General features: G+C 41.5%; 17 protein-coding genes across 44 annotated transcripts; 8 read left to right on the top strand and 9 right to left on the bottom strand.

Annotated features, from left to right (window-relative positions):
• Nucleotides 1-11512: 11512 nt before the first annotated feature.
• mapk6 (mitogen-activated protein kinase 6) lies at nucleotides 11513-26282 on the bottom strand. Of its 5 annotated transcripts, none has more exons than XM_031569585.2 (6): nucleotides 26085-26282; nucleotides 19637-20823; nucleotides 15191-15335; nucleotides 14568-14732; nucleotides 14267-14468; nucleotides 11513-14133 (listed from the first exon to the last, which is right to left on the bottom strand). In XM_031569585.2, exons 2-6 carry the CDS (start codon nucleotides 20189-20191, stop codon nucleotides 13017-13019), a joined length of 2184 nt encoding a protein of 727 aa, XP_031425445.1. In that variant the 5' UTR covers nucleotides 20192-20823; nucleotides 26085-26282; the 3' UTR covers nucleotides 11513-13016. The 5 variants fall into 5 exon arrangements, with proteins under 5 accessions (XP_031425445.1, XP_031425447.1, XP_031425446.1 ...); XM_031569587.2 differs by lacking the exon at nucleotides 26085-26282 and adding an exon at nucleotides 25198-25593; XM_031569586.2 differs by lacking the exon at nucleotides 26085-26282 and adding an exon at nucleotides 23799-24413.
• Nucleotides 26283-43584: 17302 nt separating this feature from the next.
• On the bottom strand, nucleotides 43585-50710 carry leo1 (LEO1 homolog, Paf1/RNA polymerase II complex component). 2 transcript variants are annotated; one of them, XM_012814941.3, is made up of 12 exons: nucleotides 50601-50710; nucleotides 49211-50068; nucleotides 48547-48648; nucleotides 47973-48067; nucleotides 47679-47827; nucleotides 47375-47459; nucleotides 47152-47246; nucleotides 46872-47006; nucleotides 46189-46324; nucleotides 45092-45281; nucleotides 44484-44581; nucleotides 43585-43877 (listed from the first exon to the last, which is right to left on the bottom strand). In XM_012814941.3, exons 1-12 carry the CDS (start codon nucleotides 50656-50658, stop codon nucleotides 43734-43736), a joined length of 2145 nt encoding a protein of 714 aa, XP_012670395.2. In that variant the 5' UTR covers nucleotides 50659-50710; the 3' UTR covers nucleotides 43585-43733. The 2 variants fall into 2 exon arrangements, with proteins under 2 accessions (XP_012670395.2, XP_012670397.2); XM_012814943.3 differs by having other exon boundaries at nucleotides 49211-50065; nucleotides 50601-50707.
• Nucleotides 50711-52845: 2135 nt separating this feature from the next.
• Nucleotides 52846-73797, top strand: tmod2 (tropomodulin 2). Its single transcript, XM_012814936.3, has 10 exons — nucleotides 52846-52988; nucleotides 59953-60165; nucleotides 60490-60646; nucleotides 67273-67395; nucleotides 68136-68210; nucleotides 68324-68454; nucleotides 68543-68650; nucleotides 69058-69201; nucleotides 70151-70295; nucleotides 72664-73797. The coding sequence occupies exons 2-10, from the start codon at nucleotides 60040-60042 to the stop codon at nucleotides 72690-72692; spliced, it is 1038 nt and encodes a 345-aa protein (XP_012670390.1). The 5' UTR covers nucleotides 52846-52988; nucleotides 59953-60039; the 3' UTR covers nucleotides 72693-73797.
• Nucleotides 73798-88168: 14371 nt separating this feature from the next.
• Nucleotides 88169-93197, top strand: lysmd2 (LysM, putative peptidoglycan-binding, domain containing 2). The gene is made up of 3 exons (XM_012814967.3): nucleotides 88169-88714; nucleotides 89341-89675; nucleotides 92254-93197. Exons 1-3 carry the CDS (start codon nucleotides 88469-88471, stop codon nucleotides 92300-92302), a joined length of 630 nt encoding a protein of 209 aa, XP_012670421.1. The 5' UTR covers nucleotides 88169-88468; the 3' UTR covers nucleotides 92303-93197.
• A 543-nt stretch (nucleotides 93198-93740) lies between these two features.
• On the bottom strand, nucleotides 93741-104791 carry scg3 (secretogranin III). Of its 3 annotated transcripts, none has more exons than XM_031569581.2 (12): nucleotides 104149-104787; nucleotides 103546-103598; nucleotides 103238-103277; nucleotides 102895-103119; nucleotides 101279-101421; nucleotides 100994-101158; nucleotides 100491-100695; nucleotides 100070-100186; nucleotides 97740-97823; nucleotides 97512-97622; nucleotides 96801-96890; nucleotides 93741-94691 (listed from the first exon to the last, which is right to left on the bottom strand). In XM_031569581.2, the coding sequence occupies exons 1-12, from the start codon at nucleotides 104243-104245 to the stop codon at nucleotides 94573-94575; spliced, it is 1449 nt and encodes a 482-aa protein (XP_031425441.1). In that variant the 5' UTR covers nucleotides 104246-104787; the 3' UTR covers nucleotides 93741-94572. The 3 variants fall into 3 exon arrangements, with proteins under 3 accessions (XP_031425441.1, XP_031425442.1, XP_031425443.1); XM_031569582.2 differs by having other exon boundaries at nucleotides 102916-103119; nucleotides 104149-104786; XM_031569583.2 differs by lacking the exon at nucleotides 97512-97622 and having other exon boundaries at nucleotides 104149-104791.
• A 2953-nt stretch (nucleotides 104792-107744) lies between these two features.
• aplnr2 (apelin receptor 2) lies at nucleotides 107745-110509 on the bottom strand. The gene is made up of 2 exons (XM_031568708.2): nucleotides 110180-110509; nucleotides 107745-109651 (listed from the first exon to the last, which is right to left on the bottom strand). The coding sequence occupies exon 2, from the start codon at nucleotides 109384-109386 to the stop codon at nucleotides 107986-107988; it is 1401 nt and encodes a 466-aa protein (XP_031424568.1). The 5' UTR covers nucleotides 109387-109651; nucleotides 110180-110509; the 3' UTR covers nucleotides 107745-107985.
• Nucleotides 110510-116409: 5900 nt separating this feature from the next.
• On the bottom strand, nucleotides 116410-119406 carry cd59 (CD59 molecule (CD59 blood group)). 2 transcript variants are annotated; one of them, XM_031569579.2, is made up of 5 exons: nucleotides 118944-119406; nucleotides 118723-118827; nucleotides 118497-118609; nucleotides 117866-117967; nucleotides 116410-117563 (listed from the first exon to the last, which is right to left on the bottom strand). In XM_031569579.2, exons 3-5 carry the CDS (start codon nucleotides 118549-118551, stop codon nucleotides 117364-117366), a joined length of 357 nt encoding a protein of 118 aa, XP_031425439.1. In that variant the 5' UTR covers nucleotides 118552-118609; nucleotides 118723-118827; nucleotides 118944-119406; the 3' UTR covers nucleotides 116410-117363. The 2 variants fall into 2 exon arrangements, with proteins under 2 accessions (XP_031425439.1, XP_012670287.1); XM_012814833.3 differs by lacking the exon at nucleotides 118723-118827 and having other exon boundaries at nucleotides 118944-119402.
• Nucleotides 119407-119949: 543 nt separating this feature from the next.
• fbxo3 (F-box protein 3) lies at nucleotides 119950-135110 on the bottom strand. Of its 2 annotated transcripts, none has more exons than XM_012814964.2 (12): nucleotides 135055-135110; nucleotides 134609-134799; nucleotides 131646-131735; nucleotides 131019-131182; nucleotides 130559-130673; nucleotides 126528-126732; nucleotides 126082-126127; nucleotides 125372-125456; nucleotides 123695-123817; nucleotides 123450-123565; nucleotides 122796-122983; nucleotides 119950-121455 (listed from the first exon to the last, which is right to left on the bottom strand). In XM_012814964.2, exons 1-12 carry the CDS (start codon nucleotides 135055-135057, stop codon nucleotides 121321-121323), a joined length of 1461 nt encoding a protein of 486 aa, XP_012670418.2. In that variant the 5' UTR covers nucleotides 135058-135110; the 3' UTR covers nucleotides 119950-121320. The 2 variants fall into 2 exon arrangements, with proteins under 2 accessions (XP_012670418.2, XP_031425437.1); XM_031569577.1 differs by having other exon boundaries at nucleotides 119950-121452.
• Nucleotides 135111-135244: 134 nt separating this feature from the next.
• syt13 (synaptotagmin XIII) lies at nucleotides 135245-159501 on the top strand. Of its 2 annotated transcripts, XM_012814815.3 has the most exons (7): nucleotides 135245-135595; nucleotides 140384-141016; nucleotides 148479-148698; nucleotides 149994-150131; nucleotides 151815-152116; nucleotides 156367-156493; nucleotides 157176-159501. In XM_012814815.3, exons 2-7 carry the CDS (start codon nucleotides 140843-140845, stop codon nucleotides 157478-157480), a joined length of 1266 nt encoding a protein of 421 aa, XP_012670269.1. In that variant the 5' UTR covers nucleotides 135245-135595; nucleotides 140384-140842; the 3' UTR covers nucleotides 157481-159501. The 2 variants fall into 2 exon arrangements, with proteins under 2 accessions (XP_012670269.1, XP_031425438.1); XM_031569578.2 differs by lacking the exon at nucleotides 140384-141016.
• Nucleotides 159502-166415: 6914 nt separating this feature from the next.
• znf408 (zinc finger protein 408) lies at nucleotides 166416-171229 on the top strand. Of its 2 annotated transcripts, none has more exons than XM_031569573.2 (5): nucleotides 166416-166708; nucleotides 167670-167877; nucleotides 168009-168076; nucleotides 168472-168737; nucleotides 169190-171229. In XM_031569573.2, exons 2-5 carry the CDS (start codon nucleotides 167692-167694, stop codon nucleotides 171124-171126), a joined length of 2457 nt encoding a protein of 818 aa, XP_031425433.1. In that variant the 5' UTR covers nucleotides 166416-166708; nucleotides 167670-167691; the 3' UTR covers nucleotides 171127-171229. The 2 variants fall into 2 exon arrangements, with proteins under 2 accessions (XP_031425433.1, XP_031425434.1); XM_031569574.2 differs by having other exon boundaries at nucleotides 166416-167589.
• An 819-nt stretch (nucleotides 171230-172048) lies between these two features.
• On the top strand, nucleotides 172049-176977 carry f2 (coagulation factor II (thrombin)). Its single transcript, XM_012814952.3, has 14 exons — nucleotides 172049-172258; nucleotides 172420-172580; nucleotides 172704-172728; nucleotides 172947-173012; nucleotides 173128-173239; nucleotides 173411-173544; nucleotides 173768-174076; nucleotides 174253-174372; nucleotides 174771-174897; nucleotides 175151-175318; nucleotides 175426-175599; nucleotides 175731-175909; nucleotides 176385-176455; nucleotides 176649-176977. The coding sequence occupies exons 1-14, from the start codon at nucleotides 172186-172188 to the stop codon at nucleotides 176799-176801; spliced, it is 1872 nt and encodes a 623-aa protein (XP_012670406.2). The 5' UTR covers nucleotides 172049-172185; the 3' UTR covers nucleotides 176802-176977.
• A 592-nt stretch (nucleotides 176978-177569) lies between these two features.
• On the top strand, nucleotides 177570-188410 carry arhgap1 (Rho GTPase activating protein 1). 3 transcript variants are annotated; one of them, XM_031569575.1, is made up of 13 exons: nucleotides 177570-177812; nucleotides 180059-180263; nucleotides 181465-181557; nucleotides 182421-182508; nucleotides 182846-182977; nucleotides 183114-183200; nucleotides 183324-183422; nucleotides 183593-183700; nucleotides 184078-184154; nucleotides 184311-184388; nucleotides 184724-184852; nucleotides 185234-185340; nucleotides 185547-188410. In XM_031569575.1, exons 1-13 carry the CDS (start codon nucleotides 177753-177755, stop codon nucleotides 185715-185717), a joined length of 1434 nt encoding a protein of 477 aa, XP_031425435.1. In that variant the 5' UTR covers nucleotides 177570-177752; the 3' UTR covers nucleotides 185718-188410. The 3 variants fall into 3 exon arrangements, with proteins under 3 accessions (XP_031425435.1, XP_012670320.2, XP_031425436.1); XM_012814866.3 differs by having other exon boundaries at nucleotides 177574-177812; nucleotides 185237-185340; XM_031569576.2 differs by lacking the exon at nucleotides 177570-177812 and adding an exon at nucleotides 178195-179368.
• A 913-nt stretch (nucleotides 188411-189323) lies between these two features.
• Nucleotides 189324-195682, bottom strand: si:dkey-23n7.10 (SPRY domain-containing SOCS box protein 3). 2 transcript variants are annotated; one of them, XM_031569572.2, is made up of 5 exons: nucleotides 195388-195681; nucleotides 194812-194981; nucleotides 191831-191962; nucleotides 191318-191508; nucleotides 189324-191162 (listed from the first exon to the last, which is right to left on the bottom strand). In XM_031569572.2, the coding sequence occupies exons 2-5, from the start codon at nucleotides 194975-194977 to the stop codon at nucleotides 190929-190931; spliced, it is 723 nt and encodes a 240-aa protein (XP_031425432.1). In that variant the 5' UTR covers nucleotides 194978-194981; nucleotides 195388-195681; the 3' UTR covers nucleotides 189324-190928. The 2 variants fall into 2 exon arrangements, with proteins under 2 accessions (XP_031425432.1, XP_012670322.1); XM_012814868.3 differs by having other exon boundaries at nucleotides 189324-191137; nucleotides 194812-195682.
• A 31-nt stretch (nucleotides 195683-195713) lies between these two features.
• atg13 (ATG13 autophagy related 13 homolog (S. cerevisiae)) lies at nucleotides 195714-205004 on the bottom strand. 4 transcript variants are annotated; one of them, XM_012814863.3, is made up of 18 exons: nucleotides 204799-205004; nucleotides 204116-204196; nucleotides 203825-203905; nucleotides 203621-203740; nucleotides 203459-203505; nucleotides 202749-202889; nucleotides 202251-202291; nucleotides 201979-202087; nucleotides 201740-201838; nucleotides 201370-201460; nucleotides 200665-200763; nucleotides 200003-200095; nucleotides 199585-199724; nucleotides 199184-199304; nucleotides 197826-197903; nucleotides 197451-197564; nucleotides 196768-196896; nucleotides 195714-196662 (listed from the first exon to the last, which is right to left on the bottom strand). In XM_012814863.3, exons 2-18 carry the CDS (start codon nucleotides 204182-204184, stop codon nucleotides 196585-196587), a joined length of 1650 nt encoding a protein of 549 aa, XP_012670317.1. In that variant the 5' UTR covers nucleotides 204185-204196; nucleotides 204799-205004; the 3' UTR covers nucleotides 195714-196584. The 4 variants fall into 4 exon arrangements, with proteins under 4 accessions (XP_012670317.1, XP_031425428.1, XP_031425430.1 ...); XM_031569568.2 differs by having other exon boundaries at nucleotides 201991-202087; XM_031569570.2 differs by lacking the exon at nucleotides 200665-200763 and having other exon boundaries at nucleotides 201991-202087.
• Nucleotides 205005-205159: 155 nt separating this feature from the next.
• harbi1 (harbinger transposase derived 1) lies at nucleotides 205160-208283 on the top strand. 2 transcript variants are annotated; one of them, XM_012814799.2, is made up of 3 exons: nucleotides 205160-205268; nucleotides 205609-206316; nucleotides 206527-208283. In XM_012814799.2, the coding sequence occupies exons 2-3, from the start codon at nucleotides 205644-205646 to the stop codon at nucleotides 206901-206903; spliced, it is 1050 nt and encodes a 349-aa protein (XP_012670253.1). In that variant the 5' UTR covers nucleotides 205160-205268; nucleotides 205609-205643; the 3' UTR covers nucleotides 206904-208283. The 2 variants fall into 2 exon arrangements, with proteins under 2 accessions (XP_012670253.1, XP_031425431.1); XM_031569571.1 differs by having other exon boundaries at nucleotides 205170-205259.
• A 942-nt stretch (nucleotides 208284-209225) lies between these two features.
• On the top strand, nucleotides 209226-217381 carry zgc:110699 (uncharacterized protein LOC325371 homolog). 5 transcript variants are annotated; one of them, XM_031569566.2, is made up of 7 exons: nucleotides 209236-209599; nucleotides 209892-209970; nucleotides 210148-210204; nucleotides 210293-210366; nucleotides 210463-210631; nucleotides 211249-211342; nucleotides 216275-217381. In XM_031569566.2, the coding sequence occupies exons 2-7, from the start codon at nucleotides 209892-209894 to the stop codon at nucleotides 216462-216464; spliced, it is 663 nt and encodes a 220-aa protein (XP_031425426.1). In that variant the 5' UTR covers nucleotides 209236-209599; the 3' UTR covers nucleotides 216465-217381. The 5 variants fall into 5 exon arrangements, with proteins under 5 accessions (XP_031425427.1, XP_031425424.1, XP_012670198.2 ...); XM_031569567.2 differs by lacking the exon at nucleotides 209892-209970 and having other exon boundaries at nucleotides 209226-209599; XM_031569564.2 differs by having other exon boundaries at nucleotides 209234-209970.
• phf21aa (PHD finger protein 21Aa) lies at nucleotides 217323-266323 on the bottom strand. 6 transcript variants are annotated; one of them, XM_031569558.2, is made up of 18 exons: nucleotides 265975-266319; nucleotides 262121-262177; nucleotides 260468-260575; nucleotides 257761-257793; nucleotides 257328-257393; nucleotides 235469-235633; nucleotides 233979-234236; nucleotides 232511-232594; nucleotides 230237-230566; nucleotides 229150-229269; nucleotides 229013-229064; nucleotides 227881-227960; nucleotides 227427-227487; nucleotides 225771-225937; nucleotides 224968-225123; nucleotides 224400-224475; nucleotides 222736-222839; nucleotides 217323-222491 (listed from the first exon to the last, which is right to left on the bottom strand). In XM_031569558.2, the coding sequence occupies exons 2-18, from the start codon at nucleotides 262148-262150 to the stop codon at nucleotides 222051-222053; spliced, it is 2331 nt and encodes a 776-aa protein (XP_031425418.1). In that variant the 5' UTR covers nucleotides 262151-262177; nucleotides 265975-266319; the 3' UTR covers nucleotides 217323-222050. The 6 variants fall into 6 exon arrangements, with proteins under 6 accessions (XP_031425418.1, XP_031425421.1, XP_031425419.1 ...); XM_031569561.2 differs by lacking the exon at nucleotides 225771-225937 and adding an exon at nucleotides 226036-226058 and having other exon boundaries at nucleotides 265975-266317; XM_031569559.2 differs by having other exon boundaries at nucleotides 260468-260566; nucleotides 265975-266314.
• Between the last annotated feature and the right edge of the window lie 10348 nt (nucleotides 266324-276671).

The raw sequence follows: 276671 nt of genomic DNA, 5'->3' as shown, positions 1-276671 counted from the left end.
AATATGATGATCCTTACAGTAAAAAAAATCTATTAAATGTTTTGATCAGTGGTCAACAACAATGTTTAACCTTTATTCAATAAAACGCTTTTAATGCGTTTCACCTTGGATCTGCCAAATCAAAAATCTCATGGTGATCCAATTTCCTTGTTCCTACTCCTGTCATGGCAATATCCATCACAGCAATCGCTAATTTCACCTCCTTATCTCATTCCCTGCCATTTTACATATCAGGTTGTAAAATCTCACTTTTTCGTGGTCTGAGCTGTGTTTGGTCCTTTGAGAAACGAGAGAAACATAGCGTGGTCTGAGGTGTGTTGGGTCCTTTGAGAAACAAGAGAAACATCGTGGTCTGAGCTGTGTTTGGTCCTTTGAAAAATAAGAGAAACCGCGTGGTCTGAGGTGTGTTGGGTCTTTTGAAAAACAAGAGAAACCGCGTGGTCTGAGGTGTGTTGGGTCTTTTGAAAAACAAGAGAAACATAGCGTGGTCTGAGGTGTGTTGGGTCCTTTGCTTGTGGCAAATGAAGCCCCTTAATAACCACTGGTGTTTTGTGCAGGTCTTGTCTGTCAGCTACTTTTGCTCTCTGAATCTACAGCAGCAGCCTTTAGCGCTATAGAGACTGGCCTGTTGAGGCAAGCGCCTCTACTCTGTTTCCTCTTGGCCTTTTTATACATTTCTGAGAATTGATATCAACAAAAAACGCTGACTTATATCCTGCCACGCTCCCACAGAAGCGGCTCTCTTTTGCCATGTAGACAAAGTTTTTTTTCGCTCCTCAGAGCAGAAGAGAAGATAAGTCTTTCTTTCTTTCTTTGGCCTCCACCGAATAGCCTTACCAGCACACGCAGAGAAAAAAATACCTGCCAAACTTGTCAGTGTATTTCAGGGTCTTAGCGTAATGTTCTGTGAGAACTGTTTGTTTTACACTGGTGGTGCCGCCCGTGGCAGGTTTGTGTAATGTAACTTCTAAGAATGTTAACTCTAAATGTAAAAAAAATGTAACATCTGCTTCAACTCCATCTTGTATATCCTTATTTTGTGTGTTTGTTTAGAATTTGCATGGTAACCAACTGCGAATGACTCACTTGGACAATACACGCCGTTCTGCAGTGGAGCCAGTCTGTAAATAAACCATGTAAAGTGAGGCTCAAACAACATGCAGCAGGAAGTACTGAAAACAAACATGGCTGATATGATTGTCCCTCTAATGCTTAAAGCATTAAGAATAGAAACACCAATAGGGAGATTCAGCAGCTAGCTCCCAAAGGGGGAGTTAGAGTCCCCACCAACACAATGGAGCACAGACCAGCAGCATCAATGTCTGCTCAGAATCCAAGCTCTTAGCAGTGTTCACACCAAAGTCTGGAAGTGGGCAGGGGACTCCTCCCTGACATTCCTGTTTTCTATCTGAAAAAGCCTCCGTTCCCATGCCATTCAAACGCCCATTTATGGCTGTTATCTTGTTCGTGGGCTTCAGTTTAGCCTCTTCTGGGAACAGAGGAAGCCTGTGGCTGGGTGAGTGGCTCTTGTGGAAGTGCACAATTTGTATTCATGTGTTGCATTACTGATACATATTGAAGTGTTGTGATAGATTTCCCATTGGGTGGTGGTTAGTCACTGAATAGGACAGTGGGAACGGCCTGTGCTCGGGTGAGGTTGGCCATCTTGTCCGCTTTGCCCTGTGATACCTCCTCATAAGGAAAGCACCGTCACTGGCTTGTGATTCTCTCAGAGGGTGGCTTCTGTTGACCCATGAGAGAGATATGGAGCTGCAATTATTAATCCTCCGCAGGGCAGATTGTAATCTCTGCCCCTCTTCAAGCGGCAGGGCTGATGTAGCCTTGGCATCTCTCTTTTCTCTGCATAGACATTTGAATCTGAGTGTCAGGCTGATGCGGCTTTAAACTGCACTAACGTCACTGGTGGTGGAGGCCTCCCTCCCTGAGGCATGATGTCACCTTGCATCTGAACCCACACACACACACACACACCTGTCGGATACAGCTATAGATCCATGTGTAGTATGAGGTAAAATGGACACAATGTGGACACTTTGAAAACAAGAAATGTAATGGACATTTTATTAAAGGAATAGCCCTTCTCTGAACAAAGGATTCTAAAATAGCAGACGCATCAGATTAACAATCTGCATACACAGCCTCTGGAGATTATGTCTTTGACCTCAATCCCATTATCAAAAGCAGCAGATGCCATGTTTTAGAAGACACTACTGCTCTAATTTAGTCTCTGTTGTTTATTTTAGATCTCTGTTTCTGTGTGTGTAAGAGAGAGAGAGAGGAGGGGGGGGACTGAGAAAGAGAATGCTTGTACCCTGTGTTTTTCAGATAGCATGAGGTCTGGGAGTGAGTAAGAGATGACTATTGACCTGAGCAATGTTCCAAAACAAGTTGTTTCTTTGAAACCAAGGCTCATATAGCAGTGCAATGATCAGGGCAAGGGATGTGCTGAATCAATGCTCAGACTAGCTGACTAGGAGAGGGAAAATGCTGGCCTACGCAGAGGAGGATGAAATAACACCTGGCGATTTGGTCAGCTTGCTGAGCCTATTCCCATCTTTTATGAGACTGGAAGAAGAACACGTGTTCTGCGGCCCAACCATCAGCACTTGATTGACGCCCAAATAAAGGCTTGTCCTAAGGCTGGGTCAGATCCTTTACATGTATGTGCTGACCGGCTGTGGCCTCCACTGGCAATGGAGTTCAGGTTCAACCAGTATTGATCCGGATCTGCTCACTCAAATGATTTACTTGTTTATCAGTTAAGACATTTTCTTGTCATGAACAAAATCAGTTTCAAAGATTAAGTTCTAAATTCTCTAACCAATACACCAAACAAGTGAAAGCTTGAGTGTTTGTCCACCACACTGAGTTAAACTACCTGTCATTAGTACTGAAGGCACTAAGAGCATAGGTGCTTTTAAAACTGCCTAATGCGATTATGATGAGTATAAATTAGGATTATATTTTTGTGTGATGATTTATACAATAAAGCTGACACAATATAGGAAAAATACATACGAAGTATGCTTAATGTTAGAAAATACCCCAAACAGCAATTGGACACCACAAGGTATTTGGGGTGATTGTCTTCAGTCACCAATGTCTGTTTGCTAGACATTTATTATTGGAACTGTCAGAGAGACCATGTTCCGTTGGGCAGATGAGACTAAAACTGATCTTTTCCAACAATTGACAGACATGAGTTGAATTTTTAAAGGTGAGTGTTTCAATAAAGTATTCCATCCACATGTTTGGGACTAGATGGCTAAGGTGTCCTCCAAAGACCTCGGAACAACCTCTCTATTGCACCACGGGTCGCCAGCAATTACGAAATCTAAATCTTCGCTGAATTAAATTAAGAGTTATCAATAATTCACGTTAAGAATTAATTCATTCAAGCATCCAAAGGTTGAATTATCTAAATGAAAGATGAAGAATATGGCCAAGGATGGCAATACAATGGTAGGGAACTGAACCTGCCTTGTGGTACAGGAAAGGCTTCATCACATCTCTGTATCATTAAAGTGTCTGCTTCTGCTTCTTCTCTTCACACAGTCTGACTCGAAGGATAGCCTTATTTGTACCAAGACACCACTTTTCTCAGCTAGAGGAATAGTTCATTAGTGAATGGTCCAGTGTCATACTATTGTTTGTAAGAACACAATAGCTTGCAAACAAAGAGTCCATGTTTGACACTCACAAAGGCCATCACTGAATAAGACTGACCTCATTTCCTTATGTGGTGGATTCCAAGCATGAGCCCATATATTGTCTGACGTTATATTCTTAACGTAGCCTTATTTTCTATGGATCATTTCCTGTTGACATATTTACTCCCATGAAAATAACATCAAAATATCAGGCATGCTTCTCATTGTGCTTAAACTGGGCCTGTTTTTGTCGTGGATTATGGAGATTACTAAAATAGGGGAATTTGTGGACTCCAAAAGCCTGTCCCACTCAGTCTCATAGCCATGCTGGATATGAGAAGTCAACAGCTGCCTTAATTATGTTTTAAGCTGATTTACATCCTGCCCGAGACGTCCGACCAAAGTATGCCTGCTTTTTAATATGACAGTCAGCTGTTGGAACTGGTGGTTTTTGGCAAATGGGGGTAGATCTGACAGGAAAAGGTAACACGTGGGGTAGGGAGGGGTAAGGTACTCCAGATGGAATAAGCAAAGACTGACGCTCATAAAAAAACAAGCCTGTGCAGGACCAGTCTGGTCCCAGTGACATCACTCATCCCACAGTGCTTGTGAGGTCACTCCTTCAACTCATCTTGTTTTCCCGGCATCAGCTGAAAGCTGCCCAACAACACCCCCGCCAGCCCTGTGGTCTGGAGCAGGGAACTGGGTTCAGATACACTCAAGACAACAAACCCGGCTGGGATTGGAATGTAAAGGCATGTGAAAACACAATCATGAGGTTGCTTCATTGGACTGCACTTTGGGTTGTGTTTTTTGACAGTGACTGTTGTTGTTGTTGACACAGTTAGCAGTCTAAAACTGAGTTTGTCGACTTTTACAATGAAATAAAATGATATCCAAAGCAGTCCCCTATAAAGTAAAACTCATATTCATCTGACCTGTTCTGGCAGGTGACAATTACTGGTTACCTGTCAGATAGTTTCATTGACACAGAGGAATCATGGTACACTGTATTATGTAAAATGATGTATCAGTGTGTTTTTGTTGTTTCTAATGACTTAATGTGAGGCTAAAAGACACAATATGTGCTATGAATGGAACATGTAGTGTCTCTGTTAGCCAAGGGATTTACATATCTAAGTGCTATTTACATTTTGATCCTCTGATGCGACAGTGTTTTATCTTCAGTCAGGATATAACTAGATTGAAATCTGGACGGGACATTTTCTTAATGATTGCCTGCTCAGATGGCGAGCCCTGCGTGATGCTATCAGTTTGATGTGCACACACTATGTTCTCCGACCGCAGCGCTCACCAGATGTCCATGCTGCCTTTAACACCAAGGGTGTCACCTGGTACCTGCTAACTACCTCTTTAAAAACCCCTACTCCCCCCTCTTTCATTACTCTCTCTCTCTCTCTCCTCTAACTAATCTCTCTATCTTTCTAGGTCTTACCTCTCCCTGTCTAGGTCATTGTCTTTGTCTCTCTACATCCTCCCTTTCTGCTAGCCTTATTTTCTTTGCTGATTTTATTGAATTTTGTTAATTTCTCAGCATCTTCATAGCATATAAATGGCATCCAGTTTTGTTGACTACAACAATGGAATGTTTTTTTTTTTTTTTAAATCATGTAGTTCTGTTTTATGGCACTAGGGGGTGCAAAAGTCCCAAAGGTGCACTGTTCTTTCCCCTCTGCCTCCATGAAAGAGAGGTTGTGAGGTTGTCTCGAAGGTCTCGAAGCAATACGTCCGTGTGTCAATGAGATTTTTTTATACTGTATGTATAGTGTACTACAATCTACTTAGCAGCTTGTGGTGAAAACATAAGTCAGACAGCATTTCAACCACCTTTATTACGGAAATATATTTCCGTCACATGGCCTGTTGTTTTTGTAGCTGAAACCACTGAAATGATTCCTCTGATAATGACATAAGACTACTATTGATGCATTCCTAGTGCCTGAGCTCACCGGGGGCAGTTCAGATAGGACGTCAGGTATTTCACTGGTTTCAGGGGCATTATACTTCACATGCAAAGCCAATCTAACTAAATATATAAGAACTATTCTCATGCCTTATGACTGTTTGCCACGTGCTGTTCTTCACCGTGTGTTGGTTCATCACTCATTATTACTTTGTGAAAAGTGAAGGTAGGGGAAAGTTTTATAGAGCACGAGACATGAATGAGAGTGGATTAGAGATCCCCTGAGTTCTCATTGTCTAGTGCTATGTGCTGACCCAGACTTCAGTCACTGGGTGGATCCAGCCAGCAGCCATGGGCTCATTAAAGCATCCGCACAAAGGATTGTGAGGTAGTGTGCTAATAAAAGCTCTGTCTGTGGTTTAATTTTGCTTGGCCACAGAAGGGATGGTATGTGTGGGTTGCCAGGTCTCCCGTTACATGACATCGAACATAGAATGTTGCCAGGTTTCCCGTTACATGACATCTCACATAGAATGGCCCAGATCTCTCCTCTTGTCTAGACAGGACCATCACGAGAGCGAAAGCACTTTTCTAGGTGTCGTCATCCGAACTCAACTCAATTGAACTACTCATGTTGTCTGTTCACCTGTAACAATGAGAGAAGGGCTGAGAGTGCTGTTCGTGGAGTGAAGACAGACACTGCACGCTGACACGTGTGGGGGGCGTCTGCTTCTGGCGTGCCCTCTGTTATGTGCAGAGGCCTGTGGCTATACTTGGGTGCAGCTCACTTGACCAAAAACTGAAGGCGTGCAGTGAAGCGGGGGGGGAGGGGTCGTGTGCTCTCTCACCTTCCCATCACTCTTAACCATATGCACTCACACACACACACACACACACACACACACACACACACACACACACGTACCTTCAAACTCCTGCACATAGTCGCCTCTGTTCTTCAAGGGCCACTGATGACACATCTCATGAAGAGGAGTGATGCTGTGTGCATTTGCACAGCCACCATGGATTTGGCATTTCCCTTTTAATATCACAGCGAGCTGATTGGCTAAAAATACAGCTTGGCCTTCCTCCCTGGCATGATGCTAGATGATTTACTCAAGCCTGGTAATGGAGAGTGGGCGACTGCAGAGGCTGCGTGACAGTTTTACCCGAATATAAATTCTCACATGGCTTAAATCCACTGAGTGCTTCATAGGATGTGCATTTGAATGCTAAGCAGGTTGAGAGTATGCTTAATATTCAAGATGTTTTTTTTTCAGCCATTCATGCTGGCCGCCTCACTTCAGAAATCCCATAATGGGTTAATCCTCTGAAACTTTGGCTGTTTTGCCTGCTGGAGGTGGAATAAACAACACGGACATCATGGAATTAAAGCTGTGAGTCAGGCCTCAGAGTATCTGGTGTATGAGGACCCTGTCAGAAGATTGAGAGAGAGAGAGAGAGAGAGAAAGCAATTATAACAGAAAAAGGATTTGAGAGAAAAGGGAAAAAAGAAAAGGAGTAATGAGAGAAAACTCTGAGAAAAAATGCAGCTTTTCAGCCTATATGGTTCAAACGTGAGAGACACATTTAGTCATTTTGTTTTTTTCTAAATGGATATGGAAAATTCTCAAAGGAGCACACTGCTGGCCTTTGATCTCAGGGTCCGTCACATGGCATGGAAACACAGCCCCGGTCATCCAGTCATGAGGCGGCCATGGAGCCGCCCGGCACATGCTCCCTCCACCTGCTGCCACAGAGGCTGACTCACCTCACCAGGCTCTGTCTCTCTCTCTCTCTCTCTTTCAGAGGAAAGGTTGCAAAAGAGCCGGCTTTTTGACAATGCAGAGAACAGTTCATAACACCCGTGTCCAGTTAGTCACTGTTCTGCTGACCTTTGATTCAATGTATGTGTTGTATACAACTAAATAACAAAATGGTTCAAATATACAGTGGTTTTCTGTGTATTTGTTCAAGCTTAAGATTTCATAGTGTGCTTCACACAGACAGTGGTCATTCTGTCACTATAACCCTTTTATGACGAGGCTCTTCTTCAGTAAACAATAGTTGACAGTATGCAGCCATCCTCCCAAACTTGATTTTCAAAAAACAGTGAAATACTTCTCTTAAAAATTGCAACTGTGTTATTTACTTGAGCACTTGGCCTTCAGAGGCAGCCCATCTACAACAGGAGTGAATGGTTACCTGATAGGCTGACCCTTGTGTCCTGCCCCCACCTACACACATACACTTTATGGTCTGATTTCTAGGTCAAGGTTGTGGTAATATAATTGTCCAAAACTGCTGTATTATGCGCTCTGTCTTCCAAAACATACTGGCTTGTCTCTTTCTATCCAGCTCTATAGGTATTTGAGGGAGATTTGAGATACTTAATTGGGTCTGACATTGGCTTTGTGCTTGATGGAAAAGAAGTCTCCTGTGACCAGCCTGTTATGGAAAAAGGTGTTTGCTGATCCATCAGCAGCAGCAGTCTCATGCTGTGTCAGCGGTGTCAATGTCAGCATCTCAGAGATCTCATCAACAATAGAGAAGAACTCGTCTACAACTTTCAGTGAGACAACGCCAACAGCAGAGTAACCTTATATAAGAAAAAGACATTGAGACATCAGTGGAAGTAGCCAAATACAGAGGAGGATTTGGTTTTACTGGTGAAAACTGGTGGAAATTTGACTATAGTGTATTATGATTACCATGATTAAAAAGTACATTATAAGACAAAGATAGAAAATGGTTGCAATTTTGCTTACAAATACCAATTCCAATGAAACTTGCAAAAAAGTTTGACTTCAGATCCCTTTAGTGTAATTTGTGTATAGAAGATGTTTTGTATACCACAGACTTACAGTAAGTCTTAAAAGACAAGCGACTGCGGTATGTCTGTAAGTGTAACACAGAACAGAAAACAATGTAACCCCGTTCTGACACATTCTGAATGTCAGCGTTAGTATTTCACCGCCTCTGTGAATGATGGTCCTCAGTGGTGAGATTGTTGAAATTCACCCTCACAGGGCCCACATGAGATGCATCAGTCACTGTCTCAGAGCCACACGGCTCATATGCTTTCACTAATGACATCCACTGTCATCAGTGATGTCCACCTGTTTAACAGGACAAAACTAACCAGCCCTGGGTAAAAACAATGACAGTAATGCCATTAGTGGAAGTTGAGAGACTCATTTGACAATTTGGCTGTGTATTACCCATATTTTCTTTTTGGAGAGTGAATGTTTTAAATGTTGATGTAAACTGCTTAGTGATGAGAATGATCATACTGAAGAGTCTGTGATGTGCTTTGGCAGCCCACATAGGAAGCTCTGACGTCTGTTGCTCTGGCCTGTTTGATTGATGTCATAATAAGTTGATTATGAGCACTTTGAAGAAACATTAACCAGGTGGACATGGTGTAATGTTGGTGTGGTACGTTGTGTATCTAAGTACACAACGATCTGGAGTCCAGACCCCTTGTCCCCAGCTCTCTGGGATATTGCTTTTAATGCCAGTGCTGTCTGCTTTTTATCAACACCTTTCAGCTCAGACCAGCTGTATGAGCACAGAATGACATTCATGCTGTTTTCAAATAGCATAGAAGTGTAGGGGCAGAATGGCACTACTGGCTCCCTGACTAATAATATACTTCTGGAAATGTATAATCTGCTTCTTTTTAGACAGCTTCCCCTGTCCACCCAGTCTGTTGTTATTTTAATTTAATTACGTTCTTTTTTCAACCAGAGGACAAAAAGTTATTTTCATGTGCTGGCTAAGTCTCTCACATTGTGTTTTAATTGGCATTCCAGGAAGGAGGACGTTGATGACCTTGAATTAACAAGTGCCCGGTTAAGCTGCTATCAGCTGACCTGCTTTAGAAGCAGCTTATCTTTTGTCCCTGGTGCTGGTGCTAGTATTTTTAACCTGATGGCACCTGACAAAGTGGCTCAAGGTCAGTGACCACTTCACCGAGTTGAATATGAGAATGTTTGGGTTACACGTTTTGAAAACAGGCCATGAATAACGTTTTGCTGTTTGTCCATGGTTGGCAGAGTTAAGGTGGTGTCATGTCAGCTGATAGGTGCTCATCAAGGCCTAATGAATGTCAACCTGGCCCTGTGAGATGTAAGCTATCCTGCCAACAGGTTCCAGCAAGAGCTGCCCCTGGATCTGTTTACAAACAGTCCTGTGGTGATGGTGAAAGACGGCTCTTTTAATGTCATCAGGATGGATACCAGTGGATCAAGATGCATATTTCACAATTATAATTGGGGGTTCGGATTACTTCTCCATACACACAAGTCATATATAAGCCAAAGGTGAACATTTATTTTAGTTTGTCTTCAAATTCTTTGACCACCACCACCACCACCTTTACTGTTAATGCTATTGTGGTTATGCTAGTCCTCAGGTAAATAGGAAAATGTGAAGATGGTATTAATATGCATGACTTTCACCTCCCCTCTGTTATTGTTGTAACCACATTTGGTTGAGAACACTCAAAATTAAGTGTTTATTCTTTGCACCAACACCAACACACTGTACTTGAGTAGGTGGAGACTACTTAGTGGACTTTATTTGGGCCATCTAGAGTAGAATGAGCCCAAGTCAAAAAAGAGCCTTCTCTATCAGTGCCCTTAGGGCACCATGCTATGACCACATACTGTTACCTTTCAATGTTAAATGGGTATAAAAAAATTGAGTTTGAGTAAAGAGCTTGAGGGACTGCTAAGTGGGAATCATACAAAGTTCTACTCAGTCAACGTCTGTGTGCTAACTTCTCCATTTGTGTGTCCTTGTAGAGTAGTGTGAACAGGTGATCCTTGCAGAATCAGTGGACTGTGAGATTGAACTGTGCCATGTTAGAATAATATTCTTCCCATAACATTACCACCCATTTTCCTCTAGAGATGTTGAAATGTAAAGGCATGATTCTGGAGCTCCACTAGTACAGCAGGTTGTCGCCATATTGTTGTTTACTACCAGGGAGGAAATACACTGCATCTCCAAATCCTTACTGCATGATTTTGATGGCAGTGTCTGCCTTAATATCAGTCTAAATGGAAAGGTTTCCTAGTGGCCTGGCCTACGTGCGTGGCACACAGGAGGTGGGGGTGAGGCCAATGTGCTGGGATGTGCATATTATTGCTCCCAGGGCTATCCGTTTTCATGCCTATGTCTGTTCTGCCATCCAGGCAGGATTGTTTTGTTTCTGGCTTAGGTTTGTCCATTGGCCGAGGTCCAGGTATTCAGCTCTTCCAGGCTACCAGAGGTCATCAACAACTACCTACCAACAGTTCCAACAGGACCCCCCGTCCCACTACCCCACACACACCACCTACCCCCACCCTGGGCCTAGAGGATGTTCTGTCTGGGTCCTGAAAGACTAAGTCAACTGAAAACAAGGCTTTCTGCACTTGGTAAATAAGATCACAGTATTTGCTAGCATTAAAAAGCAATGGCTGTTCTTGTGACCTTTTTTTAACCTTGGCTAAAATGTAATGAGCCCAACATGAGCATGCAGCAGAGTCAACTGCAAGGCAGGTGGGAGGCAGTTTGAAAACTGGACCTTGAAAGACATGAAATGCGATTCAGCGTTTTTGGGTCTAGAGGTAGACAGGTTTGGGCAGTCAGGGGAGGGAGAACCGGTCATGGTTCTAAAACTACAACAAACTTTCCGGTCCCCTTTCACACTAGTACTTATGGAGGCTTAGGTATCAGAGGAAATAAGTCCCAGTATGTTATTTAAACATTAAAATCATGCTTTGCTGACATTTGTAAATTAACCCAGCTATTTTGGGTGTCCTGTAGTAGTGATCAAGCTTAATGTTCCCATGGTCCTTATGATAGACCTTAAATGGACTAATAGTCATTATTCCAAAAACCTTTGACTAAATGACATGATGCAAACTGGTATTTGCTGGCAATTTTTATTAATTACTTTTTTCTTATAACAGGGGAACCGATGATAAAATCTGAGTACCAGTTTTAAAGGCAAAGATGTTCTACATGCTACACCTTAACCTAATTTACTCATGCTTGCTTGGAAAAAAATATATAAACTTTTTTCATAAAAACATACACTTAAAATCAAATGAATGATGAACAGTATACTTCACCGTTAACTTCGTTTTAATGTACCTTCTGTTGGTTTCTTCCATGCACATGATTTAAACAATACATTTATATATAGCATTGTGTGAATGCATGTGTGTAATGTGTGTGTTATTTATATACATATTATAGATATATACTTACACACACGTAAACACATACACACACACACACACACGTTTAGAAAAACAAAAAAAAACAATTAAGACTTTTAGGCGCAATAAAAAAACAAACAAACAAACAAACAAAAACTCATGTATTCCTCTCAAACAGACAGCACCTATAAATTAAAAAAGGGAAGAATTTTTCCTTAAGGAGACAAAAGATGGAAAATGGAAAGCTTCTCCATATAACAAAAGAATCCTACAATTAAAAATGAACAAACATATCATCGTGCCAAAAGGAAAATGGAAGTCCAATGTCTCAGTTTCCAACAGTCACATTGAATTTACAGGTTGGTTTGTTTTCCTTTCAAAATAAATATCTCACATCTGCTAAAAATAAATAATGATCTTAACACTTCACTATGGCAAATGCAAATGATAAAAAAAAAAAATGGTTATCAGGATGAACACGAGTAAAGCACTAGTGTGGCTCTGAGTGTCTACTCTCTGCTGTTACCTTGAGGTAGATAACACATTTACAAAGTTCTACATTTAATGGTTGCTGCTGGCATCATGTCAAATAAATGGTAATAATATTAAAGAATTTTGAAGATTCTGGGAAAATACATCAATAATTTAGACTTCGTTTAAAAAAAAAAAAAAAAAAAAAATGGAAATAGATACAAGCTGGAAAAATGACCCACCACCCTTGTCTCTCTCCAATGGGCTGACTTACTCAAGGGCGGCAATGTCAATCGCGACATCTCCCACGTTCTTTTAGTGCAGTTTCCTCATCATCCTGCTTGCAACTGATTACTTTCTGTGCTCCTTCACACTCTTCATTTCCACAACTCGATCCCTCACTGCCCCTACCCAATGCACTCTTTCACATGCCTCTACAGTACACTGTGTGCAAATGACATGCCAGTTTAAAAAAATAAAAATAAAATAAAAGCATGATCATACACATGTGTGGGTCTAACAGGATGTTTCAGGCTGCTACGAAACCTTTTTTTGCTAATGTTTGAGGTTGCCTCATTTTACAAAATTGTTACCTTAAAAAATAAAATAGAAACAAGAAACCATACATAAAATGGTATGAAATGATTCAAGTAAAATAATGTACTACCACAAATAAACAATAATAAAAAAAAAAATGATAAAAACCAAGAAGTAGTCTAAATGCTGCACTGGGACTTAATTCAAATGCTTAAAAATGCTGCTGTAGGTTTTATGGGCGATCTGAGGGGAGCACTTGACAGTGGAGGGGGTCAATGTGGCCTGGATGGACTTGAGAGGCACATCGGTGGGGCCATCAAATCCGGGCAGGGTCAGGGTCTCCATCTGCATGTTGAAGACAAGCTCTCCATTCTCAGCCAGGAAGCCGTCATCCACCGCCACCGCGCTCACCACCTCTGGCTGCGGATCGAGCGCTTCAACCACCTCTTCGCGCTTACTGAAGAGCCGGTCCAGGTAGCTGGTGTAGGTCGTCTCCTTCTGCAGTTGCTCATCCTTGCGCACATCCCAGCACATCCCGGCCTCGTCTATCAGGCAGCTTTCTTCGCATGCGGCATCCACATAGCTCCCAAAGCTCTCCCATGGATTGGGTGCCCGACCTCCGAGTTGGGCCAGGTTCACCAGGCACTTCTCTTCCTTCTCCTGGCTGATGGACTTCGACATGGAGCTGCGCGTCTCCAGCTGGGACACAGAACTGTTGAGTTCATTGAGGAGGCCCACCTCGCTGGGCTCAGGCTGAAGGCTTAGCTTGATGGTACCTGCGATGAAGGAGTCAAAATCAAAGGCATGGCCTTGATTCTGGTTCAAGTCCTTTTCCTGCTCACTGTCCTTCTCTGGGACCTGGTTCTGGGTGGCTACACGAAGGGCGATCTGTGCCTTGACCAGGCCATTCTTCTCACACTTGGTCTTGCCTTTCTTGTCAATCTTGTCTTTGCTCTGTTGCTCCTTCCAGTTTGACAGGTCGATGATAAGCTTGGGCTCATAGTAGTGGTTGACTTCGCTCTCACGCCAGATAAGGTTGTCCAGGTACGAATGGGACACGGCTTTGTAGTTACAAGTATGGCCGCACTCCAGGTCACAGTATTTGTTCTCGTGATGGTCCTCATGCTGCCAGGAATCAAAAGAGGGGTCATCCAGGAACTTCTCCCGCTCACCATCCATATACTTGCGGGGGTCGACCTGTACCTCCTCCTCATCGGTGACATCAGACATGGCACGGGGATCCCGCTGCACTTCCTCGGCCTCATGGGTACTGTGAAGGTGCCAATCTTGGTCCGAGAACTGGCTATCATGATACCTGAATGAAGTCGCAGAACGAAAAAAAACTTAATTAGCATTGAAGTTACATGGATTAAAGAGGTAGCATTCCTTGACTCTGGTACAGAGATGGTAAAGTGCTGTACTTTATGGTATGATGGTATAGTGCTCACCTGTCCCAGTTGTAGACATGGCTATGGCTCTGGTCCATCAGTAGGATGTCATCCACCTCATCCTCAATGTGGAACGGGTGGCTGGAAATGGGTTCGTCCAGGGGGAAAGAGTAATCACTCATGTAAGGGTGTGATAGGGCCTCCTCTGCGGTTAACCGATCCATGGGATTGAAAGTCAAGATCTTCTCCAGGAAATCTAGGGCTGTAGAAATAGTGTTAAATGATCAGTAGGCAATTTTTTTGAGAAACTTGACTTTCACCTAATGAGCAGACTGAGGAGTTTCAGAGGTAGTTGACTGACCTTCAGCACTGACGCCGGGAAGCAGCTTGGCAAGGGGGGTCTGAGGTTCGGACATGTCTTTCTTGATGAAAACTGGGATGACGCTCTGCAGCTCCTGCCGATCCTCCTCGTGGATCACAGGAATGGACTCCAGAATCAGCTGCATCTGCTCCAATTCATGGGCCCCTGTAATAGGACAGCCACATCACTGGATTTAATGATTTGAAATGGATAACCTCTGCAAGAACTCCAAGCTCACAGTGTTTTTCATCCCATTAAAATGGGTGAGCCAGACACTTGGTAATGTAGCTAATGTGTTAAGCTAAGTTCAACTAGCTTGTGTGTTGAGCAAAGGACTGGTATCTGGTTACTTTTGCTAGGCAACCTTGCAAAGAGTGGGAGGCCAAAGCGCTCTGACAAGCTCTACCATTGACATTTTCTTGAGGTGTTTTTTTGGGGGGGGGATTGCACAAAAGGGTAAAGGGTTGGTTCATCATTTACTGATGCAACACTATATGAACAGCATGCCATAATACTGTACTTGAGACATTTCCTGACTGCTTTTTTAACTGGGGGTACTTCCAGAAGCCCTGACCTACTGTTCGCTGATACTATTAAACCATTAAACTCAGTTTAACAGTTACCTGCAAAGAGGGTCTTCCCTGTCAACATCTCAGCAAAGATGCAGCCAGCTGCCCACATATCGATTGCTTTGGTGTAGTTGTTTGGGGAGAGCAGCAGGCGAGGAGATCGGTACCATTTCGTCACCAGTCCCTCAGAGAGATGACCCTGCAAACAGAGTTAAGAAAGGAGGTCAAACACGATATCCTAAGTGTTTACTTTCATGATGGCATGAGAAAGAGAGAGGGCAAGTAAACAGATGCCTAGTCTGCACTCATACATATCTATAAGTGTGTGACATCTGGAAAGACCATACAAAGCCCTCCCATTGCTAAAAGAGTAACCAGCGGGCTCGAGTGTGTCCCTCTCTGGCATTCAGGGCAGACCAAACCAGATGGGGCACGTGCGGCCTCTGTCAGCAGCTGTAGCGGCCGCCTCATAGAGCTAGATAATCCACTCGTGCCCGTCCCCGAATGCCAGGCAGACAGATCAGTGACACCAATCTGCACTTCTGGGCCACTGTCAGCAACACAGCACAGGTTTCAGGGCTTGCCCTGTGGAACCTCAATGATCCCGATGTAGGTGGATGGGCAAGGGGGATGGCTGCCATGATACACATGTCTCAAGTCTCTCTATGGTTTATGGTGTCTGACCAACATTAGTATCAACGTAGCATAATCATGGTGATTGTTTCTTCCTCACAACAGGCTCCCTGCCAATAAGAGTGGGCTTCACACTGGATTCTAAGGGTTAGAATTGAAACCCAAAGATGCAGTCAGTCCAACGTTGCTCAACTACATGGACAAAGTAGTGCTTGTGTATAATACCTAGTAGGGCTGAACGATTTGGGGAAATAATCTAATTGCGATTTTTTTCCCCCCCAATATTGCGATTGCGATTTAATATGCGATTTTTTTTGTTTTATCTTAATTTTTTTCCCCAACAAATCATAATGAATGATTTCAATATGACCAACACAATATTAGATACATTTAGTGTCAAATATTATTTCCCACAATACATTTTTTTATTTAACTGCTCATTACAGAATCAAGAACAACAAATCGGTGGCTTTGCCACTGTGCATTTAAGTAATTTAAACAAAGTCATTGTAAGAATAAACACAAGGCATGCACTTTTTAAACACCATCTTAAAAAAAAAAAAAAAAAAATTATAATTTTAAATTTTTTAGATCACGTTTTTAATCGCGAACTTTGCGGTTAGAAAATCGCATTCTATCATATCGCGATTAAATCGCAAATGCAATTAATCGTTCAGCCCTAATACCTAGACTGTGTTGCATAATGAGGAGGACTTTGGGGAATTCAGAGGGTGGAAAAGAAAGTCTACAACGGTGAAAAAGTTGCGTTTTGGTCTTGCATTTATGTGACAATGGCATATTTTAGAAAAGGGTTGAGACAAAGAGTGGAGACTTTGAAACGCAGCCCTTGTATCGCCATGTGGACATTGAAAACAATGACGACACGGGCCCAACTTTATCCAATCACCTTTCATTCTCAGAGAGGCTTCAGGCCAAACTCCACCCTCCAAAGCCTCCCCTACATTTTCAATGGAAAATGGACTGCATTTATATGCCGCTTTTCTACCCATTGAGCACTCAAAGTGCTTTACAGATGAATGCCTCAGACATCTACCTATTCACACATCGATGGCGGAGGCTACTTTCTAAGGTGCCAACCTGCGCATCAGGAGCGGTTGGGGGTTCCGTGTCTTGCTCAAGGACACTTCGACACTTGGTGAGGAGGAGTCGGGATCGAACTAGCAACTTCTATGAATGGCAATGAACAGAAAACATATTTTTGACAGAACGAGTAGTGACGAGACAATGTCTGGTAACACATCTTTATATGTGAGTTAATGAAGGTGGATGTGTGTTGAGGTAGCTCTGGGTGAGTGGTAAACTCCACTGAAAGGAATGACTCACTCCCTCTCGCCTGACTCTACCCCTCTCATTTCATAAGTGAAGACGGAAACAACAAGTGCAATGACGAATGAATCACATTTTCTTAACCCCTCTAGGGAACGAGACAAAGAGACAAGACAAAAAAAACTCTTTTCAGACTGCCTAAGCACAAGGATGGTGATGCACACCAGTATGTGTTGGGGACAAAAATAATTATAAAAAAACACACACACACACAACACTAAAAACACTCAGGGTTTAAGCATGGCAGCTGACTGTGGCACCAGGTGTATTTATAAACAAACTCCTGTGAGACATGGTATGGATTAGCGGTCAAACATCTGTAGTGAAAGGGGACCAGACTCTTGGTCATGTGCCACACACACAGGGGCATGATTTTGGCACCGCCGCGCAAACAAAAGGGCTCTTTCATCAACACTACCACAGCAGCTCCTACTCATTATGGCAGCTCTTATGGTGCCTATGTGCTCTGATACAAGGGCTTGTTGACAAGTCTGCAGTTCTCCAAATGAATTTATTTGGATGCAAGACCACCTGTATCTAAATAGGCAGCTCTATGTGACATGCCGGTAAACCTGCTTTCGCTCTGCTGTTAAATCTTTGTCCAACACATTTTCACCAAGTTATTATGTGACTTCTTTATCCTGTGTGCCATATCCAACCACAGAAAGCCTCAGGGCTGCAGGGAAACCATCAGAGATGCCCACACCGCCTTGAACAAAATATCAAGAGCCAATGCAAGAGGATCAGCAGACCCCGTGCTCTCCCCAACCCCCCATCCAAAAATGGCCCAGACAAAGGCTGCCTGGGAAAGAGGAGAGCAGGAAGGGGGAGGGGAAAGGGTTGTTTGATCAGAGCTGCACGTGAATTCCTGAGATTCTAGAGTCTGGGCAGATTTTCACCGCCAACAGAAACTTAACCGTCTCACAAAGCCTGTGCATGCACTCAGTGGCTTGAAGCAGAATGACTCTAAAAAAAAAATGCCACAGCAGTTTAACCAAAGATGGTAAGGCTATATATTTAGATATAGACAACTATTTATTTCATTGCATGTTGTGCTCTGTGTCGTACAAGCAGGCCAAGTTTTCCCTTCTCAGGTAGAGGAAGATACTCTTTTTTTGTAACCACAAGACAAGCATGACACATGGGTTCTTGAAGCCAGCATAAATGTGTTGGACAGGTTAACACTAAGGCAAACAGGCTATCTTTATTTAGAAACTCCTGACATTCAAATAGTTTCAGGTTGAGTCCTGCAACTATTTGTGAAAGGCCAACTGTCACCCGTGCACAGACACAGCTGCCCGTTTCATTATTGGTTGCACTTAATGAAGAAATGGGCACTAGACATGATATTTCTTGTAAAAAAGCCACAGAAGCCAAAGAGCATGACTAATCAGCGGCGGTGCCTAGTAGGTCGAGGGGTGTCGCCCTAAGTCACAATGGTTTTCACAGCAGAGACAGACAAAAGCCCCGAGTCTGGCCCACATGTGCGGTTCTCACATCGGTCTGCTGTCTTAGCACAACATGGAAATGCTGACAGCAGAGGAAGATGAGTACGAGTCTCCAGCAAGGCTTCACTTATCTTTCCATCAAGAGAAACTAGAAATGCCAAACAGACTGCTTGTATCGGGGCAGACACCCAGGAGCCCAAAATCAAGCAGCAAATAAATAAACCCTGCACGGACAGAGGCATCCTTCATGCTAGGGACAGGGCGCAAGAGCAAAAAAAGGCACCAACCTTCAAAGCAAACCTCACCTTTACACAACACACCCCCAGCTGCTCTCTCTTTTCACCTGTAGTAGGCATTCAGCCAGGCTTCTAAAAAACCCATAGGTGGCTAGATGCATAAACTTTAAGTCGCTGGGTAACTGACAGCTCAACCCAATTTAAAGTGAGGCCCATCTGGCGAGCAGAGGGTAATTTGGAGGGTAATCAGCTGCATGGTAAAACTTGACTGGTGAATAATCTTAGACATCTACTTAAGTCCACTAGCCTATGGTGTGACCTACTTTAAACAACCAGCACCTATCACAGTCATTTAAGACGTCAATCTAGACATGAATGCCAAAAGAAAAGAAAAGCCAATACACAAATCAGCAATGAGGGGGAAAACCCACACACACACACTACACCACTACTTTGTCAACAACCTGTGGACCTTGCCTTTACATTTTATAGATAGATGATATTACACCAAGGTGACAGGAAGTCAGATCTGAAAAATGGGATGTGAACAGACCGACCCACAGGTCCGCAAAGGCCTCAACTAGGACAGGAAGGCAAGGCATCAGTATGGGATCTAAGGCAGAAACATACATCCTCTTAAGTCCCAAGACATCATTTTTAAAGAGGACTAGCAAGAGCCAGATGGCGACACGGTCAAAAGCAACAGTTGGTGAAGTGAATACAGCCATTGGAAAAACACACCCTTTGTCACACCTTCCATTGAGTAGTCACTGCACACGACAGAAAAGCAACAACCAAAGTGGAGGGGGGGTTAAACCATTTAACAAACACTTTACCTTGTGGGAGTAGTGTGGGTCCATGATGCGAGCCAGGCCGAAATCTCCAATCTTGAGCACCAAGTCTTCTGTATTGACAAAAAGGTTGGCGGGCTTGAGGTCGCGGTGCAGGACATTGGCCGAGTGGATGTACTTGAGGCCACGCAGAAGCTGGTACATGAAGAGCCGGGCGTGTTCCTCGGAGAGCAGGCCCTGCTCCAGCAGCTTGCACAGGTCTGTCTCCATGTACTCCTGCACAATGTAGACGGAGTTCACCTCGGTCAGGGAGCTCACGTCCTCCGTTAGATGCCTCCCGCTTGGCCCCACTGTTTCAAACACTTTGACAATATTGTCATGATCCAGCCTCCGGATGATCTTGATCTCACGCAGAGCATGCTTTACACTCTGTGGGTCAGTCAGCACAATCTTCTTTACCGCCACCCTCTTGTCACAATCCGTGTCCACAGCAGAGAACACCAGACCATTGCCGCCATAGCCTAGCGGCTTTAAGTCCATGTAGCGTGGACCCAGGTCAAAGCCATGAATGTTCATCAGGCTCTCAAACTTCTCAGCCATGTTTGGTACCCCTCAGGCAGAACACTTCTTCTATGTTTGTCAAGGGTGAGGAAGTGTTGGACTTTTATGAAGCCAACCGTGAAATGAAAAATCTTGGCTTTCCCTCGACAATATTGTAATACCTAAGTCTGTATTATTTTCCTAGACCAACAAGCCACAGTGGATCTCTCTGTTCCCCCTCTCTAGCCCTCAGTGTCTTCTCAGTGTATGATAGAGTGAGATCTTGGATATGTAATTATACTGTGAAGTCATTTCACAATGTGTTTTAAGAACCTTTGCCTCTAATGGGATTCCTTTACAAACTTGACTACAATAATGGAATGGATTATTGAGGCCAATTAAAAAATATCAAACAAAAGCTAAATTCCTAAAGTATCTTATACCATCCTCACAGTGCAGATACATTCAGTGTATGACTGGTCCTGAGCAGCATTGTTCAATTTTAGTAGAACTACTATTAAATATTCTGTTGTGTTGTTTTTTTTTATTTTTTATTTTTTATTCAAATTAACCACCTGACTGAAAACAAAACTGGCAGCTGACTTACACAGATCTCTTTCCCTCAGTGATCGGGTGGCTCAAGCTCACCACAGTCGCAATCAAAACTATCCTCCATCTTACATCGGGGTAACCTGAAACAAATAAACAAAAAAACAAACAAATTAGTTCAAAGTTACAACCATACAAATTAGTCTATGTGGTGTGACACAAATAAAGAAAAAGATCCCTCGCGCTACCTCGATTTTCACTCGCATGAGTGGTGTCTAATAGAAATACCGTTTTTAGTTTGATAAATAGGTAAATAGATAAAACTGGTGCCAGGGAAGTGAACCCTACCCCCAACATATATACATAACTGTGACTCGAAATATAAACATTGACTCAAACTTGACTGGCAAGTGGCAAGTCTTCCAACACTGTAACTCACATATTCTGGCGTCTGCTTCACAATACCGTCACAGCAGGAAGACTAGCACACTTTAGCTGCGTTCCGGCCACGTTGCAATATGCCGGGAGGGAACTTTTCTTTTTTCTCAGACATTAGGATAGACATATTAGCTACACTGTAACGTCGAAACACTTAACGGACTTTTAACCATATACCATGTTAACTTAAGCCGTTATTTGAAACATGAAGATTTAATTACATTTGCGTGGAAATCTAAATGCCTATGGCATATGGATTTTCATTGTATAGCTATGCTACTTAGCCAACGTTGCATACAGAATTTAATAAAATGTGACTAAGTATATAAATATATAGCAGTAACTTCAGTTATCCAATATGTGAACTTGAAAGTGAACTCAGCCACCTTGAGAATCACTGTTATTCGGCACTGTCGTAACGTTAATTTAACTAACAATACACGTCTAATCCAAGACACATCTTTCCATCCCAAATCAGGCACAGAATCGTGTAATGTAAGTAAACGGTCGTGAGTTATGTAGCTAACATATAATGTCTGTGATTTAAGTCACAGAAACACATCAAGTTACGATACCTTTCACGAACTACTGTTAGCCGTTTCAATCCTTGGCTACGGTGCATTGGAACTTAACGGTGGCAGCCATTTCCGATGTTAATTCGAGTTGGGGTCAGTAAGGATTCGGATATAAATGGGTACGTTACCCCATCTTATTTGACAGCTGAGTTCACGTTAAATAAAATAATGTTACCAGCTCTGCCTAATGTTACCCTGAAATACCGTAGTAAGAAAACAAATAGTCATCAAAAGGTTTGTTAGCTAGTTAGTCAGCAAGTAATGTTAATTTAACGTTTTATTCCAAGTAATCTAGCACGTTAACCTTAGAACGTCTTAGTAACAAAATAAAGTAAAAAACCTAACTTTGCCTTAATCCCGACATCAAATTTCACCAGACATCACCCCCCAAAATGCAAGAGACGGGGCATTTCCAGTCAGCTGGGGTGTCACGTAACGAAGCTTATGCTAACGTTATCCTATCGATAGCTTACAAAGACAAAACCATAACGTTTTAGGTATTAGTTAAGCTACGTAAACATGGTCAGACCTGTTGTTCAGAAGCGTATCTAGACATCTTATTCTATCACAAGTTTTGTAACGTTAATCAGTTACCGTAACCTTAGGTATCCTTTTAGAATAATGACGTCTCAATGTTAACACGATATCCTAACGTTACTAACAAGACGGCGCCACGAACACCACCGTCGACGGTAACATTTGGCGTTAAATAGACCCAATCTTGGATAAATTCACGATCTGTTTGTGGCTGTTAAGTCAACGTTAAATAAGCATTATAGTAGCATCATGGTTAGAGATGTATTAAATAGGTATATTCACATTAACCGAGCCAACATACAATGACTTCATATTAGCCAGCTAGCTAGGTTTCTGTAAAGGTCCAGGTTTCTTTCGGCATGTTATGCCGTGCTGATTTAGCTGGGCATAACGTTATACAATCACTCAAGTTACACTGCGAATTTCCCATGGATATCCGACGATATTAATGTCACTTATATATGATACATTTATATCATACGTTTGATGCTAACATTAATTAGCAAAATATCCCATGACCTGAACAAAGAATTCAACTGCGAGCTAGCTTGCAAGCTAACCTCAGTACATTCACAATTACTTGAGTCCAGACAATCATGCTAGCTAGCTATCCTTAGTTAGCCTTTTACTGGCTAGAATTTCGAACACAAAGGGCGACGTCGAAAAATGAGCCATACGTGAAAATAACATAATTCACGGCTTCTCTAAACACTGTCAAATCATTGTAAGTATAACAGAATAACTTACTATTCTCATCCGTCTCATTTGTAATTTTCTTTACTGGGTAAAGGATCGCGCAGTGCTCCGCTCCTGCTCGACCGAGTCTATTGCAATCGCCATTTAGACCATTGTACCTATGTTGGCTGAGCAGCTGCGTCAGTCATTCAGAATCGGGGGAGGTGATTATGGAACTGTGGCGGTAAATTCGAAAACTTTACACAAATATTTTGTGTCATGATTATGGATAAGCGTTCTCATTTAATGTTGTCTTTTAGTACATATATATATATATATATTACTTAAGATTAATATTGAATGTGCCATTCAAAATGTAATGAGTTTATGAAACGCATTCAGGTGGATACCATTGAGAGTTCACACATTAAATAAAAATGCATCTTAGGGCACTGATTCCACGACATTTTACTGTAGGCCACGGCACTACCTGTAACAGTTTCATAGTCATAGTGACACATAGAAAGCGTGGAAAGGACACCCCTCTTTTCCCTAGGCCACAAACAGGACCCAAGTTTTCAACCTTATGAGTCTCAGTAAATGTGTGATCTAAAATTGGTCACGAATGCCATTTAAGCTGTAGACCTAAGATCAGCTAGCTTAAAGGCCCTGCACACACGATTTTCAAGGGTGTGGAACGTTATGTTATAATTCTGCAACTTACCTAATAATGATCTGATATCTAATTTAATTCGACGTTACCAACTCGAAATTCTAGGGTGTTTTGGAGTCTTTTTTCATACGAATAATGAATTAATTTAGTTGCAGTTACAACATTCAATAGCCCAGCAGGCTATATTTAAACCTCATCGTTCTGGGTCCCGTTAGCCTACCTTTTGACGTCTCACCGTTGAACGCTGACCTCCAGGCTTGTAATTTAGCCACAAAATTATCAAACGTCTGGGCTATTCCGACGTTGGAGGGGATGACTCGTATTTTTATTATACCTAATGTTTGGCAGTGTTTTGATCCTGCGTATATGGGGAGATTTAGTCAATATTAGCCCACTCTGAGTCGTCCCTCTCTTCTGGTTCTCTGGGCAGACGGAGAGCCTGCGACGTTTAACGTTAGCTGTTCAGGACTCGGTCAGTGTCTTCTTGGGGACAGACTGTTTAGGCTGTTGCAGCAGTATGAATCCCTTGCAGTCTGCACAGCAGTAATCGATGGACGCCCTGGTTTCCAAGCTGCAGTCTATGACTTCTTCAAATGTTAACCTACTCGACGTATCATTATTCGAAAACAAATGTCATATTTTTTGCTAAAAAGCATAGTCATCTATGGGGCAGAATATCACAATCGTGGTCTTTCGATCCATACATGCGACGGGATCCCAGCCAGGAGTGATGAATGGGCTGAAGAAACGTCAGCCCTGCGTGTAGGCTATGCGGGACTGTAATGCAGTGCATCAGCAGCAGAGGCGGACCATGTGAACAACCATGTGCTCCAGAATGCAGCAGCACAGAGACCCACACAGTATACGAGTTTGGACTACAAGAATTCTTTTGGTTCTGGACAAGGACAGAAAGGAAAGAAACTTTCTGGACCTAGGCTAAAACCTTAATTGTAATGCAGGATTTATCTCACAGAGAAATTAAAATGGCACAATAAATATAAATGGGATGATTATTAAAAACAGCACTTTGGTCAATGTGAGTGGTTTTTAAATGTGCTTTATAAAAAGATATGACTTTGACTTTGAAAAACGTTGACCAAGACGTCAATTTATTGTATTTGGAGAGCAGAGGGCAGTTGGTGAAGCATCTGTCAGTGAAGCATTTTTTCAAAGGATTCATTCTTAAAGGCTCAAATTGAATGCGTCATTATGTTATTACATGTAATTTATACATCCCTGTTACTTGTTAGCTGCGACCCAAAATATATTATTCCCACACAAGGTGACTGCCCCTAGACTGTCTAGCTCATCATGGCAACTTGGCCTATCGTCAGGCACTCCGCCCTGCATAAACAAGGCAGGTGTGTGCTTTAAGGCTAAAAGGCCAGGTTTTCTTGTTTACTCTTACGCATACATTCAGATGGTCTGGCTTATTTTGTGAACGGTCAACTGTAAAAAAAAAAAAAAAAATGTTTATAGTATAATGTGTTGATGTCACCATAGCTATTTTGTAAGAGTATGGCAATAGGCCTGTCTTGTCTGCTGAGGGTAAAGGCCATACATCAGATTCCACGTACATGGACATTAGTCACAATTACAATTATCAGAAAGTCTCTTACCATCCACATTTCAAGAAGGTGTAATATCGGTTAAGATATGTAACATCAAATTATCTGTAGTGCTTGACAGGTAACAGTGATGTCAGATAGCCTCAAAGTGAAAGTCAGAAATACCCCCTGCACTGTTTATAAAAAAGCTGTAAAAAAAAAGCATTTGTAGTGATATCAAGAGTTAGAGTTCTGTTATACTGTTACAAACTGTTGTCTCACAACAGAAGTTCCATATCAATTGTTCTTGTATCTTTGCAGGCTGAGGCATGGTATAATGAAATCAGTAATCAAACTCTTGATGGAATGTTTCATAATCTATGGTTTACATAAGGCTGAATAGGTTACCCCACACATTCATTTTTTTCCTGTATTTGTCTTTGAGAAGTACAGCTGGAAACATGACCACTGTATTGTTAATACAAGGGCAAGGGTTAATTCAAGGACAGTGTTTTAATGGTGCCTCTGCATCCTTGACATTTGTTAAGTCCTCTAAAGCACCTCTTATGAATGTGTTATTACATGGCCCTATGAAACAATGAACAACAGATTAATTTGACCTGAGAAACTCCATATTAGACGACAATGTATGTCTCTCATGAAGCCAAACTAAAAGGGGGCATTTCTTGTTCTGTTTTTAAGGAGACTTAACTGATCTGTGGCTTGCTAGCTGAACAGACTGTTCCTACCGGTTGGCAAGTCAGCCCAGCGTACCAAAATGAAATGGACCAGAACTTTCTGAAGCACTTGAAGTAGCAAGTAAGTGAAACAGATGAAATTATGAAAGTTTCTGACTGCTGGTACAACTCTTACAATAAAGTAGCTACACTCTCGATGTGGTATAATAACCACATTGTTGTCAGTGGGAAGAAAGTTTAGCGAAGTCTCCATTCACTTACCATGGTTGATAGTGTTCATGTTTTTCAGAACCAACATGTTTTATTTAATAATCCATGTATATGTCCAAAAGGAAAGACGAATCTGTGACTCAGTATCCACAAGAATCAGTGTGCAGAATAGCCAATTGAAGAGATGTAGCTAGTTGGTGTGGTCTTGATCACCATGTGCAGCTGTTTCTGTGGTGAGGTGAGGCTCCATGGGGAGCTAATATAGGCCAGCATAGAAGGGGAGGAGATTTCACTCTGTATGGCTTGGCCTGTCAGTGATGGTCACAGTCCTACTGCAGACCACTCAACACCTTTTTGACATGCGCTCTCTCTCCCTCCCTCTCTCTTTCTCTCTCTCTCTCTCTCTTCTCTCTCCCTCTCTCTCACTCACTTCTCCTGCTGTCACATACGCTCACTCACTAACAGACTTTCACTCCCTGATTGTTCTCAACAAGTACCTAGAGCACAGTCTTGAGAACAACTGTTGACTGATTCTGCATTTTGAGTGGTTATAAGGTCAAACAGATAATTACATAATTGTCTGTCCATTCATAATGAGGGAAACGGTGTCACATTTGGTGATGTGTGCACTACTAAGACCCTTATATTTTTAATGGTCTTATGTGATGTTGAAATTGTATCCAGCATGAGAAATGGCACAGTAATAGAGAGACGCACATCTTGGTCATACTAATTATATTAAAGACTCATGTCTTTCTGGCTAGTCTTCAATCTGAATATAGATCTGCTGACAAGCTCTACACAAAATAGAATTTAACTAGGATAATTAGACCTGAATAATCTTTCTACAGTAAAGAACCTCATTGTCCATGAGCCACACTTTAAATCAAATTTCTGCTATGACCGCTGTTGTAATCTACCAACATGAGGGTACATCCACACAAGTCAATAGCACTCCATGTTTTGAGTGTACATCAGGGAACTGTTTTATGTGGGCCAAGATATGCTAGTGACATTCAAGCTAGCCACAGCAATCAAACAGCTCTTGTTATCAAAACATAGCTCCACATGCAAGGGTGTCACATGGGAATGCAGAAGGCGGGAGCCCCTTGTGGAATGATACAGAACCCCAGTGAGTGAGGTGGTAGTTCTGACCTCATTAAATGTGAGAAAGTTCTGTTCTCCCATACCTATGGGACTCTCTCTATTCAACCAATGCGTGGATTAGAGACAGTCTGTTTGTGAGCTCGGCAGGGGGGACCCAAAGTAGATTTAAGTCATGGGCTTCTGTGCCTTTGGACTGCTGTCATATTATTCCTATAAACCAGCAAATTCTGCCAAACATCTTAAGATGATATTGGGAACCAACTTCATTTCAGGAGCATCAGGGTATTCAGTGCTGCTTCAAATCACAGAAGATGTTTTAAGAACCATTTTCTTTGGCTTAGTGGTCTAACTATAACCATTAACTTTGCAGTTAGTGGTTTCTTTTAACAGAATGTCCTGTTCTATGATCCCTGCGTGTCACAGTGATGAAAGCCGCCACACTTGATTACCTCCGTGGCCGGCAGGTCTGATGTTTGTGCTTACTCTGCTGGCATATCTGAAAAATGTTCAACAGAGTCTGGATTTGTCTGGGAACCACAGCTGTCTCTCTCAAGCAAACAGGCCTAATCGGGGCTGTGACCAGATGTGGCAGTATGTCCTCTCTTCCCTCAGGTCAAGGGCTCCAATAGATGTTTATCCAGTCCTTATGTTTCACTCAAACATGGTGGGTTTATTTTCCTTTTAGGTTAACTTGTGGATCCCTAGTTAGCCTCTTCACCACACTCAGAGATGACTCTCATTCACTAGTCTCTGCACTGTGGCCCTTGTTTAAAGTGGCTTAGCAGCTCATTAGGTAAGAGCCGCTTCACTGCCATCTGTCAGTATCCTTTCACCATCTGGATCCTCTCAAAGAACCTTGAGCCTAGATCAGGAAGCTGAAGCAAACTTTCAGACTCTTCACAGAGGCTGTTTGGTGCACTGAGGCTAGCAGTCACAGCAGCCAGGTCTCTTCCTGTCAGAGGGCAAATAGGGCTCTATGATGTAACTGTGTCCCTGCTGTCTTTCGCCCTAGGACAATTGTCAGTGTCTGCTCTCCCCCTCCAAATTTGCCATTTGTGCGCGTGCTTCTGTAAGTGTGTGTGTGTGTGTGTGTGCTTGTCTGTGTGAATGGGCCAGAGGAGAAACTGGGTTTCTGGTGATATAAGGGGATTTGTCAACTTCGTGCAATTTCAAAACAGGCCTTCAGTAGGGGCCTTTACAAAGTGATCAGTTTGGGTTTATTTAGCCTTATTTAACAAACAATCCTCTCTTAGTCAGCACTGTGAGGCTTGGATCATTCGGCTTGTTTGCTGCACCGGATTTAGTGGGCTGAGTTCCCTCAGACCTGCAATAGGCTTGTTTGTTGTTGAGTGGTGTTGGGAACATTGTGTTACTCTGCAGGCTTTCATGTGCAGAGTAGCCATGTGATGGAATGAGCTCACCAAACTTGGCCCAGACCGCTATTTGCTCATAGTGTTGAATCCCATTCATCAACACAATGCATCAGTCTAACCTTACTCATTTTCCATTATTCATATTCTAACCTACTTCATGTATCTCTCTGAATCATATGACTGATTTCAGACAAACCTGATGAACTAGTAAACTGATTGAGGAAGAATCCCCTAATGTATCATGTTGTTGGTTTGGATTTCGCCTGTATATCTTGGGCTTTGAATGAAGCAACACAGAACGTAGTTGTGAGTGGAAGATTTCTTAAAACCATAAAGATAAAGATGGAGCAAAGTTTGCACAGCCCTAGTTCTGGCAGCACGGAGTCAGAGTAGTTTTTTTCCACGTCAGGGTCAAGAAGAGTGCCATAAACTCCCCATAATCAGAGAGAGCACACATGATGTACTCCAATAAAATTGCCCAGAGGAAAACATTATTGTACCACATTGTCCTGCTGACCTCACTGCAGTCATTGGACCACAGACCTGCTTGTGTCTCGGGGCAGGTAGACCATCTTTATATGGTTAAATGCCATTCATGCCTTTCATGATGTATTGTGCTTGACAACACAATTTGCACTGAAAATATTTGTATCTCAAACAATATAAAAAGTGCATCTTGTTTCATAATCAACGGTAGTCTGTTCTGTGCATTTACCAGTTTCATAACATCTGTTTTCACAGCAAAAACTTTTGTTGTCAGGGTGGCATTAATCTGATGGCAGTCTGTTTTGGGGCTGTATGTTGGAAGAGTTGAAGTGATGCCAGCAGGTCTCCTGTGGCTGAGACCAAAGACGCGAGTCAGGAGCTGTTACATAACACCCCCCCCCCCCCCCCTCCTCTCGCACTATCTCAGCCGTGCACACAGTACATCCAGCGCTGCAAATTTCCATTCACCGACCTTCAACTCACACAAGCACAGCTAGCTCCAGCAATACAACACAAGCCTTATCACCCATCAGACCTCTTCCCAATGGTGACGATAAGATACTTTGTCACTAAGTCAGTTCTTGGGCCCTAATTGCATTGACGGGCAACTGGCAATGAGCAATGAGCAAAGTCCGCCGCGCAAGAACTAAAGCTCATTTAATAACTTGAATGCAGATGTGGGTGGGTCAGAGCAGTGCGCCCACACGGCACACAATAGCTTTAGTTCATGTGCGACGGACTTTGCTCACTGCTTTTCTCGTTTCCCGTCAATGAAATTAGGGCCCCTTGTGTGTGTGTGTGTGTGTGTGTGTGTGTGTGTGTGTGTGTGTGTGTGTGTGTGTGTGTGTGTGTGTGTGTGTGTGTGTTGTAGGGGTGCATACCAGGGCAAGTCAGTCAATGTTATCTGGGAATAAGGTCATATGGTCATATGGTCAACTCTCAGACACTCCCTTTGGCTCCATGCTGCACCATAACATCAGTGTGGATCAATGTGTTGCCAGACAGACGAAGAGCACACAGCATTCTTTCCTGAGAGCTAGTCACAATTGATTTAATGACAGACACATGCAGTATGGTCCTCTCCTGTATCGGATACGTCAGATAGGACACAGAGAGAGGTCTGGCAGAGCTGGGCACGGCACACCACACCACAAACTCACCAGATGCCGCTCTGTCACCTTCATCACATGGAGATGTCAACAGCTGCTCATTTTCCCCCTTGGGTTCCTCCAGGGACAATTCATCTTGATCCTCACATCAGAGTTTCAGTGCATAATAACATCTGCAAATGGTGAAAAGGTCTAGTTGTTTATTACCATGGCCAAGGGGAACAGCTTTGTTCTTGCCTGTGGGACAGCACTCCTGCCTGTTTATATGTCCCATGTAATACAGTCTGTTGAAATACCACAGGCACCTGCCTATCTGGGTTGAAGGTTTCTACTGCCAGAGCTCACAGATGCCTGCGGTTTGTTATGTTTCCAGCTGTGCCCCATTGTATTGGAGTGGAAGGATGGGCTGTTCCATGGGGCCTCTGTCAGGACATGGGATCTATTACCAGTTTACTGAAGTTCACTTCGGCACCACCTCCAACTCAGATAGGCCCTGCCCACAGTCTGTTCTGTACACCATACATTTATTGCCTCACAGCAACCTTGGTATTATCAATAATATCAGTTTCCACACTGTATCTTGAAGGTGGGTGTCAGGTGAAAGACAAATACATGCCTTTTGACCAAACTCATGAAGAGAGACTAACTTTGTTGTATTACATAACCACAGCCCATCCTGGATACAGAATTGAACATGCTGTTCTCACGGTGGGTGTCGGCAGTGATTATGGTGTCACAGTCATTAAAGTAAAAGATAGTCTCGTCCATAATGAAAGGGGGGTGTTCTATTTTTAGACAGTCATGAAGTTAACTGACCGCCTTGTTGACCAGCAGTGTAGACCAGGTTTTCCAAAATGTAAACAAATGAAAGGCAAGAGGCACGGACACAAGAGGTCAAACTGAGTGCATCTCAGCTGTATTTGTCACTGACACGGTTGTGTAATACAGGGTTTTTCACGCTTGGCTCGCCTTGATCAGGTGATGGGCAGAACCTTGCGACACCCTTTCTGGGAACAGTGTGGTAAATTCAGAGCATTTACAAAGGGAGGGTATTCATGACCAGATGAGCAGTGATCTTAATCTAGTTTTTGGTTGTCGTGAAGTTAAAAACACATAATAAAAGTTCAACAGCCAAGCAATACTCTTTTCATTCCGTGAAAGTAGGAAGAAGAGACTGTTCCTGGAAAACTGAGTCCTTAGAAACTTTCCATTTCTGAGGCCATAAAAGACATTTATCCTGTACTGATTGCACCAGGTGAAAACCAAATAGATGTTTTGAGATAACACACGTACAAATCTTTTTCTTTCCTCGTTTTCTTTCTAGTTAAGTTTGGGGTAATCCATACATTTGTATTCTAGTTGGCACTGATATTGAAGGTTTTCTGCATTTTGTGTGAGTGTTTCTTCATGTACTTCTCCTTCTCCTCCTCAACACAGCATGTCCCTGTGTGGGAGACAGAATGATTGATCAGACAGGAGAGAGGGGCCTGTTCCCATAGAGACCGCAGGCTTCGCTAAGAAGATGGCCCTGGTCTCTGAGCAGGCACACAGCCTGTCCACTGCCCCAGAATTGAGCCAATCTGTAAGCTTGGGCTGCAGCATTAGGGCAGAATGGCCTCAATTGTTTGAGATTTAAAGCAAAAATCTGTTCATGCCTTTTATATGTGATTCAATGTAACTATGAATGCCATATATGAAAAGAAGGATTGGTTATATGCATTGCTGTATATACTGTATACAGTGTTTTATTTGCCCATTGAGTAGTCTGCAATCTTCCCTGAAGCACAGTTGTTTCACTCATTTAAGATTGCCTCAAATACCAAGTGAAGACAACATGAAGACAGCATTTATAGTTTTAATACAGCCCATTCTGGAAAACAGTTTTTCAAAATTGATCAGCACTCACATGAAATTTTTCATTATGAGGGTCAAATTGGCTGTCAACATAACACTGAATTCCCACTTTTCCAGACCAAAACAGCAATCAAGAAAGGTCAAAGATGCAGAGAAATCAATAAGAGAAATGTCATTTCCTTGGAAAAAGAGCAGACACTTATCTCTCTTGTGTCTTTTATTTTCTTTTAGCTACCACAGTGTGGTACCAAGTACTGCTGATCCCAGGCATACAGGATGTACTGTGTCCGTCCAAACACCAGCAGAAGAACTGGGGCCTGCTGGTTCCGGGGCAGAAAAAGGTGTTGTATGAGTATGAGGAATTTATCCACCTGCTGCCAAACCAGAGAGTAGTGGCATCGTGGCACCAAGCCTCAGGAGAGGAGAGAAAACAGCTCGGGTGTCAGAAGAGACAACTTAGGAAACTAGGTCAGGCATTTTCAACCGTCATCTCTTTGGACAGCAGATACTAGTAGAGGAATTGATATATTATCTGGTGTATGGCACAAATCTGCACTGTCATGTCTGTCTAATGCCAACAGTGCGTTTTCATTGATTCATCAGCCTCAGTTTCAGACCTTGCTGCAGCACATTTTAAGAAAATATTTAGTTAGCTTAGCTTAGCTTCATTAGTTGTGACATGAGCTAGACAACACATCTTTCAAGATGTTATTGAAATACGTTTAACAAAGTTAACATGTCTTCATTAAAACCTGTAACAGAATGAGGACAAGTGTTGCCTCCGCTCCAGGATGAACCTTCATCAGTTGACTTCCACTTCGAGTGCAACAATTGTATAGTTCCTGTGATAATAATAATAATAATAATAAAACTTTATTTATATAGCACCTTTCATGCAAAAGAATGCAGCTCAAAGTGCTTTACAGCAAATACATAATATGCACAAAGAAATTACATGCACATAAAAATAGACATCAAAGAAACATAACTCAGATATAGTGCAAAAAAAAAAAAAAAAAATTATAATTATAATTATAGAGATATATTTAATCTAACCCCTGAATATCACCAGTAGATATTTAAATTAAATTAAATTAAATTAAATTAAATTAAAAGTATTTATATGTATATATATAGTGCGAAGTGGTAGCTAGTTAAAGGCTAATGTGAAGAGGTACGTTTTTAGTTTTCTTTTAAAGATGTTAAGCGAGCTGGCTTCCCTGATGTCTATAGGCAGTATGTTCCATAGCACTGGGGCGTAATTGACAAATGCTGCGTCCCCGATTTTCTTACGGCTTTTGCTGGGAACCTCCAATAAACCAGCATTCGATGATCGTAGTGTTCTTGAGGGCAAGTATTTGACTAGGGAGTTTGCAATGTAACTTGGTCCTAGCCCATTAAGGGCTTTGTATATTAGGAGAAGGACCTTAAAGTCAATTCTAAAAGTTACTGGAAGCCAGTGCAGCTAAAACTGGACTAATGTGCTCTCTCCTCTTGGTTCTGGTTAATAGCCGAGCTGCAGAGTTTTGAATGAGCTGAAGTCTCTCAGTTGTTTTTTTTGGGAGGCCAGTAAGGATTGCATTACAATAATCAAGACGGCTTGAAATAAAGGCATGAATCAGTTTTTCAGCATCTTTTTGATTTATAAATGGCAGGACTTTAGCTATGTTTTTAAGGTGGAAAAATTATGTTTTCGTCACCTTGTTAATGTGAGACTTGAAGCTTAAATCTGAATCTAAAATAACACCAAGACTTGTAACCTCCGATTTAATCAAGGGAGTTAATTTCCCCAAATTATTAAACAGCATTTCTCTTTTTGTTTTAGGGCCGACTAGTAGGATCTCAGTTTTGTGATAACATCGTAGCCACTCATGCACAACAAACATGCTCAATGCCGGATCCTCAGGGACTCATTTACCTCCCTGAGAACTCTCCTCTTCCTCACAAGCTCTACGTCACCGCCGCCTCTGCTGGGATTTGAGTCTGGTCCCGAGCATAGAGATGTGGAGGAGTGAGAGGGAGTCTGGGGATTAGGCTGCTGCTGCTGCTGAGAGATGCCTGAGGAGCAGGAGGCCCAGAAGAGGCCGGCACCACCCTCTGCTGTGAAAGGGTTTCAGACTCAATGGACACTGGCATCTGAGAGCTGAGAGCTGAGAGCTGAAGATGGATATCAGTATCACCTGGAGAAAATGGCGAGGGAAAGAGACTGGGGAAGGAGAAGGTCAAAGAACCTTAGACAGCATGGGAGGGAGTGAGGGAGGTGTGCTGATGCAGAGGACTCCACAGAGACCAGTGCAGAACAGCGGTGATGTTGTTTATCCCGTGGAAGTATGTGTCTGTGTGCATGAAGAGAAGTCCGCAGAGAGATCCTCTCTCTCTCTCTCTCCCTCTCTCTCTCCCTCTCTCTCTCTCTCTAGACAAACATCCATGTCCCAGAACTGCTGTGTGTGTGTGTGTGTGTGTGTGTGTGTGTGTGTGTGTGTCTGGAAGCAGTTAGGCCTTGTGCTGTGGTGCTGTGGGACAGTGGTCTATGCCATGAGCACGCCACTGCTGTTTCAGAGCCTGGAGCCTGATGCTTGCTGCCTGCTGACGTGGGCAGTGGAGCAGATCCATGTGCCCCCACACGAGCGCCTCACACAAACGAACGCTCCTTACATAACACACAGATGAACCTGCAGCCATGTTTTGACTGCCTGCGTGCCTAAGTAGTGGATGGTGACAAATTCAGATTTATTTATAACTTCTTCTTCTTCAGCAACACAAGTGTAAAGTTTGAACACAGAGGGTTTGCAAGTGCACAGTGTTCTGGGACTGGAGGATTATCCTCTCATCATATCAAAGATTTATTGACAGTCACAGGGGATAAGCCTGTTCTTGTCTCTTCTCCCAGCCTGCCTGTCCTAAAGGTTAAGGATTACTGTCACAATACTGGACACTCTTGACAGCATCTCTGTAATATGTCTCTACTAAGATATCACCCCGTAACATCAAGTGATGCCTGCAGTACAAGTCAAATGAAATAAATGTACTTGGTCCTCCTAGCTTTAACTGAATCTATTGATTGTAACTGTATTATAAATGCTTCTATTGCTAACATTCTTATGGACAACATACCCAACCTTAAGTCTGAAAACTTTCTGTGCTCCTTGTGTGTTTACAATTAGACAGACATGTACACACAGAGAGGAAGCTCTACGAACATTTACATCTACAACTTTTTTTTAATCCTTTGTAATGATGTAGATTCATGAATGTACGTTTGACAGCAAGTCAGGAGGACTCAGCAGACTGGAGGCCTTTGAGCTCTACTGCCTCTCAGTGAGTGGACAAAGCCCTTCTCCACCCAGACTGGAGGCCTTTGAGCTCTACTGCCTCTCAGTGAGTGGACAAAGCCCTTCTCCACCCAGACTGGAGGCCTTTGAGCTCTACTGCCTCTCAGTGAGTGGACGAAGCCCTTCTCCACCCAGACTGGAGGCCTTTGAGCTCTACTGCCTCTCAGTGAGTGGACAAAGCCCTTCTCCACCCACCACCACACAAGCCCACCATCTCCAGCCCTTCTGAGAGGAGGCTCCACCTTCCCACGTCGGGCCTGGACACAGGGGACCTTTAGCCTGCATACCACACTGAGTAAGAGGGGAACAGAAGTGCACTCCACAGAGTGTCAGCACACTGAAGTTGGAGTGGGAGACTTTCACACTTGACTTTAAAAATGTAGAGGCACTTTTTTTATACATAACTTCAACACTGTGTTAACGTGTTGAACGTGGATAGAGTATTTTCACCAGTGCATTATGTAGTTAATACACTGATAGATGTAATAATAATAATAATAATAATAATAATAATAATTAATTTTATTTGTAACGCACTCTTCATTCAGAAGAATCTCAGAGTGCCATGTAGCTACGTATAAAAATGTATCTGAGATTTTGATTCATAGTTGCTCAAGCAGGCTGTTTCAGGAGAATCGGTCTGAATAGGTATGGTTCTGAATAGGTATCAGGTCTGAATAGAGACTGCAGTAAAGTGGGGGCTGATAATCCACTGATCCCGGCTAAATCAGCAGTAAAATGGCAAGTCGACAAAACGAGTGAATACAGTGTTTCGGACCTCAACAGGCCAAGCTTTGCCTCCAGTGAGAGAATGGGCAGACGCTATTGTCCCGTCACAGGGTTGCAAGAGCCGTCTGTGACACCATGAACCCTCTTGCCCCTGGGGAGAACAGGACGCTCTGTGGGCTCAGTTTCAACTGCACTCCTAATGCAGTCGCCATGACGCCAGCCAGCCAGCGCTCCAACTTTTAAAGGACAAAACTGTTAAAGTTCACAGGTTACCGTAGTATACGAAATAATTAAGAAAGATGGATTGGTGTCGAAAGGGGAGGCAGCAAAAGGGGGTGGGGTGCTTGTAGTTTATTTCCGTCAGTGGCTTCCACGAAGTGAAGAAGGAAAAGGAAGACTAAATGTGGCATGGCCTATTTATATACCAGGAAGGTTGCCTTTGGCTCAAGCACGAGCCCTTGAGCAGAGAAGCACAGGAACGCTGAAGGTGGTGGTGGTGGGGGGGGGGGATCATACTTCAGAGAACCAGACAAACAGGCCTTAGTGTAATTAAGAATCCATTGTATCCCTTGGTTCGTTTCCTATGAGAAAGTTCTATGCTCAGGTTTCTTCTGCATATTGTGTCATTGCATGATTTCCTGTTTAAACAATACAGAACAATGGTGTAGCATTTCTCCATTTCAGTAAGCAAAAGGAGACATGTTGCTCAAGGATTACTCAAACTGTACTCATGTACACTTCTGGACACGAGCCCCTGCTATTGCAGTGTTCAAGCAGGATTTACAGTATTCACGCACACAGACCTGGTGTGGAAAGAGCAAATCCCTGAAAAAAAGAGAACTAATGACTCTACTAAACTGATTAAGACTGCACTAAAGGTTATTGTCAGTGTGGAGGTCACTTCACATTCTTACGAAACATACTGTAAGTGCAAGATTATTTTAATAAAGGCTTCCTGTGTTCCCTGGAGAAAGGGATTGTCAAGGGCAGGTTGTGTAAAACTCATTCCAGTTCTCATTTGGTGTTTTAGTTTTTAGTTACGTGACAAAGGAATGCTGTGTGCATTTACCTTCCAGCATTTTCCTATTTCTCCAAAGTATGTATGCAAATATTTTCATGTAGTGCTCTGTATGCACTAAAGGTAGAATGGTGGCTGTTACAGCTAGCAGTCATAGCCGCTAAAGCTATTTGGCCTAGTTTGGCCATAGTCCAGCACCAATGACTGAGCCATAGTCAAACTGCAAAGTAGGTCAAGTCCTCGTTCTCCTTATAGAACTATTTGGGTTAAATTTTCTGCAAGTAAACTGCCCCAAAGGTAATGGTCTTTTAGGAAACAGGTACTTCCTCAGATGGATGCATTTTGTACCATATGTGTCATGGTACACAATACATGGTTTTAATACACATACCACTAGCATCCCAATGTTTTGACAAATAAGGCTTGCTTTATGGTATTGAAGGGTGTTGATTATAGGACATGATTTGTGTTGTGATGGTGCTTTGTTAGCAGGCATTACGACAGGGATAATGAGCTGGTGCAGTGTCCCCGCTAAAGAGAAAGAAGCAGGGAGACTGGCACATAAACCCACAACTAGGTACAACATTGGGCCTTCTCACATAACCCTCTGGCTTCCACTGCCTGTGTGACGCTATCCTGAGTTTGGGGTGTGTGGGGGTTGGTTGAGGCCGGGACACGAAGGTTCCTGTGAGATTTCACAGCCACACACTAGGAGGGCAGAACATTCCCACAATATTTTGACAGAGTTCAGTTGGACTTCAGACTGTAGATGTCTTATATAACAGAAGCCCTTAAAGCCCTTATTTGTCGTGCTAGCTTTAAGCCAATCACAATGTTACTGTGTGCACCAACATAACCAGTGTTTTGGTTAAAAGACCATTTCTCAAGAAGTATTTTAGACGTGTCAGACATTCTGCCTTTTCAGAAACATTACAAAGTCTTTACACAAAATGGATATTTTAAATGCTTCATTGATTTCTCCACTAAAAATAGGCAATATAATTGTATCAGTGAATTTGCTGCTTGAGAGATCCCATTCTGACAACAACTCACCTGTAGTCTGTACTGCAGAGAACAGAAACAAGTACATGATACATGACACACAATACTTCACTTTGAAATGCCTTAGCTCCCCTTGTCCCATAGTTGTGGTGAAATCCAGTCAGTAGTATGGGGAACAGTCACACCAGCCGGGAAATGCTGATATTCCTGTAGCACTGTCGCTGTGAACACAAAGTGCTACCTTAAGCTTTTTTTCTGACAGACCTGCAATACGGGTTCCTGATGTGTCCATTCATTTCATTCAGATGGATTTGCTCTGAAAGCTCTCTGTTAGAATGAACTCACTGGTGAGTGAATGCTGTATGAACGAATAGCACAGAAATGACATAGTCTTTTTTATTATTGAATTACTTAATAAGCAAAATAATGTACACATTAAAGTATACTAATGGTAATGGTCCAAAATCACTGTACCCTTAAGCAAACTATGGAATGTATATACAATATATGGACATATGTAGAACTGAACATCTACCTGTCTTTAGATTAAAACCTGACAATTACAATTATTAATTATTATTATTATTATTATTATTATTAATTATTAGCATCCCATGATGGGCCGGCCATCCCTGTCCTGTCTTGTCAGTGGAACTTATAAACTAGCTGTACCCATTCACTCAGAAGTGATGAATGTACACACTGTGTGATACAAATGCAACAGTGCTGTGGGGGAAAATGTCACAGAGAGTTATTAGAAACTTTTTGGAAACCAAAATCATTGTAGCATTCATATTCTGGTCTTTGTGTAACTGCTTACTCGGTTACTCATTCTCCCTGTGTGTTACTTAACTGGGGCCAGTCTGAGTCGGTGGCGTGGGGAGGCAAGCACTGTGCCGCACTGTTTTGCTTGGCTGCAGATCGAGAGTTAGATAATTGAAGGGCAAAGGCGAACGTTCCATCTTTCGGGATTCACAAAGAGGTCCGAAATACTGCAGGTCTTCGGGGGCCTGGGTGAATCAAGCATGTGGACCGCCGGGAATGGAGGCCATTGCCCTGACACTGTAAGCTTATCGGTCCTGTGTGCCCAGAGAGGGGTGAATCATGACACCAGGGGGTGATGCTGCTGTCACCAGCGGACTGGACACGGGCAGAGGACAGTTCCTAGACTGTGTCCTTGCCTAGAAAGTCACTGCCTTGCTGTTTTGCATACATGCACACCTCATTGTGTGTTGATACACTGTTCTTGACATTGTGCTTCTTAATTAGCTTTCATCTCTTACTTTCTTACGCTATGATTCAATTTTGTAACAAATAAGTCCGAAATTCAAGGGTTGAACTGGATTATTAAAATGCTGACTTTTCCAGAAAATTTGTCTCCTGATCTCAAGATTACTCATTTACACATTTAGGAGGTCAACGGTTTCCAATTGTCCCACTGAGTTTTCTTGAGATTCCCTTACACAGGATTTTTCTTTTCACACAGTGAATGAGAAAAACATTGCTTGATATCTTGAATGTCCCTGTCATAGATTCTCATCGACAGTAATTTTACCGGTCTCCCTGACCGCTGACTAGACTTGTTTTGGTTGCATATTATGTGTCTTAAGATTTCTTTGTTTTGATTGCATACACTGAACTCTTATCTTGGGATGTGGAGGGTTTTTACCTGCTTATAGAGTATACTAGCAGTTCCCTCTCAAAGAACAGTCTGACCCAAATAGAAAAGTATAGGAGTGAACTAGTACAAAGAATTTGCAGCGCTGTTGATCAAGACGAGGTATTAAATGCTGGAGGAGCCGAGGGTCTTGATCACCTCTGTCTATGAATAATCACAACGCCATCTGACAGTCGCACAGTTAGCATCAGGGGATTAAGTCTCTTTTATATTTATTAGTCTGGTCTCTTGTGTAACCTCTGTCAGGGACACAGGGGAAACTAAAGGGCATCCACCTTGTGAAATACAGCTGCACAGGGGCAACAACACTGCGCTCAAGAGCTGCCCTCATTACTGCCAGGGACTGAGTGACGCAGGGCCTTGGGTAAAGTGGCCGCTCAAGAGACCTGTTGGACAACGCCACTGGTACTTTGTGTTTGTGTGTGTGTGTTTGTGCCTCTGTGTGATTGCTTTCACAATCCATTGTGTGGGCTGCCCGTGTTTCACTGCTGAAAGGCTTTTCGTCTGGGTTTTATACATGTCACTCTTAAACACCACAACCACTGAAAAGTAAAAAAAAGTGTGGTTAAGAGTTACTGTACATCTATGGCAATGCGTTCCACATTTTCAGTACATTATGGTTGAGATTTATGTTCCCCAGACATGCTCAGACAGGTTTAAGCAGCCTAAAAGCTCCTGCCTCGACCCAGCCACTGTCTCTCCGTTCTCATTTGTCTGTAGGGCGGTCACTGAAGTCAGGGCATAGCTCCTGGATGTCAGGGAATAAGCCCCCGAGATCTACTGTTACTCTGGTCATCCACCCAAAGACACCACCCTATTGACCAACATAAGGACCAAGTGACTCAGGATTTGCTATTACGAACAGACTATAAACACAGGAACAGACTATACACACAAGGACAGACTATATACACAGGAACAGACTATACACACAAGGACAGACTATATACACAGGAACAATTCCCTTGCATGTATAGAGGTCAGTGATCTTGATATAGAGGCAACAGAAGATGAGGTTTGTAGGGTTTGAGTTTGAAGACATGTTCAAAAAAATCTTCCATTGTTTACGTAATTAAAGGTAGGGTACTTCTGAAGCATTCTTGTCTTAACATCATATCACTTTGGCTTTTTGTATTTCTCTTCTAAACAGTCAAGATGAGTGAGTCATATATTTCATGACAGTACAAATAATGTCAAAGGCACACACACAAGTGAATTGAAGGTCTGTGCCATAATATCTGAGGAAGCCATAGTGTTGCCAAATCCAGAGAACAACTCAAGCCAATCTAGCCATTTGAAACTATGACAGCAAAGTAGAAATCCGGGAAATGTGGCATTGCTGCTGTATAAAGAATACAGCTTTTAGTATCACATGCCAGTAGACAACTGTATTATTCATGTTCCTGGGCACTTTTATACTTTCCTGGTATTGGTTTCACTCTGGAAAATTCAAGCTCTCTTAGACTTTCACTGTTCTCTTGTGCTTGGGATTATTCATGATGCTTTCCGGGGAGAGCCTGGCAAAGGGGTGAATGTACAAAGTGAAATGCTTTAAAGAGCCGTACATACTGGTATTCATACCTTTCCCTAAGAGACTACTTCTGCAACATAAGTACGACAGGCCTTCATACAAACTGGAGGTTAAATCAGGGTGTAAAGCTGAGTACAATACAGACTATGAATTATCTTAAGTGGTGTCACAGATTATACAGTCACCGTAGGCTCACTAAACATTGTTTCAAAAAAGAGGGGGGAAATCTGGTTCAGTAGCGTTTACAAATATATGGCATAGATTGTCTTTTGGCTATAGGACTCTAAACATGTGACATCATATCCCATTGGAAAGAAAAGGCTGGCTTGGTTCAGCATTATATGGTTTAAGGACCTGGCTGCTCTACTCCTAATCAGTGCAGGCCTTCTTCAAACATCTATTCAGTGACTGATTGGAGGCAAACAAATATTATAAATATATCTGACTCAGTCCTTAGCAACCAACCAAACAGGGGACGGATCCTCCTGTTAATTATCATGAAAGCTTGCCTTTCTAACGTTTGACTACTTCAAGGTCTCACAACTTCAAATTACCAGGATGTGCTGACCTGTCAGAGGCATGTCACCTGGTCTAGATCCTGAACAGCTTTAAAAAAAAAAACCCATCATTTTAAGGCTAAAACAAATGATTTCCAGTAATGTGCTTCCATCTTGTCTTGGACGTCAGTCCAGCATGAAGGCCCAGGTGCTGTGTATTGACTGGTTCTGTGTGTTCTAATGGGACAGAAACACGGAGGGCGCTGCCCTGCTTTGAAGTAGTCCTTGCTTGGGGCTGTCAGCTGGAGGAGAGGGGAGGGTGTGGAGGCTTAAACTGCAGTGGAGGGGGTGATGAAATGCTGCAGAGCTGTTGCACCCCCTAACCCCCACCCCTCCCCGTGTTCCTCCAGCACATGTCCACTGCCCTGCCGGAGCAGCCCTTCTCTGCAGCAGCGTTATGTAACACACTGGGGCTGGAGCAGTCAAGCGTGGTCCGCCGACGCTCACGGCGTCCTGAGCGGACAAACCATGGCATCCTACTCACACACACACACAATACAGAGCAATGTCCTCACATCATCCATCTGAATAATGCAGACATACCAGCATCGTTCAAACACTGCTCGGCTTGAAAGAAGATCTAACACCACGTTTAGACATTTTCACACAGACACATGCAGCATCCCTGCCCTTCCAGCAGTCGCATCTTTAAACACTGAGCACAAGCTATTTTTAACTCGGAGTGAGCCAAGAAACGCGATTAATGACAACCATCTCTCTCTTCCCAGAGCAGGAGGATCCCCTGAGGTTTCCCACTAAACAGCATCCTCCTCCTGGCCCAACAGGCAGGGACACGTCCTCCCACAATTACATGAGTGACGGCGGCACAGCTGTCTGGTTTGGGAACTCCGGCTCCTGAGTCAGTGGGATTTTCAGGTGGCAACTCTCAAAGATGGCATCACCCTTTGGGCTGCGTTCAGTCTGAGGCAGGGGGGCACGAGTGAAAGCCCAGGGGGTGCCTTACTAGCACACTTTCGCTGACTGCATAACACACAGCCCCAGCAAAAGGGGCATTTGTCAATATGGCTCATGAAAAGGAGCCTTGTTTCTCTCCTCCGGACCGCTTTAATGCAAAGCCTATGCCTAGTACAGCTGCTCTGAGGAGCAGGGAGGGGGGGCAGGGACGGTTAGATGGAGACCGTTGCAGACTGTGCAGCAAGTGACTTTACGTAACTCGCTTTAATTACATGCTCACCTCTGCCCACTGCTCCAGCGGTCTGGGGCCGGTTCTGTCTGGCTGGGGCTCGCCTTAGAGGTATCCCAGGGACAAGCACCAGAGACAGACACCTTCCCAAAAAAAAAAAAGAAAGGGTAAATGTGTGAAGAGCTAAGCCCCGCTGTTATCTCCCGAGTGCACATTGTGCGTCACTCTGGCTAATGGTCCCCAATCACTGACCGGGATCTGCATTCTCCTGGGCTGCGGGTGGATTTAGCAGGCTCTAGGATGACTTCACTCACCCTTCCACACTGGCCAAGAGCAGGTCACGCCAAGGTCAGATTACATACTTCTTGGTCAATATCAAACTGCACCTGTGCACCAGTGAAACGGCCTCGACTGCCATCATAAATGATGGGCTACAGTTATAAATAGGTCTATCCATTTACAATATAGGGGCAGTTAGTAGTTGGTAAAATGCTGCCTCAGAGGCATACTGTGTGATTGCTGAGGTAACATCAATAAGCAGCAAAGAGGTGAGAATACTTAGCAACTACTAATGTTTTATGGCCCCCGGACACATCAACCTGCCTCCATAAAAAGACCACAGGATGAAAGCTTAGTCTGTGCTCGTGTTTTTATTTTTTCTTTACTATACAGCTTAGCAGTTCCTTTATAAAATGTACAGATGGACACCCCATGGTACTAAGTCAAACACACAGACATGAAATAATAATAAAAAAAGTGTGCTACAAAAAAAAAAAAAAATCACTCGTCATCGTCGTCCTCCTCTTCCTCTTCATCACTGATGACATATTTCTTTGCTTTCTTGGTGGAGGAGGCGTCGCCATCTTCGTCGTCGTCGTCGTCATCGTCCGGTGCCTTCCTTTTGCCAGCGGAGTTCTCTCCCTCCTGAAAGAGTGCAGTGAGACAGTAAACATGAGGCCTTTCCCACGTCCTTTCCCCGCTTCACCACGGTGAGACCACTGGCATGCACAGCAACAAAAGGTTCCTGTTCCTGCTCAACACTTCAGAGCACAAAACTAGGGGAGTGCAGCCAAATGGGAAACTTTGCCACCTGCTGCCCCCTTATGGAACTGCACACAGTGATTGACTGGAGGATGGTCTACTGAGTTTTTCAAACATCAAAGCCTCTCTGGATTATAACTGGAGATTAGTGGATGGGAGTAGAGGCAGAGGCTTTGGAGGGAGATTTCAGTTAAGGGGCCATTAAACTTCTTAAGCATCCCTCAAAGCCACAGCAAAAGTGAAGAGGAATAAAGTTAAAAGAGGACCATTCCAGCAGCCCCACACTAGTAGAGGGTGTATTTAACACACACTTCACACTGCACTGCAGAGAAGCTCATCTAAAGAGCATACGCTAGGGAAGAGAGTAAAGGCGATCATCTGGGGGGGATTTAAACCAACTGATAAGTGTCTTCTCTCTCGGACATGGTTGAAGCCCACACAGAGGTGGAGCTGACAGAGAGACCTGTCCTGTCTGTGGTCATCACTCACGTCATCACTGTCCAGTTTCTTGGCCTTCATCAGTCTCTGCGCCTTGTCCTCGTCTGAGCCCTCATCGCTGTCGGAGGAGTAGATTCTGGCCCGCTCCTCTGTGGCAGGACAAAACACACACACACGTGAAGAGACATGCTCACAGATGCTGCACATTTCACAATGAACACTAAGAAGATCTCGGACACTAAAAACCCATTGCTACAATGAAGGGGAACTGATCATACTGGGACCATTTTTCTATGCTGATTCTTGCACACAACATCTTGAAGCATTTTATCAAAGTGTTTAATCTGGAATTAAAATTATCCATTTTAATATCTAAATTTCTAAGAGACTTACCAAGGACATTCTCAGTGCTAATACCTACAGCAATCAACAAACAGCCATACACCAGGGCCCCTGTCAAATGACACTTAATGTGCTTAAGTAAGCCTGCAGGTAATCCCAACTGCTATTGTGGTGGCGGTTGTTGTTGTTCAGCTATTGTTCTTGGCTGTAAGCAGTGCCCAAGCTGAGGTGGAATAGCAGCAGCATGTTCCCATACTGGATGGCAGCTCTGAGGGGAATGTGGCGAGCCACCTCCTCCTCCTCTTCCTCCTCCTCACCTCTCAGTCCTCCGCTCTTGTACTTGCTCTTGATAGCAGAAAGGCTGACGGACTCCTCTCCTTCATCGTCCTCGTCGTAGCGGTCGGGCTCCAGGTAGCCGGCGCTCAGGCCGCGCTGGTGCTGCTTCTCCCGCATGCGCCGCTGCTGGGACTCCCGACGGATGGAGGCGCGCAGACGCTCCTCTTCTTTCTGCAGCAGCAACAGGGCAAGAGGAGTCACTCACGGATCAATCGCCACAAAGCACACCCCACGTCATCTCCACTCCCAACAGTGAGAGAAATGAACATGCTGGTTGATGTCACTGAGAACTTTCAGTGGCTCAAAGTACTGTGTTAGACGCTAACACCACAAAACAGCTATACAATGGGGCAAGCATCCGTGTCAAAGTAAACCGCTTGTTTTCGCCACTATCAGGCTCATGATGTTATTAAAAATGTCTACTACGTGGCAACGATCCCGACAGACAAAAACCTGCAAGTTTCCCTTTAAAGACATGCATTGCATTGTATGAATATGAATGAATGTTGGTGGTGGTCGGAGGGGCCGTTGGCGCTGATTGGCAGCCACGCTTCTGTCAGTCTGCCCCAGGGCAGCTGTGGCTACTGAGGTAGCTTACCACCACCGGTATGACTATGAATGACTGCTGGACTCTGGACTGTAAAGCGACTTCGGGTATATAGAGAAGCGCTATATAAGATTTAATTAATTGATTTGATTGATTGATTGATTGAAAGGCAGGGTCTGCGATTCTGTTTCAGTTTCGCAAAAGGTTGTTGATATTCAAGCTCAACAACCAATCAAATTACACGTGCTCCTGAAACACTGTCTTGATTGGCTGGGGTTGTTTATGGTTTGGTATTCGCCACTACGTTTGTTTCCAGGGCCAGAACTGTGTACAAACAATGGAGTTTTTTAAGTGCAAACACCAAACAGACAGCTAGAGGGCCATGAGGAGTGGCAAAAAGTTGACAAAAAAGTGTACTGGATTAGAATCGTGGACTGAACCTTTAAGTCCTTCTCGAGAAAGGACAGGGTGGGTGAAAGCTTCAGCTGGGCCAGTTCCAATCAAACCTGAACATTCTATCAGCCCCATTACCTTGATCATCTCGTTCCTCTGGGACTCTGGGTCACGGCCGGCCATGGGCAGGATACGGATCTTCTGAGTCTTGGAACAGCGGTCAGCCAGAGACAGCGTCATCTTCCTGTGAGTGGCACTGTCTGTGGAATGAGGCCTACGGGAACACAAAAGAGTTTTACTACAAGGGAAACGGTAGTTTCCCTAACAAATAAAGGACAGTGTGACTTTGGCAGAGAAGCCAAAACAAACGCAACACGCTGGCGTTAATGGTTCGCAGCTTTTATAGGACAAACAGGAAGTACTCTAACAACCAGGGCTATAACCTGAAAGTGCAGAAATACCCCTATGAGGCAGGACAGCCATGTAAATTCAGAATGGATATTGTTGACACAAGAAGTGGAAACTCAAGCCCAAACGTGATGGGGCCCAATTTGAACCTGTAGGTGCCCTCACATTCAGTGGGGTCATGTGCTTACTACCTCAAACCTGTTTGTGCCTCATTACAATACATTTAACCTGACATACCTTATACCAGATAACTGCCTTCAGAAAGTATTAAGTTAAACAAAATGAGCTTAGCTTCAGCATCAAACTAAGGAGCTTTTACTTTCAACAGCTTTAGACTGTCATTCAGTAGGGCTGTAGGCTGTTCAAATGCAGAAGACCAAGTGCCCGTAAGGCTGGCTCAGTAATGGGCTCACCTGAAGGTCAGTTTGGTCTTGAACACAGCTTGACCTTGTAGACCTGTACCCTGTCTGATGAACAGATGGTTATGGTCTCCCTGGAGTGGGGCCTTGTAGACATCAAACACCTCATTACCCAGATGGAGTGACATGCTGGAGGGGAAGAGAACATCGAATCATCCATTTATAATGATTTATACAAATCTCCACAGATTTACAGGTTTTTCCTATGTGCTCTTCAAATGTGAGGGTCTAGTCGAGGGTTGTATTTAGGGGCTCATAGATGATGTACACCAACCTGCCATCAGACCATTTCACAATGCGAGCATTGCTATCTCGAACCTCATTGCCTTCTTCATCTTTGCGGGATCTCCACCTGATTGTGTTCTCCACCTGAACCACAACAAGATACAAATATATGATAAATATACAATATAGTCCAACTAACAGCGTAGTGAAATACATACTGCAGCTTTAGGTCTGTAAACCAAATCTTCTGTGGGGGCAAATGTAGACAGTACCTTTAGTTTGAGCCTCGTCCGACCCTCCTCATCCAGCATCTCCTCATCCTCAAACTCATCTTCATAGTACTGGGGATCAAACGGCCTAAACACAAGAGAGGATCGTTTTCATACAACTCATGCAATAAAAGACCACAAACTCAGCTCCACATATACAGCTCTTCCCTCCCTTGAGACAATGACACTTTTCCGTTTGTGACCACGCATGACTCAGATCTTAAAGTCACTTTGCAGAGTGACCCCAATGACCAAAACACAGACTGATCCCAGGCATTGTTCAGCAATGAATGGCAATTCTGATCACCTGGGCTCCACACTGAGGAAGTTGGGCAGCTTGACGAAGTAGAGGTCACTGCCCAGGTCTGTGCTGACTTTAGGGATCTCCACCTCTATCCTGGTCTCGGGGACGTGCTCCTCCTCTGGGCGACCCCCCTCCATCCCCTCTTCATGGTCCTACAGGGAACACCACCAGTGAGACCCACGTCACTTATCAGTCTACAGGACAACTGGACCGAGTCCTTAAACAATACAAAGACAGCTGGAGTCCTAACCCAAGCCCCATGTCTTGTTAAAACTTCAGAGGGCAGTCTTGACTTACCAGTGGTTGTCCAGGGGTGGGGGGTTTATCTGCGTCACTGTCTGAAGAAATGTCATCGGCCTCACCAAACAGATCGTCTGCAGCTGGTTTTGGACCTGTGGGAGAGAAAGAAGTAGTGTGCATAGTGCCCTAAGGAGAATGGCAACACTACACTTCTAAATGTTTACAGGCAAACTACCTCTGAATTCACTGAATTTGAAATTTCAAATTGGAATGACAGAGCTGAAGTACTGTACTTGTATTGTACTTGAAGTATTGCAAAACTTACAAGAGCACATCTAAGATCAGTAGAGCGCTTAAGTCTGTTATGCAAGACCACTTTAAGGAGTATGCAGGAGGAGTGTTACATTATTAAATATTCTAATTTATTCACAGAGTAAATATATACAGTTCTGACACTGAAAAGTATTCCTACTCCTAACCAGTAATTTTAGGCTAGAAATAAATCCAAAAAAAGCAGCATTGATTTCATCTTAAGATGCATTGCCACAGTTGCGTCTTTCCATCCAGTGTTACTCTGGCAAAAGATCACACTGATCGGTGCACTGTGTCATAATCTGGGCAGTGCATTTACCTTTGGAACCGCCGACCTCACTATCGGAGTCGGAGTCTGATGCCACTTTCTTCTTTTTCTGTCGAATAAAATCATCCTCACTGTCGCTGCCCTTAGCAGACTCTGTGGAGCACAACCAAACACAAACAGATCATGAGTATGACAACTTACCATTTATGGTACCGGTACTTAACATGACTGATTTAAATATGCGGCCCACAATTTCACCTTTAATGATGAAGGACAAAGCTTCATCAGGGGGATAAAATGGGAGCGATAGAAACCTTGTGTCTGTACCCTCTACTCTTCACCAGCTAACTGGGTTACACGTGTATGTGGTTACACCATGTATTCCCTTACATTCTAGAAGTCATTTTCGGGTTCCTAAAACAGCCATTGTGAAGAATTTCAATATTGTCTCACATGTAGTACATGTCCACTTCTACTATACAGTCAAGACTAGAGTTCTTTTCTTCGTAGTCTCTCCCAAGGGGAAATCTATGAAAAGGCACCTGCTGAACTTACATCATTCTTAATAAAAATTGAGACTTTCAGTAGTTAAATCCATGGACAAATAACTCTATATTATGTAATGATTCATTAATAAAATATGGGAAAGACTTAATATGCAAGTGTAAATGCTACTGATTAATAGTCAATTCACTTGACAATCATGAATATTAACCTTTCTTGTGTCTCCTCCCAGGGACCTCATCATCTGAGTGCTCTCTCTCTTCATCGGAGTGCTGGGCCTTCTCCTCATCATCTGACTGGTCACTCTTATGCCCTCTGGCCCACTTTTCATCATCAGAGTGGCCCTCTACTTCTGAGTGTGGGGTGCCCGGTCCAGTCTGAGGTGTTCCTGGGTCAGAGTGGGCAGTGCCAGCATCAGAATGTGGGCTCCCACCCTCTGATCTGGGGCTTGCACTGCCTCGGTCTGAATGGCGACTGCCTCTGTCGGAGTGGCGACTGCCTCTGCCGGAGTGGCGACTGCCTCCGTCTGAGTGGCGACTGCCTCCGTCTGAGTGGCGACTGCCTCCGTCTGAGTGAGGACTGCCTCCGTCTGAGTGGTGACTGCCTCTGTCTGAGTGAGGACTGCCTCCGTCTGAGTGGGCACTGCCTACCCCTGATGCCGGACTGCCTACAGCTGATGCCGGGCTGCCTACCCCTGATGCCGGGCTGCCTACCCCTGATGCCGGGCTGCCTACATCCGACCCACGATGATGACCCTCCGAGCCATGAGGACCCTCCGAGCCACTGTGTTGCTCAGCATCTGACTGCTCGTTGTCTTCTTGTTCAGAGTGCATGCTTGCATCTGATTGATTTCCAGACCTGTTGGACTGATTATCACTGCCACTGTGTTGACTTCCATGGTCATCCTCACTGTCGTCCCCAAACAGCTCTTTGTTGCTAGGCTTCCCACCATCTTGGCCTTCATCATCGTCATCATCTCGTTCTCGTTCACTCTCACTTCCTGAGCCATTGCTGACAGACCTAGGACGTCCGTGCTCGGAATCTGATCCTGACCCCGAACCAGACTCTACTGAACACAGTGGAGAGAACACAGACAGTCAGCATAGACTCAGGACAAACTATGATTATATGATTTACACAATATGATTATGACTGCATTATATTGATGCCTAATAGTACTTAAAACCTATTTCGACATGCAGTTTCCTAAACGCGATGTATAAAATAATCTAACAATAAAGTTCCGGTCATGTTGTGGTGTAACGTAAATTAGCAAACAAGCAAGACTAACTCACATGCTGTAACAGTTGAACATACAGTTACCGGACATATTTAACTCTGACTAGATGGCTATATTAACAAGGGAGGGTCCTGAGGCTGAATGACACACTTATCGATTTTACAGAAAGACATTTCTCCCTTTCCATACCATTCTAGCTCTTAGCGTTAGTTGTTATTTGGCTAGCTACTGAGCTAGCAGGAAAGCTAACTCAACAGGTAAGCACAACACCATGGACCGTCGTTAGAAACAGAATATGAAACGCAACTAAAAGTGACAAATTCATATGTAATCAGATTACGAGAATAAAAAAGACATTTACCTCGTTGTTCATTGTCACTGTCTCCATCGCTCCCGAACAATTCATCCATATCCGCCATTTTTCGAGGAAGCGTGGACTACAAGTATTTTGCAATTAAAAGCCTTTGTTTCCGGTATGCCTCTTCCGAATGGAACTATGGCAAGGTTAACGTTAGTAGGAATCATTTAGTCGATGTTTTACAAGAATTATGTGTAATTTACCCTTCAATAATCTAAGAAAACGCTATTAAACACAACCAATGATTATTTGCAATTGATGAAAAAAAGCTCACCTATTTTATTAACATAAGCAGTGAGCGAAAAGTCCCTAGTCAAAAGTCAGTCAACCTAATGCTATTATATTGGACTGCTATTATATTATTAAAAATCCATCCACTCCTAACCCTAGCCTATCGGTATATGTTCAGTAGATGTTTCCGAGTAAAGTTGCAGTAAAATTACACGAGCTGTGTCTCTGTGCCTATGTTGCATATCTAAAGCGCCCTAGAAGCCATGAACACAAATAGTCTACTGGACCCAATTTAAAAAATGAGAAAAAAAGAACATATTGCAATTTATCAATTGATCGTATCATCGTTCAGTATTTCCACACTTGGACGTTCCAGATACATTGCAGCAGTTCAGCAAAATAACCACGGGGTGGCATGAAAGATATTTGTATGGTGAACATGAGGCCAATTGAAGCAGCTGTAATCCAGTTTTCAATTTCAAAGCTCTGTGTATAGTCTATATAGATGATAGATAGATAGATAGATAGATAGATAGATAGATACTTTATTAATCCTGAGGGAAATTTAAGTCATCCAGTAGCTTATACACATATACACTTATACACCTCACCGACATACATACATAGATCACATATACATACACATAGGAAGAACATATATACATACACATAGGGAGAACATTTTCACACAGAGTGTTTCCAGATACAGGAAACCCTATTGTAATGTGCAATGATTTTGACAGTGTCTGTGTCCAGGAGGAAAGTGATCTTGTGCTGCTGGTGTGGATAGTGCAAAAAATATAAATAATGTTCTTGTGCTTGAGAGGATGGGTAGTGCAAGATAGTGGTGTGTGTGTGTGTGTGTGTGTGTGTGTGTGTGTGTGTGTGTGTGTGTGTGTGTGTGTGTGTTATGAAAGTGCAAAGAGCAAAGTGATAGTAGTGCAGAATATGTAAGTGGTAAAGTCTGTGCATGGGGCTGAGATGAGATGAGAAGAGAAGAGAAGATATGAAGTTTCTTGGAAGAATTACACATGATGCACTACCCACTTGAAAAATTAATTCTGCATATGGAAGCAATATATATGTATTTTTTTTAATAGACTTCATTGAAGTTTCAGGATATTAAATCATATGTACACATATTTTGTGGGTAGGATTTAGGTTGAAGGATTTAGCATATGACAACAACAATAATAATAATAGCAATCATATATTTCTTGCCACTTTAGTTGGGGTCAAAGATGTGGCATGTTGAATGCTAATGTTGGATAGCTGGATTGTGCAAGAGCTCTGTCTTCAAAATCCTACATCCAAACGGAAATAAAATATGGAGTCATGTGGGGGGAATGGTAAATACTAATAAATAATGGATAATCTAATAACGTGGATAATCTAATAAAGTGGCGTAAACTGAAAAGAGGAGGATCCACATAATAAAATCTGAGGTAATCCAGGGGAGAGGTGTTGAAGTTTAGACAGTACAGAGTCAAGACAGTACAGAGTACTGTACTACAGTACAGTATCTCAGTCAAAACACACCCATATACACAACGTGTATGTACAAATTGAGGGACACACATTCAGCAATCATTCATGACAATCAAATCTGCAACTTAATTCTTTCATATTAAACATGTACTTATGAGCATGACCATGGAAACACTGTGAAGGAGTTTTTCTCCAGGATAATAAGCAAACCTTACACCTATATATTCTCTGTCTGAAATCAACTTGTCTGATACTTTTTTAGTGTGTGTGTGTCTGTGTGTGGGGGTGGGGGGGTTAAAGCTTTTTGTTTTAAGAACTGGAAAACCTCACACATGTGAAACATATATGAAATAACCCATCGCTATTGTCTCTAAAGATAATATTAAAATAACTGTTCGTCTGTAATGATTTTTAATATAAATTTTCCATATATGAACTACGTATCCCAGTGTCCTTGTCGTACGAACTTTCCAATCGTATCCGCTTTTGATTGGTGGAATTTCACTACTGCTACCCTGTTCCTGGATTGTTCAACACACTTCGTTCAACTTGATAGCTTCCTGTGGTACCGCCCTTCGGGTGAGTGGATCTCGCTCTGGGAAGATTTCTTGGATTTAGCCAAGTGTCAGCAAAGTCGTGCTAGGGTGTGCTCGCAGACGAGAAGTATTCAAGGTAAGAATAATGCAAAGAACGCACTCGTTGTACTGTGTATTACTCGTCTACTTTAAACAGCCTCTTTTAGTATTTTAGAAAACACATCGTTTACTAACTTGCTAGCCATGCTAACTAGCTAGCTAACGGGCTAGGCTGTCGTTGTCAGTGCTTACTTGACGTTCATGCGACGGCATAGCTAACTAGTATACACTTACGCTAGGAAGGTGTGTTCCCTGAAACATTGATTGAGATCCACTTTTTCCACTTGTAGACATCAACACATTACTTACCCAGGATTTTATTACATAGTTAATCATTCACAATTAGCTGTTAAATGATGTATCGTCCTCAACAACGTCTATTTACCAACGTTCGTTGGCTATTACCATGGATGAAATGGAAATAATCGCTATTAATCACAGTGTGAGAACCACGAGCGACAAAAACAGTTTGCAGACATGGTTAAAGTCAACAAGCCTCTGGTAACGTTATGTGTAATGTTATCAGTTGATTACCTAAATTGATTTGACGTTAACTAACGCACCAGCTTGGCTTTGCTATCCTAGCTAGGAAATCAAGATGCAATACGATTCCATGTAATGATGATGACTACAAAACGGCCCACTCGGCTAGCTAGCTAGTTTTTTTTTAAGGAGAAACGGTCTAGTCATTCAGCGCTATGTTATCAAGGAGTTAGCTCATTGAATGAACTGAGATGCTTGGGTAGTAAGTCAATGCGCATGGTGAATAGTTCCGAAGTGTTTTCGTGCAATATCATCTGTTACCGTGGACTACGCCTGCCGTTACAAGTTAGGTATCTTCTTGTTGATAGCTGATAAACGGTTGTCGCATCTTGTTGGTTTCTCCGTAAGTACGATTCTTTCAGTCAACTTTTTGTTTCATTCACTGGTTTTGTTGTATTGGCCATTCCCCACTTCTTGCGAGAAGAAAGACCTGTCTGGTAAGCCATGCGAAAACAGAGCTCTTGGCTGAATGAAATTCCATAACCTCCCTGCAACTGCTGAGCGGGCGCGTCCACGTAAGCTGTAGTAAAATTGTGAATATATGCAGCCACCGTTATTTTGTCGACAGACTGTATAACATTTGACACTTCCTTCAATGCTACGAGCTTTCAGACTTTCCGTTACCCTTTGTATGAAGTATTTCTGTATGCATAGGGCCTTTGTGCCCCCGTTCCAGAGGTACCAATTACAACTTAGTTACGTACAGTTAATGTTACATTGCTAATATCTGCCTTGAGATTTCTTGTTGTAATCAAGAAAACCACCATGATTTCTGTGTGCTCTCCCTTCATCACCACCCTCTGTGTCGAGATAATATCAGAATCTGCCCTAGCCTAGGGTGTGGTCCAGCACAACGAACAAGGACGGGGAGACGTATTTAAGACGCACCCAAGAAATCTGATCGCCTCGCTCTCATGTAGTCTTGCAGCCCTGCAACAGCAAAGAATTTGATTGATTTTCCAAATGTATGTTTTATTCGCATTGCGTGTGTAATTTTGTGGTTGTGGGGTTCTCCCGGTCCTCAAGCAATGTTCCATTTGCCTGAACCATGTAAACGATGAACCATGCAGCTGAACAGTTCACATTGTATTTCTTCAAAATTGTTATGAAATAGCAGTCTTAAGGATGTAAACCCCAGCACACCCAAACCGGATGTGTAACGTCATTGCATCAGTGGAGTAGCATTAATAGCCGTGTATCTGTTAATCATTATTTGACATTCACTGATGCCATCATCATGTTGACAAGCAGTTTTTAAGGTTTTGATGCAGAGATATTTGAGTATACCAGGCAGACGATTAATGTCTAACTTTGTGTAGGTGTAGCCTCGATTCCCACTTGCGTGCTCCCTGTTGGAATGAAGCTCTGCATGCATGTGTGAAGCTATCATCCGTCTCCTCCGTGTCTACCATCTTCATCCCCCTGGTGTTATTCAGAAAAGGGAGGATGGAAGCCACTTCAGAGTGCTGAGGCAGGAGGACAGCTAAATTTAGCCCGATACCTCCATCTGTTGTGTGTCATAATGGAAAAAAAGTTAGTTTCCTTCCTAGTTTTCCTAGTTTCCTCCCACTTTTGGTGCACATAAAGTAGGGAAGACCCCATGGGGGACACATTTTTTTTTGTATTAATGGGCAAATTCCACACAATTGCTAATTTAACCCAGGCATAATCCTGAAGCTGAAACCCAGTGGTAGGTTATTTACATTTACATTTAGTCATTTAGCAGACGCTTTTATCCAAAGCGACTTACAATGTATACACATTTTACATTTACACTGATGGCACACTGCACATCAGGAGCAATTAGGGGTTCAGTGTCTTGCTCAAGAGCAACCTTTTGATTACTAAACGACTTCTCTACCTCCTGTACCACGGTTATGTGGAAGGTCTGCCTGGGAGAAGGTTTTAAGGAAAGGTGCATTTATTTGTGCATTTGTGCATTTATTTCAACATTGACAATGGAAACAAGAACCAAAAATGTGCTTCCGGTTGTAGTTTACAGTTTTTGTTGTCCAAAATTAAACTGATTAAAAGTGAGACAGAAGAGTGATAAGATCAAGCTACCTGACATCTGTCATTGGACGGAGTTACCTGTGTAGTGAAACTGAGCTCCAAAACCAACTCATGGCACACTCAACATTATACTACTCAACACTATACTACTCAGTCACAGTTGGGAAGCATTGTACACAGCGACACAATGAGTTGAGCACATTGACATTCCAATGATTACATTACACATGATCAGCATGCTATTGATTACATTACAGACATTATCAGTATGTTGACTACTAGGATGAAGTGGTATGCGTGTATGGTATCGGAGAATGTTTTTGAGTATGAGTATATGAGCACAGTATCAGCCAAATACTGGTACCGGTATCAGGGCATGCGTCCTACCAACATGTAGTGATGTATGTAAAGATACATGAATGCTCAATTGGTAGATGATTGATGTCATGTCTCTATCTGCAACCAACAGCATGCTTATAGTCAGTCCACTGACTTAAGTTATTGAACAGCTGCCTTTAAACAGATGTAGGTCTAACGCAGTAGTTATCAAAGGACAAGGACATAAAGTTAGATTTTTCTAATAATGTCAACATTCATTCATGATGTATTAGGTATTGGTTCTCTTTGTGTGTAAATTGTTGTGCTGCCTTAGGCTATGTATCTTTGAATGGAAAACTCTTTTTTTTTTTTTTCTAAAAGCAAGTCAGGAGTTTTTTTTTTTTTTTTGCAGACTTCTTATGAGGTGTGCAGCTCCTGGCCACATTGGGGGGAAAAAACATTTCCGACCTTTTTTAAGGTCACGAATACACCAACACAAAAATCTCACAATGCCTTTTTAAAATTAATTCAGTCTAATTCGTGGCCTATGTGGCACCTGGAATTTGAAATACTGACATCACCTGCATTCGTCACTATGGGCTAAAAGAGGGATGGGCGTTTCCCTGTATTTGCCCTGTCCTGTAGTAAACATGTCCCCCTGTGTTATTGACAGTAAACAAACGTAAGAGCATTATGGATTTTCTGCTAGATTAGACTGGTTTAGCCTTTGCTGGTGGGCTGCAGTCCTAGGCCAGCCCACACCCACTGACCTGACAGCCTTCAGTTTTTGCAGGTCTTAGGCCACATTTACACGGAGCCTGGATTGCCTGAATCTGGATTATTTTTTGGATCGGGTACCTTTTTTTATCGCGTTCACACGGAGCCTTGTCAAGAAAAAATTGCGTTCACATGGAATCGCTTGAGCGGTTGAATCTGCTGTAAAGTCGCCATTGAGCATGCGCTTAAAGTGACAGAAGACAGACGTCAAGATCCAAAGTAAAAATCTTCCGATTGCTGAACGACTTCTCTACCATCTGAAATCACTGTTACCACAGCACTCAAACAGGACTACCGTAATTTCCGGACTATAAGCCACTACTTTTTCCCCACGCTTTGAACCTCGCGGCTTAAACAATGACGCGGCTAATTTATGGATTATGATACCTGTGACTGTATACGGTGTCTTTGTATTTACGGTGGCTTTGTGGAGCTAGGATGCTAGCATGGATGCAGCCGCATGGATGCTTAGCTCCACGCGATTTCTCAGTATCTCTCAATAACTTAACTAATGTCAATATAACCACAGTCTACCGGCGTAGACAGAACACAACTCAAAACACGTTAGAAAATAAAATAAAAAGTTTACAACAATACAAATCCAGTCTTTTCAAGTTGTTTAGCTCACTGGTTTCAAACTAGCGTCTTTCTTTTATCTCGCTGTCTTCAATCTAACGTTCTAGCTTCTGATTGACTCTTGCAACTGTGCTCTCTTAAAGCAACAGTGCACTTAACGTAACTGGCAAAACTAATAATATGCATCACTATTGTATTACTTTTAGCCTGTGTAAAGTTAATTTGTTTCAATGTACCGGTAGGCACCTGCGGCTTATAGACATGTGCGGCTTATTTATGTTAAAAATAATATATTTTTTTTAAATTCAGTGGGTGAGGCTTATATTCAGGTGCGCTCAATAGTCCGGAAATTACGGTAGTTGGAATCGCGCACTTCGCCATAACCCTCGTTTGTGTTAAGTTTGAAACTTCCGTCTATAATAAAAATCTTCTCACGTCAGATTTGCTCATACAGGCTATTGCTGACACTTTTAAAAAAACGGTTTTTAACAATGGTCTGATGCAAATAGATTAAACAGTGGCTTGTTAATGTCATCCCTTTCCTAACCAGCTTCTTAACAACATCAATTTAGTTTAGGTTGTTGTTGTTATGAAGTGACGCAGCAGGGTTAATAAGGGTTCAGGCTGAGGTTGCGAGGCGTTCACGTAGGGCAATTACGTCATCAGGTTAGAAAGTGTGGGGATCGGGCGTTTAGACGAACACGGATCCACTGGCGGGTTCGAATCTGTCCACTCTGTAGGTTGCAGTGACCCAATCCGCCGGGTTCGTGTTAATGAGAGGCCGACAACAATCTTTCCGGATTCAGGCATTCCAGGCTCCGTGTAAACGGCCCCTTAGTAATCGAAGTAATATTTAAAAAACCATCATGATTCCAATTTGATTGCATCATAAATTGTGGTATGCTGTACAACTGGAAATGTTGTATATGTGACTGGTGCAGTGTTGGCTGAACCAAGTGGAAAATTATTTCTTTTTGATAAAAAAAATGAATAATAGAACTCAGAAAACTGGCTTATGCTTTCAGAGACAGATAGACTAGTTTTGGGATTAAGAAATTGAATGTGCACGTCATCTGCAATATTGTATTCATTTTACAGGCATAGGGACAAGATGATTTCCTGATTTCTGTCTTTTAGGTTTGGTTTCTTCATAGTGAATCTTAACTGTTACAGGTTTGAAGGAAATTAAAAGAGTAGGCTTGCCTGGTGTAGTGTACCTATGTGTGTGTTCTGTTTGGGGGACTGGAGCCAGCCGGTGACCTAACCTTGGGTTGGCTTTGCTGTGTAACCACAACGGCTCACAGGCAGACCTGCTGTAAGTGAGTCACAGTGTGCCGGTTCTCCTCATATTTACCATCACAACAGCCCTTCGTCTGCCTCTGAGTGCCACACTTTATTTTTCCATTTGCACCCAAACCGAGTGTTAGTGGTCTGCTCAGCATGTGCCCGGCTCGCCAGTGACCTTCCCAGGTCCTTTAAAAGTGTCTAGCATGGGATCAAGGGCTCCACAGTGACATGCAGTATATTGTCACAAGATAGTGTTTTTGAGATTGAGTTTCCTGGTAGGAAAGACAGTTGGGTTGTGTATGGTTGTGTTTGGTTAATAAAAGAAAGCCCTGTTGTGTGGTGCTGTGACCAATGAATGATGTGGCGTTATGCAAGAGCACTGGTTGCATGTTTCATGTCCTCTGTCATCGCATTCTTAAGTTTAGGGCCATTGATCCTTTCCCAGTTCCCAGTGGAGACATGCACATTTAAAATGAAATTCGTCATGTAGGCTACAAAGTTGCTGTAATGGCATGTAGGCTAGTTGTTTTTAAAGGCAGCGTGTCACCTTGATGGAATGACTTTCAGTGCCCTTTGTGTATTAGGGCAGACATAAAACCAGTTCTCAGTGCAGCAATGTGAAAGGAGCTTTAAACTAATGAGATAAGTAGGGTAGTTTCTGTGTTCATGTCCTGGAGCTAATGAGCAACACATGCGTGGACAGTGTCCTGGTGCTCAGGAGCCCCCCACCCCCACTACTATTGTTGTGTTCTTCATGTGAGATGAGCTGCAGGAAGAGTCTGGGGTCAGGATTGGGTCACCGAGGGATGGGAATGAGATGTTGTAAGAGGGAGTGTTCCAGCGCAGGGTCAGAGTGTGTATGAGAGACAGGCCGCTTGTGGCCGGAGAATGGCAAACATCTGTTGGAAAGTTTGAAAAAAACCAGTGACCATGGGAGAGTTTTCTAGTTTCTAGTTTCTAGTTTCTTCTGTCTCTTCCACTCCTCTCCTCTCCACCACTTACTCTTAACCTGCCAGGTCTGTTCTGCATTACCGTCCCTCTGTCAGCTGGTACTGTTCAGGCTTATCAGTAAAGAAATCAGTGTCCCCTATATTATACATTTTGCATAATATATTACATAGTTAAAATAATTTGTTTTGAAGGGGCATATCAATGTAGCTGCATTATAATTGATAACTGACACAAACCCAAAATTGGAGATCTCGCAGTGTTTAGTTGTAGTTCATATTGAACATGGGATGAGTGTGACTGTCCAAAGAATCTGGGACTTTTTTTTATTTCAGTATGAATGCAGCCATTGTGCCTCAGACAACTGTAAAAGAGACCGGCTTTGCAAGTAACCTTTCATTCTGCCTTGGTTTCACGCAGCTGATGACCGAGAGCACTACATGAATGTGAACTTCATGCCTCTCTCCGATGGAGTGATAGCAAAGAGAGATTCTTCTATATTCTGACCTCCTCTTTGTATTTCTTTTTCTGTTCATCAGAAGGAATCCCCCATCTCTGGCGTAACACACTGACCCTGAAGAGGAGTTGAGAGGCTGAGCTACCAGACGACAAACATTCCTGCAAAGATGGCGTTGCCATTCAAGAAAGACCTGGAGAAGTACAAGGACATAGATGAGGATGAGATCCTCAACAAGCTCTCCGAAGAGGAGCTCAAACAACTGGAAAATGCTCTGGAGGAAATGGACCCAGAGGTAAGGCAGGAGTGAAGGAGTAAGAGAGGAGAGCAGAGAGATGAGACGTCTTTTTCTTTCAGTCCTGCTTCTGGGTTGGAGGAAAGTCTTTCTTCCTGGTCTGCAGCCTTGCTGGGTGACTTTCCGAGGTCGATGAACGAGCGCTTGTTTGTAGTCTCATGCAAATGTGCCCCGGAGACAGCCCAGGATTTGTTTGTTTATTTCCTTATGCAGAGCCTGTGAAGAATGGAAATGCCTCTTGTTATTTATAGTAAATAGATTTGCCAAATCAATACCAGCTAAAAAAATGACTGCGATTTTAGTACCTTTGTCTTTTTCTTCCAGAATGCACTGTTGCCAGCTGGCATGCGACAGAAAGACCAGACGGGGAAGGAAGCCACAGGACCCTATAATAGAGAGCGGCTGCTCAACTATCTGGAGAAGGAGGCCCTGGAATATAAAGATAGGGACGACGTTCTGCCCTTCACAGGAGAAAGGAAAGGTGAGCCACCTTGCATAAGGTGCCTGAATGACACGTTCAGGTTTGTTTAATCCATGAGATGCTGGTTTCCATAGCGCATAACCAGAAGCATCACACATGGCTGCCCATGTCTGTTACCTCCGTTTGGTGCAGGTCCCACAGCTGGGTGTACTGTTATAGAGCATAGTGTGTCTTTAACACAGCTGGGTGTACTGTTATAGAACATAGTGTGTCTTTAACACAGCAGGGTTTACTGTGTAGTGTGTCTTTGTTATTTTGTGCTTTTAATCGTTGTCCCAAGTTAGACATGTAGGTCTGTGTGAGTGTAGTTCTGCATGTAGGTCTGTGTGAGTGTAGTTCTGTGTGAGTGTAGGTCTGTGTGAGTGTAGGTCTGTGTGAGTGTAGTTCTGCATGTAGGTCTGTGTGAGTGTAGGTCTGTGTGAGTATAGTTCTGCATGTAGGTCTGTGTGAGTGTAGGTCTGTGTGAGTGTAGGTCTGTGTGAGTGTGTGTGTCTGTGTGAGTGTAGGTCTGTGTGTGTGTGTGTCTGTGTGAGTGTAGGTCTGTGTGAGTGTGTGTCTGTGTGAGTGTAGTTCTGTGTGAGTGTAGTTCTGCATGTAGGTCTGTGTGAGTGTGTGTCTGTGTGAGTGTAGGTCTGTGTGAGTGTAGGTCTGTGTGAGTGTAGGTCTGTGTGAGTGTAGTTCTGTGTGAGTATAGTTCTGCATGTAGGTCTGTGTGAGTGTGTGTCTGTGTGAGTGTAGTTCTGTGTGAGTGTAGTTCTGCATGTAGGTCTGTGTGAGTGTGTGTCTGTGTGAGTGTAGTTCTGTGTGAGTGTAGGTCTGTGTGAGTGTAGGTCTGTGTGAGTGTAGTTCTGTGTGAGTATAGTTCTGCATGTCGGTCTGTGTGAGTAGTTCTGCATGTCGGTCTGTGTGAGTGTGTGTCTGTGTGAGTGTAGTTCTGTGTGAGTGTAGGTCTGTGTGAGTGTAGTTCTGTGTGAGTATAGTTCTGCATGTCGGTCTGTGTGAGTGTAGTTCTGCATGTCGGTCTGTGTGAGTGTGTGTCTGTGTGAGTGTAGTTCTGTGTGAGTGTAGGTCTGTGTGAGTGTGTGTCTGTGTGAGTGTAGGTCTGTGTGAGTGTAGGTCTGTGTGAGTGTGTGTCTGCGTGAGTGTAGGTCTGTGTGAGTGTAGTTCTGTGTGAGTGTAGGTCTGTGTGAGTGTGTGTCTGTGTGAGTGTGTGTCTGTGTGAGTGTGTGTCTGTGTGAGTGTAGGTCTGTGTGAGTGTAGGTCTGTGTGAGTGTGTGTCTGCGTGAGTGTAGGTCTGTGTGAGTGTAGTTCTGCATGTAGGTCTGTGTGAGTGTAGGTCTGTGTGAGTGTAGTTAGACATGTAGGTCTGTGTGAGTGTGTGTGAGTGTAGTTCTGTGTGAGTGTAGTTCTGCATGTAGGTCTGTGTGAGTGTAGTTCTGTGTGAGTGTAGGTCTGCATGTGTGTCTGTGTGAGTGTAGTTCTGCATGTGTGTCTGTGTGAGTAGGTCTGCATGGAGGTCTGTGTGAGTGTGTGTCTGTGTGAGTGTAGTTCTGTGTGAGTGTAGTTCTGCATGTGTGTCTGTGTGAGTAGGTCTGCATGTGTGTCTGTGTGAGTGTGTGTCTGTGTGAGTGTAGGTCTGTGTGAGTGTAGGTCTGCATGTGTGGCAGTTGGCAGCTCTGTGTTTGTGAGGATGTGTGGGTTGCTTCAGCTTCTGTTGTAATTCCCACTCTGCTGGCACTGCAGGTATTACCAATGCACCCTCCGCCTCCTGTTATGTAACCTGCTGCAGTGCCACACACACTCTGCGCACACACGCACACACACACTCTGCGCACACACACTCACTTAGAGAGGGGAACGTACGTACACTGTCTGTTGCACAATGAAATTATGGAGGAGGTGGGTAACTTGAGATTCATGAATGGCCTCCATTAAAGCAGAGCATACACACCCTAATAGAATTACAGCTTTTACCTCCTTTACCGGTCCTGCACTCAGCATGGCAGACTAGTGCAATGTTTCTTTGACATGCACTCCCACAGACACAGAGAGCTCTGGAGATTCTCAGCCCCAGAAGCCCTGGGTGTGAAGGCTGTGGATGTGTGCATGTGGACACAGATGTGGTTCAAGAGTCTGGTAGAGTGTGTGTGTGTGTGTGTGTGTGTGTGTGTGTGTGTGTGTGTGTGTGTGAGTGAGAGTGTGAGAAAGACGAGAGTGCAAGAGGGCAGATGCACACATGTGAAATACACCCAGAAATCTTGGTGTAATGGAACGCTGTGTACTGGAACATGTCCAGAGGAATTCCACAGTGGTGAGTGTTGGTCCCTGGCGATGCGAGCGGGCAGTTGAATTAAATAAATGGCAGCTGTCAGAAATAGACCTTTGACACATTCCTGCCCTCTGGCCGGGACGCTGAAGCAGAGGGGCTCCTCTCTGGCCCAGGGTGGAAAGGAGAAGCTGTGACACTTGGTTCCAGTCCTTTTCCTGTTCCGATCCAAAACCACACAGAAGAATCCCTTCTCATAAAGCCCTGTCGCAGATAAGTGGCTGATGTGAGATGACGTGATGTGAGATGCTTTGTAGTTCTGAGAACCGGACAGGAAGTGAGTCATTCTCTCCTAATGTTGGCTTCCTGTATAGAGTCAGGGCAGAGACATCATAGCACAGTGCTGCAGGGGTTGTGGCATTGGCCTGGTGAATCCTGCAGAGTGAAGGTTTGAAGAGGCGCTCTGGTGAAACCTGTCTGGTTTCTTTTTTTTGGTGACTCATGCTTGGTAAGCAGTATAGGATTTTGTCCTGTCTGGAGGGTTGGTGTGTGTGTGTGTGCGCGAGTGCGCAACACTGAGTGGCTGGGCTTGTGCCCCAGGCTCATTCATCAGGCTGCTGGAGTGTTAGCTTGGTCTTGGCCATGCCAAAGACTGCGGTGAGACTGATTTATAAACACTATTTCACTGCACTCCTCCTCTGACAAGGGGGGGTAAGTTTAGTGCCCCCGATTTGATTTATGCAGCAGAGCTACCACTAATGCAGAGCTTTTTTTTTGTTAAGTTGGTTGTGTTTTAAAGCAAACAACAAAGGATTTAAGCGTGAAGTGGCGTTGTTTGACTGCTAGTGGAGTCCCATGCGACAGCAGGGCATTTTCCTCTCTGGCATTGATCTGGCTTGTTTGTTTGCCTGCCTGCCTGCCTGTGCCAGACCAGTGCCGTTGATTGCTGTCTAATTGTTGTGTGTGAGAGGAAACAGGAAGTGCCGGTCTCCCATGGTGTAGTCACTGCTCCCCTGCTCTGCAGTGTAGAAGCAGGACTGGGCATTTCAAAAATGTTTAAAAGTCAACTCAAGTTTTGCCTGCAGTGATGCAGTGGCAGCCTCTGGTCGCCTGGCATTGCATTTGTTTTTGTGCCTCAGTGCCATGGCAACGCCCTCACACTCTTGTGTGCTTGTGTGACAGACTTCCCTTTATTTGATTTATTTTTAAAAGACTTTTAAAAAGCTTCAGTCATTGTGTACTTGGCCATTCCCTGATCATATCAGCAGGGTTTCCTTACTGTATTGTTGACTATGCAGTGATGTTGACTAGAGTGTGCAGCAGAGGTCGAGTCAGTCTCTCCCATCGCGCTCCACCTCCCTGGGCCTCTCTGGCCGCACTGCAGCAGCCATGAATAAAGCTTAACGATGACAAGGCTCTTCAGCGGATTCTAATCTCCACTCATGAATCTCCCCATCCGCAGGCCCCTAGCACGGCTCCCTGAGCCTCGCCAATACCCTCTCACCATGCTGGCCGTTGGAGCTGTGCGACTTCCTTCTCCTGGAGAGCCAGAGAATGAGGGAACGGGTGAGCCAAGGGAGAGAGAGATTGAAAAAGGACAGAGTGAAAGAATGGGCCATCTGTCCATCACTGCAGGGGAGAGAAGGGAGAGGCGGCATGGGTAAACTCAAAGGGTCAGTTGTGGCTGAGCCACCCACTGCAGGTCACCATGGAAACGCGCCAAGCTCCGCTCTAAACAGTGTCCAGTCCGGTCTTACCAGCAGCTACTGAGCGGAAAAGGGCAGGACTGTCTCCCTTTTAACTCTGTTTTCAAAACACCAGAGTACTAACATGCCTTAACATAGGCATGACACATCTAGCAATCTGGACAGGGATAGAACGTAGTTCTGTGCTTAAACAAAGAGGTGCTTTCCAGAGGAGTGAGTTATTGAATTGAGGGCGCATGAAAGTGCCCTCTCTTTGAAAAGCCTGAATCTGCCCTTGTACGCCATGTTCCCTTGTGGCATCTCAGGCAACAGCTCCTCTCTCTTCTCTGCCATCTTGCTTGCACGTCTTTCGGCAGATTCAGGGAGCTCCCTATTTCCATGTCCCGCCTGACTCTTGTGTGAAAGGCCCTACTTTCTGTCCGCTTTTATGTCTGGACAAGGACTTTGCAACAGGGTCTCCAGTTGGGTTGCCTCTTTCTCACGCTTCAGAGAATGGCACAAGGAAACCAAAGCAGTGTTCACTCTCCCAAGATTAATGGTGGATTATGTCAGAGTGCATCAGGAACAGCACTGTTTTATAAACATGATTTCAGTCATGCAGTCAGTGTAATTACTCTAAATACAGTTTTCTCTCCACTTGGCAGGGGTCAACATGGGGGTGTACATGTAAGAGAACCTTCCCCCGCTGAGTTGAAGAATTACTCATATTGGGTTTTTTTCCCCCCACTGAAATAGTTTTCCACTTACCTCATCCTTTGTGGGCTTGTGCTCAACTTGATTGGGCCCAGGCGTAGTCTTCTGGTATTGGTTGCGTGTTTGTTGATTTGTGGCATTCCTTCTCGTGGGCCGTTGGACTTCTCTATCTGCTCCTGGGGGACCTCTTGTGTGTTTCCTGAAAGCTTCAGATATTGTGTCCCAGCCTTGAAGGAAACTGCGCTAAGATGGTGGAGACTGAGCCTCTGGCTTCTGATGCCAGGCACAGATAGGGGAGAAGGGTACATACACTCACAGGAATGTACACCCATAATAGTTGCCCTCCTTGATGGGACGCCTGCATCCTGATCCCTGTGTCTTTTGGTGAGGTCGGCCAGGATTCTGTGGATGCTGTGCGACATGAACAGGTCCTGGGACTTGCATAGGGAAAACTTAGTTCATATAGAATGCTATCCTCCTGTTCTTTTAACATGGGAGTTATTTCTTGAAGATGGAGGCAGCACCTATCTGTGAAACTCCTGGTGTGCTTTTGGTCTCTTTCAGTGCAGGGTACCCAGAGTGGGTGCGAACATGCTCTTAACCACCTTCAACAGCTCCCGAGGGGTAACCCCCCCCCCTCCTCCCCACGCTCCTGGTTTCACACAGTGGTGTAGGGTAGTCATACCCTCTGGACATTACTCAGAGTGCAGTAGACAACTATCTTTATCTGCGAGGAGGTGAAAGACTACCCCCGCGGATCGCGTTTCTCCAAATGAAATCGACTCACAGACCCGTAATGATCATGGCGTATAGAATCAGGAGATGTCCACCTTCCTGCTGGCCCCTGCTTTGTACACATGATGCATCGCCCCCCCCAGTCCACAGCCAAACAAATCCCAGCATCAGCCAAGTGAACACCGCATCCTTTAATGTGGTGCTCATCTTAAAAGCAGATGTGTGTTTTCCATTTGGAAGTTATTTGAAAAGTGCTTTGCGTGCAGTGAGCGACATCAACTATGAGGGCTGCTGTTGGTCTGAATTTAGAATCTTTAACCCACCCCTCCCCCAGGGCACTAATAAAGAGATCTGGAGCAGCACCAGGCCAGTGAACTACAAAGCGGTTTGCAGAGAGCCATGACTGAGAGTAAGTGAGAGGGGTTTGGGTTCCACCATCGTCAGCATGTTCTGGGGACTGTGGGAGAGCACAGCGCAGCCGAGGCGTGGAGGTAGAGCGAGTCACGCTGGAAAGCCGAGGCTGATGGGAAATGTGATCGCATGTTGTGGCTTCTGCTGGCTTTGCTGTTAGGGTTTGTGTCAGAAGTTATTGGAAAGTGTGTGCACACACTTCAGTTCACACACACACACACACACACCAGATGTGAGCTGTACCTCAACTTGTTCTTGACCCTAGACTAGAACGAGATGAGGTGGAATAGAGTCAGATCTGTCCTCTACTCACGTTCATCTCTGGTGTTTCCCTTCTATCCCTATTCCCTACCTTTTTTTCAAAAATCAGATCCAATGAGCTCACTTCCTGTCCTGCACACTGCTTTTCCTTTTGTCCTTAACGTTCACGAGTAGTAGTGTCTGTTCAGCATTAACGCAAAACCCCCCCAGCTGACTGACATCGTGGTCAGATTAAGACCTTCTCTGTTGCCTCATTTGGCACAACTCCCTAGTAGCTTTGGTTCTTCTTGAGATGGGATGAGTCCGCTCCCCACGTCTTCTCACTGCTGACTCTGACTCACGAAGACTCCTGAAGCACAACACAGACACTGTGTGTGACGGCCGCCCGGGCAGAACCGAGTCTTTGTGCTTAAGCTTGACCATGTGCTTACAGCCTGATGCTGCTGATGTGCTGGTAGTGAAACCGCAAGGGCCTCTCAGAAGAAAAATATGATATAATATATGTGTAGGAGTGTCTGTGACAGTAGACTCATCTTTGTTCTTCTACCCTTTAGGAAAAGCGTATGTACCCAAGCAGAAGCCCATGGAAGCCCGACAAGAGGAAGTGACGACCCTTGACCCGGAACTAGAAGAAGCTCTCTCCAGTGCCACAGACACAGAGCTCTGTGACCTAGCAGGTAGGAGGAGTGGGAGAACCCAAGAGTGTGTCTCCTGTTTTTTGGAGTCTACAGTTACTGTACTGTTAGTAGCATTGCCAGGACAACAGTAAGACATTGTACGTTCTGCAAGTTCACCATTTTAGTTTAAGAAAGAAACATCACTCACTTACGCACAGACAGACAGAGACAGTGTGGGAAAGAGGGCAGCCCCAACAAAGGACCCTCAGTTGGCAGCCTGTAGTCATTCCTCTTCACTGGCTGAGTGACTCTGAAGTCAAAGCTTTTAGGGATTCTAATTCAAGGGGACCTGGCTGAAGGGAGGGGTAGACGCCTCTTTCCTGGCCCTTTGGTTCTTGTCTGTAATGTCAGTTGTGCCTGTAACTGTACAGTCTTCTCACCGGAGCTTTACTGGCGCTGTGAAGAGAAACAGAGCAAGCCCCTTTTAAAAAGCCAGATAGAGATCCCTAGGGCAGCCCCTTTCTAATGCAGTGTTCCCATCCGCAGGGCCAGCCCACGGCTCCTGTACTTTTGGGCCAGTTTCGCCCCCTCATGCGTAAAAATAAATTTCCACATGTCTGTATTTGAAAACAATGGAACATCACCCCACCCTTTTAATCCCTTTGGGAAATGCAGCACCATAGATTTAGCTGCTCATCCGGTTTGCATATCAGCTTGCTTGTCCACCAGCCCAATTTTGAGCCAAAATGTCAGCACTTATCAAGACCCATGGTTTGTGTTTGTTTGTTTGTTTCTGACAGCTATCCTTGGGGTTCACACACTCGTGACCAGCACACAGAGCTACGATGGGACCAGCAGTAAAGACGGTTACAACAGTGAGTAGACTCTACTGCCCAACCCTCCCCCACCATCTGCTTTGAAAGTAATGTCTTCTACCATGGTGTAGGGATTGCTATGGAAACTTCTATAATGTGCTCTTTTATGGTAGACATCATCAAGGGGGAAAAAGTCAAGCCTGTTTTTGATGAGCCGCCCAACCCTACCAACGTAGAAGAGACGCTGCAACGGATAAAGTCCGATGACTCCTCTCTGACAGAGGTCAACCTCAACAATATCAAGGTACATCACTTGCGTATATGTTCTGGGCTGAAAACCAGAAGTCTTGCTCTGCAGAAGCTCTAAAGTCTCCATGTCTTTACCTTTCCAGAACATTCCTATCCCCACACTGAAGGACTTTGCCAAGGCCATGGAGAAGAACACGCATGTGAAGAAGTTCAGCCTGGCTGCCACACGGAGCAACGACCCCATCGCTGTGGTGAGCCTCGCCAGGGGAGGGGGAAAAGAGCAGAACAAATGAACCAGCTCAAGATTAGAGAACAGCCTTAGCTTTGTGTTTTGGTTTCACTGGTTACACTTCAGCTGAGCTCTGCTGATTATCTGTACAGGGTCAGAACTCGACTCACTTATTACATACTGATTGTCTCCTCGAAACACACAGGGAACTGTACTGCATAAAATGCTTTCAAAGACTCACTAAAACAGATTTGTTCTTACAAAACCGGTCTTCTCTCATGAGCCTGTTGGGATTTATGCCTGAATGAGCACATTTACTGGCCCCGCGGGTACACATCCTGTTCCCTTGGGCTGTGTGTACTTTCACACTCACCGGCAGTGTAACAGCTAGACGTCATGAAGTGTCTCCCGTTTCCTCTCTCTGGACAGGCCTTCAGTGAGATGCTGCGAGAGAACAAGGGCCTGAAGAGCCTCAACCTGGAGACGAACTTCATCACCAGTGTCGGTGTTCTGGCTTTAGTTGACGCCATGAGGGACAACGACACACTCGCAGAGATCAAAATTGACAACCAGGTAATGACTGCATTAAAGCCTTTTACACAAAGATCCATCCAGGTTTCCCTGAATAAACTCATCAGTGACTCATAATTAGATTAACGCCCTTGATTTACCTAATCAAGAGCATTTTTAATTATACTGACTGCAATTAGATGTGCTGGGACCAAGGCTATATATGCTTTCTGTGTAAATTGTGATGTTTGGCTATGTTAGTTGTTAGCTGACATGAGCTCAAAAGCTTTTTTGTTTGTTACACTTTTTAATTTTTTTGCAATAATTTTCAGTAGATCTGGGCTGATCTCAGTCACTGGGTCTTTTGGGTCCAAATAACAAAGAAATTCTAGTTTTGGTGCATACATGTAAAATTACAATCCTGGTATTAATTAGATTTCAACGTTGACACAGGGAAAAGGTTAGTTGTGTCAGTACATATGCCCTATGTTTATGTTCTAGCTAAAACGATCAAACAACAGATTACATTTAGATTGTTTGGCTAAATGACCTGTTCAGCAGCAAACAAGCGACTTCAGCGTCACTGATTCCATTTCTCCCTCATCAGCCATTTCCATCTGGGAAAGGCCACACCCATGTTTATCATGGTTTTCTGCCGTCGCCTGTCCCCATTTAGTTTTGCTTTATGTTTTTGACATGCTCCCTTGATTTTTCCTGTGCTAAATAATAAGTATGATCCTCCATTTGTCAACATATGGGTTCTCAAACTTCTCCCAACACAGAACAGTTAGCCAGCAGCCACTGATTCCCCTTTCTTCTTGTACATCAAAAATGCAATATACGCAAACAATAAAAACATTTCAGCCAATTCAGCCCCTAAATCCGAGACATTGCATCTTTAAAGTTTAGCCCTGTGAAGTCACTATCCTACAGTCCAGCTTTGTGCTTTAGCAGTTGAGCACTTTTCAGGCTGGTGGACTGACCCTCTCCTGTCCCTCCCTCCCTCCCTCAGCGGCAGCAGCTGGGAGCCACCGCTGAGATGGAGATCGCCAAGATGCTGGAGCAGAGCACGAGCATCATTAAGTTCGGCTACCACTTCACCCAACAAGGCCCCAGGGCCAGGGCAGGGGCAGCCATCACCAAGAACAACGACCTGGGTAAGAGCACCTCTCTGAGAGCCTCACCGGTACGCGCTGTAGAGCCAGAGGTTTCTGTGCTAGACGCATCCTTGCTCACTCAGCGGCCACTCGTAGACGCCTTCTCCAGATGATTTGTTGCTGTGAGACATCACCTCCTGTTGGGTTTGAGGTCTCTGATGTAAAAGGGGAGTAACCTGACAAGTGAATAGGGCTATAGTGCTGAATTAACAAGGGCGCGTCAGTATGAACAGATACAGATAATGTGGTCACTTGTAACACAGAACACTAAACTGCCTCTTTGGGGAAGCACGTGAATCATTTTAGAATAATAATCTAAGAGATTTCGAATGTACATGAATCATAATATACAGTGCATTCAGAAAGTATTCAGACGTCTTCACTTTTTTCACATTTTGTTATGTTGCAGCCTAAGGCTAAAATAAATTAAATTAATTTTGTTCCCTTATCAATCTCTAGATTTTAGAAATTGTTGCAAATTGATTAAAAAGGAAATATCACATAAGTATTCAGACCCTTTACTCAGTTCTTAGTTGAAAAACGTTTGGTAAACCTTTTGGTTTAAAATTATAATAAAACACGTTTGTGGTTTTGGGGGTTTTACTGTTGCTACCCTAGATAACTATTTACACAAGTGTATAAATAGATGGGGAATGCAAAGCACAGTGCCTTATGCCCCAAATGGACATTCATTTGATTATTGAGTATGAAAATTCAACTAGAAAAAAGCTAGCATGTAATTTATTTCCTTGGCAGGGAAGTACAGGTAATGTTATTTGCACACCCTGCACCGTCAGTGATGGTTGTGGTTGTTTTTTGATTCTAAAGGGCTGTTTGAACAGGCACGGGCTTTGGATGAAACTGTGCTACTACCCTTCTCTGCCAGAGATCAGGGAGCTATAGTGTATGTAAGCCAAGATGCTGTTTACTAGAAGGATGCAAACGCACTATTACACCAAAGTGGGTTATTATGTTGAGAGGAAGATGGCGGCATAAAAATAGTTGCCACCACAAAGTTTTTCACAATCACTTTTTAACTGTTCAACGTCATTTGAAGAGCATTGCTTGTCTGCTGTTGGATCAGACACGTAATTGGATGTGTGGGAAAGTGAGAAGGGGATTTGTAACGTAAGTCCCTGGTGTTCAGTCATTTCCTCTCTGCTGCGTTCCTCCCTCTGGGCTTCTTCTGAGCCATTCCAGGGGCCGGCCCACTTCTAGGCCCACACAGCTCCACATCAATCTGGGGTCTGAGAAGGACTTTTTGTCCTGTCCGCTGTTTGGAAGCCAGCCTAACCTCTTAAGTGCATTACCGTCTCTTGTGAATACATGATTGTTGGATGTCAGCGCCGCGGTGAAGACTGAACGCTCTTTGTTCTGTGAAACTGCTGTGTTTGTTTATTGTTGCCTTCGCTTGTCTTCCCTCTGTTGAAGCCCTGCTGCTGCCCTGCCGTGGGTGGGGTCATGACCTCAAAGCCCCCTCTGCCGCCTAGGTGTCCTGCTCCGATGAAACGGCTACAAGCACCACACCGCCCTCTAGAGGTGGCCCCTCTCACGCGGGTATCCGGTGTCCGACCGCATGGTTGTGACCATTTGGCCCTGTAACCGGAGCATGCCCTCTTAACCGTGTTCCCTAACAGCAAAGGCTTGCAGTGTGTGCGAGTAGACATTAACCTGGCTCACACGGCCCCTGTTTGAATGCAAAAAGAGTTTTGGCTAACAGTTTTAAGGTGCACTTTATGACTTCGGACATATGATATGATGGACTCCAGACTGAGCAGATTCTGTCTAAGGATGAGTTGGGTTTATTTTCAGGACGGCTTGCTACCTGCTCACCGAAGAGTTGAACTGATGTTCAGGTGTTGGGGTACTAAAGGTGCTTGAGAACGCAGATGCACCCAGTCGAGATGAAACTGAGGACCTTTTTAAGTACCAGCATCTTGTATTGATTCCATCATTTAGTGATCCATTATGAAGAACACATGAAATTGAGTAAGGTGCTGGATGTCTGGGACGGCCGTAAAATCCTAAATTAGGTTCAGAACTGCGAACACAAGTTCATGTAGTTACCTATGTCATCATCCCAGACATGAGTTTGCAACAGAACTATATTCTTTTTGTTAATTGCAGGTCACAATTCACAGTGCATGCTTCAGTTTGAATAGTTGCGTTGATTAGTTTAGTCTGGAGTGACCCCTGTGGATCTAACCCAGCAGCATGTGCTGGACACCGCTGACCCTCACAGCCACATCCACAGGCAGCTAAGCCACACGCCCACAAATCTCTGAGGCAGCATGCTTGGGTGCTGATAAATGACCCCCTCTCTCTTTCTCTCTCTCTCTCTCTTTCTCTCTGTGTCCCCCTTTCTCAGTGCGGAGGAAACGAATGGAGAGGGAGTAGATCTGCTGTGTGCCCACACCGTCCCCCCGTCCGCCTGCCTGCCAAACCCCACTCCTGCCCCCGCTCCCGCTCCTCCGCCCCGTCTCAACTGCACCTCCCCAGTCTTGTGCCAAACCCTCGGAGCAACAAGGCGTCCTCAACAACCAGAGCACCCACCGGGAAGAAGGGAATTAACTGGAACAGCCCTCTTCTTTTCTTTGCATTGAAGTCTTTTCTTTGGTTTTTGCTGTTATTATTATGTGTTATATATTATTCCAGCTGTGATCTTATTTTTATTTTTTTTTCCCTTTTTATTTTTTCTCTTTCTCGAGTCATTCCATTTGTTTTTCATCATTTTGTTGTCTTGCTTGTGTAAGACTTTTGGATTGTTAATATGTCTTGTTTATTTTCTTGTTGTTTTTTTTTGTACTTTGCTGAAAGCTAGGACGAGATGAGTACATCTGGCAGGACTGTAGAAAAACCCTTCATAGCCATCAGTGCATGTGTCTAGCTCCATAGAGCCAACACTTGAAACTGGTTTTAACAAAGTGTAGAGAGAATATGCATCGTCCCACCCAGGCCAGGTGATGACTGAACCACTGAGGTCCACTTCTAAAAGCTGATCTCTGACAACCCTCTCAGGCTTCACTGCAAGAGCTGGGAAATTGGAAGCAACTTCTTAAAAGGCGCTTTGAAAGGTTGTTGAATGTTTGGATGAGAGCTGGCAGGGCTCTGTTGCTGATTGGGTGGTGAGATCGAAGTCTGAGGTCTTCTGAGTGTCTGTGCTGGTCTTGGTATCTGAAGTCTGGCACATGAGCTTGGACTGCTTCATCTTCTGTGTTACGCAGTGCAGCTCTGGGTGGCGGGCAGCAAGGCAGAAGTTGTTGTCAGTGAAGGCGGACTGTGACAGTCAGAAACCTAAGCTTGACTCAACATCTGTTCTGAAGTCTGCTGGTTCAATACCGCCAAGACCACCATACTGGTGTCAGTACTGAACAAACCATCACTGCTCGCTGCCCCACCTGATGCATTTATGTGAGGTGTCACGTGTGGATAAGAGCACAATAGCTTTCAGTGTGTGTGTGTGTGTGTGTGTGAGAGGGAGATTGTGTGTGTGTGTGTGTGTGTGTGTGTGTGTGTGTGTGTGTGTGTGTGTGTGTGTGAGTGTGTGTGAGTGTATGTGATCAGAGAGATAGGGACTGTCAGTGAACATACACCTCCAGACCAGGTTTAACTGTAGTCTGCTCTACTGAAGTGCCCTCGCTGTGAAACGGTTCTGTTTAATCTCTGACGGTTTGCCCTCGCTGTGAAACGGTTCTTTTTAATCTCTTACGGTTTGTTTTCCCCTGACAAGGGACAAGGGAACTAGACATTTAGACATCTTGTTTAATTTGAACTATTTTTAAGTACTGGGTTTAGACCACAAGGTATTTTTAAAAGAAAAAAAAGAAACGGATCAGGTTAATGCGTATTAAATGAGTAACCAGAAGAAAGCTGGTCTTCCAATGCCAAAGACTGATGCAGCTCATGAACACTGATGGAGGTCTCCTTTTAGTTGTGGATTTGGATCTCACCATTTCTATTTTTGCTGAAATATCTAGCCTCTGTAAAAGAAGGAGGGATTTGCAGTCAGCGACAACTGTGGTTATTATTTTAGAGCTAAATGCTGGGACAACCTTGTGAACAAGGCCTCCGGCCTCCCAGGCAGTCACACCACTAAAGCGGAAACAACTCGCCCACAAAGATACACACATACACTCTCGCAAACACACACACACACACACACACATGTTGTTTTTTTTATAAAGGATGCTAGTTCATTATGTAAGGGGTCAACAGTCAGCTGGATCTTCTCTCACAGGGGAACACGTGAGCATGCTTTAGTTGTGAACGCTCAGACCAAGTTAGCATTCCATTTTATCGTTTGTTTCAGTTGTTTCCACCTCTTTTTGAAAAGAGATGTGTTAACATAGCCTTGTGGACCAATCAGCACATTTGTGATCATGCTTGTCTATTTTTCCGTCTGTCTTTTGCCTGTAAACATGAGTGTGTATTACAGTTGGTTTTTAAGTTTTCGTACATCTGTGCTTTGGGCCATGATGTCAGGTAACTCAAGTGTTTTTGCAGTTCTTTTCTTCTCTCTTTGGGTAGCTGGATCATGCTTATATAAAACACACGTAAGTGAAACGGCCCTTGCCCTGTGGAATGTTTGATCTTTTGATGTGTAATATAGATGTCCATCTCAAGACCTCTTCTTCACAGAAACTCCTTACACCCCTTCGTATATACCAATGTCTATGTAGAAATATAGAAATATCAATGGTAAGGCACTCTCCACAATTTTTTTTTTACCTTAATACTTCAACTATGGACTCAAGAAGAGGAAATATTATGTACTGTTATTAACTCCATGGCTCTTTGTGGCACTGTAAAAAGAACGAAACATCCGGAACAATAAATGTTTTTACGTATCGCTGTCGTCTCCCATTAGTTTCTCTGGTTCTGTGAGCACGCAACTGACCACATTCAAACACAGTGCCATCACTCTAAACTCTCATAAGAGACATGGATTCAGTGATACATGCACCCATTGTGAAGTTTTTTTTCAATTGTATGTGGATCATAAACAGTGCAAAAACAAGTCTGCTCCTGCAGTTAAGGGGTAGTTTCCATGGTGACTCCTATAAAGTCAGATCCAGTTGGGGAGCGCCTGCAGGTGGTGGCCCACTAATTGAATCCAGTCTCTTATGATCGTTTGCTCATGCCTTGAAGATGATGTAATGCAGCTATGTCACCCTCTGCACTCTTGCCAGAACAGAGAGCACTGATTTATCTCAACGCTGAGTGCGCTTGGGACCACATACACCATTGTACCCTAACCTGAGCTGACTGCCTCAACAGAGTTTGCTCCCACTGCCTGTTAGAGGAGACAGCGTGATGGTCAGAAAGTGTTTTCATTTCATCGCATGTACTGTTGTTAAAAAGGGCCTCTGAAAGACTGTATTCTCAAACATTTTGTCAGTATGAGAAACCGATCCAGTCCTGACATTGAAATTGAATGTAAACTCATGGAGCCCCAGAGTCCTTTTATGATACACCATGGGAAAAGTTCTAGAAGTTCCAGAACTGTGTGCCATGTGTTGATCCATATGAATTGAAGTATACCATGACGCTATCAGTGCAGATAAACTCTTGGCGAGGCTAAAGTCCTGGCACCTGGTTGAACATTAGTGACGTAATGTTTTACGGCAGCTGTAAGCGTGCTGATGTGTGTGCCTCATGTGGCTCACAGCAGACACACCCATTGTTTTGTGTGTAAGGGTGTATACACAGTCTTGAACAGAAGCCAAGAGGGAACATGTCTGAACAATACAGAATCATGTCTCTAAATGCAGGGCCTGTGTCAACGCCACGACAGTGTCCTGGACTTTGAGTTCCGAGTGCATGACATCATCTCAGGTAGATACTGAGGCCGGCCCTGTGAGTCAAACAAAAGGCTCATTCACCTCTACCTGTTTCTCTAGCCTAGCCCTCACCACACTCTAAACAGCCTTATATGGTAATGATGGTCAATTCTCAATTGTTTGTTTGTTTTGATGATTATTTGATGTGTGCAACCTGGTCTATGTTATCATGTAAGCGCCGCATCTGTGTTATGGCATTATGAAGGAGCTATGTGAGTCAGTCGTATTGGGGCTGTAAGAAATTATAATATATCCTGCGAGAGAACATGACATTCATGATCAAGCAACTTCTGTGACCACCAAAGGTTGGCCAGCATAATCTCACAAATGATAATCTTATCATGGTAACCTTAAAAGGAAAGGTGCCCACACTGGTATTGCTCACAGACACCTGGGGCCAGGAAGCAAACTGAGGTGTGAGTGACTGCAACCAAATATAGTACGGGAATGGGGGTAGGCCATTAAGAACCATCTCAGGCAGTAGGTCAGAGAAACCTGAATATCATACAGAACAACAAAAGGTTGCCAGACCTGTTTGCATTTGAAGCCTAGCTCATTTACATTAAAAGTGTAGGAGGTGTCTTAAACAGTATATATGGCTACAGTTGGAGATGCTTGTGGTTCAGACTTGCACCGCTGAATTCGGAGTATGTTCCACGTGCTTCGTTACTGCGCTTTACTGGAAAAACAGATTGCTGCATCAACTACCAGACAAACATCCTTTTTGTTACAGGGCCGCTGCTGTTTGTGTGAGAAAAGGCACAGCTGTTTTGGGTGGGGCCCTGCTATGCATGTGTGGGTTTGGTGTGGTTCATTAACGCTTGCCAGAACGTTCAGATGGGGGAGAAGACAGAAGCTATTCTCCAATAGGGGAACATGCAGTATGGGTGGGAACCTAAGATGGGGAACATGCAGTATGGGTGGGAACCTAAGAGCGATGAAGGCTAGTCTCCAATAGGGGAACATGCAGTATGGGTGAGAACCTAAGAGCGATGAAGGCTAGTCTCCAATAGGGGAACATGCAGTATGGGTGAGAACCTAAGAGCGATGAAGGCTAGTCTCCAATAGGGGAACATGCAGTATGGGTGAGAACCTAAGATGGGGAACATGCAGTATGGGTGGGAACCTAAGAGCGATGAAGGCTAGGTCAGTATAGAATTGCAGAGGCTCTTGGGGTCCTAGGGATTGGCTGTAGATTAGATGTGTTTGGTCCATAGAATGGGCCTTTTCAAGTAGAAACCAGACACGCCCTGTGATCATTCAAAAGGTTCTCTCTCCCTCTCCCTCTCTCTCCTGCGCTCTCCCTCTCCCTCTCCCTCTCTCTCCTGCCCTCTCCCCATAAATGCTGTGCAAAAGAATAATTCATTCATACCAAATTCATACAAAAAAATGCAGACAATGTTCAGCTTGGGAATGAAGTCACAGCACTAGTATAACATTTCAGATTTGTATTTCATGGGCCAAACTTTACACACTCCTTTTTGTTATGGTCTACATAAAACAGACAGGAAAATGTATATAGACTAACCTGTGTAGAAAAGGAACAGGCCTTTTCTGGAATGTCCTGTTATGCTGTCTGTTTAATATCAGATATCTGTGCCTGAAAAAGTAGTTTAACAAATTACGGCTTTCCTGACTTACTTAGTGTCAGAGCAAAATACTTCCCTACACGTATCTGCGGACACTTCTGATGTTTGACTTTGTAAACACAGGTCTGTCCGGGCAGCTTCGTATGTGGTGTAGCTAATGCAACACTGCCATCTGTCTGTAAGTGGAATTAACTACAAGAGTATCACTGTACATACTGTCAACCAGCAGAGGGCGCACTGAGTCAAGCGCCACCTATCTCTGCAGTTAGTAACACTACCGGGAAGAACGGGATGACCTATGCAGTTACAATATACCCTGCTCTGTGTTATAAGACATTGTAGTGGGAATTGTAATTATGGGATTATTAAATAATATTATCTTTTATTTTATTATTTTAGTATGCTTTGTGTTATTTCTCTCTGTGTTGACTACAGGGTAATTAGGAATAAAGTCTGTGGGTGATTTTTTTTTTAGCCCAGTTTTTACGGAGCAACCATAGACACAGGCATACAGGGACAAGGTGTTTCTACAGAAGGCTCCTCTCTTTAGGTCTCTGGCCTGCATAGGCTTCTTCAGGGTCAGAGGAGCTGAGAGGGGCACAGACTCCCTCCCAGACATGGACACTTCCGGAAGAGTTTGACCTGCTGCCTCAATGAAGCCACCTGGTGCAGAGGGAATGGGCCTTGTCTAATATACTCAGGAATCAAGTCAAAGCGATGGAGGACAGATGGTCCAAACAAACTGGTAATTTCCCATTCCAGCATTGCCACAACAACCATACCTGTTGTGTTAAATGGTCAGGGATTAGAGGGACAAGGCCTCAGGAAAGTTACTGGGGGTGGTTAGGGTTAGGGCTTTTTTCAGTGTGGTGTTTTTCCACTGTCCTGGTGTAGCAAAGGAAAAGGATTTGCTTGAATTCTCAGCATAGAGATCAAAATGCATCACTGATTATGCATACCTAGGAAACAGAGTTGGTTCAACATCCTTTGTTTACTAGGTATGTATAATCAGTGAAACAGATTATACAACAGATCACAAACCGAGAAACCACTTGCACTTTACTATGAGAAACTTGATGTGTCAGTCAGAAATGGCACGAGTTGCTTCAACATACTCGTGCCATTTCTGACTGACACATCAACATTCTCATAGTAAAGTGCAAGTTCTCTGTTTGTTGGGCAAAATAATGACTGGTCACTGAAAAAGAATTGCTAGTCCTATTCAAGTCTATCCATGTGTCCATTGTATGTTACATGTTATCCTTTCATGGTCAATATTCTGCTGATTAAACTAAATAATTCCAGTCAACTGTATTCATCATGCTATTCCTAATTTCTCTTTAGAAGGAAATCTGCTGCCGCAAGAACTGTGAACAATAGTGATAGTATTAGTAGCACTATATTAATTATGAGTGGTAATATCTTAAGAGTGCAAAACAGGCCACTGTGTTTAGGTCAAGCAGTTTTCATAAAGTGTTGTTGTTACATATATAGCACTGTTTATAATCGATGGAAATGATTATATTATAATAATATATAATATTTTTGTTTTGTGACATCTATTAAAATTAGATACGTTGAATCCATTGTCTCTTAATATAACACAAAAGAACCTCCTGAATGGTGACAGAATTGATCAGGTCGTCATCTCTGTAACCTGTTTTGTTGTTAAACGTGCATTTGTTGGGGTACAAACACCTACTGTAACTCTATGATTCGTTTTTGTCAAACAAATTGATGAATGTCAGCTTTCAAGCACATTACCATATTTGGCTATTATGGCACAGAAAACAACAAACCACGAACCATCTGTCATTACATTGGCAGTTTGTACAGTGGTTCAAACCAGCTGAGCAAATTCTCAGTTTATGAGTTAATGAAACAACCAACTAGTACAAAACTATGTTTTGAACTTCATTTAATATGAATATTTGACAAATACAATTAATATGTCAGTGTTACAATGATCACCTTTGTGTCCATTTACTTTTGAAAAGCCAACATCTTTACACACAGCTGGGAAGATCCCACAAGCCCCTTGCGTGCCCCTTGCGTGCTTTCGTACCCCTTCTTGCGTGCGTCGACCAATTTTTAGGCTCGTTTCACACTGTCTGCATTGCATGTGCCTGGCAGCTGTGTTGCGGTACTGCTGCATCTCAGTTGCGTGCGTTTATTCACTTACATTACAAGGATAATGGTTGAAAGGACAAGTTTAACTTACATTACAAGGATAATGGTTAAAAGGACAAGTTTAACTTACAATACAAGGATAATGGTTAAAAGGACAAGTTTTGTTGTTGTTTTACAATCAGTGATGGCCTGTCTTTTCGTTTTGTTGTCGTATTCTACATCTTTACCCTTGGTGACACCAGGTGACACTCACCATATTCAGAGCTGGCATTTTAGCTTGAGGACAGAAGCTGAATCACCTGCTCCTAACAAGGCCCAGCTGGCCAGCAAAGCCTCACTAATGAATATCATTCCCAGTAATTGCACTGTGCTTTTGGTCTTTTGGGTAGCAGATGATGACTATTCATCGATCATAAATTCTCTTCCCCCTCTGTGTGTATGCTTCCAGTTAATTACATTTCCATACGGAATTAACATTAAATGACATGACTCAAGAATTAGTTCCCAGGACGGAATAATACAACTTGAAGGTCATGAGTTACTATCCAACTCATTCGCATACATTTACATTTAGCAGACGCTTTTATCCAAAGCGACTTACATATGTGCAACTTACAATGTATACACATTTTACAATTACACTGATGGCACACTGCACATCAGGAGCAATTAGGGGTTCAGTGCCTTGCTCAAGGACACTTCGACAGGGAATCGAACTAGCAACCTTCTGATTACTAAACGACTTCTTTACCTCCTGTACCACTGCCGCATATTTTAAGAGTGAATCTGTGTGCATTTCCATCCTCTGTGTTATGAAAATAAAAAATGGACAAGCTTCTAATCAAGAAAACAACTCTGGGTTCAAACCGGGAGGAGAGGGAGGCTGTGGTCGAATGGTCAAAAATATTATGTATGTCCTTTCCTAACCACCTTTCCTTGACCTCGATGGAAAATGTCATGAGGTCAAGGAAAGATCTTAAAGCAGCAATAAGGAGTTCTGTTCCAAAACTAGCAAGCTAACTACCTAAAAGGCATGCAAAAACCTTGCAAACACCACTAACAGCCTAGTTGACACTGATACAGGCTTGCCAACACACTCACTGGTGTATTTTTAGCAGTATAGCTGCCAATGTCATGCTGTGAAAGCTTTTCTTCCATTTTTGCAGGGTATTCCAGCCCGGTACACACAACTACATAGGGCATATCCTGGATGGCTAGTGGGGAAGACACAGATGTTTATCTGTCCTTCACATGACCATACGCTATCAAAATGAATTTGAGGAAGGTACCAAAACTAGTTGCCTATAAAACCATACCTCAAAAGTGTCAAATTGTTGTGTTACTTGAAGGAGAACTCATAAGGCAAGGCAAGGCAAGGCAATTTTATTTATATAGCACAATTCATACACCGTGGTCATTCAATGTGCTTCACATACATGCACAACAATGTGCTTCACATAAAAAATTTTTTTTAAAAAAAGCAAAAGGTCAGTGCATGATCATAAAAACAGTAAATTATAGAAAATAAAAGCATGAGAACATTAAGGCATAAAAATAGTAAAATATAGGAAATAAAAGCATAAAAAAGAATAATAACAATCACTAGTCTATTAGAGTAAGCAATAATACTTCAAAGGAACTGTTCATGGCCAGTTAGCAGAAGGCATCTGAGAAAAGTTTGGTCTTTAGTCTAGATTTAAAACTGAAAGTAGTTGGAACGTTTTTAATGTCTTCTGGAAGTTGGTTCCAGAGGTGAACCGCATAGTGGCTGAGTGCTGCTTCACCCTGTTTAGTTTGGACAGTGGGTTTTACTAATAGAAATTTATGCTGCGATCTGAGAGATCTGGGTGGTACGTACTGCTGAAACATGTCAGATAGATACTTTGGCCCTATCCCATTAAGTGACTTGAAAATAAGCAGCAGTGCTTTAAAGTCAATCCTGTAACTTACTGGGAGCCAGTGCAGGTATTTCAGTATAGGGGTTATGTGGTCAGTTCTTTTTGTTTTTGTAAGAATTCTGGCTGCTGCATTTTGTATCATTTGAAGCTGTTTAAGGTTTTTTTTGGGAAGGCCTGTGAACAGCCCATTGCAGTAATCAACCCTACTGGAGATAAAGGCATGAATTAGTTTTTCCAAGTCATCTTTTGACATAAAATCCCTAAGTTTGGCAATGTTTTTGAGATGGTAGAACGCAGATTTAGTAATTGCTTTCATGTGGCTGTTAAAATTTAGATCACTGTCTAAGAGGACGCCAAGATTTCTGACAGTATCCTTTGCTTTAAGTCCTTTTTTGTTAAGAAGGGTGGCAATCTTACATCTTTCCTCCTTTTTACCAAAAACTATTACTTCAGTTTTGTCTTTGTTTAGCTGGAGAAAGTTCTGAGACATCCAGTGGTTAATTTGCTCAATACAATCACAAAGAGATTCAAGGGGACCATAGTCATTAGGTGTCAAAGTTAAGTAAATTTGGGTGTCATCAGCATAGTTATGATAGATCAAATTATTCTTTAAGATTTGTCCAAGTGGGAGCATATAAAGGTTGAATAGAAGTGGACCCAAAATTGAGCCCTGGGGGACTCCACAGGTCAGGGACGTAGGTGTTGAGGTGCAGTTGCCAACTGCAACAAAAAAGCTCCTGTCTTGTAAGTATGATTTCAACCACTTGATAACAACACCTGAGACGCCAACCCAGTGTTCTAGTCGGTGAAGTAATATGTTGTGATCAACAGTGTCAAAGACTGCACTAAGGTCCAGCAATACTAGGACCGATGCTTTACCTGCATCTGTATTTAGGCGTATGTCATTTAAAACTTTAACAAGAGCTGTTTCAGTGCTGTGATTAGCACGAAAACCTGACTGAAAGTCATCAAGGCAGTTATTCAGTGTCAAAAATGTGGTTAGCTGATTAAAGACAATTTTTTCAATAATTTTACCTATGAATGGTATATTGGATATGGGCCTGTAGTTGTTTAATGTGGAGGCATCCAGGTTATTCTTTTTCAGTAGGGGTTTTACAACAGCTGTTTTCAGGGAGTTAGGAAATGTGCCAGTCTGTAATGATGTATTTATGATTTCAAGCAGATTTGTCGTTATGAGGTGAATGAGATTTTAAAAAGCTGGTAGGTAGAATATCCAATTCACATGTGGAAGAGTTGAGGTTTTGTACTTTTCAAGAATTTCAAAGTCAATCAAGCTAAATTCAGACATCAAGTTATGTGCTCCTCTTTTTGTCACTGGTGGTTCGAGGTTTTGAGTGATTTGCGTTTGAGATAATATGTTCAGTCTGATTTTATCAATTTTACATTTGAAAAAAGATGCAAACTCATTGCACTTATTTGTGGAGACAAGCTCGGGTCCTAATTGTGGAGGGGGATTAGTTAACTTTTCAACTGTTGAAAAAAGAACTCTAGCATTGTTCATATTCTTGCTGATGATGTTAGAGAAGAAAGACTGTCTTGCTTTGCATGTTTCAAAGTTATATTTGCGTAGCATCTCTTTGTGTATTTGATAATGGATGAGAAGTTTGGATTTACGCCATTTTCTTTCAGTCTTCCTACACTCTCTCTTTATAAGTCATAAGGACTTAGGAAAAGACAACTAAGGTGCTAAGAGAATGAGACTGCACTTACACTAGGCTATGTAATTATGCGACGGTGGGTGTTATTGACGTGGGTCATGTTCATTGTTTGTTGTTGCTGGCTATAAAACAAATACATGACAAGGGAGGGAGCAGATTGTGAACTGCCCCAAGTAGTTCTATAATAGAATCCTGTGGAATTTTTCCAAAGACATGTGAATGAGTCCTAATGATTAATTCACTGTCTCTCATGTTAGTGTCACTAAGAGACCCATATTAACAGCAGGCAGTCAGGAACTGCATGCCACTGGCACGAGGAGGGACATGTCAATAGAGTGTGCAAGCAAGCAACTGTGTTCATTTTGCATGTAGCAGATTAACATTTTTGCAAAAGTAACAGTTTGTAAAAAAAATATCCCTGTGAGAAAATGAATGCGGTTTTGAAAAATTTACAAAACAATGTCCGTGGTACTTAAATGACTGCCTCACTGACCCCGCATTCGATTTTGTTCAATAAAATACATGTGTATTTAATCTCCGTATCGACTTCAGACCCATTATATCTCTAAAATAGGCCGGTTACTATCCCTCTGCTAACAGCAAAACATGATGGACTACAGAGCTCCTCATCACCTGAGGCATGAACACTTCCACAGTGCTCCTCATCACACCGGACACCACAGTGCCATTCTCACATAACTCACTGTTTCAGTATGATATGTTTCAACTAGTGCTGTCAGTTTAACGCGTTATTAACGGCGTTAACGCAAACCCCTTTTAACGCCGTTCATTTTTTTATCGCGAGATTAACGCAAATTTAAAAAAAAAAAAATTTTTTTTTAAGATTAACATTCTTTTTGGCCTCGCAAACTGTGTAGTAGGCTAACGTTACGGTTTGAGTGAATGGTGAGGCGCAATACGGCGAAAGGATGATAAAAAGCTTCTGAATGGAAAGTTTACTTTTAAAAGTTGTGTTGTGCAAAAGAAGCGAGCTTCACTGTTGTCTGAAAATGTCAACAGGCAGCTGGCTGAAAGCAAAGAAGTAGTAGGCTTACCTTTTATTGGTAACCTAACTGTTACGATTCATTGTTTCTGAAATAAGAGGCCTGACTTCTATGTTCCCAGCAAACTTGAAAAAAAGAAAATATTAAGCCATGGTTTAACTGCACTATAGGCTGAGTCCTTGTTTATATGAAATGTGCACTTTATAATTTTATTTTGTACCGCCCTGTTTGGCAATGTTGGTTTTCAATCAAATAAAACATTTGCATAAAGCAAGCCAATCCACTTTTCCATGTTGATAAGGGCATTAAAATAAAAATAAAATGATGGAAAAAATAAATAAACGAAGGGACATTTAGAATAGATAAAAATTTGCGATTAATCGCGATTGATTTTGAGTTAACAATGACATAAATGCGATTAATCGCGATTAAATATTTTAATCGTTTGACAGCACTAGTTTCAACACAATCTCACCTGTAAAAAGTTATATATTCAATTTGATATTTCGGAAATCCGTTCTTATATAACAAATTCCTGTTTCAACCTGATATGTTTGAACAAAATCTCCTCTGTAATCAGTTATATACTCTATTTGAGTTACTACTGCATCTTTCAAATAAACTTCATTCTTTAGTGTCACCTGTAATCCATGTCCATATCGAATCTGTTATGCTAATATATGTGTTACATGCCCTATAGTTTTGATATTATTATTATTATTATTATTATTATTATTATATATTTGTCAGGGGTTAAATACTTTTATTATTATTATTACTAATACTATTAGAGTTATAGTATTCAGTATGTTTAATACTATAATACAATGCCTCAGTATGCTGAATACTATAACTAATAAACCTTCAGAATAAGAATAATTAGTTGTTATTGATTGTCTTATTGAAATAATTCACTCCTGCTACCATATAATATAACTTTTCAGCACACTCTCTCCTTCAGTAAGCATCAAACTCTTTTCTTATGAACTGTAACGTTCAGATATCAAAAATGGCCTTTTATCGATTTTAGTGAATGGGCATATCAATAAATAAATAATAGCATCTAACCTGTATCCACAATGTTCAGCAACGTTTGACTCATGGTAAGTTATACACCCAATGGATGGAACGGGAGGGGAAATCATTTATTATAAATTTAAACAATGCGAAGATACCATACAATATTCAAGTAATGCAAAAGATGTAAGGACACTGACATTATATTCTTCCCATCCGGCCGCACATATTTTGTATTATGTTGTTTAATATGTGTAGTGTAGGCTATCTATTTTCTTCACCTTCAATGTTGTTGTGAACCTGATGTCTGATTGTGCTGGTATAGCTCTGTAAACTGTTTGTATTCTTAACAACATTTTAACTCCTTCTGTAACTTGCTGACTCACGGAATATATAGGACCAGAGGCCTTTCGTGCATATCATACTTTCAGTAATAAAGCAGAACTGTTATGTGGACAAAATGAACATTGGATGGCCTGAAATGATGATAGTGTATTTTGTGTGTCTTCATTGTGTATTTCCTGCCACAAAAGTATAAATGCTGGCCTAGGATATCTATTATGTGGACAGATAGGATGTCTATCATGTGGTCACTTTTGTCTGTGAAATGAGATGTGAAGAGCTTATATCCGAGGAGATGAGTTTTACTCCATTCAATCATTAGAATCCCTATCTGTCACTTGAAGACCCATTTCATCCCACATCATCTGTTCACATAAGTCTTCATAAACAAATTAACTGAAATTATCTTTTTAATAGGCTACTTGTTTTTGCATTTTTCTAGCTAAACTTTCTGCACTAGGCTTCTTTAAGGCATATTTGTCAGGTGGAATTAAAGGAGAACATTGTTGCACTTTTCAATTACTTTTCTTTTTCTCAACAAAGCTGCTGCCTGGTTTTGAATTGGTCTCACTTGCACATAGAAGCTTCTGTCGATTGAATAAATGTGAATACAAAATTAAATATGAGCATAAGTATGGTTATCTTTATTTTTGAAATATTGTTACTGTTAATAATTTGATTGATTTAACAATAAGATAATACAGAGAGTATGATTAGGCATTCAGGATTATATTGTGGGATTATCCCAGGGATTATGTGTGACTCACTTTACCAATACTCATTTTGTCCTGCAGTATTAGATGAGTGGCTAACATGAAACCTCTTCAAAATAGCTCATTGTGTGTTAATACAATAATGAGTTATTATCTCAGTTCATTTCACATCTGTTTGGTGATACAGAACATGTATTATGAGTGGCTAATGTGAAATTATATCTCGATTCTACTAAAACAATTCTACCCTTTTCATATAGAGTACAATGAGTTTGAATGTTTCCACAACATTGAAGCATGCAAGAAAAAATTCAGATTCAGAGGACAACAAAGAGGTGTTCTTTTGACACTGAAATGTCAAGCGTTTGCTGTGATCATATGACAAAAAGGGAGATGTGTCACTCCAGTCTAAGAAAATGGCAGTCTTTTTGTTCCTCTGATGGACAGCTTCTCACATAAATACATTTTGTCCATGGAAAATATTAACTTTAACCCTGGCTTTTTGAAAATGTTACGAAATATAGAACTGGAAAAAGGAAGCATGTTTCTTTACTGACATATTTAGATTTTTCTATCTTGAGAAAAACATAAAAACATTTTTTTTTAAAAAGAACTCCACTTATCAATGATAAAAACAATACTATTGTTATAGCCTGTGTTATGGTAATTTAGATTCATATCTTCCATACTATTATGTGGAAAACTTGAATGTTAATATTTAAATATAATTACAACAACTATCAACAAACTTTGAGGTAAGTCTCACATTCATTTTGAGCTGAGCTGAACTGTGAGGTATATTCAGATATATCTTGAATAAACAGAGGATAATCTCTGGTGTGGTACAGGCTGTGGTCTGTGGGACATAGGACACAAAAAATAAGTAATTTTACGAATCAGCAGGCCAACAAATACATGACAAAGGAGGGAGCAGTTTGTGAACTGCCCCAAGTAGTAGTTCTATAGCAGGATCCTGGGGAATTTTTCCAAGACATGTGAATGAGTCCTTATGATTAATGCACTGTCTCATGTTAGTGTCACTAAGAGACCAATATCAACAACAGGTAGTACTGGAGAGGGCACTCATAATTATCACACTGGAGGTAAAATGTTTTCTTGCATTCATTGTTTTGCCCAACTCCTCTGCCTTTGAAATCTTAAGTCTGGGCCTAGTCATCTTGTGTGCCTACCATTGGTTTGTGACATTCCACAATGACATTCCACAATGGGCCAGTAAAGCTATTGCCAAGATATGTTGGGGGGGGGGGAATCAAGATTTCCAATGAATTGTCGCGGAGTTAATGATATACAGGTTATTTTTTTAAAGGAATAGCGATCGGCAGACTAATCCTATAGGTTCACAGCACAGGAAAATCTAATATCAAATTCATTTCTCTACTTGCAAAGATGTTACCTTGGACTAAATAACCTTGTGGGAAGCCTGAAGTCGGTAGTTTTTGTCTAAGCTAAGGCTTAGGCCTATATGAATTATAATGTCAAATCCAAACTGTCAAATCCATATTTTGATAGGCCTATTCGCCTATTAGGTTATATTTCAATAAAATAAACTAGCCTACACAATCAAAGGGAAGAAAATAGCTTAATGAATGAAAGAATAAATAACAATTTTGGTCTATATTTTTCTCTTTATAAAATGTTACACAATCTTTCACATGATCAGCTTGACCGTGGAACTTTTAGCAGCCTCCTGATTGACTGCTATGTGTAGACTATCATGTTACGGTGCCCTGGCGGCACACGTACCGTTGCCTGTTGGCTGTGCAGTTCCAACTTCTGCAGTTTTGACAGACTTGCCTTTTTCAAGGACACGACAAGGCTATTTTGTAGACTAGGAACTCAACATGGACCTTTCCAGAATTTAAAGAAAGGCCCCGGTGGTTCACAGAAGGTGTGCTATCAGCTGGTGTATCTTTGCAGCGTCTCTATTTATCAGAAAGAAGATGGCGGAGTTCTCCCCAGTCCTGCCTCTGCGGGATGGAGGCGGACGATTCGGGCAACCCATCTTCCCTAGGTCTCGGTCTGGGTCAGAATCAGAGAGTGAATTGTCACAGAGCTTGGCTCGCACCAAGACCCGGTCCTATGGTAGCACGGCCAGTGTTACGGCTTCTTTGGGAGAGAAATACATTGAGCATCGTGTAACGGATAGCGATACATTGCAAGGGATAGCTCTCAAATATGGTGTTTCGGTAAATATGACAACATCTACTACTTGAATTGTTTGCTACATTGTTGTTTGTTTTGCATCAGATGTAAGAAACATTGTGCACCGTTAATGTCGGAATAAATCTCAGCCTAGTAGAGGCTGTACCTAATCAAACATTGCCTCAGACACCAGTTTTTGAAAGTAGCCTAGCCTAGCAAACACAGAGTGTTTAAGGTTTCGTTATGCTAATTGCTTAGCAGTAGAGTAGGAGTTCCTTTATGGCGACTACGTAATATACAGTTTAATTCCCACGTCTTATTTCATAAACACTGCGTTGTTCTTACTGAATGAAACGTCCAGTCGATAGAGTAGGCTAGCTCGTGACACAGCGATACTATGAAAATTAGGAATAGTGGGGTACCTCATTCATGGCATGACATCATAACAATGCACCTGCGAGTACTGCTTATGAGTAGCGCTACATGTCCTGCCACACTATAAGGGCTCATGTAACCATCGCGGTTAATTAATTGTAACTAAACATTTAGTCAATTTTTGTTAATAATCATTCATATGAGGAACCTCATGTGTGCTATTCAGCAGTATTGTGGAAGATAGTCAAATGAGAGGTTATCGTAATAATCTCTTCAATTCTCTGCTTGACCACAGATGGAGCAAATCAAGAGAGCCAACAAGCTCTTCGGCAATGACTGCATCTTCCTGCGGAACAGCCTCAATATTCCAGTGATTTCGCCGAAGCCTTCCCTTTTCAACGGACTGTCTCTGGAGTCCCCAGACAGTGAATCCACCACTCCCCAGGAGCAGCCCTGTGCGGCCCCTGATACTGACGGCCTTTCACCCACTCCCTCCCCTAGTCCCCCGGAGCCCAATGTCAAACCCCCTCAGCCCGAGGAACTCTCAGCCAAGGACTTCTTGCATAGACTGGACTTGCAAATTAAACTATCCAAACAGGCAGCAAGAAAGTTGAAAGAGGAGGATGAAAGGTAAGGTGCACGAGGTGAAGGAAATGCTGCCAAAAGGTTCAATGTTTTGGAAATGGTTACATCATGGGTTACATCATGGGTTACATGGGTTTGGAAAGTTTTCAGTGTTTCTATTGCATTCATGATCATAATAAATAAGAGATGGACCTCAGGAAAGTCATAAACATTGCATTAAGTATTGGAAAGTGAACATTCATTATCTTAATTGTGTTCATTTGTTCTAGTACAGAAGATACAAAAATAAATAAAATGAAATAAAATTTGACCGCATAGACCGCAGGTAGAAAAAGTCGTCTTTTTCACGTCAGAGGGCTGACACATGGTGAGAAGGTTCTTCCTCTGCTGCCGGGGGAAGACGCGCTGCTGGCGTCCACTTTGAGTGGAGTGATCTGAGGGAATGTCTTGCATTTCCTGGCATCTCTACAGACACTTTGGATTAGAGCTGTTGGCCCTGCTGCCTGGGTGCTGAGTCAGTTAGACAGACTGGTAGCCAAAGTCTTGCGTCTGCTGAAAAGAGAAACAGTGTGGATGCCATTCTTGGGCTCCAGGGCAAGCTGTCATAATGAGCCCATGGTGCTTTGCAGTCTCCACACAGAGAGGTTCCCTGATTCTGCCTCAGAGGTGACACAGGAACGTATTGTTTTCATGTTGGGAAAACCATTCCAGCTATGCCTGCTCATTTTACACAAGCTCTCAATGGATGCCTTGTTGTAACCAAGTTGTTTAAATAACCAGAGCCTAATTCAGTTATTAATTTTCATATGTCTTGACTGTGGTAGCAAACGGTGTCTCAGTTGTGATCTCCATTGACACCAAGTCTGGATTTGTCCCCTTAAAGGTGTTTGTTGCACTTGTCCTTAGCTGGCCTGCCACCCTGCACTGTGGAGTAGCCAAGTATGAGTCATGTGCTCCCTTCCTCTCATCAGGGCAAAAGCACTTGACTCAAAATGCCCGATTTTATTTATAAACCTTTAACATATTTTCATGATTTCATGGATATGGTCAAATTGATGCAAATTAAATATTGTTTTAGAATAGTCCCATACTAAGGGGGAACTAACACAATTTAACATTATTAAAATTAAGGTTTTCATCATCCGCATGCAAACTTCTCATTTAGTCACTATAACATTTGGGACACTTGAGGTGTTTCCCCTGAATTGTGCTAATGTCATCTAAGGAGTAGGTGTGTGTCAAAATAGACATCAAGTAGGCCTCTTGCCATGATTGGGATGTTAGATAGTAGCCTACATGAGCTTGGCCAATGAATTGGGAAATTGTATTTATTGCTCTTGACAAAATAAAGTACATTTCTTTTACTTAGAAATATCTAATACACGTCATATTTGATGAGAGCTGAGTTTAGGAGGAAATGTGAAGGATTGTAAAACACGCTTCTCATGGCTTCATGATTGTTGAAAGGCAGAGAGTGGCGCTCGGGTAACTGATACAGGTACTGTTGTTCAGCATCAGATGAACTATTGTGAATAAATTATAAGGTCAGCAAGGGGAACACTTGCTGTGGAAGCAGCCTGAGGGAGACGACAGGGAGAAGTCTGGCTCAGGCTGTCTGACGCAGAATCGTCTGAGTTGTGTCCATAGAATACGCAGGGTGTACTGCCAACTGTAACGGGAGGGTAGAATTGATCCAGTAAGGCTTAATTGGTTGTGGAAAATCAAATAGCTCAGTAGATGAATGTAACATCCCTGACCTTGTCTATGAAGGGTTATGTATTGTACAATGGCTTTACAAGGGCTTTTGGAATATTCAAATCACCTTCAGAATTATAAATTAGGATGTAACATGTTGGTCAAATCACCTTCAGAATTACAAATTAGGATGTAACATGTTGGTCAAATCACCTTCAGAATTATGAATTGTAATTCATAACATGTTGGTCGAGGAGAGCAACCTTTTGAACATTTACTGTTGGTTCCACAAGATTGTTTGTGAATCTCTTAACAAGACGCGTGTGTACACAAGGTTGTGTTTGCTGTCTGGCTCACTGCTCATCTCTGTTTGTTCAATTTAAGTACAGGGGGCAGCTTGGTTTTAAGACTCATGACACAGAGAGCCAGGGACAATCCTTCCTGTTTGTATGCGGAGTCGTGTACAAGAGACGAGTCGCCCCTGGCTGTCTGGGACGGTGGGTCTGAGCAAACATCAGGCGCAGGCTGGAGGTCCCTCTGCAGGTGGCATGGGTCTGTCTCAATACCTGACCTCCATCAGGCCACCAGAGCAGGCGGAGGAGTGTTGTACATAGTCTGTATCCTGGGCTGCTTTGAATGAAGGCCAATTATGCTTAATCCTTTTAACGGTGAATCCGGTTGTGTAGACTGGATCTCACTGACCTGGTTTGACCTTGGCATTTTTTTTTATGAGTGAGCTTTTTAGATTTTTTTATGTTTTTTTTAATGTCTTTTGGTCAGTGCTTTAGAATTATAATAGGTCTGAAACACAGATAGTTGAACTATGTGGGCGGTAATATCAAAGGTAGAATGACAGGGCATATATAAATGTTTTTATGTTCATTATAATTAACTTTTAACATTTGAATGAACTTTTTTCTCCTTGAAGGGACGATGACAACACACCATATCCAACGTCATCCTACCAGGAAATCTGAGGCAGTGGACTGTTCACCTGGAGCAGTGACGACTCTTTTCCATCTTGCCCTTGTGTTTGCTTTTCTGTCCTTGTTCTTTTTACGTGCTGCTTTTACCAAACCTTGAAATGGGACATTATGTCCAGGCTCTTGCACTGAGGTCCTCCATTGCCTTTCACTCTTTGTTGTTATTACGAGTCTTGTTGATGTATCATTTTATTATTATTAATACCTGGTTTTGATGCCGTGTTTCCAAATTGCATATCAGAAGGTTTACCAGAATGCCACCAGGGGGCAGTACAGACAAACCGCACTGATGAACAGAGGAAGAGCTCACACTGCGAGACGTAGCCTACAGCTCTTTTAGGATGTAAGAGAGCAGCATTTGGATTCACCGGATTCAGGTCTCTGTACGAGTTGCCCGCCCATCCATCCATCCATCCATCCATCCATCAATCCATCCATCCATCCATTCATTTGTTTAGAGAGTGTTTTGGGCACCAGGTAGCCACAGACACTACATGTTTTTAAAGCTGCTCAAGGCATGACCTCTGACTTCCCCAAAGCAAAAGGAGGGACTCTGCACTAGTAGACAATTGCAGTTGCAACAAATAGGATAATCAATGCTCTCTCTGAGGGAGCCGTTGCAATATCTCATCCAAGAAAGCTTCAGTCTTCACCGTGTCATGTTTCAGCTCAATGACTGAACATTTACCGCAAGCTGTCAGTGTGTGACGGCTTATCAATATTCAAACTTCTTTGCCTATACCAAGTGTTTTTGTGAGTAGGAAGGGAAACTTTTGGTTCTTGAGTGTGAATGTATTATTTTTGTGTGTGCGTGCATGGAGTATGAGGCAGTTTTATTGTGCTATTTTTGTCTTGATTTTGAGGAATAATAAAATGCATCTCTAATTCAGTTTCCTGAATGTTGTTTGTTCCTGATCATTACAGTAATCAGCATCAACCTTTGTCCAATGCAGAGCCCAGCCCCTTTGACTTATCACCACCTGCCATACAAACACCATCCTTTTGGATGGAGCCACAAATGGTTGGGATTTAAAGATGTTTCCTGGCGTCTCTGGAGTTATCTTAATTCTGCTAAAACTTTGCAATTCCCAAACTTGTAAGGGTAATTCTCACAGTCCCGTTCTATGCATGAATGAAGCCTGCAACTGATCAGTCACCAGAACACTGTAACCAAAGTGATTGTGTCCTTTGATCACTGTGTAATCACCAGCTCACCATATACTGATTTGACAAGATGACTAACGCTTCAGGCCAGTAGCAAAATCAATGGCAGCTAATCACTGATTGATTTTGCAGTAGTCATAATCTCACATCGGCTGCACTCAGTGGCATACACGTCAAAGCATTGAGTCACCTAATTGTATTTCAATGCCATGAAACAAGTCCCTCATAGTGTACACTTACACTAAGGACACACGACCAACTACAAGGATAAAGAAAGGCAATGTTTTATTTGCTTTAACAGTTTGGAAAAATCACAAATATTTACATTTAAAAATACTTGATTTTGTGTGTCTAGAGCAGTGTACAGTAAAACATACTGAAACATGCCGAAGTTAAACTCCCATGTTGCAGGTGCAGAAGTGTGACAGAAAACACAAAGAAAGATCCGTTCCCACATTAACCAAGAACAGTAAAACAAAACAGAATAAAGAAGAAAAAAGTCACTGAGATGACCTGAAAACAGAGCATTTTTTGGTTGACAAATAGTCATAGACAGATTTTATGCTTACATTAGAGAAACAGTTATATGCTAGGTCAGATTACACAGAATGGATACATGTTGATATAGATGTATGCATGGCTTAGTGTCTATTGCAAAATAGAAGTAAATGCAAAAGCTACAGTGTAGTCTTTCTATTTTCTAAACTTATTTGCCACTCATTCCACATTAGCTGGGAGGATTCATCCTTCAGGAAGGCAGTGTCCTATTTTGCAGGGTCCATTGGGATCAATAAATAGGTTTTGGTTATTGTTTTTACTTATGATTGTAGGTAATGCAAGTGTTGCCAGGTGAGGGTGCAGGTGATTGTTTCCCTGGCATGCATCTACGGCTACCCAGAGTGTTTAGATTTCAACCGGATACTGTCAATACTACAAGGCCCTAAGCAATGTCTTCATTATTGCATTCTCTGAGTGAACCACTTCGGAGGCATGAGAATCAATATATTTGTCATTTATCAAAATGGTAATTTTCCCTTCAGCATACAGAAGAATCACATAAATGCTCAGCCTAGTCGAGAGTGGTGGTGGATCAGTCATCTCTACATGCTGCCATAGATCCGCTTGATCACCTCTCCCTCCTCCTTCTCCAGAATGCCCTTATCAATGTAGGTATCCACCTGCTGGTCCATGAAGTCCCTCAGCTTGGATAAGTCATAGTCTGGGGATGATGAAGGAGAAGGCATGTTAGTACATCTAAGATTCTGGGATTATTTCAGAAGCTAGGAATAGCAAGCGTTGGATAGTGATACTCGTTTCACTTTATAAATGTGAGATGCAGCTTTTTAAAGATGCAGGCTTTTTGTACACCAAGTCTGCCAAAAGCCTATGCACCCACACAAAGATGATTTTTTTCCTTCTCTTGGTGCAATCTCGAGATCTCTCTGTCTTATACAATGTGTTTGCTGCAGGTGGTGGGTAGGAGGGAGAAAGATGCTTTGTAAACATAAACCTTTTCGGTCTGACAAAGCTGCATTTGCACTCGAAGTATTTGGGTCATTTTTGCAGAATTTAGTTTTTACCCTGATGCTTAAAATGTGAAGAATTATTTCCTTCCGTCTGTTTAAATGATAAGAAATTAAATTTATTCCATCAGTTTCATGTTGTGTGAACCCATACGCTGCAATCTAATGACAAAAAGACAAAGAAGAAATCTAGCATGGTGTAGCATGCCACCCTTAAAGGTTCGTCCTGATTTTAACTTACTGTATATATACAGGGTTGTATGGAACTGATTTGACCTGAGAATGTATTCTCTGGGAGTGAGTAGTGATGCTTTAATTAAGCACAGTGGTCCATTTTTCTGCCATGGTCTCAGTTTCCCCTTTCAAGCAAACAGGCCTGAGTGTCCAGATATAGACCCAGTGGGAATGACCTGCACCCAGAGCAGGGCCTTTCACTGCCACTATAAAGCCCTCCGACTCTACCTATTATAGGGCCTTTTTTTCACTTCCTTTTTAAAAACCAGTCAGAGAGCGAGAGGCTGTCTGTTCCCAGACACCCAAATCCACGTCTCTGCATGTTAATGGGCCTCCAGCAGGCACATGGAGAAGACCAATGGGCAATAAACACAGGGCCAGATATTTCACTGGGGCCCTTGCTAGAGATCGGAGAGGGGACCATGGACATGACAGGAATAAGAAAATAGACAATAAAAAATGAAAAAGAACAGAAAACGAACTAAGTGAGGACAGTGACAGCACAGAGGACAGAAGGATAAAAGAGGAGGGAGAAAAATAAAGTCGTTTTTGACTAGCGAAACAAAACAGCATTCATGCTATACGGCTCCAGAGGACTTTTGAAATGATATTCTTTCATTCAGCTCAAAGAAGTCTTTGAGTGCAAGCACTGAGAGGAAGGCAGTAGGAACTCAGAGGAGCAGTCTATTTTTAGGAGAGATTTTACGGCTGGTTGGTGTTCAGTAGCCAAAGTGCATGGACGACCTTACGTGTTGATGAATATTTTGTACTCATTAACATTTCATTCCTCCTCTTAATTAACTGCCACAGGAAACTGGTGTGATCCACAGGACACTCTAAAATGTCTGCTATGCTTCACTGACGTCATCCTAAACAGACGAGTGGACAAGGATATATTAGCGTTCAGGCCTTCACCATTCCTTACTGCAAAGGACAGTTTTGGATATGAATGTATTCGCGTCTCTGTTTTGACAATGTTTGTTTCCATCCCAGTAATCGGCATGGATTTGGCTGCTTCAGGTAGGACACAGTGGAGAAAGGGCTCTTTGTTTGAGAAACAACAGCCACATCCCTATAATTAGGGCAAGCTCATCAAGGAAGCATACATATTCATGAATCTTCTGGATAAACTACCATAACACTGATTTACATTGCAAATGTGTGTGTGACTAAAAAGGACATAAAGGGTTCTAATTGAATGAAGCTCCGGTGCGCATCTTTATGCCCCACCCCCACCCCCACCCCGCCTAAGCCCCATCTCTGATAATATGAACATATTTTGAAATCGAGGTGAAGTACACTTGATGTGGTACACGAGTTAGAGCATAGGGTGTGCTTAGAACTCCCATACAGCAGGTACATATATCATGTCAAATGGGTTTCACTTCCAAACTTATAATGCCCATCTACCCCTCTTATAATGTTGTTTACAGTTATGTGAAGGGAAGGTGGGGGTAACTCCCCCTCCCACAAACCCAGATCAGACTGGAGCCTCTCCTAATCTAGAACAGTGCTATATAGGCCACTGGCCCACTCCTACAGCTTCAGCTAAAGATGAGGACATGGCTTACCCTCTTTGTTGGCGTCTTTGTTATGCTTCTTTAGCCACTCGATATTCTTCCTGATTGCTTCCAAATAAGTCTCTGATTTCCTCGGGTGGCCTGTGGAGAAGGGGGGGTGTGGGGACAGAAAGAGGTCAAGTTCAAGTCTATTTTTCTTTTGCTTTCTAAAGGACCATTCACATGAATGCATTTACGTCAAGAATTTTCAGCTGTCTCACTGAAATGCAGGTCTTGATGTAAGTCAGCGAAAATGTGTGGATACATGATGGCTTTCACGAGCAGAAACAAACAAATACAAAACTACCAGTCTGCCTATTTGATTTCTGCCTGATGTATGAGATTGTGCATGTTGTTTTTCAGTCTGTATTCAGGACAATGCTTCATGGATGAATCGCCCCAAGAGACGCAGAGCAGTGCAGGGATGGCAGAGACCAACTAGCCTCTACAAGTGATACTAGAAGGGCCTGGATCACCCCTGAGGAGCAAGCAGATGGGTGCTTGAGTGGAGCTGTGTTCTCTCTCTCTCTCTCTCTCTCTCTCTCTTTCACACACTCTCCCTCTCTCTCTCTGGCAATATGCATAGAGAATAGTAGGAACTCTCCAAGCATTTTCCTCCACTGCATCAGGGAAACTAAATCTTCTTGAAATATGAATATCCTTAAATAATCATAATCATAATATGGTGTGTGTGTGTTTAAAAGTCTCTACAGTCCAACTCACTGGTCTCTGTTGCAGCCTGCATTTCTTTGGTGGAGTCCTTCAGCAACTCATACTCCTTCTGCATCTTAGCTGCCTCTGCCTTAGTGTTGTCATCCTCGTCGGTAAGCTTGCCTGGAACATGGGCAAACTGTCAGATGCTGTGCCTCAATCAGTTCTCCACTCCCCTAATCTGTCTCTCGTGATTGACAATCAGTGTGCATTCTGGGTAGTGAGTGGAGGCACATGTACCTGTAGGTGGTGTCAGAACAGGGATCCCCAGAGTCTTGCCCAGCTTGTTCTTTGTCTGCAAGGCAATCATGGCATCCAGATTCTCTGCAAAGAAAAGGTTAAGTTATGCTGCGAAAGTTCAACTTCTGAGCTGAATCATTTAGAGTTTGATCTACACATAGCACATCTACACACAGAGGTTGCCATTTTTGTCATACTCTTTTCCCTCGGCACTGTAACCCCTTAAAATATTAAAGTGATATGAGTTAGTGACATCAACTGACATCAACCCAGAAACACAGGGTCTACCATTCTAATGGGAGCCAATATGCTGGTGTCACACATTTACATGCACATGGACAAACATGTACACACACATGCTGTCTCTGTGGAGGGGGCATTATCTCCATTGAACAGCTTTAAAGAGAGTGACAGGTGACTCATCCCTGTCACAATAGGAATCGGCAATGGGCCGTTACCAGGCAACACACAATTCCGTGCCCCTGGTCGCCATAGAACCTTGACATTATGTGGCTAAGGTTGCTGTGGAAACCCTGTTTTACGTAATGGGGGCATGCATGATGTTATCTCTGTGTTATCTTAATGACTCTGCTAACCTTGTTAGTGGTCTGGACACTGTAGAAATAAATCACAGAGACAGCTAATTACTAAGGCCCTGAGCACGTAGAGGACAAATGGCCTCTGTTAGTTTGGAAGGGTTGTGTCACAGGAAGCCAAAACAGGTGAGCAGGTGGCCCTGCTGACCAGCCGTCCATGTAATCAGTGATCACTGACTGGAACCGAAGACGGCTCAGAGCCTGCTGTTCCCCACAGCCTTTTAAACAAAGATATACATGGACATATGTGCACACAAACATACACCATTATGCACACACACACACACACACACACACACCCTTGCATCTTAATGGTCTGTGAAATTGGTTCAGTATACTTTGTCTATGTTATCTGAACCCAGAAAGACACTAGTGTGACCTTTAAAAGCCCACAGAGCAAACATGTCTGGTCAGCTCAACATAGATAATATAGAACATTAGTAAATCCTCTTTGCTTTGCAGGTAACATGGCTTGACTGCTTAGCAAAGTTGTATGCATTACCTTCTTTATCAACATTTCTGTATTAAACAATTTTGAAATGTATTATACTTAATTAAATAAATAAAACTAATATGAAATATTCAGTATTCAAATGGGTGGATTTCAGTACTAGAGCCTGAATGCCATACTGCGTGGGATGGCGAGGGAGGTCGTGTCCAGTATGGTCTGCCCTGTTTCACTGAAGGTAACCCAACGCTAACCCAAGAAGGTCAAACAGACCTCTGATGAGATAGGCCTGGCTTTGTGAGCTCAAAAGACCTTATAGCACATCAAACCCACCCACACACACAGACACAGCGTGTCATCTATACCGCCACCATTAAATGGGATCTCAAGCCAGACCTGATGTTAGCACTCTCCACAATAATGCTACAATTCAAAATAAGAACAGAAGAACATAGTTCAACATAGTTTCTGTTTCATTTCTCTACTTACCCTTGTAATAGTAACCTTACAAGCACACTGTATACCCACTAAGATGTTTTACAATACTTGAATGCTCTCGCCAAATCTTATCCACTATCCATTTTGTATCTAATATGTATCTATCATGTTATGTTTGTATGTATATTGTACATTTACCACATGTATGCATGCTTATCCTGATACGTGTATGAATTCATCTGCCATGTTTCTGATTCTCTCCCCTTCCTTTTCCCTCCCTTCCATGGTTGGCTCCAAGCAGATGGGGCCCCCAAGGTTTCTTCCTAAGAGGGAGTTTTTCGTGGCCCCTGTGGTGCTTTGTGCTTGCTCTAGGGGGGTTCAGGCCCTGGGCTCCCTAAAGCGCATGGATACTATTTGATAGTTTCGGCACTATGCAAATAAAATTGAACTGAACTGAATTGGATTGAATTGAAATAGACTAATTTAAATACAAATCACACTCACTGCTAATAATACATCTCTCCCCTTCTGTCATATCAAGCATCAAGCTTTGATCTCTGCTTTGATCGCCACTCTCAGCATGTCATCTATAAGGCTACTGAAGCAGAGGAAATGTGATCGGAATCAATACATTACATCAATACAGCACATTGCAAATGTTAGTTTCCGGTTTTAATTGGACTCAAATTACAGTCTGTCTTTGGCCAGTGATGCAAGGCTATCTGGGTAGATCTCCAGTAATGTGCAGTGTAATATGCAAGCAGTCAACCTGGCTGAGGATCACTATGAATCTGCTTTAAAATCAGAGGGACACCAAGCAATGTGTTCAAGTATCCAGGGAAACCTACCCAGATAAGAGACTCCTTCCTCTGGGGTGATGGTACCATATTTGACCATCATCTTTACGAAGTCAATCAGGGTCTTCATAATGGTGATCAGCGTCTCCCTCTCCTGGGCATCTTGCTCTATAGGACGGTGGAGGTTTCAGTCTTTCAGTCAGCTTGAGAGTTTCAAGGCTTGCAGAAAAGTAACCGCAATAAACTACTATAGTAAAACAATTATTATCTCCAAACCATATTTCCTTTCACTGTGAGTCAGTGATAAGATATTCGCCTTATGAACTTGATATGAAATGTTAAACACTGGACAGGAAATTAATAAAGCTTTATAGCAGCTCTGACAAAGAATTGTAGATCAAATCTTGCATTGGGTCAACACCTGCTCTGTCTGTCTGCTGTGCAAACAGATATCCTGTCCTGAGGCCCTCACCTGAGTCGAGGCTCTTGAGGAGCCGGTAGAAGTTGGGGAAGTACTGCAGGTCCTGCAGACTGTCCACAGGGCTCAGCTCATTCCTGTCATTGCCCTCGCTGGCAGCATCCCAAGCAGTGTCCGCTGCCTCATCCGTCTCCTGGTCCACATTCTCTGGCTCCTCGTCCTCCTCATAGCGCCGGCTGGGCAGCCTGTCAGTCTCCTCCTGGGGTAGGAGAGGGAAATAGGTTAAGAGGGGGCATGACTCAGGGGGTGTGGGTCATATCACATCAGATTCTACACTCGGTCTCTTTAGAACTTCCACACTCTACCTGATCATACATAGTGAAATATTGAAACCTGGGTGCCACATTGTTTGTGTGTGTGTGTGTGTGTGTGTGTTTCAACAGATATAGTTTATGAATCATAGACTTCTTCGAGTCATGGACATGATGGGACATGAGTGTATTGGATAAGGTATGAATGCCTTCCCTAAGTAAAGTGTCCTCTCTATCCAATCCTACCATGTTGTCCTCAGGTGTCCCATCCACGTCATCTCCCCTGGAGATGGGATAGTCCATACTCAGGTCTGGCTCTTCAATCTCATTGTCCTTTGCGTTTTTAGTGATAAGGTCCTGGAGGGCTTCGGCCACTTCATACTCGAGTGTATCTGCTTGGCTATCTGTGATCTGGGGGTAAAGAGACATGTGAGAGATGAGTCGTCCTCCTGTATTCATTTGTCCTGGTTAGCACATGTGCTACAAAACACCCACATTTATTTATAGCTGGCTGGAAGTAAATTGTCATACCAGTCCAAGTTTCAAGAGTTTTGAAACAATCCTGTCAAACACCCCTCTGTCGTCCTCCTCGTAGATTTTGTTGGCAATCTTCTGGACAATGTCCTCTGCTGTCAGAGGAGTCCCATCAAGCTGGCGGAAACTCTCGGGGTCATCTAATAAAGCAGGTTCAAACCTTCTGTTACATTAGTCAGACATTACAGCTGCTTTTTTCTAATGTGATCATTTTCAATATGACTGCATTTCAGTCTAAACCTCAGTAGTGCTACACATACTGTACATATCTACTTCTCCCTCTCTCTCTCTCTCTCTCTCTCTCTCTCTTTTTGTCTGTGTGTGTGTGTGTGTGTGTACATTTCCTGGTAGAGGGTTGTGGTGCAGCCTCTCCTTCCTAAAGCCACAGCCTGGATCATTAGGGAGGACAGCACAGCCAATCAGTTCTTCCATGGAAGTTATTAATGAGGCAGCCCCCCTCCAGCGGATGTGTGTGAAAGTGATATGGTGGTGGGAGCATGCATCTGTCCGCTGTCAAACTCCTGCTGGCTCTGTAATTCGACTCTTATATAATGCGCCATGATGGCGCAGTGGATTTGTACATGGCCATGCAGATCCCTGCAGTTGTCTGTGATTAAATCCAACCATAACAGATAACAAGCCAAGCCCTCTGGGTGCTGTGATCATACCTCCAAACTCTCACTTTTTCTCCAAGCTTCGGGATCGCCGCAGTTTCAGCGGTCATGAAACATATCAGTAGAGCATCAAATATGTGCCAATTAATTTGGTGAAATGCTTGCCAGCAAAGAGTATGTGGCATGAGCAGGGAGGGAGTCAGTAGCTGAGCCAGCGGCATTAGGCACTGTTAAAGTGATTGGCCTCAGCACGAGTGGCCTGATCAAAGAGCACAGAGCCCAAGGCAAAGAGAATGCATGGATTAAAAGAGGAAGGATACACTAGAGAGCCCTGGCCTCACTTCACAACACAACCAAAAGCACATACGCCCTGCAGAGTGTATTGATCTGATTTGGGTGGGTGCATTGCTCTTACAAAAACACACCAGTGGAAACAACAGCAGACATACAGACAAAATAGTGGTTCACTGGATGACTTGTTCTCATAATGGGGATGAAAACTCTTGACGGGAACCTGTAAATAGTTAAGGAATATGGTACTAAACCAAAGTCTTTCTCCCAGAAGAGGGTTGAAGTAAGTAAGCTTTAGCTGTGTGTTTTTGAGAGGAAGCAATACTAAATCAGAGGTTTAGTACGCCTGGGGTGACAGACGGTGAACAGATAATCCCATCTCCCCTTCAAACAGAATGTCTCTAGACTGACCTGTCAGCTCAGCGCTGAATGTAGAATTAAAGATCAAAGCAGCAGACAGCTGGGATCTGTAGTTCTAGATACAGTTCCAGCAGCAGCAGCCCAAACATTGATTTAGCCCTGTTAGAGAGTACTTTCAGATGGCTTGTAATCTTTCTGTTTTAAAGCCTCACACTAATAATGACCTATTTCATATAAAAAATAATGTTGGAGGTCATTGTTGAGATATACTACCACTGTTTCTAATTATTATTATTTCTGTTTTAACAACGATTTCAGTCAGGTGTTTTCTTCCCCATATCTAATCACCTTGGTACTTGTAGTCCCTACCAATTTTGGTGGAATCATAGTCATCTGACAGCCTTCTGTTCTTGGTGGAGTCAGCCTCATCGGGGACAAACTGGTCTCCTTTCCCTGACTTTGGGGTCTCATTTTCAGCCTGTTTGGATTTCTCTGCCAGCGACTTCAAGAGAGCGAAGTCATCAGAGTTGCTCGCCGTGTCGCTCAACTCCTCAGCTAGCTTTGTTTCTGGAGCTAAAATTTTAAAACTGTATTGTTATAATGTACAGTAAATGTAAAAACGTTATTGTTATAATGTACAGTAAATTGCTTTCTTTGTTTAAACATAAAGGCTTTTGGATTGCTTTCTTACCGGTTGTGTCTGACTTTTTAATACTGTCAGCTTCAGCAATCTGTTGTAAGGACAAGAAAAATATGTTACTCATCTACCTGACAAAGTAAGATTTTTGGGTTCAACAAAAAATTTATATTATATTATTTCATTATTCATATGATTTGAGTTACATATTAGGCTAGGACAATTAGATGTATTTTCTTTTAATTTGCTTTAATATAACCTTTAGTGTATTTGATAAGAGAGAGGGAAAAAATGAAAAACAAATAAGTGGGAACAGAGCTAAAAAGTTGAATGTCAAATGTAAACATGTAAATGACACACACCTGTTCTTGAACAGGTCTCTCATCAGTCAACTGTCTGTTGTGGACAGTTTTATCTGGAAAGGTAAACAAACAATCTTTACAACAAGGAATTCAAATGTGCACATGCCCTTTTAAAATCTTAAATAGATTATATAAGATACAGATTATATATATATTATTATTATATATATATATTGTGTTATTCCCTCTGTAAATGTTCTGATGTTTGCTTTATTCTAACAGGTTTAGATCTAGTGATTTTGCCTGCGGTGCAGACTACTGTATTCAGTTGCCTCACGCTGTCCAATCGGAGAGGCCGAGGAATAAGAGGATTAGTGAACAAAAGATTAAACTGCCATGAAAATAGAACGCGATCGACTTACAATTACATGAAATAGAAAAAAACGTAATGTTATGGTACGTTTCTGTAAATAGAAAGTGTAATTATCAAATACAATTATTAATGAAACTGGGTTATGTTGTGATCGTCAAGTTAGGCTGTTTCTTTCTGCAATCATTTCAGGACTGGATTTCATTATATTATCTATGGAAAATCTGATCTTGTCATAATGCCTTACCTCACAAATAGTTTCATATGACAGTGTTGCATGGGAGGCCACTTACCGTCAGCACTGGCAGGTGTTGGGAAGGCAGAGAGCTGGTGTACCGTTAGAGCAAAAAACTGAATTAAGACCAGAATCCACAAGCTCTTTGACGCCATCCTTGAATGTATGTCCTTTAAATTAATTTAGCTGTGGCCAGGAGTAAAGATCCTGCTATGTTCACCTCGTTGTTAGCCTACTGTCTGTAAACTATCTATCTGTGAACGACTACGACAAGAAAGTGCTGACAGGTTTGGACAGCTTCGCTTGCTCACGGTGACTCTGCTTCTTATGACTGCGCTGTCCGGTGCCTATCACAAAGGTGGGGTTTCCGAGAGCGCTGCTGTGGAGCTGTTAAGTACCCGCGGTGCTGAAATCAGGTCGCTGGCTATAATTAAAAAGAGATAAGCTGGTAGAGTTCGCCGGTCTTAAGATGCGTGTTAGCTCACACCTGCCGCCTAGCAGTCACACCTAAGACAACATCAGACTCTCCGTGCCAGGCTGATCGAATTGTAGACGACATCGAAAATCCGCCCCATGTGCGTCACCTCCTTCACAACCTACGTCAGACTATCCATTATCGATAGCTTCAACAATTTAATAAAAGAAAAGACAAGAGAGCTTAATGGCAACATAGGCCATACCCGGCCAGTGCACAGTGGAGATAAGTTACCTCCCTCCTTTTGATCAAGGCCAGGTGGTGAAAATGAACATAACCAAAGTGTTTAAAAAAATAAAAAAAAAACATTTTGTAGCCTACAATTGATCGTTTTAAAGTCTATGATATTGAGCGTGAATCTTAACTAAATATTTTAAAGAGCAAAATATTAACTGTGGTTATTTAGTCGTGTTTGTGTAAGCTGTGCATGTTTTTCGTGAACATCTGTGTTCTGCCCTCCCCCGCGTTGGCACGTTGAAGCTCCCTCGCAGGATGCGAAGCGGGCCACAGTGGACTACTGCCACCATCTGCAGGTGGTGGAGGAAGCTATTCGTCTGGTTCAGCATAAACAGGCATGAGAAACCGCCAAACCTCATTTTTACTTACCTCATTTACAAGCTGTTGCCAGGTTTTTCAAAAGGCACAGCGACTTTACCATCCAAATTTTCAGCAACGTTGCGGGAAGCCTATAGGCTACTGTGACCTTGGTATAAGCACACATGTAGTCCTTTGCTTCACAACTGAATGCTTAATGAAACATCATCATATTATGATTGTATGATATTATGTTTTGCACCACAAAATGGAGGAGTACAGTAGATTATATTATCAATAAAAAAAATCTTCATCGTTAAGATGTTGGATCTGCCCGTAACAGCGCCATCAGGTGGATAACTAAAATACTTTCACTCGGGTAGGCTATAGAGCAGGGGTACTCAATTAGAAACCCAAAAGGTCCACTCGCCAAATTTCCATTCAGTCCAGGGTCCGGAACAGTGACGGTCAAAATCCAAAAACATAACTCCAACAAAAACGAACTATGCACAAAAGGTGATGTGGCCTTATTTGTGTGAAAGGTGACACTTTTTGTGGTTTAAACTTGGGCATAAAAGGTGTGAAGGCCAGGCAGAGGCACTGATGTAAGTGTTCATTAGTGAGTGTGCTCCTGTATTTGTTTTTCACCATATTCATGGTTAAAAAGGCAGACTCACAACAGTATGTTGAGGTATGCACGCTCTTGTTGTGTGGCTGGTCTAACTATTACACTGCATGTTGCTTGGTATGATTGCAGATGATTTATTTTTCTGCCCCTTACCTCAGAGTTCTGCGGGTATTTTTGTTGGAAGTGTGCATGCTTTGTTTCATAGTGACGTTTCACGTTACCACTTTTGACAAGGGCAACCGTCTCGTTGCAGATTAAACACATCGGTTTTGTGCTCCCCACAGGCAGCACAAATGCATACTTGTCAGTCCACTCTGTCTTAAATTAGCGATTTTTGGAATCAACTTTTCGTTTCTTGTCGGGTTTACAGCACACCATGGTTTTCGTTTGCTGAGAAAAAGATACCGTTCACAAATCTATCTGCCCGAGTTGTTGCCATTGACACACACAACCTGCGTGACCCACAGAGCTCGCGGCCAACATTGAGTGAGTGAGTTGTCATAGTGATGTTGTTATTACAGCTCCTGATTGGACCTCTGGATTGGACACAGAAGATAGAAAGCACATCCAGTAGGAAAACAAAATATATAGCGCGAAATCACGCACAAATAAAAACTTGTTTGGATCATGTTTCAATTAAAATGTTGATTTTGGCCTCGGTCCAAATTTGATTGCGTCTGGGTCCGGATCCGGACCGCGGTCCGCCTATTGAGTATCCCTGCTATAGAGCAAAACGTTCATACATTCACGTTCATACAACGGACATAAATTCAAGACTGAGGTGAGTGCCTCTGCCTTAGAGGTGGATGTAACAAGATAGTCTGCCCTGCCATAAGCCAAGTGCCAAGGATCCATAACAATAAAAAAGTAATTTAGCCATAAAAATCTTTTTGGTGAATTTGAGCTTTGTCTTGTGTCTATGATGAGGGAGTACTGCCAACTTTTACTTTCTGAGACATTTATTTTGGGTGCAGCATGACAACGAATGTAGCTTTTGGGGGGAAGTCCCTCGAGCCCAACGATAATCAACAACAACAAACAGACGACACTGTTAACACCCTTAACAACCTAACAGGACAGGATAGAACAGAGGAAGAGGAGAATGTTGGGGGGAGGCTGCAGATAGAAGATGATATGAAGACTGCAAGTCTGGAGGAAGCAGAGTGAACAGGAGACAATGGGAGGAAGTGATGCATCTCTTTTCTCTATATGGGCCACATGGTTGCAGCATCAAACGACAGTACAGCTGGACTGTGCAGCAGCTCTGGGAAGCTTCATGTAGGGGCAGTGCTAGGGACAGAGAGGAGTGTGGAGGCACTGACAGTTGTGGAACCACGTCCTGTAGGAGATGATGTTCATAGCACCACCCAGTGGCTGATAACCACACAGAACAACAGTGTAGGATATACACTGTATACTCTGGACTCTGTGCAATAACTTCATCATCCATGTTCTTTTTCGGACTGCCCAGTTTAGCCATTTTCTTTTTTTTTTTCATAATGGCTCGACGTATTTCAGAGAAAACTGATTAAGAATCAAGGATGTTTAATTGTACTTTCACCACAACCTCTTGGATCATCTTAACATGCCATTTTGCATGACTATTCAAATACGGCACTTCCCTGTATGATGCACTTATGTTAAGTGTACTGATTCTGTATGATGCACTCATGTTAAGTGTACTGATTTTGTATGATGCCCTCATGTTACGTGTACTGATTCTGTGAAATCTGGGCTTTTGATTTGCATAGTGAATCTCTTTAGTGAAACTTCTTATTGTTATGGCAAAACACAGGGCAGCTCTGTCCTCACCCCCACACTAAATGTATGTTACACAAACTTTAATATTTGATCTGACATGATTCAAAATGGTCCTGTGTCTTAAACTGCATAGGGTGTGTATCCTTTTCTTTGACTCATAGTCCTTACTCAAGTGAGCTTTAGATCTCACAACAACTGACAGTCAACTGATCACTGGTCAGGTCACTTTTTGTCTTTAGTTGCATCAACAATTGGCCATGGAGAAAACCACTGTTTTTATTCATTGTGAAAAGTCATTTTTGTTCATCAACAGGGAATTGAAAATTCTTGGCTACTTCAAATGAGAGTTTTTCCAAATAAACAACAATCACACAAACAAACAACAAACAAACAAACAAAATAAGGCAGCAATTGCTAACAGTCATTTCCTCAGTCAGTTCCTCAATGTTCATGGACAATGTGAATGTGTCCATGTACTAAATAGACTCCATCTAAAACTATAACTTTGCCATCACACAAGGTTCTGTTTCTCCATCTGCCACCCCCCAGGGCTGTCCATTCCATTCTTTCTCAGTGCCTTCCCTCTGGCTGTCTCCTTCCTCTGCATGTAGCCCAGCGGGGATGGCTGAGCTTCGGCTGCCCTCATCCCCTTCCTCCTCCTCCTCCTCTTCCTCCTTTGCCTCAGTCACTCTACTGCACCTCCCTTGGCACCAGAGGTTCTTCAGGAGGGCCCGGCACCGTCTACGGAAAGCCGTGTCACAGCAGGCATACAGCAGTGGGTTCAGGCAGCTATTCACGTAGCCCAAACAGATGGTGTAGGGGTGAGCAACAACCAGCAGTTGGTCAAAGGGGCAGGAGTAGGGCAGGATCTCCAGCTCCATCAGCACTGATAAGCTCTTGTTGGTGTGGTAGGGCAGCCAGCACAGGAAGAAGGCCAGCAGCAGTGAGACTATGACATGCAGTAGCCGGCGCTGGCGTTTGCGGTCGGGGCGCGGGCCCTCGCGGAAGTGCTGGGTCAGGAGGCGACCCAGCGAGCAGTAGCACAACAGCAGCACGGCCAGTGGCAACAGGAAGCCCAGCAGCGTGGCCTTCAGTCCCAGAGCCGCTGCCCACAGCAGCTCCAGACGCTCGCGCTCCTCCGGCCCCAGCTCAGCGGGGATCAGGCTGGAGTAGTCCATCTCACAGGAGGAGATAAACGCCAGAGAGGAGTCCCCCTCCTCAGGCCACCCATCATCAGACTCTGTCCCCAGGCCCACCTGCTTGACTGTCCTCAGCAAGAGAGCAGGCAGGGCCAGCACACCAGCCGCCACCCACACCACACCCACCACAATCGGTGCCCGGCACAGCCCCGTGCCCCGCATTGATACTGTCGTGCGTCGCCATGCAATGACCCAGTAACGCTCCACGCTGAGGCCGGTGAGGGAGAAGACACTGGCGTACATGTTGAGTGTCACTATGTAGCTGGTGAGCTGGCACAGGGGCCGGCCAAATGGCCAGTGGTAGCCCAGGGCTGTGTACGCAGCCCAGAGTGGAAGAGTCAGAACAAAGGCCAGGTCGGCTGCTGCCAGGCTGGCAATGAGGGAATCAGTGATGGAGCGGGAGGAGGATGGGGAGGATGGGGAGGATGGGGCTGAGGGGGCGCCGCCGCTGGCTCTGTGCTTGCTGGCCCTAGAGCAGGTGCTCATCCTCGCTGCTCCTCTCCTGGGCCGGTCCAGGTACACCCAGAGGACCAGGCCATTTCCCAAAGAGCCGAGGGCAAAAACCAGCACGTAGACCGAGGGGATGAGTACCAGCGTGGGTCTCCACTCACTGTAGTCACAGTGGGAGAAGGGGGAAGGGGAAGGAGAGGGAGAAGGAGAGGGAGAAGGAGTGGAGAAACGCACCTCCGGAAGGGACATTGCTATGCAGTTGGCAGCAGCTGCGGTGTTGTGTGTGCAGTGTGTCCACTGATGAGGGCTGCTTCCTGTAGATGTGCACCTCCACTGATCAAGACTCCGATAGCACGCCTCACGCCCCCCTCAACCGACGGTTGATTTTTTCCGGTGCGGCTCTGGCAGGCTGTTTAAAGCAGGCGTGTGTGGATTGTTATCTCCGCTGTCCTGGGCCTTGAGTCAGCACCCCTTTCCTTCTTTTAATGACTTTCCCGCTTCTTGGAGGATGCAGCTAGAAACAAACCAATCCACAGATATTTTTAAAAGGCAGAATAACTTTTCCTTTGAGTGAAGTGACTGACTAGACTAAGACTGACTAAACAGATATATTGAATATGCACACAAAAACATTCCCCATGACATTCCCATTAGGTAAAAAAAAAAATATGGGCATTAAAATATCAAGTGACTTGTTAACTGTTAGTTAACTGTTAACATCTGATAGTCTGAATGCATGCTGAATACAGTATGTGTGCTTGGTTCATTACTCATCAGCTCAGCCGTAAGAACAATCTGATATTTAACCATGTGTCTTATTTCTATACTGTTATTTTTAATGTGTGTATTCACTAACTTAATTTGACAACTGAAACTGAATTTTGTTTTAATCGAAACAGAGAGCAGAAATCGCTTTTTGTCCCCTCTGTCTTAACAAGATTGTGTAATGAGACAGACAGCATAGACTGAACTCTACTCTGACCCGTGTTTGAGGGTGACTAAGCTGCATGTCTATTGGCAACAGAGAGACTAAGGATCTTACCTCAGCATCTGTGGTTCGAGGGTAGTGGTCTACTTTTTGGTCCAGGCAGTACTATGTTGAGGAGTGGTAGTCCTGTGTATCTCCTGCATGACATCTATTCCTGTCACCTCACATCCTTCTACTGTCTGGGGTGACGCTTGGACTCGACTTGAAGGCTCTGCTTGAGGATGGACACCACTCCTCCCTTTTGTAGCCTCTCCCACCCTTCTCTGTTCCTCTCCTCTCCTAAATCCAGACCACCCCTGTTGCAGCTCTCCTAGATTTGCCAACAATCCCAGACCCAGCCCCCACATTCCCTGACTCCCCTCCCACTCGGCAAACACAAACTGTGTGCATACTGCAACTTTGTTACAGTGTTAAAGCCAGTTGTTGTCCAGCCATTCATGACACAACGTGTAGAAACGCATACTGAGTCAGCTGACTACAGTGTTCTGATGTTCATTGACACCTGACCAAATTTACACAGATGATGGACGATGAGAGCTCTGTTGGCATAACTTCAATACCCAAAGGAAAGAACAGATTTATTAAAATCTCAAATTATCCATGAACAATTCTTTCAAAGCTAACTAACTAGGTCTGAGAATATTTTTGCTAGGGGATCATTCAGTTGCAGCACTGGTTCAAAGAGTCCATGAATACTACGTCTAGATTCTTTTATGATATCAGGTCAACAAGACACTAAAATCGGCTGCGAACAAGTGTGTATGATAAAGCAATCAGTGAAACTGAATCGGAAGCTTGATTGTTGCCTTTTGACATTAGAGCTGTAAATGTATTTATTGTATTAAGAACATTCCACCTCCTTGGCAAACTCATGCTAATCCCAGTCAAACACAGCAGAACCCCTGAGAGAAAAACAGCATTGAGCTCTTTGTTATGTGTGAAAAGTAAAAAGAGGGTTTGTGTTCGCAGGGTATATAGGAAAAGCTGTTCAGAGAGGTATAGTTGAATGGATAGGCATAAACAGAACAGTTGTTTGCAAGATGTCAATAGTGTGACAACACCTTGCTAATGTTGAGCCAACACTCTCTTATTGTGAGTGTGTGTGAAAGACCAACAGATCACAACCTACAACCACTGCTTAACCCCCCCTCATCCCAAAGGTGTGGAGATACAGAGAGAGGTGGTTAGTTAAAACATCAAGTATTTTAGAATATCTTTCACAGGTTTGTCTGATAGGAATAATCTATCTCAGGTTTGTCAGTTCATTTGAGTAGCTTTGAGGACTGTGCATTTTGTCTGCTGGTGATGCAAAAGCTTCAAAGTCCTAAAAACCTCCTCTGGTAATTAAAGTGTGACTCAGAGTTCCCAGGAAACACAGATGCGACTTCTGATTAAGGACTGGAGTGTGTTTTCTAGACAGAATCCAGCTGTAGTGGTCAGTATTGGCATGTGCCTTTACTGGTTGTCTCATATTCTAAGACATAACAAATGACATTTCTACACTGAGCACATGTCCATTTCATTCCTACATGTCCATTAACACTCAGCGTTCTATTGGACTTCTGTATCCTCCACCATCCCTGTGCTTTCTCTCCCTCCTTTCAGACTCACTGCACACTGTGGGCCCAGCTGTTCAAACAGGATGGGATTTATGAAGGGCACGGGGTCAACAGGGTTGGGGTGCAATGCGGGAAGTAGAGTCATGACTGTATGAACAACTTGTATCATAGTCAAGGATGTCATTTAGGCAATGTGCGTGTGTGTGTGTGTCAGTGTGTGTGTGTGTGTGTGTGTGTGGGGGGGGGCACACATTTGTAGTCCTTGGTGAGAAAATCTGCTGTCACCGATCATACGTGTGGGAGTGTGAAACAGCTTTATTCAATGGATTAGACACCCTCAAGCTTTTCCCAGAGTGAAGTCCAAGCAAGAGTCTCTGAGAACTAATTCATTTTTGGTCACCATTGCTATGTGCTAACGTTATCCAGGTTGTGTTAACATGCACATTAATGCAAAACATTTGAATGAAGAGGCTGACATTTGTGCTTTGGTCATATTTATGACCTAAGACAGTGCTCCAGTTATTATTTCAGTGATGTACTGGATCAGAAAAAAAAAAGTGTGTCTGTTATACTCATGTGCAGTAGTGGCGCCTCCTCGCCAGTGTTTCATACATCTAACTCATTATGTTTTTGTGGGCGGTATGACACACTTCCTTCCTTCATTTGTGTCTCAATCTCAAGCTTATGGTGACCTGGTGACAGTCCATCTGATAAACACAGTTGCTAAAAGCTACAGCCATCAAAATAATCTTTCCTCCTCTCATATAATTTTATTTTGATAAGGGATCCTATCTCTATTCCATTGAGGAGAATCATTTTGACTTGATTAAAGTGATTCCAGTGGCTAATCCATGTTATTTTGATATGACTTACCAATGCAGTCTAAACCACAAACCCCATATTATTACTTTACTTCACAACTAACATAGAAAATACAGTCTACATCATCATAAGGTTTTCATTTATTATGTGTCCATTGACAACTACTGTGGCATGCAAAAGACTGTGTGCTTTGGTGTGGGGTTCAAACTACCTATAAACTGACAGCCTTACACAACACTTTCTACTGGTTGCCACAGTACAGCAATGTTATCAACAGCTATTTTTTAATACCACAAAAACTGGAAAAACTGGACCAGTGCTAAGGTTCATTTACATCTTTTAGTGTGTTGTGAGACTGAAAAGTCCCCATTGGGGTTCCCCTGGGGTTTAGGGGAATGGATGTAGACATAAAAGCACTGAACCAACATGTAGCAAATGTACCAATCCCAGTGGGGAGGAGAGCAAAAACACCTTCCTCCGTGCGACTACTTTCCCTTGTACGTCGCTTTGGACAAAAGCCTCTGCTAAATGACTAAATGTAAATGTACATGTTTCAGCTAAAGGTTTGACCATTTTTCCCCACATTATTATTCCCATTAAAAAGGGACATAGGCAGCTGTGACGGGGCACCTGTGTGACCCGTCACTGCAGCCTGCTGCTTTAGTGGACTGGGTGCAGGTGTTTTGTGTGTGTTTTGGATGTTCGATGTTCGTGTACATGTACAGTTTATATGTTCGTTATGCACGTCATTCTGTTTAAAATAACCACACCGTTCAATGTCTTGTCTCTCAAATGTTCCGTTTATTTAGTTTAAAATCATACCTCATATTATCATATTTCATAGCGTTTTCTTAATGTTTATGTCTCGTCTTGTGTTCGTTTGTGTGAGAAGATGGCGCGATTAAGCGCTTTAAAAACTCGTTATAACTTCGGGGTTAACCCGAGTTATCTTTAATTATAAAACAATTGGGTTCTATTGAATTATTTAGCTGTTTCTGATTGGACGAGAGACGTTCCATGAGTTGGAATATCCCAGGACATCCCAACTCGGACTTTTCACAGCTAATAATAAATCATTCCGCGATGAAACATTCTATAGCACGTTGATAAGCGATAACCGTTAATTCAAAGTTCTTATAATTCCAAAAGACGTTGACAATGGAACTATTTTTTTGTTGCGGAGAAACAATGGCGAAATAAACATTTTTTAATCAATAACTTCGTGTTTAAATGTTAATTGGTTGACTATAAAATTGTTTTATAAAAGCAATATAGTACTCGTGCGAGTGGGGTAGGTAAGGGATATTCCCACGGGTGATGTTGCCTGCGCCACTCGGCCTCCGGCCTCGTGGCTACGGCCGAACACCACCCGTGGGAATATCCCTTACCTACCCCACTCGCACTCGTACTATATTGCTTAATTGTTGTTGGCTGCTTTATCATGTGTCGGCTAGGCCGTCACCGAGCCCGTATACTACGTTGGTGTAGTCCATTTCCTAGCTATGTGGGACATTTGTTTGATTTAAGTATGTCTGCTATGAGCCAAAGGTGTCGGTACCTGCCGTTGACGCACCTGAAATGTATTATTGGCATGAGCCAATTACAGGTGTATGTCGAGGCTACTTAACTCGCCTTTTCTTTTGTTCGAGAGTTGCCAGTTTAATAAGACGTAAGTCTTTGGAGCTCTCACGATGGACTAGCTACTTTGGTCCTTTTTATGTTTCTAGTCGACTATTGCGTATTGATTAAGTGTTGGTGGCTATGATGCCCATTTATTTGTCTTTTTGGAAAGTTTAATTTATATTTATTTATTATTGTTATTGTTTGTATTGCCTTTGGCCTTATTTGAGGAAATAAAGTCCTCATCTTTTCAACATCTTCTACCTCCCGAGTCCTCCATGAGTTTCCATCTAGCTCTAACCGCGAAAGCTATCCCGACCTTTAACATTGCAGCCCTAACCATAACCATTCATTCTAAACCCTCTGCATGATCAGCATATTGTACTAACCTATTACAGGGGGAGAGTGGGTAAAATGAGTCACATTCCCCCACCACCTGTATCTGGGCAACCATACTCAATTTTTGTCATGTGACCCTAAATTTAGTTTACATTCTCCATTTCCATCTTGCTGTGGAAGAAAGAAAGTGGTAAACATATTTTTTCACACAAAAATGTTATTTTTTTTGACTGTCAAAGGTATAATCAGTTTCACATCAGAAGTAATGTATCTCAGTTTAAAAAGTTATATCAGATATGCTGATGAACTGACAGTGTGTAAAAACAAAAGTGTTAAAAATGTTCTCAGAAGTGTAGCTCTGGGTTGCTAGACTAAGCTCTTTTCCCAAAATGGTGGTTGTGGGGCAAAATGAGCCAGAGCTTTGGGCGTAAGATGAACCACAGATCAAATATTTGATGTTTAACTATGTTTGACAATTTAACAATGAATAACTGACATTATATTTCATATTTTTAGATGTAGCATAAAGGCGGTCATGCTACATAATTACAGAAGAAAAACAGATAGGGGCTCCGGTCATTGTAGTACAAGTCATTCAAATCATTGGAGCCCTAGTTTTTGTTTAACTCCTTGTGGATGATGTCAAAGCATCACTCTTGTTTTGACATTTAGAATAGCATTTTCCAAACAAATGTGACATGTTAGTGTTTATGTCATTGGCTAGAAAGTTTTTGATTATACGAATATTCAGAACATACGGTTATGATATGTTGGTGTTCATACTATGTCTATAGCCTAAAAGGTTTGTAATCATACCAAATATACAGTTGCATTGAAAGAGAAAATCAACTTGGAATGTTTTTCAAAATGAGAAAAGTTTCATTTAATTTAACTTTCATGTCTATCTTAGAGACTTGGCAAATCATCTTCAGGTTTGAGAGCGGTAGTTCTGAATTAGTTGAAATGTATTTTTTTTATTACATGAGCACCAATAAAATCAGCAGAATGGAGGATGTAAGTTTTAATAAATATATTTAGAATTATACTTCAAATGGCTCAACTTACCCTGTCAGCTGGATCAACTTACCCCTAACATGGGCCAAGTTTAGCCACAAGACCACTTTGTTTTTGAGACCCCATATTCTGTTTATGCACACTGCTAAGATTTCAATTGATGGCACACATCATGAACTTGTATTGTAGGCATTGGTTTTATTTGTATCATATCCCCTTGGCATTTTACCCCACTCTCCCCTACCTACAGAACATGGTTTAGTATAGTATTAGAATATAATAAAGTATACTTTTTTTTATCAGTATAGGTCTACATAGAACAAGGGGATAGAAACATGTCTTCGGTGTTTGTTGGTGGAGCTGTTAGGACATCGTTAGCTTCAGTAGCAGCATCCCAGTACATTTATTCTACATTTAAATTATAAATGACTATACTTTTCTGTGAAAATGGAGCCAAAAGAGATGTTGATTCTCACTGTATTTATCTCAGCCATGTGCACCCTCAGCAGCAGACCAATCCTGACCTGCTACTGAAAACGCTGTCCAAAGTTTGTTTTCTGCTGGTGGTCATCAGATTCTTCAATGAACTTGCTTACTGCCTTGAAGTCTAAGTATAGTATTAAACACTATTCTCCATCCCATCTAAAATTGTTAAGAAGGAGCCTACTCGAGAACGGCCCTTTTACAAAGCTTTCGATAACTTCTACCCTCCTCCTCTTTGCCTTGTGGACTTATTACCACTTTGATGTGCATTTCTGCTACCCAAACGCGGCCATCCACTATCCCTTATATAAACAACCCCCAACTGCTGATTGGTATTCCAAGTCCTCTACCAACCTCTTGTCCACTTCCATATGATTAAGATATATTCTGACAGCACCCAGTCTCACCAAGCCAGATATATTACAACAAACGAGGAAAGCCATGGGAAACCCAACAAGATTAGTTTTTTACTACACACTATGACACAGATCCAATGCATTGTCAAGGCAGAGATCAAATAAGCAGTACTGATGAGAAAAGCAAGGTTAAAGGAGTTTCATCAAATTGTGGGTGGGATTTAGAAGGCGAGTCGGCTGTGTTTTCCACTCTGAACTTGACAACATGGCTGAACATGGGTTTGATGAGCCAGATGGTACAAAAACATTCATACTAGACATTCACGGGTAAAATATGTCTGATACCCTGAGATGGAGCGTTCCCTGTGTGGGTGTACCACTGACCACACATATAACCTATTGGGAAACACGTAGCAACTCCTGTGTCTATCAGATGTGGCCATATGGACTATGTACATATATATATACATATATCTATCTATCATCTGGATGACTGAAGGTACAGGAGACCTGAGGTCAATATTTTCTGTTGTTTTAATTGGGGAGAAAGGCAATCTTTAGCAATCAAAGGTAGAGATGAAGAGTGGAAACGGTCTGGTAATGGCAGGCGGTTCATGAAACAACTCAAATGTCTTTACAAAATACAGCAAACAAACTCACAAGCAGGTATAAACATAATTTTTTTGGCAAACTTGGCAAAAGTTTATCTTATCACTTAACAATAACTGCAGTAATACATACACTATTTGATTCTACTGATGTGTGAGCTTTACTCTTTTTGCTTAATTCTAAAGTGCCACTGCCTTCAAAGCTATCTTCAACAAGTCACACAGACATACATGTTGTGTTTTCTGACATATGAGCACTTCCTTTGCTAAATAAAATGCCAATTATAGACATATGAATTAATGCATATTCCCATTCTCATGTGAACAAAGGCAAACCATTTAGTGCACTGATCAGACAGGAACGGCAGCAAGGATGCGATTAGTCAGAACCCCTGTTGCCCCATGGTCCAACTCTTTGGTTGTTTGCCGGGGCTGGGTTACAAGATGCACCACCAGAAGAGGGCCAGGGACGCCACCAGGCCCATCAGAGGCTTGCCAGCAGCAGTGATGGGGGCTGCGTTGCACAGGTCATTGCTGCAGCACCTGTATGTGAAGCTGGACACTGAAGGGAACATCTGGGAGAGCCGGTTGTAATCACAGTCATCGTACTTGATGCACTGGCGGTATATTTGGCCACCTATGAGTGGAGGGCAGACCAGAGTTGAGGTTAATCCCTACATTAGCTGATAATAACAACATTATCATCTATGCTGAGACCTTGGTGAAGATTACTGAGCAATATCTACCACTGTTGATATCATTCAATATATAACAATATCAAATGTAGCTTTTCTGACTTGAAAAATACCCAAACTAGAATGGATATGTTTGCAAAGCTTGACCAAAATCACCACTCTTAAACAGCAAGAGACAATGGAGTTTAGTGGATGTACATTAAAGTGACACCAATTGAGCTGGAGTTGTAGGGAAGAGGAGTACCTCTCTCCTTCAGTGTGAGGCACGCATCCTCCCAGCCACAGCTACGGACCTTGGTGCAGCTCCCAGTGTAGTCTTTACATTTGTAGCACTGGAGTGCAGAGCCTGGACAGAAAGGGTTGTGTTAAAGTAGTAGTGCAAAGGGACTGTAGAAAGACCAGAAAAACTGAAGTGTTATTATCTCATTCATGGCAGTTTGAGACAGCATATATAGAAAGGGAACCCTCCATCAGATGTATCAGTATACACACAGGGCTTGGAGTATGATTCCAAATCATTGCATCCAATCTAAACTTGTGCCCACAGCAATATCCATGACTAAATTGGCAGGGCCGTTGTACATTAGGTACATTTGTTAGATGCAGTTTTCAATGGACATAAACATGGGGTCCAGGAACAGGTAGAACAACAATATAAAATTGACTGTTTAACATTCAAAGTATTTGAAGTCAATAATAATGATAAGTTGTAGGTATTAAATGGTGACATGGTGTTAACTATGACAAATACTTGCTTTACTTTGCTATCCAACTGGGCCAGTGCAAGTTTGTTATTATAAAACAGTAGGATAATCCCTTCTGGCACCAGCTACATTTCATCAACAGAGAAAAACAATCAAACGTGTTTTACATACCAAGTCCAAATATCGCAAGGAGGAAAACAAGGCAAATTCCAACAGATGTTTTCATTGTGTTCAGATAACAAATCTCCAATATTTTGGATACCACAAATATCTCCCTTTAGCTCCTGAAAAGACAGGACAAAAATGGATATACGTTTCATAAATCAATCAGGCTGATCAGGATATCAGATAACCATTAAATGATCAATATATTTGATTAAATATTAAGGTTATTGACCTTGACAAACTGAAACATTGCCTCAAAGGAACTGCTCATTTCAAAGTGCTAACTGTAATAATGAAAGCTTGATCATGAGGTGCATCAAATTGTTCCTGTCCAGCACTCAATAAAGTAAAGACAAATAAAAAATAAACATCACAGTTGTTAGTGCCTTAAACGCAGTTGTTTCCTCTGTAAGTTCTGCATAAACAGCGGAAAGCAGAATGCTTGCTTCTTACCTTCCTGGGTTACACTGAGCCTGAGACGCTTGGCACCCACTTCTTTCTTCTGCCAATAGATTTTGAGTTTGTGCAGAATGCTACACCCAAGACCCCCGAGGCTCTTTACGTCCCTGCTGGCCAGAATTACAATTGGTGGTACGGGTGACCATGCCAAATATAAGGTCATGGTCACTGGTGCCTCAATTGTTCCCTCTCCTGATCAAGGAAGGAAGTGTGTGTAGTATCTCATCAAGGCAGCATGCTTCACTTACAACCAGACCTCTCTTTTCTGGCTACAGACAACACACACTATACAACCAAACCCACTCTTGCTCTCAAAAACATGCTACTTCCCATAAGAATAAACGATAAGCCGTTTAATCCATCTCCCCTGATATGACATCAATGAAGCAGATCATACATGAAGAGAGACACGGTGTAAGTGGTTTTGGGTAAGGGGCGGTTCGGGACCAGGCAACAGTGTGCCCGTGTGTGGAGACACAGGAGACAAGGATGAAGGCATGGCAGCTCTGCCCCCACGCTGCCCCGGGGTGGCGGAACAAAGGCTCCCTACCCAGCCTACAACAAAGGCCTCTTGAGGACACCCTGGCAGCACGAAGTAAAGAGAGCAAACAGGCCATAAAGGATTGTTGTAGGACTGGGCTTCTTCAAACAAAGCCCTATGTGTCTTCTGAAACACACAGCCATTGGGATTGAAACAATCATCAACATCAAAAGTTGTCATTGTTGAAAGTGCTTTGAATTATTGTCATTCTTCGATGCATGCCATTGTTGAACCCAGACGAGGAAAGAGTTGATCCTAATGGCAGGGGGTGAAAGAGTTGATCCTAATAATCCTAATAGGGGGTGAATTCTAGATATTCCTTATAAACTAGAAACCAGGGTCATTTTTAGGCTGAATGTTTTTTGATGCCAGTTAGTGGTATTCCATGTGTTTGGAGCTGAACCAATGAAAACGTATGTGATGCTACACAGGGTACAGAGCAGTCACTCTACAGCCAAGTAAAGCATACTGTTTATTTGACCCGAAACATGAAAAACATGACACACATTTATAAAGAAAAAATATAATTGATACACTTGATGCAAAAAGATTTAAAGAAATGAAAGCTCTATTGCACAGCTTATTTTCCAAACAAAGGAGAAACTAATTAAAACATTAATTAGCAATCACCCACAATAAAAATATGACAAAAGAAAAAAAACCTCATCTCTCTATACATATATATACTGTACACCAAAAAGGGTAGAACACTTGGCAAAACATGAAAAAAGAAATCTTGACTTGGTACTTATTCAAATACTTTTGTTTAGTTTGAACCAGATCATTATAAAGTCCAGTTCTCTGTTCACACTAAAACATAAGTGTTCATACAAGGAGAAAGAGGTGCATCCATCTGCTGCACCTGACTGGGGCCTTTTCACATTCAGGTTCCATAGAAAACACTGGATGACAAAAAAAGCTAAAAACTGCAACAATAAATCAGGGTGAAGCCTGGGAATTCGACATCGCAAAAAACCTTCAATTGTCTGTGTGGGAGAGCAAGTGACCAAAGAGTGGGTTCGAAAGGATAAAGGTCTTATTGTAGTATCTGAGTCCTGTGCTTTTTTTTTTTTTTAACTTATCACTTCTCTGTTCCTTACAAAATTGTACAAAAACAATCTTTACGCAACATAGAATGAATGTTGTTGATTGCCTCCCTTGAACCTTTAAACTATCAATGTTTAAAGGCCAATACCACATTTTACAATGAATATTTGTATATATCAACCCCATGCTTGCAATGTCATAATACTTAGTATCTTTGTCATAGTTACTTTATGTTTTGTCTCATGTTGGAGTCAAAATACTGGAGTGGCGATATCTGAATATCTGATCCGATCTAATTGGTTGTTGCATCACTGAATGAGTCCACTGGTTCATAGTACTAGTGGCAAGGCCTTGTTTTACTGGGAAACAAAGCAGCTGCACTGATGCAGGGAAGCTGATTTGGTAAGATGAGTGAAGTGGACCGAAGTGAAGTGGAGAAATCAACCTGCACCCATCTCTGAGTTGGAGACATTTTTCTTTGTGACTTGTAGTGTAACTTACCAGGAGCATACCCATCTTATGACATCCTACTATTTGCTTCCAACAAATAAGGTAAAGCAATGCGCCTGTACTTGTTCATCATCACACCATAAGAGGACTGGTTGCTTTAACTTGCTGTGGAAGAATGACGAGAGGGGCAAGCAGACCAGCCTGTATCCCAAAGCCTGCTGTGCTAAAAACAGTTAAATAATAATAATAAAAAAAAAAAGCTTAGGCGTCAGTTGTTAAGCCCTGACAAGCGGTCAACTGGCCCCTCTCAGAGTGCTGGGCCTTGGGGCAGTGTCAGACGTGGCGTGGGCAGCGGCCTGCAGGGGCGGCCAGGTTCATGCCACGGAGATCCCCCTCATCATAGTCATCTGTGTCAGAAGAGTTGTCCTCATGAAAGGGGGCGATGGAGACATCGCTTACGGAGTTCTGCTGGTGGGGGAGAGAGTGTGTGTGTCAGTGAGAGTGAGAGTGAGAGAGAGAGAGAGAGAGAGTGAGAGAGAGAGAAAGAGAGGGAGAGGGAGAGAGATAAAGAGAAAGAGAGAGACAGAGAGAAAGAAAGAAAGAAAGAAAGAGAGAGAGAAAAAGAGCACAGGTTTTGGAATGACATGACCTACTCTTGTTCTTTTATTGAAAATAACTGTTGTGGTCTTTCCCTCTAAATCTTGCAGTTATCCATGGATTTCTAAACTGTGGTACTTAATGTAGACTACATCATATCCACACTAGATCATATCATTTTCAGTATGCGACACAATCACACACATGTTCTACAACTATTGTAAATGTTTTGGGCTTCATATGTAAATTATCAGATCATTGTAGACACTAGGGAAATTCTTAATTTGTAAATATAATATAAATGTTTCAATTGTTGCCTAACAGTCTATAGAAATGTCAAGGGCAAGAGAAATAAACTCAACAGATATCAAGTTATAGAATCATAGTATATCAAAAGGTTACTCTTGCTAAATATGTGCAGGTGGACAGATTACAAGTTAGGGTCTTTAGGTCTTCCCATCAACTGGGAAATGCTATGGCTGGCACTTACAAACTTATATGGGTATATGTAGAAATAAACATATGAATAGCAATGATCACTACTTTGCTTATATGCTGTTGAGGCATTGTTGGTTGTAAAAAGGCCAGAAGCAAACTATTTATCGGTCATGCTGTGGCTACATTAGCAACCTTAGTGATTTTCCATTATACTGAGACACTCCTGCAAGATAACAGCAGCTCTCATCCAGTCCAATCAAACACTAGACCTCCTTCACCCAGCTAAAATCCGTGTCAGACCAAGGCCTGTGTGTGTGCGTGTGTGTGTGTGTGTGTGTGTGTGTGTGTGTGTGCGTGTGTGCGTGTCCTGTGTCGCCTCCATATATCCATGTGTGTGTTGCAGTGTGTCGCTTGTGCAATAAAAAACTGACTGAAGTCAGCCTTGTTTGTTGTTTTGCCTGAAGAAAGAGGACGTGGTCTAAGTATATCACTTGTAGACTCAAAGAGAATAATTATCTTCTTTGGAATTAGAATGGGAACTTCAACTCCAGCAGCAGCCAGTTCTGTTTTTACCAATAACAACTAATGTTGAGAAAGTTCATGAACAAAAATTTCGTTCTTAAAAATAAATGAACTCTATCAACATGAACAGTAACTGATCATTTTTGTATGTGTTAAATAAAGTGGACAGTAAAAGATGTGCACTGCTCCATTAAATCAATTCATCGGAGGTGCTACTGTGAAAACTGAGGCACAGGATTTGCAGCACTTACAGAACGGACGACTGACTCACGGAAGGTGGGGCAGACCATGTGGAAGCGAGGGATGCGGACGTCAAAGACCTCCTCCTTTTTTAGCCGGTGGAAGGTGTAATGTCCCTCCATGTACTCGGACGTGGTGGAGAACGTGGTGCAGCTGGCGTACTCGTGCACTTTGCCAGGGGTCATCACAGGAAACTCCCCTGGTGGAAACAGTAGTAAAGATGAATACAATCAATTATTGATTACCGATTACATTGTGAAAACCTGACATTGCAGCAAAACGCATTTTAACCTTGGCTTCCGTACTGTTAAATATACCTTGAAGTCAACAGGGTCATCCTTTCCCACACAATTGGCATAATAGCTCTTTTGACAGTTCAGTTAATTCCTGAGTGTTTAGCCTACCATTAGCCTACCAGCCTAACCATTAGTTCCTCTTGGTGTCACATTGAGACCATGCGCAGAGCTATACATGTTTTTCCAGCAAGTCTTTTCATAAATACCGTTTTATGTGTAGAAAAGTGCTCAACAAGATTTTAGTGCGTTCCCACCGTTGATACATGTGGCCCTACATGACTAAGAAACAAGTTTGCCAACTACTGTGTATGTTTGGGCTGGGCTCACAGTAATCTTTTCATTCTGTCATCTGAGTGACAGATCTCTTACCGACCACACCCGGGCCTCGCACTTCCTCCACATTGCCATTGGCGTTAGTGATCTTCCAGTAGCGACTGTCCAGCTGACAGGCATTCTCAGGCAGGGCATTTCTGGCCATCTCAATCCTGATGCAGGGATGGCACACCACAGTGGTACATTTAGGCATACACACACACACACACACACACACACACACACACACACACACACACACACACAGTATGCTGCCTTTCATTCTCCCAGGGCCAAAGTACCTGATTCGGTAGGTGAAGAAGAAGTGTGGAGGATGCACAGAACTGAGTTCGGGCAGGAAGGAGGTAGAGACGGAGACACTGATGTCACCTGTGGTGGCCACACATTGTTTGTCGTGGACATACCTGAGAAAACCACATGGAGAGAGGGAAGATGAGCAAAGCCAGAGGAAGGTGCCAAGCAGAGGCACGGCCTCTCCACAACATCTGGACTGCTCAGTATGGGCACGGCTCTCCCAAGTCAAAGATAGTGTTCAGCCTATGTGTATTATACCGTTGACAGAAGTCTGGGATTTGCGTGCCATGATGGTAGTAACACATTTTGGGTGGAACAAACCCAAAATCTGTAAATACCACTCATGCGTATTCTGCCCTTGACTTTTAGCTACACACTTCCGAAGGGCTATAGTAAGCCAATCGTCAAACACCATATTGCCTTTTATGAAGTAAGCATATTTTTTACATTATTATACATATACTATACAAATAAAGTTTAAATGTGTGTCAAATTTTAGGTTTTCATTTACTGAAATAACATTACATTATTTCTGTAACAATGTAATGTAATAACAATGTAATACATGGAAACACATTTGGGCTACGTTATATTAAATTGTTGAACAGAAAAATAAACATGTTTGAAATCACATGATCTCATGGACAAGCCTGGTAAATAATTAGTTCAAATAGAATAAAACTCAGCAACATCAATTAAAGACGGAAAAGGGCTCGCCAAGTGCAAAGAAGAGTCCAGTGATTTCGACTTGACCGATCATCCACGAGACTTGTGCAGACGCCTGGAGGAACAACTTTTAACTTTCAAGCCACAGTAATCATCCACATTCTCTGCCAGCCCTCTCATTTTCTAAAAATAAATAAATAAATAAACCAGTTGAACAGGGGTCACCACTTCTCCTTCATTTCTTTGAGGGCTGAAACTCTAGTGTTTGTTTGTTTGTCCTCTTTGGTCATCATCCTCTTGCAAAACGTGTCTAGCGCTAATACTATGATAAAAACATTAACCCTAACCCCTAAACTACCCATCTGTCTTTAAACCACACGTGCATGCCTACATAGTTTAACAGAATATACAAGAGCACACTGACAAATTGCTGTCATACCTACATAACATGTATTGATTACCAAAAGTCTGTTGTGCTTTGAAGACAGAGGATGCACATTTATGTGATGCATGCTGAGCTAGGAGATGCTGACTGATGTCGAGTAACCATGGTAACGTAATGATGCCAAGAGAGTGGTCTCTGTTCATCGATATATGTGTGTTCTCATATATAGTTTGTTTAACACAATTCTAACACAATTTCCTGTACATTGCTTTTATTCCCATGTCTGATCTTGTGTTTCATGTTAGTGACCCTCTACTACTCCTGAGCAATCACACTTGTGGAAAAGCATCTCGAGTTATTCCTTTAGGCTACCTACATGATGATGGCCATTCTGAAAGACCCTCTATGACATGTCAACTTTATATGTTAGTTTCAGTAGCCAACATTAGCAACAAAACATATTTAATGAACAGTGAAAATGAAACAAATATTTTACCTATCCCGATTTGTAGACAGAAATTGCGCTCCTTCTCATTTAAGGCCTAACTATGTGTTGGACAATTTTTTGCCACAAGACTATACCACTAGGTGTGTTTGTGTTTGTGATGCATACCTGAAGATCTGGTCCCTGATGATAGGGTACTCCCCCGTCACCACATTATGGACATATGAGGTAAACCACTCCGTAAAGCTTGACCCTGTGATGGGTTACATTGGGTTACATTGAGGCTCAGAAAAATGCAAACCACTTGGTCACAGACATGATGACAGTGGTGACTTAAGTCTTAAGTATACTCATTATTAAGTATCCACGCAGCAAAATTTTGTGTCTGTTGACCGCTCTTGTGCATGCAAGTTTTAAAGCACTGGCGCAACTAAATCCATTTATGCTATTAATTCATTTAGCAGATGCCTTATCCCTTTATTTCATGATTCAGCTAATCTAGATGATTCGATTACCAGCAAAGGTATTTTAAGGTAGGAAGCCATCACTATTTAGATATAGGAGTAAAAGTTAAGAAGGGGCAGATAAACAATAGACCAATAAATAATAACAGTCTTCAGTTTAAAGTCGAATGACATAGAGATATTATTTCAAACGCTGTGATTGAGTGATTGAGCTTGTGCGCTGAGAGACGTATCTGCAACAGCAAAACTAGTATACTTGGGAGACACAAATGTGCACGTAGAACGCAGACCTTTTGGAGTATACTTAAGCCCTTAGGCTCCAGATTAAACTGCACAGCTTGCCTCTGATTGTTAACAACACATCTGTTTTCTCTTTGAGTAAACTGGAAGGAGGAAACAGAAACAAGTGTATACCTGTAATGAACATGTCAATTGCTGAGGGATCTTGGGCCATTTGATCCTACAAAAGAGCAGCAATGAGTCAAGAGGTGAAGGAAAACTAGTACAGTGGTTGAGACCGCCCCCTAGTGGTATAAAAAAAGGGGGAAAAGGAGGACCCTACAGTGGAATGCCTGCAAATTCCCTCAGACACAAGCAAACCATAATTAAAAATACACTGAACTACCAACAGCACACTTACACTCCATTAAACATAGAGTACAAACAATATTACTGTAAATAACATTACCAAACATCTGACCAAACTCCAGTTGGGGTGGGCTGTCTGGGACCACATCTTCAACATAAGTAATAATGGCACCCCTGCTACTCAAGTCTTGATCATAGCTATTCAGGAAAAGACTTGAAACAAAGATGGTTGCTGATGCAACACTGAGGACAAAGAGGTAAGGGGCTCTTACAGGACAGTGGTAGAAGATCTCACTGCGGGCGCGTCCTTCAGTGCTCTCCAGGGCCAGGTACTGGCTGAGGCCTGTGTGGAAGCAGAAGGTGAGGGGCAGGCACTGCTTCATGCCCTTCCGCTGCTGGAAGCCCCCTGCTGCCGTCTCAATGTCCAGAAGGTCCTCAGAGCGATAGTGGTTGGACAAGGCCATGCTTCCCATCAATCTGATAAATATAATAATAATAATAATAAAAAAAACTTTATTTATATAGCACCTTTCATGCAAAAGAATGCAGCTCAAAGTGCTTTACAGCAAATACATAACGTGCACAAGGGAAATAACATGCACATACAAATAGACATCAAAGAAACATAAAAACTCAGATATAGTGCAAAAAAATAATAATATGATAATAATAATTATTAAAATTATAAACTTGAATACATAAAATGCATAGCATAAGATAGAAAATAAAACTGCAGAGATATATTTAATCTAACCCCTTAATATCACAAGTAGATCAAAGTATTTAAATTAAATTATAAGTATTTATATATATATTTATATATATATATATATATATATAGTGCAAAGTGGTAGCTAGTTAAAGGCTAATGTGAAGAGGTAAGTTTTTAGTTTTCTTTTAAAGATGTTAAGCGAGCTGGCTTCCCTGATGTCTATAGGCAGTATGTTCCATAGCACTGGGGCGTAATTGACAAATGCTGCGTCCCCGATTTTCTTACGGCTGTTGCTGGGAACCTCCAACAAAACCAGCATTCGATGATCGCAGTGTTCTTGAAGGCAAGTATTTGACTAGGGAGTTTGCAATGTAACTTGGTCCTAGCCCATTAAGGGCTTTGTATATAAGGAGAAGGACCTTAAAGTAAATTCTAAAAGTTACTGGAAGCCAGTGCAGAGCAGCTAAAACTGGACTAATGTGCTCTCTCCTCTTGGTTCTGGTTAATAGCCGAGCTGCAGAGTTTTGAATGAGCTGAAGTCTCTCAGTTGTTTTTTTTTGGGAGGCCAGTAAGGATTGCATTACAATAATCAAGCCGGCTTGAAATAAAGGCATGAATCAGTTCTTCAGTATCTTTTTGATTTATAAATGGCTATGTTTTTAAGGTGGAAAAATGAGACTTGAAGCTTACATCTGAATCTAAAATAACACCAAGACTTGTAACCTCCGATTTAATCAAGGGAGTTAATTTCCCCAGATTATTAAACAGCATTTTTCTTTTTGTTTTAGGGCCGACTAGTAGGATCTCAGTTTTGTCCTCGTTTAACTTTAAGAAATGATTGCTCATCCACTTATTTATCGCCAAAAGACAGGTAGTAATGGAGTTTATTGCTGCAGCATCATTTGGCTCAGCAGAGATGTACAGTTGCGTGTCATCCACATAACTATGGAAACATACATTGTGTTCTCTAATGATGTCCCCAAGTGGCAGCATGTACAGTGAGAATAATAATGGACCAAGGCAGCTCCCTTGTGCAACCCCAAAGCAGAGGTCATGTTTCTTAGACACATGATCTCCAAGCCTGACATAAAACTTTCTCCCTTTGATGTATGTTCTGAACCAGTTTACTACAGAGTCAGAAAGCCCAACTAACTTTTGAAGACGATTTATTAGGATGTCATGATCAATAGTATCAAATGCTGCACTTAGGTCTAAGAGGACCAGGATTGAGACCTTATTTGCATCCAAATTTAGTCTGAGGTCGTTGATTACTTTAGTAAGAGCAGTTTCAGTGCTGTGGCATGTTCTAAAGCCTGATTGAAATTTCTCCAGGATATTGTTTTCTTTGAAAAAGGAGTTTATTTGCACTGAAACTATCTTTTCAAGTACTTTACTAATGAATGGAAGATTGGAAATCGGCCTATAGTTGATCAGTGCATTACCATTTAAGTTTTTTTTTTAGTAAGGGTTTTACAACAGCTGTTTTGAAGGCATCTGGGAAGATGCCAGTTTGAAGAGATGTATTTATAATCTTCAGGACATGACTTGAAACACTGACGAAGACCCGCTTAAAAAAATGCTGTAGGTACAGGGTCAATACATGAGGTGGAGGAATTGCACTCAGTGGCAGTCTTACAAAGATCCACCAATGTGATGCAGGTGAAATTTCCCATGGTTGGTTACATCAGAAATAATACTGGCTCTAATTAAAGTTATCTTGTTATTGAAGAACAGTGCAAGTTCTTCACATTTTGATGCGGAGGACTGCGGAGGAGTAGGGGCAGAATGGAGTAGCTGGTCGATAGTGGAGAAAAATATTCTAGAATTTTCAGCATTCTCTGTAATAACCTTGGAAAATGAATCCTTTCTTGCCATACGTATTGCTTTGTTATAGGCAGTTATTGACTCTTTGTATATATTGAAGTGAACTGTGAGCCTAGTTTTCTTCCATTTCCATTCAGCTGCCCGACAGATTCTCTTACTCTCATTAACATTGTTATTGTTTAACCAAGGGGAGATTCTGTCATTTGACCTCTTCTTAGTCTTTAGCAGAGCAACCGTATCTAAAGCAGATGACAAGGTATTGCTGAAATCCTCAACCATGTCATTTAAGTAGCAGTCATAACTGTATGGCTCATACGATCTCATTATATTAGTGAAATTCGCTTCAGCCTTACCATCTATGAATCGCTTTTGAACCAAAAATTCCCTTTTAGTCTTTGTTAAGATTAGGTTGACATCAAAAAACACACAGTGATGGTAAGAGATAGGTAGTTCACATACTGAAACATTATCAATGTTTAACCCTGTTGTTATTACTAAGTCTAGAGTGTTACCATGTTGATGTGTGGCTTCATTTACATGTTATTGGGTAAGTTCAAAGCTGTCTAGTAGATTCATGAGCTCCATAGCTTTGGAGTCATTCTTCTTATAAACATGAATATTCAGATCTCCATTTAGGATCAATCTATCATATCTATCTATCATATCAATCTATCATATCTAGTGAATTCATTCATTCATTCTCAGCTCTGAGAATTCCTGCAGAAATAGTGATGAATATTTTGGTGGCCGATATATTGTAATGATGAGCACTGATAATTCTGCTTTATACACATAAAAGTAGGGGGAGACACACATTTTCACATGTTAATTACTTTAACTGTATGGTAACTGAATAGAAATATATTACTAGAGATAGAAATACAAGATTTTATAAAAAGATATGGACATAATCTGAATGCGATATGAAGTATAACTTTTGATGGCAATAGCGAAAAGAACATAACCTGCGCTATAGGTCAATGATAAGTGGCTCTTGTGTGGATAAACATGAACTAAGATAGGGACCTGTCATCCCACATCAATGTTTTACACAGGCAGCCTCATCTCTTTGTGCTGAGCTACACTTAGACACATTAATGTCTAATACATTCTACTGTGTCTAAAGAAACTACACTGAAATTCAAAAACTCTACAGCTTTGAGACTATCCGGTCTGACCCAATTATCATGTAGCACTTGCATTTAGACTGCATATTCCAAACCACAGCTAAATATGGAATTGCTAAGAAATATCTTAAATATGGCACTATCGGAGTTCAAATGAAAAGCCTTCCATTTGAAGTGCAGACTCAGTAGTGCTATTGGTCTTGACTACTGGTATTGCTATTGACCCAATTATCTGTTACTGATCCACAAAGATGACCATGTCCACCACTGGTCAAAGTGACAAATCAAATATTTAGTCTTCCAACTATTTCCTACAGCCCAACAAGATTAGGTTGCTATGCATCTAAATGATGCTTCCAGAATATGCAGCTGGTTGTCACCAGATGAAATACAACAAAAAAATGCCTCAACACAAAATGCTTATGGATATAATAGGATGCCAGATAAAAACTGTGATTATAGAATTATATGGGGAAAAATCAACCACAATGCATGTTTACATGTTGATAACATGCCAAAACTGAGGCCTTTAATGACTTGCCTTAATTACCAGTTGATTAACTACGTAACCATATACATTATCTCTCACACAACTCCTCTGCTGAATGAGACATCAGCACGTCAGAAAGTCTGTTCCTACCCGGGCACCACTAGCTTCTGCCCATTGTGTATTCGGTAAGAACAGCGGTAGTCACAGGGTAGCTTGCAGCCAATCTGGGCCTCAATGGCATCAAGTTCCTCCTCCTTAGCGCCCTCTGTTCAAAACAAAAACAACATCAAAGCAGCAAACTGATTACCAACTGAGAATCCATATAGAGCATGGGAGGTGTTCCAGAAGTTTCCATGAAAATCAGCTTTTACAAGGATTTCGGCTAAACAATTCACTGTTGTCATTTTAACAACAAGACTTTAGCTGTAATATCCTCTAACTATGTAAAGTAATGTATCCAATTAACCAGTTGTGTCACTGCACTGATTAATTTGCTGCAGTTACTTGAAGTAATGTTATGTGAACCATTTTTAATAATATATAACTATCTTGTTATAGTTCATGCACAGTTTACGAACTGCTGTTGCCCAAATTGATTGTTCCACTCTACCTTTGAGGGATTCGATCATTCTCGGGCATCTCTGTGTCAGGTAAGTTTTCAGATCATCCCAGGCCTTCTTCAGGTTGCTGTAGTGTTCTATATAACGACCCAAATCGGCATAGTACCATCGGAAAAGATCCTTCCATGTCTGCCCCTTTTGTGTTTTTTCCGATCTGCTCAGTTAAAAACAATAAGAAAAACGTAACAAATATGGATACATTTAGTCAAGAAGATCAATATCTATATAGATGCAATGTCTGCTTAATGTAGAACAAAGAACCATTGTACAAATGTAGGAAACAAATTGAAGAAAATTAGTTTTGTGTGTGCAGGGGTGTATGCAAAACAAGTTGTGAAAAATACAAATAAGCATCTGCTGTTACCAAGACCACAACCACAACCACAACTCGACTGATATTGATTTATCTGCTTAGCTGGATGATGACAATAATAGAAGGTAATTATTTCCAACACTTTTTTTTTGATCCATTATACACAAATGATAGCCTATTACATCACTATTGCAATTAAGGTTAAAGAGTTGCGGCTGCAAACCACCACTGAAGGAGAGCAAAACGTCCAAGAACGATTTATAGGTAAATTTATAGGTATAGGTACAAAATATGGATAACTTACTCAGTTACAAGCCAGTGTTTGAAACAGTGTCTCTTCCATAATGGATTGTGGCCCGACAGCTCATTGAGTCGACGACTCACAAAGCTACAGCTATGGAAGACAAATGGAGCAATGTTAAAGTCAACTAATAACCAGATATTGTTGTAATCAGAGATGGGCAGTATTTCAATTACTTGTATTTGAAATACATATTTCAACTGCTTTGAGTATTTTGGAATTTGTATTTGATAGGGCCGATAAAAAATCTAACGTAATTTGTATCAAAATACTTTAGAGTAGAGTAATTTTGTATTTAAAATACTCAAAATACTTTCTCCATTGTTAAGGCAGAAGGAGATTTTTTTTCTGTCAGATTCTACCACTAGACCATCTGATCTGCCTCTGAATGTCATTGTCGAATCAGGCAACAGTCAGTCAAAAGTGGTGCTTCAAATGACCCCGCCCCTTTTTGGGGCAAAATGGAAATCGCCCAGATCTCTCTCATTGACTCTCACGTTAAATCAATTTTTTTTTCACAAAACAGGGCTGTGTTCGAAAACTTAGATAGCCGTCTTGATCCTTGTCAATTTATCTTCATTAGTACGCCGACTTAAAGGAGGTTCTTTCAAAGAGAGAATCGAGTTGTTGCACCGAACGTTAGCCATCTTGACAGAATGTGGCTGTGGCTATTACGGCACACTTTACAAAGTACTCTGCAATACAGTGCACTGCAATACAGTGCACTTACATATGTAGTTTGTTCTGTCGCTGATTAGTGTTGTCTCAAATGGAACACTGAGAGACACAAATGTGGGAGCCTTTAACCCGTAAATCTGTGCTCCGGCCAACTGGAAATTTGGCGAAAAACAAAGATGGCGGACCAAAACTCTGCTGACAGCCGTGTTTTGTATGTAAATGTACATCTTTTAGCGTTTTCTCGCTTAGATTTTTTAAAAGTTACAGAGAAATAGACACTGTACTATCAGATAACACAGTAATTGTAGCCAGCAATAATGGTTGAAGTGATTTGCGAAGCGTCAGTCAGCCAACTTTCCAAATTGAAAAGCTTCCGAAAGGGCTCCTCCTGTTCCGCTACGTAGCCAAGATGCCGCCCGTTTAGAGTGAGTAGTGTCCATTATTTCACACTGCATTTTTTGACCGTTTGCAGTGCGCCATCCAGGTACTTTCAGTGCCCTGAATTCTGCTGGTTCTGTCAGTGTGAACGCCCTAAGCACTGAAAGTCAGTGTTTGAAGTGTGCAAGTGTGCGGTAATAGACACGGCCTGTGACTTGATCAAAGCCGTATGACGTCCTTATACACAATTACGTATGACAAAAGCATGGTGAGGCGAGCCCTCCCGGAAGCCATAGAGATTGCATTGAGATCCCTGTTTTGTGAAAACATGAGTCACACAGCTGCTGCCTGCAAATATATATATATATATACATAATCAATCAAGTTGTTGTCTTTTAATAGCTTTGCTTAGTTACACTGATATTCTGTGACTGTTTTTCCTATTTGTGGGGTTTCCCAGAGCTTTGTGTACATTATATAGCCCAAACCTGAATGCTCTGCTATACCAAACTGTGAGAAAACGGAAAATCCAGAAAAAGTATTTCCTATATTTTAAATACAAAATACATGTATTGTATTTTGTTACATTTTCTGGCACCAGTATTTTGTATTTTATTTTGATACATTTATTTGAGGGGTATTTTGTATTTTGTATCAAAATACATTTTGAAAATTGCTTTTCAAAATACATTTTGATGTATTTTTGCCCATCTCTGGTTGTAATGTTATGTTTATAAGATTGGCCTCTGTTTATTAATTGTGCCTGGGCTGCCTAACGGGTCTTAATCTCTGATGGCATGCCTCCTGATTAATTAATGTGGTACATAAGCTTCAACTTAAAGCTGCCGCATGCAGTTTTAACTGTCAGGTCAGGTTTGAAATTATGACATTCACAACGCATGATGAATAGATAGTGCTAACAGCAAGCAAAAGTCACATACACCCATGTACAATATTAGCAACACAATTTAATTTTGTGATTAAAAAATTGCTTTTCAATGTCAATTAGAAAGTCCGTATCGAATGCTTGCGAGGAAATACTGCAAACTTGTCACTAACCTACGGCTAACATTGACACAATGAAGAATGCTGATATGATAGAGCAATTGGGCAAATATTGCTTCAAATATAGCCAGGCTGTACAGTGTTATTTCGAGGGTGGTGATGTAAGATTATGGTTTCAATTTGTTATGCCAAAATAACACAACAAACCTTGCTAAATATTATAGCTAATGCCAATATAAGCTATTCCGTTAAAGTATTCTATATCAACTGGCCAATTCCTGTGACGTTTTCAAAGTGATACGAACATAAATACAGTCTAGCGAGATCATTACAGCTATGGAACAGAGACAGATGTGCATTCTTTATTATATATGCTTTTAAAAAGGTGGAAGCCATGAAAACTACTTTGTAAAGTTATCAAACATCGCGATCCTACAAACATGAAAACATGGGATGAACGGTAGATCTACCATACATTTGCGTTTAAGTGGGGTGATATTCACAACTGGATTCAGCAACCTTACACCAAGTAACGTTAACGTTACAGAGCAGTCCGCTCAATGTATCTGTCATGTCAAACTTACACCACAATTCAGGGGGGGGGGGGGAACAGATCGGATATCTAGGTTTTGCTATAATGAGCCTGGAGGGGGAAATCTAATTACAAAATGTGAGAATCAAGGATTTGGATAAAGTGCGAAGACAGGAATGGTAGGAGCTAGCCAAACAACAACCGGAGATAATACATTACCTAGCTAACTAGCCAGCTAGCTCTGAGCTAAGTAAGGCACAACAACACACCAAAACTTTTAAAGGTATTCTAGCATATCGACAACTTATTCTCATTTATTTGCACTGAAGAGCACGGGGATACCTTAATGTCAACTGCGCTGACATGCACTCACCTGATCAAGTCCCTGAAATCAAGAAAAGATAAAATCAACAGTAAGGGATCCGAAGGTAAATTGTCCAAACTCAGTGCCATGGACGTCGCCATCTTGGAACCTGATGCATTGATGGGCGGAACTAAGCTTTGTGAAACGCTTGAAGTGTACACCGGTGAGGGTCGGGAAAAGGTTCTGCGGCTGCTTGTGGTCTTAAGGAAAGAAACCACGAGAGAATAAACAGAGTTCGCAACGTTAAGAGAAGCAATTCGTGTAGCGCCGTGCGTTTTGCTACATTAGACACAACGCCCTGGTTTAATTTGGTTGTTAGTATATAGGAATGGAGATTGGTTGGCATGTGAACTGTCGCGCACAGAACTGAGTGAAAACAACATTGAAAGTCGTTTCGAATATCCATAGCAAAGACTAAAAAATTAGTCCATGGATAACAGTTTAAATTCACTGACCATGCCAGGATACGCGGGTGTGTTGTTGCTAGAATGATTAAAGGTTAAACTGCTTTGAGGCCTGCAACTTTTTTGGATCAGTTTTTGTTTTTGGACTTTATCATTACAAGCAGAAGCTGTAGGCCCAGCAGGCAAAACTTTCGATGACTCGACTTGTCCCGTATCTCATGAGATAAATGGATGATGTTGCAAGTTCTTGCGTTATCATCGTTCGCACATTTAAAAAACACTGATGGGAGGGATATGAAGTTAGGGCAAATTACACATGATGACATACCGAAAACAGGCTACTGTTCAATATAATCCTTTTCCGTTGGCATTCCTCTCAGTTTTGAAGGTGCTACTGTAGGCTGCTTAAATAGATAGCATACTGCACAATCCAATGTGTTATTGAGCTGTAAGCTAAACTAAATTACTGAACTGTGATGAAACACACTGTTTTAAACCATCCTGAACATTCCAGGAGTGATGCTGACCTAGAATTGATGTTTGGGACTTCTCTACATCATGAAATGGGCGGCCCATCTCCCCTCCCATGAGTGTGAGTCTCATTTTCATTTGCTGATCGAGGCTCATCATTCACATGAGTTTACCGCTCTTTGGTCCCTTGCTACATTTTTAAGCATGTTTCTAGTTTTTAAGCATGTGTGGAGTTAGGCTCGTGCTGGGTGAAGTTAGCCTGCACTTTAAGCATTTGTGACATATGAGATGTTGTGTTTTCTTTCTCTATTATCTCTGCTAAGTTACTCTTGAAAAAGGTCTACACATGAATGTCAATTTGTCTTTTTTGACAACATAAAATACCTAGGCTATTATATAATCTACTGCAGGGGTTTTCAAAGTGGGGGCCGCGGCACCCTGGGGTGGCGCATGCTCAGGGTTGCCGCGGAATGGCCCAAGGCTTGATCATTTAATGACATTTAAAAAAAAAAAAAACATAATATCAATTTCAAAATTAATTTTATTGTAATTATATCAATTCAAATTGTATTTCCAGCACAAACAACAATAGGCTACAGTTTACAGTTGATTCAGGGCGTAACGTCAACAACAGTTCTTTCGTTGACTTCGTTCGTTATTCCGTATTGACAGCAGATGGAGGATTGCAGGTAGGCGCAATGGATACGTTTTTAAAGAGAGTGCATCCACCTCCACAGGAACAGAATCGGAATCGAATTCAGCAAAGAGAAAAGTGAGGCATTATAACGACTCGTCCCTCCATGGGTTCACTTGGTGTGGCGAGGTAACGTGCCCCACACCAGTAGGCTATGCCTGGTCTGCAGGGATGGTGCCTAGCAAATTGGCAAGGCACCTGGAGACCAAGCTCCCGGCACACCAGAACAAACACATTAAATATTTTAAAAGACTTAAAACACAGAATAGCTACCACACAGAGCGAACGTATGCTTTCTACTGTGCGTGTGTCTGGTACAAAAGGCTAGTTTTTTAGTTGTCGAGTTGCTTGCTAAATCCAAAAAGCCACACACTTAAGCAGAGTCGCTCATATTACCAGCCTGCAAAAAAATGCTTGAGGTAATGCTAGGGCCAGATGCTGCAAAAGAAATGGGGAAAAAACCCTCTCTGATAACACGATCAAACGTCGCATTGATGATATGTCGGAGGACATGGAATCTGTACTGGATGAGAAACTACGGCTAAATTGCACTGTCCACAATCCCACCTCGCATTAACAAACTCTGCAGTCAGAGACAGACACATGTGTCCCATTAAGTTGATTAATCAGTTGTCTGTGGAGACAAGTAGGCTATAACTATATTTTTGTGAACTTTATATTGAAGGTTTGTTCCTGTTATGTTTTGTTACTGCCAGCTAATTTCTCGATTATTACCAATACGTATTTTGGCTGTGATATAGTTGTGAGAGGGACAGACGTTGTCTGTTCATATTCTGTTCACTATTTATTCAAAAGTTCTTTTAAATGAGTTGAATTAAAGAGAGTGGTTCATTTGAATATAACAAAAATTAGATAAACCTCACCTTCTCAATTTAATGCCTATAATAAAAGGAGTTATAGCATATTCAACATATCACAAGGTTAAATCAAATGGCATAAAGTACAAATATGACACAAAGGAGGTTGAGAGTAAAAAGTAAAAAATAGGGGTGCCGTGGATGGAGAGAGATATGTTTAGGGGTGCCGTGAGCCAGAAAAGTTTGGGAACCACTGAACTGCACTGTAGGTCTAGGTGTCACGATTTCTCTCAACCACTAGATGGCGAACGATCCATAGACTAAAGAGAACGTCTTACTAATCGAGCGCAGTATCAGTTGTTTATTTTAAACAGACTTAATTCCCGATTCCATATGAATTCACCCATTCACGAGTATGGGTTTTGGAGACACCTCAATCTCATTTTCAGTTATAACAGTTTCGTGGCTACACTCTGCATTTTTAAATAGACATTAGTTGAATCGTGCATTGTTCTAAGTCTGTAATTTGACCTACTGCTGCTTGTGCCCTTGTATAAATAAGGTAGGTCAGTAATATCAAAACTTAAACAGAAATGTCTTCCTCTGCATTTAATAACCTCAACATCCTTACACACACCATTTTCAGCCCAACTCAGAAGCTTATTATGTAACTTGGGATAGAGAGGCTCCATAGCAACCCTGTCCAGATCGGGCTGTCACTGTTATTTTAATAATAACACCATGCCAAATAATCCCAATTAATCATTATTCATGGTAACTGTTAAATGTGGACGTTGATGGACTTTTCTAACTCCTACATTGCACTGTTAATGTACCTAGGTCGACCTTTGCCATTCGCTACATTGCCAAGAAAAGAATGTCAACTATAAAAGTAAAGCTGTCATTGTACCATCATGTGACATCCTGTTGGCTAGATACATCGATAAAGAGAGGGTGCTTCAATAGTTCTTTGCTATTTTGCCAACCTGTTAATGATCACAGCCCTAAGACAGGCTTAATGACTTCTTTCCATACATCTGTGCATATACATCTGTGTTTTCTAAGCATTTCCCCCTATAGTTTCCCAACCTTCAGTGTATTGTTTCTCAGGCTTATTTCTGACTTACTCACCATAATGGAGCAGGTGATGTTGAAGGAAATGTATATACACTGCTGTGAGGGTTGTTATCAACTGAGATTCATAAATAGTAAAAAAAAAAAAAAAGAACGTATATAAAATAACAATTATCTTGTTACGATTCTACATTGTAATGTCATTCCATCACATTGTCATGTCCATGTCCACATAGCACTGCCTCAGCAAGAACTTGATGATGACAGCCATTTTTAATTGACGCTTTCGAGTATGGTCACAGCTAGGTCTGATGCATGAAAATGGCTGATGTACGACTCCGGTATGACAGGTTTCAATGTAACTAAAGCAGACTGAAGATACTCCCATGCTGCTCATGAAAAGACAAGGGCTAGAGAGAAACTTTATGTATGTGTCTTTTGATACTGTTTGTTATCCATATTTGTGTGGCTGACAATCATGACGCCACAGCTAATACCTTGAAGGCAAGAGAGGACGCTTGCAAGAGCATGATGCGCATATGGTCCGGATCAGTGAGCGCACACAGAATGAGACGCAAGCTGAGGTTATCTCACAGTTTATACTAGATCTTCTCAAACAAATCACACTCAGAAACATCTCTATACACACAATGGTAGTATAGTGAAATCGTCTTATCTGTAGTATGGTTATATTCACTATGCTTTGATGTACTGTTATCTGTGTATGTGGTGGGGGTGTCTAGTACATTAGAGTACATTAATAACATTAGAAGCTTTTTTATATCTTGTTTAACATGTCATGTTTACTGTTGTTCATTTAAGGTGTACTTCAATTGGAGTATACAGATGTCTATTTCAGTTTCCGCAATAGAAGCTTCTGTTAGGGACGTCTTAATGACAGCAGTATCAAACAGCATTTTAGGAAGGAATACAAACTTGGAAATGGCATCTGAAATGGTCATATCCAGCTTCCCCCCTTGGATGGCAGCAGATAAAAAGGGGAGGGGGCATATTCAGTTTGAGGGTGTGGGGGTTTCCATGGAAACACATTTACGTCTATATGTAATGCAAAAGTTGGAGGGGTCTAAAATAGAATGGATAGAGGATCCACTGCCCTCAATAAGAAGAGAGAAGAGGAAAAAGAGGAGTCTCTTGTATCAGTGCATTTTCTAGTCAATTCTACACAGCGAGAACCATACAAGCGTCTCTCTTAAAGTAAAATCATATCAGATGGCTCAGTTTGTCTTTGATTCAGAGACAGTTTTTGGGATAAGACTAAAGGCTTGATAGATATCATGAATGGTTGCTTATGTCAGTCATGGGTGACGCAACAAATTAAAACCCCCATGCTGCCATGCTCCTCTTAAAAGCACCCCATGGATAGCTGTACCTCACTCTTGCATGAAAAGAAATCAAAAGTTGGTTTTCAGTGTAAGGAACGAGAGCTTGAATATAATTCTTATGACAGGACTTCATTGACCCACATTGGCAGTCTGGTTGCCTAATACATATGCACCTATAATTATGAGATTACAAAATCACATTTCCAAAATATAAGCTGGTGAGGAAATAATTCTGCAATTGTGAAATATATAAAAGTAATGGGAAAAGGTTCTCTATGTCTCGCAGTGCCTCATATCCCTTCCTCCAGCTAAGGCAACCTTTTCCTCTGCTATGGCCAATAGAGGTTTCAGAGACAATGACAACAAGTCAACAAGTCAACAAGTCAGGATCTGGTCAAACTGTTTCATTGTTTACTTAAGTCGGTGTTGCAATTTGTTATTTGTGCCACACATCTTTACCTACCTTTGTTGATAGAGTTTTCTCTTTTTATATTAGGTTTACACTTTTATTTTGTTTCTGCATTCATTTCAACCTCTGTTAATAATATTAAAAATCACTGAAAAACAATAATATTTGCTCCTAATGTCCCAAGGTTTTTGACATAATTAGTAGTAGAGTTAGGAAAGTGATGTATCTGCAGAGTGTCAAAAGATCAACAATTTGACTTTAGAAGATAAAGAAGTGGACAGGAAAACTATGAGATTTTTATTTCAAATAATGCACAGTCAAAATGTATGGAAAGTTCCAAGAAACATGAATGCCACCAGTTCGTTATCAGAATTGTTGAGTGTCATTTCTAAGCCATTACTCTGAGAGAGGGGTTATGTGATGACGGGTGAGCATTATAGGATATCGACCACAGAGACCTGGAGAGGAGGCCGGCTCTCATTTCTGACGTCATCATGCATGACACATGCCTGTCCCTCTTGGGACCGCATGAGTAACGCGTCTGTCTTTTTTTTCTTCCTTGTATGTGCAGCATCCACTATCTCCTTCCCCTCTGTCTCTCTCTCGCCCTCCCCCTTTGTATCTCTCAGCCTCCATCCCCTCCCCCTTCCTGATTTTCACTGAATTCACGAGCGGAGATGCTCGCCACTGATCCTCCTTCGTGCATCAGGCGCAGGCACGCAGACAGGAACGCTCTCCTGCCGTCTCTTTCTCGGATCAGTGGATTACTGACAGCGCTAGGCGTGCCACCAGCTTTGGGTTGATGGACGTGGGCTCTCAGATCTCTCTTCTACCATCACTTCCTCTTCTTATTTCTTAAATTCTTGCCATTTTAGGGGGAGTTTTTTCATGTTTTGAGGACAGTTAAATCAGATCAATCAAGATTTTTTTTTTTTGCAATGTGGTCAAAAGACTGACTTGCCAACTGCTCAGTCACTCTCTTCTCTCCAAGTCCACTTTCACTTCTGTTGTGGTTGTTGGTAGCGCCAGCATGATTTTCTCTATGGCTGCTTTTCTGGGTGCCACCCTGGGGACGGCTTCGGGGATCCTCACCCTCTGTGGGCTCTCGCTCCTCTGCAAGTCCTGCAAGAAGGGGAAACTGGAGAGTGCAGATGGTGCTGACCCTGAAAAGGCCAAACCCAGTGTTCTGCACTCCCTACAGCAGGTAAGCTGAGATTACTAGCATTCTATCTTTGCAGCATTTTGATGAAAGGCAAACAGCAGCCAGATTAAGTGAGGGAAATAGACATGTTTGACGGAGCTGTTTGTATGTCCCCGTCGCCCAATGTGGAAAACTGTGCAGTAAGTTGTGCCTTGGGCAAAAAAGTTATTATGGCTCAACTCCCTACTATGCTCATGAAGTTAGATTTACAAACGGTCTCTGCTTAGCCTCAGCCTGAGCCTGAGCTGAAGGCAGCAGTGGCTGCCCCCCGCCCCACTCTGGGAACGGTCCCCAACTATCCTACGCAACTGTGATGTGGCCAACGACGGATGACTCCTCTTAACTGTAGATGCTGGTTCCAAACTCTTTTGCCATTTCAACTAGTGCATACACACACTGAAATCTGCCCAGGTACACACACACATATTAACACACATGCCTACTTACCTGTGCATGCAGACAGACAGGAACCACACTCACACTGAAACTCAAATGTGCATGCACTCTCCTTAACACAAATACAGATCAATCAGCCCATTAGTTTTTTTCTTAATACAGACCCTAACTGCAGTGAGATAGAAACCCAGTGGTACTCTGATACCCACAGTCTTGTTTTGAAATTATTATTTGAGGATTCCCTCCTCCACAACATTAGTTTATGACATTTCTGTCTGTAATGAGGAGCACCAGGACAGCCTGTGATGCTTTTCATGTGTATTCTATGGAAGGGAATTAAATACACCTGTCCCTCATAAGGCATTTTGTTCTTTTTGGAAAACAGATATCAGTTTTATTTTCCCTTTTCATTTTGCCATACAGAATACCTCGAGGCAGTTTTCATGCTAATGGCCTCAGATCAAATAGAAGCGTTGCCATTTGGCAAGCCAGCTGGGAGCCATTTGTTTTAATCAGAGGTTCTCAGCTGTAAGGACAAAAGGACAGTGGTTCTATTATTAGACCGGTTTGGCTGAAGGGTATCCTGGACTGAACATCTGCAGGTTTAGGGAGTCTAGTCTCCCTATTGTGGTCATTCCAGTGGTTTTGTATGATGCCTGAGAAGTACTAACATCAAAAATAGATAATTTGACATAAATGTCAGCTCAAGGAATTGCTTACAGCTACCCCCAAATGTTTTAGATTCTAGCAGTATGATGTTCTCAAAGAAAAAACAAATCATCCATGTGTAGATAGAAACAAGCACTTATAGGGGCATACACTCAAGGGTTACTTGAATGAATACATCTGATTTGTTTGTATGTTCATAGTTGATAAATACATTAGTTGCCACCCCTTTCACACTTACAATCAATTTCCTCCCTTCATTTTCATGTTGAGAAAGCATCATCCAAAGGTGTTAGAATAATTAGTCTGAGTGTGAAAGAGATTTTCCCTCTGTAGCAACATAAGTCACTCGACAGTCAAATGAATGGAGGATCTGTACACCAAAGGACGAGACAGACACCTCTTGTCCTCGAGTGATCTGTTCACTGTACATATTTATATTATACTTATACATATTTCTATGAATTACTGCAAATAGATGATTTTATCTGGTGAATCACCCAGTTGAGGTCACATTATTCACAATTCACACCAAACACACATGACTTATTTTCCAAGAGCTCGGGTCAAGGCCCCCCCCCCCGTAGAGCACAGATGGAGTCTCAGAGTAAGGCATGACTCACACTCACGATTCAGCCACCGTGTCAAATAAAAGGAATTCTGATGATTCCGTCATGTTCTGCGGGAATCAGTGTAGAGGATAACAAGCCTATTTTTGAGGTCTTACATCAAATGTCAAAAACAAGCAAGAAGCATTCAGAATGAAAAAAGCAAACACATACACACACAGTTTTCTCATTCTAAAATATATTTTTCCAATATACTGTAAATATAGTAGAGATATTATGGATGTAATTTCAGCCTTTCCTAGCAAACACTTTCAGTGATTTCCCATGTCACTTACACTGTTTGCACCTTACACATATGTACACCAACATCTTGCCCTGTTCTTTGTCTCAGTCTACCTATTTTATGATAATCCCTATTTTCCCTCAGTTCTTTAGCTCTTCCATTTCATGGTTCCTCTTCCAGAGATGCTTGTCAGTCACAACCTTATGCTTTAAAAACAAGATATCCACAGTGATTCTGATGTGGTGAAAATAGTTCATCTTCCTGTCTTGTTCTTTCCTTAATTATTCAATTAGACATTTTTGTTCCCACCAAACCCTAAGAGCAGCTTGTGAGCCCATAGCCACCATTCTGCCTGGTACAAGATAACTGACTTCACATTACTGTTGTATAGTTTTGGCTTTTTTTTAATCTTATATCTTGGTTGGTGGTGATGTTTTTTATCTTATATCTTGGTTGGCGGTGATGTTTTTTATCTTATATCTTGGTTGGTGGTGATGTTTTTTTCACCTTCTGACTCACATTATGGATCCATTTATCTTTACAATGATATCCTCTTCTGAACCTACACTCTTGGATACTATGCTTCCTAAGTAGGAGAATTGACACTAATAAATAATCACTGGATACCAACAAGACAGTGATGAGGATATGAATGACTCAGACACTCTGGAGAGGATCTACGCAAGAGCTCGATAATTTACCGTGGGTGTCCACAGTGTGTGTGGAAACATATTTGAATGACCTTGAGCATGGCTCATCTTGAGCAACTCTACAAATCTCCATTCAAGCTCTCAAACATGATGTGTGGTCTGACAGGATATGTCACTGCTACCTGCCAACTACTCTATCTCCAGCTACCCCTGTCAAGAGTTTGAAAGCAGCAACTGCAACTGTTTTGTGGGCTAAGAATGTTGCTTGTCTATTTGGTACCCTGCAGCCTCGTGCCTGGCTTGATCTAGCAGAGAGAACTGCATTAGGCTGTTTGTGCTGAATGGAGATGAGAGTTCTTGCTAGAATGCCCAACACATTTAAAAGACCATCTATCTCTCACTATGAAGAGATACTTTTCTAACAATGTGATTCAAATATGACAACATATATCTGAGAGGGGAAGGTGGTTACATTTTTCTGAGCAAAGCTTCTTGACACTGACACTGTCACAATAGCATCTCTGTTGTCACTGGTTGTCAAAAAAGATCTCAGCGCAGCAGACGGCAGCGCAACCTGGGTAACCTCCGCTCACTTCAACAAACCTCATCTACTGTAACCTCTTTCTCTGTTGGCCTGTGGAACTGTCAGTCTGCAGTCAAAAAAGCTGATTTCATCTCAGGTCATGCCAACCACCTCTCTCTAGGGCTCTTAGCTCTCACAGAGACATGGATCAAACCTGAAAACAATGCTATCCCGGCAGCACTCTCCACTAACTATGCCTTCTCCCATACTGCCCGACCATCTGGTCGTGGAGGTGGGACGGGGCTGCTGATTTCAGACAACTGGAAATTCACTCCACTGCTGCCTTCAAACAGGTATGCCTCCTTTGAATATCATGCAATTATGGTAACTGCTCCTGTTAAAACTTATGTAATTGTCATCTACCGTCCACCAGGACAACTGGGTGATTTCGTCCATGAGCTGGACACCCTGCTGTCATCCATCCCAGACCACGAGTGTCCAACACTCATCCTTGGCGACATGAACATCCACCTAGACAATCCCAACTCAGCTGACTTTCGGACCCTGGTTCACTCGTTCGACCTACAACAGGTCCCCACTCCTCCAACTCACAAAGCAGGAAAATAGCTTGACCTCATCCTTGCTCGGAACTGCACCACAGACAACCTAACGGTAACCCCTCTGCATCTCTCGGACCACTTCTTCATTCGCTTCGATGTTCGGCTCATTGAGCAACCCTCTGTCCCCCCTCCGATGGTCTCGTTCCGGCGCAACCTCCGCAACCTCTCTCCCACCCACTTTTCCTCTCTGGTTTCTTCTGCTCTTCCACCTTTATCCACTTTCTCCTCATTAGGTGTCGATGATGCCACAGAATCTCTCTGCTCCACTCTGAGCTCATGCTTGGACAGTTTGTGTCCACTTTCCACCAGACCTGCTCGATCTACCCAGTCTCATTCGTGGCTGAGTGATATCCTCCGAACGCAGCGCTCCAATCTCAGAGCGGCTGAGAGAAAGTGGCACAAATCTGTAGCACTGGACGATCTTGCAAGCTACCAGACACTGCTGGCCTCCTTTTCATCCAGCATCACTGTTGCTAAGAAGACTTTTTTCAATGACAAGATCAACGGTGCAACTGACACTCGGAAACTATTCTCCACCTTCAAAACTCTGCTCTACCCTCCTCCTCCTCCCCCAGCTACTAACCTCACTGCTGATAACTTTGCTTCCTTTATCACAGAGAAAGTGGCAGCCATCGGGAAACAGTTTGACCAACTGTCTCCCCCCTAAGGGCGCAACCGTCAATGGCTCATCATTTCCTTCTTTCATCCCTCTCAGCGAGAGTGAGGTCTCCAAAATCCTAACAGGCAGCCGTCCAACTACATGCCCGCTGGACCCCATCCCATCCAACATCCTTCAAGCCATATCGCCTGCCGTCTTACCGGCAATAACACAGGTGATTAATGCTTCATTTAATTCTGGAACATTTCCTTCTCTTTTCAAAGTGGCTTGGGTAACGCCGCTGCTCAAGAAGCCGTCTCTCGATCCCACTCAGGTGGAAAACTATCGACCGGTCTCACTTCTCACGCTCCTATCTAAAACCATTGCGAGGGCAGCTTCCAAACAGGTCACCGAGTTCCTGTCAAAGAACAATCTCCTCGATCCAAACCAGTCTGGATTCAAAAGCGGTAACTCCACCGAAACAGCCCTGCTGTCTGTAACGGAGGCCCTAAAAACAGCTAGAGCAGCAGCTCAATCCTCGGCTCTCGTCCTGCTTGACTTATCAGCTGCGTTTGATACAGTCAACCACCGCATCCTTCTGTCCATACTGTCAAGTATGGGCATTTCTGGCAATGCGCACTCCTGGTTTGAATCCTACCTCACTGGGCGCTCGTTCAACGTGTCTTGGGAAGGTCAGCTGTCTGTACCCCACCTCCTCACCACTGGGGTGCCCCACTTCTCTTTGCCATTTTCACCACCTCGTTGGGCCCTATCATCCGCTCGCATGGGTTTTCCTATCATTGTTATGCCGATGATACTCAACTGTTCCCTCCTGAGGACACCACGGTCTCGGCGCGGATCTCGGACTGTCTTGCTGATATATCCACATGGATGAAAAATCACCACCTTCAGCCAAAACGGAGCTGATGGTCTTCCAAGCCAAACAGGTCATCCACCATAACATCGATATCAATATTGACTCTTTATCTCTTGTTCCATCCAAAACAGCAAGAAACCTGGGGGTCATTATTGATGACCAACTGACCTTCACGGCCCACATCGCCTCTGTCTCCAGGTCGTGCCGCTTTGCACTATACAACATCCGCAAAATCAGGCCGTACCTAACCCAGTATGCCACCCAGCTGCTGGTGCAAACCTTGGTGAGTTCCCGCCTTGACTACTGCCACGCCCTCCTAACGGGCCTGCCGGCTTGCGTGGTGAAACCATTACAGATGATCCAGAACGCGGCGGCGCGTCTGGTGTTCAACCAACCGAAAAGGGCACACGTCACCCCGCTACTCATTGAGCTCCACTGGCTGCCGGTAGCTGCTCGCATTAAGTTCAAGTCACTTATGCTTGCCTACAGAGTGCTTGCTGGTTCTGCTCCCACCTACCTAAATGCTCTTGTAAGGGCAAATGTCACACCCAGGACGCTGCGCTTGTCACTGCCGTCTGTGCAAGCACGGCAATCCAAACTATTCTCATTTGTAGTTCCACGTTGGTGGAACGAACTGCCTAGTACTACCAGAGCAGGGGCGTCCCTCTCTACCTTCAAGAAGCTTTTGAAGACCCAACTCTTCAGAGAGCACCTCCCTTCCTAACTGGCACCTTGACTAGCGCTTAACTTGCACTTCAGCAGTTACATTCCTGCACTTCTTTTTCCTTTCTAGGTCGTTTTTCTAATTCTTATGTAAAGTAGTATTTACACCATGTTCTTTATTGCTCTTAGCTTGACTGTTCTCTCCATTGTACGTCGCTTTGGACAAAAGCGTCTGCTAAATGACTAAATGTAAATGTAAATGTACTCCTCAGAATCAGAACATGTCTGGCAACATTAAAGGGATTTGTTTCCGGCTGTTGTTGACTCTCAAACAAAAGAGAATACACACATTATTTACAGACAATACAGGCCAAATCCATCAGATGGACATGGACCAAATAAAAAACACTGCTAACATTATAAGACCTGAGAGCTACTGGAAATGATGGATTTGATCCACAAGGCCTTTCATATCTTTCATGTGGCTCCCACTCACAAGCACCACTTAAATGTCATCACAAACAACAGAATATCCTTATGTCTGAAAGCTCCTTGGCAACACACAGACTGGCCTTTAGTATGATTTTTTTCTCTGAGAGTTCAGTAAATGGATTACTTTACCATAATTGCAACTGTCAAGAATAACTTTGAATGATATTTTCCAATACTAGTATGTGCTGCCATCTATTGCTTTAGGTAATATTAACATTTGTCTTATATAGAGAGCTTTGATTCAATTCTGATTCTTCCCAATAACTTCAAATTAAATTGTGTAATGATATTTCAACACCAGCTCAATTAGCAGACCTGGGGTTGTTTCGTTTGCTATGGATAAGTTACTTTCTGTCTAGTAAGAATTGTGATGGAAGGCTAAGCAATACAATTAATTGATATGTTTTGTGGCTGACGTTACATGTGGACTAGACCTTATTTTTCCAGTAATTACATAAATATTAAAACTCTTCTAAATATAAGAACCATTTAGAACTCTTATACTTAAATCTGCCAACCCCAGCTGCAAGCAGAGATAAACAAAGTGTTGGCTTGTGAACTAGTTGTGGACAAGTTGTAACATCAGTCATGGTAATGTCAGTCACGCTATATAGATGTAATTTCTTTGATTATTAATCTGTTTATTACTGAGATATAAGTCTGGAAAGTCTGGAAAGTACAAGGTGTGGTGTTTCAATTTCACACTGTACCCAAGGGTAATGTGGCCGCTGAAGCTGTGCGAAGTCACCTCGTCAGCCGTGAGCAAGATGGATGCAAAGACCAGCTCGTTCATCCGCAAATGGTTTTATGATTTTTACCAAAATCATCTGAAATATATGGGTGCACAAACTGTTGTAGCATATTCTGTTTTTTTCCATTGTACTTTAAATATCCATAATAGGAAATGTCCATACTATTGTACTTAAATATCCATAACATTTAAAAAGATGGGAAGTGGAAATGTTTAAAAAGGTCACAAGACTGAGCCCTGTGGTACTCTTGGCATGTGTTTTGTATTCTGTGTGGATGAGTGCTTGAATGCTTGAATACTACTGTCTTATTGTTTTACTGATCATTTGATGGTAGCAACACAGCCATGCCTTATCTGTTTTTCCTATTTTCTTTCAGTTCAGAGTGGAAAAATCCACAGAACCGATTCAGCCGAGAACCCTGCTGAATTTCCCAAACATCTTCAAACCTAAGCCATCAGTGACATCTCCTGAAGTCATTAACTGTGCTGACCCTGGAAAAACAAACGCAACGCCACCGAAGGAAACTGCCAAAGAGTCTGACTCTTGTAACCAAGCAACGGGTGGACCAGAGGAAGTCTTTGCCATCCCCAGAGAGGGTAAATAAATAAATAAAAAGTGACAGAAATGACCTTGGTACTACACTTTTATATAAATCAAAAGCGTCACTGTCATTTCACCGACCTCTCATCCAGTACACTATTATTCCACACTGTTCACTGATCCGATGGCAATTCCTAAATAGAGATGTTAATAAAATAAAACTATGCACATTTTGGAGTTGCATTTTGCAGGAGTATGTTGCAGGTTTTGCCCATTCTTACATCCAATCCTTCAACGCAGAATATGTAGATTTTGTCAACAAAAATAAAATGAGGAGTGGCGAGATGCTGAGTCCTTCTGTTCCTGATTCTTTAATTCAGGTGGATTAGTTTGCATTTTTCAGGGAGAAAGAAATGAACATTTACAATTAAAATACCTTTACCAGGCATACAAGAAGCATAGCTGCACTGGAAAGGTGGCATTTTCACCATGTACCCGAAATTAATCACTCTATGTCTCAAATTTGTTTTGGTTTTGACAATTAAAAAATACTGTACCTTCAAGAATGAATGCTGCAATTACAGTGCCCTAATGACAGTAACTAATCCTGTTTATTCAAGTCCAGCCATCTCAAGCCAAGATTCACAGTGTACTCTATTGGAGGCAATGCTGTGTGGAAGCAGAAAGACTGTTGGTTATTATGGACACTGAATGCTTTCACATTTGTTTTTGCTTAAAATGATGTTTAATTACCTCTGCTGAATTGTTCAGCCTCCAGACACAGAATAATTTATTGGGAGAAGTTGCAGTGGATTGGATAGGCATCTTGTGTAGACAGTTACAAACACTTTGACAGAATTATTGATACTAATTATTGATTCATTGACCTTGCCAAATAAAGTCCCTCGTGTCTCATAATTCATTTAGCTATCACTTTCCCAGTACTGTGCTGGAACATGTTTGCAAAGCTTGCATACCGGAGGCAGTGGGTGGTACTCAACTGGTAGAGCAAGTCTGTCACAAAGACAGCCTTATCCAGTCCTCCCATTACTGAATAGAATTCAGCCTCTTATTACTACTGAGGCATCCAGGTCAGAGTGTCAGCAATAAAAACAAACAGACACAAATTCTCATTTATTCCCAGAGCCATATAACTGCCACACAAACTAGCCATCACTCAGCCCTAGGTGACCAAATCTAGTTTATTGTATTATAGTTTAACTCTTTATTATATTTCCGAAATTTGTATCTAATTTTAATCAGATCATTTTCACATTCTTACTGGCAAGACTTTCACAAATGATAAAATAACTCACAGAATCATCAACTGGTGTTGCTCCTTATTTTCCAGATTCCACAGATGACACACCCTGTGACACTGAGCTGACCAATGGGATGACAACAAGTAGCTCTAGCATCCATCCAAAGCTACACTTTTCTCTCACCTATAACATGCAACACAAAGAACTGCATGTCACAGTCATAGAAGGTAAGCAAGAGTATGCACCCATATAGTCACCTCTGGGTATTAAGACATGTCAAAACATTTTTAAAAGCAGTCAGTAACAGAAGATGATACAGTGATCAGGAATCGAATGGCGCACATTCACTGAATACATGGCTATTTTTCTGCATTTTATCTCCTCTGCATACCCCATTGGCCATGTTAAGAAACATTACAGTATCACATAGCCAGCACAAATGAATAACACACAACAATAAACACAAATGAATAACACAACAACAATAAACACAAATGAATAACACAACAACAATAAACACAAATGAATAACACACAACAATAAACACAAATGAATAACACACAACAATAAGCACAAATGAATAACACACAACAATAAACACAAATGAATAACACACAACAATAAGCACAAATGAATAACACACAACAATAAACACAAATGAATAACACAACAACAATAAACACAAATGAATAACACACAACAATAAACACAAATGAATAACACACAACAATAAGCACAAATGAATAACACACAACAATAAACACAAATGAATAACACACAACAATAAATACAAATGAATAACACACAACAATAAGCACAAATGAATAACACACAACAATAAGTACAAATGAATAACACACAACAATAAGCATAAATGAATAACACACAACAATAAACACAAATGAATAACACACAACAATAAGCACAAATGAATAACACACAACAATAAGCACAAATGAATAACACACAGCAATACAAATTGTATTTTATTTTCAGCTGTCAAAACCAAATCAAAGGTCTTGATATTGGTTGAGTGTTGTCTGGTATCTCTGTTTGTGTTAGCATTATGGCAACAATGGTGCTCTGCTCAAACAATGACGGATGAAAAGGTCAGCATGGCCTTGCCACCACACGCACACACATACTAATTAAATGTGCACACACACCTTCCTCACAACTGACAGCACCTCAAGCTATCACCACCCTCAGAATGCTGTGACATGGATGCTTCAGTGTATCTGTAGGCATGGCAACCTCCACACTCCATCATAGAATGTAATTCATTTACATATTACCTCCACCTGGTCAAACCAAAAGTGTTGTGTTTATCAGCTTCTCCAAAAAGAGTGTCTCTGCTATAGAGACAAAAGTGCTGCCATTGTGTTAGGAGGAATTGAAAACAATATAGAAAAAGCTTTATATTATCACGAGAAAATCACTCAATCAGGCTTCATTAGCAAAGATTCAGATCTTTCACTTTAATGCTCAATGCAATCAGTCCACAAATCTCATGGATTAGTTTTGCTTGGCTGGATTAGATCATTCAAATGACACTTCCGTCCCCTCAGGGTAGAAGATGCTGGTGTGCATTTGTAATGATGTGTTTTGGGTACTGTATGTCTGTATTTGAAGTGTTTTTCATACACAACATAATAGCATTCCTAGGTGACTATGTATTTAATTTGTCATGTAGATCACACAATATAATGTTTTTGATTCAAACTAAATATGGCGTTGAAACATTACGTAATTCACCATTTCTTCTTATCTGGCTGAAGCCCAGGCTGGCTATTGCCAGGACAGAATCAAGCCATGTTTTCTCAATCTCTCTCCTCTACTTTTCGCACTTCTGAATGCATTTTCCACACGGTATGCTGTAAATACTCACTCGCTGATTTGTCTTCCTCCAGCGGAGCATGTGACTGCGGAGGCAGGGTGTGAGGGCTACATCTCAGGCCTGCTGACCACGGACGGGAGGGAGAGGCAGGCTCAGACCTCCGTGCGCCGCCTCACAGGTCACGTTCAGTGGGGAGAGGACCTGGTCTTCCCCCTGCCGGATGGGTACAAGATGGAGGGCGAGGTGGCCCTGTCACTCCACAGCTGTGACCGCTTCTCCCGCAACACCAACCTGGGTGCCATGAGGTTCAAACTGGCGGACGTGGGCATGATGTCAGACGCAGACTGTTGGGTTGACCTTCAACCTCCAAAGCAGGTACATATCAACAATGAATGTGGGGCCAATTCTAGTTCAACGTCTCTTTCATTTCTGATGAAGCCACCTAGTATGGAACCACATTGCCTGGCACAATGTGAAAGGTATTCTGAGAATTGATCGCATGTATCTGTCAACAACAATCATTTGAGGTAAACCATGATATGCATTCCAATACATAAAACTAATAATCAATGACACATGAGAGTTGGAACCCCAAATGTAGCCATAGCAAAACCATGCTACAGCTAAAGATGCTGTCATATACTAGCACTGTACTGATACTGTCATACTGTAGGGCTGTACATATTAACAGTTTTGATATTCAGATATCCAATCGTGTCCATTAACAGTTCTTTGGTTATTTGTGAGGGTGGAAGTAAGTTTACAGCAAATGGAAGATGTGTTGAGAAAGCAATGAAACCCTTGTGAGTGTTTGCCATCTCACTCCACAAACGAATGCCCAAACTATTGGGAGTGCGCATACCATCTATTTGAAGCGAGTATTTGCTAAAGTATCCCACAAAAGTTGCCTTGTTCGCATGAAATACTTGTTCGCACAATTCAATTATTTAGTTGGCACAATTTATAACCTTGTCTGCATAGGATAGTTTTCTCATTCACACTTTTCTTGTGCTTACCGCTATCCGAGTATCTGATAGCCCAGTCCGCGATACAAGTTTAATCAAATTCAGTGAATTGCTCCTCATGGCCCTCCAGCCTAAACTGTCTGCTTCAAATTCTGTAGGACAATCAGACAATCAAGTGGACATGGAGGGTATGCAGACTTAGATGAAGCTATAGACTTTATGCAGCAACAGTTGCAGACTTTGGGAAAGATGCATGTGTATCTTATTTACACAAACTGAAATTGAGCAAGGAACGTAGCTAATGGGTTTTGTATCAAAATCATATTTGAAGTCATTATATTTGTATGAAATCATTTTTGAAGCTCAAATCATGAATGTTGAAACACCGCAGCACCAAGGTGGCTAATTAGAGACTCCCCAAACTCACAACTTTCTGCTCACTTAATCTATGCTGTGTCCAATAAAATCCAAATGCAACATCTTATCCAAGTGTTACATCTTTAAGTGATCTAGTATTAGTCTCTTGGGAAGAGATAAAATGTCTCAAGTTTGCCAAGTAAATTTATAAACAAAATTGACTTTACATTTATACATACAGTAGATGGTATTATCAAAAGCAACTTTACAAGTGTATATACAATACAAAGTGCCTCTGTTTTTTTGTGGCTAGTTGAATTGCAGATATTATTATTATTATTGTTAATATTCATTATCTGATATTACAGTATTATTCTATATATACACATGCTCACATTAGAATAACACAGAATAGAACAATGAAGTGTGAAGATAAATGAAAGTGCCTGATGCTAGTTCCAGTGGAAGTGCTCTATGCGGTGTTCTGTGTTCACAAGCAACCGATGAGTCACACATCTTCAACGTAGATCTCATTCGTCTTCAGTCATTAGTGTTGTGGCGCTGTATATAGCACCAGGATATGAGCATGGATATTTTTTCTGTGTAATTACTCCATAATCTAGACTTGAGACATGACTAATGTTTTATTTGAGTATATTTCTATCAGAATGAGAAGTAACGCATCCGTCCAGCATCCCATGTGTGTGAGAGTTTCCCTTAGTGTTGTCGGGGCAGGTTAGGAATGTTACCAAAGCCAGGAGTGAAGTGACAGAAATGTCTGATGTAACAGGGGAAACGATCACAATGCAACATTCATTTGTTAAGCTAATTACCCATCTGGACTCCCTAAGCCCCTCTGGTGATGTGGACAGAAATGCTCACAGATCAGTATCTACCGAGGCACGTGTGGTGTGTGTGTGTCTCTGTGTGTGTGTCTGTGTGTGTGTGTGTTTGTGTGCATGTATGTGTGCAGCATGCTAAAATCCACCTGTCCTCCCACCCAGTCCTGCCCTGTCGACTCAGAGCAAGTGGAGCTCTGCAGGCAGGAGACAAGCATGTGCGTCATCAGAGAATCCCTCAGGATTTGCTTCTCTTTTCTGTTTCATAGATGTACTGTCGTTAGGAGTCATGGATTCATGCCTGCAGTATTTTCAGAAACAGAGCATTTTGAAGGTTGCATTACAACAACTGATACATATAATCCTAGATTTCTTTTTTTTCTTAATGTACAGTTCAGTTAAACCAAATGAGTGCAGTAGATGGAGGTGGAGGTAATAGATGAGTGTGCCATAGGAGCACAGAAGGTGAGGAGGCAGGGAGGTGGGGTTGGCAAGTGGGGAGGGCTGTGACGCAAGCACTGCGTAACTGCAGAGTGGGGCCATAAATTATGAATCAGTTTGTACATCCAGAGGCGTCCCCGCTTCCTATTTAAGAACTGCTAGGATAAAAGAGCAGATGGAACAGAGGAGGGGGAAATGCCTGTCACTCTCACACTAACACACTGTCATTAGCGCATACACACAGATAAAAACATACACACTAACCAACACACTGTCAATAGCGCATACACACAGATAGAAACATACACACTAACCAACACACTGTCATTAGCGCATACACACAGATAAAAACATACACACTAACACACGCAAATTTATTTTGAGTCATATTGTAATGTTTCTTCAGCACATAACACCCCTTCCAGAGTGGCCCATGAATGGAGGTGCAAAAATAGATTATTGAAAGAGGTTGCACACAGTGTTTGCTTTCACAAGGGTAATTATATCTATCCAACGTCATTGGTGTATATGTAACAGAGATGGCAAAAAAGAGATCGAAATGGGAAATCAATTAGATTACCATCAATTCCTCTTGAGTGTAACTTCAGTCCAGTCAGTCCTTCTTAGTCTCACCACAGGCTTCTATGCTGAGTGATATAGTGAAATGTGAAAAAGGTGTTTGCCATTATTAGCTTGTTTCAGAAACAGCCCTTTGTTCCCTGACGAGTTTTCTGGAATATATGTGATAGTGACTCCATTTTGTGAAGCGTTTAACCTCCTGACGACTTGTACCTTTTACATTCTATTTGCTCTGTTTATCAGAACAAATAGAACATTAGCATACGAACACATTACAGCGCTCTCTAGATAAAACCAGTATCTTCACTGAAGAAGTAAAGCAGCATGCACCGTATCAAACATCTTATTTTCTGTGGCATAATCATTTTAGAGATTGTGAAGGATCATCAGTAAGCTTGAATTTTACAGCCTCTCTGCTACTCTTACATGACTTACAGTTGGCAAGCATACACTCAGTGGACTCTAGTGGACTTATCCTTTATTATAGATCCTTAGTGATCAAATCATCCAAGATGTAGAGTTTTAAAAAGGAGATGTCCTTGCTCACATCTCTCAATGGTCTTCTGTGACCTTCCCATAGCAGTCTTCCAATAATCAAACCTCTCCTTTTCCTGGTTGTGAATAGATGACGTCATGCATGTGAATGATCTCTTTGGTAACGATTATACATTTCTTTTGAAATGCTGAAGGCTTTTTAATGTTTCCTAGGATTCCTGCCTATAATATGTCATTGCCTGTACAGAGATGGTTGCTAACCGGATGTGTGCACAATACCTCTGGATCCTTTCATTAGTTTGGACTCATCCTGTCGTCATTGGCATATGTACCCCTGATACTGGCATCTGCCTTTGCAGTTAAGGTTGAGGTTAATGATCCCCTGCATTTAAGACATACATTCTCCCACTCTGTGTGTGTGTGTGAGTTTGTGTGAGTTTGTGTGTGTGTGTGTGTGTGTGTGTGTGAGAGAGAGAGAGAGAGAGAGAGAGAGAGAGAGAATTTACCTGCCCCTTCAATTTGTCATATTTACAGCTAATGTAAGCCAAATGTGTTATATTTCTGAGAACATTATCATGTAAAATGTATGATATTTCTAATGAAGTAATTTATTCCTACAACTTTTAATCGCTTGCATTTATTTTATATATATATATGTCAGACTAAAATGATGTGATTTGTCTGTCTGTAATAATAATAATAATAATTGGAATTATATAGGACTCACGAACGAGAGTTATCAACCTCTTCATACATATTCACTGATATATACTTTGGGAACCTCTTCATACATATTCATTGATGTACACAGGCGCGAGAATAGAACGTGTTTGGCATTTAATATGAAGATGGTCATCATTTCTGCAGTGTCTCAGTGACCTTTAGCATTATATTGATTCAGTGTTCCCTCATTCCGTATTAATTAGAATTTTATATTTGCTCCAAACAGCCGCAGGTGACCTCATCTGCTGGTGAAATTCTTCTGTCAATCAGCTACCTGCCTGCTGCTAACAGGCTGGGTGTTGTGGTCATGAAGGCGAAGGGGCTTCAATCTGACAGACTGAAAAACACCATAGGTAAGCAAACATGCAGGTATATACCCATTTATGTTTGCATAAACAGGAAGTACAGACAGGTTTGTGAAGCAAATGCAAGAATCTGTATTGTTTATGTGGCAGTAGCGCCAACAGGACTTCTTAAATGTCATTACACAAGGAAAATTATTGAATTCAGTGTTTTATCTGTAATTTGTATATAGTGACCCTTCCTCTGACCTATTTTCATTTTCCAAAGCGAAAGGTCAATTCTCAAAGATGATAATTTGTTCCATATGAGAATGAAAGTAAGCCTCATAACACAATTAGATGGTTAAGCCAGTATGTTTAGATGGACAACAGTGGATAAATATTATGTTTAGACATACAAGAAGTGCTGAGATATTGCCCTCTCAAACAAAACACAAACCCAGTTTGAGGTCAGGAAAGGTGGGTAGGCGTATCCATGCTTAGAAATCTGAAAACCTACTGGAAACTGGTGCCAGTACTTTTAGAACATTCTGAGATGGTCAGTTGGGAGGCTTTGGGTGAATTTATGTGGATTTACCCACAAGACACTGCATTTATAAGAAATACATTCCAGACATTGTTGATGTTATAAGTGACTGTCATAACCAGGCTGTACAAAGAGTTATTTTTCCACAATGGACTGATTTCAGTAGAATTGAGTACTGTGTCCTCTAACGAGCTCTCCTCTCCTCAGACCTCTCTGTGAAGCTCGCCCTGAAGCACCAGTCCACCAAGCTGAAGAAGAAGCAGACACGGCGAGTCAAGCACAAGATCAACCCTGTCTGGAATGAGATGATGATGCTGGAGGTTCCCCGTGAGATGTTGTCCAAGTCCAGTTTGGACCTGGAGGTGCTGAACCAGGCTGGGCCGGGGAAACTGGAGCCCCTTGGGCACTGCCAGCTGGGTCTTCAGGCTTCTGGTACGGGCCTTCAGCACTGGCAAGAGATGTTAGACAACCCCCGCAAGCAGATCGCTATGTGGCATCCTCTCTTTGCCTGAGGCCTTCCCTCACACTCTCCCAACCCATCCGTCCTAATGTGTCTGCTGAGCCACACACTTACAGGCCTGAGTAAGCTCATGTGTTCCCTTGGTTTGTGTTTGTGGGTCTCTTTCACTTGGGTTCTCATTTTTGCACACATGGATCAAGTATGGACCCGAGTATACACACTGATACCTGATTCAGGGTGTCATATTTTTGTGACATTTGCTCTGTGTTTTTATTCCACATGAGATTCTTTCTGATCATCACTCTCAGAGATAACTGGTCATCTCGGCTAGTGATTAGTTGGGAGGCAAAAGTAAGTCATGGCTACACAATCCTGCTTTGAGTGTAGAGAACTGACAACGGTCCTTATGTCAGTGTTATGTCAGTTATTTTCCACAAACTTTATTTTATCTGAGCAGTATCAATCATGTTTTGATTTGGCATTTCGATCATAGGTGTTATAAAACCTATTAAGCTACTGTAGATATGGCTGTTCAATCCATTTAAAAAAGGTTGTCAGAAAACAAATACTTCCAGTTTCAGTGATTAAAACTGAAGAACTAAAGATAATTTATGATATATAACGTTCTGACAAAGACCAAATTAGCCTCTAGAAACGAAGACCAGTTTAGACCCTAGAAACAGGTTACACTAGGTGGTATAATGAAGAGATGGCTGATATCTTATTCTTCTCCAGCCATCAATCCTCTTCAAGGTAAAGTGCTTGCTTGGGCATCTGCCAAGCAATTGCACAAATGCTTTACACCAAGATCAATCCTAGCCTCCTGGCATTAGAAAATCACTACCCATTGTCAAATCTGTCAACTTGGACACAAATCACATACAACACAATGTTTTGTGTTGAACTCAGATACTCTCAATAACAAGAGCAGTTTTGTAAGGTACATTTCACAACGTATGAACAAGGTAACCACACCCGGTCTTCTGTGGCTCCCAACTTACTTACGTACGTATTTATCATTTAGCAAACAGTACAAGAGTTTTGGATAATAAATGGTGGTCAGTCAAGTCCAAAAGACTTTCTTGTCTAAACAGTCTGGTCTGTAGGTGCCTGTGACTCCAGGATTAGTTCTGTAAACAGCAAGTTGCCTGAGTTTTCTTGAATATTCCCTACCAAGGGTTCCTCTTCTATAGAATGGACTAGCTGGTTTCCTCTACACACTCCAGTGATGTAAAAAGTAAAAAGCCCCATCAGATTCACCCGGCATACTAAAGCAACCATGCTGAACACCAGAGGACATCAGATTTCAATTGTTTACAGTCAAAGATTTACACTTGCTCAATGTGTGTTCAGCTTCCTCTTAACTCTTCGTGATGTGATGTGTCCACATGCCCTTATTGAACACATACAGAGAGCCAATTAGCTGTATTTCGGCATGATATGTCAATGCACTATTTAGCCAGCTTCAAGGGCCTAAAAGTTATGATGTGTTCTAGTGCTTTTTATGTTGTGTACATAATAAAAGCGACATTGTTGAGTGAGGAACACACTTCAGGGTATTGCTTGGGCTTTTAAGACAAATCATGGGGTTGTCACGTCAGTGTCTAAACCTTACTTACCAAACCTTCCCAGAGATTAATTGTGTTTCCTCAAAGTCATTTTTTATGTTCTCTGGCTACTGTTCAATCAGAATGTGATGTGAAGTGTAAATGAGACACTGCTCTAGTGTGTCTGGGCACGGCTCAGCAGAAGTGCCTGCTGGTTTAGCCCAAGCTGCTTAAACAATCCTGTTACGCTCTGTACTGCGCTTGAAGGCAACATTTACAATCTCTTTCTAAGAAGATATCTTACCAACAAGTGTTATTCAGCCTTTTGTTGAAGGCTTTGATGCCAGTATGTGAAAAGGTTGAATAATTTCTCACAGGAGTAATTTTATAATGTACTGTTTGACACTTTAAAATATAGTAGCAATATGTGTAGAGGCAGCAGTGTTCTTATTTTTCCTAATCTCACAGTAGTAGTTTAGGGGCTTATATGTGCCACAATATAATAAAATCATATCAGCTATATGTATCTACTTCTTTTATGCCTGTGTCATTGCTACTTCTTAAGGTCATATTGAATATTAGTAATGCTTTAACATTGGATCAGATTCATAGTGAACAACATCATTCAGCATCAAGATTAGATATCTCATTTGCCTTATACCACCAGCACAATGGTCTTCTTCTTTCTTGCATTTTGATCAGTGTTGTCATCAGTGTTAAAATAGTTTAATATATTGCAGTGCACTTTGGGCATTGACTTTTACAGTCATTTCATATCGAGCTAAAATATACTGCAAAACTCTGAGAAGGGAAAAATGATGCATGAGCATCTCAGACCCAGGCAGAAGGCTATCTGATCTGCTGCGGTTCCTGTTCCTGTTCCTGTCCTACAGAAGCAGACAGTGCCTGCATTAATGATAAAAGCTCTCAGAGCAGGCGCTTATGTAAGACTGCTGCTGTAGAACCCTCCTGCCCCCTGTCGAGAGTTCCAGCCGCGAGGAGGGGGGAAATCTGCTGCCAAGATCACAGCCACTGATTCAGTTCTGTCTGAGAACATGATCAAATATCAGCTCTCAGAGGAAAGCCTGCACAGCTGCAGCAATCTGGGCAGTTGTGATCATATGGGTGATTAACCTGTTATTCCACTAGGCAGTTGTGTCAGTATATGACAGTTTGAACAGAAAAGACAAGCAAGTTTAAAGCACATATTTAATTGCAGATACATTTGTGGAACACATTTTGTGAAAATGAGTTTACTATGTTAATACTCAGAGCTAGATAATGAGTTCTACTGTAGCCCTAAAAGGAAACGGGGACATGAATGGAACGTGTGAAAACAGAGACTGAGGGGTGAAAAAAGCTGTTATCTCAAGCGTTTACAAGTGATTGAGGACAGACATGAGCGTCGCATTGATGTTTCAGTTTGCTCGCTCTCACTAGTTTTGCACGCTCGCTCGAATTTCATATGCTCGCTCTCTCTCGCTCTCTTTTTTTCCAACTGGAAATAAGTCATGGGGTGTGGCTCACTCGATTTGATGTGACATTTAATAAGCTAGACTACAACATTGACCAAGATTTCTGACACAAAAATAACTGAACCTTAAAACAGTATGGCAGCCCCCATCTGTTTTATAAACTGGAGAAATGCATCGATATACCCAAACAAAGCAAAGACACGGAGATAACCAAAGCACACGCTTTATTCCTCTACCCACTCTACTTCACTGTTCAGCTTGGTTCTTCATTACGCTTTCACTGCTGTTTTTTGTTTCATGATGCCTTATCTATAATTACTAGTGCTGTCAAACGATTAAAATATTTAATGGCGATTAATCGCATTTATGTCATAGTTAACTCAAAATTAATCGCGATTAATCGCACATTTTTATCTATTCTTAATGTCCCTTAATTTATAAATTTTTTCCATCATTTTATTTTTATTTTAATGCCCTTATCAACATGGAAAAGTGGATTGGCTTGCTTTATGCAAATGTATTATTTTATTGAAAACCAACATTGCCAAACAGGGCGGTACAAAATAAAATTATAAAGTGCACATTTCACATTTCAGGGATTCAGCCTATAGTGCAGAAACCATGGCTTAATATTGTATTCTTTTTTTTCAAGTTTGCTGGGAACATAGCAGTCAGGCCTCTTATTTCAGAAATAATGAACCGTAACAGTTAGGTTACCAATAAAAGGTAAGCCTACTACTTCTTTGCTTTCAGCCAGCTGCCTGTTGACATTTTCAGACAACAGTGAAGCTTGCTTCTTTTGCACAACACAACTTTTAAAAGTAAACTTTTCATTCAGAAGCTTTCTATCATCCATTTCGCCGTATGGCGCTCACCATTCACTCAAACCGTAACGTTAGCCTACTAGTTTGCAAGGCCAAAAAGAACGTTAATCTAAAAAAAAAAAAATTCGCGTTAATCTCGCGATAAAAAATTATAACGCTTTAAACTGACAGCACTAATAATTACTAATCTAAATTGTTTTTTTTTAAATGATGATATCATGTGAATACAATGTCCAGGTTTGTACATACAGTGGGGAAAATAAGTATTTGACCCCCTGCCGATTTCGCAAGTTTGACCACTTGCAAAGAAATGTGTGATCTATAATTGTAATAGTAGGTGTATTTTAACAGTGAGAAACAGAATATCAACAAAAAAATCCAGAAAACTGCATTTTATAACATTTATGACTTAATTTGCATTTGATGCAGAAAATAAGTATTTGAACCCCTAGCAAAACATGACTTAGTACTTGGTGGAATAACCCTTGTTGGCAAGCACAGACGTAAGACTTTTCTTGTAGTTGGTCACCAGGTTTACACACATCTCAGGAGGGATTTTGGTCCACTCCTCTTTGCAGATCCTCTCCAAATCCTTAAGGTTGCGTTTTCAATGGGAGGGAATGAGGGAATGAGGTTCAAGCCCAATATTCCACGTTACATGGCCCCATCCATAGTCCTCTCGATGCAGTGGAGTCGTCCTGTACCCAGAGAAACAGCCCCAAAGCATAATGTTTCCAACCTCCATGCTTGACGGTGGGGATGGTGTCATATTCAGCATTCTTCCCCCTCCAAATGCGGCAAGTCGAGTTGATGCCAAAGAGCTTGATTTTGGTCTCATCTGACCACATCCTGTCTCCCAATCCTCCTTAGAATCATTTAAGTGTTCATTGGCAAACTTCAGACGGCCCTGTACATGTGCTTCCTTGAGCAGGGGGACCTTGCGAGTGCTGCAGTACTTCAAACCATTACGGCGTAGTGTGTTGCCAATGGTTTTCTTGGTGACTGTGGTCCCAGCTGCCTTGAGATCATTCACAAGCTCCCCCTGTGTAGTTCTGGGGTTATTCTGCACCTTTCGGATGATCACCGATACCGCACAAGGGGATATCTTGCATGGAGCCCCAGACCTAGAGCGATTGACAGTTGTTTGGTGTTGCTTCCATTAACGAATAATCGCACCAATAGTTGTCTGCTTCTCACCAAGCTGCTTGCCGATGGTTTTGTAACCCATTCCAGCCTTGTGCAGGTCTACAATCTTATCTCTGACGTCCTTGGTCAACTCTTTGGTCTTGCCCATGGTGGTGAGGTTGAAGGTGTGAAGTATGATTCTTTGGACAGGTTTCTTTTATACACGTCACCAGTTGAGATCAGGTGTACCTTGTTAGGCCTAATGAGGACTAATCTGTGTGCTTCTTGGGCACATAACTGGTCATTGGGAGCCAGAATTCTTGCTGTTTGCTTGGGGGTTCAAATACTTATTTTCTGCATCAAATACAAATAAAGTCATAAATGTTATAAAATGCAGTTTTCTGGATTTGTTTGTTGATATTCTATTTCTCACTGTTAAAATACACCTACCATTACAATTATAGATCACACATTTCTTTGCAAGTGGCCAAACTTGCGAAATCGGCAGGGGTTCAAATACTTATTTTCCCCACTGTATATGCATTTCTCTAAAATGAAATGATTTAGTTCTGGTACAAATATATTCTGTTCTTCATGTACACATTCAATTCTAAACTACACTACACTAAAACCAATTTGGTAGCCTACTAAATATGTACACAGTACAGCTATGTTATTCAGTAATATTCCAAAAATCAATATCTTCCAAAAACATAATTTAGCAAGTATGTCCAAACATGTTTAAATTGAAGAGTGAGACAGTGAGATCAGCATCAGACAAAGATGAAATGGATTATCTGGCCCTGGAACATGAATATGCAAAGGGTGGCCAGATAATGATCTCCGTGCCTATTAGCAAGTGTTTTCGGATGGTAATGAAGGGCAAAGGTCTCATTTGAATGCCTTACCCATGTCTAATAGAATCTAACATATTCTCAATTGTGGAGAAATATTCGCATGGGGGTGCTTGTACATTAATATGCGCAAGAAATTAAAGTAAAACTAAAGTTATGATTGCAAGTAGCAAGCTTTATATACTGGCATTGCTACCACAAAACATCACATCAGCATGAAAAACATCGCCTGCACATCATTATCTTCATGCCTGAACCACAACAATTGTGAAAGCATGACAAAGTGCAGAGAACAACCATTATCAATGTGGTAATGCAACCTCCTCTCCTTCAGATGGAAATGTACCCATCAGGGTTTGTGAATCACTAGCCAAGGAAAGAGATCTCAGAGAGGAACAGGCCAGAGAATAGCCTCCATGCCATGACTACAAAATGACCACAGCTGGCAGAGGGTAATGAAAAGAACCTTGAGAAAAGCAAGAACAGCAATTCTCTGTCACACACGCATACGCACGCAGGCACACACACACACACACACACACACACACACACACACACACACACACACACACACACACACACACACACACACACACACACACACAAACATACTTTGATTTAAAAAACTTTATTACATCAATGAAGTCAAAGCATTCCAGTAAGTATTGCACAATCCATGACCCCATTTACCCCAACTGACAGGGTTCTTTTGTCCATTAAGACTTTAAAAGGCAAACATCATCCACATGATGTCCTTTCTTGGACCATCTTGGACCAATGAGATTGTAAAATAGTAAGGCATGTCGAAAGATAACTACCAATGGGTATACCTGTCAGCCAAAATGAGCTATCCAGCTTTACAAACCACCTGATCAGAGGATCTGACAGGGGCCTCAGTCTGGAGCTTTCAGAGAAGAAATGAAACAAGGAGTCTACTTAAACATTTTTGTGAGACAGACAGACAGACAGATACACACACACACATAAACACACACACACACAGAGTGAGAGTTTTTTTCACCGTTTTTTTTTTTCCAGTTCCTGTACCTGCTCAAATGAGCTCCTTCTGATGTTACATTTCTCTCCTCAAACACTTTTAGGAGTCTTTCACACAGTAGCTCAGACAAAGCAAATGATCCAAACACTCTTGTTAATGACATTTTTCTAATTAGTCATGTAATTGGCCATTAGCCTATACCCAGTGCCTCTGCAGGGCACACCAGCACACAGAGCTGAGTTCTCAGTGTCCCCAGAGCTACTGATGCCTGTCTCTGTAGCCATGCACACTCAAGCAAAGATGGTGGACCACATCTCAGTTTTTACTGTTATGTAAATCTCAAAATTATAAGACACCCTTTGTGAAAAAACAGTACATCATACTTGATGAAATTCTGAATTGCTTACCTGTTTGAGGTGTATTTCGTGGGAAGAACCTACGTATACTTACTTACTAATAAATCGGTAAAGTCTTAACTAGATCTTTGCTGAGCACCAAAACCATGGTGTTCCTTTTCTTTCTGTGTGTACTGCACACTACATTCTGTAGCCTTACTTACAGCACCTCCATCCCTGGTCTCCTGGTTTGTGAGAGTATTGGACTTGAAGTTGTCCTACATCTGGTCAATAACCACAAGGGATGACCCCCAGCAGTGAGCCTTCATATAGTATTGATTTCTTATACCTGACAACCAGTGAGTGATATGTGATACCCCTTCCCTGTTATACATATAGACCATTGCCCATATAACCCTTACTATGTATACTGCAATTTAATCTAATTGAAAGCAGTTTAATCTTATCTAATTGACTTGTCTACACTTTACTTCTACCAAGTCGATGGCCTGTGCTCCAATAGGGAGTGAGAAAGCGAACAACAACAGTAATTGGTTTCTATGTCCAATATAAAACAGAATCTTTCAATTTATAAAACTTTTTTTTAGTTTCGGATTTTCAATGTCACCGAGTTAAAAGGTCGAGGGGGTTCAGACAGTTAATGAAACTGAGTTTAGAGATGAAAAGGACAGTATGAAGATGTGGAAATATATTTCAGAATTAATTATAGGCCAATTTTAAATCAATGTGATGCTGTGAAGGCACAGCAATTGCATTTTCAATAGATATTAGGTTAGACAATACAGTATTTGCCTGATTTAATGTGACTTACTGTATAAACCACGCCCACTTACGTTTTTCTATCTGAATCCAAATACAGAGACAGATAATTTTGGTGGGTGAACAGATACAGATACACATACAGATAATGGCATCACTGTGCACCTCTATAAGGGAATATGAATATGTGACAGGTCTGGATGTGGCAATACATGTTTATTACCCTAGGTGCAGTGACTTCTATCTACCTTCACTGTAGAACTGTTATTTTATTGTGATCCACGATCCATATTAAATAAAATATGTACGTTGTTTGTCACTTCTCCCTGGGAACTCCTGAAACTTTGTGAAAGGCTACAGCGCCCTCTGTTGTTGAATGCTGTTACAACTACTTGGGGGACTACAGTATTTTTTTTTAACAAAATGCAGTCATTGACCAGCAGGTGTCCCTAGAGTGCATTCTAAGCCTCAAGAAATTAACTAATTTTCAGCACACCTGCCTGTAAAGCTTTAAGAAGCTTAATCTCGCTGTCACTGTTTAAGAAAATAACACCATTCGTAAATTTGGCCCAAAATAGTTAAGTCTCGGTTTATTGTACACTTGTACTATGTACCCACATTCAGTCCACTCCCACGGAGGTACCTGGAGCGTGAGGAAGTACCACACTAATTAAGTTCTATGACCGATGCTCTCTTAGCTACTTCAGCCCGATCATTTCTTAGACGGACTCTACTTCAGCCCTGGAATAGACAGTAAAAGAGGGGGGGAAGTAACAAAATTGACCACTTGACATCTTTAAAAATGTCGTTCCATGGGTGCTCACGTTTAACACCATTTGTACGAAAAACCAAGTAGGCACCACATAACATCTGATAATATAATAATATAATATATATAATTGACAGTAAAAGGTTGCGCCTGACTTTTATTTTTCCTGCGAGTACCATGTGATGGCCATGCGCATTGTGGAAATAATAACTGGTGTTCTCCAAAATACCTCCCCGTGAAAAATACTACGACCACAATATTGTTCCACTTAAATTATTTGAGTCTATTTGAGCTCTATGGACAATAATGTAATAAGAACAATAGCGCAAAAAAAATGTATAACCGCACAATCTCGTCTAATATTAGAAATCGTTGTTATCAAATATTGAAAAACATTCACGCAGAGTCCACCTATCAAATGCACAGTTTCTGTGGGGAAGGGTAATACAGTGACATTGACATTATAAACTTCCGGACACCGTGATGATGGAGAAAGATGACATTCCCGGAGTTTTCACAGGAATAACGCCACTCAACTTCAACTGGCCAAGACATTGAGGAAACATATCCCTGAGTTGGTTCAGAATTTATTATACTAATGTTGCTGTTGTTTACAAGATATCCAGATAGTATGCGGAAGGGAACGGCGTTGTCCACGTCGATGTGTCCAACACCAGATTTAGCATAAACATCAGCTAACGTTAACCTGTGCTTATTTCAGTGAAATAGAGAGATGGCCAAAGCAATTACATCACCTAAATAATTAGCCAAAGTTAGCTAACGCCCTATATTGCCTTTGGCAGAATCACAGCCATACGAAGTAAGTTAGCTATCCTGGTTAACCTAAAAAAAAATGCTCGTACCTCCCTTCCTAGTTATGCCCATATCAAGTCAAGTGTCTTTTTAGTCATACGTTTAAGTGAAAACAACCGTTCATCTTAGCTCGGACCGAGCCATACACTTTTCTAGCCAATCAGCCAGGTGGCTCAGGAGCACTGTAGGGAGGAGAGCAATTTGATTGGCAGTTGAGCTCAACTATCAACTGTAGAATACTATCCGCTGTTACTGAGCTTTAATTGACACTTAACAGGTTTATTAACATAGATGCAGGATGTAGGCTACTTAAATTAAATCGTCCAGTGCGTAGCGTAACGGTACCGTTTCACCTCGGATATCCATTTTATCGTTTTGCATTGATCCTATAAATACTTTTAAGCTGTAGGGTACTTTTATTTCGCTAGATATACACTTTGTGCCAAATGCAATTATGATGATCAAATAGGGGCGCGTTAGCACCCAAATTCGTCGACAGGGCATGCGCATTGTCACAGTTCAGAGTTGAAATGTGGTATTTGTTGTTGTATAATGTTGTTGTATGGCAACATGCATTAAGATGCAACATTTAATAAAGAAAAACGACTGACATATTTGTAATACTGGCAAGGAAACTGCTAGGTATGAAATGTTTTTTTAGGCTTTGTTTTAGGCCTACATTGTTTGCCTATTTTAATTCTGACTTCTATACTATATTTCAGGTGCAGAGAACTAAGTTACTACATGAAGAATTCAGCATTGAAGCCAGAATCCCTCCACAGTGTTCTGAGTGCTGTGCCTCGTGGGCTGACACTGGGCCCCTCTTTGGCAAAAGATGGCCAGTTTGGTCTGTGGTGTGTTGGTCAGCCACTGCAGAGAGGCACAATTCTATGCCTTGAAGAACAAGCTAAAGCTGAGGAAATCGTGGAGGTACTGACAGGCGTCTGTCATCACTATGAAAACATGAAATGAATGAAATAATGAAATAATAAATAATAATAATAATAATTCTTTTAATTATCCCAATTTTGTGGCTGATGTTTGTGTTTTCCCCATACAAGAAACTTGGAGAAAATACTTGTTTAACTGTTTCTAAGGAGCAACTTTCAGACCGCATGTACTGGTTGAGGTATGTAAGACACTTACTGTACTGTCTGTTCTCATCTTCCTGATTCTGGGTGCTAAACAAAACATATTACTACAAAACAGCATTAACTTTGCACATGTGAATTGTGACCAGATTACAAATATCAAGCTTACCTTTTTTACAAGGTGGCAAAAACCACAGGCTTAAATTGTTCAGGTACACGATGTGCACAGTGCCATATAACAGGGAAAGAGTCCCATGAAATACTTAATTTTTTTTTGTAAATAGTTGTAATGGAAACCAACTCCAGTTGATGCATAGCTAAAACCTATTGATTGAATGTTTTGTCTCTTTCTCTATGTAAGTATGTCTGTGTGTGTGGAATGAATGATAGAGTCTTGTAATATTACGCATGTTCTGTTATTGACCTATTGCAGGTTTGCTTGCAATGCAAAACACAAGAAGGAGCAGAATGTGAAGATTCATGAAGTCAATGGAAAGTTGTGCCTCCAGGCCTGTGAGAATATCAGCCCAGGGACAGAGCTGCTGTTTTGGTTGAAGGACAATGAAATCTCCAATGATCTAGATGCACGTGAGGAAAAGCTTGTTGTTATGCCAGGCAAACCCTGCCAGGAAGGAATATATCCCAAACCAGGAGATGACGAACCCTCGGGAGACAATATTAAAGAGCAGGAATCTTCAGGTATGATGGAACACATTTGTTTCTGTCTTACACTTGTGGTAGAACATATAGTTACTCAAAACACGCTTCAGGGACCACAGAAGTTTGTATAATATTAAGCTTGGTTTGCTACCTTGAAATACGGCTATACGGCTCTCCATTGGTAAATACCGTGTCAGCAATATAGACTGCTAATGTTAGCTAGGGTTAACAAGTTTCTTCGTCTCTAAAATACAATAGGACTTTTTTTATAGGACAATAGACACTGGACAGGGAGGAAGGGTCTCAGTTGCAAATAAACCTACACATAAAGCTTAATATTCAGAATTACTACTTTAACAGTTAAATATTATTAGTATAGGAACTGTTCACATGATATGTTTGATCAGTAATTGTTTGAACAAATTCATGACAAATGCAAGTGATTGTCTTAGATGTAAGTACTTGAGCATATGCTTTTCATGTCCAAACAGACACTGAAGTTCTCTCAGGGCATCCGGAAAAAGTCTTGCCGATTCTTGAGCATCCCGAAGTCCACCCACCATCACCATCACCATCACCATCACCATCACCAAAGAATGAAGAAAAACACTCTGCAGAGGTTCCAGTCCAGAAGACTAAGCCTCACTTCAGAATGAAAAAGACACCTATACCTGCCAATCAGACCTGTCAATCAAAAAAAGATGTAGAGGATGTTTGTGAAAATAACAGTACTGATACTAAAATACCTTCCTTGAACTTGGTTCAGTTTTCTGATCTTACCATGGTAGAGGAGAGTCAAACTACAGTGGCTGAAAATTGTGATGGGAAAGATCCTGAGGCAGTCTCTGGGCCTATAAGAGCTAGCTCTCGTCTTGCAGCTAAACCAAGAAAGGTCCACACTCTTGTCAGTCATATCCACAAGCGCCTGCATGAGCGTAAGGTTAGGACCCTGCAGCAGCAAGCAAAGGAGAAACTCCTATCTGTAAACTGTGCGGAGAGTGGGCATGCTGTCCAAGAGCCAGGCCTGGAAGACAAAGATGCCATCCATACAATCAAAACTGATGATGAGGTGGATAAAGCTAAACAGAAACGGGCCAAGGATTCTCTCAGGTTAAAATCCAATCCAATCCAACTTTGCGTGAGAGAAAGAAAGTACAAATGTGATCAGTGTGACAAGAGTTTCTTTCAGTTATGCCACCTTAAAAAGCACAAGTTCACTCATTCTGATTTAAAACCCTACCTTTGCACAGAGTGCGGAAAGAACTACAGTTCCCAAGAGAGTTTCCGTGCTCACCTCTTGATGCACCGAGGTGAGAGGCCATATAAATGCCAACAGTGTGACAAGAGGTATGGCTTAAAACGAGACCTGAAGGAACATGAAGTGCTGCATACGGGGGAGAAGCCCTTTGTCTGTGATGTGTGTGGCAAGGCCTTCGCCCGGCGGCCCTCCCTGCGCATCCACAGAGAGGCACATAGAGCAAAGGAAGCAAATTACCAGCCTCCCAAGATCAAGTGTCCTGACTGTGGCAAAGAGCTGGCGAACTCAGGCTCCCTGAGGAACCATATGCGCCTGCACACAGGTGAGCGTCCCTACCCCTGCCCTCACTGTGGGAAGACATTCCGACAGCGAGGCAACCTGCTGGGACATCTGCGCATCCACACGGGTGAAAAACCCTACAAGTGTGATTACTGTGACCAGCACTTCTCGCAAGTACCTGAACTTCGACGGCACCTCATCTCTCACACAGGTGAGGTCTACCTCTGCACTGTCTGTGGGAAGGCTCTGCGGGACCCTCATACACTGCGGGCCCATGAACGTCTGCACACCGGCGAAAGGCCTCACAAGTGCAATGTTTGTGGAAAGGCCTACACCATGGCCACAAAACTAAGGCGGCACATGAAGTCCCATTTAGAGGACAAGCCGTATAAATGTCAGAAATGTGGTGCAGGCTACACTCTTATGCAGAGCCTCATTCGTCATCAGATCTCTCACAAGAAGAAAGTGGATAAAGCCCTGGAAACTCTTGAGACATCAAGTCATCCAGCCCCTGTAAGAGGCCGACCCCGAAAGACAATACAGAAGTGTGTGACAAATATGTGGTCAATTGAAACTGAGAAGGATGTGGAAAGCCAAGCAATGATGTATGTTGAAACTGTGGAGGAGCTGTCAGTTGTTCCTCATACGGAGGAAGTGATCATCAGCTCTGGACCATTCCATGAGGGTATGGTTCTAATGGAACATGGAGCAGAGCAAGGGCTCAGCAGAATCCAGTTAAATGACGACATTATTGAGATTATTGTGTCGGATTCTCCATCTAAATGCATAATGCTACAAGAGCAGGAAGTGCACACTAATATGGTTATTCTGCAAGGAGAGGATGGACTTAATTCTGTGGCTGAAACCATTGAGATAGAATCAGGGATGTAATATTGGATTCTGTGTAAGGGTATGTCCATTTTTCATAGCATACAACATATAATCATTTTTGTGGTACAGATGTGACTCAAGTTATTAAAGTTGGTTCAAGTCATGGTTTGTGTGATACAAGTCCTTGCTGTTATTTTGTGATTGGAGAGAGTTGAATGGATCTGCAAATATTGACACTGGGCACATGGACCTTGTATCATCAGTATTTGTATGAAATGTTTCCAATGGTGGGACAGGAGGTTGGGCAATAACTAAAATATTATAGTAGCTAAAAGCATGAGTTATTCCTTGATATATGTTAGATTGGGCCATTTCTTTAGTTTATTTAGGATTAAACTAACAGTAACACAACTCACTAATGCTATTTTAGGGACAGACTTACATTACATTGTTTTTGTTCACCATACTCATGTAACATACTCAATTCTTATCCACAGTTCCCAATTTCATGTGGGTATTTGGCTCCCACTTTTGAGTTTTCAGTTTAGATAGTAAACAACAGCCCTGAATCATATGTCCCTAAAGCCATGAGTTGTTCAATATTTGGCAACAAATATTTAGTTGTCCAGGACAAGTCAATGAACAACGGAATCAGTTAACACTTTGGTGCCTAGACTGAGTGGACTGACTGCTGGAGGTGTTTCAGTGTTGGAATGAGTACTAATGTTTGGTCATAAAGAAATATAAAGCATTATGAATAAAACAAAGACAAAATAAGACAACATTGAGTCATTTCGGAAACTTGTGCTGATGAAAAATTACTTTCATGACTAGCTGTTTTTGTCAATGAAAACATACTATCTCGGATACATTAAGAATGCAAAGCACAGTGTCGACATACATCAATATTGCTCTACTTTTGCCTGATTCCTTCACTATTCTTCAGCCTTCAGGTAAAGTAGGGCACTTCACGTTGAGCTCCAGTAGTTAAGTATTAACTAGTCAGCACCCTGTTTCTGTGAGTCGAGGTCTGTGTGAAGGCATTGGGACGTGTGGGGTCCAGGGTTTCATGCAGACTCAAAGTCTTTGTTAAGAGTTCTTTCTCAACCACAGTTAGAAATGGGTGGAATTCCAGCAACTCTACTCCTCAGCCTCTTTCTCAGCTTTGTTCTTCAGGTCATGTGTAGAGATGGTAAGATGGAAATACTGTACATTAATATTGAGGTCTTGCCTGTACAAAAAAATAATCACTCACCTCACAGATGACATGTAAAAGGCTATTACAGATGTTTAGACTACTCAAATATTCACTGTCACAATGTTGATGTTTATCACATCTTGTTTTGTTTGAAGTATTTATCAAGACCGAAGGAGCCTCTCAGTTTTTAGTCAGAGACAAGCGAGCAAATTCATATTTTGAGGAGGTGAAGCCTGGTAACCTGGAGCGTGAGTGTCTGGAGGAGATATGTGATCACGAAGAAGCCCGTGAAGTGTTTGAGCAGCCTCAGACAACGGTGAGACCAGTTCTTTATCTTTAAAGCTTCCTATTGAAAGGTTTACAATGAAATTAGTGCATACTGTAATGTTGAGGAGCAAACATGTCTCTAATCGTGTTTTTTTTCCCCCTTTGCATTTAGAAACAATTTTGGTGGAAATACCAGGGTAAGGTCTCACTGTTAAAATTGGTCTTCAGTCAGATCAGTTTCAAGATATAGAACCAGCTAAACCAGGGCTAAAGTTCACAGACCACCAGCACATTGATGAGTTCTGGTTACATTAAAAAAGAATGGCTTAGTACCTCGTTATCCCATTTAATATTTTAAATGTCAACATACCACAAATATGTGGGTTAATTAAGGATGTGCTTTGCTGTTTTACAGGCTGTGAGGGCACAACATTGCCCAGAGATGAAACGTCTATAAAAAAGCTCAGATCCTGCTTGAATGGTAAATCATTGTTTTTGTTAATTTTTACTGCCATCAAGACTAAATAAATACCAAATGCATAATCAGTTTTTCTTCATGAAAGTGATGAAAGCCATTAAATGCCGTGTACGTGCAGCTTCAGGTGAATGTTCGTATGAAAATGGAGAGACCTACAAGGAAGCTGTATCCCTCACCTCGAGTGGAAAGGCATGTCAGTACTGGGGTAGCAACTTTCCACACAAAATAACGTATGAATACTTAACTCTTTTATTACATGATCAGTCTAATTGGTGATTCCTTTGTGACCCCAAATATTTATGTTTGAGAAATATTGCTTATTTATCTTTGAATAATCTGAATGGCATCATCACATGGCTTTTATCACGGTATTCTTGCATATATTTCCACCAATTTTATAGGGAATTCAACGCATCCCTGGATGAGTCATTGCAAAAGAACTATTGCCGAAATCCTGATCAGAGTCCCGATGGACCCTGGTGCTTCACTCGTGATCCCACTGTCAGAAGAGAGAGCTGTGCTATTCCTAATTGTGGTATAATCTTTCTCATGCTTTTTTATGGAAAACCAAAAGAAGGATTTATCATGTGTTCATATCAATGCTCTGCTATAAGGGACATGGATAGAGGACAGAAAAGCAGTAATACAATTTATGATAAATTCTGAATCTCACACATAATATTATACAATTCCAGTTCCAGCATACCAAACCATGTGGATGTTTCTAATTACATTTTTTGCTTTTTTTCTGTCATCAGAAGGACCATATGCTCCTGCTCCCCTTCCTATAGACGTTAATGTGACTATCGATTACTCCAGTAAAGCAAACTGCTTACCTAACCAAGGCAAAGACTATAAAGGAACCCTGTCTGTCACTATGAGGGGCTTCACATGTCTGCCCTGGGCTTCACCTAAAGCAGTTAAGAAGGCTGTAGGAAAAGAGTTTCTCCCTGAAGTTAAACTGGAGGTGAACTACTGCAGAAATCCAGACGATGACACAGAAGGACCTTGGTGCTTTGTAGATTACCCCAATGTCACCATGGACTACTGTGAGCTGGAGTTGTGTGGTAAGAAGATGCCCAGGAGAATACAAATGTTTGTCTCTGTTCTTTCATCATTAAGACTGTAAACGGAAGAATGTTCTTAAACGACAACTGCCTTGAGGCATAAGGATTAAGGACACTGCCAGGTCATCCTGCTGTGCAATTATTAATATTATTTCACCTTGTTTGTCTTCTGGCAGAGGATCCCCTAGAGGGTGAAGATATAGGGGTAGATACGACGCAAATACGTCAGCGAACTGTGAGACCTGGACCTAGAAAACCTTTCTTCAGTCCCCGGAGTTTTGGCAGCGGGGAACTGGGTAAGTAAGAATGAATGGGTATATTTTCTAAAGACTAGCCAAGTTTGTCTTTACCTTTTTCTTACAAGGTAATTGCAAAACCGCAAATGAATGCCTGACTTCCCGAATACTTGATGTATGAGCTCTGGTGTAGTCTGAGAGGGACAATCCATTCATCTTCATTCCATGAAACACACTTTATGGAAATGAGTTCTATTGCAGACAGTGTCTTTTCTGTTTATATAGAGATTTATCTACTTTGTATTTTTATTTAACAGATTATTGTTATTGTAAATCGGTGACATCAATTTTGTCTGTATCATGTATATAGCAAGGTTTTTTTGTATGTATTGTGTACATTTACCACATGTATGCTAGCATGCTCATCCTAAAACATGCATGACTTTCTGTCACCCCAGTGTGTGGACAGCGCCCCATGTTTGAGAAAGTGGGTACAGCAGACAAAAAAGAACAGGAATTACTCGATTCTTATCGTGACAAGAGAATTGTGAAAGGGGACGATGCAGAAGTTGGAAGTGCCCCATGGTAAAAAGCAAACACCACTAGTAGCCTGTGCGGGAGCTATTGGTTCTTACACATTTGTGCCCATTTTCTGTCAGTAAACATATTTGTTTGGTCTATATCATGTGTAACTATGTCTTAACTATGTTTTTTTAACTATGTTTTTACTGTAGCACTCTGAGATTCTGCCGGATATAGAGTGCGCTATAAATTAAATAACCAATAATAATTATTATTATTATTTGTACCTTGAAGTTGTTCCCTGTACTTCTGACAGGCAGGTGATGCTGTACAAGCGTAGCCCCCAGGAGCTGCTGTGTGGGGCTAGTTTGATCAGCGACGAGTGGGTCCTCACTGCCGCTCATTGTATCCTCTACCCACCATGGAACAAGAACTTCACCATTAACGATATACTTGTTCGGCTCGGCAAATACTCTCGCTCTAAGTGAGTAGGTGCTTAAACTATGGTTGTTTTGGATATCTGGATTATTAAGTAATCTGTGTCTATTTGTAATGTGTCTATTTTTTGGGACAAATCTTTTATTTATCCAGGTTTGAGAGAGGTATTGAAAAAATTGTGGCTCTTGATCAAATCATTGTCCATCCTAAATACAACTGGAAGGAGAACCTTAACCGTGACATTGCTCTCCTGCATATGAGGAGGCCCATAGAGTTTTCAGCTCGAATTCATCCAATTTGCTTGCCCACCAGGCAGGTGGCGAAAGAGTGAGTGGAATCCTCAAGACTATATAGAAGAATCTATGATTGTGTGCTTTAAATGATGGTTTGATTTGAAATGCTGCAGGAGTCATTTAGGCTGAGAATGAAAATGAGTTGTTCTCTCTCTTGCTCTGTAGTTTGATGTCGGTTGGATTTAAGGGTCGTGTGACAGGTTGGGGGAACCTCTATGAGACATGGTCATCTTCTCCAAAAGTACACCCTGCAGTCCTTCAGCAGGTCCAGCTGCCCATTGTCGAGCAAGACACCTGCCGGAAATCCACCGCCATTCGTATCACAGACAACATGTTTTGTGCTGGTAAAGTGACACCTTTAAATCTGACCTTAGGCCATATTACGAGGTACTATCACAACATGTTACAATAATAGTTATTCATGTGTAATGGGAAGTAAGTTGTAGATTTTATAATTACATTTTTGAAAAACAATATATACTGCCACTGTTTTTCACTTTATAGGTAACGGGCATTGTCTTTATGAAGTGGTTGACACTACACACTGATTGTTACACTGGTTTGCGATTATATTTTCTTTCAGTTCAGATAATGTCCAAGTAATGGTTTAGTGCGTTCTTCTAACAAATTTAAAGTTTTGTCAACTGCTTGTTCAAGTTCCATTTGGTAGTTAATTGATGAAAAAAGCATGATTGCAAATGCCAAAACATGATTCTTTTACATATCAGTACCACAATTCTTCTCTGGATTAAATATAAAAACTGCTTGTGATATACTGGTCTAGTAAAAGAATCAAATTAGTTTTTCTTGTCATTTCAGGATTCGCACCAGAGGCGAACATAAGCGGCGATGCTTGTGAAGGGGACAGTGGTGGTCCTTTTGTCATGAAGGTAGGCTATAAACTATCACCGTCATACTAAGTGGAAGTTGAAGGCAGTATATTTATTTTGAAAAAAGCTTGAGTTATCTGCCATCAAAAAAATCTTGTATTGTGGGCATGATAAAATGTAGGCCAGACAATTGCTGTTTTTGTTTATTTATTTCACCAATTGCTAAAGAATTGGTTATTTTTATCCTCTCCAGAGTCCTACAGATAATCGCTGGTATCAGATTGGAATTGTGTCTTGGGGTGAGGGCTGTGACCGGGATGGAAAATATGGATTCTACACTCATCTTTTCCGCATGAGGAGGTGGATGAGGAAGGTCATTGACGCTACAGATGATGATGATGAATAATGGGCTGTTTTATGCTATCCTGAGATGTTCTCCCACTTCGTCCAATTTGACAAAAGTGTGTGAAAGTGAGAACAGGAGTTTGACCTTTGTTTTGTGTTATGAATCCCATTTGGTTGAAGCTTGACTGAGTGAAGATACCATCTATGGAATAATAAAAATATTAAATGAAATGAAAACAATTGGTTTACACACAGATTCCCTTACAACAATATGAAGATCATCAAACTAATTTCTTGGCACTTTTTGAGAGAAATGGATTTGTGTTTTGTCCCTGTAAAGGTGAGGCAAAGCACAACACAAGGTTTAGTCTAAGTGTAAGTTATGAACTTTGGGCCAAATTATATAGCCTATCAGTACAGTGAATATTTCAGAACGGGCGATTTATCACGGAACCCCATCGAATATTGGATGCCCCATCGGCTATTTTATCGTTGTCATCTTCTGCCAAGGTCTTATTTAAATTAAGCCATTACTGTATTCGATATTGTGCGCCCAAGATCATCAAACGCAAAACGATAGTCGCGTGCCTGTACATAATCACTTGTGCCATCGAGATAATTAATATTCTCTAAACAGGAGATCTTCTGTTCACTAGATAGGCCTATGACTTGACTATGACAAAACAATTAATTTATAGCATAAAATAGTAGCCTAACGTTCTGGGGAATTTACGGGGCTCCAAAGATAGGCTAGGTCTAGGTTATTTACACATCACTATTGAGGAGGCAGTTTAGTATATCACTGGGCTACAATTAAATGTCTGTTTCAGCTCCTGTCACTGACTGACTGATTCAAATTACCCGGTCTCAGATTAGTACTATTTTCGAAGGTGTCATGTTAAAGCTTTCCACATGTTTTTCGAGGCTTTATTGTTGATAGACGAGAGGGAGGGGTTGTCCTTAAGATATAGTGACCGCCTACTCGTTACCGGATGTTTGAGACAGACTGTGGATGTCAAAAAAAGAAAAGAAGTGGAAAGTCACCGTAAAGAGCGATACCACCGGAAATAAGGTAAACTGCAGAGTTGTACACACACGAAAACATATATCACAATTTTTATAACGAATGACAGACAGACGTCTAAACAACCCAGAAGAGCAGCGATAATGTGAGATAGATAGCTGTTTAACGTATCTTAGCGCTGTCTATAAAAGTCACGATTAACCACTGCAAGCTAGCTTTCAAGCTAGCTAATGTAGCTTGCCTGTTTACGTTGATGACAGACTAGCTAACCCAGGTTCACAGGGGGGATTTATTTATAGATAGCAATGTTAGCGTAAATGCATTTTTAAATGTAAGCCATATTTTTTGTGACCACCCATTTCTGAATAATAACAGCCTTGGCGGCAGTATACGACACGATGGGTAACAAACAGTTAACGTTCCTTCTTGTTAGCTGCAGTGCATCAGACAACAAGCAGTTTTAGCTAATTAACGATGGAGAAGGTTTATTGCCTTCATTAGTCTGCTCGACAAGATGCACGTTACGGGGTCTTCGATCTCTTTGAAAGCTAGGAATCGCCAGATGGTTTAACTCCTTCATGCATGCACATGAAGGGTCAAGGAAATTTGCTAGGTTATCTTGCGAAGCTTATTTCAATTATCTACGCTTACATTAGCCTGGAAGTCATTCAGTCCTCTCATCTCCTGTGTGCAAATGTCTGTAAAACCTCTACCGTAGGGCAGATGTGCTTAACGGTGATGTTCAGATGCGTTAATTTAGTGTCAAACGTTCTTACATTGTTAGCTATAAGGTTACTTGAAATAGTTGTTAATGCATTGTCTATGAATATAATGGAAAAGGGCATGGCTTTGATGTAGCCAGGTGATGTTAATTCACCGCTGGGGATTTGTGATAAAAGCATATTGGCATACATTGGTTAGAGGATTATTATTTATATTAACCATTAGGTCACGTTTATTCTGACATTTCTATTAAACTTGCAAATCAGTAAAAAAAAAGTCTGTCATGATCACCAGAGGCATTTAGGAGTACTTTGCCATCGCGGTGTGTTCAAATGGTGAATGACAAAATCTTGTTCTTAACCTTGCAGCCTATGGCCAGTATAATCTGAAGATGAATAATATTTGCAAAATGACATCTGTTGTCGATCGTATAGGCCTGCGCATGTGTTAGTGAACGTATGCATTCTTATACATTTAAAAATGCAGCGATGTCATTGGACAGCTGTTGAATGGTTCATCCGTGTTGCCTGTGAACAAACCAGTCTGCAAAGCAAGCAGGAAGAAATCGTTCGCAAAATACATATGGCAACCTGACATATGTACAGTGACAGAATGGCAAAGAGGCAGAACTCGAGTCGTCCTGAATATGTTCTTGCTCATTGAATAAATGTGTAAGAAGGAGCCTGTGTATTCGCTAAAAATAACCTCAGATTGTGTCGCATTTTAGCATTCTGCCTGAATCCGCTTCTGCCGCATGGTCAGCGAATGTATTCTTCAGAACGCACTGCTGATATTTAATGCAACGGAATTTAACAGCAGGCTACATACCCATTCGATTGTAAGCGGTCTACGCCTTGTAGCATCAGCAATCGGACTTAAAGGTAACCTGCTGATTTTGGCCATTTCTGAACGAATCCTGCTCACTTGGGAACAGGTTTATTTGAGTTACTTTCCACATCTCTCTTCCTTTCATTTTCTGTCTGTCCCTCATTGGTTGCACAGGTGGTCAGGTACTTCTTGAAAGACATTCATGTTCACATGGATATGGGATAGGGCATTAAAGTGACTGTCTACATTTTGTAAAGGTTTGTCCTTTGCAGTCACATTTATGGTTTGGGACACCTTCCTCTCTAATCCAAATGCTCTTCAGTGTGGGAGCAGGAATCCCCGCAGGTGTAGAGTGATTCTCTGAAGTGGAAGATTTCCAGAGTTGTAGTGACATTAATACTTCTCAAGTCTTCTTGCATACAGTTCTATGCTGGCTTTGACTGTGTTTACCATATTGCTTTTATATGTGCAACTTGCCCACCCTGGGGTTCAACCTGGAGTATGGGATATTGGCACACCACAAGGCCCCAGGAGACGGGCAGAGCATGTATTTTAAAACCATTAAAACAAATCTGTGGCATACACATCTAATGACAAAAGAGCAATTGTCATTTGAATGATCAGTCCTAAGCACATACCACTTTAAGCTGGTTTGTCTTCGATTGTTGATGTGTACAGCCTAAATCAGATATTAGTGAGGTGATAAAACTATTGACAGAAATGTACTTTGTTCTCTGTGGCAGGGCTCTGATAGACAAGGAATCTTCCAAGTGCTGCACAGCCACAGCCAGAGGACCACCATGTCCTCTCCCTCAGAAGTTCTGGTCGACTTTCAGGATGACCTTGCTGTAGATGATGCCCCCAGCAGTGCCCTAGACCAGCTTAAGCTGTCACCAATGGAAGACAAGCAGTGGCCTTCTGATGACCTGGCCAGCATGAGCAAGTCTGGTAAGGACCTTTTCCTGTTTTAAATTAACTGATAATTGTAGTGCTTTTGTTGAATTCTAATATAACAAATGTGTGAGTTGCTTAAATGTGTGTGAAAAGAACCTGTGTTGCCCAAATAAAGCATTTGGCTTTCAGCATACCTTTGTTCAAATGTGAGAGTATTGAGATAACCACGGAAAAGCTTTTCTCATTTGAAAGCTATTACAGAGAGCTGCATCTATTTTTGGTCACAAGATTCACTAGATAGAAAGACTGGTAGTTGGAGTTTAAATAGGCAAGATGCCATCCTGTGTGTGTGCTCATGCACGCACGCAAGTATGCATATATTGGCATAACCTTAGAAGAATGCATGATGGGCAATGTCAGTTTCTAGCCTGTTACTGTTGATTTTACATGGGGCAGATTTCATCATCAAAATTCTCTTGAATGCTTTTTGTGAAGAAAATTCATGCAAATGCTGTACACTGTTCACTGTCACAGTGGAAGTGGATTCAATCTATGATGCAGGAATGATTTAAAACATTCCAACCCTCAAGACATCTTAAAGGGAGGGTGGCTTCCATGACGTGAAATGCTGTGACATCCATTTTATCAAGGCATTTTGTTCTATCAAGGCATGAAGGCATGTCTTTCTGCTTTGTGGCTACAGTGGAGGAACCGACAGAACTCAGCAGATGAGGGGGAAGGGGATTATTGGTGTGAATGATCGCATATAGTTGTAGCGAAGCCTGAAGGGCACTTCACGCCTGTGACTAATCCAGAGAGAAGGGCCTGGCGTGGGCTTGCTCAGCCCAGCGCTCTCCCTCATGGCTGCTGACAGTGAGGTTTCAGCACTCAGTAATTACAGTGTCACGAGTGCTCTCGGCTGTGGCATACGCAGAGATCTTTTTTAGAACGAGCCGAGTGTTACATCAAAGTCTTGCAGCAATTCTTTTTAGTTGCTACATCTCACTGACTGGGGTGCAAGGAATGCAGACGCACCCGGGCCCACTCTTAAAGTAGGCCCATGTGTTTTACTATATTAAAGGTGGGGGAGTCTTTTTGCCATATCTTGCACCCGGGCCGACAGGAGTCACGTGGGCCCTGAGGGAGGGTACTTTAATAGTGAATGTCATAGTTAAGAAATGTGTAAGATATGCTCCAACCTTCATTGATATGATTGAAATGATTTGCATTGGTATATTTTATCCTTCATTTTCAGAAACGAATATCAAACATTTGGGTCAGGATTCCCACCTGTCCTGGGATGACCCTTACTATGATATTGCCCGACACCAAATCGTGGAGGTGGCTGGTGAGTTCTCTCCTTACTTGCAAATTGTGCTGTATTGAAACATCACCCACTTATTGCTTCAAAGGATTTCTTTGGTACAAATATGATGCAAGTGATGGGTTATTATTTTTAAAACACATTAGCCCCTAGTTTGCCAGTGGAAACCCTGCTACAAAATTGCCTATTTAGCCCAGGGGGGTTGGGTTTGAGTTTGGCGATGGCTAATATTTCCTGGCTGTGATTGTTCTGTAATATTCTGAAACATATTCAGACATGACTACATGCAGCTGTAAGGGAGGAAGTGCAATCAGGGTCTGAAACTAACGCTCTTAATTCACCTAATGCGCACAGTTTGTCGTTGACAAGTAAATGTCACCAAATGCTTGCCCACCAACAGAGTGTCCTGAACTGCTCTGTAGATGAAATAACTTGCTTCCATAGTAGCTTTCCCTCATAGAAACAGCCTTTCCCTCATAGAAACAGCCTTTCCACTGTTGAAAACATACTTTTGTCACCTCTTCACAAGGACGGAAATGTCAGTGTTTATGAAACTATAAACCAAGCTACCAAAACCACACACGCAGCGTGTATTCTGTTGTGAAACCCTGCAGTTTACGGTATTTTAAATTACATGAATGGCATGAAATGGCAGAAAGGCAGACGGAAGTTGTCTGAACTTTCCTGGAGGTGTGGATTTTGTGCAGCTATGTGAAATATTTGTAAGGTGCTTACTTGATGTATATCAACTTCGGTGAATAATGATTAGGCTATGGAATTAAGTTTCTACTTAAAAATAGATTGGCAGTTAAATTAGCCATTTAATGGTTAAAAATATATTTTCCTGCTTTTTCATCTTTTGCCAATGACGTGCATGTATTTGCTAGGTGATGACAACTTTGGCAGGAAGGTCATAGTGTTCAGTGCCTGCCGGATGCCTCCACACCACCAATTGGACCATCAGAAGTTGCTGAAGTAGGTTATAGTGCTCTCAGTTCCCCATTTGCCTCACATTGTCAGCCTTTTCAAGTCCAAGTTAGCCACATTTCTGAGTTCAATACAGTATCAATACAGTAATGCATTACCTTCATAAATATTTTTTGTCTTTGAGTTTCTGTCATAGTCTTGGTTTTTATCCCCATCGCAATCTCCCCCGTAGAATTCTACAGCTCAAAATATGATGCATGTTTTGGGCTGGACTGTAATGTACAGATAGATTGTAATGCACTTGTAATGTACATAGATTCTGATCTGAATAGCCTCAAATACGTTGATAAGATGGTGGCTCCTGTTGATCTGTTGCTGACTGCAGGTACCTGAAGCACACTCTGGACCAGTATGTGGAGAGTGATTACACCCTCATCTATTTCCACCATGGTCTCACCGGCGAGAACAAGCCCTCCCTCGGCTGGCTCAGGGATGCCTACCGGGAGTTTGACAGGAAGTGAGTCTCCATACAGCCTCTCTTGAAAAGCCTTTTAGATAAACTGTTTCTCATCTGTTTACACAGTGGTAGAATTGGGAACATGTATTGAGTTGAGGCATTGGGAATTTGACACATGATTTCTGTTTCATTTAAGATACAAGAAGAACATCAAATCTCTGGTCATAGTCCACCCCACCATGTTCGTTAGAACACTCCTCATCTTATTTAAACCTCTAATTAGGTGAGTAGCTCTGCACACAACTTGGCTGCCTAGCTGAAATCTTTGATTATTTGTCATGTGGTTTGTGAATGGTTAACTTTTGTGTCTGGTTGATATCTGCCTTATTTGCTTTCCATTGGATAGCTTCAAGTTTGGACGCAAGATTAGTTACATCAACTACCTGAGTGAGTTAGATGAGCTACTGAAGTGTGAGCAACTCGTCATTCCATCCCGAGTGAGAGAGTAAGAACTTTGTGTTTTCTTCTAAAACTCTGAATTATGTCAATTATGTCAGTTTTGAACCCTCCACTTTATCAGGGTGACCTATATATGCATGTATGATTGTTTGCACGTCAACATCATTTGAACACCTGGCTGGAATGTTACCTGATAATGTGCGGTTTGGTTTACAGATATGACGAAAAGATTCGTCAGGCTTTGAAGCCTTCTGCACAGGGCCCAAAGTCCCCACCACGCAGTCCACCTCTGCCTAACCAGCAGTTTGGAGTGTCCCTGTCGGTGTATGTGGTCTCTTCTCCCTCTAACATAACACACTACAAACAAACAAAATGTCAGTGTTGTTCCTGAATTGAGTCCAGTCAGGACTCCCATGTCTTTAGATTTCTTAGGCTATTCTGCTTGAATTAGACAGGTGAACTGAAGCATTGACTCGATACAGAACCTCATTGTTTCACATAATAATGGGTGACTTTATGGTATTCATATTACTGGTTTGTTAATGAACTATGAAGTTAGGTTGCTTAAGGGGGCTCTGTTTTATTTGTAAGAGTATTTTGCATCACTTGATCCAAGTTGAAGTGTTTTTGATGATAAAAATAAGTTAAGTTATTACAATTCTGTAATTCTAAATGGAGTTGATATTTGTGTTCATTCCCAGACTTAACCTTAGGGGAGCAGACCCTGGGGAAATCCCATTGGTTATGCGAGATACCATTGAGTTCTTGAAGGAACAGGGTAAGCGTCATTCGCCATTTACTCCGCCAGCTGTTCTGTTTACTCTAATAGTTGTATGTGTTGTCTTTGGGAAGCCGCTCCTAAAGGCAACCATTTTAAGGGTACAACCCAGAGTTCATTCTCACACTCACCTCTGACCTCTGTATACCTCATCAGGTCTTGAGATGGAGGGAATCTTCCGACGCTCTGCCAATGTCACCCTGGTGAGGACTATTCAAGAGAAATACAACTCCGGTAAGTTAGATTAGAAGATGTTATGACCTAAGGATACATATTTAGCTAAAAACATAGGAGGCTTGCTCATGCCTCTCACATTTTGTCATTTAATTACTGTAAGTTTGTTTGTTGTGAAACACCTTGACATGCCTTATCCAATATCACATGATTTTAAATCTCATGCTCAGTCAAGCATTCAACACACACTCATTTTGCATTATCGTCTGTCAGTTTCCCTTCCTTCTTTTGTATTTTTCTGCATGCTTTGAATCTTTATTTGAATCTTTATTTGACCTATCACTTTACTGACGTCCAGAATGTAGGCTGTAATTGTGGTCTGTGTGGATTTTCAGGAGAGGAAGTCAATTTTGCTCAGATGGAAGATGTGCACTTGGCTGCTGTCATGCTTAAGACATTCCTGAGGGAGCTTCCTGAACCCTTACTCACATACCAGCTGTACAATGACATCATCAACTTCCAAAGCAAGTAATTTCCTGTCTAACCTAGCACATTGTGGTCTGTAGTTGGTACCTACTCAAAAACAAGATCAAAAGATGTGTGCAAATGCTGTGGTCAAAATTCATCAAACTAAAACCTTTTGAGGTGACATACATGGTCAGACCAATGATTGCTTCAGAAAGAGAGAGCAGACATACTTGTACAGTACTCATACAGTACATTCAGAAAGTATTCAGACACCTTCACTTTTTTCACATTTTGCAGCCTTATGCTGTTTTTCCCCCAAATCTGTCTACACTCAGTCATGAAAAAATGGAGGCTTTTCCGGTGATTACAACCTTTTGAACAGTAGTGTCCATCTTTAAACTGTATGTTACGTAACTCTATGTTATGTGCTTTATCAGCAGACGTTGACAATTCCTCTCAAGTAGTGACCATACGGAACTTGTTGAAAATGCTCCCACAAGAGAACTACGCTACGCTGAAGTACCTCATCCAGTTTCTAGCTGAAGTAAGTATGATTTAAATGTGCTTTCCTTTTAGTTAGTTCCTTTGGACTTACTTTACCACAACACAGCCTTCATCATAAATAAACTTCACTTTACAGACAAATTGCTTTAGCCAAAATTGTACTCCCTTGGTGTGTTCTCCTTTACGGCTCTCCATAGAAACATGAGCATTCTTGTGATCACATCTACATGCTTGTTTTCTCTGTAGGTGTCAGCACGGTGTGAGGTGAACAAGATGAACAACGCTAACCTGGCCGTGGTGTTTGGGCCCAATTTGCTTTGGGGCCAGGATGCTGCCATGACGCTCAGTGCCATCGGACCCATCAACAACTTCACAAAAACCCTGCTGGACAACTACCAAGAGGTCTTCTCTGCTTAGAACTTCCCCTCCCCCCACTTCCCCTTCCTGTCGGCCCATCTATGCTCTTCCTCTATTAGATCCATCTCAGTGTAGCTTCAATGTGACCCTAGTCCCCCTCTGTGTTGCCAAATGCATGGGTGTTGTGAGAGGCCGAAGACACACAAAAGATAAAGATTCTGAGGGTAAAAAGATGAGTGGTCTTAGAAGATGAGAAGATGCAGGGAATTTTCACCTTGATCTGGACCAACTCAGCAAATTATTTTTTTGAAATATGAAAGATCAATAATTTTGGTACTGTAAATATGTGGACAATCAGTTGTAGCCCTTTCCCACTGAACTGCCCCAGCTGTTGAATGCTGCTGTTGTAGACAATATCACTTTGAAGGTACTGAACATAATAAGTAGTTTGCGGGGTGAATATTTGGGATTTCAAATTCTGAAAATTATTTCATGTTGGGATGACTTTCATAGGGCTTATTTTTCATTCAGGTATGAAACGGCTGTTATGGATCCTCTGAAGAGACCGAAATGTTAGTCAGGGATTTTTTTTTCCATGTCTTATTTTTCCAGTTAAGGAAAAATAGCAGATGGTCGTCTCACTTAGATACATAGTTTGCATAAAAGTATGTACACATATGAAGCACTAAAATTTAAAAGCTTGAATGGTTTTTAAATTTCTGAATATATTTTATGATACTTGTGTATACATTGTGTATTGCCTTCTTACCTTTTCTTTTTATTGGCTGTATAACATGCAAAATCAGTTAGGGTGGATGTTTGAGACATTTAAAGATCATGTTATTATCTTCATAGGTAATTATAGCCTAATCATCTAATCATACTTACAATACATTTTCTGCAAGTGTTATTTTTATGTCTGTTTTTTGGGACACTAGAGTCAATATCAGTCCAGTTGTAGTTCATGTGCATTTTAATTTGACCAAATTTAACAACAGTAATGCTTTGCACACCATCTGTTCAGTAACCACAGGGGACCATATGACGTGGGTTATATTGATAATCTGTAAAGTATAAGCTCATTTAAGATGGGCTGCAGAGCTCAGTAAAACTAGTACAGAATTTTTGCTCTGGTTAGTGAAGTCTTAAGTGCTTTTGGATGGAAATCCTTCCCACTGCCGTCTAAAGTTGCAAAGCGCATCTGGGGCTGATACTGGGGCTGTATCCTGCTATTTCAAAAGATCCACCAGACCAGGAGGTGTTCTAACCACCTTAAATTTAAGAACATTTGGACATATTTGGAAAGTATTGGGTGGTGTATCACATTAACATTATCATGGTGGAACCAATGCTGTGTCTACAAACAAGCAACAATGTTAAGGTCCCTGGCTGTGGGCAGCCTGACTCTTCCCACTGGTTGTACTCTCTTAAAACATTAACATGTTCATATTTCTACATACTGTAATTTTACCGGCAATCACACAAAGTAGTTTAAGCAAGAAGCATCTATATGCATACGGGATAATCAAATCATTCCAAAAATCAAGTATATTTTTTGGTTATTGAATCCTGGCATCTACCTGCAAGATGTTTTGTGCAGCTCACCCTTAATTTCACCGCATCAAGTTACCTCCTTTGCCCTTTTCTACACATGATTAATCAACACTCTTGCTGAAGATATTAGGTTGGACAACAGCCTACATATAATGAGGAAGTGGTCTAGCATAACAGTGAGCCTGTGATCTCTGCGCCTAATTCTCTTTTGCCTGTGATATGACTGTGGCACCCTTGAAGATACCTCTGATGTTTCCTACCCAATGCAATAGAGATATTCTTGTGCATTCACCATTCTTGTCCTGTGTTTGAACTTGTGCTTTGTTGTGTTGTGGTGTTCTCCAAAGATGTAGATTCCTCCTAACCCCAGGCTACCAGTCTGTCAAGGAATAGTGGTCGGTTCTGGGAAGAATTTAGTTTTAGTCCGTGAAGACCAAGAAATCAACATATTTATGTAATTGATGGTGTGTGTACGAGTATTTGACCTAGACACTACAGGAGCCCACTAAGTTTCAATTCTCTGGGAGTTGGGAGTCCGAAACACAGTATGTGTGCATCTGGCTTGAGGTCATTATTTTAAGTACTAAAGATACATTTTCAGTACCTGTCAGTCTGTGGATTGAGTGTTTTCACTGCTCGGCAGGCAAAGGCATTAAAGTGGTATCCTTCCCTTCAAGTTGTATTTGAAGTTTCAGCAATGAGTCATCTTTGTCTTCAGTAAATTTAGACCAATGCAAACTGAAAGAGTTTGCACTGTGGTGCACTTTGTAAGGTAGTAGATATTTAAAAAGCCAGATGAATTGTTTTCATTAAAATGTTGTATTCCTCTTATTCAAGTGAACGTACCGTTTACTGTGTATGAAAACGTCATGTCTGTCAGTGGCTTTTTTATTTTTTAGGTCCTCAACTTTTGTGTATGTGTGCCTTAAAAAAAGGACAGGACATTACTTTAGCCATCAAAAAACCACTGATCCAGTACCGTGAAATTTGTGCCATTTGGTTTTTCTGTAATTCCAGCGCCAATCTGTTTACCTGTGATGTGGACAATTTTCTGCTTGGGAAAAAAAAAGTTTCTTCTTTGCAAAGATCTTTGTTTTCATCAAGGCTACTCAATTATAATGTTTTGCTTTTGAAATCCTAGTTTTGTATATCATTTGTGGTGAATGAATTCAAAGATAAATAAACTATAAAAGATGAAACCGTAAGTGTATTTTTTTCTTTCTGATATTTACTGCCTGATCAGCATTATAGATTCATTATAATCCCATTTGCCAAAGGAAATACAAACACCTTCATAGCATGGCCGTTAGTTGCTTCATTTATTTCTACATTTATTACATTTATTGTACACACACAAAAATAATATGAACACAAGTTTCTTTTAAGGTTATTAAAATGTAAATATTTCAGGACAAAACTCGGCCGGCTCAAATGAAAACACTAGCTAATTTATCGCAATGAACGATTAGCATGCTAATCAGCTGACGCATGCGTTGCTTCTCGGCGCAAGCAACGGAGCCACAATTAAAGCTTAATTTATGGTCGGCTATTTTGTAAATTTGTTAACTATCCGACCAGTCGACGCAAGCCGCAAGGCTGTGATTGGTCAAACCCATCGCTGTTTTCCCTTCTGGCTAGTAGCGTACATTAGATAGCTGGCTCAGACACCTCGCAAATCCACTCAGACGTATTTTTCAGTTACAAAAACGGGGTTTTTACAATGCACATTGTCTATTTCTCGGTAACTTTTAAAAAATCGTAGCAAAAAAAGTAAAACAAACTGCGTGAAATTGCTGTTTACCTTGTGGGTAGTAGCATGCTAACATTAGATAGCTGGTCAGACACCTCGCAAATCCACTCAGACGTATTTTTCAGTTACAAAAACGGGGTTTTTACAATGCACATTGTCTATTTCTCGGTAACTTTTAAAAAATCGTAGCAAAAAAAGTAAAACAAACTGCGTGAAATTGCTGTTTACCTTGTGGGTAGTAGCATGCTAACATTAGATAGCTGGTCAGACACTTCGCAAATCCCCTCAGACATATTTTTCAGTTACAATAACGGGGTTTTTACATTGCACAGTGTCTATTTCTTTGTAACTTAAAAAAAATGTTCACAAGTCCGTTGAAGCAACTGCGTGAACATACAGTAACGCAGTCGTAGAAGCATATTTCGGCCTTCAGTTCGGCAACGGATGACATCACCCCATTCAAAGAGAATGGGGATACGGTAACGGATCAACGCATTGCAAACGCACAGTACATTCAGACGTATGCGTTGCGTTGACGGACGACGGTGGGTGTGTCTGGCGAATGGGACGTACTGTTCGCCCCAATTGGATCGAAGATAGCCCTAGCTCGCACTGGCTGGATAGAAACATGGCTATTGGCACTTTAGGAGATGTCAGGAAATGGGATAAAGTAAAAGAACAACAAATTTCACATTTTTGTATTAAGCAGTTCTTGAGATGAGGAAATGTTGTGCCCCCATGGACGTCCAAAGTGTGTGTAGTGATTGTGAAGTTTGGACCTCAGAAGTCATTAAGGGTCATGCCCTCAAATTTGATTGTCCCGTAACTTTGAAACACTTTTGACTAATCAAAAATCAAAAAATACGTGTTTTTGTCAGCATGGTCTGTAGATGATTCAAAGATCAAATAACTGGCCTTGGAAGATTTAATTTACTTTGGGCAAATTTGGTGGGCAGAATTTGGGGAGATGGTTGCGTTAGAATCAGATGCTTTCAAGGAATCAGAGGAACATAAGATTTGTAGTTTTAACCCATACGGTTACAGAGATATGAGCAAAAAACTAAATTATAGCACCCCCTACTCAGTTGTGCAAGTCATTGCACTCATTTGGAATCTATGGTCAAAATTTGGTGTGCGTGCCCATCAAGTTTTGTTGGAGGAAAATAAAATAAGAATCGGAACTAATACAATATGGATCCAGAACCGGAACTAATACAATAGGGATCCAGAACCGGAACTAATACAATATGGATCCAGAACCGGAACTAATACAATATGGATCCAGAACCGGAACTAATACAATAGGGATCCAGCAGCTTCGATGCTTGGACCCCTAATAGAACCATAAGCACATGCAATCATAAAGCAATTGGTAATAAAAGCACTGTATGCAGGGGCTTTATTTAATGTTCAGTTGTTTGTATGCTGGTTTATCAGTTGCAGAGTAAATGCCAGATAGCATCAGACACCTGACCACATTTTTCATCCTAACTAAATATCACTACACACTACACATATAGGCCATGTAAAATCAAACATAAATATGGTGCGAACATGAAAAACCATTGTAAAAATGATAGGTGGCCTAGTTTTTTCCATGACATTGTAGCCAATCCACATCCAAAACTTTCCAGAGAAATCATCCAGGGGCATTGAGCCCTGTCATACTCTTTGCACATACATGTTCACAAAAAAAGTGAACATACAATAGAATTACAGCGATGGACATGTTCAAAACCCTTCATAAGTGTAGTGAAGTGAGTGAAATGAGCTTCAGGTTTTTTCTACCCATTTGGAAAATGTTTAAACAATGTTTCTTGGTCTGACTATGCATGTTGCTTGTGGTTAGCCAGTGATTTCATTTGTTGGTATGTGCTATATAAATAAATCTGTATGCTTTTTATTATCATTATTATCATTGTAATGACTTTGGTATTAAAAATCCCCAGATGATTTTGACAGTCCTCTCACACTTGACCAAAGAGCGTTTGATGTTGTCCTGTGTTTGTGGTCATATGGAGCTGCTTACACATGGAAAGAGGTAAGGGCAGTGAGTCGATGTGGACCCGAGGCCTGAGGCTTTTAGATATGACGTGCAGACAGAAATCCTGGAGCGAAGTTAGACGACAGGTGCGCAGCCCCAGCAGTAACTCTGTCTCCGGGGCTGTGGAGCTCACTAAAGGGTAGAGAGGTCTGCCCACCTGGACAGAGTACAGTTTCAAGAGTTCATTTGGGACTAAAAATGTGGCTAGGAAATGAAGCATGGTACCGGTAAGCAGTCCAGTTCAGGATGTTTTTTAAGTAGACTTGATCTGGGCTGTTTTGCATATAGGTGTAATGGTATTTGATCTCCTACCTTATCTAGACCAGAAAAGGCAACCCCAAGGCTTATTCCATTGCGGTAGAAGCTCAGCGTTCCAGAGTTCAGGTCCAGCAGCACACCAATGACAGTGCTTTTATCATAGAAGGCCTCTGTGTACTCTCTGCTCTTGCCATTGTGCCAGAGAGAGCCCTTGTAGGACAGGCCCCAGCTCTCCCCATCCATGCCTGAGCCGGTACAGAACACATTTTGAGTAACATAAATTCAAGACCATAGCACATCATTGCTCAATTATGATAAAGAAAACTCCTGTATTAGAACACTGTTTAAATTAAAATGGTTGATAAACCATACATTTCAAATATTGCAGTACTAGAAAACACATCTCATATTGAGTTGAATTTTAAATTAAAATTTTAGTTTTACATTTTTTTACTGTAGGTTTTTCACTCATTATTTCACACATTATTTTCTGGTAGGTAAATTCTGATTGGCATGAACTAATTGACTGGTTGATCAACAATGTGCCATGAGAAGGAACAGACTCACCTAACAGGTTGATAAACTGCATTTTGCCAGTATGCAGAAGGGCCTGCTTTGTCCCCAGGCCCACCATCACAGAGGTCCCATATGGGGGCTCGATAAACTCTATCTCCCAGTAATGTTCTCCATAACAGAAACCTGAAAACCAAAATCCATTCAATTTGTTATTAACTTTACCATCTAGTATATTGCAGGCAGGTGGTTGTTCATATTGACTGTTAATTGAGATGCTATGCAAAGTTTACTGTTCTAGGCAGATTAAAAAGGAAAAAGAGTTTGAACTGGATGGAACTTTGAAGTAATCCACAATGAGTAGTACATTAAATAGAAAGTATACATCTTATTTCACCACAACATTTAAATATTGTAGCGTATGTGGTTTCTTCAAAGAAGACAATTGCGAGCGTGTCGTTTGGTTGCAAGCCTTTTATTATGACATCATACAGGCAGGAAACACTGAGACAGACTGGGGAAACCGACAGGTTAACTTTCACGTAACAAAAACACAGAAAGTGACAGATAACGCTAAACTAACACAGGCAACTACACAGGCATCAAACAGCAATAAACACAGACAAAATGATGGCACACAAGCTAACATTAGACACAAAAGGGAGACATGAGCTACATTTTCATTTGGAATATTTAGGTAGGCCCTTCCTGGGCTGTGCAGGAGTTGCACCAATGAACGTGGAGCTCTACGTCCTGGCGACACCCCGGCCAGTAGAAACGTAACCGGAGCCAATGTAGAGTCTTGGTGACCCTGAAATGACCTGTCCCTACCAAGCAGTGGACCAGTCGGATTACTGGAGGAGCGCAACTGGAGAGCCCCCAGGAGTCTGACAGCATCGATGCTGGAGAGGCGTCGTCACCACCCAGGGAGATGGCCCACAGAGCCGCCCCCCCTGGAGTCGCTGTGTGCCAATCTTTGAACCTGTCCTCCTCACATGGTCACCGGGATCATAGAGGTATCATATAGACCTGGTGAGAGTGAGGAAGTATGTAGGTACAATAGGTACCAGGCACCAGAATAACTATCCTCGCAGCGGGGTGCCAGAATAATGTAGGTATTACCTTACATTATGAACGGGTGCGTGTGTTTGTGCAATTGTGCATAAATAGCAATCCACACGAGGGCCAACTAGATAATATTGGTTCTATCCTGACAACAGCACCAATAACATGTTGATGAGCTCAATAGGCATCAACCATTCAACACAACAGCAGATAAATTAAGTTGAACACATGGGGGCGCCACACAATCTCAGTCTCATCTCATATCAGTCTGCCGGCTTACAGATTCGGCCCAGATCTGTTTTCCACCACTCAACCGAAAGCCCCAGAGGATGTGTTTAAAAGATGGTACACCGAGTTGGCCCAAACCCATAATACGGATTTGGGCTGATGGTGGCCGAAATTACTGGAATGGAACAAATGTAAAAATTGTGGAGGTGCACTGTACAATACTGGCCACTTTTGTCTACGTTTAGGCTGAGATGAAGCTATAGCGTAATTTAGTTGGGTTATATAACAGTGTTTAGTAGTTTTGCGTAACCCAGCTGCAGGAATAGTAGTTGTATTCGTGTTAAACAGTGTAATACGACCGTACAGGTTACGACCAGGCACCAGCTATCTCAGTCGGATAACCCTGCGCCAGCGAAAATTACAATGGTAAAAATGATCCATCGATTCTCTCTCGGAGGCTACCTGCAGCTTGTACGGGAAAACAGCATGACTTCACAGAAAAAATTACGTTTGTATATGCTTTTTACCTCATTGAGACAGCAGTAACCGAGTGGAGTTAGCTAACTTCTGTGAAGTGACAGAGTAATTGAGAACTTTACCGTAACTCTTTTTTCAGCTATTTTATTTTGTCCATACAGTTATAATAGGCTAAAATTTATATTAGTTACATTAGTTAGTTATAAGCCTCGCTTCGCCTTGCCTTGAAAGTTGAGAAAAGTTCAACTTTTCAAGAGGTAGCGCGTGCGGCAGCCAATCAAATCGCGTTTATGCAAATACTCCAGCGCAGGCGCTAACCAATCAAATCGGGGTTATGCTAATATCCAAAGAGAGCGAGACTTAAAAAAGATGGCGGACCAGACTCTGTAGATAATATTAATAATAAACTTTATTTGTGTAGATGGTCGTATTTATACATAAAATTAGTTTGTTTGTCTTGTTTTTTGCTTAGATTTTTTTAAAGACACTGTACAATGTAAAAATCCGTTATTGTTACTGAAGAATATGTCTGAAGTGATTTGCCAGGTGTCTGAGCCAGCTATCTAATGTTAGCATGTTAGCAAAGTACCCCTAAACTACCCACAAGCCTACCCACAGATCACTAGCGGCGTGATTGGTTGTTGACTTGTCAATCTCACTATAACCCTCTCCTTTATTAACACAACCCCATGCGCCAGACACGCCCACCGTCATCGCAACGCATAGGTGTGAATCCACTGTCCTGTGAATTCTTCAGACAATGACATGGGCTCAATCGGAAATTACCCGGACTTTGTAGGGAGCTGGTAAGGTAAAGTCCGCGTTATGTCCGGCCAACTAATTCGAACATTTGCGTTCTGACAGATCCTCCGGGTAATGTCTAGAATAGATTCTTTTGGGACTTCAGTGCATATCTGAAAACAACTTGACTGTTGGACATTGTATAGAAACCAAAGCTGACATTTCTTGCATTTAACCATGAATGGGGTGTTGTTTTTTTCCTTTGGTTGGCACAGGTAAATATACTTTTTGCAATAAACTCAAATTAGTAGCATTTTTTGCTGGCATCACATGCAGGCCTACATTGTCAATATGATCTTTTTTTCTAAGTAGCTTTAGTTAACCAAACTACATTTCTCCCTCAGGTAGCTTTGCTGTAGTTCAACTTCTTCCAGTGTTATGTAATTGGTAGCTTGAAAAGCTATGCTTTTAAACTAGCTTCCCCAACACTGCATAACATCCAAAACTGTAGGTGGTGACCTTACCTTTAGTACCACGGACCCCTGCGGAACCTTCGCTCTCCATGAGCATGTTGGTATGGAAGTAAACAGCCTGTTGGCATGATGACAGTTGGACAGCAGTGGATTTTCCCTCAACATCCCAGTGCCAGTGCTCCCATGTATGACCCAAGAGTCCTGCATGTGAGGTCATTGTTCTACAGCACGGTTAAAAGACAAACCCGTATTTTCTCTACCGCTCTCTGGAGTTTTAGCTTACTTAACTACGTCTTACACTAAAATGCTGCCTGCAGTTATTGTTCTACTAATCGTACTATACTAGTAACTAACCGTGTATGCACATTTCACCATGCACTTGAGAAAACGTCTGTAAACATCTACTTTTACACCACATTCCTGTCCACTTTTAAAACAACGAAACTATGATGCCGTGGTCATCTAATCATTGGCTCACTAGGGCACAAGATATGATAAACAGTTATTTATTTTGCGATCATACCCCAGGCTAGCCTACATCAAACTTCTGCAATCACAACGTTGCAATGCTATTACTCGTCGCGTGTGTTGATTACATAACTGACAGACCAAACTATATTCTTTTACCGTATTCAGTTTGGTCGGCTATGGACCTCGTAACTCTTTGCTTCTTCATGCATTTGAGTCTAAACAACATGTAAACATGTGTCCTGTTTCCAGTTCAAACTGACTAGAACGTTACGTGCGTCACTACAGCTGTAAACATAACTTGAAGAAGCTGCACACCCACCCTACTCAACTACACGCTGTCATTTTCTGGTTCCTCCCACATTTGAAGCAGGGTGTGTAAGGAACGTGTCCTTAGGAACGTCAACACATTTCGGAACAACGTTATATATGACAAGTTTACAGAGGTAATGCAGAGGAAAACTTATTGAAAGCAACAAACGATATGAAATAAAACAATTTATTACACATGTAACCTACATGCTATATTAACAAGTCAGAGAAGAGTCAGAGGAACTGTCTAGGTGAACACATTTAAGAATGCAAATTAAGATATCGTCTAAATAGATAGCCTATATCAATGTGTTCTTTTGCATCATGAAACGGTAAATGACGATTTACAAGAGTTGCGCAAAATCTGACAGACATTTGTGATTTCCCTTCCCTCTTAGATTAAATACAAAAGAGCGCAAAACATGAAAATGCCTTCAATGTTTTTGTCTCTGATTACAAAAGCAGGTTAGACAAGGACAATCACAAACTATTCCAAGCTCTTAGCAATGTAGTGTCCATTATAGGCATGAAGTGAAGTTTTGGACAGAAAGTCTTTTAACACATTGTCTATTTTTCACGAGTTTAAGTACAGCAAAGTCTACGGCTGGGGTTGCAGTAGTGTTTAGTGCAATGAATGAATACATCTTTTTCATATAATGACCAGATGTCTTAGAGAGGATGAATAAATACATCCATGTCATGTTTTTGATAATGTTGGAAAGGGTGAGACATAATGGTATTGATTTTCATTAAGAATCTCTGACACCAATTACCCTCATCAGGAATCTTTGTATTATCCTTTTACATTTAAACAAATATCTTTGTAAGTGATCAAGTCCATGTGACCTCACTGCTCACATTCATTGTTTCAGAAATATCTACAGATGTCTACAAAGTTATTGTTCAATTGCAGTTCTTGCATTATGTGACCGGAAATGGGGCAATTTTACAAAACCCTACTACACCATTTACAAATGACTAGTTTTTTGTTTTTGTTTTTGGCAGATTTGGAAGAGGAGCTGACAGAGAAGGACTATCCTGGTCCTACTGTAATGTTTCCACAAATGCATCAAATTCATCAATATTCTTTTCGTATATAGCCAGCTTCTCTGGAAGAGAGTCCTGAAATAAAAATAAATAAATATATTAATATATCAGTCACACAAGATGTAGAACAATACATGAAGATATTTTTGTATGGAAGCATTAAATGTAATCAGCTCTTACAAGATCTTCAGCCATGGATTGTGCACTGACATCGATGGAAAGACTAGCCAATTGTGGGGGGTTCTGGAACTCCCTGTAGAATGTTCCCAAGTCCATTGGCAGGAGGTCATCCTTGGAGAAAGCTGGCTTCTGGAGAGATAAAAGGGGCAGATCTATCATATCAAAGAAGCCAAAAGACTTCCATTAGACTGGGTTGCTCTGAATATAGACTGAAGGGGAAGAGAAATAAGAGATAGTTTAAGAGATATTGCAAGATCTTGTTTGACCTGAATAAATGTTTACTGGCACCAGGGATAAACATGTGTTTTTAATTGATCTTTTATGTTCATGGAATTAAAACTTTTCTTCGGCAGAGTTGCATAATTAAAACAATGCTTTACATAAGGGCATACTTGCTTCTCTTGTAGTCTAAATATCTGACTGAATTATATTTAAGGCTGAAGACAACTGAAAGTATGTTTTCTTGATCCCTTGATCATTTAAAAAAAATAGAGTGCTCCTTACCCCACCTCTGAACTACAAAAAAAACCTGCCTCATAACTCCACATCCACTTGTTAAAGTTCAGTGCTTGCATTAGATGTTGCATTAGAAATTTTCAACTGACCTATATTTAACTCCACATCAACATCGATCAATTAAGATTTTTTTTTTATAGTTTTATATGTAATGCAAGAGTGCTTACAAAATCCACCATGACAAAGTCCTCCTGCGCCTGCTCTCCAGTCTCACTGGAGCCCTGGGAATGCAGGCTGCCTTGAAGAGGAGACGATGTGTCTGGAGAATCTGGTGGGTGGACCTGGGGCAAGACCACATAATATAGCAACTCAATATGCATCTACTTTGATTCAGTAAAGTAAAAAAAAACATCAAAAATGACCAGAAAAACAGGAGTGACAGGGGGAGGTATCAGTCACATTAATTAACAGACTGGTTTTGGGGAGAGGGGGTGGTTAATGCAAAAAAGCCACTAGCTGTTCTTCACGAATCAGTAGGAAAACAATAGCGTATACACCCGAATTAGGCAAACAGGTTGTTTAAAGACTGGGAAAGGAGTTACCATGGGGTCATTCTCCTCCAGGTCATAGGCCCGGGGTGCAAAAGCTGCAAATGGTAAATCCAGACTGGCAGTTGTTATCTGGAATGCATAGAAAAGTCATTTTTTTTGTCAGTGGATGTTACTGTTATGTGTAGACGGAAACTGTTGGAACCCTTTTGTTATTGTTCTGAATGTTCTGAATGTTGTTATTGAGCAGCAAAGCTGTAAGGCACAAAACCTGTAGTGTAGGTTCCTATTTCCTCCCACATATCTGCATGATAACTGTTCAAACAGACAGCAGAGCTAGTTTAGATGTCATTTATAGACCTAGACAATACCATTTGCCAGACACAAGCCATTGGAATTAAAACTGGCCCACATTAGCTGAATGAGTAACAGAGCAGTCAACAGAATACATTTTGGAGATAACATAAGGTTGCTCATGTGACCACTGCTCCATGAAAGAGATGAATGAAGAACAACACTAATGGTATGGCATAGCGCTCCCTTCACTTTCTGGCTGAAGACAACTTTATTCTTGCCTAAATGGTATGTGTGGTTAATGAGACCACTGTGATGTTTTCTAGCAAATTAACACAGGGAGAAGTAAAGTAAAGTAAGCTCTTCGCAGTGGATCACAAACCTCTCAGTCACTACCTCACATAGTGGGTTCAACCCCTCATGATTGGCTTTGCAAAAACCAAATTCTACCCATTAGTGGACTCTGCCTGAGAAGATATGGGGTCTTCTATGGAGACAGCTGTCAAAAATGTTGATTGAGGGTGTGTATACCTGTCTGGTTTCTCGAAAAGTTAAATTACAGCCACACAAACTAAACAAGTGAAACTGCCCTCAAACACTCCATATTCAGCAAATACTGAGATAAAAAAATATCCTTGTCCTTGTTTTCATAGTTCCTCATGCTACTCTATCTGTTCAGCCCAGCTGACGCAAATCACATCAACCGGCATGGCAACATGTACAGATAAAGTCCAAGCTGGTCAAACTTTCCATGCAATACAATAACTGAGTGGCAACAACACGGCATGCATAAAGGCTGCATCCAAGCTCATCTAAGCCAGACAATCTTGAGATAGAACATAAAATTGGATAGGTAGAATGGTCCTCTGAAAAGGTCGGCAAAATGTCACGAAATTATCCATGAAATTTCATAAAACTTTTTCACAAACATTTTTTGGGCCAGTGAGCACATCAACCTGCTAAGAACAACCCACTGTACAAAACGTTTAGTGCGGCCTGCCAGTTATGACTACATTTTTAAATACATCATTTCTAAAACGTAGACACATAATTAAATACAAATCCAAGGTTTGGGAGAACATGCAGGTGTGTGATAGAACAGGGATTCTTGTTAGCACCTGTGTTGTGGGCTTGTTGACAAAGGCTCCCACTTTGCGTGTGAATGTGGTCTCCAAGGTGTCTGCTAGACCGGCACTCTTCTGTTCACTGCTCCTGGAGCATGTCTCTGCATCCTCTCCACTGCAAAATACAACAGCACACAGACATGAGCATCCTCTCCACTGCAAAATACAACAGCACACAGACATGAGCATCCTCTCCACTGCAAAATACAACAGCACACAGACATGAGCATCCTCTCCACTGCAAAATACTGGATATCACTGATCTTTCGGAAAAACATGGCAGAGTAAAGAAGTGAAAGCACAATAAAGCTTGTTCCATAGGCTCATGCAGACACATAGAATTCCCCCACATGTAAAGAATGATTTATAGCATGTTGTGGGGAGTTAGCAACCACCTGCTTGAAGGGGTGGCAGGGATGTGGTGGGCCGTGTCATGAGCGGGGCAGGAGGGCATCCGGCCGTGCTCTGCCTGGGCTCCGTGATAGGGCTGCATGGGCACCTGGGGAACTCCACCCTCCTTTCCAGGTACTGCCATCTAAGAAGGAGGCAGACTGATACAGTCAAATCATCACAGGTGAGCATTGTTACACAGTCCTCAAATTGCTGGAATGTTGTGTATCGGATGGACAAACATTAAAAAGCTGATCTCAGACTTAAATGTCATTAGTATACTTTGCTGATGGGCGACAGGGTGAACGATTCTGCAGTGACTGCTGCCATTTTGCTGTCGTTGGCTTTGAGGGATGCCATCGACTATAGAGAGCAGCAGACTGGACACAGACATGCCCTCTGGCTCTGGTCTCGCAGGGTTACCTGGTGAGGATGGGCACCACCACAGGTGGCAGGGTTACAAAGGTCGGCCGCTCCCAAAGCAGGAGGCTGGTAGGAAAGTCGAGAGCTGTAGAGCTGTAGAGATGAAGGACAACAGATGAAGAAAAGAGCCAAGAAGAAAGAGAAAGACAGGTATATGTAAAGATCACAAAATTGTGGCAGGCAAAAGTACGCAACATATGACAAACATAATAAAGAACATAAGGTTGTTAGAAATGAGGAATAGTGACAAAACAAAGGGTAGCAAAGCTTGATAGAAAGGGAGGGTAAAGCAGATGTTATTAAGTGAACAGTGACTGGGGTGACAGACAGAAGGGGAAGGCGGTTCAGGGTTCAGGGTTAGGGACTTCTGGAGTAATAACAGAAGGGGAAGGCAGTTTAGGGTTCAGGGTTAAGGACTTCTGGAGGAATAACAAATAACTATTGTAATTAGTTTGTTTTCCCTTCCTATACGTCGAGGTGGAAAACAAAACCTCTTGTGTGAAAAATGAAATGCAGCCAGACAGGCATCTTTACAAAACTAGCTATGTGGCTGCTACTCAGATTAGCATGTCATGACAGGAGGCCATGGGGGGCGGGGTTCAATAAAGAACCCAGGACTATGTAGTTGAGCTGGGAACCCTGGGGCCACCTGTGGAACTCACTTGGTGCGAAAAGGCCAAGCCCATCAGCGGGACCTTCAGAGTGTTCACCAGAACTGGCTTAGGCGTCTTTAAATGGGCCTTACTTACAGTGACCACACACTACGGTACAAAGAAGCACAGACGTACAGAGAGAAAGGGAAACAAGAGAGGAAGAGGGGGCGAAAAACAGAAATGAACACACCACTTACAGTAAAAGAGAGTGAGGAGGGACAACACTAAATATGGTGGATTGGTAAAAAGCCACATCAAGAATTCTATCCCTAAAACCCAGTAAGACGAAGGCTGAATACCAAAACACCAAACTTAAGGGACACACACAATACACAAGACAGGTCATAACATGTACACTGAATGGGTATGAGGTTATGAGAGCAAAAGCACCCTGCACAATGCTACTACACAACAACATGGAATATTCAGAAAATTAAAATAATCAAAATGTGGAAAAAAATGTCTGATTTGATCAGAAAGAAAGATGAAGGGAGGGGATGTTTGAAAAGTTCATTCCAAAATGAGAACAGGCGACTACTTGGTCAAGTAGCAGGTGTAGCGGAGAGAATAGGCGACTACTTGGTCAGGTAGCAGGTGTAGCGGAGAGAATAGGCGACTACTTGGTCAAGTAGTAGGTGTAGCGGAGAGAATAGGCGACTACTTGGTCAGGTAGCATGTATGAGAGGCTCAGAGGCTGGGCTGCCCAGGGCTTACCTGAGAGGGTGGAGAGGTGGAGAAAGATGTGGTGCACACCTCCTGGGAATCCTCTACTCCTGCATAACCTCCTTCCTCCTCCCCGGGAGCCCTGAAAGCAGAGAAATAAGACACATCTCCAGCAGAGCCCTTGCACTATATCAGAAACAGATTATGGAATGATCAATCTAAAGCCTTTGGACTGAAAATAGATGGTGTTCTTCCCTTAATAGACTGTTAACAGTTCATTTGAATACGTTTGTATACTGCACCAAACACGTGTTCTGTGTCATGTATGTAGCCATCATGTGTTAAAGCAATAAAGGAATGGATCCATCATTCTGGACGTAAAACACCACAGGAAACAAGGTTACTGGATAATAGCGCTCACCTGTAGTTGCATGGATGCATGTGGCCAACGTTTCCAAAGGGACGCTCGACAAAGTGATCGATGATAATGCCCATGATGGGGGCCGTTCTTTCAAACTGCCTATGATTTTAAGACAGTATAGAGAGAGGGTACAAATGAGGAGTGTAAGTGTAATAATATTTATAATAATAATAATAATAATAATAATAATAATAATGAATGATTAAAAGAGAAAGTGATTAAACATGCAGGGCACATACGAGTCTCTGCACCTTGTAGACATAAAGGCCAGGTTAGTCCTATAGGCACAAGACAGGGTGATTGTGCCTATGGGTGTGCCCACGACCCCCACACGGACCGTTTGGAATCCTGTACCAAGAAGTAGAAAGACTTAACAGAAACTCATATTGGTCCAATATTTATGGGGGAAAAGTTTAACGATAATATACACCTTCAGGTGCTTCTGTAAGCACATACTTTGCTTCAAAATCAAGTGTTACATTTTGCCTGAAGACAGACCCCAGAACATTACCTTCTCCAAGTCCTGCCAATTGAACCTCCCCAAAATATATCCTGGGAAAAAATTTAAAAAAAAATGCAATATTGTGAATAATACTGTAATCACTGTAATTCTATTAAAACTGTAAAATCAATTTCCAACAGAAGCTATCAATTCAAACTGGGTCAACTCATATACAGGTCCACTGCATGACCAATGGCAGTTCCAGCATTTGATTCCTGTAGTTCCTCATCTCCCTCGGTCTTGTTTGACAGTATTCTTTACATTCTCTGATTTGTTTTGTGGAGTTTGGTATCTTTCTTATCCTGCTATATATTGACTATTAATATTTCCATGCAAATGAAAATACAACAAATATGTTGAGTTAATGACAACACTACCAAGACTTTCTGCAGCAGACGTCATTCCTAACTACAAACTAACTATATCACCACTACTACATCACGTACTGATTGAGTCAGATGTTGTTCCATTTTGGGAATCTCAGACAAGAAAGATGCAAGCACATACCTGTATAAAATGACATAGTCATGGCCTTGCTTTCGAGACAACTTATAGGCTGGGGTCACCCTTGTGATAGCCAGCAGTGACTTCAGGAGTAATGAAAGGCGATTATAAACAGTGTAAGAGACTTTGATGTCTTTGTCACACCTGTAAAGAGAAACATCAAAAGCTTTAATGACATGCAAGACTTAAGGTCCTGGACAGCACATACTCATTGACGGAACTATGCATTTGGCATTGTGACAGTAAATTCTGCAGCAGAATGTCTAATTAAGTTTTTCAACCTCAATACCTGTAAAGAAACTGTAGAAAATTACAATTTCATCCATTTTATTTTAATTCAATTATTTCATTTTTCTACAGAAACAGAAACTTAAACTACACAAACAATCATTTTCTACAGTTTCCTTATGGTAATTGAGGTAAACAGACAGGTCCATCTCTGTAGGGATCCTTTCCTTGTTGTCAGACACTTATGAGCCTGTCAGTGGCGAAAACAAGCGTTTTACTTTGACACAGATGCGTGCCCCATGGGATTACATTGTATAGCCGTTTTGCAGTTGCCAGTTCACATACGTTTTACCTAAAGACTTTCTGTCTTTGTGTGTGTGTGTGTGTGTGTGTGTGTGTGTGTGTGTGTGTGTGTGTGTGTGTGTGTGTGTGTGTGTGTGTATTGTCCATTTCAGTTTTTGAGAATGCAACTTGTAAAACCTTACTTTTCGTTCATTTCAAGACACCATGTCTCAAGTTCCATGGAATCCCCCTACAAAAGATTTGATAAATCAGTTTCTTGCACTGGTGAGGTATTCAAGGCAATTGTGAAAATATGCAAATGCATATGTATATGATGGGTAAAGCAAGCTATTACATAAACTTACCTCTGAAGTCTTGAGTGAGATTTCCACACACATGGAGCGCCCAATGCTGGGTAGCTGTCCAGCCAAAGCTTTCTTGGCTTCATGAGTCACTTCAGGAATATCTTTGATGGCTAAATTGAACTAAAATTGATTGAAGATGAATTACTACTTAATGCTTGTATAGACAAGAAACAAGGAAGCTCCAAAAAAATAACAAGGAATTACCCAGTCTGAGCCAGTGGGTGAAGATGATGAGCGCGTGCATATTTTCTCTCCGAGACGAGATTGAACGATGACCTGCACAGTCTAAAATCATAAAAAGACATCAGTCAGGACTGCTGGAAGGAGCACGGTGATACAATGAATAAATAAATCATAACGTTATTCTCATTCTATTTCCAGAGGCGTGGTTGCCAGTCAGGTTTCTCTCTTTACAACTCCAGCTTTCTGTTTGCAAATTTTCATGTACACTTATTGACATTAAAACAGGCATTAACTGACAAACTGTATTAATACCTTCAATGCAAAGAATTTAATGAATTTGTCCAGGTCCTTTTTGTCCTGTGAGCTCAGATCGTTGTCCATTACGGCATGTGGCTGGATGAAGCAATGTACCACAATAACATTACACACATTGACGTTAGACAGCTAGCGATAACCATGAACATATGACGTATTAACCGGTCAGAGCTACATTTAATCAAAATATGCAACCGCTGTGACAGACCAGGTATAAAGAATAAAAGCTAACAATGTGAAAATACTAAACATTTAAACTGATATTAAACCATGTCACATAAAAAAACTACTGCGTATAAGGCTAACAGCTACCCAAAAGGGGCTTCAGTTAGCTTATCGTTTCTGATTCGGAAGCTATCTAAATAGCTTCCAGAGCCCAGGCTTTCGTCATGTAAATATCTTTATTGTGTATATATATTTATGGTAAACTCCGAGAAATGGATTGGCTTACATCAGCATCTGATTCTATTGTTGGTCATTTAAAATTAAGTGAACCACCAAACCCAGAAGACTGAATTAGCTAGCTAACAAAAGGCACTACTTGATCCAGCTAGCTAACAGTAGTTACAGTAGTAGTCGTACTCTGCTTGCTAATAACGCTAACAACAATGTAGCTAGGCTAGGCTAGACTGCTGCCTGTAGACGTGACGTTAGCATTTTAGCTAAGCCAGACTACTTACAGATCATCACCCATTTGATATTCACGACATATACTGAAGTATCCGGCACGGTAAACGTTATACTGCAATGTTCGATATGTCCAGCAGATCTGATGAGACGTCTACATGCAACTAATAACTAGGTCACGTCGCTAACACACCAAGAGCAGACAACAGCTCCATATTTTCTGTTTGTTTTCATTTGGTACGTAGTCTACACTGTCATTTTGCAATCCGCACATTCACAACTTCTCTTGAAGTTTACATTTTTTAATGAAAATCTCTTAAATGTATGAGTATGCAAAACATTACTACATAAATATGTTGTAAGTAGCACATTTTTATTTGAACTTGATATTTTAGATAAGGTACGTATGTAGATGTAATATTGAAAGTGCGGATGTGAACTGAAAACACGAAAATATTGCAGCTCAAACACGTTTGTGGTGCTAAACACACTTTAAACACCACCGATGGATTTGGTAAGGAACGTAAGTGTACAATATATCATCTCTGTTTTTACCCAGTTTCATTTACTGTATGTGGCAATAAGCAGGAATTGGTTTCGTTATGTGAAAAATCCCGTTGCCTTGTTGCTACTGTAACCTATCACGTTAGATTAGCTATAGCTACCTGATAACCTAGTTTTCAATGGAGGATGAATCATTGTTGAGTTTCTAGCAGGTTAAGCAAGGATAATTTATACACTGCACGTTTACATTCAGTTTATTATTAGTGTTATATTCCACAACTATAGACTTTTGAGGATTTTATGGTGATGTCTTTGTGAATCAGGTACAGAGCGACTCACTGCCTTTTTTACTTTCACAGGTACTTTAAATATACCTTGGAATTAACATTCATCAATGATGGCAATACCAATAGCAATACTAGATTGTGATTTATTGCTTCATGGGAGAGGACACAAAACACTGGACAGATTTGACATAGAGACTGTTTCGGACGAATTCCTGTTGACAACATTTGGTTTTCCACGAGAGTTCATTTACTATTTAGTCGAACTTTTGCGGGACAGCCTGACACGACGCACACAGAGATCAAGAGCCATCAGTCCGGATGTACAGATCCTGGCTGCTCTGGGATTTTACACATCGGGGTCTTTTCAGAGCAAGATGGGAGATGCTATAGGCATCAGCCAGGCCTCCATGAGTCGTTGTGTTACAAACGTTACCAAGGCATTGATTGAGAAGTCAGCAGAATTCATTGGTTTTACCAGAGATGATTCCACCAAACAGCAGTCCAAAGAGGAGTTTTACAGGGTAGCTGGAATACCTAATGTTATAGGTGTAGTAGACTGTGCTCATATAGCCATCAAAGCACCCAATGCTGAAGACTCATCTTATGTTAATAAGAAAGGCTTTCATTCAATTAACTGTCAGATTGTTTGCGATGCAAGGGGGCTTTTACAATACGCTGAGACACATTGGCCCGGGAGCCTGCAGGATGAATTGATATTTAAACAGTCTTCTCTCTGGAAGTATTTTGAAGAGCAAGAGAAGCATGAAGGCTGGTTATTAGGTAAGGCATTCCTTTTAGCTTTGTTCTGTTTCTTCCCCCAGTTTGTCAACCATTTTAACAAATATGCTAATTTGAATAAATGATTCCAGCTATACACCACACACTTCAGTGACTCAACAATGAGAGCTGGTTGTTGTTTTTGTACTGGTCACTTACCAAAATGTCTTTTTAAAAAAAAAAAAAAAGCCTAATTATTGTTATGTATTTTAGGGGATACCTGCTACCCACTGAAGAAATGGTTAATGACACCTGTTCAGAACCCAGAGACTCCTGCTGATTATCGCTACAACCTTGCCCACACATCCACACATGAGATTGTAGATCGCACCTTCAGAGCCATACAGACGCGGTTCCGCTGTCTCGACGGCTCTAAGGGCTACCTGCAGTACTCACCTGACAAGTGTGCTAACATAATCTTGGCCTGCTGTGTTCTGCACAATGTCTCACTTCAGTCAGGACTGGATGCTTGGACCTTTGAGAGGACAGAGGCTAAAGACCAGTCTGATGAAGTAACTGAACACCCAGACACCGTGGACTCCGAGGCACACAGAATACGTCAGGAGCTCATTCTCAATCACTTCAGCTAAACATGGTATTCTTTGCAAAGATCAAACTAAAGACTGTTCTTGCATTTGATGGTGATAATATGAATGGTTTGTTCACTGTGAAATGAAAACTGGGTCACCATCGATTCAGCCTCATGCCAGAAACCAGCAGAGTGTTGCACTGTGGTAGGGAATGGGTTTACTAATCAGGTTGTCATGGAAGGTCCTTTCTATGCAATAATAGGCAGTAGTACAACAGGTGTACAGTACTCATCTTCTGAGGCCAGTGGTGTGAATCGCTAATCTCAAATTAAAGACAGAAGTGTGCATTTATCACTGCAGAAATCAAGCCACACAACAATCCAAATTCCCATCAATTTTGTATATAAGAATTTACAGTCATATTTAGTTGATTTTTTTTGCACATCAAAAAATCATGATGAGTTCACCACAAATACATAGGCCTATTTAATGCTCACACATGTCTGAGACACCTCTTGTACATGTTTGGTACAGAAGAATAAAGAATTCAAGTGGCTCCCACCAGCGTGGTACTTGTTGACTTAGAAAAGTTCTTTGAATTAACCATGTATCTCGTGTGTGGGATACACTCTTGGGTGGATTTGGAGGTCAGCAGTGGTATATCAGCAAAAGTAGTGAGTTTCCAGTTCTGTTTTCAAATAATCTAACAATAACGAACCTCTGAAGAACAGATAATAACTTTGTTGGTGGCTACATTGGAAACTGCTATTGTTTTGTACCGTTCGCCTCTGGGTAAAGATCTCTACCACTGGCTATTGGAAGATAGTGACGGAATTTCAGAATTTGGGATTTACATGTAAGACGAGGTGCAAGGACTCCACCAGGACAGCAACTTATAACATTTTGCACAAATACAAGAAACTCAATATGCCTGAAAAGAAGAAATAATCAGTTTAAAGTTTGCTTGTAGTTAGGAACACATTTGGTCCAAAAAGTGTATTGTTTTCATGTTTAACTTTTAATCCTTTATATTGAGGGCTGTCATACAACATGCATGTCACTCAATTTACAGTTTGGGGATTAGTTAAGGCTTACTTTTATCCTGGATATAAATAAAGAACACTAACCCAGTCTACAAGTGTTTTATATTACACATAATAACTACATATTCATGAACATACATGTTCAAACAACAAAATGGCCTCATCATTGTTTTTTACATTCCAGAGAAAAGCCTTTTAGCAGCTTCAAAGTGTTATGATAGGCACTTCATATTTAATATTTCAATAAATTCATTATAGTTTAATATTGAATACTTTCTTGTAATCACTTATTTTATCCATTCTTTTAATTATGTTTTTATGGTCGATGTATTACAAGTTTTATTTTTCGTTGTGTGATTTAGTCGTTAAACAAAAGAAATAAACAAAATAAAATGTTCTCTTGTTTAATTTCACTATAGAATATGGCAGTTAGTGTCATCTTCTATACTATCCTTAGCAACTATATTAAAAAATGTGGAGATGGCAGGATTTATAACATAACATGTAACAATATAGTCTTTTTTTCCATTCCTTCACACATTTCCACTGTATGTATTCGTACCTTGATTCTCTTAAATAGTTTGTGTGTGAATCACTGCTGAGTGACATTGAATATGATGGGATGAACTCGTTACTCTAGTGATGAAAACTGAGCAGGAAAGATATCTGAGCAGTGTCATGTAAATAACCGTTGCTGTGTTGTTATAGTGTGAGAGGGTTCAAATACAGCTATTTAGCATTTTCGTAAATGTTTAGATATGGTAAAAAGGTTGCTAAATCATGAATATATGGATGGACCAGTTTAAAGATAATTGATAATAAAACTGGTGAATAGCCCAAAAAAAACACACTGATAGTAAATACTGGGTACAATCCAAGCCTTATCTGAACTCTAAACCCAAGAGTAGCATGTCATAGTAGTTGTAAACTAGAGCTGAAATGTATTCTGTTTGAAAAGACATAATGAATCAACGTGTAGAGACTGTAGCCAGACAAAGATCACCGGGCCTGTAGGGTTTTTGTCATTTTAATCAAGGACATCCCTGTGTTCTCACGCAGCGGGCAGGTGGTTATGGGCACAGTTGTCATAAATACATCATCTTTAAAGAATGGGTAAAAACATGCCAGAATTTTGGAAATGATGAAACCTATGAAAACAGTACTGAGAATCAACAAATTGTATAATCAGCATTGTTTTAAAAATGATAAAATGAATGGAGAAACCCTCATGAAAACCTTCAAGAGTTTAAGGGTTCTGAAAGCTGTTTATGGAGAAATGCCTTGTTTGACTCGTGTGTCTATGCTGATATTGGGCTTCCACCGATGATCCTAGCTGTCTACAATGTGCAGCATGCTTCGCTGTCATCAACAATAAATCAGCTGACTCTTTAATGAGATTTGGAATGGGTCTCACAAAAGGGCGAAATAATTTGAAGTTGAAAGAACTGGATGTGACGAATAGTCAGAGGGTGGGATAACAGCACAGGAGACCTGGGGAAGAATAGTCATTTGTCCACACACACACACACACACACACACGACAAAAACATCGTGCGCCTAAGAATGGTTACAGTAGACAATGGCGCAGAAGTGAAGCTTTTGTATCACTGATTGTATCACTCTCTAGTAAAATTCTGCACGGAGCTGGGCTTGTCTGCCGCACTATAGCGTTGTTGTTAATGTGATAAATGCGCGCGAGTCTCTCCTGGAGCGGTAAGTGGATGCATTTTAATAATTTGATTGGCTTCAACGGAAATATTGATCTCATACGATTTTACTAAATTTGTTTAATGAACAAAGTTAGACCAGATCTATTAGACTACCACAAATAAGCAGCTATGACGTTTTGAACCACACATGGTTAAAAAAAAGGTTAATTTAGGTTACATAACTTGACTGCATGGCACTCAATAAGTTTATGGAAATTGAAACACATGACTGTAAGTAGATGTAGGCTAGCTTGTTTGAAAATAGTGTTATGCTGTTGGCTTTAATATACTTGAAGATGACTGACTCTGGAGCTGCCAGAAAAATGACAAGAGCTAAGTTGGTGGTTCTTGGACGTGACAACTGCGGAAAGACGGGTAATAACGGGGTGCACAAGAAGAGTTCACAGCAAAATAAATTGTTTCTGTGTAGTGTGTTGTCTGTCATTGTAAACCAATGTTGTCTATTTAGTCGTGTGTTGCTGGAAAGTATTTCAGATAGGCCTGTTTTTTTTCTGTGGGTCTCTGCTTACCGTCTTCTTTGTTTAACTAAAGCACTGTGTGTCAGATTCATCACCAAGCGGTTCATTGGAGAATACGACCATAAAAAGGGTAAGGAAAACAGTCTTTGGGAATACATTACCTGGGACTAAGTGTCCATATAAGGTTATTGACAGTTTTTGTCTGTTTTCCCAATCAGAGGTGACATATGGATGCCGGAAAGTAGTTGACAAAGAAGCTATTGATCTAGAAATACTAGATACAGTAAACAAGGTATTATATTATGTTATATCCTTCAATATAGTGACTTTTGAAATTCAAGAGGTCACATCAATAGTCAATTGTCATTTGTTTTACTCATTAATTCAGTTTTTTTCCTATCCATTGTGGGAGTGTGTGGGTCCAGCTGCAAACTCTTTGGAGAGCTCCATCAAATGGGGAGATGGATTCCTTATCATGTACTCTGTCACAGACCGCAGCAGCTTTGAGTCAGTCTCACGTCTGAAGAGGCTCATAGACCATGGGAAACAGACTCTGGGTAACTGACACCAACCTCCCTCTCTCTACTTTATAATATTATGCTAGACTAGAGAGAAGCAGTTCATTCAAGATATCCTCATAATGCCCAAAGAAAACAAATCACAGTAATAGTAGAAACATTAGTGTGGATATATCATGAATTTGGTTACAGGTGTGTGCCATTGTTGAATACAAGATGTTATCGGAAAATAACCTGTCCATTTGGCATCTTATCAAGATTATTTTATCCAGTGATGTTATACTTGTGGGCACAGACATGTTTTTGTTGTTGGTGGTAAGGTCCAGTCATTTCAGCAGGATTCAGGATTAGCATGGTTCCTGGTTGACTCTTTACATCATTCTTTATTAAGAGGGGTATGTGCAGAATTTGTCTGTGCTCAGTTGTCATTTTAACAACTGTCTGTTTTACCTCAAGAGTTCCTACTGAAGCAGGTACATTAAACAGAGCTGCTGTGTGCGTGTGTGTGTGTGTATGTGTGTGTGTGTGTGTGTGTGTGTGTGTGTGTGGGTGAGAGAGAGAGAGAGAGAGAGAGAGAGAGAGAGAGAGAGAGAGAGAGAGAGAGATGAAAGGCATGAAAAGTAAATCTCTGTCCATTGTCATTTTTCTGTTGGCAGGAATCCCCACTGTGATTGTTGCTAACAAGTGTGACATAGAAAATGGACGAGTAGTACGGACAGAAGAAGGACAGGCTTTGGCCGCTGATCTAAGGTCACTACATTGTTCAGTTCCCCCTCAAATCATTGGGCCCACTAGACACTGCTGTGAAGCACTCGCATGCTGAATCAGGTTTCAATAATATAGTTTTCTGCTTCCATTCACTTTATGTGCTGTGCAATGTAAATAGTTTACTTAAAAAAGTCAAAGTGATTGCCTTGCCTGTGTAAATGTACTAATTTGGTTTCAGTAAAATAGAGTAGGAATTGTATGTTATAATGAATGATTTTCACCAGTGTAACTGACTTGAACTTGAGTTTAAAAAACTCAAACAAATCCTTATCATTCACATGAAAATCTAGTTTAGACATGCTTTCCATGTACTTTGGAGAAGTCAAAATTACGGTACCAAGTAACTTTTTTCAAGTTGGATTATCTAAACAAACACTAACTATAATTCAGAATTATTTCCAGATAAATAACAGTACTGGATAATATTTGCAGCTAAATACAACAAAACTATTTTAGTTTTCGATACACATTGTAAAACCTGGCAAGTTAGTTCAACTGTTTTGAAACTGATAGCCTTAAACCATAAATGTATTTACCCAAAAATGTAAGCATGGAAATTGTTTTGATTTGAGTAAGAAGTTCAAGTATTTATTGTGGCAACCACTTTTGTTTTTGTAGTTATCCATACTTTTTATTTTGCCAGGCAAGGTCAATAATCCACATTCTTAAAGAAATCACACATTGATCCTTACTAGAACTTAATTTAAACTATAGCAGGTAGCTAAGCAATGGTAGAGGCTATACATAGTTGTCATGTTTTTGTGTGATTTATATTGTGAGCGAAGCGATGATGCCAAACACCATCCAGCAGATTATTATGCACAACACATCATACACGTGGATAGGAGTTCAAGTTATGGTCTACGACTACGGACCACATGCCGTGTGATTCCTGTTGGACAATACATGGGGCTTCCAAACATATGCAGCATATCACACAACTCATAAATGTGTTGGTACATCATATCTCTGAAGTAAGACTTACATGTATCTACTTCATACAAATGTTACTATTTAAGTGAGCCAAAGTATGGAAGGTAGTACTGTTTTGAACTACCATTTAAAAACACCATTACCTTCGATAGCAGGTAAGAAACAGATGAATCATAATGATAAGCACTAAGTGACACCATCAAGTGCACTGATTGACATAATAATCAATTTCGCATGGAGCACACAGGAAGACGTTTTCCTGTTTTTCAAAAAATCTTAGATTTTGCCAATGGGCTTCTCATAAGGGTAATCCTAACCATATGCTCTCAAAATCACTTACACAGTGATCAGCTCAGAAGCTGAATACCATGCACACATCTTGAGAAGAAAGAAAAATTAAACATTAGAACACACTTGCAATATTGCTTATGATGTCGCCATTACTTGTTTCTGGTTAAGTCAGAAAAACCCCAGAAACATCAGGGACAAAATAGCACTAGCATTCATAGAGAGAAGTGTAGATATATGTAAGGGACAATGTATAGTCCACTAGTCATTCTTCTAAAATAAACCCTGACGGGGATATAGAGATAAGTATTTGTAACAAACTGCAATTATATCACCTAGTACTTATAAGTTACTCAAGTTTACTCAAAGACAGAGTTATTTCTTCAACAATCTGCTAAACGTCCAATCCCTGCTCCACCAGCAGAGGGTGGCAGCTCAGACACACAAATTCAGATTCTGACTGCTCTTCATAGTTTAGCTCAGAGGAGGAACCAATTTTAGGCTCGTCATTCCTCCTCTTCATCATCCCTACCTCCAGGTCAGTAATGCGTTCCTCCACCTCGGCCTCAGTGCCATGCTGGGGAGGATGCCACAGATGACGCTCTTATGCTATCTCTTTTTGCTCCCCACTCCCTGGTTGATACTGTACATCAATCAGAAGGGGGAAGCCACTGGGCGGATCCCCATTCAGATACTGCAGAGGTGAATGAGGGATCAGCAGAGGTGGGGGTAGTTCCCATTAATACTCTTGCCACTAGAGCACTTAGTGCAGCAAAACTTGTAGGTCCCCCATGTCTGACCCAGTCCCTGTGGGAGGTGTCTGGGAGGACATATCTCAGACTAATCCCCCATTCCAGTGCATTCCAGTGCATTCCAGTGACAGATGATTATGCTTCAGTGCTAAGGGACAGCGTGGAGAACACATCTCAAAAGACTCAGTTCAGTGCAGGCTGTAGACTGTTGGCTAATGCCTGTTACCCTGAACTGGACAGGGTGATATGCCACCAGTAGGACAGGCAATAGCTTCATGGACACCGCAAGGGTCAGCCCATGTTTCTGCTGATCCTCACTGCCCAAGGAAAGAGAGTGCTAAAAACGACTGCCTGATTTCACGTTTGTTTACTGCTGCTGTGCATACGGCTCGAATGCGCAACACTTTGGCTATACTTCTGATGGCTTTGGCTATACTCCTGGCGGCTTTGGCTATACTCCTGGGGGCTTTGGTTATACTCCTGGGGGCTTTGGTTATACTCCTGGGGGCTTTGGCTATACTTCTGGCGGCTTTGGCTTCTGATGACTTCTGAACTGATGAAATTGCCAGTAACGCTTGATCAAGTCTTTCCTCCAGGTTATCAGGATGTACTGGATAGGGCTGAGCACTCTACTGCAATAAGGGAAATGAGGGCTTGCCGCAATCTAACTTGACTTGACTTTCAAACAAAGGTTTAGGCTAAAAGCTACAGTAGCCTGTCTGGGCTAGACATGTGGGTCGGGGCCCCACTAGTGTTCAGGAACAGAGCTTTTGTGCCCACGTTCAGAATTATGCCACCAACCCCCAGAGGTCTACTCAGTCCTGAGGGGGAGGTCAACAGAAGAGGTCAGGCAGGGGTGAACATATTGAACTCGAAGAAGAGCAATCTGCCACCTCGACAACAGGGGAACTTTCTTGGTCTCCCCAGTGAATGTACGTCTCACTCCTCTGAGGATAGATGGTTTGGAGAAAGTGAATGTACGTCTCACTCCTCTGAGGATAGATAGTTTGGAGAAAGTGTTAAGTCACTTCCAAACCTCCAAAGGGAAGCTTGTGAACCAGGGGGGAACGAAGTCACTACGCTGACTCCAGGTGGCAAGGGAGCTACTGTTGTTGTGACCCAAATCTGGGCTCGATACGGGGTAGTCCAGCCCAGGTCAATCTTTGGATATCCATGGAAACTATCCATTACCTGGACTGGTGCTACGTCATGGGTCAGGGTGGCAGTTTGGGCCAAGGTGCTCTCACAAGAATGGCAGACAGGCTACATAGATCTGCTGGCCTCCAGATGGTCATTACATAGTTCTGCTGGTTGCTCCATGCCTCTGCGGAGTTCGTCTCTCAACAGTTAGACAAGACTGTCTGCAAGACATTTAGCAATGCTAGAGCTCCATCTACGCGAGCTAATTACTCCCTAAGGTGGAGAATCTTTTCAGACTGGTGGTTGGGCATGAATGCTGACCCAGTAGCCTGTTCTAGGCCGCTTGTCCTTCCTGTGGTCTCAGTTGGACCAAGGCAAGGGAGTCAGTACAATTAGAGTTTATGTCTCAGCCATTTCAGTGTTTCATGGGGGAACAGATGGCCTGCCACTGGGTCGGCATCGTTTAGTGTGTCAGTTTCTGAAGGGAGCCCGCCGCTTATGTCCAAGCCATACCTTGCAGGTTGTATTGAAGTGTCTCACTAAGGCCTTATATGAGCCTTTGCTAACGTAGACTTGAAAGCTCTGTCTCTCAAGACAGCTTTACTTGTGGCTCTCTGCTCTGCTAAATGGGTTGGAGAGGTGTGTGCTCTCTCTGTTAGTGAGGATTGTTTATGGAGGAGGGCAGACGGCACAAGGGTGTTATTTGGGCCTAACCATGCTTAATACCCAGTCCATCAATCAGGTACTTGAGATGGGTTCGTTTCAATCCTCTTCCTTCTCGCAGGCAGAGTGAGAGGAGTTGCTCATCCAGTGTCCAATTAGGGCATTGTGTACCTGTGCCCTAACTGTGAGAGAGACTCATACTCAGCCTCTAAGGAACTCTCATTCTTAGCTTTTTGTCTGCTTTTGTAAGGCAAAACTAGGTTGTCTTGGCACATTGGTTGGTTGATGTAATTTCCTATGCTTATGTGGAACAGAGGGTTCCAGCTTCTATAGGGATAAGAGCCCACTCAATCAGAGGTGCAGCTACCTCATGGACTGCACTGAAGGGAGCTCCCTTGGGAGACATTTGTGCTGCAGCATCATGGTCCACACCATGTACATTTGAGTTAATGTAACCTGTTCAACACCAGTAAGCACTGCTGTTCTGTTGCCTAGCGAGGTTTGGACAATTTCTTCTGTTCCTCACGACCCTTTTGGTATGAGCCATCCTATTCAGACCGTAGTGACGTTTGAAATAGGTCGTAAGTTATGAATCTAACTATGGATCTGTGACACTGAAGGATGACTGTCACTATTCGTGTTGTTCTGAGGTGTTCAAGGTCATAGGACTAGCCGCGAGTTAACCATGCTTTTATAGTGTGGAAGTTCTACTTCCTGGGGTTATGGTCATGACTTTGTTTACAAGGTCTTGAGAGTTGGCGGAACAAAGGTTATCATTCTATTTAGACCATAGTGACAGTCATCCTTCGGTCTCACTGATCCATAGTTACATTCATAACTGTAGAAAGTGAGAATTTGTGAGAAATCCCAAACGGCTTGTATTTGTACAATATTCAGGTAAAAACGTGCTGTAAATGACTCTGTATCCACGATGCATTGTAAAACAACATCTAAATGAGTAAATTGTGTTTTATTCTCTGTTGAAGTAATTATAACTTGTGTTAAGTCAACAAATTTGTTTAATTTGAAGTCACTATTAGTATTTACAGTGTGGTTTATTGTCATCCCCCTACACAACTCTGCATCAGTGATAACTTTGACTTTTGTGAAGCTACAGGTGTCTCAATGTTCCATGCAGATGCAGCTTCTTTGAGTTGTCTGTGGCAGAGAGCGCCGTCGCTGTGGAGACGGCCGTGTGGCAGCTGATTCGAGAGGTTCGTGTGGAGTTCAACAAACACCTACTTGCCATGGATAAACGTTCACGTATGCTACAGATGAGGCATGCACTCAAGAATAAGCTCACACGCAGCAAGACCATGCAGTGGTGACCTCAGGAGACACAAGATGAAGACATTTCACGTTTTGTCTGAGAGGAACCGCATAGAAAGAGGGAATGGGGAATATTGCTGCGGATTGCTGAGAAGGCCTCCTTCTCTCTGGAGAGCGGTTCAGTTTTCAGGCGGCATTACTGACAGACGTCTCGGAGACTGTGTGGGTGCAGCTAAACCATTATTAAGTGCATCTTTAAAAATATCCAACTGCAACATAAGAATACTCCAGCTGCTCTGTTACCTGAATGTAAGGGGTTGGCAGAGCAGCTGCTTTCAAAATATATAATTTTCTACTCAAAATAAATTAACAGTAATCCTACTCAGTATATTTGTTGGAGTGGAGCATCATAGCTGTGACATTGCTCATGATTTGATCATCAATGACTGTGCCGTCTTTCCATTTTGAATTGCCGGTTATCAAATTACTATACGGCAGTATACTGTTCTCCCATATTGCTTTCATCAGTTTTGTATTAAGTTATGAATGAGTAGGTGTCAATTATATAAACATACATTTAACTTGCAATACAGCCTTTGAGCTGAAGTCTGTACAGATTTGAATTATGATATGATCTTTGTTCCAGTTATTATCTGAAATTCAGGTCCATATTTCAAATGATGAGGATGTTTGTCTTTAAATCCTAGAATAACAATTCTATGATTACAGAACTTAATTAAATATTACAATTACATATTTCAAAATGTAATGTTTCCTTTATTGCTATATATTATGTTATTACTGCTATTGTGCTTCAAAAACTATATTTTTCTGTGATGAGTACAGTACGACCACATTAGATATAAAACCAGTCCATGTGAAATGTGTGCAGAGGGTAGTCAAATAAGAGCACAAAGTGTCACTTTGTCATTTTAATTGCAAAAATGGTAAAATAAATAAATACAAATTGATCAAATGCTCCTAAAATCCCCTCTTCTTTTGATGCTCTGCTAGAACGTCAGGTAAACACTGCATTCAAATAATTTATCACAACAGAGGCTCAAATACATGAAAGAGGTAAAGAAACTCACAAACATCTGGTATAACACAGGATGACAACAGAACGTGACAAAGGGTTGATAACATATACGTTGTGAAAACAAAAAGTGATAGTATTTCAAACCCCATGAAAAATACAATTAACTTTTTTTACAAGAGAATATGTAGATTGTGTCATAAATAATTTCCAAAGTTTGCAGCACATCAAGCATACCTCTTCTTGTTTTTGTATCTCTACGCCAAACAAAGAACCTAAGAGGAAGTACCAGAACTTTACCATACCATAAAGAACTCTTACCACAACATCCAATGGGAGGAGGTAATCAATATTACCAAAAAGTCTTGATATGAATGCTGTTGGTGCAGAATAAAGGTCACAGTTGTGTTTAGATTACTTATGAGAAAAAAACAGTTCAATAAACAACATATGTTGCAGATTGTAATGCACTGTTGTGAATAGGGAAGAAAACAGACAACATACAGTGGGTCAGAATCATCTGTTGACCTACTAGTTTACAGCAAGTACACAGCTCAATTTAAATGGTTTATCTCCATCAACTTCCTCTAAACAGGGCGTCAAAGTGTGTTTGATATGGAACTGGCAGGAACATATATACCACAATAACAAAACTGAATTGTTTGCCCCACTCTTGCTTTTAATTTAAACCTGAAGATAAAAGTATTTTGTTTTATTTAAGACACATAAAGAGCCATATGTTCAACTACTTGTGTTAACACTGTTAACCCCGTTTTCATTCAACCAAAAAATTCAGAATTGTTTTCCTGATTTAGCACTGCACCCTAATTTCTGTATTCATTAGGCAAGGTCTGGGTATCTGTTCCAGTTATTATTCTGCAACTGAGGCAACTCCATTTCAATAGAATAGTCAAGGTACAATTAGTCTTTTCTTCCCTGTTTCAGTATAATGAATAATCCATAAATAATTGTGGGCACTTCTTTCATTTACAACACAATCTTTGCAGCCATAGAAAATAAAAAATAAAACCATTGCAAGCTGTCATTTGATCAAATATTATTACTATTATTTTGCTGGTGCATATTCATGTGAGACTGAATGGGCATGGACATATTCTTTGGGTATGCTGGGTAAGGGGACAATATATACTTCTTCATTTCAATGGTGCACTTCACCATATAAGTCTGTTTAACAAATATCTGACGAATAACATTCATAATAGTACTTGCCTTGAGACATGACATGAAATAGACTTTGCATGACTGTAAACTCCACAATAGTCAATGTTTAATGTGTCATATTAATATACTACATATTATATTAAGGTCCTGGTGGTGGCTTTTTTTTGTTTTGCTATGTTCACGTCACTATGTCTTCAAAAATTGGTCTCAAATAAGTCACATACTATCTTATTCAGAGGTACCAGTGCTTTGACATTGCAGCACATGGAGAAGCAAAGCTGAAATGCACACTGACCAATCCTGGCATTTGCAGGCGGAAATCAATAAAAATACCGAAATAAATACATACATAAAAAAATATGAAAGCCCAAAGCTGACAACAGCCCTGAAATATCTTGCATACCAATGATATTTTGAAGATATCTCTTTTGATTTTGTTTGTCCACTTTTAACTTTTTAAACTGTTTGAATTATTCCCCTTGGCTTCAACTAACCAACACTAATTCTGACAGGGTCATAGAAATTGTTATCTGCAAGTTTTATTTTTGTTTCAACTCCGATCAAACTGGAAACATAATAACAGTTCTCAGAACAATTATTCTACAAGGGATTGTAAATACTGTGGTCTTACTTCTGTAATAAATAAAAAGGGTACAAAAGGAGAAATAAAGCAACTGTTCTGAAAATAATATAATAATACTAATAAGGTTTTAAAAGTGCTGTAGTATATTTACAAATAAAGTTGTGGTAAGACAGAATTAAAAAGTAATGTGGCTTATCTGTAACTGTTCAATGTAATATTCTCTTGATCACACCCAGGACTGACACATAGAGCACTCAAAAATCAAGCACAGAACACATATTTAGGCACTGACCCCACACTATACTTCATCATTAGACAAAAGCAGGCAGTCCCCATGCCCACCCCTCCCCTCCCCCGATGATCATCTGTATTCTAAGCAAAGGAGGATTATTTTGATGAAGAGATACACCATACACAAACATTCTTTAAGACAATGAAAAGTAAAGACCAACAATACATGAACCAAAACACACCACTTTTGGAAAACAAATGATGAAGACTATTTCTTAAGGCAGTCGCAATAAAAGAGATGACTAATGCTACCAAGGCCAAAAAGAATGGGTGAGCACGGCAGTGTGCACATAGAAAATACAAGACAGAACACATGAAAACAACACTGGTCCTCACTCGTGCTTGCCTGCTGACCTTTGACCTTTGAGATGAGTATCATATTGCCCCATCAGGACAACATGAGTACACTTTTGTGCTCTCTAGTACACATAGTCATTTGTCTTTCATTAAGGAGAAGACACATGGAGATGATGGAGAAGGTCATGAGGGAAACCACCAGCAGTGACCTTTACATAAGACAAACAGGCGAATCAAGAACAAATGTCATTAACAAAGAATTCATTACAAATTGAATTTTTAGGCTCTGGTAGTCCAGTGTTCACCACACCATTTTGAATCATGATGTGGTGGTCATAGGCCCCAGATGAGAGACCAGGAGTTTGGGTTTTATCCAGGTGCACTAAAGATAATATGGGAATATACAAAACAATACTCCAAATTGAGTACTGCACCAGCATATTATTTTGTCACACTTGTGCTTATAGGGATCCTAATCGCTCTTTCAGAGATAAGATACCACTGCAACTGAGAAACCAAAACAACAAAGAAAGCCCTTAAGATGCTACGTCAGTGTTAACGACATCTGACCAATATTGATTTAATAATAAATTTGAGATCAGTGTGCATAATGTGGAAATGTAGGAAGTTCAATGGGACAGTTTTCTATTTGTCACCATATGCTAGCTAGGACAACACAGAATATCGCTGACTGCAGTTGGCAAATCCAAACTGTCACATCTATAGTAACCATAGTGATTTCACCTCTCTTATAGCTGTACTCTCTGATAGTTTTTCTCTGCAGCTCACTTCTTCTTCACTCCTGGGGTCAAGTCTTAAAGAAGTTGTACCTGTTACAGATGTTCTTGGTTATGCACATGTAACTTTAGGTACATTATGTTTACAACTTAAGAAGACATTTCCCTGCTATATTTGGATTCAGAAACATTTGGCAGTTGAGAATTCAACAAATTATATGCAAAGTTAATCTTAAAAAAATAAAGAAAATATATTTACAGAATGTTTCCAGTCCTAACACTTAAATTAGAAATCATTGTTTTATGAAACAGAAATGCACTTGTAAATATTTGTACCTTAACATTTCAGCACTAGGAAGACCTGAATATTTTCCCCCACATATTATGTAAAAAATAATAAATCATTGTTCTCTCTTTACCTATAACTTCAAATGTTTGCGCAAAAGCCTAGAGCCTAGAGTGCCCCTCTCCAAAACAGAATGATGAACTAAACCTGCTCATCCTTCAGTGAAAGCTGCACTGGGACAATCTGCTCTTTGCTTAGCAGTCGGGTGTGAGCTGGACAAGCGCCTGAGATGAGATCTGCACAAATGTACAGCATCCAAATCATCTTCACCTGTCAATTCGTGTCACCTCTTGTACCCATGCAGTTCCACTGCCTTGAGAGCACCTTCTACAACATTTCCTGTCATCAGTGCTTTACAACGGAAAAGAGATGAGCAAATGAATCCAAACCAAGGCCAGAATGAAGTCCACTGGCACGTGACCACACAAATCCAAAACACTGACCGAGAGCTAACCATGGCATGTATCTGAAGTACACAGACCACTGCTGCAGGTTCAGAATCCCACTAGCCCTCAGATTATTGGGATGGGGGTCACTTTCAGCAGACTTGGAATATGAGTGTTTGGGGAGGTTGTCATGACCACTAAATGTAGGAGGAACAGGACATGTATGGCGACTCAGTGGTAAGAATCACAAATGCTTGCAAGAGCATCACAGTAACGAAAGGAACAGGAGACAAACACTGAAGAGTAGCTTGCTTCATGACTGCTCCAGAGCTGTGGTTTTGGTTTCAGAATGGTGGAGAGAGGTTGGTGAAGAGCCTCTTTAGATGGGCATTTAGATATCTCTCACCAATCACTTCTTGCGGAACTGCAGACCAATACACCCTAAGGAACCATCCCCCATAAAGAGGCGCTACGGCGACTGTTGCAGGCACACATTGGTGTGATGTTTTTAAACCTTTATTACTATTATTATTACTATCATTGTTCGTTAGAGTCATTATGATCATCCTTTACACTGATGTTCTTAGACCTTGAATTGGCATACTGCTGGTACTGGACAAAACCCTCTGTTTCCTGACTGGCAGTCAGGAAACTCATCCTCAGAGACATTTCAATGACAGATGAAAAAAAGAAACTGTACTTTGATTGGCAACTTTGGACACCTTATAAAGGTGCTGAATGGGTTTCCCAGACGGGTATTTCACAGATGTCCATAAATGGCGGGGTGTTATTTGGCTCCCTCCACGTGTATGGGGGGCATTGCCTGGGGCTGAGGGGGCTCAGGGGCTGTGCTGAGGTTACTGCTGTTGCCAGTGCTGTTGTTGAGATCCTCCTGCTCCTCCTGTGCCTCCTGCTCCTCTGGCTCCTCCTGCTCCTCCTGCGCCTCCTGCTCCTCTGGCTCCACCGTCTCATCTGTGTCATTACTCTTTGAGTTGTCCTTGCTGTTATTGTTGTCATTGATGTTATCAGTGAGGCTCCCACAGTCTGTGTGCTTGGAGCTGGGATGGTCTGTCTCACCGTTAGCAATGCCATTGGGGTTGGATGGTGCATCAGGAAGGGGCGGGAGGCAGAGGCCTTGGATGAGGCGTACCAGACCCTTGACTTTCTCCAGAGACACGTGCATGTCCTTTTGTCGAGCAAGCACTGTGTTCTTGGTCTCCATGCATTTCTTTTGGGAAAGGTCAGAGGCAGAGCTTACTCACAAATAGGGCACAAAGTTACTGTCTGTCTGGTAATGGATTGTACGGCCTTTCAAGAGCACTGACATATTAAAAATAGACAAATACTAGACAAAAATAGCATGTCCTAGTGTTTACCTAGTTTGTCTGTGCAAATATCAGCTAAGAAACAAATCAAATTACACAATGAATGTATAGAAATACAGAACATGATGACTAGTTTTTAAGTCTTACTGTTATTGAGTTGCTCAGTAGTTTGACTCTTTGTTCGAGCTGCTCCCTGTCTTGCTTTAGCTCCTCACTCCATTTCACCAGTTTCAGTTTCTCCTCCTCTTTCGCTGTTGGAAAAACAGAAAAGATATTCAAAATGATTTGTGAGCCTCTTGGGCCTCACAGTAACTGTGTTACTTCTAAGTTGAACAGAAGGGTGTTTGCACTTAAAATGTAAAACTAATGTATAGTAAAAATACAGGTCAATGCAACAAATGTCAGTACACCTTTCATTACTGAGATTCAAATCTTTTTTCTATTCTTTGTATGTCCACCTTTATCTTTGTTGACGGACTCAATCCTCCTCGGCATGGAGGGGACCAGTGTTTTGCCATTCTTCAGACATTATTTTTCAGCTGCTATTTTTCAGCTGCTCCAGGGTTGTGTTGCTCTACCTTTCTCTTTAAAATACCCCAAATGTGTTCTATTGGATTCAAGTCAGGCGACATACTTGGCCAGGCCATAGTTGTCACTTTTTTTTCTTTTTTAGAAACTCTTGCGCGATTCTGGCATTGTGCTTTGGATCGTTATCATGCTGGAATATTCCTCTTCTGCCAAGCTTCTGGAGACTGGGAGTCATGTTGTCAGCCAGTATTTTGGTACATCCACAGGCATTCGTGGGGCCATCTATAAAGGTATTTGGGAGATATAAATGCCATCTCCCAAATATCTTTTGCACTCATGCAGCCCCATATCATCACACTCCCACCTCCATGCTTCACTGTTGGTATTATGCATTCACTTTGGTAGTCCTGGTCAGATTGCATCTCAGCCAAACATATTGAATGTGCTCCCAATATTAATCAGGCTTCTTTTCATGTTCTTTAGCAAAGTTTAATTTTGCAGTTTGGTGCCCGAAGAGCTGTTCAACACTCTTCAACTCTCTTTATCCCTGCACAACAGCTGCTTGAGGAAACAAAACCACAGCTTTCTTCTAGCATTTCTAGGGCCACAAGTCCGATCTTTCAGAGTCAGCAGAACTACTTAACACTCTTTAGTTACAGAATCTTTCGTATAGGCTTAGTAGTTTCTGTGGTTGACAGTACCATCTGTTCAATTAACCAGGTCAATTCTCTTTAGCTCAGTGAGTAGGCATTCCCGAAGTGCAATTCTTTGTTTAAAAATTGTGAAAACAAAACAACTTCCTCAAGAAACTCATCAGCCAACTGCTGTTTTGCAAAATTAAGGTTGTTTCTTCCACCAGACTGCCAAAAATATGACGATTTCAGACAAAGGTATCCACTGAGAGGAGAAGATCTCAACTGGTTCATGACCAGAAAAGACCCAGTAGACCCAGATCTAATCCAGTGATGCTAAACAGACCCAGATACCTCATCATAAGATAAAGTACATGAGAGGTAAAGAACATCTAGACATAAAGAACACCTATGAAATCAAATTCATCTTCTAAAATTCATTAATTTCTAAAATTTCACCTGAACATGAACATTTATAGGTAATTCCAAAACTACACTAGTATGTAGTGTTATAGTAGTGTGTAGTATGTATGCACATATGGAACCATTGATTAGACATGAAATGTATTGAACACTGAGTATCGAACATTAAAACAACTACTGTCCATCAATGTTCCAAAAGGCTTGTGCGCTTTTAAAAAGATATCTCACCTGCTTTGTATGCTATATACGAATGAACAATGGCCAGTGTTCCAGGCCATGCGATTGCTTCTTCTTTCTTCAATATCTAAGATGCCAAACACAGACAACACCAGTAAGCTCCCTGTAACATTAACCCAACATTAGGAGGGACAGCACCATATACAACTTCATTCTGTTTATGAATATTATATATATTATATACATATACATATGAAGGTAGATACATGGTAAATACAAACCTGATGCCATATTGGAATGTACAAACCTTCCTTTTTTTCTTACCCACAAGTTACTTTTGATGGACAACTGTCTTGAACAGTCATTCAAACCACACAGACACAAACAAAATGTAACAGTGAAAATGTAATTTTGACTAAAAATAATGCTAATAAAAAAAATTAAAAAAATGAAGCATGGATGTCCAAAACAGAAGACACATCTAAACTTACAAAGTAGGGAACAGCCTTCAAAAGGGATGCCTGCTATAGTTCTGGTGCTGGGCTTCATAAACTGTCCCTGCTTGTGCCACCTCACCCCTGAATAAAGGCCACTGGCTCTTAAAGGAGTAGGCAATTACCTGATCTTGACATTTTGGGCAAATCCACATGCCCTTGGGAATGGTTTTCAGAGGTGGATCCAGGCAGTCCAGATGATAGACACGAGAGCATGTATCACACATAAGCAACTGACCACTGCGTCTGCACACAGTGCAGAAGTCCTCATGGATATCTCCCTGTCAGGAAGAATTGCACCAATCAGTATCAAAGCTGCTTGATGCTCTGCCAGTTACAGTGAAGGTAATAGGGGGCACGAGGGGAGTAGGCTCTGGGATTTGCTTTCCTTTGAACTATCTCTCTGACAATAACCTACAAAATGAGGCTTCCCAAAAACTAAGAAATACTTGCTGTGAATCTGAAAAACAAATAAGCTGGTAGTGGACTTGTTTCCTTGCCCACTGGCACTGGTGCTTACCGTTCTCTAAGATGGCCAATAGAAGAAGTGGACAACACTGCTCTCCAAACTTTTAAAGAATGCAAATAAACAACCCTAACATGGGGAAGTACCGGGAGGCAAGGAGGGGAAAGGGAACTGTTCACTTTGTAAGGCTATGGACATCCTCAAAACATAAAAGGACAAAGAGTGATGGATGAGGTATGTTATGGAATTGAGGAGCATTTCTTCAAAGGAGGCTATGTTTAACTGTGCAGTGTGTTCTGAGGCCAGCGTGATCCATCAAGCCACACTGGACTAAATCCATGGTGGATCCCATGGACACACATAATATGGCTGGTCACTGAGGGGGCTGGCAGTAATGAGCTATGTGAAATGTGTGCTTCCTCTTGGATCTAGTTTGCCATGGAGTCTCTGGCAGCTACTTACATCCCCAGAGGTGGGGTTTGGCAGAGGAAGAGTGTGTGGGTGGACGGGTAAAGGAGGGCCCCCGGAGTCGGGGCCCCTGGGGGCCTGAGGGGCCAAGTGGCTGCCGGTGGGGGTGGCGGGGGGATGAAGGCTCAACTCCGACACACTGCTGTATTTGGGAGGGCGACCTGAATGAGATGAGACAGACGGGACAAAAACCAAAACAAAAAAGGGAAAACAAAAAAGGAAGCAAGGGAACAGAAAAGCAAATATTTGTCTGACATACCTTTGACAAGGAGTCCTCATTGGCTAGCACGGAGAAGGGAGGCGAAGCAGATATTAGGTAAGCATTAGGTGAGTAGGGAGAACAGGGTTAAAGGACAGGGAAGGCAGAGTTGCTGTCATAACCAGTAACAGCCAGAAACACATAGTAAAACTCAGGTCTCCACCCTCAGAAGGTTTGAGGAGGACCATTGGCATCTTCAGAATATCAGACTGAAAAAAAATGTAATCGTCTACTTTTGACCAAACTCTTGTCATACATACTAAAAAGTAAAAGTGGAATATCAAAGAAAAAAAGCAGTAACTTTGAAGGGTTCACAGTTTCTGCTGATCTGATAGTGTGGCCATGCTGAGGTGAACATAGGAAGCCTGAGCTTGTAGAGGTTTATCTTAAGGTTAATCTAAGGGGTTTCCAATCTTATTACTAGTTTTTACAAAAGTTTATTTTTAGATTTAGATTTTTATAATATCTTCACTGTCCATTGCATAAATCACTTGTTTTGTTACTGCATATTAGAAACATTTTCCAAAATTGTAAGACTATGTTTAATCTTTTTTTCTATAATGACTGTGTCAAATACTCTCACTCAAAATTAATTTCAGTCAAACACACGAGAGAGGAGTGACCTCTTAGACTCCTTCAAAAAGTAAACAATACCTCAGATCAGCTGCTAAGAACACCTACTAGTTACACCAGATTGTATTTGGCAGGCCTAACAGGCACCTAAGAGAGACATACTTGAGGGCATACACAGTGTGGGGCTCTGGAGAGCCCGGAAAGAGAAAACAGTCAGGAAATATGTATAAGTCAGACTACAGTTTGATCAGATCATGACAGGGAGTCTAACTGGCAGAGGAAAAAAGGGGGATGGGGGCCTAGTGAAGGGTAAAAAAAGGAGATAGAGAGCATTTTTTGAACTAAACACTGAGTGCCTTCATCAAAATAGACATTGCCATTGTACAATATGAAAAGATGTCCCTAATGTAAAAATAATAATTGGTGAGTGTATTTTGATATCAGTGTTCATAGTAAGCAAGCATTAGTATTAAGTATTAGAGCACATGCAAGAACCTTTGGCTCAGACGTGGGGAAAACAAACCACACAACATTTATGACTATAAACAGCAAAGAACATTATTTCAATAGTTGTTATCTGATCATTGATCTAAGATACACTGACCATATCTTGACAGAGCGCGGCTGAAGTACTTCTCTTTTGCACTTTTGCATTTACAACATGAATGCATGCCTAGTATGCATTAAATAATGTTGAAGAATCTGTTCTGGTGCATCGCTAGTCTATGCTTTTAGAGTTTAGTGTCAGCATGTCTCCATTGATAGACATGCTATCAGGCTGCTTTACGGCAGATAGGCACAACCCCATTCAGACTGACCTCGCTTTCTGGTGCCTTGATGGAGAGGTGTGTTCAGGTAGGTCACAGCTGTCTTCTTGCGCTGAGAACAGAAAGAATCATAAAGTGCCCGAACAGCTTCCTTTAGGAAAGTGCTTTTTAAAATACATTTTTACATTTTACATAAACACACTGAGATGTACTGATCTTTAACTCATGCCAGCAATTCATCAGGGAAGAAGGATTATGCACTGAAAATAGCGTGAGGGCAGTGTGTACAGTCTGAGCCCACTGTGTACATGCTACGTTCTAACAACTGAAGAGAGTTTACACTCAGAAAGGCACCACTTCCATGTCTAAGACCTCAAGGCTTTACACTGTCCTAGGGCATCATCAATAACACTCCCTTGTGTTTGAATTTCACGGGTTTGTGTTCTTAAAGGTGCTGAGCTCGGCCTCAGGCGGCATGCAGGACGAGAGCGGAGTGGCTCTGTACCTCGGGCTCAAACACAGCCCCACTGTACACTGGGTTTGCTGTGGTTCGCCGCTTTCGCTCTTGTCTCCGACTCTGAATCTCTGGAGGAACACATATGGAAAAAAAGAGATGACAATCAGATGGGATTTTTCCAGGGGCACTTTTGGCCACGTCACGCCAGGCTGTGCTGAGCCAATGTGCATTTCTATTACAATTTGTACGACACCAAACTGCGTCGCAGTCATTAAGGACCCTCTCCGTAGCAGGGCCAAACGTGGCGAATGCCGTTGAAAATATGTTCTCTCTTGTGATTGGCTCAGTCATCATTCAGCGCTTGCCATAGTGTGTCTGTATTTTTGTATATCAAGACACATATGACGCAGATCCGGTTTTAAAGTTTAATCTGTGAAGTTTGAGTAGTAGGCCTAACTACAGTATAACAACGATAGTAAACTGCCCAATCAATATTTCTACCATAGTGAGAATGTTTAAGCAGACATTCAATTAACAAAATATACAATATTTTTTAAGGGGTTTACACTCGATATATTCCATGGTTAACTAATATCGTTATTTGGAGAACTAGCAAGCTGGCAAGCTAGCCCACATAGAATGTCAGCAAAGATTCAGGCTAAGAAATAATGGAATCAGTTTTATCTCTGTAAAGAAAGAAATACTTGTCTGGAAACAATACATGTTGGTTTCTTTTAAGACTGAACCAAATGTTTTCTTTGTGGGGTAATGTTATACATACCTAAATACATGTATGACAACTGAGGTATAAACGGAGGATACTAATGTTATGCTTTGCGTCGTGGAGTTCATTGCCTGCACTTCGTCGAATATTTTTGTATGTCAAGACACCTCGGCAGCCTTTAGGCCTTACTTAAAGACACACCCTCAAGTGAGTAGACCTTAATATATGGAAATATCCGATATATGGCAAATCCAGACTGTGCTTGGTCAAATGACTAAGCTGAGCAAAGCTGTGCAACATGTTCATATGGAAAAACGGCGTGACTAAAGAGTGACAGTCAGACCAACTGATATGCTGCCTCTAGGCTGCTTATCCTGACACAAGTGAACGAGATCAAATAGTTGAAGAACTAAATTATATTTAGGAAACATACAAGAACAAAACTACTCTGCTTACCCTCTAAATGGTCATGTGTTACTAGGCCAAGGGACACCATGAAGGCAAGTTTCTAAAATGAGGGACAAACAGTGATTTTAGTTTATTATCATCTCATTAGCCACATAATTCAGCATGAGGGCTGTGAAGTGGTATACCTCTGGACTCTCCTCCTGTTTAGGGGGTGGAGGAGGGGAAGGCATCGATACACGGACAGGGACAGGGGAAGGGGAAGTGGTCACCCTCTGTGATCTGTTTGGTTCCTGAATGACCTCAACCTAGACAACAGAAAGAACATAGAGAGGAGAGGTTTTGATTGTGAACAGACACGAATGCAATAATCACCTAAAAATGTCAAAAACTTCTAGACTTGCGTAAGTAATATGTATGTCATATGGATACAGTATGTCATACTTATGCGTAATTTCGAATGGTCAAAATTGTTTCACAATATTCCTGTGCACTCTCTGTGTTAGGTCTTTCAGTGCACATGCTTACTCTTCTTAATGTTCTATTTCTCAACGCTTCTGCTTACTTAAACAAAGAACTAAGATGTGTAGAATACACAGACATTTTGTGAAACACTACTGTTTCCATGTCCTTGTAGAATTGCATTATTATGGTTTGTTTTCATTTTCATATTGCAACTCGGAGTCTGTTTCCCAGGGGCCCATGAGACAACTAGACAGACAACTATCATGGATTAAAATCACGAGTGTGCTTCAAATGCTCATGAAACAACTAGATAGACAACTATCATGGATTAAGATCACGAGTGTGCTTCAAATGCTCATGAAACAACTAGATAGACAACTATCATGGATTAAGATCACGAGTGTGCTTCAAATGCTCATGAAACAACTAGATAGACAACTATCATGGATTAAGATCACGAGTGTGCTTCAAATGCTCATGAAACAACTAGATAGACAACTATCATGGATTAAGATCATGAGTGTGCTTCATGCCCATGAGAAATCTTGCTTCACCAAGACCTACCCCTGTCCTCTTACTGAATTCTAAGTATGTGCCTCTTGTTATTTTGTTAGGTTATATTCCAAACAAAAGTGGACTGTGTCAGCTAATAGTGTAACAGAGGCAGAGGTACCAAGCTTTTGTACACATGAACCCCATTTTGGCTCTTACCTTTGTACACATGAACCCCATTCTGGCTCTTACCTTTGTACACATGAACCCCATTCTGGCTCTTACCTTTGTACACATGAACCCCATTCTGGCTCTTACCTTTGCTCCAGGGCTGATGCTGCTGGCCTGTTGTATAGGGGCTGTGGTCAGCTGGATGGGGGCAATGGTTGCCGGGGTGGTGATGACGATGCCTGTGAGCTGAGTGGTAGTCAGGCTCTTGGTGATGGTAGCGCCGGACTGGCCGTTGAGGATACGGAGCTGAGTGATGGGGCCAGGAGCTGCAGGCATTGAGCCAGCACTGAGTTTTGTAGCCAACATGACAGGCCTCTGCAGTAGCTGTGGAGCTGCCAGCATTGGGGGCAGGGATGTGAGTGTGGGGGCAGGAGCAATGGGCACTGTGGTGGCGGGTGGAGCTGGTTTAGGTCGAACCTGGACAAACAGGATCCAAAATCAGTCTTGTGATGATATGGCAATCTTTTACAGATATTGTGGAGGAAAAACATGCTAGTTACAGTCAAGGTTAGGTTCAAAACATTATTGAGTGAATAAACACCATAGTTCTGAGGTGGATACCAAATGGTCCATCTGTGCTAAAATCTCAACTGTTTGGCACTCAGCGGTCTTGAAATCCCCACTCCTTTCTAACTTCATCTCCCCTACATTAAACACACACACACACACACACACACACACACACACACACACACACACACACACACACACACACACACACACACACACACACACACACACACACACACACACACTGATACTAATGTCATTTAAGTACACAGGGACACAGTCCAAAAGACTGACAATCTGCTCAAATGCAGAGCCAAAGCAAGAGATATTAATGAGGAGGGCCTGAAATCTCTCTTGGCTCAAATGGAACTGATGAGAGACTTGAATGTCTATGTCAGTTCAGCTTAGCCACTCAGGTGAACACACAGAGCAGGGACCCAGGCACTGAGGCCTGTGCTTCCTAATAACAGTACGCTTCAGACCAATGAGCTGCCCTGGATCTACTCACAAACACCTTCAGAAGTGTGTAAGCTGAGATTTCCCTTTCTGTCGGCCCCAGGAACAGTGATATTATTAAGCCCATCATTTTAACAGACATGGCAACATGGAGCCGCATCGGTGCCAAACTCTTCTCTGGAGCATTATCTCCACTAACTTTCATTTTGACATAAAACCTCTATCAGAATCACGTGACAATGTTAGAGCTTAAAAACATGTCTTTGATAAGAAATCTAAAACTATGCTTGTAAAAGAATCCTTGGAGCTGTATTGTTGGTCAACAGTGGAAGAAGACTCAGTGCACACAGGCATTTCCTTTGGGATTTCTATTTCTGTTTTTCTTCTGGATTTCTATTCTTCTCACTTGCTTATTTGGCTTAAAAACATGTTGAGTTGCCACATCATCCCATGTCCACATCCACACAGGAATCATCTGTCTGGGTGAGTGCATGCAGTGGCTGCACACTGTGGAAGAAGACCCGTGTCCTATTGACAAAGACAAACACTACAGCTCATGCCATGTTCACGGAGGGAGGAAGCTGCAGGAGGAAAGCAGTGATCAAGTCAAGCGGCCAAAGCAGAAGGTGAACAGACAGAGCACTACTGAGGAGACAGACATCACACTTCAGTGACACAGCATGGATGGTGTAAGGATGGGGTAAGGATGGGGTGGGATGGGTAGAAGAAATAGTTACATGAGAAGACATTACACCCTGAACGATACTGGACTAAAGGAGACAAAGCAGCACACACACACACACACACTCTCACACACATACACAGACACACACATACTCACACAAACACAGAAGCAGGAAGCAGCAACAAAAGGGAGAATTTCTCTCAATATTCACATATTCCTCTTAGCCATGGGGACAGAGCCACCATGTCTTTTGAAATCTCATCAAACTAGCTGAAAGGAGGGATGGATAGCTCATGTGTTAACACGGTTTCTTAGGTGAGATTTGCAGAACAGAAAAAAATGCCCCAGACCGGTTTCAGGGCTGTGATCTTTGACTCATTCTGATAGACCTCCATGTAAAGGAGCAATGGCGCAGTTCCTGCAAACCAAATCTGTCATGTCATAATCATTTGCTTTAAGCACCTAGTTATGTATTTTTCTCATGGCCCCTCTAAGCAACCTCACACAAGTGTTGTTCAATAAACACTGTGACTGGATGTCATAAAGAAATGTAATTTCTTTGGTGTTAGCGTATCATTTCTTTGGTTTTGGCGTGTCATTTCTTCGGTGTTGGGTGTGCTAGTGGCTGGAGGGGGAAGCGAGCGGGATTGTGACACAGGAGAGAGACTCTAGGATAGGTGGGAGGAGATAGGGTTTCCGTGGAGACGAACCTGTGGTAGAAAGGTGGGCCGAGGTGTCAGTCTGGGAGGAGGAACAAACTGTGGAACTTTGATATGCTGAGTGGTGGCCTGCACCTGTGATGTGAGACCACCCGTTTTTAAACACACAAATAAACACAAACATACACATACACACACACACACACTCACAGATACATAGAAGACACTTCACTGGCAGCACATTAAGACTGTGCATAAGCCAATGGTGGCTGGAGGTTGAGGAGGATATGCACAATGACAATCCTAAATGTTCCGCAGCATGCCCAAAAAGTAGAGCAAGCTGTTTTTGAACGCATACATTGATGAAAAATGTCATCTCAGCATCATGGCAAACCAAAAAAAACATGATCATAAATGTGATTATGAATCAATGGCATTGTTTTGACCGCTTTCTTTTTCTTGACAAGCAGTGTGTAACCTGCTTCAATGAGTCTCATCCCATGCCAATTAATCAAATGCTTTCTGTTTGACTATCTCAAATTTGCCACAAAATGGTCTATGACCATGAAGCACATATGTAGAATATTAGATCCATATGTCAGTTAATTTACATAAAAAAAATAGATATTGAAGAGTACATCACTGCACTTGTATCACAGCAGTCTGTTAACATACAGAGTCCAAGGACCAATTACTCTTGGCTGAAACACTTCATTTTTGGTCATACTATGTAAATGTTTAGGGGTAACACATTTGTTACAGTTTCACAGTTGTCCAAATAAGATTTTTACATGACAAATTACATTTGTGTAGCAACAAGAAATGCAATTCTTGTTCCAGGTGCCTATAATTCCGATTCTGTTCTACTCAAACAGGTAAACAGGACGATGTTTCATTAAATTATAATTTCCTTTTCGAACAAATGACACTAAATTGAACATGACACAATTTTACCAAATTCTGACCACAAGGTATGATAAACTGAACCATGATAAAACCTGTATTGTTTAGAAAAATTGTCCTGTAGAAAATTTGAGATTGTTTAAATAAAATAATGTGTGTTTTTTCCAATGTAATATTTTCAACAAATGTAACAAGTGTAACCTTTTTTATAGAAGAAATCTGGCATATCTGGATCTGGTGTAAAATTTCCTGAAATTTGATGAATTGACACAGAATCACTAATGAGCATAATGAGCCACCTGTAGGATATATCAATTAACACACATATATGTAAACACCAGATATATCAAGTAACACACATATATGTAAACACAATGATAAAGCACATTAGGCAACAAATGCATTCATTTCAAAACAATCTCACAATCACGGATGTGCTATCCCATCATCAAACCACATATGAAAGTGCACTGATGATATTCATCCATAGCCTATACACATACAAAAGTGATACCTAACTTCTTAAATAAACTTCTTCCATGAATGTGTGTGTTTTTGTCTGTGCCCCGTAACAATGGGGTGACATGTAACAGATCAATACTGGAGGGATACTTACAACAACAGCATTCTTTGAGACTATCCTTAGTGGTTCTGTTCCCTGATGGGTCAGCTTGCCCGTTGCTTGGAGGCCAAGAGGTGTGGTCTGTATCTGTTCAGAGCTCTGTGTAGTGGGTTTGGGCATGTGGCTGAGGGTGGTGACCATGGCAACAGAAGGTCGTGGGGTCACGACGGAAGTGGGCATGTTAGGGGTGGCAGCTTTTAGCACCAGAGGTAGAGATTTGTTGGGGATGACCGGTGTGCCTGTGACTGTAGTCTGTGGCCAAAGGGAAGAAACAGGACAGAGTCAGAGTTAGACTGAGTAAAATGCTGCTCATAGTATTAACTGAATTCAACACCTCTGTACACATATACAATGACTTACAAAGCTTGTAAGCCAATTATTTTTTACATTTACAAATAGACAACAATAATCCATACATGTGTAAAAATATCCAACCTGTTACAGAATGTGATTCATTAACACACAAACCTTTGTTGGACCAGCATAACACCGGTATGGGATTCAATGATATCATTTGGGCGGTCCAAGGTCATTAGCCTTATACATGGGCAGACCAGGGGCCCACACCCCTTTCTCTATCTCAGCACAGATGTTTGGCTGCACTTGTGTCTGCATTAGTCTACTTCAGTTGTCTAACCCACTGGGCAAACACAACAAGACAAACTTTGTCCCTCTTTACACTTGGTTTTAAAATGTGTCTTGGGCGATCGGATCACAGGTGGACAGCCGAGACACATTGCCATCTATACCTGTGTTTATCATGCGTCTCCAAGATGTCCACTTGTGTTCTGTTTTTGCTACTGCCTTGTGGGGGACGCATCAGGATGCATTAGTGTTTGCACTACAAAAGACATGTGGTCAGTTGTATCGCAGACCACCTCGGTTCACGTGATCAAATAACATTACATGGTGGTGGTCATTTACACTTGTATTAAGTGCTGTCCACTTGTGATCTGATTGCCCAAGACACATTTTCAAACCAAGTGTAAACATCGCCTATGTGACCGGCAAGCATCCCCATAGACACACCAGAGACAATTAACCAAAACTCTGAAAGAACATTTGCCTATTTTGACAGATTAGGACTAATACCCTTCTACCCCGGGCAGCACCCTCCTGTTTCATGAGCTAATCCAAAATAGGCCTGTGTGAAATTTTGGTGTGGGACTCTCACAGTGAATGGTTAGGTTCATGGACTATACAGAGATACTGTGTGCTCAGCAGACACAGACTCTGCACTAACACAAGTGGTTTGTTCCTATTGTGATACAGTGGGTGGTGTTACCAAATGTGTGAACAACAGTTCACCTTAAGGTCAGTAGAACATTCAGATAAGAGTGAGAGATGAAGAATGATGAAGGTGGTGAGAGCTGTGTGCGTTCCAGACCTGTGGGGTGCTCAGGTTGGGAGAGCTGTGTGTGTTCCAGACCTGTGGGGTGCTCATGTTGGGAGGGGGGAGAGCTGTGTGTGTGTGTGTTCCAGACCTGTGGGGTGCTCAGGTTGGGAGGGGGGAGAGCTGGCTGGAACTGGGCTGAAGGCAGAGCAGAGGCTTTCCCATCAGGCTGTGGGGGGTGCTGTGCCTGCATTCTGATCTCCGCCTGGTCCTGCTTCACCAACAGCTCCTTCCTCAGCTGCTCCACAACCTTTTTCTGTGAGGAAGACAGAGAGTGAGAGAGAGAGAGAGAGAGAGAGAGAGAGAGAGAAAATAGAGAGAAAAATAGAGTTGTCATCTGTAAAGGCTCCAGACCCAACACTAGGAGTGAGTTGTACAATAAACCTGGCAATAAAAGCAGGAATAGTTTGGGCTTCTGTGATTGTTGGAGATATTGCCAAACATTCACAAAAGGTAATGCTCTTTACTGCTATAGTCCAGGCTATACAAAACATTCACTGTGAACATTCCTTTGCAGAACACTATGACAAATTTGAGACTTAATTTCAAAATTCAAATCAAAAAGGAAGAAAAATACTCTCGACACACATGAGACCATAACCTGGCAGCCAACCAAATATTACCTTCACTATATATACAATGTTTTTTCCCCCACTACCATTCAGAGCAGTATAAAAGCACAGGACGTGCCCTATGCTTTCGGAGGGGTAACTTCAAGTATGTTGGCAAAAGAAAATGTGTTGGCTTGTTGTATCAGTACTGTGACAAATAACAGCCCCCTTTGCTATAATGTCTTCTAAATTTACAATACTGTCCAAAAGCAACTGAGTGACACATTTGGCCTTTTATGAAGCATGGCATTAAACCGCATTCTGTGCCTTTTCCATTAACATGTGAACCACCAAAGCAAAAAGGGTAATATTTCTGGTTGCTACATCATGCCTTCTGGACGGTAGGACTGACAATTACTCAGGAAAATCTTGAAGTCTGGGAACAGCATGAACAGTTCGGTCAGCTATACAAAGACTAACGCTAGCACACTAAAACAGTTCTTTAAGTCAGCTATACAAAGACTAACGCTAGCACACTAAAACAGTTCTTTAAGTCAGCTACACAAAGACTAACACTAGCACACTAAAACTAATACAGTTCTTTAAGTCAGCTACACAAAGACTAGCACACTAAAACAGTTCTTTAAGTCAGCTATACAAAGACTAATGCTATTACACTAAAACTTAGCACTAGCACACGAATACTTCATTCAGCAAACACACCTAAAACCTAACGAATAGTTAGTATTAATATGCATGGCTTAATGAGAACCAGGATGGAATTATTTATTGTCAAAGATTTCTCCACATCCAATTCACCTGGAGCACTTCCCAAGATGAAATCCATGACAACATGACAAGTCAGCAGTGTTATGTAAACACACACTCTGTGGATGAAAATAGCTGCAGTAAATGGGATTCTTGACATTTAAACAGCAGCACTGTAGTCTCAGGCAAGACAGTGCCATATATAAAGGCAGTTAACAAAAATCCGAAATAAGAAATAATTTAAAAACAGCAACTTTTAAACTTGACATTTTTCTGACAATCCGAGTGTCAAATTCAGCTCCACACATATTGCCGCCTGACTACTTCTCTAAATCTAGGCAAGCCTTTTGGAGAAAAAAAGCTCTGCAACTGAATAAATCAATGAGAGGCAACACAATTCACACTGTCCACATATAACTGACAATAGCCTGTACATGTTTAGGGGCTCAATGCCAATCATGTTTGCTATTACTGGCACCATGGCTGGGGCGAGGTCAACTTGAGCCCAGTGTGCCTTCCCCTGTCCCCAGCAGAGCCTCTTGCCTCCTCAAGCTTTGCCTTGATTCTTATATGACAACTCAAAACAAAAGCTGGATGGCCACGATGTTCCATAGGCCTTGTCCTCAGGGGGTGCGCACTGATGGAATCAAACCGCCAGCAGGGGGCAGAGGGGGCCAAAACATCACCAGAAATCAGAGAGAGGCAAAGGAGGAGAGCAAGCGTTCCCAGTGAGAATGGAACAGATGCCGACAGCTTTTAACAACATGAAAATCAGATGGGCTGAAAGGGTAGATGCATCTGATACACATTGAACTGAGTTTAACAGACACCTTTTCATAGTGCAATTATAAACACTGTTCAGTAAGATTTTGCATCACTAAAGTTACAAGTAAAATGTTTTAATGTTTCCATTAACATCTAAGAATGAAACATTTCAAACAAATAATCTTAGGAGTTGAAACAGTTCTCCTACCACCAAGTACTTGTGCATTTCACCAACATGATCACATCTGTGATCACTTGAGAAAGTAATGACAAAACCATTTCAGAGCCAACCAATACCACACCTCAGGCCAACTCATGCAGCCAGCTAATAGCAAGCTTGTATATTCCCTTACAGCACTCAGATGACCTCACCCTGCTTGTGAGCACTGGGAGAAACGCCTGTGCCCAGCCTTCAGCGTCCACTGAGGTGACCTCACCGCTTTTAAGGATTGCCAATTTGTCAGCGAGGAAGCTAATAAAATAATTCCAAAGCTGTACACATAAAACACATAATTGATTTAACTGACATGCTATCTCTGTGATGCAGAGTATAGTATAACCATTGCTAATCTAATTTTTGCACCTGCGGCATAGTTTGGACAACTCCAATATCACCTTTATTCATGACTGAACCTAAATATCAAGAATTTGAATAACCTCAATACTGGAGGTTTAGTCCATTTAGTCCTGCTCCTGCTGTGCTTCCACACAAGGTGAACACATAAAGGAGAAGACAGGGAGCTCTTGTGAAAGAGTGATGTGCAACAATAAAGTATTCAAGGACATCTTGCTGATGTTTTGATGATGTTTTGTGTCCCACACTTTCGCACCCATATTTTAGGTTTCACTTCATCTTTGCTAAGTTGCTTCAACAATTACAGACTAAATCACAGATGGGGGGCAGACTTGAAGGCTCCATTTCAATTCAAAAGTACCATATACTATTACTATACTAAATTATAAATATTATACTAAACAAAGTTAATATTGCTATGGGATCTAATGAATAGTTCATGAATAGAATATGCCCTACTGTGACTACAAGACTGGTGGCGCAGTGGATAGCGCTGCTGATTCAGGTTCAATTGCCGTTCTCAACCAATTATATTTAAGTGATTATGGTCAGTAAATGTAATGTAATGGAGTCAGGGTGCAGACAGGGTGCCATTGGGCGAGAGGGAGTGCTAGCGACCGGAGGTGCCCTCTCAAAGCAGTGCCCTTTTGCCCCCGCATCGACTCAGTGCAGCACTAGCATTCACCACAGCGGGGGAGGCAACTGTTCTTTGGACCCTCTCCACTGACAAACACCATGTTCCCTAACACTATGGAATGGGAATAAACCAGATGAAAGGAAATCAATGGAAAATTAGTCCAGTGCAACAGTAGAAAACACATTCTGGACCGATAATATTCAAACTATTATATACTATACATAATGTAGAATTCAGTAGCAATAGTACACTACCTTTAGTTCTGGTTCCAGTTCTATAGCCTATACTATACCCTATCCTGTCTTTATATTATACTATATCCTATCCTGTCCATATATTATCCTATATCTTATCTTGACCTAATATTATACTATGTCCTATCCTATCCCATTCTTATATTATACTATTATACTATATATTATCCTGTCCTTATACTAAGGGGCTCTTAGATTTGTTTAGTTTTAGTTTTAGTTTTGATTGGCTGTTGATTTGAAGACGGTGACACCAAATTATTTACTTCCTGGGCTGAAAAGGCTAGCTGAGCAGACTGATCCCAAAGGGAATTTACGTGTTACGTGAACTAAAGATGACATACCAACTTGAGTACCCTACATAGGTGCCACAGACAAGTACAGAGGGCGAGGGGTGCTTTAGCTACCATCATATGGCTGCTGAATAGCTGGCACTCCCAAACCTCAATCTATCTTCAGGGGACGGTTCTTTTGCATGCTGGCACAGACAGAGTGCACGCTTGATGGAGGCCACACAGTGAAAGAGCAGTTCATCCTTTCTCCCAATTTAGTCTATCAACCTTTGCAGTGAAAGCATTCCCTCTCTCCCCCACCCCTTTCCACTGTATGCTGTCTGCCTCTGATAAGCCAGTGAGTGAGCTCTGGTCACCTTACAACACCACCCCCAACCTGCCCTACTGAAATCACAGAGTGTAGGAAGCCCAGCCAAGAATATCCATGGCTGCCTACCCATCACTGAAATACAATGGAGCTACTTTACAGCTGAATGATCACTGCTATATTTTACACATCATGAGTTGAATGCTAAAATGTCACTGCAATGTCCTGCAAACAAAAAGGGGGAAATCCATTAAATATCCAACCTGCTCAGTGGAGTGAAACTCTCATTCTAAGATGTATTTAGCAGTATGCTAGCCACCCAAATTAATATAAAACTGTGTTAATGTGGGCTGGCATGCCTATGTGTGTGTGTATTTCCCTTGAATGCAAAATGTTAACTGGACCGGAGGTTGGCGCATAAAAAAACGATGCAAGATGACGCACACCCAATTCCACAGTATTGCCAATGGTTTCATCTGTTGAGAGAAGCCCCGTCCAAGATCTAACAGGAATAACCATTCCAGGTTGGTGCCCTGATACAATTGCCTTCTTATGCTGTGTAGCCTATTCAAAGGCTACTAAGGATGAATTACAAAAATTATACACATATATATATATATATATATATATATATATATATATATATATATGTGTGTGTGTGTGTGTGTGTGTGTGTGTGTGTGTGTGTGTGTGTGTGTGTGTGTTTATGTATGTATGCTATTATTACCATGTGAGACTAAGCTAATTCACCAAAAGGTAAATATATATTATTATTTATACTTATTAGGGAGAAATGTTAAAATGGATATAAAGAACTATGATATACAGTCGATTTAGGATGTTTTCAGACCCTTTCAAGTTTTCCACATTTTGACTTACAGACTCTAAAATTAATTAAATTAAATCATTTTTTTTCTCACCAATCTACACACAATACTCCTATACTACTATAATAATGAAGCAAAAAAAGTTCCCTAAAGTGTTTTGTTATTGTATTAAAAATACTGAAATATCACATTTACATAAATAGTTATACCCTTTGCTTAGTACTTGGTTAAAGCACCTTTGGTAGCAATGACAGCCTCAAGTCTTCTTGGGAATGATCTTACAAGCTTGGCACACCTTTGTTCTGGAAGTTTCTTCCATTGTTCTTGGCAGAACAGTTCAAGCTCAACCAGGTTCAATGGGGAGCGTTGGTGCACAGCCATTTTCAGGTCTCTCCAGAGATGCTCTATTGGGTTCAAGATTTCACTCAGGATTGCTCTATATATCTATGTTTTTGCATCCATCTTTCCCTGTATCCTGACTCGTCTCCCAGTCCCTTTCACAGAAAAGCCTCCGCACAGCATGATGCTGGACCCACCGTGGTTGACTACAGGGACGGCATTATTGAGCTGATGCTGAGTGCCTGGTTTCCTCCACACACACCGTTGGGAACTGTGGCCAAAATCTTCAATCTTTGTTTCATCAGACCAGAGGATTTGGCTTCTCATGGTCTGAGAGTCAATCAGGTGCTTTTTAGGCAAACTCCCAGTGGGCTGTCCTGTGCCTTTTATGATAGGAATAAAGGCCTGTCCTTCTGTAAGGTACTCCCATCTCTACAAAGAACTCTGAATCTCATTCATAGTGACCATTGGGTTCCTGGTTACCGGTCCCTTTGACTCCGATTGCTCAGTTTGGCTGGGCAGCCAGATCTAGGAAGGCTGTTGGTGGTTCCAAATCTCTCCCATTTGAAAAAGATGGAGGCTACCGTGCTCTAGGGCACTTTCCATCCTGCAGACAGTTTCTTGTATCCTTCCCCAGATCTGTGTCTTAACACAATCCTGTCTCACAGGTCTACTGACAGCCTTCTCAACTCTGTCATGGCTTGGGTTTCACTCTGACTTACACTATCAACTGTGAGACCTTACATAGACAGGTGTCACCTTATAAAGACAGCTGTGTGCCTTTCGTACTTATGTCTGATGAAATCAATTAGGCACACATAGCAGGCAGAAAAAGTAGAAAGAAGAGTAAAACTTTCTGAGGCACTAATCCACTGATGTCATTTGAAAAATTACCTGATTACATTGATTTCACATCATTCTTAACACCTTCACCATTCACCGAGGATGGGACAGCTCTGCATGAAAGCACCAGCTGTTGTGTCATTTAAGGTCTGCAGATTCTCATCTTTCCCCTAGAGGGCACACCTATTTAACTTCCTATAGGCATTGGGACTTCAATGTTGGATAGAAAGTACAGGCTGTGAGAAATGTGTTGACATGCTTATGGAACAAAGGTATAGTTGCATGTTTTGGTAATAGCACAATACAATTATTTCCAATGCACTTCAAACCCATCCGAACATGTAGCACACATTCTGTGTGGTCTCATCAAACCCATCCTAACATATAGCACACATTATGTGTCATCTCTTTAAACCCATCCGAACATATATCACACATTCTGTGTTGTCTCATCAAGAAACTTGCCAATGTGCTTCCCAGGCATTTTCAGCTGCTAAACTGAAACCTAAAACCATATGCTGTTATGTTATGGAAGGTCATGGCAAATATAAAACAATTCACCTGGATAAAATTAGGTAAACCTGAGCTAAAAGTCCCATACTGCACCTGTCATACAGTAATCTTATCAAAACATAGAGCTTCTGTGTGTAGCCCTGATATCAACAGGAACATGGGGACTGGGACACAGGGAACTCCTTAGGGGAAAATAAGCTATAAGCTATAAAACCTTCTATTATCAAACACACATGGCCAACTCTCCACAGGTGACAATATTGGACTTTAAGCTACACTATGCAACAATTTACCACTTTTTGAGGTATGTTGTTATGAGCAACTACATTTGGAATTGGTATTAGAATTTGTATGGTTTATGGTCATGCGAAGGACAGATAACCTGACTGTTCCCATTAGCCATCCAGGTTATGCACTACAGGATAGGACAGGAAAGGATGAGATACATAGGATAGGATAAGACAGGATAGGATAGGATAGGATCAGCCTTTATTGTCTCTCTTAAGATACATTTGTCTTGGGCATTAGAAAAAAACACATGCGTCTCCAACCTCTCCTTGTATATATGTACATATATATGTCCAGTCAAACTACAGTTAACATTCAAGATTTTTCTTCTCACTGTCTCCTCAAATACTTCCTGGAGAGAGGATGGGAGCAGCATACCAGCCCTTTTGATCAGGTTTTAGAGCATGGAGCATGGAGCATGTAGTGATGTCATAACGAATAATAGATTCAATGGCTCTATGACTCTAAAGACTCTGAGCATTTGCAAAAAGTGCAGGCGCTGACTGATTCATAAACAAACATATACCGTACCAGTATTTCCATTAGTGAGCCCATTGCAACTGAGAATCAAAGTGAATACCTAAGTACTTATATGTTGTTATCTGCCCAACTCTCGCCCTATTGATTTAAACTGGGCTGTGATCACCAACAGACATGCGATGAAAGATCTTCTTTTTTTTATTTTTTTTTTTTATTTACCGTTAGGTTGTGCCCCCACTCCAGTGCACCACCTCTTCTCTCTCTGACTTATACACAACAATGTCTGAATCTTTTGTCAGTAAATTGAGTATGGCTGTATCACCAGAAAACTTGACAATGTCGTTGTTTGTGTAATGGTTTCTGCAATAATTTGTTTATAATGTGAAAAGAAGGGAAGAGCTTAGGCAGCCTTGAAGAGCTCCAGTACTTGCATGTCAGAGAAATTTGAGTTATCTTTCACCTTCTGTTGTCTTTCTATGAGAAATGCATAGTACCATCTGATTCCATAGGAGCTTACCTGCATCTGTTTCAGATTCTTTAACAGGATCTGAAAGAGTATGGTATTAAATGCTGAACTAAAGTCCATAGACTGTAGTCTAGCATAAGCTGTAGGATTTTCAAGGTGCTTCAAAATGAAGTGAGTTGTAGTGCTTTGAGCGTCACCAGTGCCTCTACCATAATTATAAACAAATGGGTAGGGATGTAAGAGATGTTGTACCTGACTTCATAGGTTCACTGCAATAATGTGTTCAAATGATCTAATCACTATTGATGTCAGTGCTACTGGTCTAAAATCATTATTGAAATCAAGGTTTTTTTGGAAAAGGAATAATAATATTTTTTTTTCTATATTGTTGGGATGGGATTTATCAACCGAGGACACCTCTATGTAGTTTTGGAGTTCGTGTCGGAACACCCCATGAAAAAAAAAAAAAGCCTTCACAAGTTCACAGCACAAATTTGCAGACGACGACAATCTGGTCAAAAGACGCTAGTTATGTGGCTTTTATCAGTGCCAACTGGGCTGTTGGTGTTTGCAATATTTCGGAGTTCCAGCAACTACTGTGTGTAGTTTTGGAGTTCGTGTCGGATGCTTTTTAGGCAGATAGCTCAGCTTTAGTGCAGACGACATTACGGGCAGTCCTTTATTTTGGGAGAGGTTTAATCTGTCACGGTTAGCCAGTGATCAGATGTCTGTTGTTGGAGGGCTACTATTTTCCACACCTTCTCTCCTTTGGCCATGGCCCTCATCAGATGCCACGCACATGCCTAAGTGGCACTTAATCACGGTGCCCTGAACGTTCCCGCGCTCATCACTGAGAGCGGCAGGGAGCCAGGGGCAGGAGCTCAGGTCCAAGGATACAGCTGGAGCTCCGACCCCAGCGCAGGGCTGCTCTCGCTAAACTCCCCCCTCCTCCTCCCTCTCTCTCTCTCTCTCCCCTCTCCGGGGATGCAGACAACAGATGGCAGGAAAGGCCCATTCTGCACGGCCAAGCGTTGCCCTGGAGTACAGTAGCAGCCCGTGCACCATCAGCTCCCACCGCACAGCAGGTGGGGCCCCACTTCTGCGTGGAGGGATGCTACTAATGAGTGCTGATGACGGGGAAGGGAAACATGACTGATAAGACAGTGGTATTGGGTAGGGCAGGGTACAAAATAAGGACTGCAGTTTTAATATCAAATGTGTTCAGTGTTTGTAGCAGAGGAGGAACGGCTGTACTTTGTAGATTATACAAAACGTAGTGTGCAAAATTATTAATAATAAAATAATTAGGGCTGTGACCATAACCACTTTATCGCAATACCGCGGTCATGGGATGCCTACCATGGGGTACAGCTCATTACCGGCAGCACTGCAATTGTTTCTTTTCTTTTTTTTGCTGGTGGTTACAGGAGTGCATATGGCGTGATATGAAATATAAATGCAATAATAATTGTTTAGTCATCATCATTGACTGTCCATCCTATGTTCAAGGGCTTCTGGAGAAACTTTTCAGTTGCTGGTCACTTCAGCTTTGCACGCGAGTGAGTGAGAGGGACAGTCCATTAAACATATGGGGCATTTGTTTTGTATGTGTCTGATTATTCATTATTTCTTGGCTTGAGTAGTTGTATTATCTACAGCTAACGTTCAATTGAATATACACACACACAATACAAAGACATAAGACACAGAAGCGGTCACTCACCAAAAGAGAATTCACTAGTACCAGTATATGCACCTCCTGTTGAAAATAAATATAAGTTCTCCTACTCCTATCTCACGGCTATTTAACATTGCCAGGAAACACTCGTGTATAGTTCAACCCCACTGACAGCACAAGACCTGAATGAGTTTTGATTCCCACTGATTCCCACTCTTGAGTCAGTTTAACAGTAACCTATGTTGGTTTCCATTCGTCAACAACACAGTTGGAACTAGGAAGAAATCCCTGACGTCAAAATGGTACTAGCCTGGTACTCCATGTTATTGACCTTTGTTTAGTTTTTAAATAAGCCAATTTTTGGGGGAGCATTGGCGATTGCTCTTTTACCGCGATAAGAAAAAAAACATACCGTTACAGCCCTAGAAATAATCATAATGAAATTAAATTCATAAAGCAATATTAAGGATAATTTTAAAGCAACACTATCAATTATTAATATAATAACAATAATAATGATAATAACAATACCAACACTATGATTATATTTATAAAGTAAGCCTCAAACAAATAAACTAATAAGACAAATGCTGTTTAAAAGGCTATGTTTTCAATGTACCAAGGTTGTAGCTGGAACGGACATCCAATCCTAATAAAAGATTAAATAACCACAACACTAGACCACCATTAGATTATTAATGAAATAAATATATAAAATATGTGGTTGTATCAATATATGCATAACCTGAATTTAAATTACAATAAATTAACACAGCCCTTGCTATCCCTATGGGTATTCTGAATACATGTATTTATGTGAACATTGACTAAAACAACATTAAAGGGCCACCCAGGAACAAACATTAACTGCATGCACACATTAAAAGAAGACAGCTTCTTGAGTGGGCTCAGGGCAGAGTAATGCAGTAGCTCAAAGCAAGCTACTTACATTAAATCTAGACAGCTCATTTGCAAATGTTTTAAAAATCTGATCTTGTGGTTTTCTAAGGCATTCATCCACACCCATTATCCACAATTGTGCCAAACTGCTGGAAGAACAGCTTTAAAAGAGCATGCTGTGCATGTCCACAGTGCCATGCTCGTCACGTGTGCATGTGTGCATCTCTGCAACCAATCCCAAGAGTGAGACTTGAGTGTCTACCAAAGCTGTCAGCATGCATGTGTGTGTGTGTGTGTGTGTGTGTGTGTGTGTAATCATGTTAGGTTGTGAAAATGCCTGTCATTCTTGATTTGGCGTTAGGCTGGCCGCGGCCCTCTTGGCTGGGAGCAGCGGTGGAGCTGCAGTAGCTCATGGCATGCTGACTCTGGCTCTTTCTCCCTCTTTCATAAGCTCTGCTTCTCAACATTTGAAATGCAGAAAAACAGGGCCTCACACTGGGAGTTTACAACATGACCGATGGAACAAGGGAGGGAGGGTTCTTCAGGTGTGAAGAGGGAACAGAGAGAGAGAGCGAGAGAGAGAGATCCCATCCTGGTTTATGCGGGTGGTATTTAAACAGTGCGCTGAGCCCTTGATTGAAATTCCACTCACGTTGCCTCCTACCTCACAGACACTCTCTCTCTCTCTCTCTCTCTCTCTCTCTCTCTCGTGCTCTCTCTCATGCTCCCTCTCATGCTCCCTCTCATGCTCCCTCTCTCTCTCTCTCTCTTATGCTCTGTCTCTGAGCTGGAACTAAACCCATCACAGGCACACATTAACATGTTCCTCCTCTCCTGTCTCTCAGTCTGGCCAGCTCTCTTACACAGAGACACTGACAGGCTGGGCGGTGCTACTGCCACCAATGTGGATGCCAACCGAGCGCCTGTAAGCACACATGGCAGCAAAAGCACAGACACACAAACTCACAAAGAGGCATAACATAATAATGGATATTCTCCCAACAAAAGTCGCATTTGGTTGAGCGTATTTGTTGCTACAAAGCTTAGGGTGCCAGTATGCTGTAATCTTGTGGGCTGGTACGTGCAGCTAAGTGTGGGGAGTGCAGTTTGTTCCCCCCCACGCCTTCTTGCCTGATGTCCACATTCATTTTCATCCCCAGCCTACAATATTGCAGCAAGAACCCTGCCTGTGCTCTGGAGTGAGCAAAGAAAAAAATGTCAAAGTACTGTTCTGTGAAAATGAAATACTCTCTCTCTCTCTCTCTCTGTGTGTGTGAGAGAAGGGGCGGGGGTGAATCATTTTAAGAGAGATGAAAAGAGTTGGACTGGAGCAGATGGGGAAAAAGCGGAAGAAGATGTGATTCAATGCATGTAAACATGATCAGTAGAGACTCCACTTCCCATCCTCCTCTTGGGTTGCCCCCCTTTGACATCCTGTTTTCCCTACCTTCCAAGATCCATCTAATTAACCTTGTATTGAATGTCTACTTACTTTTCAGCAGAGTCCAGGCTGATACCGTAAACACAAGCAAACACACATTTTCAATTTCCCCTTATTTGCTCTCTCGCACAGAGACACAAAACAAACACAATCTTCCATCTAAAAAGTGCTGACTGGCTGAGTAGGTCAGCCTTTCTAGGACGTCAGAAACTGGAAAAAGAAGACTTCAGATAAATAGTCACAGCTGAGTCCATTTCAGTGATTATCTACTGGAGCACAGAACTCTTAATTGGTAAATTGCATTCCTTTAGCCTGTTTCATATGAATAGGCAACAAAGTACCTAATAAAGACCAGCTGGACTGTACTTGCTGCAACTTTGCCTTGCTTTTTGGAAGTATTGGTAGTACAGGAAATGTAAAAACCACAGAAAACAACGTATGCTTCATCTGGCTAAACAACACACACACACACACACACACACACACACACACACACACACACACACACACACACACACACACACACACACACACACACACATCATTAAACAGTGAAAGTCTCTCCTGGGTGCATGCTTGCCAAGTTATTAACATGTACAGATAACACTTCACATCTAACTTGGCAACCCAAACAACAAATGAAGTCCTGTATCATGTTTTTAATTATTTCTAATTCACTGATGATTTGTATCTGAATATTGGGTGATTTAGTCTAAAAATGTGCAGTACTTTCTTTTAAGCTTTGCTCTTCAGGATGATAATAATCCCCTGTTACGTAAGCAGCGTGAAAAGACGTCTCCCTCTATAGTGAGGGGGGGGAAGTGAGGGAATAGCCAGCTTTTACACAGGGACAAAAAGCCTAATGGAGCAGAACCAATGATATTTGAGAGGTGGGAGGACCACAGGACAGATAACCCAGACGCTTCGCACCCATCACACTCTCTGCATGGCAGACAGAGCCACGGGACCACTGCTCTATTCCTCTCCCTCCATTTATCTCTTTGTTCTTGGGCAAGCCTCTGGCGTGGCCTGCATCCCTACTAGGGCTGAACGATTAATTGCATTTGCGATTTAATCGCGATATGATAGAACGCGATTTTCTAACCGCAACGTTCGCGATTAAAAAACGTGGTCTGGTTTTAAGATGGTACATTTTGCACACAATGTTTAAAAAGTGCATGCCTAGTGTTTATACTTAAAATTACTTTTTTTTTTAAATTACTTAAATGCACAGTGGCAAAGCCACCGATTTGTTGTTCTTGTTTCTGTAATGAGCAGTTAAATTAAAATGTAAAATGTGGGAAAGAATATTTTACACTAAATGTATCTAATATTGTGTTGGTCATATTTAAATCATTCATTACGTTTTGTTGGGGGAAAAAAGAGGATAAAAAAAAAAAAAATCGCATATTAAATCGCAATCGCAATATTTTGGTAAAAAATCGCAATTAGATTATTTTCCCAAATCGTTCAGCCCTAATCCCTACCAGTGGCTAGAGTGGAGATGGTCCTCCTGCTGTGTACGGTTTGAAGCTATGGTGGGAGCGGATTTTGTATGCATCTATGTGCCTTCTTCTGGATCTTTATCAAGTATTTCAACAGCAAAGTACAGGAATTACACATTGCTGTGAACGGTACAGCTAAAGTCCAACAACCAGGGCGCCTCCTTAAGTATGACATTCACAACCTTGACTGTAACTTTCAAACATAAGGATACAGGCTAAAGATAACACAGACTAATAAAGATTCTGGCTTATATAAAGTCCTTTTTCACTTTACAGTATTAAAAAACACCTCAAAGTGAAATACTGATATATCACAGGCAGGATGACAAGCCAAAATGAGGGTGAAAGCTCAACCCAAAGACACAAATCCAATAAAAAACCTGACATCAGTCCCTGAGGAAATGCAATAATTACAGGAAAAATGACTGGAGTGATACTGGGAGTTAAAGGAGCTTACATGCGAAAGGAGTTGCCTTATATGAATTCAACTAAAAGACACTGCAAACACAAGCATCACATATGAAACTTATAAACACAAAGTTGCTATTTTAAAAAGACAACACAGGTCAAGAGTCATCACTGCAGAGGTCTGTACTACAACCTATGCAGTAGTTGGACAGAGTGAACTCACACAAATATCTATTTACTTATCTATTAATACTAATGTATATCTACTTATATATAGCTACTTTTTGTAGTAAATAAATTGTAAATACATCTACTGAGCTGCAGAAGATTTGAAGCAAGATGTTTTTGGCTTTTGTTATTTCTGTTGCACCACAATGCACTCCTCATTACAGCCATTTTGCTTCTCCAAACAGAGGGCTGGGTGCAGCACTACAGAGGACCTCAGAGGATACTTTAACACGCTGTCATCCACACATCCCAAAGCACTCCTCCGTCTAGAAACACGCTTGCTCTGCCTTTCTACTGGGCTACCTTAGCTGACCTGCTGGACTCACATGAAGGCAGTCACACGTGCTCATGCCTACACACCTTTGTGTGCCTTAGATGTTCGGTGGAGAGCAGCTGCACGTCTGGTGTTTGGGGCTTGCTCCTTGTTTCAGTCAGACTTGGCTGACAAAAGTAGGTTAAGCAGGTATATATAACAAACACCTCTGTATGCTGACAGCCCGGTTGTCAACACATGCCCCCGAGGCAAGACACACAACAACACACATGCCTCTCGGATATAAAGAGCTAAACAACAGCATGACAACAGTGAGTGAAATACTGCTTGGGTATGCCTTAGTATTGAACTTCAAGCAGGGCTCACAGAATCGCTAGCCCAACGCCACGGGACAATCAGGGTTTCCTATTGGCTACCAAAATGAAACAACACCCTGGCCGACGGATACACAGTAGGCGCAGAGAGGAGACGAGCTAAATATGTTATTTGCAATTTCAACTGAATAAAGAAATAAATATCTGTATAGCCTGTAAGGTTCAGGCCTTTTATTTGCTTTAGTTTGTTGTGTTAACATTTATGTGACTTGTTTTTCTGTTATTGGTTTATGTTAATTATGCTAAGGCACCACAAAGCAATTACGCTTATAAAATAGACCACCTGAAAGAAACTAGGTTTAAAGTTCTAGTGAAGTGCTTCAAGTGGAATCTGTGACTTGGCCATATATCTGAATGTAAGTCAGCAGTTTACCTGCTCCCCATATTGGTGTCCTCCAGACTCTCCTGGGGATAGCTATAGCTTTAGCACAGGCCTACCTCATCCCCTCCCCTTAACACCCACCCACACCCACACACACACACACACACACACACACACACACACACACACACACACACACACACACACACACACACACACACACACAGATTACTTTCAGGCCAGCAAGTTTTCCATCAACAGGCCAAAAGTCGGCAGGAGGTAAGAACTCCACCAAGTACCGTTTGAATTATTGAGAGCGTAGTGCTTCTGCAGCACCCCTAACCTCACAGGCTCCCCTCTCCACACAGAGGCCACACACAACATTCCTTGCTGAACAATGGATCTTTCAGAAGTTGTTCCTATTTCCCTCCTCCTGTGGATCACGGTCACCACTTGTGTCTTTGTACTCAGTTATTTTCCCTTAGCTCTGATTAGGGAGGCAGATGGTAGAATACAAATGTGATTTCACTTGCACAATCTGACAAAATAATTGAAACATATGGGCCAAAAACATTACTTGCCACAAAAGTATATATCTGCAACATACATAAACATAAACTCATTTGAAATGACTTCAAGGAGCAGGAGTTAACAGGTGAATATTATGTGTATATACAGTATGTTACGTAAACACATGTAACAACACAAATCAGCTGGCTGTGGGATACAAACCTATAAAACTATACAGATTACTGGTCCTTAATATCCTTGCTTCATCATAACTTTGCCACAACCTAATGATGTATTAAATACTGTCAATAGAACACTGGGATAGATAGAATACTGCTGTTTAACATGGAGGTGTGCCTGAGGTCAACATAAATAAAAACTCACAACTGTGTTTAAACACATTGCCAATCTTACACAAGAAGGAGACATTCTTACAGACCAAACTGACAAACCAGGGGTGTGTTGTGTGTCATGCTTCTGACATTTGGTGTCATTTACTTTGCAAGTGTCAGCTGTGGGTAGAATCACATAAGGAGAGGGATTGTGGCAACTCATCTGGGTCACACAGGGGTGATCCTTGCTGTCAAGATATGAATTCCACTTGAAAAATTAAACATACATCAAAATGGAACCTGGTCAAGCAGAATCTGCCCTCCCATACACAGCCAACAGGAGGCACCTTTGAGTATTCTTCATCAATTCCCAATATCTGCTGATTTTCTTTACCTCCCACACTTCATAACACTTCCCTTCCTGGGCTTGCAGATGGCTCCACTTCCAATGGCAGCCTCCCCCATAGCTGCACTGGTCCTGCCCCTCCCCCAGCCCTTCCTGCCTGCCACTCTTGAGTGTCTGGGTCTGGGAGCCGGGGCAGCAGAGGGCCGCGGTGCACCAGCGCAGAAGACTAGAGCTGACATCCTGACACCGAGAGGCACTGGGCCGGACAGAAGCACACTTCCCCTGCCTTACAGCCTTTGAATGGAGATGGCCTAGCCCTATTGACACAACTAAAGGAACAGCTGAGTGACAAGGGTTAGCAATATATACCACACGTACGCATGCACGCATACATGCGCACGTACGCATGCACACACACACACACACACACACACACACACACACACACACACACACACACACACACACACACACACACACACACACACACACACACACACACACACACACACACACTGCTATTTTTAAGATTTGCTACAGTGGAGAGTGGATTAAAATGAGCTGATGATTTAGTATGCATTGTTTTATAATCCTTGCATCTACACTTGGGAGTCTACAGCAGGTCATACTGCATCAGTAGCAATGTTATTGTGGTGAAAGTATCCAGTCCCTTCACACACATCTCTCAAAGACATAGTGCTGAGGAGTCAGATAAGGAGTAGGGGAGGACTGCTTTTTGTTGTTGTTATACGCTTTCACCATCTTAGATAGGTGGACTATGTCTGTCCTAATCTTGTGATGCACAAGATGGCAACACACTCCACCATAATATTATGATATTTGGTCAAGATAATTTTGTCGAATCATGGAATTCAAAACTTTTTGAAGTAATGTAGAAAGTAGCCTTTATTTTACGAGATCAAATAATCCAAAAGATCACAAATTGAACCGGCACTCTGGAATTTGTAGTGCTTCCACAGCTTCTGACAGGGAGTGGTAACGTGAGAACACAGGGATGGGTGCCAACACCAGCCTCTTCAGGAAGGGATGCAGGTGTTGGGGTGACTGGGGTGACTGGGGGGGAGGGGAGGGGAGGGCGCTGTATGAATACACTCCTGTACACAGCACTAGTACAGGTGGCACCGCCAAAATGCACAAAATTGGGATAGTAAAAATGTTTCTGTCCAGCAGCTCCCTGCTCACACACAAGGACTCTGATCTGGCTCCAGACAGCAGCCACTTGGCCAACCACCCTGAAGGACCGTCATCTTCCCCTCCCCCGAGGACAAGCACAGAAACAACCATAATCTCATATGAAGCCACGAGTATCAATCCTCACATTTCCAACTCCTGCACTGTAAGAAAGCATTCCTCAGAGTCCTTGGTCTGAGCACAGATAAGATTAGGTCAACTTAGACAAATAGCTGGACATCAATTATCAAATAATCAAGCAGTTAGGCTAATACTTAAGCAAAACTCTCTTAGCACAATGGATACTGTCTATAATTATTACAAAATATCCTTTTAAATATCACTTAGACCAAAAGCACACGCAACAGTATGTGCACAGCCTAGTGGCTACTCCTCACTGCTTGCATACTGCACTAAATTGAGTTGAGTTGATGGTCAAACTCATTCAGGTGCCACTGAGCGTGGAGGTAGGTTTAGCTGCCCAGTCTGCACCCAGGCTTTTTAAAGAGTACTGACAGAAAGGAAATGACCCTTTGAGTAACTTTAGCGACAGGTCAATGAGAGTGAAACAGGGTTGCAGCTACCACATGGAGGTTTCAGTTCAGTATCCCACAGATGCCACCAAAGAATTTTTAGACATATGCTCAGGAAAACAACAAATATATATATTCATATGCACTCCACAATTAGGGGATTTACCGTCCATATTTTTTCATTGAATGAAGGCTTCTGTAGACTTCTGTGCTCCACATTTTGCTAAGAATCAGAACATTTTTTGAGCATAGTCTCTAGTAACCTTGATGAAGGTGAAAGCACAGTCTAAAGTAGGATTAAGAAGAGGCCGTGCTCACAGTACAATGCACTTCTGCAGTCACCAACACAACAAAAAGAGGGGAAAATCCATATGAAATTGATGAGTAGAGGACGGCGCTTCTCTGTCTTCGAATCAGCGTTGAGTAGAGTCAACAGCCTCCAGGGAAAGGGTGCATGCAGGTGGGTGTGTTCATTAACACAGAGTGACAGGTTTTTAGTGGGCGTGTTTTCCACTACAGAGCAGAGAGAAGCCTAGGTGTCATTACGCCTCCTGGGGGACGGTTCAGACTGAACAAATATATTCAAAGACAATCCATTTGGATTCAGACACTTGCCTGTGACCATGGTCAGGATGGATGGTATTGTTTTGCTTTGACAAGAACTCACCACTAGCAAGGGAATTCTCTGGAGACTTCTGCTAAATTAACAATTACTACTATTAACTACAATGAACTATAAGATTATTCTGAGAAACATTGCAACATGCAAAATGGCACATATTGTGAGCAGACAATGAAACACTGGATATCCACCTACTTATCCATTAATTAATCAATTGCATGTCTGAATCATGAATCATAGTGAAAACAGCGGAAATAAATATGAACTAAGAAATATGAAAAGTAGAATCCTCCACATGTAAGAATAGTTGCATTTAAAATTGTACATGCTGACAAAAGTCAACTTAAAAACTTGAATAGCCACTTCAAAACTTGCAAGTCTCTCCTGATAGTCTTATGGCTTATTTGCTGACATTGCGTGACTAACACACACCTAATATAGCAAGAGATCTGTCTACCGTGTCAAGTGGCACAATTAAAACACATGGCTTCATTAAACTTGCAACCAGACAGAAAAAGGTTATTTTTGAGGGTAATTATTTCAGGTTTTTGAGGTAATATGTACATCTAAATAAGTACTATGACTTACAAAGTTTCACTGAGACGAACCTCACTTTCTTTCCATTCCAAAGTCATCACTAAATACATTGAATCATTCAATACACCACCACTGGGGCTTATAGCAGTGACATTACAGATTTGTTTGGTCAGAGAGGTTTTTTTTTTTCCTACAATGATTTGACAAAATAGAATGACATCAGGACAGCAGGAATGTGAGCAAAACTGGCCAAACCAATTTTATTTGTATTTATATTCCATGATGTCGATGCGGTTAAACACCTGACTACAAGTTTAAGTTTAGGCTACTTACTACCACTTGCTATTTTATGCTAATACTAATTATTAGACTTTCCACCCTTTTCCATTCTCACTATATGTTAAGTTTTTGTTTGTCTTGATCTTGACCATCTTGGCTTGGTCTCGACTAACATGGTCTTGACTAGAATACTGCCCTTTAACATGCAACTGACACCTCATCCAGCAACACTTGAACAAAACATCTTTAAAATTTCATGGGTATTTCAGCAGGAGCTGTCTGTGACCCCACACTCTACACCAGACACACTTCTTCAAAACTGATATCAATCTTTGTCGATAACCCTGCTCTGGAATAAATAAGAACATGGCACCACTCCCTTCTCCCCCATGCCCTTGGGCAGGATCTCATTTCTTTTCTGTAACGCCTGAGCACTACTTACTACCGAGTCACATTCAAACTATGATTTGTCAGATAAGAAGTCCAGCTTTTGAAGATTTCTTTAATGAGGCAAAAGGCGGTCACTCAAAAGCAAGAAGAGTTTTAGAGAGAGCAGTAGGTCCAGACCTAACCTCTGATCAAAAAGCACAAATTCAAAGTGCTGTGTCATGGCTAATGGTACAGAGGTAAGGCTTTGCGTAAGCTTATTGAGCTTGAACTCTCATATATCACATACCACATTTTCACAGAAATGTTTCCTACGCAGAGCTGCCTGACAGAAGATTGCTATCCCCTGCAGCTGGGCATGTCATTAGATCAAGATGGAAGCTACACTGTGCCAACTCATACTTTCATTTGAAGGAGTGCTAATGACTGCAAAAAATGATTGCACTAAACTAGGGAAAGTGTTTTTGCTAATGTGTTTTAAAACACCATGCCTGAGTATTTTTCACTTAATTTCTATGTAGCAAGCATTTATCTCCATGGAAATCGGGTAATTTGCAGAAGCCCATCACAGAACACTGAAAAAAACCAGTAGGGAAACCACAGCACTGCAGGCTAAGGGAGCCGCTAGGGATAAAATCAGAAATAAATATACCAAACACCTGTGTGGAAAAACACTCTGACCAGTTGCCTGGGGGGCAGATGGGTAAGGTGAGGGGGGGTTGGTCATTATGTGCACACGTACGAGAAGAATTAGAAAAACATCCTCCCACATGCATTTGAGGCTAAATCAAATTGAATTCTGGCATAAGAGTGATACACAGATCATGCTTAGGGCACATGTTTAAGGGATCAAATCCTGGTGTTCCTTCTTCAGCAGCCGTTTGGCAGTTAAAGCTCCTTGTGGGGAGTAGGGGAGTAAAAGAGAAAGAGAGGGGAGAGGGTCTGGCAGTATCAATTATCTTTGCACACAAAGCCTGAGTGAGAAAGCTTTCTGCGTGCACTGCAAACAATATTACATTACACAGCCTGCCTCAGTGGAAGAGCAGACTGCATTTGCCTTCTCAAGACTAATACAACTCACTGAAAAGAACAGAAAGGGGTAAAAATGGCACTTCAATTAAGCTCTGACAAAGGCTCCAAGCACAGCCAAGCCGCCACCTCAATTCTTCTTCTTTTAGAAGCAAATATGGGTCCTTTTTTCACCTCCTGAAGCAGCAATAAAAGTTGACGTTTTAAAAAGCTCTTTGGCGGAGTGAACAAAGGGCCTCTGTGAGTGGCCGATCGATATGTGACAGGTGAGGCCTTTCTAAAGACATCATCCCTATGCATCTACAGGGGAAATTGGACCCTGGGGAGATGGAATATAATGCTCAACAGGCTTCCTTAGCAAGCTGTGTGACTCAATCTTGTCCCAATCAAAGGTCGCTATAAAGAACAACACAGCCATGGGATCTTATTTAAAGGCTGCAAAGGACTTACAAATCAAAACGGTTTCTTAAAGCAGCAATTCCCAAATGAATTAATTTCTGAAAATAAATGTATAATAAACAGGTGTGGTTTTGAGTATATGGATGTGAATGAGAGTAGACTGAATGTAAAGAAGCAAAACTTTTTTCACCATTAATTCTACACAACATTGTTTGTTGAAGGTTGTCCATATGCATTGGTGTAGTAGCTAGCTATGCTCTCCAAAATCCTCAGCAGAAATACCATCTGACTAAAGCAACACTACAAACTTGCATAAATAATCAATATAAGCACCAATCCTTCTTCCCATTTTAAAGTGCTCAAGGCTAGAGCTCTTGCCCCAACAACAGCAAGCGAAGAAAAACTAGTGGTAACAATTGAGAGTAAATAATCACATCTACTGATACCTATTATGCAACTCCACAAGGGGCAAGATGCATCATAAACCTGTCACCCAGGACAACATATAGAAATACATCATTAGAGAGCCTTAGCAACTGTATATGATTGAACTGTATTCTCATGCTGTTTTATTCGCTCAATATGATTGTGATGCCTTCCTCCTATTCCACCACTAGACCATGAGGCCTAATATATGAGCCATGGCTCTGATCCAGTCAACCTGACAGCAGATCCAGTCAAGCTGCTTTTGATTCAGTCAAAGAAGAATAGTTTCAGTAGCATCCATTCTGAATGTTGTTTCTGGCAGCCTACCTGCTTCTCACTCAGAACTGTGATCTTGGCTTGGAGTTCATGGAGCTGCTTCTTCAAATCAGCATTCTACAAAGAAAAGGAGCAAAATCATAACTGCTGATTTTCCCCCATACAACCTTTGAGCAGCTGAAGAAAGTGTGAGGAATGTGGCCCTTTTATGTGAGACACAGAATGTGTGCGAGAGAGAACTGTACACAAGTTGAAATATATAAAGTGACACCGGAAAGGGTTGAATTCTACGGTGTTGGAGAGCTTTGATTATTTTAGATAGAGCAGAGCACTGCACAAGTCCACACACTAGTTCTTGTGGGACAGGGAAGTAAGGGTCAGTCTGTGCGGCGAGCTGGAGAGACTAAAGCAGTGAGTCATCACTGCTCAGTTGGCACAACTGCAATGCAAGGAGAGAAACACAACATGAAACGATTTGCCCTACCTGTGGATCCTGCTTCATTTGGGCCACAAGTTTCTACAGAGACAAAAAAGGAGAAGTGTTACTGCACATCGTGAATATTCAACTGCACTTGACACTGATGAGCCCACCAAACATACACAGAATATGGATTTGCATGCACAAAGCCAACACAGTTACTCGTCTTGCCCTGCCTTGTGTCATTGCATTATTAGTCATTCCTTTCACAATAGCATGTCTGCCACAATGTCCTATTTGGCCCTAGCTCTTTACAGTGCATCAAGAGATGATGGAGACAGGCAGGGCGAAAACAAACCACTCCTGTAAATAACTCAGAATGAGGTTAAAGGGAAGGAAATTCTGACTCATTTGTGATGCTGTCAGTGGGAGAGCCAGAATGGCTCCACACTACTGCTGCTGCTGCTGCCTCTGTCCCCTGTCCCTCGAACAGACTCATACAGTGGCACAGTAGTCAAGCACAGTGGGAGACTGGAGGGCAGAGTGAAAGCTCATTGATTTTGTGCTGCAGTGGAGTGTCTTGTCTAAACATGGGCACTTTAGACATTCTTGTTGTTTCCATGGTTTCATCTCCTCCATTGCAGCGCAGCTTTCTTTATCTTACATGATCTGAACAGTCTCCTCTTTTGAGTGTTGTGAAGTCCACAATCTCTACCCGCTAGTTACTCCCGTGAAAATGGAATTAATCTGCCAAGTTATTAAGGCTGATCAGGTCAGTCTTGTTCATGTTACCATGGTTACAAAGCAATCACATATGCAGTTTATGAAAGGACAAGAAATACAATAAGGTAGTCAGCAACACAAATAAAGATTGAAAGGTTATGGTAATGTTTGGTTTTCTGTTAAGTTTTCCAAACAGTACTTTAGGTTATATTTTGATTTCTCAAAAAATATTAATCATTAATCATTATTAAACCTTGATAAGCTGATCTTCTAAAACATATTTATAGCGGACAGGGGGGGAACATATTAATGGATGGTTTCTATGTCTGATTTGTGTTTTATATTTACATAAGATGCAAGGCCCCTTTATCCAAGATAACAGGGATCCACTCCACACATCAAGTGAACCTATGGTATCTACTATGCACTTCTTGCTGTTAGTGCAGTGGCCTCTAGAGGCACCTGGCTGTACTGCAGATAGGAAGGGCAGCCCATCCCCCAGGCTAAGCCTTGGGGGAAGAAGAAGGTACACATACAATTAGATGTGACACATTCTGTAAGACAAGCCCTTAGTGTTTCTGAATGTGACCAACCGACTGAAAGTTTAGTGACTGTCTGCATGATCTGTGAAGAGGTAGATGTTGTGTGACAAGGGGAAATATATTTCAAACGTTATGTTCTCATACAGGCAGACAATAAGCCTTCCCCCCCCCAAATATCTTTCAAGACAAAAAAGACATTAACACATTTTGAACATGGAGTCCTGGAGTAGGTTTCAAACAAGCATTAAAAAGAACACCCACTATTGCACAGTGAACCTTATAAGACTAGGCATAGCTATCATTAGCATCTGCTAGCCTGGGAAGCTTCATTCATACATTCATGTAGAACTTTGACTGGTTTAGCTTTTCACATTTTCTGACTTGGGTAGAACCAGATGGTAGGCGTCATCCACAAAACATCAAACAGCCACAGCGATAGACAGCACAAATAATGACTCAAACTAGTTCAGCTTAAAGACAGACTGCTGGTCTCTACAGTTCCCATATTTCCACACTGGAAACTATCACCCAACATTCTGACATGCAGGCAGAAAAATACAGCACGGTAGGTACTTTTTTTAACATCCAGTGGGATACCAATGGTAATGCTGGTAACATTTTAGCTGCTGTATCATATATAGTTTAATTTTAAAATCTTCATCATTCTAAATGAGGTAGCATATGTTATGTTAGGAAATTACAATGCCTGAGCACCATTCAAGATATGACCATTTTAATCTTTAGAATTACAATGCACCCTACAGGTTTCTGGCAGATACATTCTTTGAAGACCGTGATTCAAAAGTGACTTCAAAAGGAGTTGGCGTATTCTGGGCTTTAGACAAGTTTTGCCGATAAAATACTAGGGAGTACACTGGATGGAGTTCTTACACTGAACACAAGTTTAAATGCGTTTAAATGTTCAGCACACAAATTTGGTGTCAATCAACAGTTCAAGACCTTCTGAGTGTATATAAAGCCACATGTATTTTCAGATTTGACAAATGTGTGGAGATAATCACTGAAGACTGGCATATACAAAGCAAAGAGCTTCAGAGGGTGGAAAAGAAATGTGTCAGCTTTGATGATGAATTCTGGTGCCATAGTCACTGAGAATGACACTCCCCCGACTGCAGGGATATAAGTCTTATGTCACTTTTAGAAATGATGGGGATATGTAATGGTAGAGGGAGAACACTGACAATTCTGGCGCATCTGAAGTACCTCAAAGTAGTAGAGAAATCAAGTGGGTTTTACTTTGTAAATGGGAAGAATTAGAATCATGCTTTGAGTATTGTTATTTCTAAATACTTACGACATTACAACATTTCTATACCTTGTTTGAGAGGATTAATTACCTATTGTACAGCCAAAGACAGGCAGGGAAGATGACAATGGTGACAATGTTTGTTATCCATTAAAACACATTTATACATATGTGCCTTTGTGATAATATCCTGAAGTAAATTGCTTCTGATGGGAAAAGTGGTTTGGATTGAAAGCAATACCTGATGGACCTGTATTTCCACTTTGAGCGCCTCCTGGAGGTTCTGTAATTCCATCATCGATCCCTTCTGTGGGCAGCTCAGTCTTGGACAGCTCTCAGCCTGTTGAGCCAGTGAGCAAAAGAGAAAGAGGGCCAATTTATTTCATCTCATTTCTTTATTCGATACAGAATAACTTGCTTTTGTGCTCACAGTGACAACTTAAATAATGGTCACTATAAATAAGCCAGAATGCAGTAGTAAAAGGGGAACCTCTTATCAATTCAGTGGCATAACATTACTCTCAATATTACTGGAAGAAGGGCAGGGCAGACTCCATCTGTGACTGCATCCACACACGCAGCCATTTGTGTGATGATGATATATGATAGAGGCTGCCTTTCTGTGCTTCACCAACCAGACGTTCATCCATCTCATATCTGAGCTGCTCAGTGTGTGTGCGTGAACGTGTGGAGGGGGCTGTGTATGATGTATGGCTGCTGATTGTCAGTCCAACCTGGGCCTTCTATGTCAGCACATCTGCTGGGCTGCTGCCTGCCATTACTGAGGCAACTGCTCTTCTTTTTACTGTTGCCATTAGCGATACCCACAGAATAGGCACCTTATGTAGCCAACTTTACTTAAGGTAGAATTCTAGTACAGTATATCCAGATGTGGTAATTTGTGATATGATGTACTGTGTGGTCACATTTAATATACTACTACTAACAACAACAATAATAATAATTATAATAATAGCAATAACTTGTATAACATTACCATTATCATAGTTTTAATAATCCATATGTGAGTATGTGCTAGGATCCTAAACAAAGGAAAGACCAGTGCAGAAGCATCATACACCCTTTTCAGTATTGGAACCTGTAGAAGCAGCTAGGTTACATTAAAGACAGTTGATATTTGTCCAAGTCTTTTTTGAAGAGTGAATTTTATTTCTATTATTTATTTTTTATTTCAAACTTTTAAAGTGAATTTTAATCCTACTAGTAGCCCTACTTGTGACCAAACGTTAAGAATCACGTAGACCACTCTCTTTTACACCCAAGTCTGAAACATACTGACCACTCTCTTTTACACCCAAGTCTGAAACACTGACCACTCTCTTTTACGCCCGACTCTGAAACATACTGACCACTCTCTTTTACACCCTACGCTGAAACATACTGACCACATAGTTCACTAACTGGTGTGGTAGCTGTTGACGGTGTATAAAGAGTTGCTGAAATAGGTACTTTTTTTAGGCTGCTGTAAAAGTTAATTAATATCTTATAATCTTAATAATATAAATGCCTTTTCAGAACATCATAGCTATCTGGATTAGCCTTATTTCACCTATGTTTGTCACCTCCATCTAACAGAAATGAACCCCTTACTATAACCTTATTGGACCAGTGCCTCTTTACTCCATGATGACCTGCTGACAAAAAGCTAACTTTGGCGAGAGTGAAATACATAAAAAAATAAGTGCCATGTTTCATAACAAAAATATTACATAGAACTAGAGCAGAAAAAAAAATCCCCTTTCCCCACTTGAATACCCAAGATCAGGAGGATGAAGACGACTTAAAGGATTAAAAGGCTAATAAACTAATTTGATCTTGAGATTAATACCCCCAACCATCACCTACCCCCCTGGGAGGGATGACCACACCTCACCTTCACTGCGTCTCCTGTTTTGAACACCATCCAACTTGCAGTGAGGGGGTTCTGGGGCTGTAACACAAGAGCAAAGGGCCCAAGTCAGACTTACTGCTGAGAGCATCTCCACTCTCTAACGATCCAGCAGACAGGCACCCAGCAGCACTGACAGGTCGAAGCGTGGGCCTGCCTGCCTGCCTCCCTCCCTCACACACACACACAGAGAGCACGAAGGGGCGACAGATTAACTGGATACTTTTCCTGCCACTCCTGATGAAGTTGTTGCACTCGTCCTCTGGCTCCCTCGCGTACTCACTTACTCAGCTGGTAAATTTAGCACAAACAGTTTATCTTTGTATCTCCATCTTTCTGCCTGGTGCACATTTATTTTCTCTCTCTACACTGACACACTGTTAATGCCTTCCTATCTTACTCCCTTGGTTCTTAATTGGCAATCTTTCACTCGGCCTTGCTTTCACCCCCACAAGTACTCTCTCTCTCTCGCCCTGCCTAAATGTGAGAGTTCAGCCCAGGTCCAAGCAGTCATATCTGAACAGTCCAGGATTAGAATGAAACGTAAGGGGTTTCCACATAAAGGTCTTTCTTTCCCTCTTTAATGTGTTTTTTCTTAAAAGGCTTCGCTCCTTCTTGAGGAGGGTTTGTCAAAGGACTTTATGCACAACAGACTGAACTGCATGTTCATGCATGTTACAAGTATTCCACAGTTTCATGAGAACTTATTTGACATTCACATATTTTCTTGAAGATTTGAAATTCAAACAAAAGCTCAGATAGAACATACTGTCACATCAAATGCAAATTCCAAATTAAGATCTAGAACTTAATGAGCTAGAGTTGCTCTCCTTGAAAGCAAATATAAAAGGCATCACCAATTCTGTGATGGTTGTGGCTAAGAGTACACACATTCTAGACCACTGATTTAAGGAGGACAAGATAACATAAAAACTGATTGCATTCACTTCTGGTGTCATGAGAAGAGGAGAGCAGGAGCAATGCACAGAGCATCTGCTAACAGTGGTGGCAGGCAAACACCAAATAACAATACTGAATTGTCTTTGCCTTCCGAGATAAGGCAATTAATAAACAGTGAAAACTGTGAGAAGAAAGCCGGCGAATAGAGGCAGTGTTACAGCCGCTGAGCCGTCCCATTGATTTCCGGCCAGGGCCTAGTGCCAGGAGGACAATAATAACATTGGGGCCATTACACAGACTCACCACCTGGCTACATCAACTGGTATCCTTTCTCTTTCACACACACTTACAGTCACACCTTTTTATGTCCTCCTCGTCTCTCTCCCTCTCTCTCTCTCTCTCTCTCCCTCTCTCTCCTGGCTGCTGTGCAAAACTGGCTGGCTGACGAGCAGAAACATGGATTGGCTGTAGGTACTTCTATATCCCACTCTGTTTGGTGCTTGCATTAAAACAAAGTCCTTGATCATCACAGACAATCAAGTTGGCCTGACGATGCTCGTGACATCATATAAAACAACGTAACAATGTATAAAAAAATATTTTTCATTTCACTGTTCTCGGTAAGGATTCCGTTCTCTGGAAGGATGTGTGGGCAATCCAACACACTTTGATGCTGCTGAAGCAGTTCACCAAACACCCTTTTCAGAGAGTGCCATCCTCTTCCATGCCAAACAGTGTGAAATATGTGATGCATGGTCTGTCACCCCATTCCAATGACTTCCTCTGAACCACACACAGGCCTACATTCTATTCCTGACTAAATTGTCCTGCCGGTTTTGAATATTCAACAGTGCCATTTTCAAGTTACAGTTTGGTACAGTATCAGAACACATAAGATGCACTAAACCTCATTCGCCAATAGGCAAATGTTAGAAAATATATAAATATCACCATACAGAATGAATGCAGAGGTCAATTAGTCAATCAGCCTCGACCGCATTTGTATAGTTGGACATAAGAATTATAGAGCCCTCTCAGACTTTGAGAAATGCCAAGGATGATGAACAAGGACTAACCCATAAAAGAATAATATGATTAAATGAAGGGTATTGTATCGATGCATGGGCATCCTGTAAAGTAACAATACTTTTTTATTATTTCTCCACATTCTTCCTTCATCCTAAAATTACAACAGCTCACAAACATAGCTAAAATAGCATGGCAAGGTCACCAGTAAAGTAAGATGGGGAGAACCTTCTGTTTGGAGGCGGTACAAGTGCTCAAGTGAAGGGTAGTCCACCGCTCGAGACAATCATACTGTTGTTGAGACAAAGTTTAGAACCCACCCCCATTATCTTTCTGTCCCGTTTAATGGACATATAGGCTACTGGACTATGATGTTCAACAACTATACAATTTGTTACGGCTTAAAGTGGTGCAAACTTAAAAGATGTCTTACAGATATAGGGTAGTTTGTGGAGCATAAAAATGTGAGCTCCACCATTTATTTTAGGCAATTCAGAGACTTACTGTATATACATAAATGTTTATCGTTTAATGGTGTAGACGATGAGGAAATGACATGGAGTTGGCCATTATAAATCATTCCTACTGAATCTACATTGACACAGTGGGGGAGTTTTTTGTAACACAAATATCAGTGGATCATACTCACAAAAGACTAAAACAGCAGCGAGAAAGAACGAAGAGTGAAAAGAGTCTATTTCACAGAAATGAGGTTCACAGTGGCATACTCAATTGCCAATCCAAAGTAATACGTACAGGTAATAGGTGTTGCCTCATCTATGCCCCGCAACACCACCAGGCACTTAATTTCTACTTGTGATAGGCTACAAAAAACGTGAACAAACCATTGATTATAGGCCATTCGATAACTACAGGCATATCTAGGATGGTAGTGAACAACACCGAACATTAACCATTTACAATTTATGATATGAAAAAAAAAATGTAACGGTTAAAAAGAGAATGAACATTTCTGACTCTCGCAGGTTAAACGTCATCAAAAGCTTCGAAAGTCATCAACGTGCCACCAGTTAGTACAATGCAAACAGGAAATACAGAATAGATTTCTACAGCACCTCCTGTCACTTACACCTAAGAAATCTACTCTCAGCGCGTAGGCCTAAACTCGATTCGGTTATCCTCCGAGCGTGCATGCACTCAGGTAACTGTGTTCACAATGAATTAGAGCAAGTCGATTAGAAACATGCCATGAGTTACTTAGCGTTAGCCTACTCGAAATGATAAAGTTCCTCCATTATCATTTACCTTACCTAAGTTGCCCTCTTTCCTCTCGCTACACGTCTTTCAACAAATAAAGAATCGCCTCACTACCATCTAACTGACCGCTGTGGTACCATAGCCATAAATTAACTTTGAACCAAAACGTCTAGTTTATTTTGTAGGCTACTGCCAAAGAGTTCGTTTCAAATTGCTGGCTAAAATGAAACACTTAGTGGTAGTAGCCTACGAGCAAGTGAGTTGAGGAGCATAGGCTATAGCCTAAATGAATATATGGCAATATGTGGAATTTCTTTTGTTGTATCATAATTTCACAAATAATGATACTGAACAGTTCGTTACACAAGACTGTCACGTTTCTTTTATGCATATTGTATCCTATTTCAAGTCTAACGTGCCTATTGTATAACAGAATCAGCAGCGACTTAGATTCTGCCCCTTTTATGCACTACGCTCGCTACTATCCAATAGCTGTGCAGTTGCAAGATATTGCTCAACTCCTAGAATAAGGTAAATGAACAAAAAAAACCTAGCCTTGCGATTGCACACTATCGTGTGGAATTCCCATACGCAATTTCAAATAACTACACGAATGGTTCTCGAAGCAATGGAAGTTCCGTAATGGAGGACATAAAAGTTCACATAATAATAAAAAGATCCCAAGGTGCACTTACCCTCCTCTGTTTTACTCACTTGAGCAGCAGTCAAACCCTGCTCTCCTCACACAAATTATTTAAATAAATATTTACAAACAGCCCGGTATTTCGCAACCGAATCTCGTCCTAAACATATAAGCCTATTTAAGCTGCATATGTCCAAATACACATCATGGCGCACGACACCGATATAACAAATGGATTTTTAAAATGTCTAAAAAGAGAGAAACTGAGATACAAAACAAGAACTCTTCTTCAATCTCATTCACCCCCAACCATAGCACACTAAATATCAATGCGCACAGGAAGGCAGAAAGAATGGGACAGGAAAAAAATGGAACGCGAAGCTCAAAATACATCATACCACCATCTGTATCATTGGTTAAAATAAAAAATACCATAAATATGATGGTTGTGTAGAGAGAGAGTGGGTGAAATGGAAGGAAAATGTTATTCAAAAGGCGAACTATTTCATTTGACGGTGCGGCGAATTTATTTCACTTTGCCTAAGGAACGGGGGTACTACGCCTCCATTGCCTAGGGAAAAAACCCGGATGTAAACTCGGTGAAACTCATGGCGTGAAGTAACTCAATGCAAGTTGGACCAGGATAGTGCTTTAATTGCGGCTGTCGCACGTTCTGTGGCATTAAAGTGTATTACATGTTAACGTCCTATATCTTAGTCTACAGTGTAGAATATTTAAACCTTTGTCCTGTTGGCGTCAAAGTTACATTTTGAAGGTGAAAATGAGTATCAGCCTGTTCATAAATCTGAGATTGTGGGCATATTTTTGTCATAGACACGCTTACTTAGGCAGATGAACAGTCTCCTCCCAAATAATTCAAATATGAATTAACATTAGTCCATTTTTTTTACATCAAATATAAAATGCTACACGGCAACAAGGTTTTATTTTTCAATTATATCATATTATTAACAACTACACGATAGTCTACCTCAAAACCACAAATATTAAATGAGTTGTACACAGCATCAAATGTCAATAATGCAAAGAAATGATTAGTGTTCTTATCAGGAAGACCAGCTATGAGCCACACATTGCTAGATATATGCTCATATAGTTACCGTACTATTTTTAAGATAATGTTATTCATGTTAACAAACATTGTGACAAAATGTTCACCGCCTACCTAAAACGTATTGGTCAGGCATGTTTGAATGAAGTGTTTTATCTGTGGCATATGCCTGCCACTAAAGGTGGGGAAGACATGGTTGAGCTTCCTCTTGTGATGCTGGATGACACAGCGGGTAAGACATGCACTGTTCTTAGCATATTGTGAAAAGATTCTCTCAAATTAAAACTTCTTACTCATTAAACTCACATTCTATGATAAAATATAGCATGCAGTTTGATTTATGCTATACAGCTGTAAGTTCCATTCCTGATGCCCATTGAAATCTGGAAATGAACATGTTAAGAAGCTAATTGTCTCTCCTGCTCATTCTACACTTTAGTGTTATCTTCCTCACAGACAGAATTCTTGATGTACAATCTAAAATATAACAGATTTACATCTATTTTTTGCAGTCAGTAAGTGCTGCATATTGACAACACTAAAAAAAAATTGCCATAATACTGGCACAATACTATAATACTTATTTGGGTTTTTTTTCAGTAGAGAAGTGAAAATATAAGAAGGTAAGTATAGATGTTGATTTAAAATATGATCTCGGTAGAGACAGGCCTTTCAAATGATTTGCAGACAGCAAAGGTTCCTCCTGATCAGATGGAGCTGGTTAGCACATTCCACTGCCGAGGTACCACAAAAGCAGAAAGGCTTGATCTGTGTTCTCTTGTTACTAAAGACCTTGAAATGCCTTAAGTCATTTTGAACCTCACTGTGTTGTATTTCAACTTGTTATAGAAAGGACATGAATTCAGCTACAGAAGACTGGCAAATACACCAATGATGGCCCTTCAAAGTTTTAGTAATCCAGCCAAGAAATGTGTCCTTCAATTGTAAGGACCAACTCCAAAGCTTGCAAGTGGTTAAGGTGTATCCTGTCAAGTACATCATCTATGCATTTACGTTAATAGATTGAATTACATGGTATAGCGAAGTGCAACAGACCACTCATTTGGTGACAGGAACTGAGGATGGATTAGAGGATGGATTAGAAGTTGCACCTGAAACGCATGGGTTGTGGACATGCTTTCATTACTGGGCAAGAGAAGGTTGAATATGGTAGAATGTGATGACCAGTAAAAACAAGAGGATTATCCTTTGATAAGAAGAGGTGCTGTGGAATGTATGCAAATACAGGGTCACCATGCCTGGCCAGGCCTCTGGCCTCAAGCCTAACACACCTCACAAGGGATTGTGCAGAATCTCAACACAGCAATAACTAGGTTTATATGATCAGCTTTGAACCAATGGAGTGCAGTTGAAACTGAATCTCTTTGTCATGCATGCTACGATTTTGGGAACACTAGCTACCAGACTTCAGCATCAGTTCATACAGTCTTCTCCAGTTTAAATAACAGAAGTAGGGGCTGTTCACATGCTTTGACTGATGTTGTCACTTGATTCATAATGTAAATGTCTGTTTACTGTATAGAGTTGCAACCAAGGACTTTCTAGCTCAGCCCAGCTGCTTAGACTTTAGTAGCTGCCTTGTCCTTAGTTGAAAGATAATGGCAGGTAAATATAAAGTTAGAGTTAGAATAAAGTTAGAATATGCAGACTGGTGTTATGGTTTGAGCCTTCAGCAAAGATTGGCACTATAACATGAAGAAAACCAGGACTGTTTGATAATCTGAAGCTTTTCCCCATGATTTATCAGTGGAAAAATATCTACAGAACACCTACATTAAATATGAGTCCCCTTCATATCTATGGCATGGTGACAGTTTCCTATGTAAAGTTAAAAAACAGTTTCCACTAGTAGGTGTGACATGCCTCACACAGACATTATGTGTCAAGGACAGAGATACAAATGTAATGTAAATAAACATTTTAAATAACCAGTCGTATTGAGAGTTCGCGATTTCAAGGCATTTGACCACCACTAGATGCCACTAAGAACTGCACAGTGTACCTTTAAAACAGGTTATTAAAAGCAGACGACAGTCTAGGAACAGCCAGAACGTTGATGCAAACTCCTCACAAAACACCTGGTAAGCTAAATAGCGTACACTCGTTATTATTAAGTTACTGACTCACTTGTTGTTAGAATTGACAACCCAATGATCTGCAAGGACAAATTAAACTTTTGACATACCTACTTCAGTCAACGTAACAGACTCTCAGTATAACCACTGTTTTTTTTTTCTTCCTCTCCTATGGCCTGTGCTTTCATTTCCAGTAATATGACAAGGCAGTTGTGTTTCACGGTGTTCCCGCGCTATTAAGCTCCTTGCAAGCGAGGACCCCGTAGCATGGTTCTTGACATGTCATTGTAGTCTCCTGCACGAAATCATACTGTATATATCAAAGGAGTTCTCACGGAATTGTTGTCGCTGTAGACTAGCATAATCAGCTTCCCTTGGGGGCCCCCTTCCAGCTCAAAAAGCCTGCTTTACCTCTCCTACCGTAGAATGTGGGTGAAGACCAAATAATGCTCCACACGTATACACACACAGAGACAGACCTTACTAAATGTCAGGTGTGCTGGTGCGACCACTGAAACGTTTTAGTCGCACTTGACTGATTTTTGGTTGCATGTGCGTTCAAAATGGTCGCATTCTGGAGCCCTGCTAACATGTAACCTTGTGCGTTTATCTTTTCAATGAGCATATGTAAATGTGAGTGTTAGTACATCCCTGAATTATGCATATATGAAGTTATAGTGATGTTACATAAGGTAGAATTTGTGAGGTTTCTCCTGCACTGCCTCTATCCAACTGACATATTATGAATAGTATTAGCATAAACAATCATCATATAGTGCCACATACATCTCATAATCTACAGGTAGTATTATGCAGCCTACCAAACCATTCAAAGCAATGAGGGTATAGGTAATAGGAATAGCATTGATAATTTGATGTCCAAGCTGTTATCTTTTATGTCATTAAAAATCAGTTTTTCTGTACCTACTAAAGCCTTGTGCACAGGTTCAAAACTAAAGGATGGCAAAACATTAGGAGTTTGTACTTAGAAGTAGTACAGGGTGGTTATGAAATCGTTATATATTTTTATCCAAAATAGATTATTTATATTTCAAAAAGTCATAAATCTTGTATAACCTAATATAGGTATTTCTAAGGAACTGGATGTCCAGAAGGTGGAGACATTTCTACATGATGGAGATAGACCTACATACCAGTGTGACATTCATTATCAATTATGACAAAACATGACTGAAAAGAGCAGAATACAGTTGACAATTTCACTTCCCCTCTGCTCTAAATTCACAGATAAAGATGACATCTTTCTTCTAGGCATTCCTTTCTGTGGAGTCAGTTACTGTCCTTTCATAAGTAGTGTAAGATTAGACAGTGAATTCGATCACATTAGAGCAAACACCAAATGTACCCTTTGATATAGAAGGCTGCTGTCATGGAATACATTTCCTTTGGTTTTACTTTGAAACATTTAAAAAAAAATGACTTGATCATTATCATAAGATCCACATATCTGTCTGTGTAACACGCTGTATGTACTCGGATCCCCCCTCTCAATTATAGGAACTTTACTCTGCTTGTCTTATGTTGTCTAGACTTGGGGTCTGTTCATATATTTCATTTCTATGTCAACAAGTCTGTAACTTAGAAATCTCATATCATATGTGAAACACTGACTGTAAATGTACTGGAGACATCTGATAATCTGCTAGAACCCATGGGTTTTAGCCTCGCAAGAACTCCTCCTGGCCTCCTATGTCCAATGGTGAGGGTTTGAGCCCAGTTTGGGACTGTGCTTCTCACCACATTGGGGCCTTAGACCCTGAACTGCAGTGAGGAATGATTGCCAACCGGTATTGTAAATAAGCAGCCAAAATGTTATCGAAGACGGAAGAACACCAGGCTGGAAGTAAATGTTGTGGAGAAATATTTTATTAGTGGCACACGAGAAGTTATATGAATTGTTAATTAATGAACAGCTTATTAATACAATAAACAGCTAGCTTAAATGGATTAAGTATCCGTCAAATTGAATGTAAGTTAAAAAAAAAAAAATTGATGAGTACAACTGCAAATAATAACAATTCAATAAAAAGGTTGGATGCCAATTACACAAAATATACATAAATGATAAACCTGATTGCATCAAATGTAAAGAAATGAAACCCAAACCTGAGTGAGTGAGTGAATAAGATAAAGAAATGAGAAGAGAAGAGATTGTATGTATAGAGGTGGACAGGGTGTCAGGTTCAATGACTGTGTGTATAGAGGGGGACAGGGTGTCAGGTTCAATGACTGTATGTATAGAGGGGGACAGGGTGTCTGGTTTAATAAGGGGCAGCAGTACAATATGGAACTCCGCACATTCCTTTGTGTTTCAATGTTGGACAAAGTAGCTTATTTTCCACTACGTCCTGTCTTTATCGTCTAAACTGTCTTTCCATGTGCAGTGTCTAATGTGAACTGTTCGTTTTCCATATGATGATATCTACACATTTTATTCCCACAGAAATGAGTTGTTCAGACATTATTCTACTGTACTGTAAGGAGGCATGGATACACAATGGCCATGGCCATCGCTCTCCCCCTTTCCTGGCCTTAATGCCCTTGTGAATATTGCATGTTCCTCGGCAACGGTGGCCTTGGTGCCCTGCATGTTGTGCCCATCTATTTATTTATTTTTCTGTGAAACCAATATATAACATTAGCATCATTGCCGTTGTAAATGTATCCATTTAGTCTACTTTTACAAGCTAATTGGGAGTAGTCTAAGACACAAGACAAATGCTGCCGATAGTTGTGGTTTTATAGCATAGGCAATGCAATGTTATCTCACGTTCTTGTTAATAAAATTGTTAATTCTACAGCTTATGTTAGCAACATAAAGTTATCTTGTCAGCATACAGTCAGTAGCCTACTGCATTGCTGTTGTTGCTGTGAGTTCAATGAAGACAGTATGCCACACACTGCACCTACTTATTGGGGCAAGGGGATGGGTCTACGTCATCAGTGGGTGTACCTGACTTGTTTTAGTCATCGGGCATACCTGATTTCGACTCTCATCTCTACTAGGCAAACCCTAGCAAACGCTGGCTCCAAATTTGACAACATGGCGGAAGGATTTTGGGTTAATTTCTATAGAATGGAAGGGCATGGAGCAACGTCATCCACCTCTATATACAGTCGATGGTCCGTTTTTTCACATCAAACCCATTTGCTACCAACCAATAGCGGAGCTGGGATTAGGACAGAGGTGTCAATGACAGTGATTAGCATCAGACTAAAGTTAAACTCTTAGTCAAATACACAGCTATGCACTGATCTAGATTGTAATGCAACTATGATCATACTACTGCCCATATGAACAGGATCAATTCAAGACTAAACATGGATATGTTACATTCATATACATTTACAGATAGTTTTGGGTGTCACAGCCATCTATGTGGGGATGTGGCTTATTTACCCAGATGTGTGAAGCCCTTTGTGTGGTTGCTGTGATTGGTCACAGTGAGTCTCTTGTTGTGAGATCAGAGAGAAGTCCTCCGTTATATCGCCATTTGTCCCTCTGGTCAGACTATGGAAATCTGTGTGTCCATTTTCTGAATTTTATCATTCTCAGAGTGAATTTTGCCTTACAATACAGAGCTGTGCAGTGAGTAAACGTCACACCCACATGCCTTAAGAGACATGCCGGCGACAGACGTGTGCACTCATGGTTTAAGACTCTATTAGCACGCCAACCTCCCATGTCCAGGAGGGCAGTTCTGAATCGAATGTGGGACTTTGCCTCTTTCTTTTTTCCTGTGTTTTTATTCCTTTCAGCAGAATGTTTACTTACAGGACTGTGTTAAGTTACATGATGTTCTCCAACATTCTTGTTTTTGTGTTGGTCATCAAGGACAACTTTTTTTCTCCCTCTGCATCCAGCCATAAGTTGTCATCTGTCCTGACTGAGTTAGAAGGCCTAAAGTTTTCGCAAAAAGCCTATACATCAAAGTAGTCATGCATGTATTTTCCTTTTGCCAGTGCTCTAACTTGTGACTGCAAGCATTTTTTCAAATCCAGGTAGAATAGCTATAGCTATAGTGAATAGGTGCACAGTGCGTTACAATTACAGCTAGTAAAGTAGGCTTAGAGACTTCCAAGACTTCCCAAAGGCAGGTCGAAACACACGTATGCACAGCCAATAAAACACATACAACTTTACTAACAGCCATGTGAACACGTCTTTTACTATACTCAAATTTGCATCATACCCCTTTCCAACATGCTTAGGTTAGTTTTCAAGCTTTTGTGTTGACCCTTCATATCTAACCATTTTGAGTTTTGAATGTTTTTTTTTTCGTTTTTTTTTGTATTGCTTTTCTTGACAGCAGGACAGTGCAAGTGTGAAATTATTTGGATGGGAGAAATTGAATTCTAAAGCTTGGCATGTATAGACTGGTTAAGATGGAAGTATGTTTTCTTTCACTTTACAACCAAATAGTTTGGGGAATAGATAGAAATCCTTGAATATGTATTGAGGGTGTGTATTAAATAATAGTAGTGCTAAAATATGTAATAAAGTAAACAGACATAAAATAAGGTTCATAATGAATTAGTGAAAAATTAATTATTACACAAATTCTCATGACTGCCATGCACAGTGACATGAAAGTATGACAGTAATGTAAGGTTTGCATCAGCAATAAAAATAGCATACCTATAGGGGGAGACAGAGTCCTTGATACATGGATTTCAAATGCAGCCCAACTTCTAAATCAGCACCGTTTTCTTTTTCATCCCCTTGTCTCCTAAACTTCTGTGGAGTAAACCCAAAGGGTTCAACGAGTCGTTTAGCAGAAATAGTATTTTGGCTTGTTAACATAAACATGAACTTCATCCTTTCTTAATTAAGATTTCACATTGTCGACTCAGTTGATCATTATGTAACAATTACTTTATATTTAACAATAATTTCATTTTAATTATACATATTTATTAATTATGTTTCAAGTCATTAAGACCAGACATTATCTTGTGATTATGAGTGTGATTATGATTAGCCTACGATAATCCTTATATTAGAGTAGTCGTAGTAGTATCAGCTGTAGTAGTAGAGCTACACAAACACACTAGCGCACAAGTATAAATGCTCACAACGGCGTAGGCTCTGCATAGATTCTATGCATAGGCATACGCCGCGCTTGATACACACATTAACAAAGGCTAACTTACAAATCGGTCTCTGCTTCAGATGCAACTTAAGCATCTCATATAGTCATTCCTTTAAGTATAACATGACTTGTAACACTTCTAAACTCAACAAACCCACAGCTCCATTTTGTTTAGTGCAATATTGAATGGACATTCTGTTGAAGCCTATCAGGAATCATTACATCACTACGTCCTTACCATAAACAGCAAAAGCAGTCTTTCCAAGTCAAGAGAAGGATGTAGGGGGAGAACGGTGGGGGCAGTGGTCCTGAACTCATGACTCGTACAATCTCTGCAGAGAAAACTCCTATTGTATGTTGTTTGCAGCACAGTACAATGTTAGCTGATGCATGGTAAAAGCTGGAGTGTTCGTAAGCACTGGTTGATTATTCAGAAAGACCAAATGGTTATACAGTCCCTACCAGATCTTATATATCCAGGTCAGTTTTCATTCAGATTATGTAGCATAAAGTCAGACGTCTTTCTCATTCTCTCTTGTGGCTCTGGGTTTAGTAGATTTGTTTAATCTAGCCATGGATGGCCAGTTTAAATCCTGCAGGCTGATTAGAGCTTTGAGCTGATCTACTTTCACTATAATTGACACAGAACCTGCAGATTCTCCACTACAAACAGGATCTAAACAGGCCCATTACCAAAAGCTGCCAAACTCTGGGTCTTGGAGGCCTGGTGAAAAGTTGTAGTATTGGTAACCTCCTAGTATTTGTATGTCATGGTAAGTGACCATTTGTGTCTCTGTCATCTGTGTATGAAGATAGAGTGTGTAATTCCCTGTCAGTTCTCTGCATGTTTTTATGAATCAGTATTTGGCTCTCATTATTACCATGTTGTTTATGCCATATCCCATCTTTGTCAGTTCTGTTCAGAGATGTTGTTCTTTTGCTCTTCTTCTTTCACTGACCCGTGGTCTGACAGTCAGAGCTACCGCTAGCAAACGGTTTAAATACCTGTGAGAGCAGCTGGAATACATTTGTGCTCAGAGGTCATGCATGAGAGGTAAAGAGGCTGATGTGAACCTTTTTGTCTCCAGTTTGTCTGCATGACATTGACCAAGGGATTTTCATTTTGTGTTGCTTCATGTGATGTTTCATTCTGCATTTGTGATTTATTTTGAGTGCTGGGCTTACTAAACTGTGTATTTATTTTGAGACTTCCACTGTGTTTTGGATCATACGCCAACATATTTGTTTGATAGCTGTACCCCCCCACTCACACGCATCATTGATTGAACTGAGGACAAGCCTACCCAATCATTCAATGGCAAGGCAAGACTCAATAGTTCTTAGTTCTCACAATTTATACCAACCTCTACTTTCCACTAAAATGTGATTGGTTCTCTGCAAGGCTGTTTACTGGTTTCACTTCCACTTGAACATCGTAGTATAACTCTTTGAACAGCCTCAAGAAAGCCATTAAGTAAACAGTAAGGCACCCTCCTCCTAAAATAGTAATTGTGACGCTCAACCAGAACTCAAGCATCCTCTGTTAGTGTTGTCCAAATGCGTCCAGCAGAGCCCATGAATGAGTCTGTCGTGTTGTTGTGCTCCAATGGAACACATATTAGCAGGAGGCTCCTAAGTACAATGTCAATATCACAGCATCCCCTCGTTCAATGGTACCAATATGGCTTACCTGTGTCATTCTGATAATTCCTCTATAGAAACAGCATGCTCTTCTCTTCTTGTAATTAACTTTCAGCGTCACTATTGTGATTAGAAGCTAGTGGCGAGTAGCCCTGAAGGGAGGAAACAGCTACCCTGTGGTGACTCTCACTAGGTTGAAAGATGAGTAGCGATGCTCAAAGAAATGACACATCTTAGGCTCGTCACTGTCTCACTAGGAAGGAGATGCTCTTATGTGGAGCCTTATATCTTCAGAATTTGTGATAATTAAGGTTGCAAAGCTTAGAAACGTAATGTACACATCACTGAATATATATTCCTTGAATATACAGACATGAGGGTTATTTATTGTCTGGTTGTTAAATACAGCCTCAAAACAGACAAAATTGGGGTGTGAAAACTCATGTTCACTTCATCAAGGTGATTATTTCCACTGTCCAGTTTTCACTGTCCCAGCTGAAGAACGTACTTTGAGGTTTATTTAGGGATGCATTTGAGGGATCTCACTCCCCCTACTTACGTTAGGTCACCACAGTCTGTATGTGACCTTTGAAACCCCCTTTTTCCTCTCTCTAACTACAGCCAGGTCATCACCCAGAATGGTCCTTTATATACCTGGCTTAACAACCATACCTCAGGCAACACATGATAACCAAACAAATAGCTTAAGACTGTTGAATAAGTTGTGAGTTCACCTACTACTCACCTTGTTACATCGTTAGATTTTTTACCTAGTAAGGTGTCCCTCTTGCCAATTATAATAACAATCTAACCAACTCTAGCTCTG

The sequence above is a fragment of the Clupea harengus genome, chromosome 6 (assembly GCF_900700415.2).
Source record: "Clupea harengus chromosome 6, Ch_v2.0.2, whole genome shotgun sequence".
Taxonomy (NCBI): Eukaryota; Metazoa; Chordata; class Actinopteri; order Clupeiformes; family Clupeidae; genus Clupea; species Clupea harengus.
Note: the sequence above shows the minus strand (reverse complement) of the source record. Positions and strands in the feature narration are given on the sequence as shown.

Coding starts and splice junctions, on each gene's coding strand:
- mapk6 (XM_031569585.2), bottom strand. CDS start 20,191: ATGGCTGAGAAGTTTGAGAGCCTGATGAACATTCATGGCTTTGACCTG. Junction 14,733..15,190: donor AGGGAAGACCCTCTTTGCAG/GTAACTGTTAAA, acceptor GTCCTATTACAG/GGGCCCATGAATTGGAGCAG. Junction 14,134..14,266: donor CATGTCTACAACTGGGACAG/GTGAGCACTATA, acceptor GACTTCATTCAG/GTATCATGATAGCCAGTTCT.
- leo1 (XM_012814941.3), bottom strand. CDS start 50,658: ATGGCGGATATGGATGAATTGTTCGGGAGCGATGGAGACAGTGACAAT. Junction 48,068..48,546: donor TGAGGTCGGCGGTTCCAAAG/GTAAATGCACTG, acceptor TCTCTCCCACAG/GTCCAAAACCAGCTGCAGAC. Junction 44,582..45,091: donor CAAGAGCGGAGGACTGAGAG/GTGAGGAGGAGG, acceptor GTCCTGCCACAG/AGGAGCGGGCCAGAATCTAC.
- tmod2 (XM_012814936.3), top strand. CDS start 60,040: ATGGCGTTGCCATTCAAGAAAGACCTGGAGAAGTACAAGGACATAGAT. Junction 68,651..69,057: donor GCAACGACCCCATCGCTGTG/GTGAGCCTCGCC, acceptor CTCTCTGGACAG/GCCTTCAGTGAGATGCTGCG. Junction 70,296..72,663: donor CACCAAGAACAACGACCTGG/GTAAGAGCACCT, acceptor CCCCTTTCTCAG/TGCGGAGGAAACGAATGGAG.
- lysmd2 (XM_012814967.3), top strand. CDS start 88,469: ATGGCGGAGTTCTCCCCAGTCCTGCCTCTGCGGGATGGAGGCGGACGA. Junction 88,715..89,340: donor CTCTCAAATATGGTGTTTCG/GTAAATATGACA, acceptor GCTTGACCACAG/ATGGAGCAAATCAAGAGAGC. Junction 89,676..92,253: donor TTGAAAGAGGAGGATGAAAG/GTAAGGTGCACG, acceptor TTCTCCTTGAAG/GGACGATGACAACACACCAT.
- scg3 (XM_031569581.2), bottom strand. CDS start 104,245: ATGGCGTCAAAGAGCTTGTGGATTCTGGTCTTAATTCAGTTTTTTGCT. Junction 101,159..101,278: donor AACTCTTGAAACTTGGACTG/GTATGACAATTT, acceptor CTTTACCCCCAG/ATCACAGATAGCCAAGCAGA. Junction 100,187..100,490: donor CCTCAAGAGCCTCGACTCAG/GTGAGGGCCTCA, acceptor ACCGTCCTATAG/AGCAAGATGCCCAGGAGAGG.
- aplnr2 (XM_031568708.2), bottom strand. CDS start 109,386: ATGTCCCTTCCGGAGGTGCGTTTCTCCACTCCTTCTCCCTCTCCTTCT.
- cd59 (XM_031569579.2), bottom strand. CDS start 118,551: ATGAAAACATCTGTTGGAATTTGCCTTGTTTTCCTCCTTGCGATATTT. Junction 117,968..118,496: donor CCTTGCGATATTTGGACTTG/GTATGTAAAACA, acceptor CTTTCTGTCCAG/GCTCTGCACTCCAGTGCTAC. Junction 117,564..117,865: donor CCTCACACTGAAGGAGAGAG/GTACTCCTCTTC, acceptor CTCCACTCATAG/GTGGCCAAATATACCGCCAG.
- fbxo3 (XM_012814964.2), bottom strand. Junction 131,183..131,645: donor AAACACTGGCTTGTAACTGA/GTAAGTTATCCA, acceptor TTAACTGAGCAG/ATCGGAAAAAACACAAAAGG. Junction 126,128..126,527: donor AGATCTTCTACCACTGTCCT/GTAAGAGCCCCT, acceptor GCTCTTTTGTAG/GATCAAATGGCCCAAGATCC.
- syt13 (XM_012814815.3), top strand. CDS start 140,843: ATGATTTTCTCTATGGCTGCTTTTCTGGGTGCCACCCTGGGGACGGCT. Junction 150,132..151,814: donor GCATGTCACAGTCATAGAAG/GTAAGCAAGAGT, acceptor GTCTTCCTCCAG/CGGAGCATGTGACTGCGGAG. Junction 156,494..157,175: donor CAGACTGAAAAACACCATAG/GTAAGCAAACAT, acceptor TCCTCTCCTCAG/ACCTCTCTGTGAAGCTCGCC.
- znf408 (XM_031569573.2), top strand. CDS start 167,692: ATGAAGAATTCAGCATTGAAGCCAGAATCCCTCCACAGTGTTCTGAGT. Junction 167,878..168,008: donor AAGCTGAGGAAATCGTGGAG/GTACTGACAGGC, acceptor TCCCCATACAAG/AAACTTGGAGAAAATACTTG. Junction 168,738..169,189: donor TAAAGAGCAGGAATCTTCAG/GTATGATGGAAC, acceptor ATGTCCAAACAG/ACACTGAAGTTCTCTCAGGG.
- f2 (XM_012814952.3), top strand. CDS start 172,186: ATGGGTGGAATTCCAGCAACTCTACTCCTCAGCCTCTTTCTCAGCTTT. Junction 172,729..172,946: donor ATTTTGGTGGAAATACCAGG/GTAAGGTCTCAC, acceptor GCTGTTTTACAG/GCTGTGAGGGCACAACATTG. Junction 174,077..174,252: donor CTGTGAGCTGGAGTTGTGTG/GTAAGAAGATGC, acceptor GTCTTCTGGCAG/AGGATCCCCTAGAGGGTGAA.
- arhgap1 (XM_031569575.1), top strand. CDS start 177,753: ATGTCAAAAAAAGAAAAGAAGTGGAAAGTCACCGTAAAGAGCGATACC. Junction 180,264..181,464: donor GGCCAGCATGAGCAAGTCTG/GTAAGGACCTTT, acceptor CTTCATTTTCAG/AAACGAATATCAAACATTTG. Junction 184,389..184,723: donor TCAAGAGAAATACAACTCCG/GTAAGTTAGATT, acceptor GTGGATTTTCAG/GAGAGGAAGTCAATTTTGCT.
- si:dkey-23n7.10 (XM_031569572.2), bottom strand. CDS start 194,977: ATGACCTCACATGCAGGACTCTTGGGTCATACATGGGAGCACTGGCAC. Junction 191,509..191,830: donor GCAGTTTATCAACCTGTTAG/GTGAGTCTGTTC, acceptor GTACCGGCTCAG/GCATGGATGGGGAGAGCTGG. Junction 191,163..191,317: donor CCTTTTCTGGTCTAGATAAG/GTAGGAGATCAA, acceptor TACTCTGTCCAG/GTGGGCAGACCTCTCTACCC.
- atg13 (XM_012814863.3), bottom strand. CDS start 204,184: ATGGACAACGATCTGAGCTCACAGGACAAAAAGGACCTGGACAAATTC. Junction 196,897..197,450: donor ACTTTGTCATGGTGGATTTT/GTAAGCACTCTT, acceptor TTATCTCTCCAG/AAGCCAGCTTTCTCCAAGGA. Junction 196,663..196,767: donor AATCCATGGCTGAAGATCTT/GTAAGAGCTGAT, acceptor TTTTTATTTCAG/GACTCTCTTCCAGAGAAGCT.
- harbi1 (XM_012814799.2), top strand. CDS start 205,644: ATGATGGCAATACCAATAGCAATACTAGATTGTGATTTATTGCTTCAT. Junction 206,317..206,526: donor GCATGAAGGCTGGTTATTAG/GTAAGGCATTCC, acceptor TATGTATTTTAG/GGGATACCTGCTACCCACTG.
- zgc:110699 (XM_031569564.2), top strand. CDS start 209,865: ATGCTGTTGGCTTTAATATACTTGAAGATGACTGACTCTGGAGCTGCC. Junction 210,205..210,292: donor AGAATACGACCATAAAAAGG/GTAAGGAAAACA, acceptor TTTCCCAATCAG/AGGTGACATATGGATGCCGG. Junction 210,367..210,462: donor TACTAGATACAGTAAACAAG/GTATTATATTAT, acceptor TCATTAATTCAG/TTTTTTTCCTATCCATTGTG.
- phf21aa (XM_031569558.2), bottom strand. CDS start 262,150: ATGGTGTTCAAAACAGGAGACGCAGTGAAG. Junction 229,065..229,149: donor AACAGGAGGAGAGTCCAGAG/GTATACCACTTC, acceptor CCCTCATTTTAG/AAACTTGCCTTCATGGTGTC. Junction 227,961..229,012: donor AACACATGACCATTTAGAGG/GTAAGCAGAGTA, acceptor GTGTTCCTCCAG/AGATTCAGAGTCGGAGACAA.